The sequence below is a fragment of the Carettochelys insculpta genome, chromosome 4, assembly GCF_033958435.1.
Source record: "Carettochelys insculpta isolate YL-2023 chromosome 4, ASM3395843v1, whole genome shotgun sequence".
NCBI lineage: Eukaryota > Metazoa > Chordata > Testudines > Carettochelyidae > Carettochelys > Carettochelys insculpta.
In genome coordinates this window covers 101,833,749-102,122,106 of record NC_134140.1, presented here as the reverse complement: position 1 = coordinate 102,122,106, position 288,358 = coordinate 101,833,749, and the positions used below count along the sequence as shown (strand labels likewise).

General features: G+C 41.3%; 1 protein-coding gene across 1 annotated transcript; it reads right to left on the bottom strand.

Moving 5' to 3' along the window:
* Window positions 1–142,730: 142,730 nt before the first annotated feature.
* PRDM5 (PR/SET domain 5) lies at window positions 142,731–282,245 on the bottom strand. Its single transcript, XM_074993382.1, has 16 exons — window positions 282,153–282,245; window positions 272,517–272,600; window positions 256,235–256,357; window positions 237,847–238,039; window positions 236,962–237,136; window positions 236,058–236,150; window positions 235,676–235,797; window positions 228,148–228,227; window positions 222,722–222,806; window positions 221,309–221,466; window positions 207,826–207,919; window positions 200,911–201,071; window positions 194,575–194,668; window positions 170,498–170,583; window positions 157,683–157,787; window positions 142,731–147,926 (listed from the first exon to the last, which is right to left on the bottom strand). The coding sequence occupies exons 1-16, from the start codon at window positions 282,243–282,245 to the stop codon at window positions 147,762–147,764; spliced, it is 1,911 nt and encodes a 636-aa protein (XP_074849483.1). The 3' UTR covers window positions 142,731–147,761.
* Between the last annotated feature and the right edge of the window lie 6,113 nt (window positions 282,246–288,358).

The window sequence follows — 288,358 nt, the reverse complement described above, 5'->3', positions numbered from 1 at the left end:
ATTACTATCCTACATATGTTATCTTGCGTTTGGTCTTAAACATAGTCTGTTCTGTACGAGTGCTGTTATTGCCATGAGGCATATAATGGGGGTGTATCTAAAAGGAAGTGGATGCAAACATGCCCTTGGCAATTTGCAGTGAAATGGGGGAGGAGACTTTGCAGGTGCAAAGCGAAAAATCCAAAAGACCCAAAACTGTAGCTCGTTATGGCCACTCCTCTTCTGCACACCAGGTTTGGACTCAGACCTTCCTTTGAGTCAAGTTTGAAAAATGGAAAAATTCATGCTCTTTGCTGTTTTCCAAATATACTGTGGAAATGTCCATTTGATTTGGCATTAGCTAATACATGATATCTAGGAAGATATCTCAACTGATATTTTGGTGTTTCCCTTTGTATATTTTTAAATTTACCAGGTGTGAAAAAAATTCAGAAAACACCCTGATCTTGTTAGTTCTTCTGTTTTTACATTTATTCAAATACCAGTGCTTGATGTTTCATCATAGTTTGCTTCTCTGAGGGTTACATTTTATGGCTTGACTCAAGACCTTCCTCATGCGATTTGCACTAGTGTAGCATAGATGAGTGGTGACTCCTTCTGGTTGCTTTTTTAATATTTTCTAGCCATATATTTAAGTCCTTTGCCTTCTTTTTCTCTCAGATATCTTAAATGCCAGGCTTTCTCTTGTCTAATAGAAATGGATGATTTAAAGCATCCTGTCTTTTGTGTTTTATCAGCTTCGATGTTTTAAAGGCTAGAATTTTACTTAAATATTTGCTGATGCTTGGTCCCAGTTGCAAATCTGCCCTAGCATAACCAGAACCATAAAAAGCTCATAAGAGAGATTTGCATTTTGACGAGAGATTTTATTAAATCTTTCAAGAAAATGTATGTACAGTAGTTAAATTCTCTGAGACTAAGCTTGAGGTGTCTTTAGTTGCATTTGATGATAATCTGACACTATAATAGTAACATAATACTGGAAAGCATAAGACTCTCAGGCTACATCTACACAACAGCAGTCTATCGACAGGATTCACTGTTGGAAGAGATCTAGTGGCAAAACTCCTGTTGACAGATTTTGTGTGTAGAAACAAGCAGATGGAAAGAGCAATCTGCTCTGTCGACAGAGAGCAGCCAGGCTGGTTGGCCCTCTCTTGGCAGAATGGCTGACCAGAAGCTCTGCAAACAGGGTTGCCCAGTGAACCAGGATCCCTGTCTGTCGACAAAAGGGCATCAGAGCATCTACACATCACTTTTGTTGACAGAACTCTGTTGACAGAAGCATTATTCCTCAACAGGGAGAGGGATAACACTGTTAGGGAAAGTGCTGTGTTTTGTCAAGACTGTAGACAAAACACCTTTTTTGTGTAAAATGCTCCCTGAGTTTTATCAAAAAAAGCCCACTTTTGTTGGCCAAACTCTGCAGTGTAGACACACCCTCAGTGTTTAACAGCAGTAGAAGACAGACATGCTGGAGTAGTAGAAATACAATTTGTAATGTTGACTCAGCAGTATGATTTTGGATATTCTTTCCATTTTTATCCTGACAGTGTAGGTATGTAATTGGGAGTCTGTCAATTACACTAATGTACAACCCCAGCTTTGTTGGATAGCCTGGCTTTAAAGGGAGTGGAAACAGAATTGGGCATGAAGAATTTGGAAAGCATGTGGCATCTGTAGAATATTCCATTAATGTATTTCCTGCATTGATTCTACATAATTAAGTCATATGTAACTCTGAGCCAGCATCATTCTATGTAATTTATAGAAAAGAAAATAGTTTTCTTCTCCACTCCGTAGTTTTTCTAACTGCCATATGAATCAAGTTGTCATGTGAACAGGCAGCTTGATGTTTTACGTACCTCCAAAGCACAACAGATGTAAAAAACATGCTATTAGGCAATACCCCTCACAAAGTGTTACTATAAAACTAATTTGGACTGAAAATCTTGCAGAAATGTAAATGAATTCCAGTAACAAATATGGAGATTGGTTGAAAACCAGAAAATACAGATTCTTGAAAAAGTGAAATGTGAAACTGGAAAACATGTTTGTATGTTGGTTATTGCTCTATTTCAGTGCCTTTGCACATTAATGGTGCAATTTACGTAGCCCAGGGCCCTCTGCAGTTCTTCAGCTCTGTGTAAGAAATGTATAAGGGACTGGCTAGATGCATAACTGTATTGTATTCCCCACCTGCAAGCCATAGAGCTGATCTCTGCAAGACCACTGTAGAAAACCATTTGGGAGTATATCAGAGGCAGGATGATGGATCTGCATTACACGTATCAGGTGGCCTGTGCAAATGATGCTGAAGGACTGTGACTGCTGTTTCCAGCTCTTTGTTAGGAGTTGTAGTTGTCAGGGCTCTGCAGTGTTGACAGGAGCCAGCATGTGAACTGCATTTCCTGAAGGGGAAGCTCAATCTCACAGCACTACACTTAAAAGTTGTTTGGGCTTCAAAAATGGTAGTGGTTGGTTCATTCAGACAGATTTTGAAAACAGGGGAACCAAGTGAGACAAAAAATCAAATATAGTTTCTCTTTCTCCAAAGCCTCTGTGCTGATTATTGTTAGAGGCAACACATCTGCTTTTTGTGTAACTGTTTGAATCTTCACTCTAAGAAAATTAGTTTTGAAATAATCTGAAGTTGTCTGACACCTGTATCCCATTAGTAGTGACACATGAAACACCTTTGCCATACTTAATTTAGCACCATGTGGACAATTAAAGTTAACAGGAAAAACTGGTAAAATCATTGCTCCGTTTGCTTTTTCTGCCACAGATCTCTCGTGCCATTGTATACGACCATATTGTAGGCCTGGTGCCTGCATTAGCAGGGAATAAACACATTATTATGGCAAAATTGCTCCTCTCCCACCTATAGTTAGAACGAACTTCAGCATGTAATTTTATTATAACATACCATGGATTTTACTGTATATTTTTGTGGTTTGGCTCATTTGAAGAAAAAAAAATGATATACAGACTGAGGCCAACAAACAAGGCTTTAATCATGTAGACATTAGTTAGTGCTAATGCGTGTGTCCAGTGGTCTTAAATTCATAATCACAAATTGTAAGAACAATAGACAGCTGATTGTTTGATTTAGCTCAAGAAACTGATTTGAAGTCCGGTTTTAGGTCAAAATGCCAGAAAGGCTTAGTAGTTGACGAAAAGTCAGAAAACCAAAAACTATACGAAAGCATTGATTATTATTGATTATAGCAGCAATGCACTAGGTTAAGGTCTCATTTCCAAGCTTCTGTATTTTACTGCCTTTTCCTCCCTATTTGTTCCACAGTTTGATTATCTCCACAGATTCCACAGGCTTCCCAGGCAATTCTTGGCTTTTATGAATATATTGGCTTTATTTCAATAATTTCTGAAGTTCGGAGGAACCTCCATATTCAGTTTATACTTAAGGATTTAAGACCCCAAGATCACTGGACAGGTCTGACTTCGAATAAGCACATAGGACTAGGTTCATAAAAACATAGTTATTGGAGTAGGGGAACTGGGTGCTGGATCGTCCACATGTAGGCTATACAGTCATTCCCATTCCTGCTCTCTCTAGCACACAAATGACCTGGGTAGGGGGAGAGACCCAATGGGAGATACTAATCTAAGTGTTTGCTGTCCACAGTGGAACAACATCTACAGGGGAGAATGAGGGAGTCTCCCACTACTGCCTGCACATCAACACCGCCACCATCAGAATATCCCGTAAACTAGTGGCTAGGGCACTCACCTGTGAAGTAGCAGATCCCAGTTTAAATCTGTTCTCTTGTTTAGGTGGGGGGTGAGGAGGCTGGAATCTGATCTCCCACAGCCTGTGAGAGTGCCTTAGGCTAGGAGCTATGAGGGAAGTTGTCCTCCCTCAGCTCCGACAAGAGAGGGGTTCAAAGTGAAGATCCCGGGCAGAGAGCGAGTGCCTTTCCTACAGCCCAGAAGTAGGCACCTATCCTTGAGAAAAGGACAGCACACACTTAGCTTAGCATCTCCCATTGGCTGCCTTAAGTAGGGCACCTTTCAGCATGCTGGATTTTGTGAACCCTATTCTAAAGTCTCTCTCTTCATTGTATAGTAAGTTTGGGTGAATCCCAATGATTTTTCTAGACACCTAACTTTGTGAAACTAGCCCGAGGTAGCAGCATAAGTGCAATAGAGCTGAACCACAGAAATACTGGTAGGCTATTTTATTGCCAGGTGTTACAGCTGAACTTCCATTTAAATATGGATTTGGGATTCTAATACTTGGATATTGTTGAGCTCCTGAATTCAATGTTTGTCATAGGCAACTACCTCCCACTTTGAAGGACTCTGGATGGAGGTCAGAGAAAGTCGGATTATCTTCTCCCTCTATACAGATACCAAGGAGGGGGACAATGAATGGGCTTTCTGGACATCTCTTCCCAATCCTGGGAGGCACAGGTTTTACAATCGCTTTAGTCCCATCTCCTCTCTTACTATTTGCCCAGTCCCCCTCAATCTCCCATACTGTTAATGGCCGTGTGGGATGATCTCTGTTCCCAAACCTGCAGCAGAGTAGCAGGAGACAGTCCTCCATGTCGCTGCCCTTGGTTTACCATCTCCGTGCCCCAGAACTTGGCGTGTAGTTGCTAGGGAAATGTGATCTTATACAGCCTTTATATTTCTTATGCTGACCATTTGCTAGAAAATCTCTGCAGTCATTTGTAGGAAAATACCTGAAGGTAAGGAAACTCCTATGTATAGATAATTCTTTACCCATAATATATTCATCACCAAGTATACATCTAATTTCCCCATGAGTTGTTATAAAATACACATGTCAATTGTTGGCAGTACACTTGTTTCCAGTGTAGAACAAGCCCACTTTCTTCAACCTTGTGTGTATGTGTGCGTGCACATGCACAAGCTAAGAAAGTAGCTTTGAATCTGTGATTTTTCTACAAGCTAGGTTATAAATAAGAGATTTGAACATATTTGTTTTCCTTCAGTCTTAATGTGGCTCTTACATTTATATGAATTATAGAAATGGGCCTAAGCTGTCAAGTTCCAAATTAGTTTTAAATCTTTCAAAAATTCCACTTTCCTGCTCTGAATTTTTTAAGTTTACTCTCGCATAAGTTTTTGCGAAGATTAATTGAACAACCAAAGTCAGAACATGATTCTTGTGTTGCAAAGTATGCAATAATGAAGACAAGGCTTAATTCTAGCTGGGCTTTATATATTTTCTTTCAAATATGGAACAAAGCAACAGGTAATACATTCAAATAATGACCAGTTATTGAAGAATCGCAGGACTCTTTTAAAGGTGCGCTCTGTAGTCTTATACCAGCACTCAGTTTTCTTTCATAGAAAAAATGAAAAACAAGAGTCTATTTATTTAGCCCTAGAGAAAAGATGTTCTGATGCATAAAAATGTAACTTCCTACATTTGTCTGATCGGTAGCTGATAGAGTAATACAATCTGAACAGAAACAAGTCAGGTATTGTACTCTGAGGAAGAAAAATATACTGGCAGGAAATTTGCATATGGGAAGTACCAGCTTCAGTTACTGCCATATGCCACGCTTACTTTCTTCACGCTTACAAAGAGCATAAAACAAACATAATCCAAATGAGATCAAATATGGAAACAGGTATAGAGAGCAGGGCAAGGAAATCCAGTAACTCAGTGGATTAACCACTGGCGTGTCACTTCTGGGACCTTCTGAAGTGTTCTCAAATCAATTCTCAAGCTCTCCAAAGACTTAATGCCCTCTGTCACTGTTCATACCATTGCTTCAAGAAGTCTGATGCCTGATTGACCTTGAAGATGAAATACATTATTGTCACTTGTGTCCCTGTTCATCAACTGAAGGTGAACCAAAGGGGATATATTCAAAGCCCCATTTCAGGAGCTTGATTTTTCTTCAGATCAATAGTTTTTTTTGACTTCCATAATACTTGGTGCTTATTTTATTTTTTTAAAGAAACACTAAGCCATTTTAACTATGCCCATCTGAGAATCCATGTAAGAACATTGGTCAACATTCTCAGCTGGTGTAAATCTGCATAACTCAGTTTTCTGTATTTGGCCCTAATGAATCCTTTGATTAAGCTATGCTGATTTTGTTATCTGACAATCTAGCCCTGTATGTTCAAATGTGTATTAAATGCTATAGGAATATTACAGACTCTGGTTCTTTTGACACACATTGTTTTACCTAAAATAGGAACTCCTGATCCTGGGTTTGTGCTTTTCTTTGGGTACATGTATATCTAATGCTTTGCCTCCAAAGCACGGGAGCTAATTCAAAATTAAAGCTACACATACTCAGAATATATGTTTAAGAACATATGGTAGGATACATACATGATACAGATGATGAAAGGCTTAAGTGGTACTGGCATGATCAGTTAAGGCATCTGCACCTTCAGTCCAGTTAAAGAGCATCTCAGCCAGGGAAGAAGGTAAAACAGATGTTCAGGAGAGTCAGTTGTTAATTCCAAATGTCAGGGAGATAGCAATCTGCCAGTCACACAGGCTACCCGAAATAATGATGTCCATCTTCTTGTTCAGTTGTTCTGCCTGTTAGAATCCCAATAATTCATAAATGAAGCCTTTTCCTTCGTATATGTATTTGTCTTAGAACACTGTGCAACAACTGTGGGATAAGACACTTATGTGGCTGCTTTGGCCCTGAAAAGGATGCTTTCAGAGTCTTTGAACTCTGAATGCCCTACACATTGGTTGCTTGCTTTGTAGTGCCTGAGATGTATTACCTTACTAATAAGAGTCCTTCATTTGCATTACAAAAAGTTGCTTTCGTGTTTGGAAGGTTATTTAGATATTGTGGGAGGATCACATGCAATGCAAAAGTTAGCTATTACAAAATGGGATATGGGTGAGTGAAAACAATTCATGTAATATCCCATTAGTTTTCATGAAGTTTAAGTACCAAATACATTCTTACATTTACCAATCAAGTGAATTAGATAAGAGCTATGCAATGAGCTGGCACCTCATCTGCCAGCATCTAAAAATGAATAAGGAGTGTTATTTAACTCTTTTACATAATTTAAAACCACAGGGTCACCTAGTAAAACTAGTAAACAGCAATTTTAAAATCAACAAAGGAAGTATTTCTTCATATAACAGCATCGACTTGTGGGACTTGTTGCCAGGGCAAGCTCTGGAGGCCAAAATTGTAACTAGGTTCAAAAAAAGTACTAGATATGTTAAATGAGGGATAGGGTTGTATGTGGCTGTTAGCCAAAATTGTCAGGGATGTACCCATATGTTGTATAGGTCCCGAAACTTCTGACTGCTAGAAGCTGGGATTGGACAACAGGGGAGAGGTCACTTAGGTTACGTCTACATGACAACATGTTTCCAGAAATAATATACACAGTCTGTACTATGCAAATTGTGTATCTTATTCTGAAATACCTTATTCTGAACTTGGTACTGTCCAAATGGCACCAAATTTCAGAATAAGGGGCTATTCTAAATATTCCGTTATTCCTTTGTATCCCAAAATAGCACCGCCATGTAAACGTAGCCTTAATGATTGCCATGTTCTGTTCATTCCCTCTAATATATGGGTTAAATGGACCATTGATCTGACACAGTATGGCCATTCTTGTGGGTCTGTCATCAGTGAGAAAGCCCAGGAGGACAGTTGGTTCTTGGATCCTCTCCTGAGTAGGAAACTCTAGCAAAAGACGGGGAGATGATGCTGCTGCTGTAACCAAGCAAGATTTGGCAATAAGCTCTGACACAAGGATGGGACTTGGGTCTCCAGAGACTGTTCAAGTGAGAAACAGAGCAAAGTGAAATGAAAGTTTCTGCCTAAGGAGAATGGAAGCTGTTTCCATTTGTACTCTTGGTTGGGGATATGTTTGTGGGGCAGAAGGGGATATCAGGGTGAGCCTTGTGAGTCCTGGCCCTGTAAAAAGGTTGAACCCTAGAGAGCAGAAGTAGGAAGTATCCCAGGAAAGTAGGAGTGTGTGCGTGTGAATAAGCGGACCTTGCCTGTTCACTATAAGGTTTGTGGGTTGGAACCCAAAGTAACTGGAGGTTCTGGGTCCCCCCTACTGATCACTGGGAAAGGTGGTGTGAAATCCTCTGACAGGACACTAGATGAAGATGTATGAGGTCAATAGCGCCCAGGGTCAGGGCTGGAGAACTGATGTAAGGATGTTGGACTCATGTTGGATGGGGTAAAACTAAAAGTTACCTGGTTGCAAGGCCAAGTCACATAGAAGAAGCAGATGATGGCAGGATCTAGATGGGGTACTAGAGGAGGAGAGCCTGCTATAGCATGTTGAACTGAGGGGGTTATGCCAGCATCTCATAAAAATGTGCACATCTTGCAATATTGTATACATTCCCCTTGGAAGAAGCACATCCCCAGACATTTATGGATAGTGAATATAAGAGTCCTAATGTGAACCATTGATTCTCAAATCAGAACTAAGAAATTACATGTACTATTTGCTCTCAGGTGTACCCTGTAATTCCACTGACTGAGAGTTTGGTCACAAGGACCCAGGAATTTGAAGGATGGGAAAATCTGACCTCAGGCTAAGCAGGGATTCATGGTCTGAGCCTTGCTGGTTTGCAGGGTAAATATAGCCACACTTGATTCTGATGCAAAAGACAGCAAACAATATCCCAGAATGCCATGGGACAGCTGCCTCAGTCTCCTCTCTCCCAACAGTCTGTGATCTACTCTATTGAAAGAGAAGGCCATCCCACTCCCTTTGCACCCCAGAGCAGCAGGAACCCATTATTTTCTGATCGCTGACCTACAAGTGTGCTATCAAAGAGCCTCTTGGGTTTGCAGTAGAGAGCAAATAGATCAAGTCTTTCACAAAGTGAGCTGCTTTCTCGTAACATGAAGGGCAGGCGGTAAAGTTTTCCCACCATGCACCATGTTCCTAAGACTAGAGCAGCCCTGTTTTGGGTATGCAGGGGTACTGAGTGTGCCTGGGTCTGTGAAATATGGTTATTTAGATTCAGATCTGCAGGGCAGACACCAGAGCCCTAGATCTGAGCACAGATTAGAAAATCCTGGACATAGATTTAAGTATTATGTAGGTGCTCAAGCCCAGAGTTCCTTAACATGGGTCAGCTGATTTGAGTCCCCCTAACTTTGGGCTCGTTTTGCAGCATTCATATAACCTTAATAGGCCAGCTCCTAAGAAATTTACCCAGTCCTCACTTAGACAAACTCTTCATGAAGTCAGTGGAAGGTTTAGTGTCTGAGGATTGTGGAAAAACAGATGTGGTCAGAGTTGGGATGCAATAAAGTGCTAGGAAAGAGCACAACTCAAATCTGAATAACTCTGAGGTGAAAAAATTGGAGTGCAAGTTGATAAACAATCTTTGTTTATTGCTAATTGGAAAGCCCAAATGTCCTTGTGATCCATTGCATCAAGCACTTCTTATGCTTGTGGGAAGAGTCCTGTTTCTGTAAATGATGCATGACTATATTGAAGGAATCATAATATTCCTTTATAGGTACCTTGGAAATAGTTACCCTAATAGCAGTAATGAAGAAATATATCTGAATATAAATCAAGCTCAAATGACTCAAGTGATAACTCAAATGACTATCAGGGAGAACAAAGAATGAATCAAATTTTAAACAAAGAAAAGGGTTTAATTATCCAATTAGGCTTCTTGCCATATTCCCTGTCATTTTTGTCTGTTCTTCTTTCCTATAGCCAGGACTGGAAAGAGGAATTCTGATGCAGTGGATTAATTTAATGAAGCACTTAAGTACCAATGAAGCACAAGTCGATGCTTAAGTACCAAATACATTCTTACATTTACCAATCAAGTGAATTAGATAAGAGCTATGCAATGAGCTGGCACCTCATCTGCCAGCATCTAAAAATGAATAAGGAGTGTTATTTAACTCTTTTACATAATTTAAAACCACAGGGTCACCTAGTAAAACTAGTAAACAGCACACACACACATCTCACATCTGTGACTTCCAACATAAGCAAACTGTAAGCCGACTGGCTGCCCTGCCCCATCCCAAGGTGACTGCATCCTTCAGGATGAAAGGTGCAACAAGTCCCACCTAAGATGCAATCTAAGTTAAAAACTTTTACTGAATTCGTAAACGCCTGGCTTGTCTAAACTTGTGCCCACATGCAATTTGGTTGTTGCTTTGACTACATCTAAACTACAGCCAAACTGATGCTCTGGCAATTGATTCACTGGATGTCAATTTTTAGTAGGTTTAGTGACGACCTGCCAAATTTTAACCACAAATTGCTGTCCAATCAATCCCCGTTCTAGAACTGAATGGGAAAAGGTAAGGTAGGGTTGACAGGAGACATTGTCCTGTCAACTCAGCATGGTGTAGACACTACAGTAAGTTGACGTAAGTTATGTTGACTTGAGCTATTTAATTCATGTCCTTGGAGTTGCAAAACTTCAGTTGACTTGCTGTGATAGTGTAGACTTACCCTTTGTTATGGCATCTAACTACATAGAGTAGGGTGGAAGATCACTACAGGTTACACCTCCTAAAACTGGCACATTCTAGTCTGGCAACATCCCTCTTATGGCAGGACCAGGGATGTCCCTGGACCGGGCAGGAGGGCAGTCAGCTGGCAGGCCCCCAGGGGGAAGTAAGGCCACGGCCAATGTCCCCTGGCTGCCCTGTGGCTGGAGCGCTGGGGTGGGGCAGTTCCAGTATTGAGACAATTCCAATATTTGAGTCTGTTTACACCCATCTTTAATATTTTGTGTTACTAGAGACTTAAAGAAAGCAATTCATTCCACTCGGAATGAATTCTGCAAATGATACCTGCAGGATATTATCTATTTAAACTTTCTTTTTTAATCATTGGTCTTACTACTTTTGGTTTAGATAAACTTCAACTATTGGTGGTTATGGGTAAAACTTTTATTAATATAATGAACATCATAAAGCAATTTATTGTTTTTGGCTTTTGATTTATGAGCCTGTAAGCCTTGTAAGGCAAAACTCTGCTTGCCTCTCTGTTGTACTCAATTTCCTCGATGTTGTAAGCAAAAGATCATATGTGTCTGAGGCATTATGCTAACAAACTTATATAAGAGCAAACCCATTAGGACTTTAACTGCAAAGTTTACACAGACTGCACTCCTAGGTAAACCTTCTTTCTAGTAGTGGCTATTCTTTCAGGTGCTTTAAAGCAAACAAAGATTTTGTCAGAGATTAGGTGGAGGGGTGGTAGGCTTGATTTTCAGATCTGAAAGGAAATTGATACAATTTGTTTTATTTGTTTGTTTTTATTTAAATTATTTAAATGTAAATTATTTAAATGTTATATAACAAAACAAATACAGTAAAAGTGAATGGGCTTTGTCAGAACTGTTTAAATTTAATCAAGGCAATTTTAACCCATAAAATCAGGTGTCAAGGTGCATTTTCAACTTGAGTTGAAGGACTCATAATCACAAAGCTGTCATTGTATTATTACCAGATTGATACATCACATGGTCTAGATCTTCAGATGGTATAAATTTTAATTCTCATGTCAGTTGAACCATTCTGATTTACCCTAACAGAGGCTCAGGACCAGTAAGCTCCAATCTTGTTTCTCTACTTGCTTTTTAGACTTGCATCCTGTAGATGTGATGAATGGATTCATCCCAGTGCTGGTTGTTGAGACAAAAATCAATCCCACAGCTCCCAAATTAGAATAAGAGCACTGCCACATCACTTCCTTATGGTACCTCTCAAAATAAAATCTTCACTCTAAAGGACTATGCATTTTTAAATGGCTTCGAGCTATAACCATGCTCCTGGTACCGCAGGGGCTTGATTGCTAGCCCTGTGGACAATACAGGTGTTGGTTCAAATCCTGGTTTGGATGGCAGGAAAGGAGGGGTAGCTTGGTGGTTTGAGCATTAGCCTTGTAAATCCAGCTTTGTGAGCCCAATCCTTGGGGAGGCCATTTACGTGTATGGGGCAAATATATTAAAAAAAAAAAATCTACAGGGGAGGTACTTGGTCCTACCAAGAGGGCAGGGGACTGGACACAACCACCTCTTGAGGTCCCTTCCAGTTCTGTGAGGTGTGTGTGTGTACTTGGGAACTAGCTTTGTAGAGGAGTCCTTTATCTCAGTGGTTCTCAACCACGGTACACAAACCCACTAGGGTACACAAGTGAGTATATCAAGGTCTAGATAGTTGCCTGGTTTTACAAACAGCTACTAAAACTCATTTGGCTCATGTTTAAAAAACTAGAATTTCATACAATGACTTGTTTATAATTTTCTATATATTATACATAGAAATACAAGTAAATATTGATATATTGGTTGATTTTACTTTATAATTTCATGATGAAACAGGAAGGAATCAGTTTTTCACTAATAATGTGCTATGACACTACTTTTGTATTTTTGTCTGATTTTTGTAAGCAAGCAATTTTTAAGTGAGGTGAAACTTAGTTATGCAGATCAGTCAAATTCCTGTAAAGAGTACAGTACGTGGAAAGCTGAGGGCCTCTGATTTACCAGTATGCCAAATTTATAGACTGCACATCACTTTTACGGCTGTATGTCAAAGTGCTTCTGTTAAATGCAAGAGTGTTTATAATCCATGGGATGAACATTTATACAATTTTATACAATTGTGGCAGGTGACTAGCATTGTGCCTACAGCAGATCATCCACCCATGGAGCCAGAGCTGAGTTGGGTTTGTGCTGCTTTTGTGGAGAAATAGGCTTTATGGCTGATGAAGCAAAGTGGAAATACACCCTCCCTGTCCCTGCCAGTGCACATGCTGGCCTGCCCTCTCCCAGCCTCTTTGGCTCAGGAATGACTCCTTTTTCCCTTGAGACCCAAGGCTGTGGGGAATTCAGAGGACCATTTCCACCTTCTTTCTCCCTGCTAATTAAACAAATTTTCACTACTTCTTCAGGTGCCAGGAGCCTGATATCGTTGCCAAATGCTTAACAGAGTGATTCAGTGTTCTGTACTACTTATTAATGGGTCAGAATGGGGAGTGAGTAGGCAAGTAGCAAAATTTGCAGATGCCACAACATTATTTAGATTAGTCAGGACATGGGGAGAACTGTGAGGAAGTACACAATGTAGTTTACGGGCAGTACATTGATAAATGTTGTGCAATGTCAAGATAGACAAAATACAGTAAAATCTCTATTATCCAGCATCCCTAGCAGAGTAACTCAAATGTGCCAGATATTTTACAGGTCAGCTGGCCCAGTAGTGTGTCAGTTAACTCAATGTGCTGGTTGTCCAGGTGCCAGATACCCAAGCTTTTACTCTAATGTGCATTGGAGGAAAATGTGAAATTACTCTTGGGAAATGGAGCTGGATATCTGTGTAGCCAGCTCAATAAAGATCTCTCAATGTGCAGCTGTTGTCAAAAAAGGTAAAAAGATGTTAGGATGCATAAACAACAGAATGGTGAAAGGTGGAAAAATTATAATACCTTTTCACAGAAATCTTCATCTGGAGTAGTGTGTGCAGTAACACCCGTATCAGAAGCACTACTGTATTGCAAATCAGAGAAGGGTCAGGAGAAAGATTAAGGACCTGGATATGCTCTGTGCAGAAAAACTGAGTCTTTCTTTAAAAAAAAATCTGTAGGGATTGTGTAAATCCGTGGATATCAACCAGGGGTCGGTGGTCCCCTGGGAGCTTCGAGCAGGTTTAAGTGGGTCTGTTAAGCAGGAACAGCATTAGATGTTCTGGGGCCTCAGGTAGAAAATTGAAGCCTGGCCACACGGAGGCTGTAGCTTGGGTCCCTGAGCTCCATCACCCAGTGCTGAAGTTGAAGCCTGAGCAACTTAGCTTCAGAGAGCCCCTGTGGCATGGGGCTCAGGGTAGTTGTTCTGCTTGCAATTGGCTAATGCTGGTCCTGGCCTTTATATGCCGGAAAACAAGTGTTGCTAGTGGACCTTGGAGAATTCATAGCATGTTTAGGGGGAAGGGAGCGGGACTCAGAAAAAGGTTGAGAATCCCTAGTCTAGATGGATGAGTTGTAAGTCTACTGTGGACTCTAGTGCTGTGGGTTTAAAGTTCTATAGTGCATGTGATCTACTGCCATGTCAAAACAGTGTAGATCAAAGTGCACTACAGAACTGTAAATGTCCAGCACCAGGGTTCAAACAGGCAGATTTATGCTTTAGGTTGCAGTCAACTAAGTGTGTGTTTACATAGATAAGCCTTGAGAAAAGGAGCTGAATAGGAAGGGACATGTAATTTAATTTATAGAAAACAGCAGGAACCTCTGTTCTCCCTGTATCATTACATGAGAAAGGGACAGTCAATGAAACTTAAAAGGTGGCAAATTAAAAACTAATGGCAGAAACTCCATTTCACACAATGCATAATTTGGTTTTGGAACTCCATGCCAGAAGAAGCTGTTGAGGCCAAGAACTTAGCAAGATTAATAAAGGGATTGGGTAGTTCTGAGTTTTGTAAATTTCCAGAGCTCTTATTAGGGATAATAGATGTTGAGGGCTATCAAACCTCAGGCTGCAGGACTTAAGTCAATCAAACTATAAGACATCAGGATGAGATATAATGTGAAGGACTCATTCTCCTATGTCTCTGTACTGCAGGATTCTGACACTTTCCTCTGGCTGCTGTCAGACAAGTCATTGGACTAAATGGAACTCAGGTCTGACCTAGTGCCATAATTCCTATGTTCCTGATTCCTCTTTATGCTGTTCTGATTTTGCAAAGGAGCCTTAAATTGGACATAAATATAATTTAATCCTGCTGCAAGGCCTCTTTGCTCCATGAGAGAGGTGTAAATTATCATTGTGTAAATGAGGATGAGGGCAGTGATGTTTATGTTGTAGCACTTATTTCACTTCAAAAACATCTAACGTATACATGCTATCCATGAATAAAATTATGTAAGTGAGAAATAGTTAATTATTTTATAGCATGTTTGAAACAAAGTGCTCCAGTGATGTGAATTTACATGCCAGTTTTCAGCTGAATGTGTTATGGGTTGGTTATAAAGCCCTGAGAATAAGTGTTTATGATAGAAATGCTGACTGATCAGAGCAAACATCACTGCTGTCACATACTCCAAGCACAATAAATATAAAAGGCTATTAAAGCAAATTTCAGGCCTACTTGAATTTTTGCATTGACAAAAATAAAGTATAACTCCTAATATATAGGTTTAACAAGAAAACTGTTAAGGTCAAAGTCATTTTGAAACCATTAAAGACTGTGATTGATCACTGTCTCTTCAGTCATATTAACTATCTCATTAATCAAAACATCCATTTAATATTATCCCCAGATGTTCCCAAAGACACAATAATGCAATTTTTAAGCAAAGTACATTTTAAAATAGAAGAATCCCCTATGAAACTGAAGCAGGCAAAAAAAAATCTAGATCTGAGTGGAGAGGAAAAACTATTCAGTGCACAGCTATTGAAAAAAATGAAATGTTTATTCACTTCACAGTGGGCCCAGAAAATGTTGTGATTTGACACAGCCATTTAAAATTACACAAAACAACTGCAGTTAGATATATTGGCCTGGAGTATCAAAACTCTAAGTCTGCATTTCACTTTGCTGTAGAGTGCATGTTTTCCTGACTAATGCTTAGCATTCACAAAATGCGTTAATACCTATTTCTACCTTCAGCTGAGGCAATACCTTCCAGAAACTTGTCCACAGTACTTCTGAAGACATCAAATTAAAGCTTTTTTTTCCTCCAAATATTACTGGTGCCTGGTTACACTGCTTTTTGGATGGGTTAGAAGATGGGCAGCTTACAAACTGAAAACCCAAGTATTGGAATTTGGGCTGTGGTGGGGCGCTGCCTAATCTGAAGTATATTCCATTAGACAGGCTTACAGTGTGGTTCAATGGCTCTCAGCATCCCTCTCTTTACAAAATGTTCCAGCACCCTGGCTGAAAATATGGTTCAATACCAATACGTATATTATCTGGATGTTGGTCTCACAACATAGTGCACCTAACAACGAAGCTGTAAGTACTTCTTTGGTGTGCATCAGTATTGTTATTCGTGTGATGCGTTCTTCAGCTAAATTGTAGGATGAAATATTTCAATCTGAAAAATAAATCTAATTTGCATTGCCCCAGGGGTTGATATCTGGGCTTTTGAAAATATGGGCTTTTTTTTTCAGGAGAGTCTATCAGAATCCTATTGGCACAGGCTGTAATGGGAGTTCACTGAGGTGCTAATTCCACGATATTGAAGTCAATGGGAATTTTGTATAACCAAGTTTAGAATCACCATATCACCAGTTGGCCCAGACATTCCCCTTCCACAGGTATCGGCAATCATCCTTTGGGCAGGATGTCCCGGGAGGTCAGACTGTAGACAAGGGGGTGGCTGCCACTCTGAGTGACCTTTCTGCCATCAGCTAGCACAGGCTCTGTGGTGACTAAGGCTTATAATTCCCTACTGTATATTATTTTGTATTTCACCCAAAAATACTTAAGAAAAAGACACCATTAGAAGAAACCATAAAGGAATGTACATTTTGAACAACTTCTGAAAAACAAACTTTTTTTCTCATTACCTCATGCCTCTGCTCCTTTCTGGAACAGAACATAATTTAAACTATTTTGTGTGCATTCTGAAATATTAGTTTTTTCTGGTTTGTTTTTTTTTTTCATATTATCAATATGTTCCTATCAGGAACTCCAAATCCTAGAAATGTCAACCTATAGCAACTTTTCTTTCTTGCGGGTTGGTAAAAAGCACTTTGAAATTAACAGCAAAAATTCCCATTGACTTAAATGGGCTTGGGATAAGATTCCTAAATTTTTATGAAATCAGTAAGTTATATCAGTTTTTAGTAAATTCAGATAATTGCAGCTGACGTACTAGTGCTTACCCAAACAGAACTTGATTTCTGGCCCTTTTGCAAATAGCGTGTATTATTGTAGGCTCCAAATGATTTAAAACACTATAGGTAAATTTTCACTAGTATTTTTCAGCAGCATCACCGACATAATTAGGGCTTTATTTTATATAAACTGGTCCTAGTTCAGCAAAGTACTTAAGCATAAACTTAATTTAAGTGCATGAGTTGTCCTACTGAAACTAATCAAACTACTCAGATAAACCTTCTCTTTTGTGACCTAATTTAATGTTTCCATCCTCTTCTTTTCCTTGATTTTCTAGAAGTCCTATCAACCTTAGATCTTACCGCAGAAAAGGGTTAACTCTTAATATGACTGAAAGTCACACAGACTAAAAATGAAACAATTAAGAATGAAACAATAGTTGAATTACCAATATGTGCATTCCGGTGCTTAACTGCATCACTCCCATCCCTTCATTTGTATTTGCTTTTAAAATGATAGTTGTTTGAGGGGCAGGAACTTTCTTCCCAAACCTATGCCTAGTGTGCATTTGGCATACTAAAAATAAATTGTTGTGATCACAGGTAGAGAATCAGGACCAAGTCACCCAATGTGATTGGGTGATGACTGAACTGTTGCTTTCTTTCCATCTTTTCAGGATGTGTAACTGTAACTGTGTTCATAAAGCTGGAAAAGATCATTATCCTTACTAGCTACTTAGTTTCTGAGATGTATTTGGAGATGGAAGATGGGTATGCTCATCCTCACATATCTGCATGACTCAAAACAAACATATTTACTTTTATTGACTGCTGCTGTCAGTCTTAATATCATTTTTTGTTTCTAGTAAATTTTGTTGCATCATAATTCAGATGCACTTCCAACTCAAGAAGTTAAAACCCAATTCCAGAGTCAACCTTGCCTCTCATAGCTTGTCAGGTTTCATGTGGAGATAAAGCATTGACCCCATTAATGATCTTGATTACTCTACCAAGAGTATGTGGGCAAGGTCATTCATAAGTTCTGTTTGTCTGTGTGATGTGCAGTAAAGCACTCTTGCATTAATGGGTTCACTGTTCTTGTAAGGCAGTGACCAATGTTCAGCAGATGGTTGCAAAGCTGTTTGATCTTTCTACTGCTTTGCAATCAATACCACACTGCTGAAGAAAACAGTACTATTGAAAAGATTTATCTGCAAATGTAATAAAACCATGCTTGACTTCCATATCTTCCCTTGTTCCCCAAAGGCAGCACATGTAAGATATTTCCTGTGTTTTATGTTACTGACTGGAATGTGTCATGAAATCAAACTAGCCCAAATTTGCAACTTGCTGTCTGTGTTAGTCATTAAACAAAACTTTCTTTGTCTTTTGATTTGAGCAGCAGCCAACTGTTGGCTGGTGTTATGAACAATTTTCATAGTAATGCTGTAAAAAACCATAGACTGAAAGCTGAAATTCCATCATTAGCTCACATATTACTCTTTGATATCACTCCATCGGTTTCAGACCCTTTAACCCTAGTCAGTTGGATACCTTCAAGGTACAGGACCTAACTGTGTAAACTTTTATTCTCACAAATGGAACTACTTGATATTGGTCCCATCCAAAAGTTATTGAAAGTCAATGAAATGTCTCCTATTAATTTCAGAGTAGTTGGACTGTACCTGCGAGTAAAGATCTCTAGGTTAAAACCCAAAGCTAGAAAATTCTGATTCATTATTCAGTTTTGATTTACTGTCTTTTTCGTCATGGTATTTGATCACCTAATGCTAGGGAGATAGATGCTCTCCACATCTTATCATAAACTAGGGGACTATTATCGTGCTGTTTTCTCTCAGGATATATGTCTCATCAGGCTACTGAGGTACTTTAATCTCTGTTAGTATTCCCACATTTTTCATGGATGGTAAAAGACCTGCAAGTTTTCTTTATATATTTTGAAGCTGGATTCCAAATAACATGTAGCTGCTGGTTCCACGGTAGATCTGCTGTAGTGATGATAATTTGTATATGAATGACTAAAACTACATTGGAGCTAGGGGTTCAACTTCTTTATATTTGGTAGGTTATGGGAATGGAACTGGTGACTCCAATGTACATTTTATGATATAGGTGTTCTGTTAAAGAAAACCTACACCCTTGAAGTGCAATGACTGCCATTAGTAATGCCAGTCTCAGTACAAGGCCAATAATTGAATAGGCCTGGAGACTTGGTATTATCTTACTGGTTGGCTGTGGTTCCTCCAAAGTGTGGTTAAAGCACATTCGAAAATTGGAATGTTGCAAGAAAATTGGCATGCCAGTGTGTATCCTCTGGCTAAACAGAGAAAATTCCTCTTGAAGGCAGTGCATCCGTACCTCTTACTTATTGTACTTATAATCCCTTTGCTCAGCATTGGAATGATTTTCAGTGCTGTGTATATAAAAGAACAATTTGGTTTTTTTCTACCAATATCAAAATGGTGTCAATTGTCACTAGAAACAGGCTGAAAAGATCTATTGGACATCTGAGTCATTCCCCACCAAATGCAGAGATCCTATTTGTTTATCTACTTTCCATTTGTAAGGCAGAGGGAGAGAGTCAATGACAAGGCAGGTAAATAACATGGGACTATCATTGTCATGTTAACATTACAAAAGCTAAAAATATCTAACTGTCCCTTTACTGATTCAGTCCCTTTTTTCTAAACACCTGAATGGATTTGATTTATCTCCATTGGGTACAGGAGTTTCAGTTTTGCATTTGAGAAGGCAGCTGTGTGACCTGAAGGCACTCATGTCCTACAGAGGAAAAACAATATTATCGCAACTACTGCCCTTGCTCAGGGCTTTGCCAAGAGGCAGCAGCCCCCTGGTGGAAAAGTCCTGGCAGTGGAACACATCTCCTGGGCACTTGAGCCCTGCTGTCTGACTCACTTCATGCAGTTTTTGGACTTTGCTCCTAAAGGAATGGGAATGACAGGCAACTTACACTGCTATGCTTCCAACTCCATACATCCTTCCACATCTTGCCTGCAACTGCTGTGATTCTGCAGCTCAGAATCTGCCAGCCGGAATGAAACAGTCCCAAGTGTTGGAAGCAAATGCTTGATGCTCATCCTGCTGCTTTAGCTCTGGGTTCCCTCATTAATTTAACTAGGTAGTAAACAACATTTTGATCATCTTTTTTGGCAAATTCTCCTAAGACTAATTAATTTGGCAAATTCTCATAAGAATCTCCTGCCTTTAATACCAAGGAGATGTTTAAGAAGAAACACTTTCCTTCAGTTTATGTAATTAGAAATTTTACTTGAAGACAGTAAAATCAAAATAACTATAAGCACTTGTGTTGATTGGCAGTAAAACAAAGAGATATTTGACTACCAGAAATCCTTTAACAACATCCTGTTTTACCATTCTTGTTCCCAGCAATCAGTTGAATTATTTATCGTGCTTTGCTCCAGGTGAAATTCCTTGGACTCTGACAAGTCAGCATGATCTTTCCATACAAAACAATGTTACTAACACACTAATCACTTGAGACCAGCAATTGGGTGGACAGGTTAAAGATTGGGTAGTTGGCTCTAATACTGAATCTAGATACACTTGATATCTCTTGGGCCTTTGCAACCCATCACTGATATATCAAGTAAAACCAAATCATATCCTGTTTAATTGTCTTTTCCCTGACTATGAATTATAGCCCCCATATGGTTCCAAATCAATCCTATCAGATCCAAAGAGATTTGTAATTCCAATCAGCAGCTAGCTGTGTTTCAAACTGTCCATAAGGGCATCCAATTGAAATGTTCAAGTATATACACAGCAGAAACTATATTGTGGTCTTCAACTACATTAAACAGAAGCAATTCTAGCTCATGCTGACAAAAGTAGGAAAGATATCTCTTAAGTTTAGGTTGTTTGGCCATATTCCAAAATGTTAATCCACCAAACAGATGCAACAGTTGATTTGGTAGTTTTAGATAAATGCATTGAACATAGTTATGAAAATGACTGATTATGTCAAATTTTAAGGGGACGCCAATGTAAATATATATGTTTGCCGTGGCAGGATAGCTCAGCACTGTGACCAGATTTCACATGTGCATGCCTATTGAGCATGTATTTCAGTTATAAGCTGATTTTCCTGAGCTAGTGCGCAAATTATAATTGGTGCAGGACAGCTATTCAAAAAAAAATAAATACAGACATGCAGCTTTATGTAACTAGTTCAGTGGCTCATAAAAACTGGGTAGAGTTACAAAACTGGGTGTGTAAGTCAATTTGTCAAAATAAACTCAACTTGGGCAAAAATGTGTTTCTCGACATGCAATTCCAGATGAATAAAGCTCAGTGCTAAGACAGATACTAAATGACAGTATCACAAGGTTGAATCAGCACTGATTTCAGTAGGAAGTAAGAATGATACATAAAAAGGAAAGGAAACTAGTTTAGAATACTAAATAAATTACTTATTTTCTTCTTTACAGAATCCATTTTGTAACTGCGTATTTATCTGATTTTAAGTCCCATGCAAGATACAATTAAACATATAAGTAAGATTCCAATGATTTATTGGAGTCAGGATGTTGGTGACAGAATGAGAACAGATTTAAGACAGATTATTTCTAAAATACGTATTTTGTATAAATTAAAGCAAAAGGAAAATGAATGTTTTATATCAAACATGATTTATGCTAATTATTCAATGTTAACTCACGTAAAGTACACTTAAAAAAGGAGGCCTAGTTTTTCTCTGTCCACTGAAAGATATATGACTCCAATGCAAAGGGAGAAACATGACTGACACTTTGAGTGGTTCTTATGAAAAGCAATATCGGTCAAATTGCAACTCACACATAATTCAGCCAGCCTTCTTTCACCATGAGATTTGCATTCCTTAAATTCAAAGCTTTATAGAAGGATGAAGTCTGCTCACTATTAATCTTTGCCACTATCTAAGAATTAAAAGGCTGCTTGGTGACAAAGAGCAAATTAATCATGTTTATTGTGACAACCATGACTGTTATAAACCAGATACTCTAACAACACTTGCCCTCTCTTATTTTTTCTCCCTTCTTCTTCAAAACCTATTGAACCTACAGTTCAGCTCCCTTGAGACTGGATACTACTCCATGATTCTTTCAATAGGGAAGTAAATAACTGGGGCAGATGTGGTAGGATTTCAGAGGTACTCCATATTGGTAACAAGGTAGACAAGTAGCCTTGTTATGAGATACGAAATCCTAATATGATTTTAGATTCCCTTGATTGCTCCCAGTTAACACAGTAGTCATTTTAAGAAGTCATACATATGTCATCTGTCATGTAGTAATTTATTTTCTTAATATCTAAAGCTAAAACGTCCTTCTTTCAGATGGTGCTGAGGGAAGGGGAAGGCTGGAAGTCCCAGACCTAGGCCAGGTCATAGATGGCCCATCTGTTTTGATGTTAAGGAATGGAATACTAAGGGCATGGTTTTTACTGACTGAGGTGAATTGACAAAATCACAAGGGCCACACAGGATTGTGACTCTTACAGCTTTGCCCTCAAGGTAACGTGTTGCTTTGTGATACTGCAAAACAACTGTCCCTACCTTGCACCATGATATCATCTCCTATGATGGGCTTTCAGGGTATGATATATCATTTTAGCCCTTAAATATTCAGTTTTAAAGTCCTGCCAGCACATACACCTCCATTTTAACTGAGATGAATAGCAGCTGTACCATTGGACTGAAATCTAATGTAGGTCAGGCAAACCAAGTCAAAGGCAAATCTTGCAGTCTTTACCCACACCTAGCCCCCATTATTGTTGGCTTTGCTATACTTGTTGAACAGGAAAATGCCTCAGTACCACAGAGATAAATATGTGGTAACAGCTGGAAAATGCTGACTCTTTAGTGGTGGCCACTGTCCTCAACAGTCACTATGAGAGACTGAAAATAAATAATTTGTCGTCCTTGTGTTTCACTGAACTCAACCAACAAAGTATATAGAAAAGGAGAGACGGGATGTGTAAACAAGTCATCACAGAGAGCAAGATGCTGGAAATGGAGCTGAGCATTCAGGAGTAAATGAATCCTAATCCATATCACTACCACAGTGTGTAGTGCTCAGAATGAAGACACTGAGGCTCCTGATGAAGAGTGAGTACATTAACCAAGGCTAATTGCAAAAATAAAGTTACTTGAAGAATCTTTATGTTTCCAGTTGGTGAAGCATTAAACTCCCTTTTCATCTGGGGGTGTGTGTTATTCTGGTACATGCCAGTACTGTCATTTTGCAGTGATGGCAAAAACAGCCAGGGACTCATTTATGGACCTTTTATAAATAAACACAGCCTGTCCTGACTTTAACAGCCACCATGAACAAGATGCTGATCCGAGCTTGCAAGTACCACTAAGGAACAATAGGAACAGCTGCATTATTGCTTAAATACACGCAAGGCTTAACTTTGTTACTTTGTGACTTGTTTCTTTTATCATCATCAGGGCCAACTGACTTTTGCACATCAGATGGCTGTTTCACTGAACTGTTCAAAGGGTGATTAGGAACAGGTTTTTGGGAGCAAAATAGATGCACAAGCTTTACTGAAGACTGAGGGGACAGGGAAAAAGAAGGGGTAAAGTCTGAAAATCTCTTTCTAAAGCCCTCATTAAGCCTCATGCCATGAACTATATTAAATTCAAATTCTGTGTTCAGAGCAGTAAAAATACTGCCTTCAGGCACACATCTTATGGAAAAGAAATTCTCATAAAATCACAAGGACTCCTGCCATTAAATGTGGAGCCCTACCTTGTTGTTGAAGGTATTAGAAGCAGTCCATTTGACATTCAGGCTATGTCTACACTAGCACACTACATCGAAGTAGCCTATTTTGATGTTCTTACGTTGAAATAGGCTACTTCGATGCGTATTGTCTACACATCCTCCAGGGCTGGTGCCATCGATGTTCAACATCGAAGTAGCGACACAGAACATCAAAAGGAGCTGCCCCGGAAGGAAATGCAGAGCGTCCACACACACAAGCGCTCTCCATCGAAATAAGGGGCCAGCAAAGCCCCAAGCTGCTCCCTTAAAGGGCCCCTCCCAGACACACTCGCCCTGCACATCACTAAATCCACAGGGCTGACAACCAGTTGCAGACCCCATGCATGCAGCATGGACCCCCCAGCTGCAGCAGCAGCAGCCAGAAGCCCTGGGCTAAGGGCTGCTGCATGCAGCGACCATAGAGCCCTGCAGGGGCTGGACAGAGTAGCTGTGTCTACACGTGCACGCTACTTCGAAGTAGCGGCACTAACTTCGAAATAGCGCCTGTCACGGCTACACGTGTTGGGCGCTATTTCGATGTTAACATTGACGTTAGGAGGCAAGACGTCGAAGCCGCTAACCCCATGAGGGGATGGGAATAGCGCCCTACTTCAAAGTTGAATGTCAAAGTAGGGCACGTGTAGACGATCCGCGTCCCGCAACATCGAAATAGCGGGGTCCACCATGGTGGCCATCAGCTGAGGGGTTGAGAGACGCTCTCTCTCCAGCCCCTGCGGGACTCTATGGTCACCGTGTGCAGCAGCCCTTAGCCCAGGGCTTCTGGCTGCTGCTGCTGCAGCTGGGGATCCATGCTGCATGCACAGGGTCTGCAACCAGTTGTCGGCTCTGTGGATCTTGTGGTGTTTAGTGCACCTGTGTCTGGGAGGGGCCCTTTAAGGGAGCGGCTTGCTGTTGAGTCCGCCCTGTGACCCTGTCTGCAGCTGTGCCTGGCACCCTCATTTCGATGCGTGCTACTTTGGCGTGTAGACATTCCCTCGCAGCGCCTATTTCGATGTGGTGCTGTGCAACGTCGATGTTGAACGTCGACGTTGCCAGCCCTGGAGGACATGTAGACGTTATTCATCGAAATAGCCTATTTCGATGTCGCTACATCGAAATAAGCTACTTCGATGTAGGCTTCACGTGTAGATGTAGCTAGTGTCTCTCAACCCCTCAGCTGATGGCTGCCATGGAGGACCCCGATATTTCGACATAGCGGGACGCGGATCGTCTACACACGCCCTACTTCGATGTTGAACGTTGAAGTAGGGTGCTATTCCCATCTTCAGATAGGAATAGCGATTTCGATGTCTCGCTGCCTAACGTCGATTTCAACATCAAAATAGCTCACAGAGCGTGTAGACGCGACACGTACTATTTCAACGTGCCAGCTACTTCAAAGTAGCCGGCTAGTGTAGACGCACCTTCAGTGTTTAAAATGCATCTTTAAAAGGGATAGAGACCTTTTAAAGTTCAGTGTCTTTTAATATAAAAGCCTGCTTATTTTTCCCCTGCACAGAGAGGAGCAGTGAAAAGAGATCCTGCTCTTCAGCTAAGGAGATGTTCTTATCCATGAAGTGTAGTCATTACCACTTTACATGATGGCTTGGTATGACTGGCTCTTAGGGAAACATGGTGTGGTGGCACTTGGTAGCAAACCATGTTTAAATTGTTTGGCTCTGGAGAGAGATGGAAGACCTCTGGGCCTTGTTTGCTGTCAGCAGCCACCAACTTCTGACTTTCCTTATCCATGCAGAGTACCACACTCTTTATAGAAACTGTAAATAGCCCTAATAATGTAAAGTTGGCATCATGCCATTCTTACGTGGCTCTTCCTCCACAATTTCCCAGCTAGATTTCAAAACAGCAGCTCATTGGACCTAACCGAAGTCAGAATTTCAAAATTAACTGTGCCAGGAGACAAAGAACTTTTATTTGAAATCAGGATATGCTTAGGAGTGTTGACGCAGACTTGATCCTGCAGTGTCTGCAACCAGTGATGGTAATTTAAGGCTCATTCTGCTAAACAGTGTTGAAAATCATCATCTTGATTATTCCAGTATTTCCAATACGTTCTGTCAGAAATGAATGCAAGCAGTAAGTGAACATGGTTTTGGCTTGAATGTAATATTAAAGGAATTTTGTAGTTCCGAATCCCTCCCTCCCAGGAGGAGTCTCTGAATGAGGGGCACAGCCTCGGCCCCCTCAGGAGGAGCCGCTGGACAGAGAGAACTGTCCTGGCCCCCAGGAGGAGCTGCCACTATAGGACCCTTACTGCTGAGGGTGGCTCTGGGGACTCCCACCCCATTTCTCAGTCTGAGACCCCTGCCCTAACTTCTGCACCTCCCACCTGCCTTGACTTTTGCTCCCAACCCTCTGCCCCAAGTCACTTACCAGGCCCCTCCTCACCCTTAAACTCTCACTCCAGCCTTCATTTTTCTTCAGTTCTGAAAAATACTATAATTTTTAAAAGCATGTACATTTTTCATTTATTTTCAAAATATTACTTCAGTGAAAGAGCCCAGCAATGCTGGGTGCGTCTGCTAGCAATGTAATATTGTTCGGTGAACTACCAAGCTGTCAGTACTACACAATTGTACTCTGCAACCTCTTATTGAGCACTGTTACATTAGCTTGGAAGTGCAAGAGAATGAGACATTTTCCAAGGTCTTTTGATGATCCCCAGCTATTGGTGGAATAGCTCACCAGCCAGTGTTCCCCGTAAGCTGAGCACTTGGGTGGCTACGCATAGCTTCAGATGTCTCCCAGCTGGTTAGCAGAGTGCCCACAGCCACCTACGGTGGGCAGCATGGTAGAGCACATCTGCAAATGCCTTGGTGCACATAACAAAATTTATTCTGCCCATGGGTGGAAAAAAACTTAGAGGGAACACTGCTTATGGCAGGTGAATGTTCTTTTCATGCACATAGTGACTATTTAGCTCAGACGTGTGGATTTACTCTTCTAACATCATTGCTGAAATCAGATGGAGTTTTGTTATTGGCTTCATTACAGTGTTAAGGGTCAAGTCATACACCATTGAGTCAATGTTTCTCACTGGGTACTAACTCCCAGAGCAGCACCCAGCCAATGCAGGACTCTCTAACCTGTCTGCCCAGGAAAGGGAAGTATGGCTTGAGGTCATGAGGATTGGTTCAAGAGAGAAAAGAAACAAGATGTCAGCCATTGACAAAGCGGTTGGTAGCAGTTGTTGCTGGTGGATAACCAGGAGGGGGTGTGTAAATGGGGGATACTTTATAGATGGGCCTGGATGAGACTGAAGGATGAGATTCAGGCTGTGGGATCTACAAGCAATGCTTGGTTGCCCCTGGGAGGGCGTGGCCTAGACTGAGAAGAATTCCTGTATTTGTAGCCTTGTGCTGAGTGGAACTGGACGATGGCCTGTGACCTGTATGTGGGGTTTGTTTTGTTTGTTTTGTTTTGTTTTGTGTAACTCCAAGCAATCCTGCCTAGTATAACTGCACTATTTATTTCTGGCACAGTCCCAGTTCAGCAACCTTCTGTTATTCATCTTGTTTTGAATGCTTAGGTGGATCGACCATGGGCTGCAACCCAAGGTCCTAGCTTTTGGAGAGCCCATAGCACTTGCCTTTTGGGTGAGTAGTATATTCAGTATGCTACTAGACATCTCGGGGACAATATACCTCAAGTACTCACAGTGGCTATGTTTAGACTGCAGTGGTTTTTTTGAAATAAGATATTTTGAAACAAGACAGCTACACACACAGACTGTGGCTACACTGCAGAATGCAAATGAGCGAGATCAAAATACAAAGGGAGCACAGATTTACATATCTTGCACATCATTTGCATATTCTCATGTGACTGGGCTTCCAGAAGAGGCTTTTCCAGAAGCAAAAACAGCTGTGTGGATGGGTTTCCCTCAAAAACAAACCCCGTTTTTGAAAGAACCCTCCTTCCTGAAACAAAATAGAATATGAAGATGAGGTGTGAGATATATAAATCTGTGCTTCATTTGCATTTTCAATCTTGCTTATTTGCATTCTGCTTCTGAAGGCAGAATGCAATGTAGATGTAGCCAAAATGTCTTTCAAAATTGCATCCTTGCAAAATAGCGTTTCTGGACACTTAGTGCCATTCAGTGCCTTTTTTTTTAAACAAGAAAGAGATGCCAGTACTCAGCTGGCTCGCCAGCACCAGCCAATCCCATTGCTGGGGCTGCCGAGGTGCCATAGTCTGTATTGGCAAGTACAGGCACAAAAAAAGCACTGGTGCCATTGGATGCTTATTAAGAAACAGTGCCTATTCTGACATAGTTATTTCAAAATAGGTGTTATTCCACCTGCAATGAGTTTACCAATTTCAAAATAACGCATCCACAATTTGCAATTTATTTCTAAATAGCATGTGAGTAGTGTAGATGCTAGCAAAATTATTGCAAAATAACAGCTGTTATTTCAAAGCAACTATGTGGTAAAGATGTAGGAGAGTTAGTTACAGTGCTTTAGTACTGGGTTGCTTTTTACTGAAATACAAAAGAGACCTCATGCCGGACCTGCTTTCTTTATAATATGCCTCACACCATGACGTGATCCTCCAGATGATTACGCATTGGTGTAAAGGTGGAAAGGCTCTGATCCTGCAGTCTGATCTATGGTCCAATGACAGCAAGGGGGCAGCTGATTGATTGCCATCTTTTAAGACCCTGTGCTATTGACATTGCTTCTGCCATGTACCGTTAATAGCCCAAGTTGGTTAGCTTTCAGAGCATTCTGCATAGTTCCTCTTTTCTCTGTTGATGATACATAGGTCTGGCCAGCAAAGGTGCAGGTATTATGTGACGTGAGTAATTAATTATTATATTTGTTGCTGCAGGTTTATTTGATTTTTATATGCGTAACTGATGGTTTGGTTTGAGTATAGGTGCCCAGATCATTGGATGGCACTCTTATAGGAAAATAACAAAATAAACCCTCACACAAAAAGATCCGAGCAAATAAATAACCACATAGGACTCCCTAGAGATTTCCTGTGCCATAAAAACCGGTGAGGCTTCAGACAGAGTGCAAGACAGATGGCCCCAAAAGGAAAGGAAATAGCTAAAATATACATTTGAGCAGTTCAGAAATTCTGCTAAATCAGAAGAACCAAGGAAATATGAAGATGCAGAATAAGCATCAGAGTAAGATGCTGAGAAACGTAAGAAAATGAGCTAAATAAAGATAGGCAGCAGGGAGACAATGAAACAGTGCTCAAAGAGTGAAGAGCAAAAAAAGAGAGAGAATATCTGGGGTTAACAGAGAAAGTTGAGTTCAAGAAAGAGCAATCAGGAGGAAATGGGGAGGGACACAGCATGGAACAGAGGGAGGAGAGCTGTTGACCATCATCTTTAAAAATGGAAGATATGTGAGTCAGGAGCAGAAGTTGGAAAGTTAAAACTTTTAAATAATTAGCAGGTGAAGTTGTGTGTGTTGTAACTTTCCTATTGTTCATAATGCATTAGAAAAAAATACTGGCCCCTTGTCTATCAACTTTAGATTGGATCTTCATCCTAGAAATACAAGAAGCCTGCTGTAGTCTCACTCTTTAACTGGAGAAAAAATTACTGAAAATGTGACATGCTGAGGTAATATTTTCAAGAATAGGGGTTTGCAATGCAGCGGGTTCCTAGATGGGGTGAAAGCAATAGAGAAGGAAAGTAATCCACGTTTCTCTAAAAGGAAGGCTAATGTGAGCATTCTTTCTGCATGTGGCAGGTACTACAAAAAGCCATGGAGAGCATAAAAGTTAAATAAAGACAAGGAGGATTTATTAATTAAGCACTTAATAATTTTAACTATAAAAGAGGTACCTCTGTCCTCCTTTTCAGAAACACTGGTTGCTTTGAAATGTGAACATTCTTTGAAGCCTTTGAATAGTTAATACAAATTGCAAACAGATGCCAATTAGTCAGTTAGGTTCATTACGGACATAGAGTTTTTTATCCTGGTTTTGTTCTTTGAAAACTTTAACTTCATTTTAAACTCTTTAGATACAAGATAGCAAATAGTTTAGGATTATGTAATAAAGAGATGCCAAAATCATATAACTTCCAGTCTGCTCTGTTCATTCTTTATTAACAACAGGCATAGAGAACAGCTGATTTATTAACCCACTTTATATTGGGGAACTCCTTGAACACATGGGATAATTTTGAGTCTGAATAGCAGCTTCCAAACCAAACTCAAATTCATTCATAATGTATGTTTAGAGCAGTTACAAGTGCCATTTATTCACTCATGTAGGTTGATTCCCTAATCTAATCTGGTAGACGATAACTCCCCATTTATGTCAGTGGAATGTCTTAACATGGATGTGGGCTGTGTAACAGGGTTGCTTGCTTTATAGGCTGGAGGCCTCGGGCTAAGCTACCTCTGATGACATGATGACTTCTACCTGAGAAGCATTAGGTTATTCTCTATAAAAAGGCAGCAGGTGTTTTTAGTGGTCAGCAGGAGAAAGCAGGGCTAATGTTTGGGGAAACAAAAACTTGAGGAGCTGCAGGTGGCTTGGAAAAGCTAATGCAGCAAGAACTTGGTTCCTGCAGAGATGCGACTGTGACCTAGCTCTGAGAAAGAAGGCTGGGAAGCTCTCAACTAAATGTGGAAAAGGTACTGGAGTTGGGCCTGTTATGTTGTTTGGAGTCACTGAGTTTAGACGAAATCGCTTGAACACAGAGAGCAGCTTTTCCATTTATTCCATCCCGCTCTACAGGCTAGAGCCATCCAAAAGTGGCTGAGCTGAGCTAACCCCCTAATGTTCTAACTCAGTTACTACGGCAATGCAGTACAAAACATATTTCTGCCCACTTCATAAGAATGTCCCCTTTAATAGATCAAACAATAAACTACTGAGGGTAGACTGCCTTATTTCCCAACTAACCCTGGCATTATTGGACATTAGCAGATGATAGAGTACTGGACTAGGTGGAACATTGATCCGACTTGGTATAGCCATTCATATGTCAAGAAATCAGCGGTTTTCTGCTCTCTCCAATCAAACTCTCAAAGACGATAATTGTAAAACATAGATGGACAGTCAACACACTTTCCTTCTCTGGGCAGAGTGCCCTCTACCAGTGTCTTCAGTTGAGGTTTACAAACTACCCAATTTTCTTTAGTAATTTAGACAATGTCCATTTGCGCCTCATTGAATAGCTTTTCAGCATTAAAAGCTAGTAACATAGAACAAGGTTTATTTAGCCAAAGTTACTGGCTAACATTAAGTATTCATCTAAGGTAGGCTGAGCAGGTCCATGACTTCATATAACTGACCAATTCTTTCTCTTTATTTTTTTATTTAAAATGCCTCTCAATATCTTTAAGGTGTTCATTTAAATGAAATTGGATCTGTTAAGAATCCCTTGTTATCTGATTTAAAGAAATAGTGGCATCATTTAAGATGGAGAGTGAATTGCCTGATGAAACATAGCAATTTAAGAAATTAATTTGAAAATACACTGGCCAGTGGAAAATAATACATACTGGTAGTGAACCTGCCATTCCCATATGCATTCCTCAGCTGTCAGTCAGGGAGACCTTCTCTCCAGTCTAGAATACTTTAATATCAGGCCCCTGCCAATCCAAGAGCCTCTGCTCTGAAAGGATGTGGTACTAGATGGTGATGGAGCAGGACTGTGGTTACTTCCTCCTACATCTGGATCTGACTGGTGCTCCCTGGATACATAGACTCAGCAGATGAGAACTCCGTTAGCACGCTCAGTTTCAGAGGTAGGATTGGCCCTCAAAAATAAGGTCTTTGTTCTGGAACCCACCAGAAGGAGAGTGCATGCAGATTCAGAAGCAGGTCCCAGACCCCACACTCCAAGCTCACTTCCTGGCAGCAACCTCCTACACTCATTTTTGGCCCCACCCCATAGCCACAATATATACTAGTCCTGGCCCCGCTAGAGTCTGGGGCTGATGTGTGAGGGAATGAAGGCAGCATCCCATTTTTGTTCATTGGTTGGTTGTTTTTTTTTTCAGTTGGGGACCACAATAGTGAGGGTTTATTTTTTCTTTTTGCTTCTCACTTGTGTGACCCCCAACTGATTTGTCCATGGGTCAGTGACCCCCGACCACAAAAGGGTTTTCTACCCCCCTGCATACTGCTTTACGGGTAAGATATAAGAACAGTTTTGAACTTGGGGCCCTTAGATTTAAATTAATCCAATATTCAAAGTAACTTGCTGATATTGGATCTACATCAGAGAACACGAGATATGCTTCACTGTTCTTTTAAAGGTATTAAATAGACCAGAAATGGTCTTTAGCTGTAACGTTAATTAATCATGTTAAATATTTTATCCTTTATCCTTTATATATCCTTATAGCTATATATCCACTTTTTTATACATACATGTATAAATAAATAAAAAAAAATCATGGATATATTGGTGAACCTCAGAGAGCCATATTTACTATGAAAACTGGGCTCAAATTCAGACAATTTTCCTCTGAGATTTTATTCTGCTGCAAATATTGAAAAACCCTTTCCATGTTTCTCATGATATTTTGGCATTCCTCATCTGATTCAAAGTGGAACCAGTAAATTAGGAGCACAAACATCTTTAGGATGCTTGCCCCACTTTTTCAAGCTCAAAAAGGTTGAGTTCAGTTTGACAGAGACAAAATCTAAGGCTGGTTCTGCCTGGAGCCACTTCGCATAATCCAGGTCTTTCCTCTCCCTTTCTCTTTTGCTCGCAGCTGACCTCTTTAGACAGCAAACCTTGAGTAAGACATGAGTGCCTAAAGACATAGGGCCACCTTCTACTGTTACATCCCAGCATCTCTGCTGAAATCTGTGGAGTTGCCTGAGTAGTTTGGTCCACAATATTTTTTTCAATTAAACTTTAATTGAAAATAAGACACTAGAACTGCCTTATTTTTTCATTGCTAGCAAAGTCTATAATCCTGACAGCAGCTGCCAAAAACTGGCTGTTCTATTGTAAATAGAAACCATTCCTTTCACTGATGCAGGCACCTTGCTCTCCACACCTGCTGGAAATCACAACTCCTCCTTCAAGGAGAATACCCAATGAACCGGAGAATCTAAAGAAGACAATTAATTGATGGTTTTAAATCCTTTCCCCACGCTAACCTCACATTGGCCCTGGTCCAACAAAGTACTGAAAACCACTCCTTCGGATGGTGGGCGGGACAAAAGGAGCAGTTGCCCCAGGGTCCAGCAATTCAAAAGGGCCTGGGGATCGTGACCACTACCACCACAACCATGGGAGCCCCAGGGGGTGGGATCCGGGCAGCTCTGAGGGCTGGGTCAGCTGGAGGGGATATTTTTAATAAAACAACTTTTGTGCTTAAAATTTGCATACATTTGTGCACCTTATTGGATCAGGGTCATTGTCAAAACTGGTCCAGCTCAGGAGAAGGTACATACAATCTGCCTTCCGTTTGTGGGTTTTTTTTCCCTTTATTCTACTAAAGAACTGATTTATCTTTTCATTTCCTTATGTAGTCTTGTATCACAGTTAGATTGAATTTTACTCAACTTATAAGTAATTATATATATATATATAATGCTTATAATGCTCCTGGAGGATCTTAACTCAATTTTTCAAATGGCTTTTATGTACTTTAATATAATTTAATCCGTTACAATGAATATTCAGGGATCATTTTTGTAACATTTTTCCAGCCACTTTTTTCTTCCTGGAGTCAAGTTTTGACTCTTAATAAATTTTATTTTCCAAGTAAGGTCTGAAGTCCTTCTGTGCAGTATGTTTGACCAGGAACTAATGATGTGATAGGTTAAGCAGCAGCTGAATTGCAGCACTGAGCTTAGATAACCCCAAACTAGTCATGTCTGAAAATATATCTGTCAAACAAACCCTGTAAAGCATGTGTCTCTTCAGTTAAGTCCCTGGTGCAAGTCCAGTCTGTGAACTTAAATGTTTCATTGGTAAACTTTGTGTGTGGCAATCAGTACAGCACATCCCATTCAGCACAGTCGGCAAGGTCGGCTTAGATAACACTCCATATGGGTAGCAAGGGGACTGAATCACTTTTCAGCCCAGTGAAGTAAAGGGGCGTCTCTTAGTCTGCACTGAGGGAGCTGGTGGAGTTCATAATGTAGCTGCCTGCAAATGAGCAAAATACTGAGGTGGGAGGTGCTGACAGCATGTTAGCCATCACACTCTCAAATCTTTAGTTCCCCCTATACCCTACCAAAAAGCACACAGAATTAAAAGATAATTTACTTTAGGTAAGTGAGCAAATAGATGTGGAATGCAAAATGCTACAGAATATACATCATATATGGATTTGGCTTTGATATTTTTCGTGGAAATTCATTTCAGAAATGAAAACTCTTGGGCTGACACCAGGGCTGTCTGTCTGATACTTTTACCAGTATGAATATCACTTAGAAAGAATGTAAAAAGAAATGACATTTGCTTTCTTGAAATATAACCCTGGTTTGGGAGTTGATCATTAAGACTTTAGTTTTCTGTTCCTGTGAACAGGTAGGCATGTGCTTCATTTTATTCACCTAAGTCAGTGTTTCCCAATTTTATTTGGCCATGGAACCCTTTTGAACTCGAAAGATTTTTGCAGAACCCCTAGTAACAGTCTTATGTATGGCTTAACCCCTCTCGGTCCCAAACCCAGGCCCCATCCGCAGGATTAATCCGCCTCAGCCCCAAAGAGGCCCCCCAGCCCAACCCCACCTGAACAAACTCCACCTGCATTAGCCTCTCCCATTACCTTACCCAACATGGTGGATGAACCTTCCTGCTCCTTTGACTCTAGTCCTGAGGACCTTATTTCATTGTCCATCTTATGGCAATGTGAGAGGCCACTTGCAGCCAATGAAAGGTGACGACAATGCAGGAACTGTAGGACCCATCTGCGTCCCCTTCCAGATAGCCATTGGCTCCCCTTGCCCTGCTCCCATGGCGTGTATGCTGGCTATTTTGCAAGTGAGGGGCTCTCTGTGGCTCCCTGCCCTACCACCACTGAAATAATGAAACTAACTTCAGTTGGTTTAACAGCTGGATCTCTCCCACCACCCTGCTAGCCATTAAACCAATTAAATTAGGTCTACTGTTTCAGCAGTGGTAGGGCAGGGAGCTGCAGAAAAGTCAGTGGTGGCAGTTTCCGGAGCCACAAATGACTCCTCAGAGCCACAGGTTGCTGACCCCTGGTCATTTTCTTGCAGAACTCTAATTTTCACTTTACGGGTTTGGCAGAACACTATTTGGGAAACACTGACCTAAATAATCCCGGTTTGATGAAGTACGGTCACTTCTGGAAGAAATGTGGCTGTGTGTATTATTTTCAAGACTAGAAAGAAATATTTTATAGATACCTTTTTCTTTGGAGACTGGTGGTGGTGTATTTTTTGCTACGCAAGCTATCTTCAAATTACCAAAACCATGATTTTTAAAATCTGGTTTCTTAATGTTAAGTTCCAAAGTCTGTATTCAAGTACCCAAATAAGTGGTTTAATTTTTTTTTAAAAAAATGCTGTGCTTCAAGTAGTTCTTCTGAAAGAGGCACCACTTATTTAGATGCCTAAATATGGATAACCTTAGACACCCAAGTTTTTTAAAACTTGGATTACATTCTCTACCAAGAGAACAGTTCCCCTGATCTTACTCAGCCCGTTTCCAACTATACTAGCACCACTTGAAATTTCTCTTCCTGGATATCTCTTTTGTTGCTGTTTATAGCTGGCATTTGCCAGGTAAATGAACAGAGTTGGAGTATTGAGAATACAAAACTGAAACTCCCAAAGGTAGATTGGATTGGTTATGGGAGTTCCATCCAGATGCAGTTGCTTTAGAGGCTGACACCAATGAGAGGACTGAAATGTCAGCTCTAGAAAAGAGCTTGCAACACAGTGAAAAAGATGAATCCTATGACACTGTGGTTACATCTCCACTACAGCGATCTATCAAAAGAAGTTCTTCCAAAAAAACTTCTTTTGAAAGAAAAAATCGATCCACTCTTTTGCTAGAGAGTGTCCACACAGCCCCTGCTCTTTTGAAAGAATGGGTCAGGGACTGAAAAATGCAGTGCCCTGAGGACTGCCCTTTCAAAAAAAAGGGCCCGAGAAGTGTTTACACAGATTTTTTTTTTTGAAAGGCACTTTCAAAAGAAGGTGCTCTTCCTGATCTGGGGAGCGGAAAGGTGCTCCTGGAAGATGATTTCGGATCTAAAGAGCGTATTTTGTGTGTAGAGGTGCCATGTGTTCATTCAACAAAGGGCCAGATTTTCTGAAAGAACTTGCTAGTGTAGACACAGCCTTTCAGTGATTCTCAAATAAAAAGTACAGGCCATTTTGCTTGTACTTTGCATGTTTGTTATGACTTTAATATGGGAGGTAATGCTATGAATTTTCAGTGAAGTCAACTGGATGTGTGTAACAATCAGGTACATTCTTAGTATCCCTGTCGCACATCATGTTGCTGTGCAGTGATTTTGATGCTTAGAAAAAGTATTATTTTGGAAACTGTAGCCGTTATTGCTACCTAGGCCAGAAAAGTTTGCCAAAGGCAGTTGGGATGATACTGAGTAAATGTTTTAAGGCCCTGATCCTGCAGTGTGACACACATGAGTGGACCTATGAAATCATAGTGTGGCTGTGTCTGGGCATGTGCATCTTGACTTTATTCTCTAGAAGTAGCTTCCACATTTTCTTCTGTAATCTTTTTGTTACTGTTAAGGGGAGACTAGAGGTTAAAAAAACAAAAATTAACCTTTTTAGCTGTTACCCAACAGGTTACTATAAATGAAGCTCTTGAAGGGGCCATTTAAAAGTTGTCTGATATTTCGCTGTCTGCACCCTTTGTTTCTGTTGAGAAGCCAAAACAATGGTGCCAATTATGGTCATTTCTGATTGAGAGGAATTGGCCTGAGAGAACTCTTCTCACTAAGTGCACTGAAAAGATCTCAAATAACAGGAATGGCAGCATATGGTACATTTTAATTTTGCATGATAACTTGCATTCATTCTCACTCCCACACCACCAACTTTTGCTGATAACTTTGAAATCCTCCTATTTCAGCTGGCATCAGTTGTTTCACCAGCCCGTTTCCTTTCACGTTAGTGGCCATAGGCTTTACATCCCCTGCTTTGAAAGGATTTTATTGTAGACAGAGTTCACAGTGTGGTTCAATGGCTCTCAGCACCTCCACCATAAAAATCTTGTTCCAGCACTTTTGTTAGTATCTACCCTACACCAACTCAGGCTGTAAACTGCACAGCAGAACCATAGCAGTTATGGCCTCCACCCTCCAGCCTTTTCATGTGCTACGGTGTGTTCAACGTATTGTAGATTTAACTGACTCAAACCTTGTACCATTTCCCTTGGAAATTTTTGCTGTCCAGTAAACCTCACAGTTATGAAAGTATGTCAATTTATGTCAAAAGGTTTATTTTTGAGTGGTATATGTAGGTGTTTGGAATATTTTTGCTCTTGATCTGCCCACATTGGACAGGTGAATTAGGCCATTGTTCGGAGAGAAATAACAGGTGAGAATAGCACATGGGGTTTTATTCCTGTCCTACAGGTAAGTTGGAGTTAAAGGTATTTAGACTAAGGAAATTTGTTCCCTAATCTGAGAGTCAGAAAAATTCATCCAATGAGCTTTCTCTAAGCCAAAGAATGCCAAACTTGAATTTTCACTAGTGGACATTGTCAGCTATCCAATCTAATAGTGTTACAAATCTGCCAGAACCCCTATGAAACACCATTTATATGTGTTATAAAAATCTGTCAGTGTGCTTTGGAAAAAGTGACTGTCTGCAAAAAAAAAAAAAAAAAAAAGTCTATAATACAAATGCATCAGTGAATCATAGTTGCCAGCTACATTGCTTAAGCCCCTTTCAATGCTATGTTTTTTTTAATCAAAAGAATTTTTTCTAAATGTTGGTCTTGTATCAAAACGTGGAATAAATTTCATTTTTCTCCATCCTTTTAGAAAAATGAGAACATGTGAATTCAAAAGCTGCCTATTTTGTTTGCATCTTATGGTTACACTAAAATGTCTTTCCCACCCCACATTCCACTAGCATGTTAAGTTTTCAAGGGTTCATACATACTGAACTGGGAAAATGAAATGTGTGAAGCAAAAAAATCTTTAAACACCATCAGGACACAGTGCTGTGCTCATTCCTTTGAAAAAAGTCCCACTGGCTTCCAGGGGAGTTTGCCCTGATTAAGGAAGTGAAGACAGCTTAAGGTTCTAGACCACTAAAGAGCCACCACAGGCGTGGGAGAAGAGGTGCAAGGATGTTGCAGCATCCCAAGATTTTATATCTTGTTTCCTTGCATTCAGGGACTGGTCCCGCTGTCAACCCATTGCCATTCCACCAGACCTGGGTGCCCCCATCCCTCGAGGTCCTGCCACCTGGGCAAGGGTATCATTTCACGTGAGCACGGGGACTATAGCTTTGTGAACCAGGATGTTTCTTGCTGTTCTTCCCATTCCCCTGACTATGAAGAGCAAAGGAAATACCCATCATCTTGCCTCCATTCCTCTCGCTTCCAGCTAGTGAGGGGAGGAAACAGAGGAGTAATTTGGGCAAGCTGTGTGCTTTCCTCTTGCTCCCTGTTTGGGAAGAGAACAGGAATAAAATCAAGCAGCATCCCAGCATGCACCCCTGCAGCCTCTCCCCTGCAAAATGGCACCTTTGTCGTTGTGGGTTCTATAGCCTGCCTTCCCTGGCTCCAGGCTACTGCCCCTGGAGACTCTGCCGCGGCTCTTGTTCCTGCCACTGGCCCAGGGCTCTGCAGCTGCCTCTAACTGTAGCTAAGGTCGCCAACTGTCTTGGACCAGACATACTGGATGCCATTGACAGCAATGGCGTTCTGGCCAGGAGAGTTGACAAGCTTACATGTTACTTCAGTTCGGGGCAGTGAGGTGAATGGGTGATGGGGAGGGCACAGCTAAGCAACCACACGCTAAAATTAATTCTAGCACCATTGTACTCACTAGAAGGTTTGTTGACGCACATCAGTGACTCCTCCTCGGAGGAGTGCTTTCTAATCCCATCGTTTGTTTGTATTGTGCTAAAAACTATTTGGTCCTATTTTTGTCTCCTTTGAGCAAGACATTTGCTCTAAAATCTTGAAAGCATTTCCACAGGATAGTTAAAATTCTGCCTCTTTTTAATATACATACTTATGTTCCCTAAGCAGAGAACTATAATTCTTTCTAGCACCCAAGACACAGTGCCTCTCCTTTTGAATTTCAAATCTAGCAGCGAGCTTATTGACAGACAAATATATTTAGGTCACAGTTTCCTCACCCTGCTCTATACAGTCCACATTTTAAACTCTCATTTACCTTGGACTCCATTTTTCATCGGCAAAATTGTGGAGGCGCTTATTTGTACACACTGTTTAGGCCATCTGGGTATATTTTGTCAGCAGACACAAACCAGATATTTAAAATATGAAGTTTCCTCACTTTTGCTGATAATTAGCTGACACAATGATGGAGGCTAATCTCTGAAAATCGTGCACCACAACTGTTCCACTGTTCTTTCAAGGCCAGCTTCAGTGCATCCAAATACTGCTTTTGTTACAAAAATACATTTAATGAGAATGTCCCAAAGTACATTACATACAAACCAAAGCTTTATCCAAGTACATTTTGTTATCCGAGTAGATAAATGGAGGAATCTCTGATGAAGCAGGCAAGCTGTATTATCTGTAGTATTCTGTAAGCTTCTAAAAATCATGTGCTTGAACTATAAAGTCCTAGAGCCCACAGTGTTTGGATTCAAAGCCAAGGTTAGGTCACTCAAAAACTAATCCTGGTGGTCTCAGTCTTATCTTCATTTGTTCTCTTCTCAGAATCACCACAGAATTGAGCATGGCTGGATACTTGTGCTTAGGAGGCTGTGATCAGGCAGAGCATGGGCAGTAAGGTCAGGAATGAGGTACACAATCATCAGCATGGGTTCATACACACTATCCCCTTGGAGCCAGTCCTGTTAGCCCCTTACTGCTTCAAGCACTGAATTTATTCAGTAATGATTAAAGAAAAGTGACTACCGGAGCCACATAAATCACAAAAGCAGCCATTTTTCTTCAGAGGGCCAGGATCTGAGGGTGAAGCCTAAATTAAATTTAAAAATGGACTCGTTAGTCACTTGCTCGATGAATATTTAGTTTTCAAATAAGTACAAGTTCAGTGTTTCGACTGAGAGATAATGGCCCTCGCAGAAGCTGCTCTAAACCGCTGTTATGGAGCACCACGGTTTTTAAAGTGGTTTAACTGTCTCCTGAGGGATGTTGCTAGTGTTGGGAATTAGCTAAGAAGAGCAGAGCTGGTTATCCGGCACTATGCCTGCCCCAGTGTAAGGCATGCACCAGAGCATTGCTATAGTCTGGTGAGCCCTGGCTGTCAAAATGCTGTTTGCCTGAGGCAGTCCTTTTAGACAGGGAACTAGGGGTGGGGATGGTGCAGTGCTCTGGGTGTCCTGGCTGCCACCCGGTGTGACTGAGGCTGTGGTCCCAGGCTCAAGTCTGGGCAGGGAGGTAGGCAGACGGGGCTATGGGCCTGGATTTCAGCACCCCCTCTCTTAAAGTTCTAGCACCACCAGCTGTCCTGTGTTGTCCCATGGGACTAGATGAGCCCCCTTTAGCCCAAGGAACTGAGAAAATAGGTATGTGCTGCATTAAGTACTCCTGGCCAGTCCCAAGGTTCTGGCCAAATTACTTCAACGTGAAATGACAACAACATCAGCTGGGTCTTTTTTTTTTTTTTTTTTCACAAAAAGACCCATTGTACAGACATAATCAGTCCTGCAATTCCTAGGCACATGACCCCTACCCCAAACTTAACTATCGCATTGTTATAATTCAAATAATCCATGAGAACGACACAGACTGACAGCATATTTGATTATTTCAAATCTACCATGGAAAACTTATTCCTCTACCACTGATCTCAAGGCCTTTGCTTTTTAGGTCAAAGGAAGTACTCAAGCTAGTGATTTACAGCCAGGCCCATGGACAGAGAGGGGCAAAGGGGGGCAGTTTCCCTGGGGCCTGGCATTTCAAAGAGGCCTGGAGCTCTGGCCTCCACCCCTGCTACTTTGGCTGTAGCAGTGGCTGGAGCTCCAGTCTCCTTTGAAGTGCCAAGACTGCACAGCTTTGTTGCTCTCTGCAGCTCTTGAGGGGTGGCAGCTGGCGCTCTGGCAGGGGCAGTGCTAAGGACAGATTGCCCTAGGCCCTGCCCATTCTTCCCTCAGTCCTGCTTTTTTTGAGGGGCATGGAGGCAGGACCCATTCCCCACTTGCCCCAGGGTATACAGGAGAGGAGTCTGTTTTACTGCAATAAAACATGGGTCATCCGACTCTCTTACTGGCTCATTGTATGGTCCTTGGGCAAATCGCTTAAAACCTTCCATGACCTATTGTGGCCACCTGTATGATAGGGAGAATGATGCTCAGCCACTTTTGTAAGGTACTTTGAAAATGCCAAGAATATTGTCATTATTTATTGCAGTCCATTGAAGTTCCGGAAAGCAAACCATTTGAGAATATCTTATAATGTACAATGAGCTATGGCTGTTTCGGAATGAAGTTTCAGAAAGGATATAAAACTTGTTGTGCTGCCATATGGTGTGATAAAACTTTTACTCCTCTCTAGGTGTGAGAAGAGTTTATAGCTATAATCTAACCACCCCAAAATTTTTTAGTGAGATGGTCACTTAAGAATAATATTCAGGTGCTTAGGCTATGTCTACAGAGCAGGTGCTATTTTGGGATACGAAGGTACAAATTACGTAGCTTATTTGGCACTTATGGCTCTGTGTAGACATAGCCTTATTGACCAGTTGAAAATGTAGCAGCTGTTATCGCTCAGAAACAAGAGCTCTTAGGGCTAGGGTGGACTTTATCATCCAAACAGTTCTCTCCAACTGTGCTAGCAGGTTATGATGTGGTGTGCTGTAATGTTTCTGACAGCGTACTTGTAAGTTAATTTTCTAGACTCTGCTCCTTGTGACAGCTGAGAGAAATGGAACGGTGGCTGCCTCAAATTATTGCTCAAGCACTCTAATTAACAAGCTAGGAAATGTACAACATCATTTTGTTTAGGCAAGTATGTGCACATCTTTAATGTTGAGGTACCTTTTAAAGACTGAGGACAAATGTCTACCATTTATCGCTCACTGATATGTTTCCAAGTGCCAGTTTCCCAAGCCATTATTAATTATGTGAACAGTGAAGCAGTTTACGATGGAATACAGTATTTAAGAGTCCTTTTTCATTTCTATGGGGTTTTATCATTTTTTCATAAGAGATGGAAAAGTTTTATACTGAGTCACCTAGTTCTGTACTGGCAGAGGAACAGACTATTTCCTATTGTTCACAGGAAGACTTTATACCAGGATCCATTTTTTTTTTTTAAATAACCTTCTGAATTTCCTCTGGAAAATGCGGTCATCTTTGTAATATGCCAGCCTTTAATTTGAATTAGCGGTTCTCAAGTGGACAGCTGTCCAGTCACATTATGCTGGCTTTTCTTCCTTATTTCCTGCTGGTAAAGAGCATTAAAAGCTTGATACAGTACGTGAAGTAATTTCCTTATATGACTTAACTGTGTTTTTGCTGCAGACAAAGTGCTCTGAACTCATGTAAAAAAGGCTGTTTTGTGGATTCTCTTTTTTACTCTGTATTAAATTCTGGTTGTGAGTGTGAACTTTTTGGGAACTCCTAATCTAGACAACAACAGTGAGACAGTCTGAGTGATTTAGGAGATTATATTGATTTTTAAAAAAAGCAAACAAACAAACAAACAAAAAAACCTGGCATTTCTCTCGTGGAAACAAATGTGCCGGTAACATGCTCCCCTAGCAAGCAGACGCGAATAGGTATACATTGGAAAAGTGTCTTTTTATGAATTGTTTTTTAAATAGCATGACTCCCATTCGTGTAAATGTTTTTAAAAGGTTGGATGGGTTTGTTTAGCACAGAAAATAGAGCAGAAAACAGCACAAAGCTAAACAATGCATAAAACGAACAAGACAGTTTATTCTACTAGGTACACTGATCGCTGTGGTCTTGTGACTTAAACTACAAGAAAAATGATGTGCCACTTAAACAGTTTAGTTAGGCCATTAACCTAATACAGTTATCCCCCAGTGTGTACAATTTTTATTTGTGCTTAACTCGCTTTAACGTGAGTTAAGTGCAAATCAAAAGCGCTCGGGCCCCTGGCTCCCCCACCTGGGGGAAGCAGGGAAGAAGCCCCACATCAGTGGCTGTGTGCCTGCTGGGCTCCCCCAGTGGGGGGGATTGGATACTTTAATGTATTGCATTGAAGGTACTGAGACATATTCATCCTCCAAGTCCTTTTGTAACATCTTTCACATAAGTTGCATTTATGTGTAATACATGTTGTGGATGATTCTGAGGTTATTGAAAGATGGCTGCATTAAAGTAATAGACATTTGTTTCTTATTTACCAAGAAGAAACACCCTGCATGCATTACGGGGATACAGCAGAATCCTGAGTATTGTCAGTCTTATAAAAAGAATGTTTTCTTGCTTGGGACAATGACTAGGAAAGAGATGTAGCACAATGCGTTTCACCATCTCACAATAGAGTAGTTCCCTGAGTTATGTGAGGGTTGCATTCCTGTGCACCCCCGCATAACTCGAATTTTGCGTAAGTCGGTGGAGGGAGCCAGGCAGGAGGTGGGGAGAAGCTGTACAACAGCAGCTCTTTGCACAGTGGCATGGCTTCTCCCCAGCTTCCTCCAGCTGGGAGAGCTGGGGAGAAACCATGTCTGGCTCCCACAAGCCCAGGGGAGCCAGGGGCCAGGCTGCTGCCTGGTTCTCAGTTCCCCGCCAACTTACGCAAAATTCAGATTATGCGAGGGTGTGCAGGAATGCAACCCTCGCATAGCTCAGGGGACTACTGTATTGTATTTGCCATTGTCCCAGGCAAGAAAACGTTCTTTTTACAAAACTGACGGTACACAGGATTCTGCTATTTCCGTGTAATACATGCAGGGAATTACTTGTTGGTAACTGAGACAAGAATGTCTGTTATTTTAATGGAGCCATCTTTCAATAACCTCAGAATCATCCACAGCATATATTAACACATGAATGTAACTCAGCTAAAAGATGATACAAAAGGGCTTTGGGGATGAGTATATCTTAGTACCGTCAGTGCAATACGTTAAAGTATCCAATATCTGGGGTATAAGCGAAACAAAGCAATTATTTGTTTAAAAAGGTTGAGCCTCTCTGGTCTGGCGCAATGTTGTTTGGCAACATCTGTAATCTGGCATGATTTTAGTTAGCCAGATGACCATTTACCATGGGTGTGGCCAAATTTCCCATGGTTCCTTAAAGTTTGTTTACAGCCACCAGTCCCGGCTCTCAGATTCAGTGCTGTTACTTAGCTGTAATTTACCCCTAAGTGTCTTCTAAGAGCCCAGTAAGCAATGGAAGTATTGGTAATGCTGCTAGACAATATTGACCTCCCACAGTCTGGCAAATTCTCTCTTTCAGCACCAGCCAGGAGTGCTGGATTGGAGATGTTCAACTTATATTAGCTTTCCAAGAAAGCTGGCTGAGTTGCCTGGGTTGGAAGGTTGTGGAAACTGATCAAAGAGCAGCAGGATACGTAACATCAATAACAGCAAAAGGCAGGTTAATAGCAGCAACAGGAGGGGAACTAAGAACCTTACAACTACCCTGTCAGCTTGTAGTAGTTTGGCTAAAGTGTACCGGAGACGGCGGGGGGAGGTGTTGTTATTTTTAATTTTTAAAATATCAAAAAATAAACATTCTTCATTGACAATGTTTGTGGATTTTTGTTGTTGGAAGGATGCAAGACCAAAAATGATCTTTTCTTACTAAAAAGAAGACGAATGGTGATTTCTTTTCCTGATTCCCTCCTCCAGATACTAAAATCAAAATCTGAATTTTTTTCCAAGAAAACCCCAAATGAGATGTGAACAAAGATGGAAACTTTAACAAGAGAAGTTCCATTTATTGGAAAAGCCAATGTTATTGGAAATTCTACCGAAAACTTTCTGTCCTGTAATATTCATCGTAGGGACGTATTTTCAAGAGGGAAATGAAGTCACGTTCATGTTCTGCATGTAGAAATTCACACTGACCTAATAAGGTGTGATATGTTCCCCTTCCTCTGTAAATGATAAATCACATTAGCTCCCAGGAAGTTGTTTATGCAGCACATATTTCATAAAAGCAAATATCAGGACGTAATGTAAACTTTGCACCCAACAGTGGGTAATACTGATGGAGACCCATGGCAAAACTGGAGGTATGCACACAAAGAAATGAAATCCCACACAGATGGAAATAACAATGGCTTTCATTGGCACAGAAAAGACAATCAGCATTTTATTTTATCTTCTTAATATCCTAAGGTATTTGCTTTTATACTGACTTGTGCTCTTGAGAATAAAATAATCTCTATCTGAGGATTTAATGTATTTCTTTTCAATGCTGTAGGACATTTTTCTAACCATTTAGTGGCTATAACCATGACAGGTGCCTGAGATAGTTGTCAGCAATAATGTAATTCAATTGCAATAAGCGTTTTATTAAAAGACAAATCCATGAAAGCTGAAGGCTAACTGATTTATTTGAAGTTCTCGATGGTAATGCTAATAAGCTGCAGGTTGAATTGTTGAGTGTACGGAAATGCTCTTTCATAATTTTAACAAGTTTTTTTAATTTGTAATGTAGATTGTTCCAACTACAACAGCCATATAGCAGTATTATTGGATTCATCATTCAGACCACATGTCTCTCCATCCACACCTTTGTGATTTAAGACTAAAGACTGGCATTTCAGCTGATATAAAATATTAAGTGCTACACAACTACTGTACACCCAGCTTCCCTCCCATCCTATCAAATAAATTGACATGCATTGTTAAAATCAAAAGCTGATGCTAACTAATCCTCTTCCCTCACTCCTTCTTTGTTAGATCAAGCTAAAGCCACATTAACTATCGTACAGTAGTAAAAATCAACAATACACAACAGAATAACATTTTAGATATTAAGTCTCTTTTCTGTACCAATGGAAGCCCTCAATGATATTTTGTCATTTCCCTCTTTCTGGGGGTTTATCTCTTTGTGTGCATAGCTTCAGCTTTGTCATGGGTCTCCATCACTATGGCCCATTGTTGGGTACAAAAATTACATTATGTCCTGCTGTATGATTTTATAAAATATGTGCTGCATAAACTATTTCCCATAAGGTATATGATTCATCATTAACAGAAGAAGGAGTACATATCTCACCTTATAAGATCAAAGTGAGTTTCCATGTGCAGGACAGGAAGGAGATTTCACTTCCCTCTGCAAAATATGCCCTGTGATGAATACCTGAAAAATGTATTTGATAGAAGATTAACCTATGTTCCCCCCAGTATTCAGCTAAAATAGAGTCAAACTGGTGCAGTGTAAAATAGTGGGGAAAAAAATCATCGTCAGGTTGCCTGAATCAGTTAATAGACTCTCAAAAGATTAGCTGCATGGCTTTTCGCAGTAATTACTTGTGGTGAGAATAATTGATTAATGCCATTTTCTGTTTCAGGAGGACATTTAGTATGTAGCATTTAGCATGTAGCATTTGGGACCGTTATGGACCCAGTTCTTTCACACTTCCTCACCATATTGCATGACTGGGTTCATTTGAACTACTTCCTATGTGAGGTACTTCCTCACATGTCTGAGTCTGGACCAGTGCAAGGCCTGAAGTTTGCACATTTCTAACTAACATTTACATGTGCATTTACCATGCTTTGTGTTTGAAACCAGATGTTACCTCTCACAAATGAAGTTTATGCATTAGCAAGAGTGGACGAGCTAATATCTGTGTAAACATATGTGGACTTCACATTTCAGCGTATGGAAGGTTTTACTTGAATATAAAGTCTACACGAAATGCTACACGTTAAAAGAATATTAAGGTTGCCAAGACAAATGCTAACCAGTCGGAAATATGCTAGAATTAAGGATTGTCTGTGCGATCATTCAGGGGCCTTAAGTGTATGCATTCTTATACAAACCCAGCCTCACTTGGGAAGTCTATGGCAGAGTAAGGAATAGAACCTTGTCTTTCCTGGACCCCAGTCAGGTGACTTACACAAAAGAGAAAGTTCTGTCTTTTCCTGCAAGCCTCTGACTTAATCATCTATCCTATATACTGAATGAAGCAGAGGTCCTGTAGAGCTGACAGCGCTTGATAGCTTAGTAATAGCTCTGCTGTCATGGGTATGTGCAAAAGGTTGGAATTAAGGTTGTGTGGCAATCTTATTTCTGGCATTTCCTTACTAGACTTTGCAACATAAAAGATCTGTTAACGTAGTGGTGTTTTTTTGTTAAGCTTTTTTGCTATGTGTAACTTCCTAGGCTTTCTAAAAAATGTGTGTTGTGGGGTATCGCGGGGATTTGTAATTGTCCCTTTTCTGTTTTAATATTTTTATCAAAGATCCAGAAGAAAACATAAAATTCTCATTGAAGTTTGCAGTTGACACGTACATTTTGGGAGTGGTAAACAATGAAGAGGACAGGTCACTCATATAAAGTGCTTGGGTTTGCTTGCTAAGTTGGGGCAAGCAAACAATGTGTTTCAATACAAGTAAATGTGTACAATGAGGAGCACAGAATGTAAGCCCTACTTACCGAATAGTGGAGTCTAAACTGGGAAGCAGTGACACTGAAGAATACTGGGAGGTTATGATGGATAATCAGCTGAAAATGCACTGCCAGTGCAACATTGTGGTCGAAAGAGTTAATGCAGTTCTTGGATGTGTGAACAGAAAAGTCTTGAATATGAGGCAGGAAGGTTACTTCAGAGGTCGGACCTCTCTCGTGCGGCATTCTCTCATCTGGCAACACCTGTAATCCCCCAGGATTTTAGTTAGCCAGGTGACCACTTACGGGTGTGGCCAAGTTTCCCGTGGTCCCATAAAGCTTGTTTCCAGACACCAGTCCTGGCTGTCAATGTTCTGTGCTGTTGTTTAGCTGTAATTTACCCCACATGTCTTCTAACTGTCCAGTAAGCAGTGAAAGTGTTAATAATGCTGCGAGACAATATTGACCTCCTGTGGTCTGGCAAATTCTCTCATTCAGCACTGGTCAGATCCTGAGGGTGCTGGATTACAGAAGTTCAACCTGTATATATTGGTGTCAAAGTTACCAGTGCTGTGTCCACTTTAGATATTCATGATTCAGGTAAGTTTTTGATAAATTGGAAAAGGCTCAGGGAAGACCACAAGTGTGATTAAAGAATTAGAAAATAAACCTCAGTGGTAAACTAAAAGAGCTCTGTCTACTTGGTATGACAAAAAAGATGATGAAGGGGTGACTTGATTAATTTAGAAGTACTCATGTAGGAAACAAATATTTAATAATGGGGTCTTCAGTCTTGCAGGTAAAGGTACAAATGATGTCATCCAGTGGCTAGAAGATGAAGGTAGCAAAATGCAGGCTTGAAATGTGGTGTAAGTTTTAATTAGTGAGAGTAAGTACAATGGAACATATTACCCAGGGACATAGTAGATTTTCTTCCACTAGCAATTTTTAAATTCACATGTCTTTCCAAAATATATGCTTCGGGGGCAAGGTGGGGGAGGGTCTAGGGGCCTGCATTATACAGGAAGTCAGACTAGATAATCTTAATGGTCTCCTTTGGCCTTGGAATTTATGAAACTGAAAAAAACCAAAAGCCCATCATGTACTGATCCCTTGCCTCGATCATCAGCAGGGTGGAGCCAGGGCCTTTAAACCTACAGCAGACCTGCACTGTGTTTTCTATGGGGACCAACTGTAAGACAGCAATATGACACATACTTTGCTAGTGGCTTGCCCGATAGTTACTAAATCTCAGAGAAAAGTTGGAAATCCAGAATCTTGGGATCTGTTTCTGATTGCAACGGATAGTGGGGCCTTTAGGGTACAGACAGCACAGCCAGTGCAGAGTGGCTCCATGGGTGAGACATGGGTTTGCTATATCGGAGATCTAGGATCAGGTTCTAGCTCCTGCTACAGACCTCTTGTGCTATTCCAGCAGCATTAGGGCATTACTTCTGGAAGAAGCTAGTTGGTTGGTGGATTGCTCTGGCTTGGCCAGATGGACTATGTCTTAGAAGTGAGAGATAAAGGTTAACCTAAGGACTTTGAGATTCTGTATGCCAGATGACTAATGCATTGTTACCTTGTTTGAAAAGTATGCTTACTCTTGCTGTGAATACTCAGTGAGAGCATTGTGCCCTGGAGGGGTACAATACAAACCTTGCCCAGGAGTCTAGATGGTGGGACTCACTGCAGAGAGCCATGGAGAGTGACCAGGTTTGCTGGTGCTCAAAGGCCCAGTCTTAGTTCCACAGGGGCAGGCCTCTGGCCTCCATGTGGTCACTAGGGCCAAAGACACTAAGAGAATGGTTACAGATTAAGGCATAAACTAGACGCTGTGGATCTGTGTCAGCGGGATGTGGAGCAAAGACATCTGTCTCGGTGTTGCACTTATCCGAGAAGAGCTGTGATTCTGGGCAGTCCTCACGTGGTCTGTAGAAAGACGGAGGGAGCTCTTTGTGCCCTCCCCCAAACCATGTAGCCATGCAAAGACTAGCCACAACTTAGCCATTCATAAAACAACGTAGAGGTACCCTCTAGGCCATGGGTCTGCAACCTGTGGCTCCAGAACCACATACTGCTTTCTAAAGACTCTATTTGTGGCTGCTGACACTATAAAGTTTAAAAAAAAAAATCCTCCTGACTATTTTTGATTTAAGGTGAACTTCTAAAAGCCCAAAAGTGAACAATGCATATCTAAATAGCAAATGATAATGTGATCTCAAAACACTGGATAACCCCCGGAGGGTTCTCCAGAGAGAGAGAAGGTTGAGGAGCGAAAGTCCAGAAGATGATTGTAGACACACATGTGAAATGTGAGGAAACAGAATATCTAAAAAGTTTGTGAATGTGCTGCACTAAGCAGGTATCGCATTACAAATCATTGTTTTTGCACTGTTCTTAAAATTAGCATTACAAAAAGTATGGTTTGGCGTTATTTATTAAGGACCTTCTTGTATTCACATGCATTGCAGCTCTTAAATTGAGTTTTTTTACCAAATTTGAAAAAATGGCTCTTCTTGCTCTTTTGGTTGCTAACCCCCTGCTCTAGGCATTCACGTAGAGTCTTCCTGGGTATTTCTTGAAAGGATATATAACCCTAATGTGCAATCCACTAGCCTAGATACAGAAATTAAAAGTATTGAAAGCTTTGTGAATTTTCTCACTGGATCGGTATGAAGCCCATATGTTCCTATAATACTGATGCATTAGGATGTATGTCATATTGTGTCCAAGTGTTAATTTACTGATTAGTAATGTAAAACATGTAAAGATCCTGACTTCCAGAATTACTAGCTTCTTTTTATTGCACGTCTTATGCTTCCTTATCCAGATAGATTTCTTCAGTGCCTGCGTTTATTATTTCAGTGCACTTGAAAACAGGGCTGTCTGTGCTGCAGAAGTGCTTTGTAAGAATGTTACGGGTATGTCTACGTTGTATTTAGGCAGCAATGCCAAGTGACTTGGGATTCAGCTAGTGAGCAATGACAGTTGTAATGACGACATTCAGGCTCCAGCTGGAGCTCAGTTTCTTGGACCTTTCCGGGCAAGAGAATCCCGGTACCTGGGTTCCAGCCAGAATCTGAACATCTACACCACAGTTAAACAGCCCTTAGCCCAAGCACAATGAATCTGAGTCAGCTGACATGGTTTTAATGATAGTCTAGACATACTCTCAGATACTGACAGATCCAAAATTTTTATGAAAGGAGGAACAGGCTAGTTTTGAGCCTCAGTCTAGCACTGTAAGCATAGTGCTAACAAGCTGAAGGTGGAAACTTGATAGTGAGACAGTTGATGACAGCTTGGTGTCCATAGTCTATTTCATTCACTGCAATGTCCACATGTGCATCTGTTGTAGATTTAAGTCTTTTAGGGCTAGATGTAAAGATATTTAAGTAGGTGCAATATCTATATTTAAATGATTTAACAAAAGGAAAAAAATGGTAAGAGGGCCGAGACACAGCACAGAAAAAGATGGAAGAATGTGCTCACAAGACAGAAAAGCAGAAATAGATTGGTACAACTTTAGTAGTGAAACCCAATAAAGCACTATCTATAGAGCTAATTTTTCAAAACCAAATTTTACAATTATATAGCATGTTTAACAGAAAATATGATTTAGCTCACATCCAGTCAGGTGAGAGTGTTTCGTATTTATTCCTCAAAAGTTGTTAAACCTCACAAAAGCCTAAGTGCATGAAGTTATCTCACATACAGCTCAGAACTCTGAACCATACAGTTACTCTGTTGTAGTGTAGGTGTTCACTGGATTATTCTTTTGGGGCCTGATTCAAAGCCCAAACGAAGCTGGCGAGAGAGCTTCCACTGGCTGAATTCATTGGCCTTGGCATAAGGTTGCAATTTGCAACACAGGCTGTACAAAAGACAGCATGCTAAATAAATTTTTATTATTTGTCTTGAAATAAATAATACTGGAATTTCTATTGGTTCCGTATGCATTTGCAGTATTCCTCGTATAGCCTCTCGAAACAGGAGCAGGTGAATCCTGTAGTTTTTCTTGTCTTCCAAAAACAAGCAAGCATTAATAGGTTTAGAATGTGTGTGTAAACAAAAGCTATATTGGTGCCATCTATCATTTTACACTAGTCACCGCCATGATAAAATAGGCCACAGAGGTTTTGTTTCATTTTCAAAATATGGATTTCTTTGGCAACTGATTTCTTTCATGCCAAATGCAGGAGTTAAGTAGACACTTTCTACTTATGAGATTGTATTCTCTAACAACTGTTTCAACTCATGTTTTTGTTTTTCAATTTTAAAACAATATTTTGAGTTTAAATTAGATGAGAAAATTGAACTTCAAAAACGGATTTTCTAAAGTGACAGCAGGTGGCAAGATTTTGCCTGCCATATGCTAGATCCTAATGACCCAACCTCACAATTCCATATTGATAATTCAAACCATTCCATGCAATTTTGAGAAGGATACATTCCTAAGTAACTGTTATACAAAAGTTGATGACATATGTAATGGCCAAATACCCCTTTTCTCTAAAATAACAGAAAGAATTAAAATGTGACACAAGAAAAATCTCCAATTTTTTAACACATAGCAAATTGTTCCATGTATTTTTCCAAAGTGTTCCACTAGAACAGGGTTCAGCAATCAAAACAGCAAGAACCAGTTTTTTCCAATTGGTAAAAACTTCAATAATTTAAGAGTTGCAATGCATGTGAATATGAGACAGTCCTTAATAAATAAAATCAAACCATACTTTTTGTAACCCCTCTTTTAAGAAGAGCGCACACACAATGGTTTTTAATGGGATACATCTTTACCGCAGGACATTCAAAAACTTCTTACGTATTTCTATTTTCCACTTTACATGTGTGGTTTTGTACCACTGTCTTCCTGACTTTCACTCTCGAAACTTCTCTGTCTCTGAAGGATGCTAGTTATCCAAAGTTTCAAGATCACACATTGTTTGCTATTTAGATATCAATTGTTCATTTTCGGGCTTGTATTTTCACCATTTACTGAAAATAATCAGGAAGATTATTTTGGTTTTTTTTTTTCACTTTGCAACTATAACCTCAGGAGCCACAAAGAAGTCCTTAAAGAGACGTATGTGTCTCCAGAGCCTCAGGTTGCAGACCCCTGCTCTAGATTGTAAGTGCTTATGGCCCAAAGGTTAAACATAGTCAATAAATATCATCTTACTGCTACGGTATGGCCGTGGCTACATTAGCCCCTGCCTTTTGGAAGGGGCATGCTAATGAGCCGCTGCCATGAATATGCAGCACGTCATTAGCATAACGGTGGCCGCACATTTAGAAAGTACCGCTTTTGAAATGCACGCTGCCCACGTATATGGGGCCTTTTGAAAGGACAACCCCCACCAGACTCCGAAAGCCCCTTCTTCCTATTTGGTTTTATGAATAAGGGGCTTTTGAAGACTGGGGGATCCTTTGGAAAGGCCCCTGCCTAAATGGGGGGTGCACAATTCAAAAACAGCACTTTCGAATTGCTGTGGCAATCATTATGCTAATGAGGCACTGCATATTCATGGAAATGCCTCATTAGCTTATCCCAAAGTGTCTGTCTCATTAGCATCCCCCTTTCAACAGGTGGGGGCTAATGTAGACATAGCCATTATGTTCGCATTAATTTCCCTTATCTTGTTTATACACTACCCCAGCAAGTGTCAGACTCGGAACCGATCTGGCAAAGGGCCAAACCAAAGAAGGAGACAGCAGCTTGCCACACATGGCCAGAAGGAGGTGCCAAATGGTGAGCTTGAGGCCTGCACACCTCCTGGCCACAGATAGAGAACTTTTGAAAAATGGTAGCGTGCTAGAAATGGCACTAGGAGGTCAGACTTCAGGCATTCTTGCCTGTCAGACCTTTGGCTGCCACAGTGCCCTGGCCAAATCCAAGTGGAACTGAAGTATCTGGGCTACCTTACTACATCACCCTGTACAGGATGAATGGCTTAACCCAGATCTCCAGGCAATGTGTCCCATGAATGAAGGCCACCTCCCAATTCCTTTCATCAGGAGGATGACAGACACAGACAAGAACTTTCAGATTTTTGTGTACGTATCAGAACACAGACAAGGTATTAGAATAGTTTTTCATGTTAACCCCCTGGAAGTTTAAAGTCAATCCTATCTGGAATTTTACAAGACATGCCTGAGAATACACACCAAAAAGGGAAAGAACCAGCAATGTAGATCATTTCCACTCAGAGTACGGAAGCCTTCAGTCTCCATTTTAAGCTACGTCTACACGTGAAGCCTACTTCGAAGTAGCCTATTTCGATGTGGAGACATTGAAATAGGCTATTTCGATAAAAAACGTCTACACGTCCTCCACGGCTGGCAACGTCGATGTTCAACATCGACATTGCGCAGCACCACATCGAAATAGGCGCTGCGAGGGAACGTCTACACGCCAAAGTAGCAAACATCGAAATAGGGATGCCAGGCACAGCTGCAGACAGGGTCACAGGGCGGACTAGCGCTTCCGGGGCAACAGCTAGCCACTCCCTTAAAGGGCCCCTCCCAGACACACTCAGCCTGCACAGCACGTGGTCTGAGGAGCCATAGGCACACAGACCCCGGGCGACGCAGGCATGGACCCCCAGCAGCAGCAGCAGCAGCCAGAGGTCCACCCAGCCCTCCCTGCAGGAGCAGGGCTTGCCCTGATCCATGCCATGCGGGAAGCAGCTGAGCACCTCCTTGCCACACCGGAGAAGGAGCGGCCTGCAGGGGAGCAGGACTCAACCCCCAACCGTGCAGTACCCTGACCCCCCCCCACCTCACACGCCGCTGCCTGTGGAGCTACCCCACCAGCACCGACTGGTGGGAGCGGCTGGTGCTTGAGGAGTGGGACGATGACCGCTGGCTCAGGAACTTTAGGATGAGCCGGCAGACATTTATGGAACTGTGCCAGTGGCTCACCCCTGCACTCAGGCACCAGGACACCGCCATGCGGCGTGCCCTCCCAGTGGAGAAACAGGTCAGCATCGCTGTCTGGAAGCTGGCCACTCCAGGCAGCTACAGATCCATGGGCCAGCAGTCGGGGCTGTCCTCATGGAGGTAAGAGGACCCATGGGGGGGGGTGGGCAGGGGGGCCTTGGCAGGGCAGGGGAGGGCAGGGCCACGCACACCCTGCTCACCCCTCACTGGTGCTCTCCCATGTGCTTTCCCTGCAGGTCGTGCGTGCCATCAACGCCATGCTCCTCCACAGGCTCGTGAGGCTGGGGGACCCAGATGCCACCATCGCGGGCTTTGCCACGCTGGGCTTCCCCAATTGCTTCAGGGCTCTGGATGGGATTCACATCCCCATCCACACAACGCAACACAGTGGAAGACGTTACGTAAACTGCAAGGGCTACCACTCAGTGGTTCTCCAGGCTTTGGTGGACAGCCGGGGCCGTTTCCAGGACGTTTATGTGGGCTGGCCTGGCAGCACCCATGACGCCCGGGTTTTCCGGAACTTGGGCCTGTGCCGCCGGCTGGAGGCGGGGACCTACATCCCCCAGCGGGAGATCCCTGTGGGGGACACCACCATGCCCCTCTGCGTCATCGCAGATGCGGCATACCCCCTCCGGCCCTGGCTCATGCACCTGTACATGGGCCATCTCTCTGCCAGCCAGAAGCACTTCAACCAGCGCCTGAACCATGCACGCCAGGTGGTGGAGCGCTCATTTGGCCGCCTCAAAGGGCGCTGGAGATGTCTCCTGACCCACTTGGATGCGGGCCCCAACAACATCCCCCAGATTGTGGGTGCCTGCTGCGCCCTACACAATCTGGTGGAGAGCAAGGGGGAGGCCTTTTTTCAGGTCTGGGCTGTGGAGGCCAGCAGGGCCGATGTCCAGCCACCCACTGCCCCCAGTCGCCAGGTGGACCCCGAAGGGACCCGGGTCCGGGAGGCCCTGCGGGCCCACTTCAATGAGGCTGCAGGGTGAACTCTGCCAGGCCCCTCACTGCGCGCCCCCCTTCCTCCACAACACTCCCTGCCCCTACGCCCACACCACGGATCACCCAAAGGCACACCCCCCCCGCCCAACTTTTCCTGGACAAATAAAAGCACGCACTTGTTGGTGAAATGAAACTGGTTTTCTTTGAACTGTTTTTTTAACTAATAACAACAAACTATATACAAGACCTTCTAACTAAACTATTATATAAGTGAATAATAAAAATGTTTGCATATATTATATGTACAAAAAACAGAAAACCAGGGATTACAAGGAAGGGGAGAACTATTTACATGGGGGGGGACGGGGCAAACGGGAGGCACCAATAAATAAGTCCCAAAACTATATACAAGGGGGGGGGCATGTCCTGGGCCCCACGTCCCTATAGTCCAGCACTGGGGGTGGGCGGCCGGGAGCCCTGCCTCGGCTGCAGCCCTGTCCGGGGCTGGCTGGGGGCCGGGTGGACCGGAAGGTACGTCCGGTGAGTCTCAGCTGGCCCCAGGTGTCCCTCGGCGGTACGGCCGCGGGTGGCGGGGCGACGGCGGACGGCGCGGCGACGAGCGGAGCAGCGGGTGGCGTGGCAGGTGGAGCACTCAGGGCGGGTGCAGCGGTGGCCAGCACGGCATGGGGGGCCAGGTAGTCCACGAGGCGGTTGAAGGTATCCATGTAGGCCCCCCCATGCCTCTTGGCGCCAGGCCAGCACCCGCTCCTGGAGGTGGAGGCGGCGTTGCTCCACCGGCAGACGCTGCTCCATGACCTCCAGCTGCCGACGATGGATGGCCAGCAGCTGGGGGTCCGTCGCCGGTGTGTGGTGTTGCTGGGTCCGCCGTCTTGCCCGCCGTGGGGCTGGTCGGTCCTCCGCCGAGGGGCTTGCCTGGAGCAATGGCCCCGGAGGGGTTTCCGGGACCACTGAAGCCTCGCCGGCACTCTCCCGTCCTTCCGATGGTGCAGCTGCGGAACACAGGAGGTGGGGAAGAAGAGTGGAGACAGGCGTTAGTGTGGGCCCCGAGCTGTGGCCCTTGTCCCCCCACCCCTGTGCTGCAGGTTCCCCATCCCCGTCCCTGGGAGATGCTGCTGTGATGGGGTTCACAGGTCCCCCTGTACTGCACCCTGTCCCCTGGCGGGAGTGACTCTCACTTCATTCAGCAGGGTCTGACAGGAGAGGTTTCTTAGGCCACAGATGCCCAGTTTCTCCCAGGAGTGACAGTACAGCAGTCAGAGACAGTCCTTCCAACCCGTCCTGGGGAGAAGACCCCAAGGGGTGCCCCTCTGGGGTGTAGCTTTCCCCCTCCTCAGGCTGGCTGCCTTCCAGCTCTCCCTTCCCCTAGCCTCTACCTGCGGCCCCCCCCTCCCCCCCCGATTCAAAGCCAGCTCGGCTCCTCCCTCCTCTTTGTTCAGGACAGAGAGGTCACCTGCCAGCTGTAGCCCCAGGATCATCCTTTGCCCCTGGGAGCTATTCAGCTTGTTGCTCATATCTAGCCTGAGTCTCCCTTTTGCACTCCCGCCACTCCATCACATGCTGCTGCTGCTGCTGCTGCTGCAGGGTGTCCCACCCGCTCCTCCCGGGGGACCCTAGAGGTTCCGCTCCCCCCCAGCCCCGGGGATGGGGCATGTCACTGTCGTGCTGGGGGGGCGGGCAGGGGCTGATGCACTCCTGTGAGGGAGATGGCACTGCTGTCCTTGGGGCCATGGCCATCTGGGCATGTGGAGGGCCCTGGCCACATATCTATTACCCCTGCCCCTCAACCCGGGGGTGTACACCGGGGGTGGTACATACCTGTAGGTCCACTCCCACGGTCCGGGGACACCCGGGGGGTGGATGCCCAGCTGCTGCTCCGGGATGGGAGGAGGATGTGCAGCCCCGTCTCAGTGGAGGAGGAGTCCCCCTCCTCCTGCTGTGATGCCCTGGGGGTGGGCTCCAGGGGGGGCCCCCGGGGTGCGGGGCTTACCTCCGGGGCGGACTCCGGCTCCGGGGCCTGCTGGGGCTCCTCAACCGAGGTGTCAAGAGTGGCTGGAGGGGAGGAGTTGTGCCGGTGGCCCAGGATGTCCCTGAGCTCCCTGTAAAAGGGGCAAGTGACGGGGGTGGCCCCAGATCGGCCGGCCGCATCCCGGTCCCAGGCGTAACCCTGCTGCAGCTCTTTGACTTTACTCCGGACGTGGTCCGGAGTGCAGGAAGGGTGACCCCGGGCGGCCAGGCCCTTGGCCAGCAGAGCGAACGCATCCGCGTTCCGCCTCTTGCTCCCCATTACCTGGAGCACCTCCTCCTCGCTCCAGAGCCCCAGCAGGTCCCGAAGCTCGGCCTCCATCCAGGAGGGGCCCCGCTGCCGCTTGCCGGCCTGGCTGCCAGCGTGGCTGCCCTGGCTCCCCTTGTGGGGGGTCCCCTGGGGGCGCTGGGGGGGCTGCCGGGCAGCCATCGGTGCGCTGGGGGGTTCTTGGGGCTGCTGAAGAGCGTGCAGGCTGGCCACATTTTATTGCTGCTGCCTGCACGCGCTCTCAGCTTCCTGCACAGAAAGGGAGGGGGCGGGGACCTTTAAGGGGCCGCTCCACGCAGCCACCATTGAGCTGAGGGGCTGTAGAGAGCGTCTCTCAACCCCTCAGCTGATGGCCACCATGGAGGACCCTGCAATTTCGATGCTGCGGGACGTGCAACGACTACACGGTCCCTACTTTGACGTTGAACGTCGAAGTAGGGCGCTATTCCTATCCTCTCATGGGGTTAGCGGGTTCGACGTCTTGCCGCTTAACGTCGATGTTAACATCGAAATAGCACCCTACACGTGTAGCCGTGACGGGCGCTATTTCGAAGTTAGTGCCACTACTTCGAAGTAGCGTGCACGTGTAGACACGGCTTTAGTGTTACAAAGGCCTCATACATCATCCGTCTCCTCCGCCTCCCGCCAAAAGAATAATTCTGACTGACAGACATCTCCCCTTCTAAATTTCATATGACAGTGCTAGAATTGTTGGCTAGCTAGTAAATATAAGGGCTGCTTGGGACATCACTGTTCAGGAATCTTTAGAAATTAGGTAAATCTGTGCACCCACAGTGAAGCTTATACGGTGCTTTGGAATAAATGAGTATATCAGTTCCTGCCCTTCTCTTCCATTGGAAACAATGTCACGACACAATTACCAAGAGTTTCAGGTTTAAAACTTCTGTGCATTTTTGCTATTAAATGTGACAACATTGTGACAAGTGTTCTATCCTTCTTTCAAATAAAACCCCAAATATTTAAATGATAGCTTTAATATTATAAATGTTGTTACCGTGATTTTTGCAAACTCTGGCCCCCCTTCAATCGTCTCCACTGTGTAGACATTTTCTTTACTATCTACTGTATGAGTAGACAAAGATATGACCAGAAGAGAACACTTTTATTATCCAGTATCCACACTTGCACTTTTCAAGATTACTCCCTCTCAGTATAATTGCTACTAAGGTTGTTTTTAAACAGCCCTAGAATACCTCCAAAGGGACAACCTTGATCAGCTGTCTTTAGTGTTTTTTCAGGGTCCAGTGGCTCCATGGAGAAACATTTCCTGATGTCTAGTCCAAACTTTTCTTTTTGTAGTTTTATGTACTGTTTATGATGGCCAAAGAAATACTGGATAGCCTATGAAAACCAAAAAGCAGTTCAGTAGCACTTTAAAGATGAACAAAATAATTTATTAGGTGGTGAGCTTTCGTGGGACAGACCCACTTCTTCAGACCATAGCCATGCCAGAACAGACTCAATATTTAAGGCACAAAGAACCAAAAATAGTAATAAAGATTGACAAATCAGAAAAATATATTGAGTCTGTTCTGGTGTGGCTATGATCTGAAGAAGTGGGTCTGTCCAACAAAAGCTCATCACCTAATAAATTATTTTGTTAGTCTTTAAAGTGCTACGGGACTGCTTTTTGGTTTTCATAGCATACAGACTAGCATGGCTTTCTCTCTATTACTGGATATCCTACTTTATCCATCAACAGAGATATTGGGAAAACTCCTGCATAGAAAATAACAGCCCAAGCACTTGTAGTTGGAATTAGTGGTGGCTAGGGAAAAGGTAATTTATTGTGATTTCAAGGATCTTCCATTTGACAATATTGCAAAAAGGAATGAATCACACTAATACTCTCTGCTGTTGTTCCATATACTTACAATGCCAAACCCTCTTTCTCAAAATTCTCCTGCAACTCTTCTCTTACAAGAAAAGTAACATTTTGAAGTGTTGAATGCTACTAAACTACAAAACTAAAGATGTCTATAAGTACAAGAGTTCCTGGGACTTGCTGACATGAATTTGTTTTTCTTCATCTGATTCTCCTCTTCACCATTTGCTGCTTCAGATACACATATTAGGCCTGATCCAGTGCCCACTGAAGTCAATGGTAAGGTCTCATTGACTTTCTTGGGTTTTGGACAAGGTCCTTCTTACTGAATGTGGTGAAATTCCTAGTTCAGTGAGCCCCTTTGTTTTGATCATTAATGGCAAAGAGACAAATAGTAAACTTTGTGGTTTCACTGAGTGGTCTGGACCTTTGGTACAAGAAGACTTCCAAAAATAAATGTGCGCACACCCAAAAAAACCCATGAATTTTACTGTCCTTTAAAAACATATCCTGGCAGTCTTGTTGGTAAAAACTGTAGTTGTTCAGTTGTGTCATGTTGTTAATGACAGCTACTTAACACTGTGAACATTTATTTGTTTTCAATCTAAACTGATTGAAGTGAAAAATCACCTGCTGGGGATAAACAAAGATTACCTCAAGAGATGAAGTTTAGTACAGTACTATAGACTCTGCTGCTGCTTGTCCTCCAACAAGCTATTCGTTTTGTTCTTATCATTCACAAATCTCATGGCAATATTTTCATCTTGAGTATGACATCTTAGTACAGGTTAGAATTTCTAGCAGCAGCAGCAGCAGCAGCAGCAGCCATTTTTGAGAGAGTCCAAGATTAATTTTTGATGGATTACCTATAATATTAGATCAGCTGTAGAATGCATAAAGCAAACAAAATATTATTCCACTGTGAGTCTGTGAGAGTCCATTATAATTTTTTTCCAAATTCCATTAGGGGATTAGGATTATGAAATATTTCTGATTAGAGGTGGGAATAGACGTCAAAGGCCCATCATCAAACGAGTTTTATTTCTCCCAGATGTTCTAAGATACCGATTTGATATTGTACGCCTCCCCAGGCAAATCCATTCTGTACCTCTCTCATGATTTCTGAATTTAAAGTATGGTTTTGGTGCTGGATTTATTATAGGATTTTTTTAAAGCTCTTATTTGTGCATTGCTTCATTTTTCCTTCCTTCCCCAATCCCCCCGGGGATTTCTGTGGCTCCATTAGCAGAGTGCCTTTCTGCAGAGAGAAAATTAAGGTCCTGATGCTGCCAGTGCTGCTTCCTCTACACCTCTGAGAGCTGTCCTTAAACTTCCTATCCCCTAGGTACATCTCTTGTTCAAGTTCTCCATATATCACACCTTGACTAATACTGCAACCTTCTCCAGACAGGACACTTGTTCCTCCCACCCACACTTAACCCATACAAAATACAACTACTCTACTCCTAGTGCTTGTCCATCAATTTGATCATGTCACTTCCCACTTCAAATCCCTTCACTGCCTGCTTGGTTATCATCTAACCCATAGGTCACCATTTTCAATGCTTGACATAATTGTACTCTCTTGTCAAGCTTCACATTGCCCTGTCCCTTCCTTTCAATTGATGCCTCCATCCTTGGCCACCTGTTTGTCAGATTCTGTTAGTCACCCCTTTGCTTTCTCCTCTCTGGCTTCTTATGCGTGGTGCAGCCTTCTGGAGTGCTCATGTAAGGCCTTTGCTTTATCCACTTAAATCCTTTTTAAAGACCCGCTTCTGCTGTGCTACCTGCGATGAATCAAGTTGATTTTTGTATAAACTGCTTATTGTTGTTCCCCTACCGCTGGTCTGTCTGCTTCTTTGTCCTTTATGAGCAGCTCAACTGTGAGCAATTTCAGAGTGTCTGGAAATATATCAGTGACACCATTACGGAATAATAATGATCCAGCAAACACACATGGGTAGCCCTGTTTCGGTCAGTGGAATCAAACGTGTGCACAGTGACCTATGCATGGAAGTGTTCGGAGGATCAGGGCTAAAATAGGGATTTTGGCCCAACTAAAATATTACCTTCTTAAAAAATTGCTCTTTGCTTTTCTTACAGGTTTTGCAAGTGCACCAAATCCCTCTATGCTTACCCACTGTGGCTCTGTATATAAAAATGGTGAATGTATCCAAGGCAAAAGAGCCGAGTTCTGCAAGTTATTTTATGAGGGCAAAATAGAGATTTTTATACAATTTAAATTTGAAAGAGGCAGTATATTAAAATACACACAACATAAAATGGAATAGCAAAATGATGCATGTGAATAAAAATACTCTGCTCACCTAAACTTTACAGCCTGCAGAGCTGATATCAGACAGATGTTTTCATCTGCAGAGTTTATTGTGACACTTAGACACAAATGGGTATATTTAAAGGGAAGAAACTAGGGAATCAGAGACCTTTAATAGATTTCAGTCAGGCTAGTGGTCATCCGCCTAATATGGGATCAGACTTTATCTGTACAATTACTATCCGTTCTATCTAAATGAGTTAAATGTTTAGGGAAGAGGCATATTACAGCACCAAAACTAAGTAAATTTTTCAGTTTTTCCATATATGAAATAGTACACAAATAGTTCTGATTCTACGTGGATGGCACGCATATGCACAAGACCAAGAGGAGATTCCAGAATGAGCATAAATAATCCAGGCTTGCTTGATGTTTAGGTGTCAGGCTATTTCAATTCATTTTCACTCTTGTATTTATTAAAGATGGATTAGCTCTGCCACACTTTCTATGATTCCAAAAATGCACACCATTTCTAATCAAGCGTAAACACACATCTGTTTACATTTTTGTCTTTTGTTCTTCTATTGCTCACATGCAGTAGTGTTTAGTTAACTAGGTGGTACGTGTTTTTCTCCAAACCCAAATTTTATGCTGCTGACAGTACCAGCAGTTTGGCTGAACTCGAGTCAATCTATTGTATGGCACTCACTGGAATTGCAAATAAATGAAACTGGATTGTTAAAAGATTATGATGATTTTATTAGTACTAATATAATAGTAAGTAAGAAAACTAAGATAATAGGATAATCAAATTACTCACTTCCTAGTATAAAGCTTGGACAACATGTATTCTCTCATCCTGACTGCGAAAGTGCAGCAGAATCTGCCTTTTGCTTCAAAATTATGCTCCAAAATCTAAGCTTTCATTTAATCACCCTGAAGACAAGAACCTTGAAAAGGTGAACCATTTGTGAACCAAGAGAGTTTTTAATATCTGGTGTCTGCAAACAGCCTCAAACACTAATGCTTGTAAGTGTTAATTTTCCTATTCAGCATCCTTGTTTAACTCAGGAAACCTGACCCTGACAAGGCCTGTCCCAGCGTTGGGCTTTGAGCAATGAAATAATCAACATTGCCCCCTATCCCTATCTCATTGACAATGTGGAGATTGTAGATCAGAGCATCTGCAAAATAAACACTGATGTGCTAGTCATGAAGAATGTCTTATATGAATAGAAGTCTATTGTACTGTATATAGTATATATATTCACATTTAACTTATGAAAAAGTACTTTAAAAAATTAAGTCGTTACAGATCATCTAGGTTACCACCTGAAAACTGCAAAATCCAGGGAGCTGCCAAAGATTTTCAGAGTAAATGCAACCTTGCAAGGGGGAATGGGAAGATGACGTCAAATAAAAATATAGTCCTTGGCTGTGTCTAGACTAGCCCCAGCTTCGAAGGGGGCATGGTAATTAGGGTGTTGGGAGATTACTAATGAAGTGCTATGGTGCATATGCAGTATTTCATTAGGCTAAATCTCTCCCACAGCAACTTTGAAGTGTGAAACTTCCAAGTATCGGCTTGCATGTAGCCGCAGGTACTTTGAAGCCGTGGGGGAGATTTAGCCTAATTAAGTACTGCATATGCACCACAGCACTTCATTAGTAATCTCACAACACCCTAATTACTATGCCCCCTTCGAAGTTGGGGGCTAGTCTAGACACAGCCCTTGTGGAGAATATTATATAATGAAGGTTGTGTCCACACTAGAGCATAAAGTCAATTTTAAAGCACCTATCTCTATTTTCCAGTATGACTATCTTTACTGCAAATACCATTATGGCGATTTTAAGGGGCACCAGGGTTGATTTTTTTGCTTCACCCTTCTCGGGCAGTGTAATGCTAAGTTTGATTTTAAAAGGCTGAATTAATGCTAGTGTGGAAACACTGTTAATTTAAATTGATTTTCTTGGCCTCTGGAGCTATCCCACAATGCCCTGACAGTGTCTGTTCTGGCCACATTCACCTCTGCTGATCTCCAGATATGCAGGAAGTAAGTAACAGGAAGCCAAGCACTTTAAATTCATTTTCTTTCTGGCCAGTGTGGTGACCGCATCCAGCCATGATTTCTCAAGGTCACAAAAGAGCCCCTGTATGGAGCCATCAGGAGATCCAGGATCTCATTTCTGTGTGTGTGTGTGTGTGACACATGACAATCAAGCTCCCCCATACTCCCATATGGCTGCCAACCTATGTGGCCTGTGCCCACAGACAGTGGTATGCTCTGTCCTGAGCAAAGTTTCTTCCCTGCACAGGATTAACAGGAGAGGCCGAGAAACTTGTTTTCTCTGCTTTACGTTGTACAGAGTTGCCTCTCCCTTCCTGAGCCACAATGCAGTTGTTACATTTGTAAGTGGTCACTGCTGGGACTGTGCTTAATTCTGTCCCTTTTTAAAGAACAGTGACTTTTAAAAATAACCTTGCTACCAATGTGTTTCACCTCTTTCAGGCATTCTGGGAGCACCCTATTGGTGCCATACAGCCCATCATACCGCCTGGCTCAAGAATCATTGGGATGGCAGCAGCATGTGACTAGGAGACATACAGAGTAGGTGTGGCTTGGGAGAGGGTTTCATAGGAAGTAATGGAGCTTGCTTTTTAAAGAACAATAACCTTGTTACCAAATGAGTTCTGGGAGCACCCAGCTCACTGAACCATTTCAACAGGTTGCTCAACTTGTTTTCTGCACTTCACATTTGTACAGGGCAGCGCCCCCCAACCCTCCCTGGCCCAGGCACTGTGTGGTGTCTGGCCTGTGAGGACCATGCTTCCAGACAGTGGCATGTCCTGCCCTCTGTGGAGTGAAGGCTTCTTTCGGGCACAAGGTTTAGCAGGATAGGCTGAGAAACTTGTTTTCTCCACTTCACGTTTTACAGGGCTGCCCCAGCCACCAGGCAGGCGCTATGTGGTTGGTGGGCTTGCCCCTGTCCCACCACACCACATGATGGCTGAGCAGTGCAGACTATGTCTGCAGAGTGTGCCCTGTCCTGTCCTGTGTGGCCTTTGCTGCTTGAGAGGGCTTACCCTCAATGGGATGGAAGCAAAATGTGACTGGGAGACATACAGAGTGCTCTCCCTTACCAAATCGTGTGGCTTGGAGGAGCATTTCCTATGATGAAATGGAGCCTGTGGGCTCTCTTGCTTCCTTCCCTCTCACACACAGGCAGATGCTAGGGCTAGGGCCTCTTTACCAGGAGAGGCAAGGGAATCCCTTCATTCTTACCTCAACTTTTCTGTCTTCTAATGCTTCCTTAACTTTTGCTTCTCTTCTCAAGTCACTACTGATTCTGATGGGGTAATGGCTTCTTCCAGTGGCCACTAGACACCAAAGCCCTCTCCACTTGTATGTGGTGATGACTCTCAAATTTTTGTCTCTCCTCTTCGAAGCTGGCTCTTTCAGCCAGACACACTACCACTTTTTCATTGTATCTTCTTTCCTTGTGAATAATATGAAGTCTTTCCCTGGTTGCCTAGACCCACTTTGAACCATTCCTGTTTGGTGTATTTTCAGCAGGGGAAAGAGACTTCTGAAAAATGGCCATTCTTCACTTCTGTGTGGTGACAGCTCACAAACTTCCTCTCTCTCTCTTTCTAGTTCAAACCTGGCTCCTTCAACCTCTCCCTCTCTTCACTTGTATTTAGTGTCAATTTAAAGTCTTTAGAAAAGCTCTTTTGTAAAAGCTTCCTCTTTCCATAATGCAGATAATTCAAACAATTTCTTCAGGGAAAAAGACTTATAAAAAATGGCTATTTGTTTTCAACGGCATGGGGAGTGAGGGCAATGCAGTCTGGGAAGATATCACACACCCACAATGCAATGCTGCAACAGTTGAACTTGGCGATGTAGTGGGAACACAGTGAGTTGACTTTATGAGGAGCAGGTGTGGACACTCAACTTCAACTTGATAAAATCTAGTGATAAAAAGTTGACTTAAATACATTTGACTTTATTTTGTAGTGTAGACGTGGACTGGGTAGAAGTCTGATGGATAAAGAGACAGGATTCCTTTCTATGAACTATCCCATGCTAGCCACAGTTACAGGAAGACTATCGAACAGCAAACTGGACTAGGTGGGTAACATGGGTTACCAATTATCAATGGCAGATGCAGGTGTTCAGCATCTTTGAACCATAGGCCATTAGTTTTCAAGTACAAAACATTTGCTGAAATACTCAGTAGTCCACAGCACATGGAGGGAGGATGTATGTCATCTGTGTCTTAATTTTGGCGTGAGGAAGCACTAAGCGGGAAGAGTCTTAGGGCAGTGGAACACATCATGATTTTTTGTGAGGGCTCCATATGGGGGAGAGATGATGTATGCGTGAGTTGTGAAACTCTTGGAGATAGCTTTCCTTCATGCTGAAAATACTAGACCCATATCACACACATTGTTCATACTCTTCAAAGTCTTGTAGACTATAACCCTGTCCCACTAAGTCATTATTTAGGCAATACAATTTAATTTCTCTTTATAAATCACTTTTATTACTTCCCTCAAAATGCCATCTCTCGTTTTTTTAGAGCTACAGCTGGGAAGTTATAAAGTACTTTTGAAAATCACAAATATCAATGAATAACCAGCAAAAAGTTCAAGGTAAGTAAAGGGTATCTCTAGAGGTGGCCATGGATTGTACAGTAATAGTTCGTGTGTTGCATTAAGCTATAACACTGCTTGTTGTAATACTGATCTTGAAATCTGAAGAAGTAACTCTACGTGTAAGTCAGGGAACAGTTTCTATTTCAAAGAGTAGGCAAGTGTATACATTAATAAGACACATGGTCACTAAACTGCAAGAGTTACTTTTACCAGCCATTATTGAAAATATAACATAGCAATTCTCATCCTCAAATAGCTTTAGCACAGCCACTACAATGGTTTGCACGTACAAATGTTGTGCACACAAAATCTGTTTTATATAAGAGGAATGACACTGGAGCTCACAAGTCAAGCATGTGGGTGTCCAAAAGCAAGGTTTGAACATACTTAGCATTCAGGTACAATTTTAGAAGCTGATTTCAAATATAGGGTCATTTGTGTCAGCATGTTCTCTGACCAATTTTAAGAAATTCCAACTGATCTAACATAGAAATAACACTCAAAAGTGGCTGGATACATAAGCTAAAAACATCACAGGGTTCTTAAACACACTGAGTTAGGGAAAGAATTCTGATATGTAAAGCTGCAGAACTGTTTCAAATCAGGGAAGGCCTTACCTTGTTTCAGTGTGCAGTGTTTCATGGGGCAAACATTGTGTCTCCAAGAGGTAGTTCCATTTCCAAGATTGTGATAAATGAGAGAAACAAGTTTAAAACCAAGAAATGGAATTTTCGGCATGCTTAGTGAAATAATTTTCTGTTAACAATGCAGCTGGTTCTCAGTGGATGAAGAGTTAGTTGAGTTGTTTTTTATGGGTTTTGTTTTGACTTCAAGCTATACAACATGTTACACTACCCATTAGGCTCACACAGAAGCCTGAAGAGTGCTGTTCTTTTCTTGCCAGCTTATTCAGCCAGAAGACAGACTGCAACAGCTTGTCAGCTCCTAAAGAGAGGCAAAAGGATTTTAATGTAGCTTTGCTTTTTCCAGCCCCCGCCCCCCCACACCATTTTTCTTGAATCAAATTAGGCAGAACCACTTGCTGTACAGGGAGCCTGACTTAGAATCTCCTAGCTACAGAACAGACTGCCTGTCACTTTGTAATCATTGAGTATTGAAATGGATTCAGCAGGGAATGAATATGTAGGGACTATGTTCTGTGGGGAGAGGGGGATAGGTCAGTGGTGTGAGCATTGGCCTGGTAAACCTAGCATTGTGAGTTCTACCTTCCAGGAGGCCATTGAGGGACCTGGGGCAAATAGATTTTAAAAAAACAAAACAAAACATCAAGAGTGGTGTTTGGTCTTGCCAGTAGAGTAGGGAACTGGTCTCAATGACCTCCCCAGGTCCCTTTCAGTTCTATAAGATGCATATCTCCATATAGTCAATACTTATTTTCAGCCCAGTGGAAGGAATACCACTATCTCTGGTAAACAGAGATAGAAAGTTATGTGAAATAAACATATCACAATTGTCGAAAAGAAAAGGCTGCACAGTCCCTTAGGTGGAAAAGAAAAAATGTAAGTGCTATGATGCCATTGACTTTATGATTGATTCTAAGATGCTGGAACAAAATCCTCAAAAAGCATCAATGCAACAAACATAGGCTGCCCCAGTGACATTGTGATCAGATACAAGGTGGGAAGAATCAGCCTCATATAAACAACTTGGATAGTACATGGAACTTGGATAGTACATGGAATGTGGCTGATGGAGAAGGACAAATAGCATCTGAAATTGGTGCTCCTTTGAGCAGCTGTCTTGATAATCATATAAAACTAGCAGCAGGGAGCTGGACACAGCGCAGCACAGCAATAGAAGGAGCCCTGATAGTTGTATTAGAGTGGAGAAATTACATGGCCTAGATGCCCAGTAGCCACTGATATTTCCAATAAGCCTATATAAAGGCCACAGAGAACTTATAAATCTGAGAATCCAAACTCTGACATTGACTGCAGGCATGAAATAGCTATTGTCATGCACTAGATTTCTCAGAGGATATGTGCTGCTCATTCATCATCATTATCATCATCTTCAATATCAACAGCCATGGGCTCAGTGCCCATTGGTGTCCTATGCCTCTGTCACTATTTCCTTCAATCTTTCCCTGTCCAGTGCTGAGTGGCTTACTTTCTGTAGACTAGCTCCACAGCAATCTGCCACTTCATCTACTCATTGTCTGTGGAGTCTGCCTCTCCGATTGAAACCGTCCATTACGCAGAATACCAGGGTCTTGATTGTTTGTTCATTGTTCATTCTGCAGATATGCCCAAATAACTGTAATTTCTGTTGTATAATCTTCTGCAGTAGGTTCTCTTCCAGCTGTATCTCCCTATAAAATTTCTCATTGATGATCTTCTGCGTCCATCTTATTCTCAGGATCTTTCTATAACAACTCCTCTTGAATGCCAATATCCTTCTCTTCAAATCTTTCATTATCACACAAGTCTCACACGCTGCTGAATACGCACATTTTCAAGACGCTCAGCTTCGTTCTTAAGCCAATCACTTTGCTTTTCCAGATCTTATCCATCGCCTTCAAACTCACTCTTGCTTTCACTATTCTAGTCACTATTTCCTTCTTACAGTCTAGATCATATGTCACGTTCCTCCCCAGATATATGAACTTCTCTCTTCTGTAGTTCGATCCCGTCTACACTGATCTTCCTTCCTATTTCCTTATCGCCAAATACCATTGTCTTCATTTTATCAGTTTATCATCACGTTCCTTTTACTCGTTTAGCACCTGTACCATTGTCGCTAGCTTCTCTTCATCTTCCTTGATGATAACTATATCAGCAAACCTCAAGTTAATTCTGTGCCTCTCATTGCTCAGACATTTCTGCTGAGGTGTTGCATTCTATCCTCCTCCCTGCTTTTCAGGAGCGGAAATCACTTCTCTCACCAACAACTTTTCATTTTTAAAGACAAGCAGCAGTATGTTTTTGCTTTCTCATGTGTTTTGGCTTATCCAACTACCTAACACATCATTTTATGCAGAACAGCATCAAACAATCCATAACACGCCATACATTAACTGTATAGCAACTGGTCTGCAAGAGATGCATCTGAACATCCTAATAACAAAGGTAAGAACAGGAAGTTATGAAATGTGACAATAATCATAAAATACTGAAAGTGGAATGCAGTACAAACCTAGCCCATTGTTACTACAAATCTAAAACTAGGGACACAATATTATAAAACATGTTAGAATATTATAACTTAATGTATATACTGTTGGAAGACATCCATTTTTTTTAACCTCATGTTTTTCCTGGCTGGCTGGATCTTCAAAGGTTGGCTGCATCTTCAGTCCTTACTAGCCAGGGCAGCATGTGTGGCTGGGAGGTTCTCTCTTGTAGCCAGATATTTTTGCAAGTCTGTTGTTTCTTTCCATTCTGCAAGGCAGCTTGCTGTTTTTGCTGCTAAGCCTTATGCCTCTCTTTAACCAAACATTCTACTTCTTGATTGCCATTCCTCTTTCACCCTAACATCTTGGCCTTGTCTGTCTCCTCTGATCCTTCCTCTTTTATTTCAAGGATCTTCTTCTGGTTTTGTTTCCTCTCCTCCCAATCCACTCCTCCGCCCCCCACTCTCAAGCTCCTGTACATGTATCGCATCTCTTCTGTTAAGGTTGATTTTTTTAAATGCTCTCATACCCATGTTTACATCATACTATCCATTCTGGTGCACATCTGTAGGCTGCATTCTAAATAGGTCTCAGAGGCTGTGCAACAACTGTGCCTCCATTCTCTTAGATGACCTTACCTAATACCTCCATGAAACAGAAACGTTACGGGATTTAGTTCCTTTCAAAGCAGGGGAGTGCAAATCGATTTTAAACCATTTTTAATGCATTTAACCATCACTCATTAAAACTGCAGTGCTTTTATTAAATATGTTTCAGGGCCACTTCAAGTTGTTGTCTAGTGAAAATTAAGCTGAGGTTAAAACCTTTCTATATTGTAGATATTCTATTACTGAACATGTTTAAATAAAAATAGAGCTCTCTGGTTATACTGTATAGCATTAGGCTCAGTCTCTCTTCTATAACGCTGAGGTTTTTTCATTTGACTATGGACTTTGTAAACAATTTTTCAAAGTCTGACAAGTTCTTTTTATTTACGTCCTCCTATAGGATAAAGAACGGCACAGCCACAACACATTTTCCTGAGAATGAATCCAAGAAATGGTGATGAAGGTTTCTAGCCGCACAGGTTGTCCGAAGGAGTATTCCTCAGTATGTAGCATTATTGATTTAAATTTTCATTAGCTCCTTTTACCTAACTAGTACTAAGGTAAACAGCTGGCATATAGAAACATTCAGCTATGCCAGATCACTTGCCAGTCCTAACTCTTTATGTCTGCAACAACAGACTGGAATACAGATTGTCTGTTACTAAATGATAACAGCTATGACACGACCACACTAAAAAAAGGAAGTTTAAACTATACACTCCCAAATACCACATACTTGCTAAAATCTTCCCCAGTGTTGGGTCTCTGTTCATATATCATAAGTGAGTGTTACTCATAAAGGGTTTGAACTCCCCAAGCATATGCGTCCACTTCCACTAATAAAGTGGATTCAGATGCTTGGCATGACTATCTGCAGACAGGCTTTCTTCAAATAATTGATAGCCGCAGTCTTACTGACCCAACGTTCTCTATCTGGATACACTCACGTTGCATTTACAGTGGTTTCATATAAGTCACTAGCCGGCATAACACGTGCTAAGGTTCTCACACGTTCGTTTATTAATGAGACCTATTTGCACATTCTCTGATGACAAATTTCCCCAAATGAGCTTTATTACACATCTTACAACATGATGAGAAATTCATATGTAACCCACAGCTGAACAGCAAAGATTGTACTGCTTTCACTAATGTGAAGTGGGGGTTGATTTTTGAAACACGAGTATGAAGGAAAGAAGGGCAGATGTGCTAAAAAATAAAGATTTCCAACATATATAGGAAAAAAGAGGATCACTTAACCATGAACTAATGTGTTTCATTTGGACGTGTATATATCAGCATATTTCACTAGACAGACTTCTGTGCATGGTAGTGGTTAGTATAGTATAGTACACTTAAAAATAAGTAAAAATGGTTGGTTTGGCTGCATAACATATGAGTGGCTTGTTTGAGAAATGTCTTGAAGAAATATAATAATGTATTGCTCTGCCATTATTGGTAGCTGTCCATAGGTAACTTTAGGTCCCACTCCAGTTTGCCCCAGCACAAAATTGACTCTCTATTCAAGTGACAGCAAAATGAGACAACTTCATTAGCAATATTTGTAAGCTGTTTCTTCCTCATGGGTAAAATCTGTCCTTTTATGTCTTTGTAAAATTTGTTCTGTCTCACTGTATTACATTCACAGTAGCCAACACAGTCTAAATATTACTTAAATTCCACTATAACCTGTGTGAGATGCTCACTCTCGCTTTGACCCCTTCATACCTAGTAATGGGAAGACTGGCATTAAAAGGGCCCCAAAAGCCTTAGTTCTGGATAAAGACTATTCCTCCTTCAGAGGCACTGCAGAAGACAGCTGTTAAGGCTGACTTCTGGGGACAGCCTCATAAGCCTAACATGAGGAACCACGCCTGGGGCCAGCAGGGGACAGGGCAAGGTCTAAGAACATGGTTGCGTGGCAATTCCAGGCAGTGCTGAGACCCACAGACCTGGGGAGGCTGCCGTGATTTGGTAAGACTCCCTGACCTGTGCAAGGTACATGGGGAGCCAATTGAATATCAAGAGCAATCTAAGATAGGGAGGGGACAAAGATAGCTTAAAGCCATCACATGCTTGCTCCCTACCTCCTAGAGGTAAAGCAGAGAATCTTACTCTCTATTCTGAGAACATAAGTGGTGCCTGGAGTTTTAGCTGGCCATCTGCATGGGACTGAATTTTACCCAATGTGCCCATTACATTGCCTAGTTGCTGGTTTGGTTCTATTGTTCAAATAAATATAGCATAGTCAGCCCCTCCGCCCCCCTCCCCACATACATGCAAATAACTGTCCTAGCTGAAATTGGTTTATAAAATATTTGAATCATATGATAATGTAAAAACAGTAGAATTCCACATGCTGTAATAAAAGAGAGAAATTTAAAATATCAAGAGACAGCTGATACCAAATGTTTTAACCGAAGTTTGTAATATTTCATAGTCCTCAAAAAAAACCACACTAACTGCTCTGACCAAAACTAAATCAAATAAAAACCCGTTTGCTATTATCTGTTAGTGTTAGCTGCTGATTATTTTTTTACATTAGTTTGACAGACTTCATCTTAATTAACTCCAGTTGGCAAAGCCAATTATTGTAGCTGATGAAGATTCCTACTCTGAAATCCCCCAATTAAATGAAATTATATCTCTCCTGCCAATCAGGAGAATGAGCACGTTGTACTAAACAAAGACATGAGCCCTATCAATGAGGTAATTATGGCTCTCTGATAGATGAAATACATATTCAAAAACATTAATGTTTAAAGCTATTAACAGGCTTTGATTTTTCTCAAATGAAACATACAACATAGATGCAAAGTACCACTGTTCACAGCAAAAATAGCCAGTGCTTTGTAAATCTTTGGGTTTTTTTTTTCTTTTTCATACCTCAAAATAAAAAAGGGAAAAATATCCTAAGAAATGATCAGAAGATGGTAAAAATGGTAGTATGAAGGGTGGTATCTATGTTAGACAAGACACCTAGCTCTCATTCAGCATTCCTTCAGGGCTGTACTTTGTCCATGCCTAACTTCTGTTTGCTATGAGTGACTACGAGACTTTTGGAGTGCTGGTACTTCCAATAAGTTTATTTTATGATAAGACAGTGTGGACTTAGAGTTTGATCCTGCACCTGTTTGAAACCAGTGGGAGCTGTGTCATTTGCTTCAAGGGATGCAGGATCATTTCCTCAGAGCTTGATTATTAACAGTGGAGCTTGTTCCTGTGCACACTTAAACCTGTTAGTAACTTTACTCATATGAGCAGTTCCACTGAAGGCCCCTATGGCCATATAACACATGAGTAAGTGTTTGGGGGATCAAGCCATAAGGGGCTAGTCCAAGACTATGAAACAACTAGTATAACAAGGTATGTAAACTGAAATCTCTGCTTATATCTTCTTTCATTTACTTGAATGATCTGAAGGCATAAATTGATCTCAACTTTCTCAGTTGTCACTGAACAGCATAAAGCTTTGTAGATTTGAGTCCATGGACAGGTGAAATTCCAACTAAGACTTCAATTCTGATTTTGCCTAGGATTTGCTGGAATGGTCTCCAAAAGCTTTGACTTGGTCAATGATGTGAGAGAATTACAGTCCAAGTATTCCCTTTGGACACAATGGATGTTGGATAAGAAAATAATGTATATTAAATTCCTGACATACTGTGGCTGGTGAAACAAATAACATTCTGGAAACTAGATGCTTAAATATGGACTTTGCTAGAATAGGGTTGACATGGTAATTTTGTATTTTAGTGAAATAAGAATTGTTTGAGAACAGTATAAATATATCTTTTATGTGTTTTAAGGATACCGGGAGAGCTTTGCAAGTCACATTGTTGACTCTGAAGATTCAGTTTAGAATAAGACAAGTGGAAAAACCTGCAATCCAGTTTGCTTCTCTGAGAATAATGGAAAGATTTAAGGACAACAAGAAACAGAATTAGTTTCCTGCATAGTTATGACATAACTGACCTGAGATATGAAATAGATATAAATTCCTGCAGTAGAGATATTCTAGATTGGGCACTTGAAAAAAAAAATTGAAGCACTGATGTTAGTCCTGAACAATTTTCACTAAAAAATGGTGAAAACAAAATGATCTGAAATAGCCAAATGGTTTGTTTCCATATTTCACTGTAAGTTGATATTTTAAAATGAAATGTAAATTCTAAACATTTTTAAATGGTTAATTTGTACTTACCTTTATGTGTTGAACCTTGCTATAGATCTTCAACTAGAATACTCATATAAGTAAAGAGAGAGCCAATAGAGTTATTGCTGTAAGAAGAGAGCATTCAGGTGGTCAGAAGGACCTGCAAGGGAAGATGATCTTTGTAGATACATTCTGAGTGGATGAGGATGAGGAAGATGAGTGTTGAGGTGGGTGGAGAACAAAGATGGAAGGTTATGAGGGCCTGAACAAGAAAAATGCTGCATTTTTGGTTAGAAAGAAATCAGATTTTAGAAGCATTACTGAGATAATTTTGGCTACATCTACACAGCAAAGTTATTCCAAAATAACAACTGTTATCTACATCTACACTACACACACGTTAGTTTGAAATAAATTCAAAATAACAGATGCATTATTTTGAATTTTGTAAACCTCATTGCAGGGGGAATAATGCCTGTTTTGAAATAGGCTGTGTTAAGACAAAGAATAGCACCATTTCGAAATAAGCCATATTGGTATCTAAGGGCACTATTTTGAAATAGACATTATGTGTCCAGGGCCATGTCTACACTAGTCCCCTTCTTCGAGGAGGGCATGGAAATGATGTGAACCAGGGAATTCATTTTGGGAATAAGGGAATTTTGAAGTTGGGCGTGTATTTCAAAGCACCCATATCTAGACTTCCTGTCAGCACTTTAAAGTTAGCAGCTTCAAAATTTGTGCGGCTGCCATTATGCTAAAGAGGCGCTGCATATGCATGGCAGTGCCTCATTGATATTCCCCAGTTCGTGTCCTTTCCATGGTCTGAAGAAGGGGGCTAGTTTAGACACAGCCTAGATGTGCTATTTTGAAATAGCTGAATGCTATTTTGAAATGCATTCTTGTGTGTAGCTGTGTTATTTTGAAATAAGATATTTTGGAATAGCTATTCTGGAATGGATTATTTTGAAATAATGCTGCTGTGTGGGTATAGCCTTTTTGACCTTAAAATGATAACAGATAGCCAGTGGAAAATTTCCCTGGCACCTACATGGTACACAGTGGACCTAGCAGATTCAAGACTCTGGCTTAGCGTCTATTGCAAAATCACCTTAGAAACCAGAAATCTGTTTAATTCCTATTTTTCAGTTAGAGGTGCTTTGTAAAAAAGTTGGTTGCCATTTTGCAGGAGCAATTTACATCTGCACAATTAGCTCCTACATTTTTGAGTCTGCCACTAAATTTGGGCACAAGCATGAGCAGCTACATGTTTAGTTACTTATTTGTGGGAACAAATCAAATATTTCAACATGCACGAGCTACTATCTACATATACAGTCTGTTGCAGGTGTGACTCATACAATGCACATTTTTGGAAGTAATTTATTTGGTGCAAGTCATGTGCCCATAGATTTTTTTTTTTTTTTTAGATTTTCTAATTCTAGAAGTTAAGGTGGCAAATATAAAGAGAAGATGCAAACATATAGAAGATGTTAGGAATCCATCCTATTTCTTTATCATCTGTATGATAACACAGGACTTCAGCTGCAATTTGTCATGATATTTCATAAAGCTAGGCACTGAAAATCTGAGGTTATAAACATATGGTAACATCAAGTTGGATTCAATTTTAGTAGTGTTTTTACTAGTTTTGCAAAGCTGATCCACTGAGAATGGGACATTAACATCCAGCTGTCAGGAGGCTTATTCATTTTCCCTCTCTCACACAGTGGTGACAGGTGCATCTTGTCACACTGTGGTGTGTATTTCAGGAGTTCACGACTGTGGTGTTCATCATTTGGTGATGAGCATGAAGCATGGTGACCCTGAATACAATCAGGTGCACTTTGAACCTAGGAGATGGAATTTATTGCTGCCGACACAGTTTGCTGTTTAAGAGGTCATCAGACCTAGGGCTTCTAAGGTATTTCATTGCTGTTTTTAAATTTGTAAATACAGCTGATTTATACTGCTGGCTTTGTACAAACATGATACCTAGTGTTACATCACATATAATTTTTTCACCGAATAGATACAACAGCTAACTGATATTAATTCAACAGTTGAAGTGATAAAAGGTATTATATTTGTGCTAAGTGAAGCATATATTTTACAGAACAGTATATTTTTATATCTAGCATTTATTTTTCTCTGCCATGAGGCAGTTGTTCAGTAAATAAAGGGTTTAGCCTCACCAGAATCCTCTGAATTCTTTGTCTTTGGAATAACATGATTTACCTCCACTTCATCATAGAGGAGCTAAATCTAGACACCTGACTTTGGGCCCAAACCTCCATGAAATACAATGAGTTTTCTGTGCTTAGGAATGCAGGATCCTTCACATAAACATTTATTTTAGGGGATCCCATTACCAAGTAAAAGCACGCCGAATAAAATAGGGAGAAGAGAGACAGATGAGATAAAATAAGAACCAACCTGAATCCTTGTTCAGAACTTAGACCAAACCTCCTCTTGAGGTTTGGAACGTTCAGTTAACTTGCATAAACCTGGGTTTAGGTTTTCTTTTTGCATGTCTGTGAACTACACGCCATTTTCTAAGCTGCCTTGTAAAAAGACTATTCTCTTGGTGAAAGGTGCTTGTACTCATTTCCTGCGCCCACCCTCTCTCGTCTCTGGAGATTCTGAGATCTCTCCTACCACTCTCATTGTCAGATGAGAGAATTAAATAAGGTTTTTTAGAAGTATGATGGACAAATTGGGGTTGAGTCATTTTTAAAATGCACAAAACAAATCTTTTAGGTCTCTGTTATGTGTCCATTGCCTACAATCACCACCACTTGTGAACTGTATCACCAATTTTAGCCAATGACTGCTGTGGACATGCGCAAATGAATAGTATGAGCACCCTGTGTATCTTGGAGGCCCAATAGTACCTCAGTATGAATTTCATTGTGCTTGGAGGAAATGAGCCAATTGTCTGGTGGTCCCAGCACTGGGAGACTGATGTCTTCCAATAAATATGGAAGCTTATCTAGAAGTTTCATTTTGAACAGGAAAAGCTTGCAGACTTCAGCTTAGGACTGTCATATTTTTACTTCACCAAGAACAAAACTGTTGAAAAACAAACTGACAATTAAAAACACTATTGGAATAAAATATTCTTTCAACACTTTTCTGTCATCAGCTGTTCATTGGAAAACTTTGTATGTTGTCCCCCAGCTGTTCTTTGGAACTTGCTAGTGAATATCTAAAGGAAAAGAAAATGACTGGTGGATTATAAAAGATCTTGTGAAGAATTTGAGGCTAGACCCTGCAAAGAACTGAATATCTCCCATGCCTTTAAAAGACCCATTCTCATTTCCTTTTCAGCTCCACCAAGGTTTTGATAATATGCGTTGTTGAGCATCCCAATTACCTTTTCTTAGGCAATTTTTGTGGCATTTCTAGCTGCATAAGCTACAAGGAACTAGAGAATCAGACCCAGTGTTGTTTGTACCTTAAGGCATAAGCATCCAAGAAATCGTAATGTATCAGCCAAAACTAAGTGCCAAATTCTGGCATTACAGCCCAAAGCAGTGCAGCTGCAAGTAGTCAGACACATAGCAAGAGATATCTGGAGGTCAGGTTAGTGCTTTATTCCCTAAGCTATATTGCATCACAGTGTAATTTACTTTCATCTGTTTATGTGGTTTTAAATAGAGTCGTGAAAAAAGCGACATCCTGCCCACAGAAGGAAGGATATGGAGCCGTTTTGGTGTGACAGAAAGGTGCTACTTTCTGTTGTTGCCTTCTGGGAGGAAAGTCATAGCACTGCTGAAAATGGCTGTGTGTTTTGGTGAGAGCAGCATGTGCATTAGCCAATTTGGAGGGAAATTGTTCTTCTTTTTGAGTACACCCCCACAAACTCTAGTCAGGGTGAATTTCCTCGGACTGTGCCCGAGTATATTTTTTGCTATATTTCAGTGCTCTGTTGAATCCTACTTGCATCCTCTCCTTCTGTACATTGTTGTTTGCCCATTAACTGTATTTTGATGCACCCCATGCATAAAGAAGTGCCAAGCCTGTCAATGATGGGGGGCAAAAGAGGCAGTTGCCTTGGGGGCCAGTGATTCAAAGAGGCGTGGGGCTCCCATCACTGCCACTGTGGCAACCATGGCAGCCAGAGCCCCACGCCCTTTTAATCACCACCAGCACACTCTGGGCAGTTTGGAGGGCTAGGGAGGGGGCGCCCATACTAAGGATTGTCTGTGTGCCTGAGGCCTGCCCCTTTCAGTAATGGGAAGCCAGCTGTCACGCTACCTTGCCCAGGGGCCCAGCGAAGTTGTTGGCTTCCCTGGCTGGGTTATAAATTGGATTTTCTCCAGTCAGGAGACGAAGTGGAGTACTTGTATGTAGTAGAAGCTTGGTTGTCGGGCATTGCTGGGGAAGAGGGGTTGCCAGATAAATTTTCCAGTATGTTGAGTGGGGTGGCCACTGGCCTCCTTCAGCTGACCTGGTGGGGGTGCTATGCCTGGTCCCAAGGACTGGCAGGGAGCCACCCCACCTCCACCAGCCCCAGCAGTGGAGCCAGCCCCACCCTGTTGCCCAGCTGTGGGGGCTGCCTCGTGTCAGCTGGGTGCCACCAGAAAGCTGGCTCTACTCAGCCAGCCTCTGTCCAACCCTGTTCAGCCCACCCAGTAGCCAGGCTGGCAGGGCAGCTGGCCTCAGGGCCACTGCCTCAAATGCCATTAATTGAATGTGCTGGGTATCCAAGTGCTGGATAACACAGCTTTTATTTTATTGTGATATCTAAGCACATATACATGAAGTAATTGGAGTTAATGTAGCAGAGTAGGAGGGTGAGAAACTGTTCTCAGTGATGTCAGATGGCAGAACAAGGAGTAATGATCTGAAGTTGAAGAGGGAGAAGTGTAGGTTAGATATTAGGAAAAACTACTTCACCAGGCGGATGGTGAAGCATTGGAATGCATTGCTTACAGAGGTGGTGGATTCTCCATCCCTTGAGATTTTTAAGTCCCGGCTGGACAAGGTTCTGTCTGGGATGACTTAGTTGGGGTTGATCCTGCCTGAAGCAGGGGGCTGGACTAGATGTCCTCCTGAGGTCCCTTCCAGCCCTGTGATTCTGTGAGTATAAAACTGTTTCAGTAGTTTCTATGTAATTGCACTCTACTACAGCCGTTCTCAAATGGGAATCTGTGAAGGTACTCCAAAGGGTCTGCAAGTCATGTCCAGGGCTGCCAGACTCCCTTCTCCCTTCCCAGTATCTCCTGCACACCACAGAACAGCTGTTCAGCAGCATGCAGGAGAAGGTGGTGGGAGGAGGCAGAAAGAGGTGGAGAAGAGGAAGAGCAAAGGTGGAGTGGAAAAATGTGATGTGTAGGTGGTCCCTTGGGATGATCGAGGGGTTGAGCACCCACAGGAAAAATTAGAAGCTCACTTTGGGGTCTCTGAAAAATTTTAAATAAAAATGGGTTGCTAAAGTTTGAAAACCACTGCTCTAACATAACAATGAGGAATCCTGTGGCACTGAAAGACTAACAGATTTACTTGGGCATAAGCAAAAACCAAGTTTGTCAGATGCATCAGATAAAGCTTATGCACAGATCTGTTATGCCGAGGCTAAGCTGTGGCTGTATCTCAAAAAAAACTGACACAATTTGCATTGTGCAAATTGCAAAAGTTATTTTGAGGTAACTTATTTCAAACTCAGTTTCATCCAAACAACACCGAAGTTTGAAATAAGTTCCTATTTCAAACTTCCCACCACTCTCTGGTGTTGAAGGATAGCGGGAATGAAATTTTGAGCATGGTGTTTAGCCACAGGGTTTCTAGTTCGGGATACAAATGTATCCCGAACTAGAAGCCACAGTGTAACCATAGCCACAAGGAACAGCACTATTTTGAAATAAGCCCTAATGGCACTATTGAAAAATAGGCAATTGATGTCCAGAATACTGTTTCAAAATAACTGGGTGTTCTTTTGAAATACCTCTGTAGTGTAGTAGTAGCCTGTGAGGGCTAAGAATAAATCCCAGGTCTCATGGATCTCAGTTCAGTACTTTATCCCTTAGGCTGTATTGCATCGTAGTGTAATTATGTTCATCTGTTTCTTGGTTTTAAAAAGTGTCCTGAAAATACGGTTCATTTACTATTCATGCTGTAATTTAATTTTACTTTATTTATAAGAGTTGGCCAGACATCATCTGTTAAATGGGAATGTCCCAGTTAACAGCATTTGAGGATTCAGTCATGCGTTTCCAATATTTGTATCATTGTAACATAGACACATCGGTTCTGGAAATAGCTTTTACTATGCTAGTGGTACCTAATACTTTGAACTCATATATGAGAAGAAAATGAACCAACACACTTTTAATATTGAAGTATGATCAGCTGTCTATCTCTTTTCCTTCTCTTCCACCCCACATGTGCATTTGAGTGTCCCACACACTCACACCTAATCTCTAATTTCCCTTTCCCTGATGGAAGCTGAATAATACAGGCTTATTCTCTCTTATCTTCACAGTAGTATAGAATCATAGAACTGGAAGGAACCTTGAGAGATCATTAATTCCAGACCCCTTCACTCATGGCATGCCCCATCTAGAGCTGGGCCAAATCTGGACCTCAGCCCAACCCTGTGGCATGGAGCACTGCCACTCAAAGTGGCTGTTTTTTCCCAGTGGCTATTTGTGTGGCAGGGGGTGTGGTAGAGCTTCGTACGCTGCCCTTCGCCCTAGCAAAATCTCTCAGCTCCAATTGGCCAGAAACCAGCCAATGGGTGCTGAGAGATTTTGCTGGGGGCAGAGGCAGTGCAATACAATTTCTCAGCTCCCATTGGCTGGTTGCTAGGTGAATGCATGTGCTCCAATGTTCCCTGTAAGCTGAATACTTGGGCAGCTACCCAGGAGAGATTCAGTTTCTGCCCAGCTTATTAGCAGTGTGTCCACAGCCACCCACAGTGAGCAACGTGTGTTTCTACTGGTGGGGCGTATCCTCACGTGCCTTGGTGCACATAAACAAAATTTATGGATGGAAAAAAAATAGAGGGAACACTGATGTGTAAGCATTAGTTTTGAAGGATGCAATCTCTCTTAACATTTTGCAAATAAATACAGATCTGAAATCTCAGCAAGACTTAGCTAGCTGCAAAGTGATCTCTCAAAAAAATCATTTCCAGTTTTGACCCAAGTGTCTCAAAGTCCCAAGTCTTTCATAAATCTGAATTTCAAGGGAGTTCTACATGAATGCCATACACACCACGTGGGTTGTTCATGACCCTAACTGAGAAGCACTTTTCAGATGCTCAAACCTCTGGTGTGATGGGTTTTTTTTTTGGTTTTTTTTTGCGGGGTGTTGAGAGTGGGGCTGTTTCTGTGTTTATATATGTGCACACACTTTTTGCCATAGCTCAGTAGTATGCTTCTTTTTTGAGAACATAAATGTGTGGTAAAATGTTGAGGTTAAGAAAAAAAGCCCCAAGAAACAATGGAGAACTAAATTTATATTGTATGGGATCATAAAAACACTACTTTTGGAGACCATTTAATTTAATTTTTCCCTTCTCCAGCGGTATGCCACATCTGGTGAGAGAGCGAGATAAGCTCGTAGTTACAGGCACAGAAAGGGGAAATTTGTGAATAAACGTATCATATACATACAGTAACTTGCTCCAGTGATAGGTTTTATGTATGTGTTTGGGTTAAAATAACAAGACCAAGTAGATTTGGAATGTGTGTCAGAGGATCTAGTTCTGTAGCTACACATCCTCTTTCTTCTGAAAAATAATTGAGGAAAACACTTACAATAAATTTTACATGGTTATTAAAAGAATTCTACTCATCATGAATAAATAGAAAACCACTTCACTGGAGAACAATTTAAAAAAATGTTAAAATTTGATAGTATCATATGACACATCCAAGAGAAATTTGCTAATGTCTCCTCCATGTAGGGAGGCGTGCAAGAAAATGTACTTCCAAATCAACATTTATTCTTTCTTGAGTAACTGTAATTAGATAATCCTACCCAAAAGTCTTAGATTTCTTTTTATAATCACTATCTGTCAGCTACAGATTTTGGCTTTAGAAAATGAGCTGCCTGTTGTAAAATTATCTGCATATGCACTCGGTCACACTGAAAACAAATTCACTCTTTGAATGCACTAGCTTTGTGAAATTCCTCTTTGGCCACTTACCTATCTTCCTGCCTTTAGGATTTTATAATGGAAGCCATTTCCAAAGTATCAGGGTGTTATCTGTATAACATCAACAACAGCAATGTTCCAAGTTCACTTACTGAAGACTCAAATTTCTCACTTGTTGTGCTAAAAATGATACTCAGTGAAGAGAGTTTTGTTCTTCTTTTTTAGAGGAAAGATTATTAATCTACATTTTGTTGGGCTGATTTATTTCAGGGTAACCTTTTTGGCAGGTGCAGTTGGCTGGTGCTTTTTGGCTAGAGGGGTGCTTCTTTGTTGTGGGTACCATTCTTATGATATATCTCTTTCAGTATCTCTCCAGTGACATGGTATTACATAATTCAGTACTGACATCCTTATGGCTTTCTGACTGATAATTCTATTAAGGCAATTGCTATTTAACTCAATTCTATAAAATTTCAATAGCAGCTTAATGAGGACTGGAAGTTGGCAGGTTATTCTTATCGCAAACTTATGGACATGACCTTCCTATCTAGTAGTAGTTGAACAAACCATACATGTTCATCCAGTTCGATGCTATTCTTATTGTGCAATAGAGAATCATTGTGTATCAAAAGTCTCATAGTTTGTTGTGTAATTTTGCAACCTTCTAAAGCCATTTAAAGCCATTTTAAAGTTATTTATTGTGCCCTCTCGTTATGGGTTCTCCACAAATATTTATACTTCTAGAATGGATTTTTCTAGCTAAACAAAAGCAAGCAAAACAAACTGCACACTCATCCACTACACGTCTAAATAAAACAATATTTTATGCATAGGATCACGTAGAAGAAAAGCAAGCCAACATGAAGGACATGGATTAATGGACTGTTCCTGTTGCAAAAAGGTTGCTGGTTGGGGGACAACATTTATGATGGGAATGAAAGGCAACGAACCCATAGTAAGAGCTATGAGTATGGTTAAAGTATTAATTGGTAGACTCCTCAGAACCACATGTATTTTGTTTTTAGCATTTGTAAAGATACCTGTTACCGCTGTTGGCCTACATTAGAAATGCAGAGGCTTTCATCACAATGATGGAGGATACCACACACTAATTATCATATTTTGTACAGTAATATTTATTCTGGGGACTACAGCTTAGTTTTGAGGGTTTCTGACCAGTATCCTATTCAGGCAAAAAAGAAGTTCCCCTTACATTAGGTCAGAGCCTGTATACTTACTACAGTGTGTTAAATAATGAAAATGAAAACGCACTCTTGCATATAGGGGTTCAGTGACAAGTTGATACGTTTAGTTTGCATTCAGCACACTGGAAGGGAGCAAACTGGATTATCGCCACCATTCTCCTCCCTTGATTTTTGCATTGGCCAAGTCACAGAACCCGACAGCATAACTTAGAGCAGCCGGGGGAGGGGGCTGTTGTAAGTTACATTGCTCCTCAATGCTCAACGACTCCTTTTAAGGCAGATTTCCATTTGCTTTAGGGCAGGGATTAAGGAGTACAGATTAGGTGCACCATTACCGTAATGCTTTATTGTGTTTTGAATGAAGTAATATTAAAGGGATAATGTAGTCTGCTTAACTAGCTCGTTCTAATGAAACAGAAATGTTCAAGGTCTTCAGGAAATAGTCCAGGTGGGCTCAGCTCCCAAAAATGGATCTCAAGTGATGAAGATGGGATATAAATCTTGATGTAAACTAAGCATTAGTTAGTGATATTGACTTACCAGCAGCCATATTCTGTCCTGAGATCTGAATACGTAGGTTCTTAAAATTATAACAGAGGCTGTCTTCTCTCTCTCATGGTTTTTGGGCACTTTGTCATCACTCTTGTCCCATTGTAATCAAATATACCATGTGATATTTGTGGGTAATAAGAATTCAGTCTCTCTGAATTAAAAAGGAACAAATATAGTAATTCAGCTGATAGATGTTATTTTAGTATAGCCCACGTAAATATCGTTTTCTTATACCATTAAGTTGGACTACATAATTGAAAGGATTTATACCTTGTGCTAAAAATGATCATGTGTGTATTCAGGACCTAGCTAAAACCACCTTATTGGTTCAGTAAGAAATAGACAAACATGGTTTACACTATTAAATCCTCTTTTTGGTAGTATTTATAAAAAAGGCTCTTTACTATTCCATTTGTTATATTAACTTCATGAAGTACATATTAATTACCATTACAGCATCATATTTTCATTCTCGCTAAGACTGACCTTATGAAGAGCATGCTTTACTCCACCACTCTACTTTTAAACTACCCTAAAAGATGTACAGCACATGCTAAGTATATGATGTGTGTGTGTTTTAAGGAACACTTGAATTTACAATAAAGACACCAGTTGCTGCTTTGGCTGGTGTTTTAATCCCTTTGCTTTTTATGTTTACAGAAGACCCTTGAATAGAACCAGCTGTGGCATACATCCAGACCCAGGAGAGAGAGAAATTCCCTCATTTTCAGTTTAATTTGTAATTCATAACTCTTTATGCCCTGGCTTCTCTACGTCCTCACAAATCCTTGTGTCTGGGATTCGGCCTGCTTTGGCCAATGGTCTCTTTGCCCACACTGTTAGCCCCTGTGGTGAGACTGATGCTGACATGGAGCATTAAACTCTGCTCTATGTTTCTTTGGTGCTGTTCCAGATTTACACATGTGTAACTGAGAGCAGACAGTAGCATGCACTGGCCAATAAAATGAATTCATAAACCTGTTGGAGTTTATGCAGGCTCTCGGAGCCTGATTGTGCAATCCTTGTGTCATGCAGTACTTACACATGCAAGTAACATGAATAAGAACAGAATCTTAGATTTGTTACCCAGAAGTCTGCAAGTTGACACACTATGTTGGTTTGTGGTTTCTTTATTGTTTGCTTTACTGTTCATAATAAAAAATTTTCAGTATAAGTTCTTCAGCTTCTTTCACATAAGACTAAGTGCTCGCCCCTTTTCATTTCAGTTTTTAGCTGAAATCTATTGTAGTCAGCTATTCCTACTCCTATGATTTTCACTTCTTAAAAAGAAACTGTAAAATGCTTCTTTTCAAAATTTATTAACATGTAATACAGACCAGCACTAAGACTCAAAACAGAGGCATTGCTTTTTGGTGTGGCCAGTGGGATACAAAACACAGGTTGGGGTTGCGAACCATGATCCACCGCCTAGACCAAAAGATAATATTACTTCAGATCATAGAGCAAATAAAGGTCTTTGAAGGAGGTCCATTCTGTGGTCTGTTCCCTGGCTGTGTCATTCGAGCAGTATCCCTAGTCTTTGTGATGGCTATTAAAGTCACCTACGTATACGACCAGATAAGGAAAGGAAGCTGAGATCAGGCCACATAATGTCAGGTAGCCTGTATATGTTTAACATAATGAGATCCCTGATCCCAACAACGTTGAACTTTCTTCCACTGGTCAATGATTCTGCCAAAACTTTCTCATGTTCTAATCCATAGATTTTATAGCTGGTTTCTTTAGCTGTCACTTGTATTTCCTGGAGGGCTACTATGTCATGAGTTTTAGGGTCCTTGAGAGGTAATCCACTTTTGCCCATTGCATCCCTTCAGCGTTAAGTGACCATTACATGGAACTTCTGTTGAGCACTGTTGTTTTTTGGGCTTTGTGTTCTGAGCTACTGTCATCAACTGGCCACTGAGAATTGTAATTGGAACATTAAAATCAAGACTTGTTCAGTGCTTATCCTCTATAACACATGCCCTCACCTAAATCCAGTGAGACATGCACACAGAGAGCTGGTGAGTACAATTAAATGATGACCACCTTGAACTCACCCATTCATGAGGTCCTCCAGAACCTTCTGAAGATGTGTCTCAAATCTCACAAACCTTTTTAGGATCAGGCTAAGGCTCTTAAATGATTTTGGAGTGAACTTCCCAACCCAGGCCAACAGACTTCGCCTAATGGGACTTACAATGTATTGGAAGTGCTTTGAACTTGAGGTTCAGGCTCCTAAGCCCCCTCTAAAACTCCAAACTTCAGAGCTTAAAATGCAGTTCCAAAGCACTGCCCATACAGCTATTTTTATAAAACTAGGCCCCACTAACCTGAGTCTGTCCACCAGGACTGGGAGGCTTGCTTCAAAATGCTGCATAGACATACCCAAGGAGTGTTTCCCTTCTGAGAAACACTAGAAAGAATTCTGGCATACTGCTAGTGTCCCAAACCCATACCTCATTGCTAAATCCACAAAAGAATGGCCAGGTTTTAACCTGTTTTAGAGACAATGGGCCACATTGAACCATTACAGGCTATTGCATGGCAAACGCTGCCATCTCCTGCATCTTTGCAAGATGAGAGAATGCACAATGGACACACAGCAGCAAACCAGTGGCTATGTCAATTTTTGTCAGCGGCATCACAGACTTACACTGAGCTACTTCCAAAGCTACACAGTGGCTCCCTAATCTGGATGGATTATTTGAATCTTGTGGAAGTTAATCACCTCTCTTGCTATATGAAAGAATAAACACCAATGGGTCCCATATAAGGGGAGGTTAAAAATGCTGGGACTTTCCAGTTTAGAAAAGAGGAGACGGAGTGGGGTATATGGTAGAGGTATATAAAATCATGAGTGGTGAGGGTGAATAAAAAAGTTATTTACTTGTTCACATACTATAAGAACTGGAAAACACCAAATGCAATTAATGGGTAGCAGGTTTAAAACTAATAAAAGAAAGTCCTTTTTTTCCACACAGTGCACAGTCCTTGCCTTGGAACTCCTTGCCAGAGGAGGCTGTGAAGGCTAGGCCTATAAGAGAGTTCAAGGAAGAGTTAGATAAATTCATGGAGGTTATGTCCATAAAAGGCTATTATCCAGGAAGTAGGAATAGTGTCCCTGGCATCTGTTTATCAGAGGCTGGAGATGGGTGGCAGAAGACAAGCTGCTTGATCATTGTCTTTGGTCCATCCCCTCTGGGGATCCTGGCACTGGCCACTGTTGGCACACAGGATGATGCACTAGGTGGACCTTTGGTCTGACCCAGTAATAGCCATTCTTATGTTCTTAACATCTGCCTTATAAAATCGCCCTTAAAAGAATATTTCAAAAATACAAAATCTTCAGCACAGGAAAATGCTCCTTATCACTTTTTGTATTAATGGGCACCAGACTGAGAAATTGAAACCATATATCATGTTCTGACACTTTTGTGGTGTTTTCCATCCTAGTTTCTGCTGTTTAAGATACCTTGGTAGAAGCTGGAAGGTGAACGTTGTCTTTAGAAAATTTGTCTCACACACTGAAACAATCATGTGAAGATGGCAGAGAGAGAATCCCAACATGCAAGTGATACTCTCACCTCTCTGAGCAGAACAGAGTTTAGTACTAAATATTACTGTTTTATTCCTTTGATCAAAATCCTTACAGATGGGACATTAAACAGAGGTCGCTTGTCTTTAAAGAGCCCATATTATTTCTTGCAAGAAGAGGATTGTTCACTTATTCGTCTCTTGGTGAAATTCCAATATGGGCAGTTATAGTCTGCCTATATAAAATTCCACCTGCAGTTTCAGCCAAATGAGTGAGCCCCTCTTTCATTTGAAGTGTTTTATAGATTGACACTTACAAAATATGACTGAAGTCCAGTTAAAAATTCAGGCCTCAGAATGAACCAGAAAAAAAGAAAAAGAAACATACGTTCGAAGGTTTTCCCTTTGGTATGATTGTTACACAGTGCTGTTAGTGTGATGGTGCTTTGGATACAAAAGACATGGCTCTTACTCCAAAAAGATGGGTCTCTGGCCAGAGAAGGGATGACAAGAAACAAAGAGAAATAGGCCGTGTCTACCCTTGGCCAAAATTTCGAAAGGGCCATGCTAATGCCCAAATCGGAGGATACTAATGAGGTGCTGAAATGAATATTCAGCCCCTCATTAGCATGCTGACAGCCGCAGCTCTTCGAAAGGCTGGGAAGTCAGATGAGCTGATAGGAATAAGGGGATTTTGACGTTTGTGGGGTCCTTTCGAAAAGGGCCCAGTGTAGACGAGCTGTGCTCGTTTGAAATGCGGCACTTTCAAAGTGCTGTGGCTGGCAACATGCTAATGAGGCACTGAATATTCATTTCAGCGCCTCATTAGTATTCTCCGATTTGGCCATAAGAATGGCCCCTTCGAAATTTTGGCCAAGTGTAGACATGGCCATAGTATCAGACAATTGGGATTGGATTGAGCTAACCTAAGGTTATAGCAGTTATGAAATCCTGAGTTTTTGTAAATGTTTTTGCATTCTTCACATCATGCTGGCTCCATAATTTTAGTTCAATAAAAAGAATCTTTAAAATACCATAACCGACTTCAAGAAATAATTTTCAGATGCACTTTTGGATCTCTCTGGGGAGACTAATATCACTTTTTGAAGTGTATGTGGCATTTTTGCATCAGACAGGACTTCTATAGGGAAGCAGGAAGCAAAAGCAGATTTTTATCTCTCAGTAGTTCTCAGGCAGGGAATTTAATTTTCCACCTTCTGGAAAGATTGCAGTTTTAACGGCTTTTGAATGAATACAGTCGTATGGCACTCACAATGATGACTCTAAAGGAAGCATTACATTTGTGGCAGGGTGTATGGTATCTTGTCCTTTGCTATAAGGAGAATGTGTCTAGTGCTGGGGGGTGGGGAGGTTGTATGATCTTGTGAGGAATCATATTCAGATTTAGGTTAATGACTTTTCATTGACATATATTCTGTTGTGAAAAGAATACAAAAGGGAACAGGGCCTCAGGATGGGACTTTTTACTGTTTTATGTGAATCAAGAGGGTAGAGCTGAGACAGTGGGGCCTTTTAAGGTCCTCTCCACTTCTTTGTGCCTCAAGTTGAGGACACCTGACATCACCAAGTATAATTTTTGATGCATTGTAAATAGGTGAAGATAAAAGGGTTCAGGTTACATCAGATAATCAAAAGTGTGGATGCTTATCTGAATGTCTTAATTCTACAGCATTAGGTTGGATACCTTGTTAAGTGCTTGTTTTCTCCTGATACATGGGTGCCTCTGATTCCTGTGCTGCTGGAGTTTGCAAAGTGCAGAGCAACATAAAGAGGAAAAATAATGGGAAGAAAAAGAGAATCATATTTTTTTCAAATCCTTCAAAAAGTGTTTTTCAGGTTCAGGTGATAGGTCTTGTTTTACATGAACAAGAGCACCTATTTCTAAAAATAAAATAACTAATAAACCAAATACAGGTTTATTAGTTCTAAAACCTAATTTTCATACCATTCCTGGGGGCTTCAATAACATACATGTTACAAGGACAATGAATAAGATTCAGGTAAAACTGAAGAAGTCACAGATTCCAGGATATTCCAATTAATTTTCCAGAATGGATTACAGATGGCTGCTGCCATTGGATCTTCCCCCAACAACAGGAAATGCTATCAGATTTCTTTACTGTAACTATGCAGCTGGTGTGGTTTGGTTTCTTATTTTGTTTTTTCCCCTTTAATCTAAAATAGACATCATGCTGAAAGCCTGTGGGATCTCATGTGTCTAGAAGAACATAACTTTAATATCCAATTGGGATGAGTGAGATGCAGGATATGTTTTCTGATCTGATTTCCCAGCCTTAAGAATCAGGCTATACATTTTGATCAGTTAATATGGTCAGTGGCCTGCTACTTTCAAGTCAGAGAAATGGCATGCTCAGGCACCTGGCCTCACTGACCATTGCCTCTCAAGCTATGTAAAATATTTGCAGTATATGCTGAATCTGTGTGGACTTATCCTGTGTGGACTTATCCTGGGTACCTTTTTTGAAACATTATGCACATGTGGACAGAAGATATTTGCACAGCTGCAAATTTGCAACAACCTCCCTCTCCACCCCCAAAACTAAAGACCTGTGAGGAAGACATCTGCCCTCCATGATTTAAAAGAAAAAAAGGTTAGGGCAAGCACATACGACAAAGCTAACCCTGGATATCATCTAAGAACGGTCCCAGGATTCATTGGAAGGGAAAGGCTGAATCCAGGGTACAAAAGCAACCCCACTTTTTTCACAGTGAATTGAGTTTGCCAACCATAAATGTTGCCTTTTGTTTCTGTAAAACATTCAAGCCAAAGTTTAAAAAAAAAAAAAAAACATGCTGGTGAATTATTTTCTGTGAATCAAGTAAACAGATTTATCCTATTCCTAATTTGCCTTTTGGCCAAAGTAACATCCACGGCCAGAGCCCAGCAGGTATTCGTGGACCATGTTTGTGGATTGTGTGTGGACATGGATCTAAATTTTGTGGTAGGGCCTTGTAAATCTGCTGATATCCACTTTGTATCTGCTGCTATCTGTGCGTGCATAATTGCAGATATCCATGAATCATGTTTGAGAATCACATATGGACATGAATTTTTTATCTGCACTGAGCTCTATTAACTGCACAATAAAAACTTGTTTATTCAGCACCCGTAACACTAATGTGGCTGCCGTGGGGCTGGGTGCCTGGCCAAGGCTGGTTTCACAAACCACCTGCCTGCTGCCTGACCAGGTGCACACAACGTTTTTAGCTGATGGCCCCAGCTCAGATAACTAGCACATTTTATTATCCCGCATCCCCGGTTCCCTGGGGAAGCTAGCTAATAAAGCTTTTACCGTATTACAAGTTTTAAAGCATACGTGTTATATACCACATTTTCAAAGATGCCTCCCATTTTGTGTCATTTTTTCATGTGCAAATCAAGCAGGTTTATCCCTTGTGTGCGTATGTAAAAACTTGTGTGTGTGAAATTGGTCACTACTTTGGTAGACCATTGATAATGTGACCCAATAAATTTGAAGGTTCTCATGGCTGTAAGTTTCTTGGTCATCACTTGTTTTCCCGTATAGCAAACTGTTTTACTTTTTTTTCCTTCCCCTGTTTCAGTCTTTATGTGTTTTAATTTTGCTTTTTTTATTTGGCTAACAAGGTGTGGATGTTCTTGATGATGGAGAAAGGCTCAATTTGTCTGAGTAGTGCAATGGGTAGGTTGACCAGACATTCAGTTTTTAAAGGACAGTCCCATATATTGAAGCCCTCCTACATGTGTTCTGACTTCCCATTCCCAGCCCTGTACAGAGACTCAGCCACTGGTGAGTGTGCTCAGCTAACCAGAAGCCTGGCTGGCCAGCCTCCTTACATCCCTCACCGCCTCTGGTGGGGCTGGTGCTGTGAGGAAAACCCAAGATCTTCTGGCCCAGGGCATGAGCCAGGAGGAGCCAAATCCTGCATGTGCCAGAAGCCTGTGTATCATTGGCATGGGGAAGCTTCTCTGTCCCTCAGCTAAGCTCTGGGGTAGCTGGTGTGGGGCTTCTGGCTTGCTCTCTGAAGCCCTTGAGGTCAGGTTTCCCAGGCCCAGGTGTGCAGTGCCTTTCAACACCGTATAGACAGGAAGGGGCAAGCTGCTTCCAGCCACAGGAAAAGAAAAAGACTGAAGATGAGGTGAAGATGACCTCTGCAAAGATATAGGCCAAGTCATCCCTTCCCTCCACTCCGCTGTGGCTGGAAGCATCTCCCATCCCATCCTTCCCACCCAGAGCTGAAAGTCTGTTGCTGGCTGCATTCTGGTGTGAGCCCTGTCAAAAATTGATGGGAGCACATAACCTTGCATGCCCCCCTCCCGGTGTTGCTTAGGGAGGAATGGTGCCAGGTACCAGGAGAGGCGGTGCCATCCTGGGGACCCAGTCAGGTTTGGAAAGAGGACAGTGCCAGGTAGGGAGGGTTGAGGTAGTTGGTCAGCCCCCGTGTGTGTGTGTGTGTGTGTAACTGCTTCTGGTGGGGGTGGGAGGCAGGAGTGTTGTGTATGTCATCTCTGCCACTGAGAGCCTTCAAGCCTGAAAGATGAGATGGTAAAAAGAAAGATTCCAACCACACAGGATTTCTTTTTCATGGGGGCTCAGTCAGCTTGATGTTAATTTGAATGTTTGTACTATATAAGTTCTGATTGATTTGCCATTGAACTTGCCTGAATAAGAGTAATTTTATTGCATGTCCTGTGTTCAGCAATGTGGGGAGTCTCAGGACCACTGCCCTGGGACCTAGCAATTCAAAACAGCCTGGGGTGCCCCAGTATCTTGTGATCCCCACTGGAGTACCCAGCCCCGCCTCTTCTGGGAGCATGAAGCCATTTCCCACGCACACACACCTTGCCCAATGGCACAGCAGTTTTGTCAGCCACTCTGTGGTCAGCCTTATGCTGGGGATGATGTTTTTGGCTAGGAAATTTTGTTATGGAAAGAAAGTCTGTTGTGGAACTTTTAGTGTATTTAAACCCATTTCCCTGTTTTAAGCTCTGCAGCAGCTTGCAGTCACTTTTGATTGAAATGAGCCCAACCCTCAGTTTTGATCAGAATTTGCATACATGATAAATTCAATTTCAACCTTTATAAACGTAAAGAAGCTTCTGTGAAAAGTTCCTTGTGTAAGCAAACTCCCAAAAGTTTGTTCAACAATGTAACTAGTCATCAGAAATTACTACAATGATGAGAGAATTTTTCTGGTAGCAAATAAATTAATAAATAATCTTGCTGGTGTACCCCTCTGCCTTATTATGTTTTTACATTTAATTTGCCAGTTTGCTTTCTTTCTGATTTTCTTCATCAGTATTTGACTTCCAAATTTTGTTGTCTTTTTGCATCTAGTGGCCTTTGTTTTTTCTGTTGCTTAGCCATCGGGGCACGCTTTTATGGTTGTACTGTTTTTTTGTTTTTGTTTTTAAGTATACATTTAGTCTGAATCTTCATTAGAGTGTATTTCAGTGGTCTTCATGCTGCTTACAGGCATTGTACCCTTGTGATAGCTTTTTATAATTTCTTTCTAAGTAATGTGCTCATTCTTGTATAGTTCCCCATTGTCAAGCGTGTTGGGTTTTTGCCCCCACCCCACCCCAAGAATGATAAATTCAATTTCTTTGTGGCTGTTGTTTCTGGACGGTTCAGCTATAGTGATGTTTTGAACCAGATCCTGCATTCCAAGTAAGACTAAATCAAAAATTGCAGTTGCTCTCATGGGTTCCATGACTAGCTGTTCAGAGCAACAGTTGTGTTGTCATCTAGAAACTTTATTTCTGCATCACGTCCTGAGGTGAGGAACCATTAAACATGAGGAAGCTTTAAATGGCCAATTTATTATTGTTTCCTCATTTTGTAGATTTTCTGACTTTCCTTAATATTTCACAATCACTGTCACCCACCTAGTCAGGCGGTCTGGAGTCTATTCCTACTACTATACTCTTATTGTTTAAGCATGAAGTTTATAACCACAGGGGTTCTATAATACAGATTGCTTCATTTAAGATTTTCACCTTATTTGACACTCTTCTTGTTTAAGCATATAGCACAGGGGAGGGGAATAATATTGGATGGGGGGCACACCAAGATTTTGGTAAATGGTCAAGAGCTGCATTTTTCTGTGAAGAGGGTGTGGGGTCTTGGACTGAGGTTGAATGCAGAAGGGAACTCGGGGTAGGGGACTGGGGTGTAGGACAGGGTGTAAGGTTTGAGAGTAATTTTGGGTTCAGGAGGGGGGGTTGTGACCTGGGCAAGAGATTGGGGTGCAAGGACAGGGAGGGGGTATGGGCGCAGAAGAGATTTCTGGCCTGAGGGAAGGGTGTAGGAGGTGATGCAGCATCTGGGAGGGGGCTGTGGCCTGGAGAAGGAGTGCTGAGGGTTTGGATGGGAGTGGCAGGGAGTTGGGAGGGAGGGAGAGGAGTATCAGAGTCAGGCTGTGGCCAGGAGGCGCTTGCCTAGGTAGCCCGGGACCAGTAGCCCAGCAGATCCCCAAGGCAGGCTGTCTGCCTGCAGCAGCCCCAGGCTGCTCAAAATAGCTAGTGGGAGCTGCGATGATTGAGTGGGGCAGGGGCGGTGTATGAACTCTCTTCCCCACCCCAAAAGAGGCATGCAGGACCAAGAGGGAACTGTCAGCCATTTTGAGCTGCCTGAGGCTGCAGCAGGCAGGGAGCTTGCCTTGGGTTCCAGCAGGCTGGGCCGTGTGCTAGATCAAAAGGCCTGTTGGTCTGACTCTGGCCTGCAAACAATATCTTGCTCATCCCTCATATAGTGCACCCCTCCCTGCTATTTTGACCCACTCGGTCATTCCTATACATTTTGTATTCTGGTATTACCTTGTCCCGTTTGTCCAACATATTATACAAACTGTCTGGAAAACCTGGAATTAATCACTTTAAACCTTTAAAATAATGCAATGGTCAGTCCGCCACAGAATTTTGTTGCCATTTCAATCATGGTTCTTCAGTTAAATTAGCAATATTTTCCTGACAAAGCTGAGTTCCCTAACTTTTGCATATACTCACAGAATTTTTTTTGTGAAATTTTACTAAATGGTGCAGATGTTGTGAAAATGTGTGCATGGTCACCATCTGCAAATTGCAATTAATTGTTTTTCCTGATTTCTTTTTGCAGTCTATAGTAGACCTTATACATGTAATTGGAGACACACCTCTCCTAGAGCTGGAAGGGACCTTAGGAGATCATCTAGTCCAGTGCCCTGCCCTCCTGGGAGGATAAAGCACCATCCCTGACATCAATTTGCCTCAATCCCTAAATGGCCTCCTCAGGGAATGAGCTCACAACCCTAGGTTTAGCAGGCCAAAGCTCAAACCCCTGAGCTATTTCTCCTCCTGTGGTTTACAGCAAACTAAACACCTTTACAATTATTTATTTTTTTAATTCTCACCACTGTTACTCTGTTCAGACACATCTATTGTCACCACTATAAATCCTCTGTCCCTCACAAGCCTAGATCCATTTAACTGCCTAAATTCCAGACTTAGAGTTCACTGTGATGCACAAAATCTGATTTTTGTCTGCTGTCTAATCCTGTAGATGTCAAATTCACTTGAAACCTAAATTTTTACTGCAGAGTCTCCAGAGCAACCTGCATTTCTGCCTTCATATGTGCCCTGCAGCCTCAAGCAGTTGCCCAGAAACTTAGCTAAGGTCTAAGCCCCTGTACCATTCTCAAACCAAAAGGATATAGGAGTTGACCAGGGTGGGACATAATTTTTGATAGGGGATCACTCCAAGGGTTACGCAAGTAGTCAAGGGCCGCTCTCCTGTATGATATTAAGGAAGGAGGTCCAGGGTCTCGGATGGAGGCTGGGTGCAGAGGGGAGCTTGAGGTAAGGGATCGGGGAACAGGAGGGGCCGTGGGGGGTCTAGGAGGGGTTGGAGTGAAGGAGAGGCTGGTGACCTGGGGTAGGGGATTGGATGCAGGACAGGGTCCAGGTGCAGGAGGGACGGTGGGTGCAGGAGAGGATTCTGACCTGTGGGAGGGGTGCAGAAGAGGGTTGTGACTTGGGGCGAGGATGTAGGAGGAGATACAGGGGTTTAGGTTGTGACCTGGGGTTGGGGGTTGGGGTGCAGGGTCTGGGAGGATGGTATGCAGAGGATTTGGGTTGTGACCTGGGGCTGCAGTGCAGGGGGGCAGAGGGTCAGGGAGAAGAAGGTGGGATGCGAGGGGCAGGCTCTGGCTGTTGCGGGGGGGCACTTACCTTAGGCAATCCCTGGCCAGCAGCCCAGGGGGATCCTCGGATGAGCTTCCTGCACCCCTGCATGCCCCTCAAAGCAGCTGGCTGCGGGAGCCATGTGCTTCCTTGGGGAGAGGGGGGCTCAGTGTGATTCCTGTGCCACAAGCGTGGCCCAGGCAGCATCCATCCATTGCCTGGTTGCTGGCCAGCGGGAGCTGTGAGATTGTGCTAGGGATTTGGGCAGTTTGTGAATATTAATTAGGCCCAAGGTTTTATAAACCCGTAATTAGGGCACTCACCTGAGAGGCAGGAGACCCATGTCCAAATGATACCTTTTCAAGGATGGAGGGGAGTGAGCCAGGGGCTCTCACAGACTGGGTGCACACATAACCACTAGCTTGTAAGTTGTAAAGAAGATCTCCATATTTCTCCCTCCACTCTTAGCTATTTCACCTGGAGTTAACAAGCACCTACATCTCTCTCTCACATCTGGGTAGGAATTTCACAGCTCAAAGGTACTTCAATAGTGAGTCTGAACTAGAATACCAAATCTGAGTTCTTTAGGAGTAGTTCAGTAGGTGTTCACAGTTCAGAACTAAACTCTGCAAATCTAGCATGTGTCTAGCTTTTACTTTTTTTTCTCCACCCCATCCCCAAGACCGCACACCATATATGCCAATGTCATTGCTGTTCAGAGCTTTAAATGACTGGTTTTGCGTAACTGAGAAGCAAAAATTCTTACTACTCTATTTTCCCAGGTATGGCTGTCTGGTTGGTTGTCTAATCACCTGGCTAGGGGCTGATACATTATATGATAGTAATGCTAAAAATGAAAGTCAGTAATTAGTTTCTTCAATATTTCAATGAAAAAGAACAAAACTTTGAAATTTCACTTTTTTTTACCAAAACCATTAGAGAATCAATGCTAAGGCCATAAAAACTGCTCCCCTTCTCATATTTATATGAATTATCTGTTGGTATAAGTAGTATTTTCAGATTTATCTTTATTTTAGCCCTATATGTTGAACTGACTTTTGGATATTGAAAGACAGTACCAGTTTCAATACTCTATCATCTCAATAAAAATAATTGATGGTAATGCCCATATAGTTAGCATAAACAAGAATTGAAGGCAATTTTAAAAATAAACTACTATCACTGATAGGGCTAGATAGTTTTGTATAATGCTAGTAAAACCTTTTAATGCCACATAACTATTATACAAATACAAATGTAGTTGGACTTCTTCAACACTGGCCATATCCCAGAGGCTATGAAAACAGCTCTGATTACACTAATCCCAGAATAGGCTAAAACAGGAAACCAACACAGAGGTTTCCAGCCAATTGCTTTCCTAAATGTAAATTGGAAAAGGTTAGTAACAAATCTCAGCTGCCAGATTTCCACAATTATATAGAAAAGGTTGAGTGGGTTTTATAAATGGAAGGTTAGGAACTGACTATGCTCAAGGAATAATACAGTTAATACTTGAAACCTAATCATCAGAACATTCTGCAATTGCTGTATCATAGGCTTCCAGAAAGGCATTTGATAGAGTTGAATGGCCATACAGTACCTTCTAGCTACAATCAAGAAATTTGGGTTTAGGCCCAACATAAAAAAAGCATACATTTGTATAGCAGCTAGGTGCCTAGCCTATCCCTTTGAGCTGAAATTGTGAGAAAGAATGTCCACTATTTCTCCTTTACTCACAGTATGCCCAAACTAGGTGTTGGTGTTGCAGATATAACACTGTCTATAAACTTAACGTGTATCTGGGCTTGTCTACACTTGCCCACAACTTCGAAGAGGGGCATGTTAATCAGGGTGACAGGAGATTACTCATGAAGTGTTGCAGTGAATATGCAGCACTTCATTAGGCTAATTCTCCCCGCAACTACTTCAAAGCTTCAAACTTTGAACTGCCGGCATTCATGTAGCCACAGGCTCTTCGAAGTCCCTTTACTCCTCACTTTGCAGTTTCAAGCTTCGAAGTTGCCATGGGGGAGAATTAGTGTAATGAAGTGCGGTGTATTCACTGCAGCACTTCATTAGTAATCTCCCATTGCCCTGATTAATATGCCCCCTTCGAAGTTGGGGGCAAGTGTAGACCTAGCCTCTGAGTAATTCTCTTTGAGCAATAAAAAGGACTGGGATTAATGCTACATCCACGAGACCAATAATCAAATTGAGAAAATTACAGGTATCATGAATAACAATGGATTTTAACATGCCTCCTCCTAGTGAGGAGAGCTTTAAACTAGGTTCGACGGGGGCAGGGGAGCAAAGCCTGCATGTAAGTGGAGAGCATGGATACCTGGGAGATGAACTTGAAATGGGAGGGAGTATGGGCTACACTGGCAGAGTAAAAAGAGGGCCAGGGCAAAACTAGGAGGCAAGACCACATCAATGTCTGAGATGCCGATATACAAATGCAAGAAGTATGGGAAATAAACAAGAAGAATTGGGAGTACTAATAAATGAATACAACTATGATATCATTGGCATCACAGAAACTTGGTGGGATAATACTCATGATTGGAATGTTGGTATTGAAGGGTACAGCCTGCTTAGGAAGGACAGACAGGGAAAGAAGGGAGGAGGTGTTGCCTTGTATATTAAAAATGTACACACTTGGACAGAGGTGGAGATGGACATAGGAGATGGACGGGTTAAAAGTCTCTGGGTTAGACTCAGAGGAGTGAAAAACAAGAATGAGGTCCTACTAGGCGTCTACTACAGGCCCCCTAGCCAGGTGGAAGAGGTGGATGAGGCTTTCTTTAAACAGCTAACAAAATCATCCAGGGCCCAGAATTTGGTGGTGATGGGGGACTTCAACTATCCAGGTATATGTTGGGAAACTAATACAGCAGGGGACAGACTGTCCAATAAATTCTTGGATTGCATTGCAGACAACTTTTTATTCCAAAAGGTTGAAAAAGCAACCGGGGGGAAGTTGTTCTAGATTTAACTTTAACAAATAGGGAGGAAATTATTGAGAATTCGAAAGTGGAAGGATGCTTGGGTGAAAGTGATCATTAAATCATAGAGTTCACAATTCTAAGGAAGGGTAGAAGGGAAAACAGTACAACAGAGATAATGGATTTCGGGAAGGCAGATTTTGGTAAACTCAGACAGCTGGTAGGTAAGGTCCCATGGGAAGCTAAACTGAGGGGAAAAACGGCTGAGGAGAGTTGGCAGTTTTTCAAAGGGACATTATTAAGGGCCCAAAAGCAAGCTATCCCACCACGAAGGAAAGATAGAAAACATGGCAAAAGACTGCATTGGCTTAACCAGGAGATCTTGCATGATCTCAAACTAAAAAAGGAATCGTATAAGAAATGGAAACTAGGACAAATTACAAAGGATGAATATAGGCAAACAACATGAGCATGCAGGAGCAAGATTAGAAAAGCTAAGGCACAAAATGAGCTCAAGCTAGCTACAAGCATAAAGGGAAACAAGAAGGCTTTTTACAAATACATTGGTAACAAGAGGAAGACCAAGGAGAGGGTAGGGCCATTGGTCAGTGACGAGGGAGAAACAGTAACAGGGAATTTGGAAATGGCAGAGATATTTAATGATTTCTTTGTTTCGGTCTTCACTGAGAAATCTGAAGGAATGCCTGACATAGAGAATGCTAGTGAAAAAGGGGTAGGTTTAGAAGTTGAAATACGAAAAGAACAAATTAAAATTTACTTAGAAAAATTAGATGTCTGCAAATCACCAGGGCCTGATGAAATGCATCCTAGAATCCTCAAGGAGCTGATAGAAGAGGTATCTGAGCCTTTAGCAATCATTTTTGGAAAATCATGGGAGACGGGAGAGATTCCAGAAGACTGGAAAAGGGCAAATATAGTACCCATTTATAAAAAGGGGAACAAGAATAACCCGGGAAACTACAGGCCAGTCAGCTTAACTTCTGTGCCAGGAAAGATAATGGAGCAGGTCATTAAAAAAATCATCTGCAAGCAATTGGAAGGTGATAAGGTGATAGGGAACAGCCAGTATGGTTTTGTTAAAAACAGATCATGTCAAACCAATCTAATAGCTTTCTTTGATAGAATAACGAGCCTTGTGGATAAGGGAGAAGCGGTGGATGTGGTATACCTAGACTTCAGTAAAGCATTTGACACGGTCTCACATAATATACTTATCAATAAACTATGCAAATACAACTTAGATGGGGCTACTATAAGGTGGGTGAACAACTGGCTGGATAACCGTACCCAGAGAGTAGTTATTAATGGTTTTCAATCCGGCTGGAAAAGTATAATTAGTGGGGTTCCGCAGGGGTCTGTTTTAGGACCGGTTCTGTTCAATATCTTCATTAACGATTTAGATATTGACATAGAAAGTACACTTATTAAGTTTGCAGATGATACCAAGCTGGGAAGGGTTGCAACTTCTTTGGAGGATAGGGTCATAATTCAAAAGGATCTGGATAAACTGGAGAAATGGGCTGAGGTAAACAGGATGAAGTTTAATAAGGACAAATGCAAAGTGCTCCACTGAGGAAGGAATAATCAATGTCACACATACAGAATGGGAAAGCACTGCCTAGGAATGAGTGCAGCAGAAAGGGATCGAGGGTTATAGTGGACCACAAGCTAAATATGAGTCAACAGTGTGATGCTGTTACAAAAAAAGCAAACATGATTCTAGGATGCATTAACAGGTGTGTTGTGAACAAAACACGAGAAGTCATTCTCCCGCTCTACTCTGCACTGGTTAGGCCTCAGCTGGAGTATCGTGTCCAGTTCTGGGCACCGCAGTTCAGGAAGGATGTGGAGAAATTGGAGAGGGTCCAGAGGAGAGCAACGAGAATGATCAAAGGTCTAGAGAACATGACCTATGAAGAAAGGCTGAAAGAATTGGGCTTGTTCAGTTTGGAAAAGAGAAGATTGAGGGGGGACATGATAGCAGTTTTCAGGTATCTAAAAGGGTGTCATAAGGCAGAGGGAGGGAATTTGTTCTTCCTTGCCTCTGAGGATAGAACAAGAGGCAATGGACTTAAATTGCTGCAGGGGAGGTTCAGTTTGGACATTAGGAAAAAGTTCCTGACTGTCAGGGTGATCAAACACTGGAACGACTTGCCAAGGGAGGTGGTAGAATCTCCATCACTGGAGATATTTAAGAAGGGGTTAGATAGATGGCTTTCAGGGATGGTTTAGAAAGTGCTTGGTCCTGCCATGAGGGCAGGGGGCTGGACTTGATGGCCTCTCAAGGTCCCTTCCAGTCCTAATCTTCTATGATTCTATAGCTATACATCAGCAATAGTTTCCATTTATGGTACGTAAATTCCATTTATGTCTGTAGGTGAAGTACTTATAGAATTTGGATTTTCAACATGATACATATTTCAAGTGAAAAAAGTGGCAATGGCTCCTGTATTTTCTAGGTAACAGATCTAGGAAAATGAATGTTGGTCCAAATATTGTAGGACTTATGTCACTAGGAAGAAGCTGCAAAAATCTGTGCAGTGATATCATTAGTTTTATTTCTGATAACAGGAATGAATTCCAAATAAAATTGTAATAATCCCAGTTATGGACTGCACATTGGAACAAGTGCGTGCCTAAGGGAATTATATGATGACATGTACATGTTAAGCCAAAATATTCTATTCTATTCTATACTGTTCTATTCTATTCTATGCTAGTCTGACTCTTACAATCAATATTTTTACATCTCTCATTCTATAATTAACTTTCATTCTGAACGATTACAAAACCTCTTCAACATACAATCAGGACTGTCTGATAACTGTTCTTGTCACATGAGGAATTACTGCATAAATTGTATTCACTGCTAAAATTGGCAGGGAATATAGAAAATTTAGCCATCATATTTTATTTGCTGTCTATAAAACAGCTCTCATTAAATCATGGGGAATTTTACCAGTGGCTTCTATGGGAGCACAGTTAGCCCAGCGCTGGGACCTCTTGAAAATCCTATCCTAAACGAGGGAAAGAACTACAGACCACCATAACCACATGAAATATTATCAGAACCATATAATCAGTCTGGTGTGTAGATTTGTTTTTCAGATAGTACCCTGTTCCAGCAATGAATGCTTCAAGCAGACCTTTGCAGTTACATAAAGATCCATAGGGCTGGTGCCTAGATTTTTAAACAAATGTGTATGGATTCCAAAGAAAACCTACATGAGCAATGTAATTAGAAAATAAATAAGCATGTAGGCCAAAAGAACTTGTTATTACAGCGATATGTCCAACATTTTGTTTGTATGAAACAGATCATTCTATGTTTTTCCTAAATGATTTCATGATTCCTTCTTAACTTTCTACATTCACTACAAAAGGACTTGAAGAAAAAAGAGAAATATTATCATCCTTCAGATAAACCATTTGCACATGCAGAACTCTGTCAGTTATGCATATATGACAAAGAAAGACACCGTTACTGTTTAATGTCTAGTTATAAGACTGAAGGCCGTGGGGAGCGGGGAGGGGAAAATGTAAAAATTGCTCCAAGGTTACAAATAAAAGTCTGTTCAGTAGAGCTGGTTGTGAAATAGTTCATATTGTAAAAGTGCTGAAAATGAAAAAGCACAGCTGAAAAATCAAAAACTTTCACAGAAAGCTAATATTTTTCCCCCCAAAATTTGTTCATTAAAAACCCAACTTGCCTTCAAAAGATTTTAAACAGAAAATTTTCCACCATCTCTATTACAAGCAGCTACTGGAGTTTTGCATCTGATGAAGCGGGTCTTTGCCCACGAAAGCTTATGCTCCAAAATATCTGTTAGTCTATAAGGGGCCACAAGACTTCTTGTTCTCCAACCTACAGACTAACACGGCTACCTCTCTGATACTGGAGTTTATCATGTGCATGTCTTGCTGTTACCATGATGTGCATATATATGCCCATGCGTTTCTGTCATTTAGGCTCTGTCTACACTAGAGCTATCTGTCAACAGAAGTTACTGTCAAAAAATATCTTCCAACAAAATTTCTGTTGACAGATTGTGGCCATACGCGAAAGCCAGACTACCCAGCTGCTCTCTCCACAGAACAGTCCCCAGAACTGCATCACACAGCTGGCTGGCAAGCCATCCCCGCGCCATGGGCAGCAGCTGTTCCAGGCGCACAGGCATGTGCGCCCTTCATAGCAGGCCCTGCCACCTGGTGACTCCACGGTGATTCCAGGACCAGGCTGACTGTTGCGGGCTCCCACGCAAAGGGTTGGTGGCCAGGTGGGGTGCCCAGCCACAGAGGGTTCCCTGCATAGGTGTCAGGTTAGCTGGGCACAGCCTGGGCCTCCCTGGGGCCCCCGCACACACAAGCAGCTCGCAGCAGTATCTGCAGGAGAGGTGCCGACTGTCACCTGTGGGCATGCCCGCATGCTGGGAGCCACACTCCTCAGTATGTCTGGGCTCAGGCTGGTGCCCTGTGGCTAGCCCACTTCCAGCCATGGCAGGGGCTGGCTGGCAGGTTCCCCATCACCTGGGGCTCATCCAGCCTCCCATGAGCCTGGCAAGAGGCTGGCACCCATGCCCAGGGGGTGCCTGCTGAGTGCAGGTGGGACACACTGCTGTGCACAGGTTCTGCCTGGCGAGGCTCACAGCTCGCCCCATCTGCATTCACCTCCCACCATGTGTGACAGATGGGATACTTAGTGGAGGGCCCCTTGAGCAGGTCTGGGGACGCTCTGGAAGTGGTCTGGCTGGAGGGGCCCAAGTCTCGGGAGATGATGGGTGTGCTCTCGCTGGCCTCAGACCCTGTGTCTGCTTCGGGCTTTGGTTGGGTCCCAGTGTTGCTGCTCCTTCTCCACTGGCTCCATTTGCGGGGTGGGGACCTCCTTTGCAGTGTCCACAGGGGCAGTTGAAGGGAAGGTGTCATAAGAACGGCCATACTGGGTCAGACCAAAGGTCCACCCAGCCCAGTATCCTGTCTGCCGACAGTGGCCAGTGCCAGGTGCCCCAGAGGAGGCGAACCGAAGACGATGATCAAGCGATTTGTCTGCAGCCTTTGACTAAAGGCTTTGGGCACCATACTTTACACTTGGCTAATAGCCATTTATGGACCTAACCTCCAAAAATTTATCAAGCTCTTTTTTAAACTCTGTTAGAGTGCTGGCCTTCACAGCCTCCTCTGGCAAGGAGTTCCACAGGTTGACTGTGTGCTGTGTGAAGAAAAATTTTCTTTTATTAGTTTTGAACCTACTACCCATTAATTTCATTTGGTGTCCTCTAGTTCTTATATTATGTGAACAAGTAAATAACTTTTCGATATTCACTTTCTCTACACCATTCATGATTTTATATACCTCTATCATATCGCCCCCAGTCTCCTCTTTTCTAGACTGAAAAGTCCCAGTCTCTCTAGCCTCTCCTCATATGGGACCCTTTCTAAACCCTTAATCGTTTTAGTTGCCCTTTTCTGAACTTTTTCTAATGCCAGTATATCTTTTTTGAGGTGAGGAGACCACATCTGCATGCAGTACTCCAGATGTGGGCGTACCATAGTTTTATATAGGGGAAGTATGATATTCTTCGTCTTATTCTCTACCCATTTTTTAATAATTCTTAACATCCTATTTCCTTTACTGACTGCCACTGCACACTGCGTGGATGTTTTCAGAGAACTATCTGCTATAATTCCACGATCCCTTTCCTGATCTGTTGTAGCTAAATTTGCCCCCATCACATTGTATGTATAATTGGGGTTATTTTTCCCAATGTGCATTACCTTACACTTCCCCACATTAAATTTCATTTGCCAGTTTGCTGCCCAATCACTCAGTTTGCTGAGATCTTTTTGAAGTTCTTCACAATCTACTTTGGTTTTGACTATCCTGGACAGCTTGGTATCATCTGCAAACTTTGCCACCTCACTGCTTACCCCTTTCTCTAGATCATTGATGAACAAGTTGAACAGGATTGGTCCCAGGACTGACCCTGGGGGAACACCACTAGTTACCCCCCTCCATTGTGAAAATTTACCATTTATTCCAACCCTTTGTTTCCTGTCTTTTAACCAGTTTCCAATCCATGAAAGGATCTTTCCTCCTATCCCATGACCACCTAATTTACATAAGAGCCTTTGGTGAGGGACCTTGTCAAAGGCTTTCTGGAAATCTAAGTATATTATGTCCACTGGATTCCCCCGTCTGCATGTTTGTTAACCCCTTCAAAGAACTCTAATAGATTAGTAAGACACGACTTCCCTCTACAGAAACCATGCTGACTTTTGCCCAACAAATCATATTCTTCTACATGTCTGACAATTTTATTCTTTACTTTTGCTTCTTCTAATTTGCCCGGTACTGACGATAGACTTACTGGTCTATAATTGCCAGGGTATCCTCTATAGCCCTTTTTAAATATTGGCGTTATATTAGCTGTCTTCCAGTCATTGGGTACCAAAGCTGATTTAAAGGATAGGTTATAAACCACCATTAATAGCTCTGCAATTTCACATTTGAGTTCTTTCAGAAATGCCATCTGGTCCTGGAGACCTGTTACTGTTTAGCTTATCAATTAGTTCCAAAACCTCTTCTACTGACACTTAAATCTGGGACAGTTCCTCAGATTTGTCACCTACAAAGGACGGCTCAGATTTGGGAACTTCTGTAATATTCTCAGCCTTGAAGATTGAAGCAAAGAAATCATTTAGTTTCTCTGCAATGACATTATCTTTCTTGATTGCTCCTTTTATATCTCTATCATCCAGGGGCCCCACGGCTTTTTAGCAGGCTTCCTGCTTCTAATGTACTTAAAAAACATTTTACTATTGTTTTTTGAATTTGCGGCTTTTTTTTTGAATTTTGAATTTATGGCTAAATGTTTTTTTGAATTTATGTCATCACCCCTCAGGAGGTGGTGGAGGTCTGTGTAACAGGGGCAGGTGTAGGGTCCTCCCCCGACCTCTGGTTGGCATCCCGGGCCCAGACATACCCCTGTTCGAGCTCTCTTACTTTAGCCTGCACCTGCTCCATCACGTGGGTGGAGTGGTCCCGTGCTGCCAGGGTGATGGCCAGCTGGACACAGGCAGGGGTGTTGCACCTCTTTGTAGAGGGGGTCCAAGAGGGTCTGCTCATCAGCCCATAGGCCGTGGAGGTCCTTGACCTTGAGCCCAGTCCATGAGTCGGCCCTGTGTTTTGTGTCCTGGTGGGGGGCTCCTGGGACCTCTCTGGCTCCTCCCTAGAGGGCCCCAGGGGATCACATGCGGGCTGGCTCACTGCCATGTAGTAGGAGTGGCTCTGAAGTGTGGAGCAGATAACGTACTGCTGGGCTGTGTGCAGACTCTCAGCTTCCTGACACGATGTCCGGGACTCCCTGTGGGTTTAAAAGTGGCCAGAGTTGGGGATCATAGAGCCGTGAGTGCTGTGGACAGGACATCCCCTCAGGCCAGCTGGCCGGCACCCTGGAGGACATTTCTGTCAACAGAAGGGCCCCCAGAGCATCCACTCTGGCTTTCTGTTGATAGGTTCTGTCGAGAGAGGAGTTTTGCCTTCTGGAGGAATGGTAGAACACTGTCGACAGAAGTGCTGTTCTATTCGCTGCCAACAGAGCGCACGTGGGATTTGGATGCTCCGTGAGTTTTGTCAACAAAACTGCATTTTGTGGACAAAACTCTCTAGTGTAGCCACAGCCTTTAATTTGGGGATTAGAATTGTTTTGTTGGTGGATAGACAATGATTAGAGCTGACAGAAGGGAGGGAAGCTATGTGAGAAGAACAGAGCAATAAATAAATTCAGGGGAACCAGGGGGATGGTGGTCCGGGAGAGCTGAGGTAAGGAAAGACATGGGGACAGGAAGACATGGAATGGGGAGAGAATGTAAGGATCAGGTGGAGGAGGCTGATGTATGACCTGTAGGTGGACTCAACTCATTGTCTTGGTATTTGGATTGAGGGACATCTGGTTTTCTATTGAATTTATAGAATATGGGCTTTGACTAGGCAGGAAAACCAGTGCCTATGAAGCTGCTGTTGCTGTCCTGTAGCCAGCCATTGAGCTCCTGCTTTTTTATCACTGCAATTAACACAGCTAGGCTATCTCACCTAGCAAAGCAGGGCAGAATTGACTGTCTGTTACATAGCAGTAACAGGTGATGATAATCTGTTTACCAGCCTGATGGATTTCCCTGAAAATATGGGAAATGAAGTTTTCCCTGAAGGGTCCATGCTGCCAATGCAAAAAGCGAATAAACCAAGTATGTGGCTCAGCTGGAAGGGGAAGCCTGCTTCTGATTACAGGAGGGATACTGTGTGCTCTGCACGGACGTTCCAGTAGCAGACTTCGTTTTACATCAGTTCCTGTAGTTTCTTTTTAATTTTGCCCTTGTTCACGCTTTAACAGTTTACTCTGCTATGTTTCCTGAGCACTGGATATATTTAGTGTCAGTAGGCAGGTGAAAAGCTCTGATATCCTACAACATAGGTGTAACTGCGAGCAAGCTATCTGTTAAGGAGGTTCTGTGGATTTCCAGCATCTGGTAGAAGAATGTGGCAGGGGGGGTCCATATGGAATTTACTTCTGTTCACCCTTCAGGAGGTAGGGCTACTTTTTTGCATTGAGGTTTCAGGACTATTGCCTGTGACATACCCTTTGCTCAGAGATATGCTCTCAGAGACAAGCACAAATAAAGCCTTAAGTTTCTTTTCACTATAATGGACCTTGATTATATTGCAGTTCCTGTTTTGAGACGTTCCTGACCATAGGCAACAATGGCAGAAATTCCTAGAACTGATGAGTTTAGATGATGGGGAATATTTCAGTCTCGATTCACTGTTCCCATTCCATTGTGCATGCTGTGAATGAGTACGCAAACAAGAATCAACATTACTGCTCTGAGTTGGCAGGGGATCATATTCATTTCACACTAGTGTGTATGATTATATAAGAGGCAGGGAAGTGGTGAATCAGGTCACATAATATACATATATAATATATAGATGTATTTGACAGCTCAGCCAAAGGCTTGAACTACTAGTAAGTGCAGTAACATGAATTCATTCTCTATCAATGGATTATCTCTTTCCCATGCGATGGGATGGACTCATCCAGGTCAGCCGAGTGGCTGAGGAGGTACAAAAGAGAGAACTGACCCAGGACCCAGTGATTCAAAAAGCCAGGGGCTCCTGACCCATGAAATCATGACTGGAGCCCCATGTGGTATGCTCCAGACAGCATTGCAGGCTGCCTGGGGTAGGTGCTGGATGGCTGGGGGAGGGCTAGCCCCAGCTTTGCCCATTCTGCCTGAAGCCCCACCCCTACTGGGGGGCACTGAGCCAGGCTCCACCCTCAACCAATCCCCCCCGCCGCTGCCTTGCTCAGGCCCCAGTGAGCCTGTTGGCCCAGTGGGTTCATCTGCTGCAATGGGGTTTTTTTTCCAATTCTATCTGCCATATTCCTAATTGTGAATCCAGCTCTTTGTGATACTGGACACCACTTGAGGACCCTGTGTTTTTTCCTGGTGTACTCAATAGGAAATATGCCCTGCACGTAACATCTGGTTGTTAACTGGCATGCAGTGGGTTCTTGCTTGCTAGCACTCTATTAAAATGTGTCAAAGATCTTTTATCCACCTTTTTAGTAGGCAGTGCAGGGAAAGAAATGGTTTTGGTTGCTGGGAGTAGGTAAAAGAGGCTCATCTCCCACAAAATAAGCTATTCTTTATGTGTGTCTATAGACATTTCCCCCACAATGGTACACTTTTGTAACATTGCATTCAATACGTTTTTATACTGTTGAGTGTTATCTTCTGGTACCAAAAGGTCAGAAAATTTAACTTTCTGTGTTGTTGCTAGCTGGTACTTTTCTGTGCAGCACAGAAGAAATGAAAAAAAAGTGAAAGAACAGTTTCCTTTTATTCAAGTTAAAAGGACGGTCTTAAAGAATTTCCCATCATTTTCACTTGCAGAGAGCTGGGGATTTATCGGTTTGGGGTGAAAGAGGAGGCTTAAGATCCGGGTGCATTGGTGGATCACAGTATAACTCTGGGCCACTGATGTGATGTGACTGTGAGAAAGGCAAATGGGATGCTGAGATGCATTAGGTGAGGTATCTCCAGTAAAGACAGGGAAGTGTTAGTACTGTTATATAAGGCACTGGCTGAGATGGTTTTCATAAGCATTTAAGAAAAGAGAATTTATTCCTGCCCTGGGAGAAACATAAAAGGGAAAAATAAAGGGGGAAAAAAATCCTGATGATCATTTGAGTTTGGTAACCTTGATGACATTCTGTTAAAGCATGTGCTTGACTCAAGAGCAATGAAAACCCCCTCAGTGACTGAAGTAATATTGAAGGAACAAGCTAACAATGTCTAACACATGGTTAGTATGATTATGTGTGGTGGTGTCAGAAAAGGGTCTGAAGGAGAAACAAGGAATGGAGGCTATTGAATAGTGCTGACTCAGAACCCAGTCTTGGTGTGTAAGTACTTGAATAACTTCATTCACAGGGACTAGTACTTATTCTAACCAAAACTAATATACAGGTGACCCAGTCTGGTCTCCAGCTATAAGGCAGTAATTTTTAGCTAATGCCTGCCACCTGGGAAGGAGCTTGCATCTGGCCTGCCAACATCACAGCAGAGCTTGTTCTATTAATATTCATTTCTCTCCTCAAATCAGTACCCATTTTAACCAGAAAAGTTCATTCTATTCTTATTATTGTTCCTATACAAGTGTCATACATGTCACTGAGATCAGAAAGTAGAGATCATTACTAATTCTAGGTCCTTGTATCAAAGGTCTTCTATCCAATCCTTTGATGTGGATAAAGAGTACATATTTCAGTCACTATCCTTTATTTAACTTTGCAGCTTACTTTACACATACCACATGTGCTGTTATTAGAGGTTTTCTTCACATTACATCACTTTTAAAAGTGATTCCATGAACTTGCACCTCGCACTCAGAAGATCAACAGGATTAGTGACCATTTGCTTTACATTTTTTTTGAATTTTCGTCTACCAAAGTAGGGGCTGCTGAACAGACATTAGTCCTTCTGTTTATCTATTATCGGTATCTATTTAAAAACATGGGTACCAGTGAGATGGGAGTCCCTGGGGAGCCAGCTGAGGTCACTCAATTAATGTAACCAGCAAAGAATGAGACAGCCATTCCTCAAAGCTGGTAGTGATTCTAATACAGTACACAGATTTACCAGGCCAGCACAGAAACCTCTTGGTGATTGAAGTAATGTTGGAGGAACAAGTTAACAGTGTTCTAACACATGGTTAGTCTGAATGACAGCTTCTGTAATACTTACTAGTTACTCAGAAGCCAAAAATACAGTTCCGTTAAACCAACCCAGCCTTCGGCTTCCATGTAAACACCCAAGTCAAATAAAGGATCCTTCCCCGTCAATGAATATTTCAGATCATATCCCAAGTACTGGCTTATAGCCAATTCTTATTGACAAAACTAAATTTTATTTAATAGTATGGATTAAAAGAGCAATACACATAGACATGAGTACAGTTCTAAGATCATATTCGTAGTAAAGATGGTGAGCTTTGTAGTTGCAGAATTCTTTTAAAACTTAGTCCATAGCAACAAACAGGCTATTCAAGGTGTACCAATTTAGGATTGGTACCTCAGTCCCTTATGGTCCAGGTTTCCCTTTCACGACAACTCGTGACCATGCAGTCGTGGACAAATGATAGACTTTTGATGTAACCTTTTGTTTTCCAAACATCAAGGTAATTAACAAAAAATGTTTAGTGGATAAATTACCTTATCACAAACTTTGAAAAGATTATTTCACACAAGATTTGTTTGAATGTTAGTACTGCCTTTGATCTCCTAATAAACAGGTACTGAAATTGGAACCAATCTATATATAAGGCTAACAGCTAACAAGTTGCCAAATATGTCCATATATTTATTCTGGGGATACCATCACTGGACCAAACCACATTAATTGTAAGATCAGGGGCTCATTCTCTTGTACTTCGACCAATATTATATATGCCATCATGTGCCAGCAATGCCCCTCAACAATGCACATTGGACAAACCTGGCAAACACTTCACCAAGGAATGAATGGACACAGGGCAGACATTAGGAATCTCAATACACATAAACCTGTCAACGAGCATTTCAATGGAGTGGGCTATTCTGCTAAAGACCTGAGAATATACATCCTACAACAAAGGGACTTTAAAAGCAGATTACCCAGGAAGATTGGTGAACTGGTGTTCATACTCAAATTTGACGCATTAACACTTGGTATGAACAAAGACAACAACTATCTCACAGATTACAAGGACTGCCTCCCTTCCTTTGATGTTCGTAATTGTCTCAAGCAAGACACTTAACTTCCCCCACCCTGCACCTCCTCCTTCAGTTCCATGTATTTGATTTGTCAGTTTTTATTGTAATTTTTTTGGACTTCTGTGCTGTATAACTGAGTCTGGACTGGAAACACTATTGATCTGAAGAATTTTGTCCCACCAAAGCTCATCACCTAATAAATCATTTTGTTAGTCTTCAAAGTGCTACATGACTGCTGTTTTGTTTAGCTAACAAGATGTACAAGTAAACATATCCAGTTCGGTTTGCATTTCAAAGTTCTGTCTAGCACTGAATGGCCCTAATTACTATTTACATACTTTTCTCTACTAGCTGACACTGAGTCGGTTAGCTTTCAGGATGCTTAACCCTTTCTGGCCAGGTATCATACTTGGCATAGGAGTTGTTACAATTGTGTAACAGAGATATCAGCAATTTTATGGTTATAACAGTTAACGTCATAACCAGCATGCAACATTCTATTGCAATAGGGAATTACTTTGATCAGATCCTTAGAATTAACCCAGATACATTCATCCTGATTGTCTTACTCATTGCCAGTGGATAAGCTACTTCTGCTTCAATTACTGTCACCTCATTCTGATAGATCACAGGGTAAAGTAGGACAGTGAGTTACCAGTACTTCTAGAGAGTCTATTCTTCCAAAGTATTCCCAGTGAACTTGTTGCAAATTGCAGGTGCTCCCGGCCCATCATGGGAGACTCAACATTTTCTTTCAAAAATGGCCTTTCTCCAAACCTACAGATATTTTTTTCTTTTTAGCAGAAATAAAACAGTGGAAAATAAAATGCCATTTTCTGTTTTCTGATTTTATCATTTTTCCTTGCTCTCCCCACTTTCAGATTTTGTGGTGGTGAAAAGGGGAAGGGAAGAAAGTGGGAAAAACAGAGGAGGAAGGGAAAAATTAAAAGTTTTCAGTTTAAGACTGTTCGCCCTCGCAGCTGAGTGCCTCAGTCAATTTTCATCAAACTTTTCAAGTACACAAATTGTTCCTTTTGCTAAATGTGTGGAATGATGTCTTTGACATTTCTAAATAATTCCAACATTTTTTAATTTCTACTTTTCACCATATGGTGGGGTGTCTGCCCCACACAGGTCTGAAAGGGCCTAAGGTAGCCAGGTAGGGCAATCAACTCCACTGGGTGCACCTAGAGGAGGAATCCAGGAGCATGACACTTGTTAGTAGTAGGCTTAGCTTGGCAAGAACAGGTGGGGCTGGTATAAAGCATAGAAACCACGAGCAGAAAGGTAGGGAGAAGTAGGCTCCCTGCGTGGAGGAAGTGGGAAGGCTGGAAAGCCCTGGGGAAATTAGATGAGTTGGAAGGAGCCCATGGCAGCAACAGCAAAGGGTTCAGACCATGTAGAACTTTTGTCTGCTTGTTATAAGGGCCCTGATCTGGAAATGAGTATAGAGGGCACGCCTGGGTTTCCCTACCAGCTTCTGGGAAATGGCAGAGCCAAGGCTGCCAGCCATATAGTGGGCCTGGAAGGGCTTTGAATTCCCTGCAAGGGGAGGACCTTAGTGATGGGGCAGGAAGACCAAGAGGAGACTACACAGCTGGGGTGTGAGGGGGCACAGAGTGGGACAGTACGGGAAAGGCATTGCTGGAGAGGGAGCATAACTCCTAAGAGCCAAGGCTCAGGGCAGCCAGCAGGAGGTGCCACTAGCACTGAGTGAACTCCAAGACAGATCAGCTGGAGTTATTACAATTTGTGTCAGATGCTGCTTTCACTGTCTTTGGGGTGCCTGATATTCTTTGTATTCATGGGTGTCACACAGGGGCCTACGTTCTTGTTTATTCCATTGAAGATTTTCATTTTCCAAGCCATTTTTGTCTTAATAGGATTAACTCACAGACATTTATTTATGGCTGGTTTGGAACTTTGCATTCTAGCTTTGGTAAGAATCAGTACTTAGTGTGGAAGGCCCAGAAGCTGGGCAGAAAATAGACTCTGGGATCACTGACATGACCAAGACTTTGTTTGCCTTATGTTTAAAACAAACAAAAACAGAAAACTACTTACATATTTTCTCATCATTAGCCAAATTTTGCTTCCCTTTTCCATCCAAGTTGGAGTTGGTGAAAGTATGAATCAACCCACTGACATATGGCTTTGTCAAATAATGTCTTGCTACAAAACATGGGTGGCTACACCATATCAGGAAATAGGCATGAAAGGAGTGAAATAAAGCGAACGTCTTTTAAAAATCCATTGACAGATTCCCCAAAACTTTGAAAAGTATTCTAATTAGAGCGATTTCTGCCCATGTCATTTGAAAGGATGGGCCTAAATCCTGGCCCAAATGAAGTCAATGACAAAACTCCTGTGGACTTCAGCGGGGCCAGGACTCCACCCAAGGTCTTTACTTAGATCATTTGCCCTTTCTGCCTATTCCCCAGCTGAGGTTATAGAATCCTCTATTTGTGATATCACAGTTACTTGCTACAGAAATGACTTGCTGGCGTCACAGAGATAACGGTTACGACTTCAAGTGAGAAATGAACTCCCAGAAGAGGTGAAAGCAAAGAAAGTCTCAGCGGGCTTCCACCATCCCTTTCATTGTTATCTACCTCTATTTTTCCTTTATTTAGACTTTAAATCCTTTTGGGCAAGGGCTGTCTTCTCATTGCATGTTCACACAGTGCTGGAGTCGCTGGGTGGTATTCCAATACAGATAATATGAAAAAGAAGAAATCAGTTTAGTGTGGCACTAAAATTGTGTTTTAAATAGAATGTTTTCTATAATATCAGCTGCTCTGTAAGGAAAAAATGATTCTTTTTTGATAGCATTTATTATTATGTAGGCATATACCTTAACTTGCAAACATTAGCAAAAATTTCAGATGTTTTGGCATAAGACTATAGACTATAATGGCATTGCATAAATGTAAAACAGTCTGTAAAATGGCCAGTATTATCTGAAATGCAGTTTGTATATTTTCACATGTTAAATATATGGGCAATGCCATTTATCAGTATATATTTTTCTGTATGAGGAAAACAAAGCTAAACTTTTAAAGTTAGATATTAGTCCATAAAATAATCCCGAGGCAACCATAAATTATATGGTCTCTTCACCCAGCTATAAAACCACTGCTGCATCTGAGGTCAGGAAAAGAAGGCGTTTCAAATAAACTGCAGTACTTAACGTTTTGTTTATAACATCACTGTGAGCATAGCTCATGTGAACTGGAAACATTAATTCTTCTAAACAGCATAGAATAATAATATCCATTGTAAAGTGTTTTCTAATCACTCGCACATATGACTGATTGGATGGGCCACATCTGATGCTTGGCAACATCTGGTAGATTCAGATCCAACTGAATATATTGCTGTCTATGTGTAGAGCCCTGCAAATCCAGCGATATCTGCTTTATATTAGCAGGTATCCACATGTGGCTATCGAGGGCTCATTTTTACAGATGAGAATGCAGATATAAATGTTGTATCTAGAATCCTACAAATTTGCAGAAATCGGTCTTGTAACAACAGGTAACGGCATGTATGGCTGTGGACGTTGATATACGTGGATCATGATTGCAAATGCGGATACCAATTTTGTATACATGCGGAGCTCTGTGTATGAGCATTTCTCACACCTAAAGACTGCTGATTGCACCAGACGAGCCCTTTCCACCAGTACATACTCTGACTTGTACTGCAGCTGAGGCTTGTAAAATAAGAATCAATGGCAACAGTAACAAAACAGAAGTTAAAAAGTTGTAGTGAAAGTGTGCCTGGCAGTTCTTTCCAGCTTTAAAACTATGAGAATTTCAGCTTCAGCATGCTAACGTTTATTGCAAAGCGTCATAAAACAAAATCTCTACCATCTATAATTAATTCACCCTTAGAGACAATAAAAAATATCCTGGATAACTGCCAGGTCTGGAGGAAAACATTTCAAAATGGGATAACTTAAATATAACACAAATAGTTATTTTATATAAAGTTGAAAATTCAGGTGCCTGTCTTTCCTATAACACAGCTTTTAAGGACATTTTCTTATATCCTCTGTGAAATGCTTAGCTTTTACATAGTACATTTCTCTTTCATGTTGCTGCACAAACATTATTAATGTGAGGGTTATCACCAAGTTAAAGCTAATATATCTATTTATTTATCTCTGAATAACAGTGACCTGAGCGTAAATTTTTTGAAAACCATCATGCTCCATTGCTAACTTAGATCACTCAGCAGCTGAATTTCCAGTGATCTGCCGAACACCATTCATCTCAATACTCCTCATCCCCTATTAAAATGACCCTCCACTATTCCTTCTTAAACAATATTTCTCTGTGACATGTATGTAAGTACAAAGTATGTAAGTGTCTGTTGAATTCTGACATCAGAGTCTGTAGAATCTCCAACAATATTTTTCATATAGGCCTTTGCCTTTTTTCCCTACCCAGTAGATATGCAAGTGTCTTGGTCAGCACCATCTTCCAAAAGCTTCAATTATCTTCTTGGCAGCAGCAGAATCCACTTCCCAGCATGCATGTCCAAAAAGTCACTATGGTCTGCATTAGGCTTTTCACCATTCACTGTAAGTTGGGTTTTGTACCTTTTGGAATGTCACAGCTTTTCCATATTTTATTAAGGGAGGTCTTAGCTGACTGAGTCATCACTAGTCATCTTCCAATTTCTTTGGAGCACCCTCTGTGCTTGGGTATATATGAAACCACATAATTAAATTAATTTACTGCAATCACGGCTTGTCCATTAATTGTGGTGTCCGCTTACATCTCCTTTTGTTAGTAATGCCAGTTGGTGGAAGAAAACACTTGACATGAGATCAGTGAAATATTTTGGAATCCCCATACCTGACATCCTCCAAGGATGTCAAACACTTGAGTACTAACAAAGACCTTATCAATGGGTACAATACCTTTTGCTTTTTTCAGTGTTATGATGGATATTCATGGTTTGGTCATGTGTGCCTGCTCTCACTCTGAACCAAGGGTGTGATGATAATAGTTCTATTTCTAACCTTCATTTCATGAAATCCTGGATTATATTGAATGGGACTGTGCTCATGTGCAATATCAGGGAGATGAGATGGTAGTTAAACACCAATATGTCTCCATTTAATAAGAGTATAGAAATTCCTTTTATGCAGTTCTCTAACCAATTTCAAGTCATGCTTACTTCATTAAAATTTTTCCACATAAAATCAGCACTGCATTCACATGTTGCTTTTAACACTTCTGTAGGCATGTTATTTTGCCCTGCTGCTTTCCCACACTTCATTTTCATAATAGCACATACCACTTCCTCTCTTAGGATTGATGGCTCCAGCTCTGTACTCTCTTCTCTGTCATCCTGCGTTATGAGTGGCTGTGGTGATTCATACAGATTGGCAGCATAATCTCTCCACCTGCGTTTAATATCGCCCTCAGTGAGGACTCTTCTGTCATGATCTTTTATTGTGGTTAATCATGGGGGAAATGCTTTGTGGTAGGAAACCTGACCACTGTGAACATTCCTATTGTATTATTACTTTCTCTGTGATTCTGAAGTCCATACATCTTGTGCTTATATATTTGCCGTTGTCTTCTCCACTCTGCCTTTGAATCTGTCTGCTTATTCAGTATATTCTCTCCTCTGTTCCTTCATCTCCAAGCAGTTCTCTTTTACTCTGTAATTTTTCCGCCTGCTCAACCACCTTCTTGGTTAACCATGGTGTGGTCTGACATTGACTTTTTGGAATGTGTTCTCTGGCAGTTTCAAGCATAATAGTTTCCATTTTATTACAAAGTTCATCACCATTTGCACATGGGGAAATTGAGCCAGGAAGTTTGGTGACTTGCCAGGGGTCTCACAGGAATACAATGTTATATCATGAATTAGAAGAAATGGATTCTTGGCTGTAGGCTGGATCTCATGTTTTTCATACTGTGATATCTTCAGTGATGAGCAGCACTTCATGGAGATATTACTCAGACCATTATTTCTATGCTAAGTATTACAGTGAATGTTGTATGGCTACAAAGAGTTAGCAATTACAAGGACTGTTTCTTATTCCACAAGATACACACCCTTTATTATGGACGAATAATCTCTCCTTTGGTGACAAAAATTGTCCCATTCTCATTAGTGGTGTCACAAAGTCAGGTCCTCAGTTCATGTGAATCAACATAAGGTCATTGAACTCAAAGCATGTTTGTCAATTTTACATCATCTGAGGATCTGGCCTTCAAGCTTTGTCCATATTGTCCATTATTAATAATACTTACTAATTGAACAGGATTGGCCACTCCATAGTTAAAAATTAAGCTAGTCTGAACTGTGAACCAATTTCCCCAACTCAAAGCCCCCCAAAAGAGACTCAGTAAAAAGATAAAATTTCATATTCCATATCTCATCCCAAAGAAGTCTTCCCTCCTACTCCCCTCACCCAGGAGCTTTGGAACACATCAGAGGAGTTTGAAATTTATTGACAAAATTTTTCAAACTTCAGCCCCTTAAACTAGGCTTCATACGTGATACTTACTTCACTGAGAGCTGGTAGGTATTCAGCAGTTTTGTAAATGGTGATCGTTGTAAGAAGAGAATTGAAAGGTTTTTTGTTTCACTATAAATGAAATGTCCTCCCCAATGTTGCGTTTGTCTATGGATTTTTTCCTGTAATGAAATACAACTACAGAATGAAGAAGCTGGGAGTAAATTTTGAGGAAAATTGGTTTTGTTCTATTTGTATATTTATTTGCATTGAAAATGTGCAATTAGACTGGGACAAATCATGGAAATAGTTATAAGAACGTCATAATGAATTCATTGAACCATGTGTTTGTGTATTACAAACAATTGAATGAACACTTTTCAACCTATTGAAAAAGTTAACAATAAATTAACAACAAATTTCAAAGTTGCAGCATGACTGTGTGTGTAAGCAAACAAAATTTTGATACTCAGTCATATATATTTACTCCAGAAGTACTTTCTTTACCTCATCCAATCAAACAACAGAAGTAATACCATGTGATTTATATGACCACTCAGAAATAAGAAGCACAACTTGGGTTTCAAATATTTGAGATTCATCTTGTAATATAAGATTTTTAAAAGATATTTGTCAAATAAATTAGAATTACAAATACATGTGAGGGTCCCCAGACAGACAAACTTGGAGAAGAAAAATAAGCTAAATTAATCAAATACATTATTCATTTTGGATTATTCATTCAGCTTGAGTTAGAAAATAAATAGTCCTTGAAAACTCAAACATTTTTCCCCCCAGTTCATAAGTTATTCAACATACTCACATTACACAAGGCTGCTTTTCCAGCTGGCTCACAATGTGGTAGCATTTGCAGATCAGTTCTGATGTTTCATTAATGATCTCCATAACAAGAAGATTATTGTTTCTTCTGCGTAAACACTGGCTGAGTTACAGTCACATCCAAACTTCACTTCGTGCCTTTTTGATGGCCCAGCATCACAGAGAATGTCATGCTCCTTGGCAGTAAGTGCACTCAAGCCGTGTGCATGTGCAGACTACTTGGCAGGGGTTTGATGATGTTTAAAAAAAAAGTGTGGGGGGGGGGAGTTTAAAAAAAACCTTTCAGGACAGAGAGAAACTTAATTACCCTTCTGTAGATTAGGACAGAATTTGGCCTGGTAAGTGAGCTGTACCATATAAAAATGAAACTGCGACATCCCCATGTTCAATTCCCCATGATCAATTTTTCAAATAGTTATAATACTCTTGTGAGGGAGGTTGGCCTTGAAGTTAAGGCATTGGATTTTCATGTAGGGATGTTAGGTCAGTTCCTAGCTCTGTCTCAAATTTCCTGTGAGATCTTGGCCCAGTCATTTAATCTCTCTGTGCCTCAATTTTTTAATCTGTAAAATGGAGATGATAATCCTTCCTTTGTCAGTTTGATCAATTTAGATTGTAAATTCTCTGGGGATGGGGAGGGTATCTTACTTCATAGAATCATAGAACACTAGAACTGGAAGGGACCACAAGAAGTCCTCAAGTCCAATCCCCTGCCCTCATGGCAGGACCAAGCACCATCTCTATCAATCCTGTTAGATATTTATCCAATCTGTTCTTAAATATTTCCAATGATGGAGATTCTACAACTGCCCTAGGCAATTTATTCCAGTACCTAATCACCCTGACAGTTAGGACTTTTTTTCTAATGTCCAACCTAAACCCCGCTTGCTGCAATGTAAGCCCATTGCTTCTTCTCCTATCATCATAGGCCCAAGAAAATAATTTTTCAGCCTCCTCCTTGCAACAACCTTGTAAATACTTGAAAGCTGCTATCATGTCTCATCTCAGCCTTCTCTTTTCCAAACTAAACAAACCCAATTCTTTCAATTTTCTCTCATAGGTCATATTTTCTAGACCTTTAATCATTTTATAGCTCTTCTCTGGACCCTCTCCAGTTTCTCCACATCTTTCCTAATATGTGGTGCCCAGAAATGGACACAGTACTCCAATTAAGGATTAATCCATGCAGAACAGAGTGGAAGAATTACTACTTGTGTCTTGCTCACAACACTCCTGTTAATGTTTCCCAGAGTCGTGTTTGCTGTTGTTTGCAGTCATGTCACACTGGTGACTCATACTCAGTATGTGTGAATAGTGGTTAGCACAATGGGTTCAAGGTTTTGGCTGGGGCCTAGCATAATACAACTCTCAATAGTCTGCAATGCATACTATGCAATATACACTATAGGGTAAACTTTTTAACAGTAACTAAAATGACTTTAGATCTGAAGTCCCGTTGAAAGTTAATGGTCTTAGGTTCTTTACCCACCTCTTTAGATTTCTTAATTCAGTTTCATACATATATCTGATTCCTGAATCTGATAAATGCCTAATGATTCACATAATCTGGGAGCACTATTCAGAAGAGGATTTTAAATAATATTACAGAATAATGAATAAAATAGCCCCAATACACTAAAATCCCCCTGGATAACATTAAAACGGCTACATTTGCCCATAGATGATATGGTTCAGAATTACCACCATTATTTCCTAACAAAATATCTGTAATTAATAAATAGGATTTTTTTCTACAACTTTGTAAATATTTTTCATATAATCATTAACAGTTTTTTTTCAGTATGTACTCTGGTTAGTCCTTTTCCTGTTCACACAAAAAATGGTAACTGAATCCCACAGCCAATGCTTTTATCCTACTGCTTCTTCTCTTTTATAATGCGAGGGAAGAGGACCAAGCACAAGTGCTTCTTCTGATCTCAAATGTGATAATATAGCATGGAGACCTCTCCAAAACGCCAAGTCATGGACCACTGAGGATTTGTTACCAGCACCTTGTACTCCACCCAGAGACCTAAAGGCACCTAGCACAGGTCCAGATCATTGGTGTAATACACTCCCACACAGAGGCTGGGTCTACACAGAGCCACTCTCCCGGCAGCTCCATGCTGATGAGCAGCCTCACAATTGCAAATGGCTGCTCATTAGCATAGCCGTGCGAGATCTCGCTCTCAGCAGAGTGAGGTGCTGGGAATAAAGAGGCCGTGTGGATGTTCCTCTGCTGGCAAAAAAGCCCCTCTGGCGCCAGCCCCTTATGCCTGAATTTTTTTTGCCAGCGGGGGCTCTCCCACACGGCCTCTTTACTGCCGGCACTCCCTCTGCCGAGAGCAAGATCTCACCCAGCTGTGCTAGTGAACCATGGGACCATGCTAATGAGCAGCTATTCATAATTGTGAGGCTACTCATTAGCATGGAGCTGCCGGGAGAGTGGCTCTGTGTAGACCCAGTCAGAGAGACTGTTTAAAATGGGTTACTGTATTATGAGGGTATGTCCACACAGCGATAAAACAAGGTGGCTTGCCCATGCCAGTTGACTCAGCTCTTGGGGGCTCAGGCTGCAGGTCTATAAAATTGTAAGGTACCTGTTCAGGTCTGAGCTCCTTTTCCCACCCAGGATTCCAGAGCAATTTCACGTCCTAACAGCCTCAGCCCTGTAAGCTTGGCACAGAGCAGCACTGTGTCTTTTATTACCTTGTGGGATTCCTGCAAAATTCCCAATCCAACCAAGCACTCACTCAAGCATGTGCTTAAGTCCCATTGGCCTAGCACCTGTTGAAGCACTTTCTTGAATTGTGGTGGTTTCTTGAATGGATTGAAGATTTCAACCAGTGTACAGCCTGCTGTGTTGGAATGAAAGAATGAATGTGAAAAGAGGCTGCTCACTGCATGTATTTATGCAACGGGTCTAAAAGCCTCAGTTTAGTAAAATAGATTATCACATAACAAGTAAATGATCAATTATTTAATCTGTAAGATAACTATCAAGACTTTGAAATGTAACCAGTCAAAGTCATTGGGGAATGCCACTTTTCTGACAGTTCAAACACCAGTTGATGGTGAAACAGATGTGTGTGACGTGAATGTAATTTTTCCCCCCATAAAGCAAAAAAAGTTTGGTTCTTCCAGTATCTGTAACATTTTATGAGGTCAGGAATCAGCAGCAGTGCTTGATCACAACAGTAAGAGCTCTGGCAGGTGTCTCAGGAGAAAAGCTTCCATAAACACTGCAAAACATGTTGGTTCAAGTTGGGAAGGCAGCAGGGAAGGCAGCATTCATTTAGTGCTTTTGTTCTTGGACTTGGAAGGAAAACAGATGAGTGCATCGTTCCAGATTTCTTGGAGGAAGATCTAAACACAAAAGATGGGAGCCAGAGAACAAAGGGTTGAGACCTGAATATTACAGCAGGAACAACATGGAGGGAGAAGACAAAAAAGGGCCATGGGGAGAGGCAGAAGTTCTACTGAGCACAGTAAAGGGCTTGTGCTGTGTGTGTGTGGGAGAGAGCGAGAGAGAGAGAAAACAACTAGGGACAAACCTTGAAAGACAAACTATGCTGGGGCCTGCGTTCTTTTAATTTCCAAAGCTCTTCCTGCTCCCCCCTTTTCACTTATGAAACACTTTTGATTCATCTGTAGTGACAAGTTCACTCAACCTCATTTTCCAGCTGCTCGCTTTTCCTCTGTTTCCTTAAAGGCCACTGTCCTTGATCTGCCCAGCTGCAAAGTCCCTGTTTCTTCCAGTCATGTTATGTGGGTCATGGAAGTCTGCCTGAGGCTGCATGCATCTTGCTTTGCAGGGGCCCTGCTGTCCTAAACCTAGGGTTTTGGAATCCTTTACCGAGATAACTCTTGCATGAGTAACATAAGAACCTTCATGCTGTATTTAACCCAAGCAAGATGTACTGGAAAGAAGGAAACTAAGCCCACTGAAACTGTGAAGAGGATACTGCTCCTCTTCCTCCTCAAAACCACTGCCACACAGCATACCTATGTGGGATTTACAGTCTCCGGGTAGATGGCAAGTGATGGTAGGTAATCTTTGCACCATTCATATATAATAGTGAAATAACAGCTGCAGAACGGCAGACTGATTTCATTTGTATGAAGAGGAGATGTCAGTCTGCCGTTGTACATCTGTAATTGTACCAAGAGAAGGGTTGCATGTGAAATCAAAAGGGGGCAGGGTAATTTTTACAACATCACAGTATTGATACTGTTCTTCTTCATCCTTATTTATTTTACTTGTATCTATTTATACCTGTACAAAGGGGGGCATAAATCCTACCATTCTAATTTGGTGCAGGGCAGTGGTGAATTTGCCCCTTGGACTTATTCTCAGCTTTGCTGCTGACTCACAGATGGCTTTGGGGAGGCCAATTATAATTGCAGTTCACAGAGGTCCTGAGACCCCCACAGATCCTATTCAAACCAGTGAAGAATGTGAGGGCCCAGCATATCTATACACCGGGACTATCACTACACTATAGCCATAACTCAAAATAACTTATTCTGAACTCGGTGCCATCCAACTTGCACTGAAGTTTGAAATAAGCAGCTACTTCAATGTTTCCACTGCCCCTCTCATGAATACCACACTCAGAATAATGCATTCCAACTTAGCAAGTACAATGTAGCCATAGCCCAGGGCATGAGTCATCCTGTGATTCAGTTTTCTCCATTGCAAGGTCGGAGTAGTGAGCGAGTTCTTTATGAAGTGGTTGGAGCGTCACTGAGATAAAGAGCTGTTTGAGTGCTAAATATGATTGTGTACTCTAACCTACGGCCTGTTGAATGTTTTCTTCTGACTGTAAATGTGTGTATTTCAATTACTTTGTCCCACTAACATCACATGCCAGGACAGTTGTGCTACTGTGTAATAGAATAACACAAGGGAAGAGTTGTAGGACTCTGTGTCTTTCTTTTTAGTCACAGTTTGTCAGCACTATTACTCCCTCGTTTAATTTGCTCTCCCCCTGTTTTGCAGCTGTGCACACCTGTTTGTTGTAGCAGAAAGAGGCTAAGAAAGCAAATGGGAAGTTCAGTAAAAGGTTATTGTTCATTAGTTTTCTGTACTTGATCATTAAAAGCCTGATGGTCACAGATCGACATCAGGGCTGGGGAAAGGAGTGGTTGCAACTGTAGTAGTAACAGTCCGTTGTACCCATGATGACTCCTGGCAGGAAACTTCCAGCAGCCTGATGGACCAGCCACTGCCTACAGGAGAGAGAATTCAGTGTAAGATTGTAAGGCTCAGAAGGAACCCTTGTGATCATCTAGTCTGACCTATGCAATGCAGGCCATAGAATGGCTCCTAGAGTACATCTTTCAGAAAAACATCCAATGTTGAGTTAAAATTTTCCATAATGGGCAGTAGGGTGGATAGACTTGCTGGACCCATGGGCAAAGGGATGGTGGGGAGGGGCCTCAGGTGGAAGAGGCAGATGGAGGCTAGACTCCCTCGGGCAGCCCTCAGCATGACCTACAATATACCATGTGGGACCCTGGAAGTGATTTAAAGGGCCAGAAGTCCAGCCGCCATAACTGCTGCACAAGTGTCCAGGAGTCCTGAGCCCTTTCAAATCATTAGGCACCAGGGCAGTTGCTGCCTTTTGTGTCTTCCTCATCTGCTGAACAGCAGGCCTGATGATGGACAGTCCTCTTCAACTTTTGTCAAATTGTTCCAAAGGTTAATTACTCTCTCTTTTAAAAATTATATATCTTATCTCCAGTCGCAGTTTGTCTAGGTTCAACTCCCAGGCATTGGATCGTGTTATACCCTTCTCTGATTTATTAAATATGTGTTCCCCACATAGGTACCTACAAGCTGTAATCAAGTCACTCCTTAATTTTTTCTTTGTTAACCTTTAAGCAAAATAGACTGCACTTCTTTGAGCTGTCTCTATAGGGCGTGCTTTCTAATCCTTTGATCATTCTCGTAGCTCTTCTCTGAACCTTCTCAAATTTGCTCACATCCTTTTTGATTCTGAGGCAACAGAACCGTATTCTAGCAATGGGCGTCATCTACTTGAGGTTGCCCAGTTTATTCATTCTGAGATCACATTTGCTCTTTTGACCACAGTGAGAGCTCATGTTCGACCATGGCTCCCAGTCGTAAGCCAGTGCTTCCAAGAATAGCGGCTGTTTGGGGCACGTTCTTTTTTTCCAAAGATATGCATTTATATTTAGCCATATTAAAAATTATAGTTACCACTCCACCATTTTTGTGTCATGTGCAACTTTATCAGTGATGATAAACTTAGTGTTGGGCTTGTTGTTGACATGGTTATTTCATAAAGCAAGGATGGGCAGCAATTAAACAAGGCAGTTATTTGATACTAATGTGGCACACAAATGAAAGAAAGTTTTCCCAGAGTGCAGTAGTTACAGACTGCTTCTCAAAGGTCTCTATCAATTACTGTCACTTATTTGTCAGCAGCATCTCGTGATTAATTGGAAAGATCCACATTTCTTCATTTTTTGAGTCACACGTGGCTCTGCTTTCCCATCTGTTTTCATTGGTGCTATAGCCCAAAATGTTCCACTCCATGCACCTTGTTAAAGCTGTATTAATGTCTCACAACGAGCCCAGGATAGAACAGCGCAAAAACCCTGTAGCGTACGTAAATGTGATGAAAATAAAGATGTAAAGAGAAGTGGCTGAAAGCATGATTTATTGGAGCTGCAAGATGAAAGGCAGTGGGAGGCTGGTGGATTAGGAGCTATCTTTCTTCACTTAAAGGAGAGATGTTATTATTGCAGAGGAAGTGTGTTTTTTTCTTGTTCGTACTGTAGTAATGAGGAGTGGGGTGTCTTCTAAAAACCCCAGTTCACATCATGTAGTCCTTTACAGCATCTGCCCCTGCTCTGCAAAGTGAGGATGTTGAACGCTGATCCTCAAGCTCCAGTTCATGATGGCACTCTTGCATAGAGCCCTGCAAGTCCACGGGTGTCTGCTTTGTAGTGTGGGTAGCTGCACCTGGGGATGTTAATGCAGATGTGTGTGGCGCATTTTTGCAGATGTGGACATACATTTTCTATTTAGAGCCCTGCAAATGTGCATATATCTGCATTACAGCCCTGGTTATCTGTATATGCAGATGTCAATGAGGATAGCTACAACTCATGCAGATATGGATACACATTTTTTACCTGCACAGGGCTCTATACATGCACATGCTTCACAGCCCCAGTGTACCGAAGTCACACTGACTTCAGTGAACCTGAAGACATGCTATAGTGCATTTCCTCAACCGGCGCCTTAGTGATAACACCTGTTTCTTCAGAGAATTGAGTAGTACCCTCATAGCCAGTGGGGCCATGTTTAGAAAGCAGCATAACAATGAGATGTACGATATTCTACTATGAGGTAATACGTTGTAATCACAAATCATCATAACACTTAGTCTTTATAGGCAATTTCTAGGGTGATCATATGTGCTGTTTTGTTTGGGACATCCCTATTTTTAAGGTCAATCCCAACTGTCCTGATTTTTTTTTTTTTTTTTTTGGCAAAACTGTGCATTTGTCCAATTTTGCTTTGGCCAACTGCTGACAAATGCTCAGTTTTGCAAAAGAAAAAAAAGGGTGTAATACAACTCATAGCAGTATATGGAACGATATGCAGGGGACAAAGGGGCAAGCAGCAATGCCAGCTCTGTGCAGGAGGGAGGGCTTGGGAGAGTGACTCAGGATGGGCCAGACTTACATAATTGGGCATGTAAGGAGTACCGGGTTGGGGCTCGAGCTGGTCTGAAGAAGGCAGATGATAGAGGGGCATCTCAAGTCAGTTTCAAGCAGGCAGGGATCTCAGAATGGACCCATGCAGTAGGGAGGAAAGGGGATTTGGGGTCAGCCCCACCTGAGGAGGACGCAGACAGGGCTGGAAGTGGCGCTTTGCTTGGACTGGCCCTTTGCAGGGTCCTGTTTTTCCTTTGGGAAAATACGGTCACCCTATTTTCAGATGTTGAACCAAAATTATTATGTGGAGGTGGATAAATATATGTCAATCCCATTTTATAGAGGAAGTCTTCCCCACTGTTGTGATTTTACCACAAGTCTCTCACTTTTTTGGTGTCTCACTTTTTCTTAGAGGCCCATGTAATTCCGTGAGAATCTTGGCTTTCTTTAAGTCAACTTTTAGCCTTCATGTTTGAGAAAAGATCAAAAACACACCACCTAAAGGCTCATTGGTCCTCTGGGCACTGTTTAGTGCTGTATGCTTTTTGTTTTGTTATCCAGTTTCATCATTTTAGCATGTGCTGTTGACCAAGTGAGGAAAGTAAGGCAGAGCTAAAGCGATTTGTCCAATATTACCCAGTGCATCAGTAGCAGAGCCCAGATTAGAACTCAGGTAAAACACATCTCCCAATTCAGTGCTTGCTCCTTGAGGCCACCCAGCCTCATGTTATAAAAATTAGCAAATTTAGTAAAAATACGTTTAGTACATAAAACATAATTAAAGTCTGAAGTCTTTGATTCTGCTGCCAAACCTTCTGGCTTTCCCATTTGTCAGTCAGCTAACTACAAACAAATGTGCTCTCCACTTCTAAGGCAGGTGCTGTTTTGCAAACTGGGACAATGAGACATTAGTGACACTTCCTGATGTGGTTCCATTTATGAATACTTGATTAAGTGCAACTGATTATATGGAAGTTTATGGTTTACTTTATACTAACCTTAAATTCAAGTATTAACCTAGCTTGCGATGTTCTTTGCATGAATCTTACGTGTTCTGATAGTCTGTATTGCAGTTTGTTACAGCTTCATCTGTTAAGAAGTTACCCCCCATACCTTCAAAAACATTCTAAAGAAAAAGTTAGTGAAACATGATGTAGACTGTAGAAATCATTTAATAAAACATTTATTAATGAGGTGACATTTCAAGACTTAACCCAAAAACCATTAAAGGTGGAACAGAAGCAGAACTGTGGTTTATGAATTGATATTACTGCCAAAAACAAGCTATGGATAGCTGCTTTGTACATCATCATGTCCAATGGACAGTATTTGGTATCTAGAGATCCATAAAAAAGGGAAACAACAACATCTGCACAGCAGCACTTAAGATTTTTATTTATAGACCCAAATGATCCTAAACAGCCATTACTGACAATAAATGGAGCTTAAAGAGGGTGAACAAATTACCAGTTTTGATCCTAATGTCAGATTGTAGCAGTTTGCCATGAATTTAACAAATAAGACCTCACTGAATGTTGAAAAGAAAGGAATGAGGCAGAGAAAAGAGATTTTAGGACATCTGTATCTCTCAGTGGGTGGAATCCAAATGAGACAAAGCTTCTGTGAAACCTAGATATACATAACATTTTTCAATGTGCATCTAGTAGAAATAGGAATGAAAATAAACACATTGACTGCAATGGGATTTGCATGTAGAAGACTAAGAAACTTCATTTTTTAAGCGTAGTGAGCTAACATACTTGGAAGACTTCACTATGAATTAATTGGTGACTGTCGTTTTAAAACTCTGGGCTTAATTCTGCTTATATTTTCAGTACATGTCTATAACTAACTCTTTGGTGTCAGTTTGCTTTACACTGGTGCAAACAAAAGTAGAATAGGCCACTGAAGTTAGTAACCTCACACGGAACTTTTCTATATTTCTTTTAAAAAGCTCTAAGAATTGGACTTACTCAGACCCATTGCAAAACAGAGAAACAGCCATTGGACAGTTGTTCTTCATGTATTAGTGGATTCAAAGACCATTTAAAAAAAAAGGCCTAATTGACAAATGCACCTAAGTCCCATTGAAAATCAATAAGACGTAAATGCTTCAAGTGTTTCTTAACTTTAGAAATAGCTAGTGAAATAACGGTAGTGCATCAAAACCCTCTGTTAGTAAGGATGCGTAACAAAAGTCTATACTCGGCCCTTTGGAAGACTGCTGTCCACTTCTGCAACAGATCCTGTGCACCTCCTTTTTCCAGAAAAAAAGGACAGAGTTTATATAATACTGATATTACATCTCTCAAAAGGTGTTATCAGCACCTTGGACAGTGTGGGATTTTGATAAAATACACTTGGTACACATAAAAATATACACAATACAATGTGAGGAACCTGTATGTTCTGCTCACTCACCCTGATATTCCTGATGGAAGGGGTTACTTGCACTCAGCATTTTAAAGTGATGGGACCATCTGTTATGTTTAACAGAAATAAAATAAAGATGGCCAAGATAGTGTTAACGACTCTGAACAGCTACACCTTGTACTGATATTGTTGTTAATAATCAAGCCCAGGTTTCAGATTGTCTGGCATTGTTTTCAGAATTCCAGCTTGTGTCTTGACATAGGCCTGATCCTCCTGGCTCTTACTAGTATAGGGACCAATCTCTTTGTATCCATCTTTGCCGTTTTCTTCTTCTTCTGCACATGCAACTAGCTTCAAGACACAGACTATATATTAAATGCCAGATTAGGTTGTGGAAGACTCTGAGCCCTTAGGCTATGCCTACACTAGAGAGTTTTGTTGACAAAAACCCATGGAGCATCCACATTCCCCAGGTGTTCTGTCAACAGTAAATCAACATAACGTGGCACTTCTGTCAATAGGATTCTGCCACTCCTCCACGAGGCAGACCACCTCTGTCAACAGATTCTGTCAACAGAAAGCTGGTCTGGACATTCCAGGGGGCCCTCTGCCACCAGACATGGCTCCCAGGACACCGGGTAGCCCTGCCTGCTGTGCTTCCAGTTGGCTAGGCTGTCGAGAGAGTGGCCAGGCAGTCCATCCACTCTCTGTAAACAGAGTGGATCACTCTTTCAAAGCCCCTTGGCAGACTGTCTGCAATCTGTCAAAAGAAGTTTTGTCGGAAGATATCTTCCGACAGAAACTTGTCAACAGGTTGCTGTATCGTAGGCATAGCTTTAATGACCTTAGAAAAGTTTCCCAGGGCTTTAAGAGCCTCAGGAATAAATAAATGATATTGCATATGTGTCATCTTTGTTTTTATTTCTGGCTTCCTGAAGCAGTCAGAATTGGAAGAGCGACTGCCTGAGAATTGACTTGGCTCAAAAATGAAGACCGTATTTTCATTTTTTGCTGAATTATGCCAATTTGACTAATCTGTGTCTTTAAAAAAACTCGAGAGTTCACAATATTTTAGGCAAATAAATACAGCAAAGCCATGGTGCACATTAATTTCATTTTGTTTTCCTTAATTACAATTAAACACCATGAAATATTTATTGATACTTAAACACAGTTGATTTATATTTACTGCATTTCTTACATTTCAAATCCACAAGAGGGCAGAAGCACAGGTCTACTGGTAAAAGTAGTATATAAAAAATATACCAAAAAGAAAAAAAAAAAGAAACAGTAGTACCGCATATGCTCAAAGTAGTTAATGATTTTACATTATTTAAAGCAGAACTGGCCATGTACTGCTGTGGAAAACTCTCAAACTTACCAGGTACTGAAAGTACAAAGTCCTTTATCAAGTATTGTCCCTGTTTTTCATTTGTTCTGAAATCTGTGACACTGATTCCACTGGCAATTATCACAATTTTAGTCTCACATTTGTGCATTGTTTCAACTGCAAAGTCATTATTTACCACCAGCCCTCGCTGTAGCTTGAAAAATGTAGAGACGTGTAGTCATGGTCTTGGGAACGACCTAATTGGTTTGTAGAACAGCTTCCCCAATTCAGAACAGGAACTGGAAAAGTTTGTTTCTCACCTGTGATATCCTACATTGTTTGCTGGTAAGACTTAAATAGGATTGGTAAAATTTTCAGGCATATTTACCACTTCGGCTACATACATACTACTGCAGAAAGTCAACTTAAGATATGCAGTGCCAGCTACATGAATAACGTAGCTGGAGTAGGCATACCTTACATTGAGTTACCATGGGGTCTACACTATGAAGGGGTTGACAGGATAAACTCTCCTATTGACTTTTCTTACCCTTCCCGTCCTGCACAGAGTAACAGGTTCAACAGAAGAGCAGTCTTCTCATTAGACCCACTAAATTGACCACTGGTGAATTGATCTCAGATCATCAGTCTGGGCTGTAGTGCAAATGTAGCCTTAGATTGTTAACAATATTGAAGCACTGCTGAGTTTGGTATTGTGAGACTTAATGTCTCATTTTCAAAAGTGATTCAGGAGTTTAAGAGCCTCTCTCTCACTGGGTATCAGTAAGAGCTTGGTGTCTGAGTGCTTTAAGAAAAACCCTTCTAAGGACCTATTTGCATCTTTACTCACTTTTAAAATCTGGTTGTTAATCCCATTGCTTTCGATGGGAATTAGGGTGCCATATTTTTAAAGTGACTCAAGTACTTAAAGGGCCAGATATGAGCCTAAGGCTATTGTGTATTTGCCACTGATGTTTTCAGAGCTCCATCTTAGATGCCCACTAACCTCTTATAGGTTCCCAAGTCTCTGGTGCGCCTAAGTTTTTGCTGGTCAGTATTTGCTTTCCTACAGCTGAGGAGCTGCTTGGAGCCTACCTGAAGCCAAATTCTGGAGGCTCCCTTGGCAGGAACACACATCTCTTTCATGGGGTCCATCCTTTAGGTCTAGGCATGCTGTGAGTACACCTAAGACCTGACCTGTCAGAGGCTGCAGCCACAAGCAGTGTTTGGGGGTATGGGGGAGGCGGGAGAAAAAAGCACAGTACCTGCACAAAAGACTGCAAGTGTGCCTCAGAAAGCTGTCTGGCTTTTGAATATCCCTTTCTTACTTGCTTAACTAGCTTTGTTCCCAGTATAGGGAGTGGCACACAGCCCATTGGGGCTGCAAATTCTAAAATCTGGCCTTAGATGCCTAAGTTCACTCTGGTACAATCAAATGTTACTCATATACGAGGACGTTCCCGTCATTTCCACCTGTCTCACACACTTGCAGCTGTGTTGTTTCTTCCTGTAGGCTATTCAGTGCATCTTCACTGGGAAGGGATGTTCTATCATTAGTCAGTTGTGCCCCATTTGATTACAGTAAATATAAAATGACAATCAGACAAACATAAACTGCCTCATGTATAGGCACGATTGTCATCTTCCAAAAAGATATAGGCATGTGAAATAGATGATATTGTTTAACACTCAACTTTTAAATATAATTCTGATTTGAGAAAAAGCTCTTTGCTACAGTGTGTGACAATATTCAATAGTTCTGATTTTTTTAAGTCAATAGAATTAAACCACTGTGAGGTGAGAATGTGATTTTTGTGATTCTCAGCCAATGTGCTCAGTGTATCTACAAACATACTGCCAAACTCTAGAACAGCTGCAGATTCACCTATTACAAGTCTGAAATTTAATAAAGACCTAAGGGCTCATTTGTGAGTCATTTTATCTGGATTTTAGAAAACATATTCTTGTTGTTCTTTTGTCTGGCTCTTCTCAAAATCATGTCATGAGAGAAACTGGGTGGAGAAATAGCAGTTAAAACCAGCTGCATCATCTAGTCAGGATCTGCTTTTAGAAAAAAGCTAATGCCACAGCCATTTGGAGCTCACAGTAACTATGTGGGCTCTAAATTCCTGTGGAGTAAATTCTGGTAAAGGTTGTTTTCATCTCTCTAAAGAGATCTTTTGAAGCAAAACATCTAAATATTTATCCTCCATTGACAGAGAGATGAACCATGGCTAGATGACCCACATCCTCATGGATGACGACAGTAGCCCATATCCTGACCAGACCCAGCTGGGACTCTAATTTAGGAAACTGCAGCCTCAACTAGAAGAAACTTGTAATTAAGAAGAAAATTTAGTGTTGGCCTGGGATTTTACGCTCATGAAAGAAATGAGCAGGAACTATAAAAGTCAGTCTATTAGGAAACATATATTTTCTGTTGTCTACTAGATCTTTTGTGCTTAGGGCTAGATTGCAGTGAGCACTTACTCATGAGTATCAATTGAATGATTTTACAAAACAGTGAGAAATCCCGTGGCACCTTATAGACTAACAGATTTATTGGAGTATAAGCTTTCATGGCCAAAGACCTATTTTTGTCAGATGTATCAATGATTTCAGTAGGAGTTCACACAAATGCATAAAGATTTCACAATTTGGCCCTTCATGGTTAAAGAACATGAGAAAAATCTGCCTGCTGGGGCAAATTGGTCATCTTTATCATTGGTTCTCTTACCATCTGCTGTATTTTAATTTGGATAAATTAGCAAATGTTTGAACATGAGAAATGCTGTGTTAAGCTAAGTGTTTTATTCAAATGAGAATCACAGGCAAATCCTAAATGTTGCAGGCCAGTAACTTATTTAGGATTGCGGTGGTAGATATTCTCCCCTTCTTAGATAAATATCCCTGTAAGCACTCAACGTGGCTACTTGCTAGCACGTGGTGTAAGTAGGTCCTTTTACTTTGCTATGACTGTTACCTCTACTTCAAGGAGCAATATAGGGAGAGAAAAGAGTTGCTGCCAAGCCATGGCTTCTCAGTCCATGCAAATGGATAGGGAGTGGATAAGTGCTTTGAGCTGGCCTTACCTGCTGCATGCCAGGCACTACAGATGGGGAAGAAAGCTACACCAGGAACTGAGCTTGTGTAGTTTACTTTCTCCCTGGAGCAGGAGGAGAGCAAGAGAAAACTGCACCTTTTACGTCAAAGGTCTTGTCTACACTGTCATGAGCTGTCAACCTGTTATGTAACTTCAGCTATGTGAATAACATGGCTGAAGTTGATGTACTTAGGTCTGCTTAATGCAGTGTTTTCACTATAAGTCAAAAGCTGACGCTGTCCTATAGACGGCGCTTACTCTTCTAATTCTGGTGGAGTAGCAGAATCTATGGGAGAGTGTTCAGTAGACATGATAAGTTGACCACTGCTGGATTGATTGCTGCTCATTGATCCAGTCTGTAGTGATGGCACACCCAACAAGTGATAAAGTTTATCCCTGCTGTGCTCCAGGAGAGATTGCTGGTCGGATTTACTTCTCTTTACTTTTCCTTACTCAGAGCAGATTGCAAGATTCCTTTCAGTGAAAGCACCAGGTATTTGGTTTTATTGAAATTAATATTTCATTCTAGAAGCTATTGTGCAGCAGTACGTATGTGACTGATTGTAGCTGAGAATGTATAGTTGATTGCTACAGTACGATGGGTGTATTTTTCACAGCTGTTCTTTGAGTTCCTTGGGTAAGATCAAATATAGCCAAATTTATTCAATCCACCTCCATCATATACCTACTGGGATTTGAGCTCAACAAACTCAGATTCTATTATTCTATGATATTTACAACTCAACTCTAAGGGCTTGTCTAAACTTGCACTTTTTTTCTGGGGGAAAAAAAAACCAAACAAATCCAAAGCCATGGATGAAAATGCAAAGACTGCTGTGGATGAAGAACCAAGGTAAGAGGTGTTTTCCCTCAAAATAATACCTCCAGCTCTGTGAATGACTTTAATCAACCCTCCCCCAGCTTTCAAGATTGAATATTAATGCATGTGAACAAAGCAGAGTTGTTATCAGTTCCCATCATGCCCAGGTAGTGCGAATGATCCATTTGACAATGCTGTGACTGTGTGAATGTGATTTTTCAACTTTACTTATTTCAACCTTGGAATGTCGAAAAAAGTATCATCAAAAAACAAACATGCAGCGTACACGGTTTAAGTGTGGGGAAGAAAAAAACCCGTGCTATTTATAACTGCAAAACTCTTCTTTAGTATGTGCTCATCTTCTTTGAACTCTCATTTAGTTCTAGCCTCCTGCGAAGGAGTTCTTAATAACATCTAGTTTCTCTGGGGTGAACATTCAGCGTGTCTGCCATGAAAATGAACATCATCCACAGATGCAAACAAAGAAGTTTCCATGTTTCATCATGGTGGCTGTGTCTACACTAGCCAAAAACTTCGAAATGGCTATGCAAATGGCCATTTCGAAGTTTACTAATGAAGTGCTGACATACATATTCAGCGCCTCATTAGCATGCGGGAGGCCGTGGCACTTTGAAATTGATGCGGCTCGCTGCCGCATGGCTCGTCCAGACGGGGCTCCTTTTCAAAAGGACCCCTGCAACTTCGAAATCCCCTTATTCCTATGAGCAGATGGGAATAAGGGGACTTCGAAGTAAGCGGGGTCCTTTCGAAAAGGAGCCCCATCTGGACGAGCCGCACGGTGGCGAGCCATGTCAATTTTGAAGTGCCGCGGCCACCCACATGCTAATGAGGTGCTGAATATGTATTTCAGTGCTTCATTAGTAAACTTCGAAATGGCCATTTGCATGGCCATTTCGAAGTTTTTGGCTAGTGTAGACATAGCCGGTATGAACAATGTGGTAAAGAAAAATGGACCTTCAGCCTGAAAAATCTACTAAAATAAGTTTATTTGATTAAAGAATTTTGGATTTAATTGACTTGCAAGCTGATATGACAGACTCTTTATCTGGCAGGTATGATGTGTTCATGAGTATGTTTAGATGTGTAGACATGACACTAATAGAAGTGAGCATGGTGTGACTAAAGTGTTATCCTTGACAAAACACCAGTGAAGGCATGTAATCCAGCAGCTGACTACCTGTTGTAGAAGTCGCTTGCTGTTTGTTTAAACAGCTGCTAACGTGGAAATGAGTTTGTGGATTTAAGGGCTTATAGTCTTTGCCTTCATAAAAGAATAATAAGGCTCCTTTTTATTAATGGTCCCCTCTTTGTGAAATGCCTTATCTAAAGAGGAATGCAAATTAAAACAAAGTCCCTCCAATAAAATACAGTTTGCCAATGGGCCTTCCTCTACCATTCAACATATCAAAAGAAGGGAATGTTATTAGTTATAGTACAGCAGTTCCTGGGGCCTCTTGGTGCTATACATAGTGCAGCAACATTAGCAGGATATGTTCCCTGTGCTAAAGTACTTGTAAACTGAGGACAGTGCAACAAAACAATTATGAATTAAATCATGTTTTTCAGAGAAAATACATTTGATGAGGTTTTTTTTTGGAGGGGGGGGCAGCATTTATGGGGTATTACTTCTAAGCTAATAGAAACTACATAATCTATGAAATAAACTTCCTTATATAAAGTTATTTTCCTTTCCAGTGAAAAACAGCAACAATTCCAATATAGGGAATTTCCTGGGATTAGTGGCTAATTTAAATAAATAGTGCTCAACTAATTTTTAACAATCTAGTCAATAATTTTGAGGCTATGCTCATTTTGTTATTACTTTTAACAATTATTTGTATTTGACCTGGAGATACTAACCTAAGATCAGTACCCCGATATGCTATTCGTTGCAAAAACAGATTGAGAAAGGGTATCTGTACTGAACTGCTTATAGTTTAAATAGAGAAGCTAAAAGGTGAGATTGGAAAGAGGGAACATAGAGATGAAGTGACTTACCCAGGGGTACACACAGGCCACTGGCAGAGGCAAGAATAAATCCAAGACTCCTTTCTCCGATATGAGTCCATGCTCTGAACCTCAGTTGTGTTTAAGTACTACTATCTAACAATGTTTTTGTGAGTTTTTCATTTTAATGCAGTTATCTTGACTCTCCATTGGCAGCTAAAGCTGTGCAGAGTAAAAAATCTTCTTCCATGTATTGGTGTGAATGTTGACTTAAAGGAAATCCATTTCAAATTATGCAGGCTTAAATTCAGATCACATTTAAGGCCTGGACTAAGCATAACACAATTAAAATACAGGCTACATCTTAATCAGAGAGTTTTGTAGACAAAAACTCATGGAGTGTCTATACCAGGGATTCCCAACCTATGGGTCGGGACCCAACTGTGGGTCCCCATACTATTATGACTACAGTGAGAATCTATGCCACACACTCTCTAAGAAACTAGGAACCACTTGATCAAAATCCTTTACAATAAACAAAAAATGATTAAAAATGAACTCTCTGAACTTGAAACGCTCATCAATAATCAGGCATCCACGTAAGATTCCCATCGAATGAGACTTTACATGTACTAGACAAGAAATCTATAAAACACACTTCCACTTCCTACGAAAAAGAAAGGACAATAAATTATCTAAATCACTTCATACCTGAGGATACTACAACAACCACAACTCAATAAGCAATATTTTTAACCTTTCCCACTACAAACTCAGCCCCGCAGAAGAGTCTCTCTTATCCTGGGGTCTGTCTTTCTGCCTCACTTCCTCCATGAACTTCACACAATTCTGTGGTGACCTTGAAGCCTTCGTTCACCATCTCCAACTGAAGAAATTCTTCCACCAGAGCTGTGAACCTCAGTCTGATTCTCTCGCCCCTTCCCCCTACCAACACCAAAAGAAGGAGAATGCTACATGGACCCCCCCGCCCCCCCGACGGTTGTAGTGAAAGTCTGGCTTTCAAAATACAATTCTTCCGCAACTGTGCTCAGACTGATATTATACGCAAACAATACCAACTGACACACAAGCTCAACTATGCTAAACACTATGCTGTCCAGAAGCTCAAAAATAATCCAAACATTATAATCAAACCAGATGACAAAAAGGGTGCTGTTGTTATCATGAATAAGTCAGACTATGAACCGGAGGCAGCCAGACAACTCTCCAACAGCGTTTTTTGATTTGATACCTTTGGTAACTATTTTTGGTTCTCTGTGCCTTAAATAAAAAAGAAGTCAAGTAGCACGTCAAAGACTAACAAAATAATTTATTAGGTGAGCTTTCATGGGACGAACCACTTCTTCAGACCACAGCCATACCAGAACAGACTCAATATTTAAGACACAGAGAACCAAAAACAGTAATCGAGGCCAAATCAGAAAAAAATGATTAAGGGGAGCAAATCAGCGCATAAAGGGGTAGGGGGTGGGGCGGTCAAGAATTAGATTAAGCCAAGTATGCAAATTAGCCCCTAGAGTGACTCCCATCCTGGTTCAAACCCCGTGTTAATGTGCCAAATTTGAATATAAACGACAGCTTGGCTGTCTCTCTTGCAAGAGTGGTGCAAAATTTTTTTCTTCAGTAACACGCAAACTCTTAAGTCACCAACAGAATGCCCTACTCCATTAAAATGTTGACTAACTGCTTTGTGGATCTGGAGTGTTTTTATGTCAGTAGTGTGCCCATTAACTCTTTGGCTAAGGGTGTTAGAAGTCTGTCCAATGTACAAAGCATCTGGGCATTGTTGGCACATGATGACGTATATGATGTCAGTTGAGGAACATGAGAATGTGCCCATGATTCTGTGAATAACCTGGTTAGGGCCAGTGATGGTATTTCCAGAAAAGATATGTGGACAAAGCTGGCAGTGGGCTTTGTTACAAGGAAAGGTTCCAGGACTGGTGTTCCTGGTGTATAGACTGTGGCTGTTGGTGAGGATCCTCATGAGGTTGGGCTGTTGTCTATAGGAGAGAACAGGCCTGTCACCTAGGGCCTTCTGGAGTGTGGCAGCCTGATTAAGTTTAGCTTGTAGGTCTTTAATAATGCGTTGCAGTGGTTTGAGTTGGCGGGGGGGTGGGGGGGGAACTGTAGGTGATGACAAGTGGTGTTCTGTTCTTGGCTTTTTTGTTTTTGGTTTTCTGTACCTTAAATATTGAGCCTGTTCTGGTGTGGCTATGGTCTGAAGAAGTGGGTCTGTCCCACGAAAGCTCACCTAATAAACTATTTTGCTAGTCTTTAAAGTGCTACTTGACTGCTTTGTGTTTCAATACATATAGTATACTTAGATTTCCAGAAAGCCTCTGACAAAGTCCCTCACCAAAGGCTCTTGTGTAAATTTGGTTGTCATGGGATAAGAAGGAAGATACTTTCATGGACTGAGAACTGGTTAAAAGACAGGAAACAAAGGCTAGGCATAAATGATAAATTTTCTGAATGGAGAAGGGTAATGAGTGGTGTTCCCCAGCGTTAGTTCTAGGACCATTCCTGTTCAACTTGCTCATAAGTGATCTAGAGAAAGGGGTAAGTGGTGAAGTTTTCAGACAAAAACTAAACTGTTCAGAATAGTCAAGACACAAGCAGACTGTGAAGAACTTTAAAAAGATCTCACCAAACTGAGTGACTGGGCAACAAAATGGCAAATGAAATTTAATGTGGATAAGTGTGAAGTAATGCAAGTTGGAAAAAATAACCCCAAGTATACATTCAATATGATGGGTGTTAATTTAGCTACAGCTAATCAGGAAAGATCTTGGGGTTCTTGTGGATAGTTCTCTGAAAACATCCATGCAGTGTACAGCAGCAGTCAAAAAAGAAATGGGATGTTAGGAATTCTTAAAAAAGTGATAGCAAATAAGACACAGAATATTTTACTGTCCCTTTATAAAACTATGGTACACCCACATCTTGAATACTGTGTACAGATGGGCTCTCATCACCTCTAAAAAGATATTTTGGCTTTAGAAAAGGTTCAGAAAAGGGCAATGAAAATGATTAGGGGGTTGGAATGGGTCCCATATGAGGAGAGGGTGAAGAGACTGGGACTTTCCAGTTTAGAAAAGAGGAGACTGAGGAGGATTATGATAGAGGTATGTAAAACTGAGTGATGTGGAGAGGGTGAATAAAGAAAAATTATTTACTTGTTCCCATATACAAACTAGAGGACACCAAATGCAATTAATAGGTAGTAGGTTTGAAACGCAGCACACAGTCAACCTGTGGAACTCCTTGCCAGAGGAGGCTGTGAAGGCTATGGCTGTAAGAGAGTTCAAAGAAGAGCTAGATAAATTCATGGAGGTTAGGTGCTTAGAAGGCTATTAGCCATGGGGTAGGAATGGTGTCCCTGGCCTTTGTTTGTCAGAGGCTCGAGATGGATGGCAGGAGACAAGTTGCTTGATCACTGTCTTCAGTCCACCCCCTCTGGGCTAGACAGACCTTTGGCCTGACACAGTAATGGCCATTTTTATGTAGTGATCCCAGGCAAGCCACTTAATAGTCTCTGGCAGTATTTTTCGCCCTGCCCTTCCTTCCCCCTCTTTTGCCCCATGTCTCTTCTATGTAGCTGATTTCTCAGTTTTCATTTTTGTGACTGGCCCACAGCCCCACCAGCCTCAGTGTGGGGATTAAGCTGGGGGAGGGGTGGGGGGTGTGGCTTGAGGATGCGTCCTTCCCCACCACAACTCAGATTAAGTATAATAAAACAATATACAATAATAAATAGTGTTTTTGTTTTATTAATGTATTTCCCTTTTTATGGAATCACTACGAATATCTAAATGTGAGGGGGCAGTTTTATATTCTTGCCTCAGGCACAAAATTAGCTACTTATGACACTGCTTCCCCCCTTTGAAATGCCTTGCGTCACCAAATCTTCCTGAATTGTCAGAATGGGTCCCCAGCTGGAAAAGGTTGGGAACTACTGGTCTACACCCAAAATGCATTTTGTCAACAGAAACTGTGGACAAAAAGGCTGTTTAGACCTCTGGGGTGGGGTGCCTTTTGTCAACAGAGTGGATCAAAAGATCAATCCCCTTTATGTGTAGACACAGTGTCAACAGAAACATCTCTTCTGACAGTAACTTCTGTAGACAGATGTTTCTAGTGCAAACATAGCCAATGCATGGCTTCCTTTGACCTAGCTACCATCACTTAGATAGATTTACTTCAGCAACGGAAAAACCTTTCTGTTGCTGTAGTGTCTTTATACTATGACCAGTGTGCATATCAGTGCCCCAGTAGCATCTGTAGTGTAGACATGGCCCATCACCCTACCACCACATAGCATCCCTGCTCACCAAACTTAATCTTCAGCATGTCTTCCACAAAGAGACAAATGCAAGCCATCTTGCTTACCTGGGCTTTATATCTCTTCAGGAAAAGTTTTCGTGCTTATGAAGTTACTGAAATAGCAACCATCTTTGTTGGAATACTCTTCCCTGGCACGCTGACCAGATTAGAACCATCCCAGCTATATGTGTAAAGTGATGGGGTCTATTACCTGTTACCACTCAAGAGAGAGAGAAATCTCAAATCACTGGGGCTAGTTCCCTGAAAACGTCCCCCCAGTGTGAAGCAGCAATCAAAACAAAAACAAAACAATGTTGGAAATCATTAAGGAACATTCTTTTCAAAAATCCAGATGAGAGTTCTTGTATCTCTCTTCAATTAAACGATAATGACTAAACTGAGGGTATTGCCTGGGATTAACTTGTTGGAAGGAGTTGGTGGCTTGAGGCATAACTTGGAGCTGTTAACTCCAGTGAGAAGTTTCTCCTTCAGAAATGGCCTGGGCAATTTTCTTGGTTTTATTATCAAGGAGTTGTGGGTAGGTGGTTGGAGGGAGGGAAGCAGAAAAGAATCACAGACACCTAGTTTCCTTGGCTAATGCTGTTTCAAATGCACTGTACAGAGCATTTGTTGTACCAGACAAAGTCACATTGCCACCCTGACTTATTTTGCTTACATTGAGACACTTAAATCTCCAACAATTACAATCTTTTCAGAACTTAGCTGATCCCTTTAGTTGCTATTGATCAGTGTGCAGCCTCTGTAGACTCATCAAAAGAGCCAGATTCTCAGAAATGGGCTGGAGGTTTCACTTTTTCTTGAAATGCTCCACCTCTGTAAAACCACTGCTCCATGCTCTCTGGCAGTTAGTTCAGATCAAGTATGTCAGTCAGACAACAGTTTATGCCATACTTTGGAAATCCACTTTTAAAAAAAAAAAAAAGAGCATGAAAGCCAGCCAACCCTTAAAAACAAAACCACTCACATTTCTTTTCCCCTCCCCTCAAAAAAAAAAAAAAAAAAGAGGGATAAATATGACATAGATTGTGTTTGCTTTTATTCCCCCTCTGGCTGTCTATCACCCTGGGGTAGCTGACCTTATGCCACATACAGTGAAGGGGAAGGCCAGACATGCCTTCCATCCTAGCTCAGGCAGAACCCATGGGACAAAATGAGGCATCTGGTCTCATCTGTACCTTTGTGGGTTGTTGTTTCCTCCTGGTTTCTTTCATCATTGGAGGGCGATAACCGAATGCATGTCTCACACAGCCTCTGCTCTCGCTTCTAGTGTAACTGGAGACATAGCTAAGGTTATGCAGTGATTTAGTAGCCTGAAAAATAAACATCACTTGAGCAGCACAGAACAGAGCGCAAGTGCCATGTCAGTGCTGCCAACTCCTCCCTGCATCGCTGTCTATCAAAGGAGGCCGGCGAAAGGGGATTGTGAATGCCGTAATCCCCACGTGCTTTGGAGAGGTCTAAGAGGCATTGTGTCTCCAGAAGCAATGTTTCCTGTAGTTCCCTGTGGGCCTGCACTGCTCTTATCGTAGGGCAGCACCAGACTTCTATATGGCACAATTGGAGACGCTGCTATTCCTCTGCCCACCCACATATTTTTCTATTGTTTCTTGTCTTGGATATGCTGTTGTTTATGGTCCATTTAACTAGGAACATTCTGAAAACCAGTCAGGAGAATGCCTACCTCTTTGTAAGGAGGGTTTCTTTGGAATAGCACTTTATGTATCTTGCCAAATACAGCATTTGCATGCCTGAGTCTAAAATATTGGGCCACCACCACGTCACCTGATTACATGGCATAGCAATGACTATATAACTTAGCACCCTGGACTTGCATCTTTGTGAGCAAGAGAGAATGACCAAATACCAGTGGTATGGTGCAATTAAGCAAGTCAGTCTCTGAAGTATTTTAAACTAGACCTCCCAGGTATGGCTATCAACACAAGTGAAAGCTGAAGGTTCATTTATGAATGTGATATCAATTTAGACTAGGCACAGAAGACCACCACATATCACGTTATACTTACACAGAAGACAGAGCTTGTAAAACAATATTTGAACCCACACTAGATTAGTGAACTTCAGAAATGAAGAGCTGTAGCCAGCCCACGGCTGTGTGCAAACACAATAGCTGTCTTTGTGTTAGCTGCCATAATGCATGCCATGGTCACAGACAGCACAATAAATGGTGAACTTTTCCCTCTTTAATATAGCACATTAACATAAAAAACAAAGAAACCCTCAGATAAAGCATTCCTCTTCCTCTTTTTATTGTCTCAGAAAAGAATGATTTGTGTTTTCAGTTGATCAGAATGTTTCTCCTTGTTTAGCATAATGCGTTACTTTTCTAAAATAAACTGTGAGACACCTATTCCAATGGTCTGATTATAACATTGCTAACCAAAGTATAATGTAATATTTCATTCAGGCCTCACAATAATTTACATAATTGCCAATTAGGACATCAATTCTACAAGTTGTACATGCTGCATTTGATGTATTGTGAATAGCCTTAGTAAATCAAGCAGAAAAGTGGCCTACATACATATAAACAAAAATTACATTAAAATTGCAATTTTAAAACGAGTCAGAATATTATGGTCCCAGACTGTAATTAATTCACTCATAATATACACCTTTTCCATATTGAATTATTACTGTGTATCTAAATGCACCTATACAATATGCACATGTGATGTTACTTATTCTGCTGTTTTTCTTTCCTTGTGTTTAGATTTTATGACAAATTAAACATATCTAGTGTGTTTTTCATTACAGAATAAAAATATTTTGCTTGGGCATATATTGTTGGTATTTTATGCTCATGACACCTTTGGCCCATTTAACTCATTGGAAGGATAAGGGAGAGATGAGTTCACACCTTTGCTTTTGCTAATATTAGACGGGAAGAGTTTTCTTCCAGATAGATTTCTTAGGGCTTGTGTACTCTGGCAGGTTACTGGGGATGCACAGATCCAGACTTCAAGGCCAGGTGAGGCCCTTGAGATCATCTAGGCCAGTCTCCTGTGTAACACTTGCCACAGAACTCCCCCCAAAACAGTTCCTTTAGAACCCATCTATAAATTATTTTCAGATGTATCAGTTAAACCATTTTTAATCAATTTAATGCGTGCCATGTTAACTTTGTGTCATTTTAGTTTGCTTAATCAAAATATTATGTAGGATCTAGTCAAATGCCTTCCATAAGTCTCCTATGTTAATATTATTACTTTTAATCAAACAAACTTGTACTCTCATTTTTAAAAAACTAACAGTTCAGTGTGACAGGCTCTATTTTCAATAAACCCATGTTGATTGACATTAATTCTATTACAGGTCTTCAATTCAAATCTGAGTTTAACCACCCCATTAATTTGGCTGGGATTGATGCCAAACTGACAGGCCTAAACAAACCTGAATCACTGTAGTTACCCTTTTTAAAAATTAGCACAACATGGACTTTTTCAAGTCTTTTGGAACCTCTTTGAAAACTCTTGGATGAATATTACCCAAACCAGCTGATTTAAAAAAAAAATCTAATTTTAAGAGCTACTATTTAGTTATAGCTGGAATTGAAAGTGTGTTATCAATATATAATATACGTATCATCTGTCTTCCCCAGAATAGAAATATTTATTGTATATTTCAAACTTTTCCTGCATTATTGATAATTTTTTCCACTTTCCAGCTAGTAATGGACCAATATCATTATGATTCTTTTTCTTCTGAAGATCTCTGAATTCCTGAAGTTCCAGAGGAGCATGACAAGATTCAGCTCTGAGGAGGATTTCAGTCTCCTGAAACTTCAGCACCACTTTCTGCAGGGCCTGCTTATGTTTTCCCTGCACAATTCTCCTCTAAACATTGACCATGAGCATCTCTGCTAATAAGAGACCTTCTCAAATGCAAAGCTGAAACAATCAATTACAGTACATATAAGCGTAACTGAAATCTTGCTGTAATTTATCCAGTACAGGTTGAACGTCTCTAATCCAGAACTTCCTCATCCAGCAAACCCTGTATTCCAGCGTGAGTTTAGTTAGTCAATCACAAATAATGGGTGTGGCCAAGTTTCCCATGGACCCATAAAATGTGTTTACAGCCACCAGTCCTGGCTCTCAGTGTTCTTTGCTGGTGCTGCTATTTAGCTTTAATTCACCCCTAAATGTCTTCTAAGAGCCCGCTAAGCAGTGGAAATGTTAGTAATGTGCTAGAGAATATTGACTTAATGGACAAATTCTCTTGTCCAGCACAAGTCAGGTCCTGAGGGCGCCGGATGAGAGGTGTTCAACCTGTAGTGCTTTGACACTAGGCAAATGAAATTAATATACATTAATAATTGTTTCCATTCATGCGACAACTGTAAGAAAATAGTCACATTTGAGAAAATCACTACTATTCAAATTTATTCATCATGGTTGTTTTAGGAAAAAAATGACAAAACTGATTACTAAATTCAAAGAAGTGTTCCATGGATTTTGAAAAGGAACACATTTTCATTTGAAAATTCAAAAAAATATTTTCCCCCTTTTTTGTTTTTAGTTTCTTCTCTCCCTTCTCCTTTTTCCCCTCTTCTATTTTGTCACTAAAAATGCAGGAACAAAATAGGAGGAAAAAGGTGTGTTGGGGGAAGATCAACCTAATCTCTCACACATTAATTTTTTCATTTTATTTTTTTTTGTCAATTCAAGGAATTAAAAAATATCTGGTATGTTTTTGTTCACTTATTGGCTGAATGTAAGTCTTGGTATCAGGATTCTGTTATAATAATAGCAGCAAGATTTTTTTTAAATGATTAGTTTCTATAAATATCCTGGCCAGTAAACTCTTTCACAAGATCTTTTCCCAAAGGAGGAGTCAACTTAGTCTTTTGTGGTATTTCTCACACACGTGTGTGTGTGTGTGTGTGTGTGTGTGCGCACATTAAAATTAAAGCAGACAAATTTTCTAAGTCTTCAGACTTTCATAAAACTCTCTGACAGCAAACTATGCATAGAGAAATCGACATATAAAGCAGTTTCACAAAGTTAAGAGATTCTAAACTAACAAAACATGCCCAATTCTCCTCTTTCCAAATTTGCAGATATCCCACTCAAATAAGAAGATTCAATTAAATATCTGGTATTTCAAAAATCAAACTGAATGCAATAAAATCAACCACCCATTGTTGAATAATTAATTATAAAATGAAATGCTTACTTTGTACCTATAGTGAAACTGTTATAAAACACAGGTAAGTAAGTTCTATTTTAATTAAAATTAAATCATAGGCTGTATCGCCAATATAAAATGAGACATATGCATGTGATAAATTTTTTCTCAGTAATGAATCTTGTTCAGTGGCCTGACACATTAGCATAACTTGAGACTGGCCCATGCATTATAATTACATGTAATATCTGTGGCATCATGTCTGTTGCTTTGTTATTGTGTTTATTCTATTTTTATAAGCAAGCTCATGGGTGATAACACTGTAGCTTCTTATTGACAGTTATCCATATAGAGCAGAGAGTTCCTTGTGACATGGCTATTCACATGGCGCCTGAACAAAAGGCCATTGATTTCAGTGGGCTTTGGGTCTGGCCCAAAATGACAGTGCTTCCTCCTTAATTTCAAGTTAGTTAATTGCATTAAAAGAGGAGTTAAATGCCATCATGTAAATAGTTGCCACACAGTATTACATAATTTTAGTGGGTAAAGAGGTGGTGCAAAAAAAATCTTATAGTACATGTGATGCAAACTATGGAAATTTGGACAAACCCAGAAATAGTCCTTTCCTGAGAACACACTTACCAGCGTGTGCTTTCTTTTGAATTCTAATAGGGAATCACGAGGGCTACGTCTACAGTAGAAGACGTATTGCATCTGTCTACAGAAGTTACTGTTGGAAGAGATTGTGTCTACACATAAAAGCAGAGTGATCTTTTGAATCAGTATTTCAACAAAAGAGCCCCCCAAATGTCTACACAGCTTTTTTTGACAGTTTGTCGAGAAAACGCATTTTGTGTGTAGATGCTCCACAAATTTTGTCTACAAATCGCTCTAGTGTAGACATAGCCACTGTTATCAGTAACATTAATTTCCCAAAATGCAAACAAAACACCTTGGCTACATCTACACTAAAGAGTTTTGTAGACAAAACTGGGGTTTTGTAGACAAAACTCATGGAGCATCTACATACAAAATGCATTTTGACAACAGAAACTGTTGACAAAAAAGCTGTGTAGATGCTCTGGGGGGCCCTTTTGTCAGAGTGGATCAAAAGAGTGGATCCGCTTTTATGTGTAGATGCAACTTGTCAATAGAAGTTTTGTTGGAACATCTCTTCCAACAGTAACTTGTGTAGACATAGCCAATGTGCTTTCTCTTCACTTTTAAGAGCTGACTGAGGCAATCTAATGGAATAGGATCCAAGCCACTGGTAAAACCATTAATAGGGAAAAATGAAAATGATGCTTGTGGTGACCTCATTTCCTTCGAGAATGGAAACACAATGTTTGAAGTTCTGTTCCCAGTGAAGTCTTTCAGTGGGGTCAGAATTTTGCCTTCTATTACGTTTTGTTTATCTTACCCAGTGTCTGTCTGGTCTTTGTGGCAGAGGAGGAAGTTTACAACATTTTCCATCAGCAACTAAAATAAGCTGCTAGGATGAACAAAGTAATTCCTAACAATACTGAGATACATAAACTAAAATGAATGTGTGCACAGAGGCAGAACCCGAATGTTTTAACTGTGAAGACTACCCAAGGAGTATTGGACCTCAAATGTGCTCTGCTTCTAGAGTTATGCTTTTCACTGGCTTACTCGGTAAAAATGAGCTCTTCGTTATACAGTAGCAAATGGGGAGTGCACATGATAATTCTTTTCTTTTTGAGACCTGTGGCATACGAATCTTAATCTAACATCTTGGAGAATTTCAGTATTAGTCAATTGTACACAGTATTTTTTTCTTGATGCTTATTAACAGTCATATGAAAACTAAAGCTATTTAATCAAGACAACTGATTTCCACAGGGTAAAACCTCAGGGAATAGCATTTTCTCGAGCAAACTGAATATACATATTTTGCCATAAACAGACAATTGTATCTACTCATGCCGTATTTTCCCCCCTCCTGGCCCAACCAACTGTGGTCATTTACTATGGGTTTTAAACCTAAATTGTGCACAGCTTTTTCTCTTGGCTGGTCTCACATGATGAGAACTTGCATCAAGCACTAAACTACCTAGAAGAAATTCTTTCTTTCTTGCTCATTATGATGAAGTGCCTGAGAATGCAATTCCCATGCCATGCATTTGTGGCATCTCAAAATCATTTTAATGAATTTTATCTAATAATTAAAGGTACTAAAAAGAAACTATGTTGCAATAAAGCATGGTGTTGTTATCTGAATGAAAATTTGTTTGGATGAGATCACTAGTCAATCAAGATAAAAATTAATTTAACGAGGTATGCAACTGCTTCTATTGTGCTGCAGAAACCTTGGATACATTGAGCTTTGTCCAAAGTTTCAGGATAACACCACCAAGACTGAAAGTACCAAGGATGCACATAAAATTGTTCAAATTTATAAGAGAAAAAAGTTTTTATCTTCAATCTTTTATCACCAAACTTTTCTTACTTGAGTTTTTTTTAAAGAAAAAAAACCTGTGAGTAACATGGGAAAAACAATTGCGAACACAGTTATTTTGCCTGACTCTGCTCAATAATCAGGTGAGAAGTCTGGAGTTTGTACATTTACAAATGGAACTCGCTCAAACACTAGACACACTCTTCTTGAATAAGGCATGATTAGCTGTCCGTTTCTCCATGGACATTTTCCATGTGCACTTTGAGGTAGTCATTTCTTGTAAACTTCTTGTGGCAAAGCTGGCATTCAGCCATTGGACGATTGGGATTGTGAGTCAGTTTGTGTCGGATCAACATTTTCTTCAGGCTGAAGGATAAATCACAAACCTGAAGTAGGGTAAATAAAGACAAAACATATATATATGTAAAAAGACCACATCTAAGACATTTTACTTATTTTAAATATATGCAGCGATGCATGAGCTCCTAGCTCATATTTTCAGTTTTTGCAACTAAGGCTAAGATTTTGGAAAACAAACTCCTAATTCTCTTTACATTACACTTCTCTGTTTCTTGTATCTTTGTCGTCTTAGGGTAGCAGTTGGCAACATGGGCATTTAAAAAAAAACACAAACCGCCCACATGCCTGGAAGCACTGAGGCACTTGTTTTGTTCAGACATGTAGCTTCACTGAAGTCAGTGGCTTCCTCTTTCTTCAAGAGAATTGCAATGAAGCTGACAGGACTGCTTATAAGAGGGAAGTACTCACATGTGAACATATTTGTAAAACTAGGCCCTAAATTTATATATGTCTTGCATATTGCAGTATCATATGAAATAAGAACCGGGTTGTTCACATACTTCCTCTCCCGTCTCTCACCTTATAGCTCATACAGCGTGACTCTGCACCCATTCCATGGTTTGGAAGATGTGCAGAGGTTTTCTTCTTCCTGCTTCCCTGTATATCTGACAATCATCCAGTCCATATACATGGGTTGGGCACTAAGTGCTGGATTTCAACCCAAAATTATGCAAGGCAAGACTAATCCACTGAGTAGCACCATATTCCTCATTCAAAGTTCCCTGAAGTTAGGGTTACAGAATTAGAAGCTTTCTCATACTAAGTAGAAGTATACAAGTAAATACATTAATGTCCCTGCAACAAGTTAAGGAAGAAATACTGCTATATATCTACCCCATAGCCAGCAAATGACAGAAACTCACTGCATGTCCTGACTCTGTGTGCACTTGCGTAGAATTAAAATAATGAATGAAATGCTTTCACAGTACTTTGGAACCAAATTAGAATTATGATAAGCATATCAAGAAGCAAGGGTGGATGATGGTTTCTTAACTTTTAACTACTTGCTATGTGTTCTAAAGGACTTTCACTGTTGCGGAAACCTGAAACAAAAGGACAATTTGAAATTGTTTTGTCAGCAAGTGCTGTATTCTTTGTGCTGCTGCTGTGCATGTCTGTCACAGGAAGACGGTTCTCCCCCATGAAATAAACTTCTTGTGCATGAACATGCAGTAGAAACACAATGCTGCACTTATATTAGTCCAGGGGCAGTAATACACTGAACAAGAGGAAGGTGGTCACCAGTAGAAGGCTCCTTATATATTTGTATTAAATGGACAGTCAACTTAAAACATACACACTAGGAATTTGGACCTTACTGCTGCATTTGGGCATGATTATCCTAGAAATATGTTAATGTTATAACAGGAATAATAAATTCGCCGATTAAACAGTATAATGTCTAAAGTCTTATTTCTATAGAATCCTATCTACACTTATGTTAAAGTCCTCTGAAGTTTAATAATAGGAATAAACAGATGAAGGAAGAGGACAAATAGTAATACAGGTTCAACTTCTCTAGTCTGGCACTATTGGGATCTGACTGGTACTGAATGAGATAATTTGCTGAACCATGGAAGGTCAATATCGTCTAGAAGCATTACCAACACTTCCACTGCTTACTGGACTCTTAGAAGACAGTTAGGGGTAAATTAGAGATAAACAACAGCACAGAACACTCAGCCAGGACTGATGGCTGTGAACAAACTTTATGGGACCTCAAGAAGCTTGGCTACACCCGTGATAAGTGGCCATCTAACTAACTAAAATCATTCTGGACCATGGATATTTCCAGACAAGAGTGTGCCGGACTATAGAGGTTCAACCTGTAAATAGGGGAAATGAAAGAACAAAAGGAATGAAGGCAGCTATTCAAGGAATGAAAATAGAGGAAAGGAAAGGTAAACTGGCAATAAAATGGACAAATATCAATTTAATTTAATAGAAAGCTGTTGAAAGAACAGTGTGCTGAAATACATGCAGAGATTATCCGGACCTTAATCTCAGAATGATACTGGCCTAAGTCCAGTGTACATGAGCACGCTTGTTGTGCAATGGTACAAAAATGTCTCAGATAAAGTCTTACAGTAAGCTCCCAATATTATTATTAATGTGCATTGTAGTAGCAGGAGGATGACTAGGCCTCACACCACCAGTTTGCATCTAAGCCGTAGCAGGAAGTTCTGTCATCATCATTTTAAGAGAGATCAGTTCAGATACCCATTTTCAGACATTAATGCTTCTGTATATAGGAAGGCTTAATACCTGTCCTGAAATACTGCAAGTGTATTTTCATGTACTGATTTTTGTGTTCGTATACTGTATGTGTGTATGCATTTCTTATGTGGTAACTTTTTGTTTGTTTGTTTAAAGCAAGCACGGTGATTAGTGAAATTTGTCACAATCTCAAAATAACAGCTGGAGTTCTGGAATCTGAGGCATCCGCCCCTCCTGAAGTGTCTTGCATTAGCAATGGAATTCACAACTGAGAGGTGAATTTTAAAGCTGTAGTTGCAGTAACTGGTGATGGCGCTGCTTTTCAAATGGTGTGGCTCCCCTCTGACTCAATAAACCAGTCTGAGTAGTTCTATGTTTATCTAATAGGTCATTCTGACCTGGACTATAGTTGCTCTGCGTCAGTTAAGAAGATGTCATAGGAGGGCCAGAGAGAAAAGGGCAATAGTCAAAGGCAATATTTTGTATCCAAAATAACTTATTTTTTTCCAAACCACAAGATACTACATATGCAATGGAACAGTGTCAAATAAAAGTAAAGTAAATAAGAGTAAAGTTTGTCCATGTGTGACATGTTCCGCTCAAACACATGCACATACACAAATCTTAAGATGTAAGCTATATTTTTGTATTAGTCATGATAGTCATGGATCCCATATTATATTTGCCCACAACAATATTACATGCATTTATACACACAACTTATATGAATATTTTCATGAATAGAACACAATATGTCAAGTTCACCTTTGAGTAAGTAATTTCTAATGAATTCCCACTGTACAGTGATGACAGCTTAACAAGGGCGGATTGTCTGCCGTAAGAGAAAGATAAACTGCTTACAGACACAGGTTATCCAATGTTAAATCCTCTTGAAATTCAGCGATAGCAACATCGCACAGTTTCATATAAAATGAAAAAAGAGTGCATTACCAAGATTAAACCTTAGAATGAGGCCACAAAATGGAAGTGTTAAGACTAGGATTAACCAGTCCAATATTACTTTAAACTGCAAATGTAATTCACCTAAAATGAAATGTACCACTTCCCGATCATTTCTACGTTTACATATTGTAACAAACACATTATGACAGAGCTCACTGACTGGTAGAAAAGCAGTTCTAGAGCGGACAAGCACCGTGGAATGCTGAAAGGAAAAGCTTTTGAACTCAGTCGATAAAGCTGACAATTTAATTGCATGTGCTTAAGTACTAACTTTTAGCTCTTTTCGTCGGTAGATCTCAAAGGGCTTTACACAGGACAGCCATTTACATTATTACACATGGAGAAAGTGAGGTACAGAAGGACAGGATCACTTAGCAGCTTAACAGCAGAGAGAGAGGAATTGAATCAATGTCTCAAGTCCCAACCACTGTTCTTTCCACTAGTTAATACCGTCTCCTATATAATGCTGAATTAAGCCCTAAAACTCCAAGGTAATTATCCTATTTTTTATATTAAAAGCTTCTTAAGGTTATATTAAATGTATTATTTCAGTTTCAGTGGCCATACAATGATAGGATCTAGTAATTAACTGTTATAAACTTTGCTTAACTATATCCCCTAAACTATTCTAGTGCTACTTTTTCTGAAAGTAACTGACACCAGACAGTATAACAATCATTACTTAATTAAATGATCCTTCCTGTCATACTTTGTGTAACTGTAAAATTATTTTAGTTTGCTTTTTGTTGGTATTTAGTAATTAGTCTGTTACAATTAAAATGAACCATTTTATTGATTTACAAACATTCCTGAATGTGCTCACGTCATCCTTTAGTCAATCTTGTCACAGTGATCAACAGTTTGATTTAGCGTGGAGGTTGCTGACATCTGACACATGAGGGTATGTTTAGGATCAACTGAAAGCACATTGGGACAAAACTGTACCACACTGGAAATAAACCAGGAGAAGTAATGCATGCCCTTCTAGCTCTTGGAGAAACATCTGTTGCCTATAAAAGCAACTGCAGGTCATCGGTCTTTTTGATAAAAACATGCAGATCTTCAGAGGACAGATATCATTTAAAACAATCTCCGTTCCAGTCTAGTCCACTTATTTTTTCTGCAGACATGCTAAGTTTAAACAGCAGTATATGGGGAACTGACTTCCACTAATATTAGTGAAATCAGTATGGAATTCAACTTTGAGCCATTACCCTTATGAAGGTGAAGTAATTAAAATCCCTGGCAATATTGGAGATTAAAAACTAAGCAGATTTCAAAATAAACATACAAAGCAGAAGTAGTGAATGGATTATTTTGACTCACTAAAGCCCAATATCATAATGTTCATCAAATTTGCTCCTAGAGGAGAAAAAAGGAGAAGCTGGTGTATTTATTTTATTTTTACAATGTTGTTTTAACAAAACTGTTCTGGAAGGCAAACTCAGGAACATTTTCAAAGGTAAAAGGTGCATCAATTATTTCTGTTAGGAGCAACTGAAGCCTTTTCACAAGGCACATAAAAATGCTTGACTTCACCAGATGAAACCTGATCTTGTTTAACCCTTTGGCACTAGAGGTATTTCCTGGTGCTAAACGCTAAAGTCATTAGTATTAACAATGGCAAAGCTGGACACCTAGAATAAAGGAGTTATTTAAAAGGCACAGACTAGTCATTACGCCTGCTCTTGATATCAGGTAAGAAAAATCAGTCATTCATTATGAGACTTCCATGCCCTCCCCATAAATATGAACACATATGCTCTTGAATTTGCAAAGATATCACAGTCACTGAAAGAAACAAAAGTTGCCCCACCCATAGGGTGGATTGATTTAAATCAAGGTGATTTATATCACCCCAAAAATAATTGATTTAAATCAAGCTACCAAAAGAAAAAAAAAAGCTAATTCTGACTGTGCTTAGTGTGGAGTATAGAATGGGATTCCCTTGAGAAAGCTGAGTTATGTTGAAGTAAAATACGGAATAGATTCAAGACATTGCCATTATGATCTGGGACTCATGATCTGTGATATTCCAAAATAAGGGGCACAAATTATGTAATATATAATAAGAAAATGGCAACTGGCAACTCTAGATTTCTCTTGCTGCAGCTTTCTGTACTCTGTACTTAGGTGACAGATTCTAAACCCACTGACTAATTAAACAAGCCATAAGAATTAGCCAAGCTAAAAAATTTTTTCTAGCAACGTCCAACCCAGGAAACAGCCTGGGAGGTTACTGGAAAAAACAGCCACACTTCTACTAAAAGGCATAAAGAGAGGCTTGAAAAATGATGTATTGCAAAGTGAATTATATAAATTATTTACCAGCTGATCCATTCAACCATATCCACATCTTCAACTACATCGGTTTCTCCTAATACGCAGTTTTCCATATATTTCATTCATGCAACCAGCTGCTATGTTGTCATCTTGCACTTCTTATACTGGACATATTTTCATTTTTTTACCCAGGGAAGAAATTTCTTCAAAATATTCTGTTAGGGTCTCTCTCTTATGCCCAGGAGCCATAACAAAAGTGTGGAGAAATACAGGAAGCAGTGTGTGTGCTGAACAATGTCACCCCTTTTTCTTTCTAGTCCACTCCACTGGTCCTTCCTGCCTCCATTCTTTCTTATATACTATCAAAACAAAAAAGCAGTCCAGTAGCACTTTACAGACTAAAAAAATAATTTCTTAGGTGATGAGCTTTCATGGGACAGACCCACTTCTTCAGATCATTGCCATATTGTTTCTCTGACTTTAAGACAATGTCTTAACAAACTCCTCTGCTCAGCTTGCCTGAGGTCCACCACCACAGAAGCACAGAACAAAAACAATCCTATTCAGCTTGTGCCAGTCGTTCTATTTGTTACTTTTTAGCCTGCTGAAAAAGAGAAACCTGAAAGCCCAAAATTTTCAAAAAGCAACAGACAATATTAGGCTAGACAGACAAGAGCTAGTAATTTATTTTCCTGCAACTTTAAGGGTAAGTGTAGCATGTCTGTGGTGAAACTTAATTGCAACTTATTTTGAAGTGAGCAATTTAGTACTGATTAAAAAGACAATTTAAATAAAAATCGGATTTTTTTTTTTAAATCTTATATCCACCCTGCACCTTGGTAGGATGTTTTACAGGCCTTATCACTGGAACTACTGTACTATTAGACTACTCTCCTAAGTAAGGATTTGTCAGAACTGGCCCTATATGACACCTGAAATTACAGTGTGAAAAAACTCAATGAGTGTGTGTTACTCTATCCTGCATATTTTAATGCCACTAAAACATACAATGAAACTAGGAGTCCAGAGAACAGCAAAGAAGAATTATTAGTGACATGGAAGACAAACTTTACAAAAAAAAAAATTATTTCACAGATAAACCAGAGCAGGAGGGGACATGATAGATATATACAAAATAATGAATGATATAGAGTAAAATCACACACTCCTACCAGCCTGCTGTAATGAAAGTACAAGGGGACATTAATTAAAACTGAATGGCAAGACATTTAAAACATTTTTAAATTATTAAAAAAAGAGGATTTCTAAAATCTGCATAATTAACCTGTGGAACTCATTGACTCATGATATATGAGGTGAAAGGCTTACTAGGATTTTTTTAACAGCTAATCAGAATATCTACAATTACCTTAGATAGAACTAAAAAAGTACAAATATCAATTTGTATGTTTCAATGCATAAGACACTCAGGAAGAAACATCTATGGGCAGGTTATGCACTCTGGGCTTTTTATGCCTTCCAGACTTTGGTACAAAACCAAGTTGGAGACAAGACCCTGGGCTAGATTAAACAATGCCACTGTTTGGGTTCTATATTCATAATCTCCTCAGATGGGACTCCAGTTGAAAGAAAAACTCTGTTTCCTCACTAATTCTGCACTCAGAGGTAGACAATGATATATAAACTGAGTAATGTCTGAAACATTATTACATGGAAGCTTCTGCATGGGTAATATCACTTGAGAAGGCTTACCATCTACTAGCAGGGGAGGAGCTGATACACAAATGGCAATGAAGAGTAATTTGGGTATGTTTAGGATCAACTGAAAGCACCTTGTGGAGAGATTGTACCACACTGGAAATAAACAGGCTAGGCAGTAATTTATTTTTTAGAATTGTGTGAAAAAATCTTTTAGGAAAAGAAAGATGGAGGAGTACAGAGTACCAAGAAACAAGTCCCTTTAGAGAAAACTTGGTTTGAATGGATTACACTCTAGTCTGTTTTTAACTAGAGAAGACACCATTCCCTCTACAAAACAGTAGATGTGAACGGTAACTGAGATGTTGCCATTAATGCAGTCAGCTTGTCTTTCCATTACTTCTGTGTTTCTAGCACTCCAGGCTTAAATTTTTATCTGAGAGGGGCAAAGGTGTTTTTTTTTCCCCCAATTTTAAAGTGATTTCAGAATAAATTGTCGTAGCTTAGAATACATTTTTGCACTCATAACAAACTGGGATTAATTTGTCATTTTGAAAACTATTAACCTTGCACTTGCTTGACTCTTATGTTTCTGTATATTTGATCACAGCATACTAAGGTTTCAGAACGGTCAGAGGACATCCTGGTAATTGTAATTTTCCCCCACAATTCTATAAGGATTTAGGTTTACAGAATAACAGTCTCATCCCAAACAACACAGCTTATAAACCCCAGCAAGTCCCACATGCCAATTCTGCACTGAGACAGCACATTCAAGGGGCAAGACCTGACCAAAGCAAGGCTAAAAATGTGGGAAACTTCATGTCAGGGACTTGAGGAGTATCTATGAGTTAAAGCTCATATATGAGTTCCTTGTTTCATGGGTGCCACATATCCTCTCTCCACACAGGATCTGTCCACCCCCCTGAGATACCCTCTCTCTAATCTTGAAGTAACCCCTATCATTGACTAGTCAAGAAGTTTAGGGTGAGAAGCTCTCAACTCCCATAGCACAACTTCTATTTCAAGCCCCGAGTTCACTAGTGGCGTGCTCTCTTAGCATCACCAGCTCTAAAGAAGGGGACTAAGAGTCGGAGTGCTCCTGTTCCTGACTGATAGCCAGAGATGGTGAAACCCTTGACCACTCACAACCACTGCTGCAGGACTGCTCCTTCCTCTTCTCCAACTCACTCACTGATGGATCATGAAATGGCTCATCAGTTTGATGGGGCCTAACTCCATCTCCCTGATGGAACTGAATTTTAGAGTTGTCAGCCACAGAGCGATTATCTGTTGCAAGCACCCACTGGTGCAGAAATCTATGAAAAGGCCATTTCAGTCATGGTAGTCAAAATCCCTTTAATCAAGAAAGAAAGTGTATTTATTAACTGATGAAAGAAAATCAGAAATACTTCGTGAAAGTCAGATCCTTCTAATCAGAACTGAGCTTTGCAGCTGAGGGCTTGGGAGCTTTAATTTCCCTAGCGTGTGATACACTAGCAGTGTCTGAAATGGGACAATGTTAACATGAGCAAAAGAACTTTGAGTGTGCACCAGTAAGCTCCACAGGAGCCAGATGGTGCAAAACACACCAGTGCTTACTAGAGTGGTGTGAAGTAACATACACCATGTAGACAAGCTCTGATGTAAGCTATCACACAGCTCACATATTTAGTTCAGAGTCGTTGGAAACTTTCTCACAAACTATTTGTTGAACACTACAGAGTAAGAAATACATTTGTAAAAGTCATGATCTGTTTGTGACTAATTCACAAAGGGATACAAAAGTCACAGAACCAATACTGGTGTACTTCTTTTTTTTAAAAAAAAAAACAAAAACCAACAACAAGAAACAACACTGAGTTACTGATTTTATTCCGGTATTTGGCACTTCAGCATAAAACCCTTCCAAACAATATTCTAACCATTTAGATAACTATCAATTTCAAAAGTTGGGCAATGCAGCACTGTCACATGCAAATGCCATGCACAGGGACCCTACACCATTTATGTATGATAAGGGATGTTACAGATCACAAAGAGCATGCTGGTCATATAATATACAAATATAAACTCCATTTGGGCCATTAACCATGGCATACACCTTTTAGAGACCATTTATCATTTCTACCTTTACCAAAGTGACCATGTGCCAAAGTACAATCAGTTTCCATTCAAATTTAGAGCAGCAGAAATGGGAAATTCTGAATTTGCACTTGGATTATTCAGCAACATTACAACCATAATATGGAATATATACATTATAAAATTTCAGATTCTACTGTAAAGGATATTCCCATCCAGGCTAATCTCCAGCTATTAACATGTCAAAGATTTATAAATAAACAAAAGGCATGCCTCAAATGGTAATGAATTTGTACTGCCCAGAATCCAAATTGCATTAAGAATGGTGCGAACAACTCATATGGGATATAAGCCATAAAATAAATACGTGCAGTAATGCTCTTGGCAACACACGAGGCTACATAAAATTACTTGAACGATATCTCATTAGTTAAGCAATCAAAGACCATAAAACATTATACATTTATGCTGTTCCACATAACTGTAAAGTGAAAATACATATTTTCCATGAGAGTATTAGGCTATAAAGTCTGACTCCTGGGTTGAATACAAGAAAAAGAGAATGTTCAACTCACATCACACTGAAATGGTTTCTCTCCGGTGTGGGTCCTCATGTGTTCATCTAGGCCTCGCTTTTGACTGAAGGCCTTGTTGCACTCAGAGCACTGGTATGGCTTTTCCTGTAGGGAATGACAACGGTGAGTGAAAGTGAGTCAACACAGAGCACAAGTCATAAGTGAGTGGAATTCCATGCTGGATGGTGCAAGTTTTATATTCTCTCTGAGGGATTGCAGTCAGTGAAAAACAACAGAAAATGAGTTTCAAATGATTAAGTGAAAGCTGGGAAAGTTGTGGTCTGACAGTTTCCACTTCAACACTCATTATCAATTAATTATCTGTTTCAGTCTTTCAAGTGCAGCAGTTTTGGGGGTCTGTTTTTCATAACGTGAAAGGTACAAAAAACACAAAATCCCGATGTACTTTCCTTCCCGCTATATAAAAAGTTAAGACAAACACAAGTGAGATATCAATAGACTCTCAGGATTTCCATCCAGTTTTCCTGGGTAGTAGGAACTCAGGGGAGAGCTCTTAAAAAGTTGGTGACAGAAAGCTAATTCATCACAAGATCCCATAGGATCACCAAGCCCACTGTGTTTTCACTGGAACTAGTGGTTAGTAGCTATAATAGCTCATGATAACTTATAACAGTTGCAAGATAATCCAATTGGCACAGATAATTTAAAGGACATACATGAAGAACTGCTTATATAGTGACATCCTTTCCAATGCCCCTTACAACCTTTGTATATTTAAACTGAATCAAAGACCTTTTTTGGGAAAATATAAGTCCACCTTCATTTATAGTAGTCCAAAAGCACAACAGAAAAAACAAAACCAAAACCAAATGACAATAAATAAAAGCGGAACTGCAATGGCAGTCAATGATCATGTTAATGCTTTAAATACACTAAGGCTGTGTCTACACTACCACCTTCCTTCGAAGAAAGGATGGTAATTAGGGTGTTGGGAGTTTACTAATGAAGTGCTACCGTGCATAGGCAGCGCTTCATTAAGCTAATTCCCCCCCACAGCAGCTCTGAAGTTTTAAACTTCAAAGTACCAGCACGTGTCTTTTGAGGAGTAAGGGGAGTTTGAAGTTGCCCCGTCGCTTCAAAGTACCGGTGGGTGCGCCATGGCTAGACGTGTGCCGGTACTTCGAAGTTTTAAACTTTGGAGTTGCCGCGGGGGAAATTTGCTTAATGAAGTGCTGCCTGTGCACCACAGCACTTCATTAGTAAACTCCCAACACTCTAATTACCATCCTTCCTTTGAAGGAAGGTGGTAGTGTAGACAAGCCCTATGTGTCTTTCAGAGTCTAATTATTGCTAGTCTTTCACTTTCACGCAAAGTTTTTATTTAGCCTAAATGGTTCTTAGTGTGCCATTTCAAAATTTATGGATTTATTTTAGAGAACAATAAAGAAAGTAAATGATACACATTAGTAAGTGAATACAAATTCTTTGTAACTTAGCCATACAAAGTTAATGTGACGTCATAGCTGAAGTTACGCGATATGCAAAGTGTCATTTAAAGAGTGGAAAAAGTCACTTAAGAACTGCACGTGATCAGGCTCTGAAAAACTCAAAGTTTGCCTGTGGACACTTTCTAGGCCTCATTCATCATGCTGTTATTCCAGTAGCATATAGTTCCACAGAAATCATTGTCAGGCTAGGCCTCTCCTGGACAGAGGAGTCGACCGCTGATACACAATTTTAGCTACACCAACTGCATAACTAAAAATCGACTTATCAGCCGTTGACTTCAATGTCTGTCTGTATGGAAGGTGGTCAAGGGAAGTGTTTCTCCTGTCAACCTTCCTTAATCCTTGCCACTTGTGAGGCATTCTGGGATTGACTTTGACCCTGAAAAGTGCTGTTTTTGCGCATGTGCAAAACAAAACCCTGGAAGATCGACCCTGAGTGGGTTGATCTTCTGCAGTAGTACAGACCTAGCCTTTGAAAGCTATTGTAATGGAGTGAGAGATGAGCTCTTCTATAGTAAGGGATAAGTGGCAATGGCTTGGTCCCACAGAATCAGTGGGATTTTTCCTATTGACTTCTCCATAGCTAAGATTTTTAACCTGTTTTAGTGAATTATTTCTGAAAAGTTACCAAGGTATTTTGTATGATTCATTGGTTTAGCTTTGGTTTGTAGTAAAACAGCTGTGTTATGATGACACATCTACACAACTGTAAGAGTCAGGAGATCTCATTACAACATGGTTACACAAGTATCCAGGTTGACTGCTCTGCCTGAAGTTCCTTTGTGCAACTGCAGTTTTGGGTTCAAGTGATCTGGAGGGCCTTGTGCTTGCCCACAACATTGAGCACAGAATTTGTCCTTAAAAAGCACCAAAGAAACATCTTAAAGGCCTATCACTCGAAATGTTTAAGTGGCCCAATGAGAAGTTATGACATAAGCTTGTACTGCAGTGTTTTCTTTGACTCCTGAGAACACCTGTGGTTAAAATACAATATGTTGGAAGAACAAGAATTCAGCGACAATTTGAAAGCTATGTAACAAATCTTGACACCTTTTTTAAAAACAATTCCAAAAACCATAGTGTATTGTTAAAAAACAAATTCTCAAAATAATTTAAATGGATAACCTTTTTTCCTGAAATAAAATGGCAAATTCCCCACATATTTTTCAATCCTTTATCGTGCAGTTTTGCAGTGTCTCTGGTGCATCTGTTCTCCCTTCAAAAACACAAAAAAAAAACAAAAAAAAACCCCACAATACACAGACTTAAATAGACATTTTCCCTCACATAAGAGCACGGAAATAAATGTATATTTATATTGCACATGGCATTTAGTTAGGAATTTACGCTGAATTATAAAATTAAGTACAACTATTTAAAAATAAATGGAGTCCAGGAGAATAAATCAGCCTGCTTAGCAGTCTGTTTGTGTGCCCACAGGGAGTTTGAAAACTACTAATGCTATAAGTAACATAAGTGCCTGTGCAGTTCAGAGAGATGTAAATAATGTTTCTGTCCAAATATTTTCCAGAGTGGAGCATGCAATTCCTTACTGGCAGCTAAGGAGGAGAAAGTTTTGTAATCTGGTTTAACAAATCATACAGCATTAGTTCATTCTGGGAGATACCTCCCTGCATCTGAGTGTGAGGGGAAGAATCAATCCTCTAAGCTTAGGTGATGAAGTCACTGAGGTTCTGAAGCCCCTCCAGCTATTGAATCCTTACTTCTAAGTATGCAGCAAGTAGTAGCCTATTTGTATAGTGTACAGCAAGGCCCCCACATTCATGAACTTTACGGTCATGAATTCAATTATTCATGAGGGGCTGCATCCCCGGAGTGGGGAGCACCAATGGCTGCCACTTCCCTGGGGCTCCAGGCAGGAGCGCTGGCAGCCACTGCCTTGCCGGTGCTCCGGGCAGGGAGTGCCGGCAGTTGCCGCCTTGCCGGAGCTCCAGGCAGAAGCACCAGCAGCCAGGACTCCAGGCAGGGAGTGCCAGTGACTGTCGCTTCGCCATATTCACAAATTTCAACATTCGCAAGGGTTTTCAACACCGCGCTCTTGCGAAAGTTGTGGCTCTACTGTAGTGTATTGCTGCCAGGTGCTGAGCACTCTGGCCCCAACCAGCAAAGCAGCAGAGCACAGGCTTAACTTCAAGCATGTAACAAGTTTTGCACTAACTGAGAACTATTTCTCTAGAATTTTACCTTTCAGTGCAAGTAAATGGAAAGAGAAACCAAAGCACAATGTCCAATACAGAACAAAACCTGCTAGTGCCTCAGTCTGCGCACACAGTGACTAGCTTCTCACTGCTAAGTGCACTGGGCAGGATACTGTTCTCACACACATGTTTTTATGCTTTGTGGGTTTTTTAATCAGTCTCTTTTGTGGCTTGCATGATTATTCTGCACACAAGAAAACAATGCATTTCCTCACAAACAATAACCCTTTTTTAAAAAAATGTGTGTCCAGTCCTAAAGCTCTTACGTCAATGGGAATTTTGCCGGACTGAGTAGAGAGTTCACAGACTAGCCCTGTAATTTAGGGAGAAAGCTTACGGATAAACCATATGAAAAGCAGGTTTCCATAACACGCCCTTAATTGGTTTCGCATTGTGGTTAATGGAAACCACATTTTCTGTCAACTCTCTGAAAATGAGTTCTATGCTCCACGTAAAATATTCCATAGAAAGCTTAAAATAAAATACAGACTCTATATATCTGCACAGCCTATAAATACTCCATGGCAATCACTGATATGCCACATTTCTTAGTGCAAACTCTCTCTCTTACTTGTTGCCTCTCTGTTGCTGCAGGGAATTCTGCCTAGCTCCCTGCCAGTGCCATCACAGCTTCTCCTGCCCATTTTACAGGTGCTCAAGGGAGGTAGAAGTGGCTGTGCTGTTTGGCGGGGAAAAAAGGAAAACACCAACTCTAAGACGATTGGGCTCCGCATGCAGGGGACACAACAATGGGCTGCACCTGCAATCACAGGAGCGTTCCGTTTACTCCTTTTCTATTATTTCAACATACACTGTTATGCATGTTACCCACTGAGAGGAAGACCTGGCTGACTGTGGAGAAGCCACCTTGCACTCTTTTAGGCATATAAATTTCAATTCATGTATGTAGTACAGGAAATGAGTGCTATCACAGTTCTAATCTTCCTTTAGTTTTAAATATGTATAAATCCACCAACTTCAGGCAACTTACTCCTAATTTACACCAGCCCCATACCTCTCTCTCCCCTCAGTTTGCTATCTGCCACATACTCCTTTTATAGTGACATCAGTGGGGCTCCATGTGTAAATTACAATGGAACTGTAGCCATTAATCTTTCTGTAAAGGAGTAATGTCTCTGCCTTGAAGGAAGACCTCACAATACAGAGAACTGCTTTTTCAAAACAAAACCAAATCACCTTGGAGGGGAAAAAATTCCAAGTTTGTATTACGAGAAATTGACACTTGAAGAACATTTGTAATGTGCAAAAAGAAGATGGCGCATGATGTAACTGCCCCTCTAGATAGTCTGCAGGAAAAAAGAGAGAAAACTAGCAACAAATTAGAAAGCAGTTAGTGTTGTCGGAAAGAGCAACAGGAGACACTGAAGAAATTAAAAGATGGAAAGATGTAGAGCACAAAGCAAAGAAAAACACTGCTGTTAATAAACAGAAGGTCTTATGGAGATAAAAACCAGACTTTACTTGCATCTCGATGCTAACGTTATAAATCCAGATTATTGAAATACAGAATGAGCCCAGACCACAGCAATGATGGCAGCAAAGCAAAAGGATTACATGTATTTTTTGTACTGATCAGATAAATATCAGATGAGATGGTCACAAAGTAATTAATAAAGTGTTTTAGCATTACAGGTTTAAAGTATATATGGCATAAAAAGAGGTAAAAAAACAGGATTCAAAACCTACTTTTTTCGAAAACATATAGAGGCCAGTGGGAGCTGAGCTGGGAGCTTGGCCTTTTTTGAAAAACCAGACAGATGCCTCACCAGTCTAACTGTAAGCTCCTATTTTTGAAAATCCTGGCCATATGAAAGTAGATACTTAGAGACATTTACTATTAAAACTTATTGATCTGACAGATACCTCAAGATTTGCAATTCTGAGACCAAAATTCTTCTTGGTCTTTGAATTAAGGAATCATGGGTCATGAACCTGACGTCTAAGCAACGGTCTTCTATTAGACAACAGCACAGATCTGTGCTTGAACACCTAAAACTACTTCCTTTATGTCATATTTATCATAGATATATATATACTCTCCCATCTCTCACAACTATGATGGAGAAAAATGCTTCAAATTAGAAATACTTGCTGGGATGGCTGCTTATGTCTTTCTTACAGAAAAAAGATATACCATATACAAATTAACATATAGGCTTGCTTATTCTTGCAATTTGATGGCTAATTCCTATTTTTTTGTTTAAGAAAGCTTGTGGACAAAATTCTCAAACCATGTGCCCCTTGATAAACAAGTAAAGCATGGCTGAGGTTTTGTGTGAATGTCTCCAAATTCTCTACATCCTCACTTGTTTAGCAAAACTGAACACATAATTAGCTGTTTGGTAAAGACAAGAAAAAGATGCTTGCATTTCCAGAAGCCTCTCAAAACTCAAATAAATAAGACTGAGATAAGAATACACTCCATATAGAAGGTTGCAAGTACAATTCACATATGCAGCATATAAATCATACGAGAGATATCTAGGATCTGATCTTACTAGTTGTATTAATTTTATATCAATGTGCTAGCATCTATTTTCACTGCCAAGTCTGACCATCACCCGCCACCAGACATCTCCCTATACTCAGTTTCCCATCTCCACATGCAACCCTTTCATACATAGGCCACACGCCCACACATTAAAATCTCCAAAAGTCTTACATGAGATTCTACTACTCTCTTTGCAGTCCATACAGTTGAGTTAGGCCAGCTGAGTACTTTTGAAAATGCTTCTTAAACTGCCTGTCCATGCAAGTAGAGAGGGAGTTAGAAGAAAACATTTTCCAATTAGGCACACACAAAGCCTGATTTTCTACTGCTTTTGGCTGTGTAAACATTCACAGTTCTGCCAAGTGAGCGTAAAATGGCTCTTAAAAGTTGCAAACCACAATTTAAGGCCAAGATACACAAACGAAACAAATCTCTACTTTGCTAAAACCGCACACGTTCATGTAATTTAGACCTGTGCAAGGGTATAAAGTTGTCAAGTTGAGAAGCAAAAAGGTATGTCGTTAGGTAACTATCAGAGCTTGTTTCTCGGTCCCAATACATGTAAGACTGGCAGATATGGCTGGTTAGAGAGACAAAGTGGATGAGGTGATCTCTTTCAATGGATTGACTTGGTTGGTGAGAGACAAGCTTACACAGAAACAGAGAGAGGCAACCGTGTTAGTCTGTTATCTACTAAAACAAACCAGCCATCATGTAGCACTTTAAAGACTAAAAAAATTATTTTGTTAGTCTTTAAAGTGCTACATGACTGTTAGTTTGTTTTATAAGCTTACATAGAGCTCTTCTTCGTGTCTGGGAAACTAACTCATAGTGTCACCTGTTAGATGCAAGATCTGAATAGAATGCTTAGGTTGAGCAGTTAACACGTTTTTCAAGCAGTCCTGGTGAAGTGGCCCATGACCATCCCATCCAGTCTTAGGTTGAAGAGGCAAGAGAAAGAGAGTATAGCAGTTGGGAGGGTAGTTAGTGGGTAACAGATTGTAACAATAAGCCATAAATCCAGTGTCTCTATTCTGTCCATGAGCTTTAGTGTCTAGCAAAGTTATGAATTTGAGTTCCCAGGCTTGTCTTTTCAAAGTGCTGTGCAGTTTTCTTTTGGTAAGGGCTCACGGATCCAGTGTAGAGCGATCACTTTGTCAAAAGAGTTCACCCACTCGGGATAGGGTGTTTTTGTCTTTTATCCATTTCCTCTGTATGTTCAACAGTGCAGCAATTGGTTTCCCTCACCTAGTGGCTTTTGGGGAATCAAGTATCCTGGATGAGAAACACCACATGATGTGACAGGCATTTGTAAAATCCATCAATCCTGAAAGGTGTGTTGTGCGCGACTTACTAATCATTGTAGCCTCTGCTGGTCTGGCCAAGTCTGGTTCCGCTTTGAGTTGGTGTGTCCTGATCTGTGGGGAGCTTGTTTCTGATAATGAACTTGCAGAAGTTAGGGCCAGAAAAGGGGGTGCAGGAAAGAATTTTTTAAGGACGGGGTCCCTATCAAATATGGGGTGTGGTACTATGATGACATGTGATGGTTGTAAGACTGAGCCTCAGTCATCTCTAACATTGTTTGCCAATGCAAGGCACAGTGCTGCTTTTGCAAAAAAGCAGACTCACTCACAATGGAGGGAAAATATGTAGAGAAAATAATAACCATGGACTTTACAGAAGTAACTATACTTATAAAAAAAAACACTTTTGTGATAGAGTAGCTATTAACTAGTATGGTCTGTTTTTTAAAATACTTTATTATTAAACTATGGAGTTCTCCTTTGTTGGGAAAACACTATCTGCTTTCAAACGTGTGCTTAATAATGTATAATCTGTCACAACTGCACAGCTAACACCACACTCCTTCACGTAGTTAAGCAGACCACCAATGAATAAGCCACGAAGCCCTACAGAGTCTGAGAACTCCTCTGCATGGTCCAGGAACCCCATGTAGGCAACACCAGATAATGCAGCACTGCATGATGGCTAGTAGATAGTTCTTTACAAGAAAAACTTGTTAGGTTAGCAGCTGTGGTAACAGATCCTTAAGCAGCTGTGGAGTGCAGTGGTGCGCTACGTAGAGGAGGAGAGGCCCCGAGGATAATTTTACTGTCACATAGGAACTTGTTTAAAGGACCAACTTTCCTTTTAATAAAAAAGTCCAGAAGTTTTGGGGAGAGGAGTAAATGCAGAATTGTCTGCAGCAAAGGCTGCTTATTTAGATGATTTTATACAGTTAACTTCAGTCTTAAACAAGGTATCGCATTTATTAATGCCCACAAAATGCTGCCAATACTTCGTTAGATCTCTTCCACCAGTGTAATATCCCCTATTGAGAAAAGAGGATAAGACACCTAGGTAACAGCTGGTATGAGTTAATGAGGTCAAGTTTTCTAGTAATATGAAACGTTTGAAATAAAAAATAAAATATCTTTTCAACAATTGGAGGTTCCCAAGAAAGTAAGTGTCTCCTTCACAGACAGAGGTCTATTTCAAGTGGCTAATACATGCATAATTATCACTGTTATGCTTAGTTGGGAAGTAGGCACTTAGATTGAACACCGATAGGAATCTTACTCCTTGGAAAGGCCAGACATAATATTTGTAATGCAGGCTGGAGAAGTCTCTGAAGATTTCTCTCTGACCTTAGGGTCATAGATGTTCCAGGAGTCATATGGTGTAGTGTGAAATGCTTGTCATGTGTATATGAATTCTGTGAATTCTGGTTATATGGGAGAATACTAAGTAAGCAACTTTTTGGTATTTGCCTCTTATTTAAGTGGTTTAATTCAAACAACGCTCTAGAAACTGATTTTCTTAATGAAAATGCTTTTCATCCCGAACACTTCTGAAAACTGTAAACAAATTTTGGACTATTCAAAACTCTATCCGCTGTCAAATCATGCATCTCTGAGATTACACACAGCAAACACCATTCTGAATGGAATATAGATTATGTACATTTAAATACATTCAGGTGTAAACTGTGGCTATTGATAAGTATTCACAAACTGCAACATAAATGTGGATACCATAAAACCTGTAGTTTTTATGGAACTAGAGCCATAAAGGGATCTAGGCACTTTAAGTCAACATTTAGGTGCCACTGAGAGCTGCAGAACCCTTTGCAGCTGACAATTAACTTTTGAAGCACCTAAAATCCCTAGGTAAAGTCTGGTAGGTGCCCATGGATATATCTACATTACATTGTAAACTAAACCCATGTGAGACATGGGTTTGTGGATTTGGTTTTTTCACACACACGCTTGAGCATTCACACTGAACTGAAAACTTGAGTTAATAGTTCCTAGACCTGGGTCACACAACCGTGCTAATGTGTCCATATAAAACTAGATGGATCATTTGACTCAGGTCTGTGACTTGAGCCACATCCACACTGACAGGGCTCCTATGACCCATGGCTGCCAGTGGCAGGGAGCATAGCCTCCCAAAGTGCCCTGACCTCCCTTCGTCCAGTAAACACTCAACTTTGGCACGGCTTAGGTCCCAAAGATCCCAGACCAGGGAGGTCCAACCTGTAGAAGCACTCATGGAATTGTGAAGAAAATGCATAGATGGTCTTGTGGCAGTGAGCATACAAATGATATTAGCTTTGAGGAGATATTTTATCATGCTCTCCTGCCTATCTAATGAAGAAGGTTTTGGGTTTGTTTCAGTCATGTATAGTCTATGTACCTTAATGTCACTTGCTGAAGGGCCCAAAGCTTAATCCTTGAGAAGAAATAACTTACTGCATTTTACTCAAATACATTCTATAATATTAAATGTAACCATATATGCATGCTCAAAAGCTATCATTATGTTGAATCAGCATTTTCATTTCTTTTTAAAACTCTTAGTCTATTAAGTTGCAGATTGTATATGGCAATAATGGAAAACAAAGTCGAGAAGGGCACTCTCGAATGCTGTTTCATTACTTTTATTAAATATTATATGTCCTCTGAAAACAAACAGTGAGACATATTATTTTGCAGCTCATTTTAAATCTAATTACTACTGGTTTGAATACCACTGACAATGTTAAGAACATAGAGAAAAATTGTTAGGAACTAAATTCTTATAAGGAATTCTTCTTATGCTTGTTCATGTCAATTCCATGATGTGTGCTTGTACCCCCGAATGGCTGCTGGAGAGTTGGCCCTTAGTGGCATCCTGAGAGCCAGTCTTAGCATCCAGTAATGACTGGAGCTCTCTTTGTACTCCATGCTAATCATAGGGATATTAATCTCAGATGCATCAGACCTGGGATGGGGGAGTTGATGTCAGTAATACCCAAGATCTCTGGTCACAGGAGATATTTTCCCTTCACAGAAGCGTCAGAGAACTCAACGCAATTTGCTTAGTAGGGTGATTTGCTTGGTCTGCCAGGTGTTTTTTCCTTACCTGTCAGACAAGGTGGCATGGGTCCTCACACACAATATGGCTTCAATATTCTATATCAACAAATGAGGAGCTCACTCCTTGGCCCTGTGTTAGGCGATGCAACAGTTCTGGGAATTCTGATCCAACGTGCAGTCCATCTCGAGGTATCACATTTTCCAGAGGACCAAAATACCATGTTGATCACCTCAGCAGACCCTTTTCCTCTTGCCTGAGTGATCTCTCCACCCAGAGGTGGTGAACAACATTGTCCACATTGTGGGTAACTCCTCAAGTAGATCTGTGAGCCCCCAGACAGGACAGGAAGGGTGTTTTTCCCTGCTGGTCATTGTTAAAATACATTGTGGATTATCTACTTCATCTACCACATCAAGACCTAGCTTCTTCATTGATTAAAGTCCATTTTATAGCTACCTCAGCCTTCCATACTTTGGTCCATGGTAGATAAGACCTCTCCCAGGAGATGATGATCAGGTTCCTGAAAGCGTTAGAGAGGTTCTACCGGAAGTTTGAAACCTGGTCCCCCATAGGAAGTTGAACCTGGTGCTCCTAAGACTCACAAGTCCACCCTTCAAACAGCTGGCTTCCTGTCATTTACTGCTTCTCTTGTGGAAGGTCTTTCTGATGGACCTTCGGTTCTTATCTCCGTGTTCCGCTATGTCATTGCGCAGCAGTCTTGGGACAATGCCAGCCTTGGCAGACCAGTGTTGCAGACTGCCTGTCTGTTAACTCCAAGCCCACCTGTGGGGATACTGCTTAGGAACCCCCTAGCATGGAACCAACATTAGCAAGCACTCAAAGAAGAAGAACAATGATTACCTGTCTTTTGTAACTTTGATGTGTTGCTCATGATCATTCCATGAGCTCCTCTCTTACCCCACTATTGTAATTGCTGGCAAGAAGGGAGTCAGAGGGCAAGGGGCTGTCAGCATCCCTTATACTGGCACATAACTCCAGGGGGTGCTAGGACTGCCCCCAACAGAGAGCTGCTGGAGAATCTTCCCTTAAGGTTGCGTGTGGGCACAAAGACAATTAGCTTGGAATGGCCGCGAGCAACACATCTGAAAGAAAAACAGCTATGACTGGTAGGTAACTGTTTTTCCTGGGGGTTGTCCCCACTGGTGAGACATGAGTGAGTTCCCAAACATCTGCGTTCTTGAAGATGTTACTTTTGGCAGTGCTCTCGTTGCTGTACATGAAATCTCTTTGTTTTGCACACAGAAGACAGAAGGTATGAATTCCAGAGAACCTACATTTTCACACCCTTTAGTTTCTGGAACTGATTGATTTTTTCCCCCTCCCAAGTAGAGGGAAAATACATTTTCATGTATGTATTGCCTTCCTTTTAAGGATAGGCCAACATCTGTTCACATCGGTTAAATAAACCTCTTTCTGTGAATGCCAGGGACAGAAATGATTTCAGAGTTATACAGACTGGCTTTGAAGTGGCTTGACATAAACAGGCAGAGATACTGTGAAACAGAAGAAGTGAATGGGATGATAATACCAAGCTATGGTACATGCTAGAGCTGGTCAGGACTTTTTACTTTTCGGGACAGAAGTTTAAACTTTTTTTTATTTTTATAAACTATTCTTTGAAAATGTTCAAGTTTTTGCTGAAAACTGAAACATTTCACATTTCAATTACTGAAAACCTAAATATGCTTTTGGTTTTCAATTGTGGCAAACTGAATAAAAACCTGTCTGTTTTTCTAGAGAAGCCATATTCCATATACTACTTGTTCAATGGAAATTTTTCCATCAACTGTGTTACCTACACAGTACAGTAAAAGTAAATGTAAAGAGACTGCTGTTCTAAATTCTGCCAGAAAACTTGCTACTCACAATCTCATGTTCTCATCTGTGACGCTTACAATGATTTAAATCACAAAACCTTAATATGTCTGGCCTTTCCAAGGGTTAGGATTCCTATCGGTGTCCAATCTAAGCACCTACTTCCCAAGTAAACATAACATTGATAATTATACATGTATTAGCCACTTGTCCAAGGTCACCCACAGGTCAGTGTAGGAGACAAATACAGAATTCTAAGATTGTTCATTTGTATGCCCTCTTCCCCTGTTAAGAAGCACAAATATCTTTGAAACTTCCTCCCCCCCTTATACAAACAGCAACAACTTTATTTCCTTGCATTGTTGGTGGACAGTCATGGTTCTCAAGTATCAATTAAAGCAAGTGGGCTGCACTTACCCTGGTATGGGTACGAATATGCATCTTTAGTCCATCATTCTTGCTGAATGCCTTGTCACAGTAAGGACACTGATAAGGGCGCTCACCTGAAAATCAAAGATGCATCAGAGTCAACAAATGTAGCTAGAAGGAAGAAAGCACTGCCTCAGTTCAGCAAAGCAGCACAGCATGGTTGTGTCCAACATTTTTCTGTGTTACTGTTCATGTTCACTTCAAAACACAGAGACAGCGATCTGAGACTTGGGGGAAGAACCCATACAGAACAAAAGATCTGTTTGGATAGCATGTGAGGCTGGATCAAAGTATCACTTTCAGCTGCTTGATTTTGTCATGAAATATGAATACATGCAGAGAGGGACATTTTTAGAACTGCAGTCCTGGTGACAACTGTGCTAACATGAATTCTATTGTGGCAAGTACATGGTCACTTTTATGGTTAGTCATTAACTGTTCTCAAAAATACAGTCCTTGTCCCTCCGTTCACATCTGTTCATCATTAGAACCATCTGGGTAGCACAAGCCAATTTAATTACAAAACCCACTTCTGTTCATTTGTTGCATTTAACTAAAAGAATGCCAGCAAGACCTTCTCTCTAGGAGGCACACCATCTTGTGTGAGGTGCCCAACGACCTCAGTGGAAGTAAAGAGGACTCAGCGCCTCACAAGGTGCCTTCTGTACTCACAGGGTTGGACACTTAACTCTGATGTAAACCAGGATTGTTTCTCCTAACTTCAGTAGAGTCACTATGAATTTATACTTTGTAACTCAGAAAGGCTGGGGTATTCATACCCACGCACTAGAGGTTTTCTGTAATAACTCCATAATTTAAAAATAGTTATTAAGATTTACAATTTCTTAATTAATTTGTTCTCCAAGTATTGTAGACGATCTCCTGGAATAAGACTCTAGCATCGAGGCTAACTGCACACAAAAGGCGTCTCAACACAATGAGATTGCTTTGCTCACAAAACACAGTTTTTCAACAAGCTAATAATGCATGCTAACTCATTTTCTAACAAAACAGAATCTGTTCTGGCAAATCATATTGCTAACTGGACAATAATGCCCTTCAGCAGGTCTAGAAAAAAAATCAGTTCATAAAGTATTTGTGGGCACGCAGAGCTTTGCCACATTGCAAGCATTTTACAAACGTTAACTGACTCTCACAGCAAGCCAGTAAGGTAGGTAAGCAAAAGATTAATGTAAATATGAGAAAATTCAGAACCAATTGCAATGATACGCTCAAAGCCAGAGAGCAAATGAAGGACAGGGGAAGTTTTATACTTTACTTAAGACGCGCTGGCTACGTCTACACTATGAGTGAAGTTTGACTTTATTAAAATTGATTTTTTAACACTGGGTTTTATAAATATGAATTTGAGCATCCTCACCTTCCCACAGGCTCCCCACAGATTTGATTTATTGCTGCCACATGCAAGTTGCCAAACATCAACTGTTGCAGCAGTGTATTATGGGAACCTATCCCACGGTCCCCTGTGTCCTGTAGCATTCTGGGTATTTTCACTGGTGCAGCATGGGAAAAAAAATGACCCAACGTGGCTGTGTGTATCTAACAACATCTTCCTACATTTTATTTCCCTCATTCCCCTGCCGTGTTATGCAAACATCCCTTTTCCAGGCAGAATCTTGCTTGTATAAGTGATTTGTTTTTATAAGTGGGGGAGGGGAGTGGTAGCAAAGCAGTTAGAGCAGTCGCCTGCTGAACCCAGGGCTCAATGTTTTCATAAGAAGGTATTCCCACTCCAGATCAGTGATCTGGAATGGATTAACCCATAACTCTGAAAAGAAATTCTGAGCCAAAGCCCATTGAAATCAATGGGATTCTTTTCACTGACTTCTATGACCTTTGGATCATACCGAGGTATTGTGCTGTCACATTTTTTTCTTGATGCTCCAGAATCTAACAATGTATGTCTAAATACACATGCGCATTGCACTGCAAATGCAAATGGCCCATTAAATCAGTTGTGGTCCCTTTAGTCACTCCAGGCCTTACGCTGCTTCTACACATGCCACCTCTGATGGTAACAAGGCAATCTGAAGCATGCTAATGAGGTGCCAATGTGCATATTCAGCACCTCATTAGCCTAATGGCAGCCATGTGAATTTTGAAGTGCAGACTTTGAATTGCAGATTAACAGTGTAAATGGGGGGGGTCTTCGAAATAAGCACCCCACTTCAACATTCCCTTACTCTGATCTAGTTCTGTGGGAGTAAGGGAATGTCGAAGGTTTATGCCAATCATCTTAGCCGCCAGGGGAGACTTCCCCCACAATGGCAGCAAGCCCCCCCAAAATCTTTCCTGCCCTTGGAGCCCTAACCATGCACAATCCAGGACATGGTGCTGCCTGGCAGCATGGTCAGCACCAAATGGCAGGCACAGCCTTTTATTGGGTCAGGGGCTACCCATGTGATGTGGCTGAGCGTGGGAAAGGCCCCAACTGTGTGGCACCTGTGGGGGACGGAGCGGGGGTTAACATCCAAATGTAAACTGCTGAGAAGAAGTTTCTCAGCCTCTTATGCAAGCATGACCCCCACAACAGCCTTGCTGCCACATGGTGCAGCGGAGCAGCAGCTGGCGCCAGGCACCACAGAAAAAAATACCGAGTATAGAGTCAGAACCACGAACTCTGGGCTGGGGCTATTTGTAATGGGTAGATGCGCTCACAGTGCTAATAGCAAGGAGAGAAAGACATTTCTCAGGCTCTCGTACAAACATGACCTCACAGCCACAGCCTTCCTGGTCCCAATGTGAAATTCACGGTCTTCCTGTTACCTAATTCCCGCCCACCCGAGAACAGCGGCCAGAGCAGAGCAGTGAGGGGCACTGTGGGTTACATATGGGCAGCTCTGGAGGCTAATAAATTCAATTTTAAGACATGGCGCTTCCACACTGGCCTTTAATCCAACTTCCGAATTCAAGCTTGACACTACACCCATCAGGTACTGACAATATTGTAATATTGTTCTTAGTGCTCCCTAAATTGAGCTAATGGTATTTACCGTGAAGACAGCCACATGGTTATATCGAACTGCCTTAAATCAAATTGATCCCCTAGTGCAGATGCAGCCTCTGTCCATGGACCATTCCTTCTGACTTGGAGCAAGACAGACCTCCTCCCACCTCTTTTCAGGCCTTCAATTCACTCTCTGAGGTGTTCACCCTTGGCAAACGGACGTTGGAAGTCTGAGTTAAAGAACCGGAAAAGCATGTGCTGGAGCCAGTGTAGAGACGTAGTTCTTTAAAGTGACACACTTGGATTACATCACAGCTGACCCACTGGGTATCACTACTGCATGTACAGCTTTCTCATACAGAGCCAGAGAGGCCTACTCTCGAGTAAGGGTTGTATAACTGTGCCTTTGATAGGCAGCCCATTCTTTAGTGCCCATGGGGACAGCAGATCACACCTCAGTGGAAACAACAGAAATAAAGGCAATGGAGTGGTTGAGAAATGCAAACACTCCTCTCTCCTCCACCCTGCCTTATCTTATTACGTACAAATGTATAGATCTGGCAAAGTATTTTTTAACAAGGCTGCTGTGTGACTTTGTGTGTTCTGAATTAGACGTTTCATATCTGTTTGAAACACGACACTATCTCTCATGACCCCCATGTCCCTAATTCATGCCGTGAGCCTTCAAACTCTGTAGGAGCTGCTGGTGCTCAAACATTTAATTAATCCAGCTGACATTTTTATGTTTTAAAGCTTTTGTATTTTGAAGGTAAAGTCTGCAGAGGTCTGTAAGAAGATGAGTGCTGACAGCTAAGCACTACCCCCCACCACTCTCACAGAGGAAGGTTTTTACTTACAGGGATAGCTTTGAGCTGGTCTGAAATCTATTAATACTGTCCTTCCAAAATTAATCATGCTGTTTATGGTTCTTGATGAATAGATGTTTAACAGCTTTCAGCAGACGCCAGTAGAGGGCAACACAGTGACTTTATATCAGCATGTTGTATCTGATAGATCCAGACTCTGGCCACTGTAAATTTGCACCTTACGATAGGCGGCACAGGCTTCCAATCTACTATTTACCATTCAACAGACATGGAAACTGTGGGCTGATGTGGGGGAGGGACAAAGTCATTATAGGCTAGCGCTTTACTGAATTATACAATTGTCTTCACATCTATAACTATAGTATCAGTAACATAAAACATCTTTAAATCCCAACTAATCTTATGCTTATTCTTTCTTTTATTGTTTCTGTCCCCTTTAAATTTTCTAGAACATTTCATCTGTATGCTCAGAATATGAACACACCTCTATTTATTTGCTCTTATGTGAGCAATTGGCCATTTTAGGAGGTCATTAACTCAAACCAGGACAAATTCCAATTAAATCATCCCAGTCAGAGCATTGTCAAACTGGGACTTAAAAACCTCTAGGGATGGAGATTTTACCACCTCTCTAGGTAATTTATTCCAGTGCTTCACCAACCTTCTGGTGAAATAGTTTTTCCTAATAGTCAAGCTAAATCTCTTCCACTGCAGCTTAAGACCCTAGCTCCTCGTTCTGTTAAGGTTATTCAGGTTTAATGATGGGTCCTACTCAACCCAAATTTGAATCTAAAACTAGAATCTTTAAAATCCTAATCTCTTTGTCCTGAGTCGCAAATATTCGTGTATGTACACGTGTGTTCATCTGAGAGTGTGTGTGTGGTGAATGAAAAATTTTGTCACATTATAAAATTATTACATGCTTCCTCTCTCAATGGCTCCGGTCTTGAATAAATGAAACTTGATTTGAATTTCAAGGTTTGGCATGTATGCAGTCCTCAAGCCTCAGTATACTTGGCCAAAATTTTCTCATCTTGCTTTGGATTAGACTGTGCCAGACTTTCACAAAAGAATTCCAATAGTGGAACCCTTAATGAGACTATCTGAGTGAATAGGTTCATTTTAACCTGTGTAAAGATTGAACAATCACCCCCATTTTTGCATCTACTGGCTAAATTTCAAGTTGTTCTAAAAGAGGAAAAACAACTTGGTTCCAAGGCATATTAAAAAACAAACAAAAAACACCCTATATATTTCTGGTGCAGGTGCCTCTTAAGCCTTTCTCCTGATGCTGTATTTCATACTGGAATGTATCTTATGTCTTTAAATTAAAGGTGACTTCACTCTGAGAAAGTTAAGGAGTGTTAGTCATTAAAATAGGAGACGAAAAGGCTAGATAATAAATGTTACTGGGAAGGTGACATTATCCATCTTTGTTTTGGGATTTGTCTCTAATAAATCAAAAACCACCAAGAATCAAATGTAAAAACTGAAATTCCAAACCTAGCTTCAAATCAATTCAGCCACAATAAATACTTGGAGATTTACAGGTGTGAATCATCTCTGATCAGGAAGGGAATTGATCTGTTTTGTTTGTGGAAGAGGAGATTAAAAAATAACATGAATAATGTTAGAAAACAGAAATCTTCAATAATTCATGTTTGTCCAGGTCTTGCACCTCCACTTCTTTTCTCCTCTCTTTACCAAAAAATTACAATCTTAACAAGAAATAAAGATTTGTAAGGGATACTGTACACTCATGTTTCTTTTCTTTGTTAGATACACTGCTAGGAAGACTGGTATTGAGATACTGGGTAAATACGCTAGTTGTGCCACCACATTGAGGAGAATCTCCTGGGTAGAATGTTTGAGACCGGCTAATGGTAAAAATAAAACTTTTCAGGGTCAGCATGTTGGAGGCAGATTAATGTATTGTTTTGTTTGTGATACTCTCATTGTTCTTTGCAGTAAACAACTAATTTAAAGTTTTTAAAACACTGGTCTCTTTCATTTAACTTTTTATGTATAAAAGAGAAAAATGGTTGTTGGCAAACATCCTTCCCATCCCCCAATATTTACCTACTAAAGTATCTGTTTGGATACATCTAATTTGTAAAACATTTGTGACAAAAGCCAATTTTTAACAAACAAAAAACCTTTCCACACTCTCATGCCTCTGTTTTCGTAACAGGAATTTTGATTTTTTTTTTTTTACACTGACAGCTGATACTCTGCTAGTAAACCCCATATGAGCCAAGGTGATTTGTGTATCATAGGATGAACATTGTGGGAGGTTTCCCCACATTCAATTCACCAGACAGTTTCTATATCCAACCATATTACATTTGATAGCCTCCCTCGGGGGTTGGACTCGATGACCTCCTGAAGTCTCTTCCAGGCCTATGATTCTATGATCCATAGAAAACATGCTCAAAATAATTTTATATATATGAAATTATATCTGACACCCAAAATAACTAAATAAGAAAATAGCAGCTGTCTCGCTAAAAAGAGAACAAGACACTTGAGTGACATAAATATAGTAAATGGTGATGATTTCCCTCCACTTACTTTCATTGACTGTCACATCCCAATGTTCAAAGTCAAAATTGATGTTTTAAAATTTCTCTGACAAAACCCTCAGACAAGCAACAAGAGCATTTGGAATCAATTCAAAGTCTAGACCAGGCATGTTCCATTCAGCTCTGCTCCCAGCCCGGCTACAGCCCTTGTGCACAGGGCTCTGGCTCTGGGCTGCAGCCGCTGGCACCATACTCAGGGCCCTGGCTACCAGCCATAGCTGCTCCTGCGCTCTTTCACAGCTGTGGACTCAGTCTCCACCCACCACACCCCCTTGGAGCCACAGCTGATAGGGGTAAATAAGATTGTGAGGGCATGAGGTAGACAGCTGGGGACCACTGGGCTAGATGTTTCAGGCTGTGGGTACACTAAGAGATAAAATAGAATTTATTAATATCGATTTTGTAACTCTGGAGTTTAGAGATTTGATTTTGACTATTCTCATCTCCCCACACGCTCTTCATAAAGTCAACTCATTGCTGCCACACTCAAACTGGCAAACTGACTGTTGCAGTAGTGCATTGTGGGAACCTATCCCACAGTTCCCTCATCCCCGCGACATTCTAGGAATGCTTGCTGATCTTTGACATCATCTTCCCACATTGCCTTTTCCTCATTCCCCTCCCATGCTAACCGTTCTTCCCATCAGAAGGAAGGCAAAGTAGGGCATCCACAGAGATGGCAAAAAAAGTTAACAGAAATCTCTTTCTTCCGTAACTTAATTCTCAACTGGCAATCCACTGACTGTCCTCCCTCCCATGATTGTATCCGATCCCTGAAAATAACACAGGGACCCTGACTGCATTCTCAATGTTAGAAGAAAGAGGACAGAGAAGTCTAGGAAAAAAGATCTTTGTCTTCCATCTTCATGACACAGACATTGCCAACACGAATGATGGCAGTGAAATCTCAAACACTGAACTTATAACGGAAACAAGAATCTCAGCTTGCCCTCCCCCCTGTGTTTGGGGTGTGTGTGTGTGTGTGAAAACATGAAGACAGATAGGAACTGTAAGGAAAAGAATATTCTAACAGAAATATCAAAGCAGCAGATGTCTGAAAAGGACAGCAAGCTCCCAAAACTATTTTTGGCGGCGGCGGCGGGGGGGGGGGGGGGGGGGGCTGTGGTCTGCGGGTGCAGAGCTGGTTGAAATGTTGAAGTAATTGACGTAGTCCTCTGACTATCTTAGCCACCAGGAGAGACTTTCCTCTGGTGGCAGCAAGTCCCCGAGTACATTAGCCACTGGGGAGAACTTCCCCCCCGTGGCAGCAAGCCCCAAGGGTCCCTTGCTATGGACATGGGGGGGTTTCAGTGAGGGGCCAGTTGAATTAGTCTCCTGAATATCTTAGCTGCCAGGGAAAACTCCCCTCCGATGGCAGCAAGCCCTCGAGTATCTCAGCCACTTGGGGGGTGGGGAGACTTCCCCCTGCCGGCAGCGAGCCCCACCATTCCCTTGCTAGGGACGTGGGGAGGTTTAGTGGGGGGCCAGTTGAATTAGTCCCCCGAATATCTTAGCTGCTGGGGAAGACTTACCCCCAGGTGGCTGCAAGCCCCTGAAATTCTTTCCCACCTTCATATCCCTAACAATGTGCAAGCCAGTATATGGTACTTCCTGGAAGCATGGTCAGCACCGAACTGCAGGCACATCCTTCTGTTGGACTGGGGGCTATCCACGTGCCATGGCTGAGTGTGGGAAAAACCCCAACTGCGTGGCGCCTGTAAGGGAGGGAAGGGAGTTTGCGTACAAATGTAAACTGCTGAGAAGAAGTTTCTCAGCCTCTTACGAAGCACGACCCCCACAACGGCCTTGCTGCCACATGATGCGGCAGATCAGTGGCTGGCGCCAAGCAGCACAGAAAAAAAATACCAGGTGCAGAGACAGAACCACAAATTCCCTGCCAGGGTTGTCTGTAATGGGTAGATAAGCTCATAGCGCTAATAGCAAAGAAAGAAAGACATTTCTCAGGCTCTCATACAAACACGACCCCACAGGCTTCTTGGTCCTGATGCGAAATTCATGGTCTTCCTGTTACCTAATTCCAGTGTACTTGGAGAGCAGCAGCCAGAGCACAGCACTGACAGGCATTGTGGGTTACATACAGTACACCTATGGGGGCTAATAAATTTCATATTAAACACATGGTGCTTCCACACTGGCCTTTAATTGAACTTTTGAATTCAAGCTTTACACTATACCCATCGGGTACTGACGATATTGTGATACCGATATCAGTGCTCCCTACATCGAGCTAATGGTATTTAAAGGGAAGACAGTCATGTGGTAATATCGAGCTAACTGCCTTAAATTCTAATTTATCCTGTAGTGTAGATGCAGCCTCAGCTGAGATTGTGACAACTTAAAAACACATAATAGGGGGGAATTCCACCCTGAAAAATTTACAATCTAATTAGACAAGAGAAAAAGCAGGAAGGGAAACCGGGAAACAGAGACAACATCCAGAATTATGACATCTGATTAAAGAGTTCCTATAGACACGATGCCTCAATCTTATGAGAATCTCCATTCACTTAGGTTAGCAAAAAAAAAAGGATAATATCAATACTTTAAAGCAGTTTTCAGTGCTTACTTTGTTTTTAGACATTCACAGTTATGCAACACTCTGGCAGATATTGAGATTCAAAAAGTTATAAACTGTTAATGCACAAATTGACCACATAATGGGTTAAATATACACAATAAATATCCTAATATCAAACTCTAGCTCTCAAGCAGAATGTTCTTATTTTGCCTATCTGTAAATTTCAGTCGTCGTCAATAGAAGTATTGTTTTCAGATTGTATACGTGGACGTGCAGTGAAATTATTTTTTACTGACAGTTACTAATAAAAAAATCAAATATATCCTAGCCTAATTACATTTCCCTGGCACTCATTTGATTTAATTTCACTTTAAAAAAATTAATATCAATCCATGAAATGCTTCTAATGTATGTTCTCTCACTGATAGTTGATTCCTCATTATGTTACATGAGGATCCAGCCTTACGTTATCCTTCCAGAGTTTTACTGAAGCGCGTGTCTTTTTACTGATTAATTTAGAAAATGATAGAGCTGTAGCACAAATGTAGCAGACAATACGTTTGAAAATATGAGCCCTGAATACTGGTTCAGTTGAGGATTTTGCGCTCTGGGCCCACCGAACTCAGAGGCAGCCTTTCCACTGATTCCAGTGAGCACTGGATCAGGCTCAATGTGCTCCCATCTAAAATTAATTTTCTACTTTTAAAATAATTTAGCAAAAAATTACTTTTAAGGATCCAATCCTGCCCAGTGTTGAAGTTGTTTAGACCCTTCCACAGAGCACTTTGAACTTGAAGGATCAACTCATAGGCTGTCTACACTAGATGGTTTCGTCACCAAAACATTAGGGAGAGTCCAGATTCCCAAGGCATTCTGTTGGCTATAAATTGACAGAACACAGCACTTTTGTTGATAGTCTTATCCTGCTCTCCATGAGATGAAATTCCTCTCTTGGCCAAAAGCTGGTCTGGATGTTCTGTGGGGGCCCTCTGTCGACAGACAAAGGTTCTGGGACACTAGGCTGCTCTGTCTGCTGTGCTTCTGGCTGGCCTTTTTGTCAAGAGAGCAGCCGGGCAGTCTGGCTGTTCTCTGTCTACAGTGGACGGCTCTCGCAACCCGCTTGGCAATTTGGCCAAGATTTGTCGACAGAAGTTTCGTCAGAGGATATCTTCTGACAAATACTTCTGTTGACAATTCACTGTAATCTTTACAGTCTTACCAATGCCCTGAACTTATCTTCTTAAGATTACTACAGAGGGGGATTTCAAGAATACTTATAAGAGGAGATTTTGAAAGGGACTTTGTTAAACTGCAGCTCTGAAGTTCCCTAGGTTTAAATACCTGACTTGAGAGCAGCCTAAAGTTGATTAGAGTTTAAAAAGAAATCCATCACCACACAATTCTAGTAGAATGGAGAAACGGTGAAGCACCAGGGACATCTGGATCACATATGCAACACCCCCTACCAGGTGATCAATAGGGCAGTCAAGAAAGGGAGTTGTAAGAGCCCTTTTTAGTCAGAGATCATGTGGGGTGATGACAGAATTCAACAGCAAGTTGAGATGGGCAAGAGGTTAAAAGACAGAACAAAACTGTAATCTGTGGCATATGCTTAGAATTGTATCCGCCATGGTGAGCCTCTCTACTTTACATGTGTACCCTATATTGCTGCTGTTCCACACACTGAACTGATGGTGACTCCTTGGGGCTATGGAGGCTCCTAGGTCCGGTAAAATCCAGAGCCCTGCCCTCAACCAGCCACTCAGTTCCTGGTGCGGCTGCCCCACAGTGGGCATTCCCCAGTATAACATTCCCTGCTAGCGGGCCTCTCTCTTTCTATTCCAGGCATATCCAATTGTCCTAGAACAGCCAAACCCTTACCCTGCTGTAAGTTATGGTAAGAGGAAGCTATACACAAAATTTGGTGGTCCTAACTCTTACTCCTTTAGGAGGAGTTCTTGAATAGATACAGAGAGATGGATGGACAGACAAGCTCTCTCAAAAACAGGAGGAGATATACACAGGGTGAGAGAAAGAGAAAAAAAATGGTAATTAAGAAATGATCTGCTGTCTACTGATATCAATGCACAGCACCCATTAACTTCAACAAAAAATAGAACAAAAATCACCAAACAGGTGGATTTATTTTGTGAAGATTAAATGCTTAATATTGTTTTTTCTAGCACTTTTCCAACTTCCAAATACTTATCACTTATGGGCTACGTCTACACGTGCACCCAACTTCGAAATAGCTTATTTCGATGTTGCGACATCGAAATAGGCTATTTCGATGAATAACGTCTACACGTCCTCCAGGGCTGGCAACGTCGATGTTCAACTTCGACGTTGCTAAGCCCAACATCGAAATAGGCACAGCGAGGGAACGTCTACACGCCAAAGTAGCACACATCGAAATAAGGGAGCCATGCACAGCTGCAGACAGGGTCACGGGGCGGACTCAACAGCAAGTCGCTCCCTTAAAGGGCCCCTCCCAGACACACTTTCATTAAACAGTGCAAGATACACAGAGCCAACAACTAGTTGCAGACCCTGTATATGCAGCACGGACCCCCAGCTGCAGCAGCAGCAGCCAGAAGCCCTGGGCTAAGGGCTGCTGCCCACGGTGACCACAGAGTCCCGCAAGGGCTGGAGAGAGAGTATCTCTCAACCCCCCAGCTGATGGCCGCCATGGAGGACCCAGCAATTTCGACGTTGCGGGACGCGGATCGTCTACACGTCCCTACTTCGATGTTGAACGTCGAAGTAGGGCGCTATTCCCATCCCCTCATGGGGTTAGCGACTTCGACGTCTCGCCGCCTAACGTCGATTTCAACTTCGAAATAGCGCCCAACACGTGTAGACGTGACGGGCGCTATTTCGAAGTTACTGCTGCTACTTCGAAGTAGCGTGCACGTGTAGACGCAGCTATGCTGTGCAGAGTAAAATGATATACTGACTCACAGAAGACAAAAAAGTCATTGCAAGTAAGGTGCAATTTTCCATTTACCCAATTTTACAGTTATGGTGTCAAATCTTCATATGTGCCTAAGATCAATAAGCATTTTGAGATGGTTACCACCGGATACTAGCAAGGCCAAATTGCACAATACCAAATAGGTCAGTATTCACGCAGTGAGTTTGGCCAGCCCCGGTAACTAACTGTTTTGTTCACAAACCCTGTAATTGGGCTCAGTGGATAAAACAGACAATAAATGAAGGATTTTTTTATCCTTTCACTATCCAAATATTTTGCTTATTTGGGGCATTATCAATCATTTAAAATGGATCATTGAATGTTCAGGGCTTGATGTTTTGAATGATACAACACAGTCTTCCCAATATTTCTGGCTTCCATTGGGTACCAGAACCAATAAAGCCAATTTTTTGTGTAGTTATATACCCTGAGCTCAGCTGGATGTAAGGGTTGGGGTTATATTCCCTCACTGGAGTGAGAAAAGATAACTTGCATTGAGACATATTGGTTACATTACCAGCTAAAGATGGAGAAAAGGTCTTTAACTGTGGTCCATTAAGAGGTATTTCTTGGACTGGAAGTTTCTTTTGAAAGGACCTGTACTTCCTACTCTCTAATCAGGACTCTTGGACACAATCTGAAACACAAGTACCCAAGTATTTCTGTAGTTTGCTTTTGCTCTCCCGATTAGAAGAACAGAGAACCTCTGTGTTTCTGGATGTTCCCTAGCCAGGAGGCAATATGTGTATATTCTTGACTACAAGGGAGGATCATAATTGCTTTTTGAGTCAACCTACTGTGTTGCTTACTCTCAGGCAAAATTAGAACTACCAAAAGCAAAATCCTGAAAAACTGTTCCTTCTCAAAAACAGAAAAGGAATCAGGTTGTTTTAGTTTAGACCTTTTAGTATTTTTCCTTTTTCATGTTCTCGGCCATCCGTTATTCTCAAGCATCTGATGGACATTCTTACAAGTGACAAAGTCGGTTCTTGGTGATTTGTAGTTTAATTTTGCAAACTGAAAAGGTTTGATGAGTCTAGACTGAATGTCAGTTAAGAATCCACCCTGGATGAGCCATCAAAAACCTTCATGATACGGTAGGAGTTTCAACGGTCAATCAGGCATTACATTTCTACAGAAATCAATAAGATATTGATAACCAAATTATTAACCACACGTAGAATCTGAATAGTTCATAATTTTCACCACTATCATACCACCATTTCTTAAAAAGAACAAGAACAAACCAATTTTGACTTTTTGCACCTATCAGAGGAATGAAGTGATTTACTTCCCAAAAAAGGCAAATTAAAATGTATGACCTACATCCTGCTGGTATTATTTTATTATACACATTAATTAATTTATTAGATCAAATGAGTTACACACCTAAAGAAGTTCCTTGCATTTAAAAAAAACTATTCTAAGAATATATCTTTCTCCTCCACCACTAGTTGACAACAAGAAGCTGACAGCATCATGAGATTTTACAGACAGAAGTCTCGCAAGGAGATAAACAGAATAATGATGTACAAGCTGCAAAGTTTAAGAGTGCAGAGTCCTCAACCTTGGGTCTCCCCCCCCTTTTTTTTTTTTTAAATCAACAGATCAAAAAAAAAAAAAGATCATCTGCAGGTTAATGAACAGAAAGAACCTATTTATAGATATATGGAAACTTCATGAACTAGATAGTGATACATGAGGGGTTATGTAGAGCAAATTCTGCTCTTAATTATAGCAATGAGATTCAGATTAACAAGTTGCATAGTGTATCTGAGAACAGAATTCAGCCCTCAATTTTTAAACACAGTTGGGTTTTTTTGAAGGAGAAATTTTATCTCCACATAGGGTATCTAAAAGTATGAAAACAGCTTCAAAAGACTGCTGAAAAATAATTAAGTATGGAAAAGAAAAACAATGGCAAGAAAAAATCTGATACTTTGACAATTAAGATGTAGAATCAATGTTCTACTTGATTTGGTCAATTAGATGCAACAACTTAGTATTATCTGTAATGTATCTAATCTGAATTAGAGCTAAAATGAATTCTCTCAACATTTTTTCAAGAATCATAAGCTATTTTATTGCACAAAGAATGAAAATATATTGGAAAGTTACATTATATGCTATGGATTAATTTAAAAGGGTAAAACATTAAAGCAAAAATATGCTGGGACAACATTTAGGTCCTGATCCAAAGAACTGGGAATCCTATTCACTTTCTTGAGTTTGGCATCAGGCTCCTTGGCTAACACTGGGGAAAACCAAAGAAAGGAAAAATCAGTCTATCCCTTTAGGCTTAACTCATCATCACATGCATGAGTATCTTCAAACATCTGATGTGCAAAATCACCAATGTCCATTGCTACACAATTTTTTTTAAAAAAACATGAGTGATTTATCATCACCTTTAAATGACTGTGTGTAAAGCTAAAATCCAAAAAGCACAAACAACAGACGGTATCTCTCAGTACTGAAAGTTGGTTGAAACTGTAGGCAAATAATTAACCTCATGGCCCAAAGCTTCAAACCTCCAAAAAGCAGTTCACAGAATTTCTTTCACAATTTATGAACAACCAATGGAATTTATGTCACAGACAGAAGAGTCTTTTGCTGAATTAACCCCAGCTCCCTCTGACCCTGAGAAGCCATAAACCAACAGGATACAACAGAGAGAGAGAATGTGCTCTAGTGTTTCAGCTGACCTACAGACTGCTGTCTCTGTCATTCCAGAGCTGGAAACCCTGATGATGAATTACAGAGCAATATGCCAAGCTCAGATCCAAACATCCACCTCTTATACACATGCACACACAGTCAGACTCACTCACCCCAAACAGGGAGTCTCAGCTGAAAGGGCAAGTACTAGTAGGCCTTATTTACAGAATCTTAAGATAAAAGAGAATAGAAAATTGCTTATTGAAGGAGCATGCACATATCTGTGGGTAACATTCGAGTATATGTGCCATCTGCTTAACAGCGGAGATATTCACGTGATTTTTTTTGATGGATTACTGTGCTTGTGAAAGATACTTTGTAAAGCAGGGTCTTTTAAACTACGGATCATGGTGGGTCACAATAGGTCATATAAAATATATTACATATATCTTATGACAAAAATAGATTCATAGCCTAAAACTGGTAAAGGAATTCCCCTCTCAAGCCATCATATTCAACTTGGCATCTCAGGAAGGAGTTCAGGGGAACCAAAGCAGGATGCTATATGCTCTACAAACAAAAGAAAATGAATCTGAGCCCGAATTTACCTCGTACAAAACAAGACAAGCCCAAATAAACTTTGGTATATACAACATGAATCACCAGTATCCATGCAGAGAGAGTATGACAACACACGTCACTGAACTGGGATACCAGCCACGTCAGCTGCAATCACTAAGGCCTGAGGGCATTTCTGAGACTTGCACAATGGTCGTGTTCACTCTTCATCAAAACTCAGCACTGGTTGAGGGGAAACAACAGTTGACCCAAAACTCAGCACTGGCTGACCCGGAAAGAACAAAAGGGGAAATGTAGAAATGTAATGACAAACATAGGAAGGTATAATTTTGCATTGATTTAACTGGGGGGAAACCACAGTGTATAGTGGAGCCAAAAACATGAAGTCCTCAAAACTACGGCAACATTTTAAAACCATGGCTTCACTGTTTAAGGTGCAGCCAAGCCCTCTTGCTGCTCAGAAAATCTCCTTAAAAACCTGTGCCAGGTCTTTCCCAAAGCAGTTAAAAGTACATTTTTTTATTAAAGGCCACAAAAACAATGCTTGACTTTTTGCACTGTGTTCTGATGATACAGGGATTCCCTTCAGTGGTAACTCATACATCCCTTTGCAGTGATATAGCTCTTCAGAAGGTGAAGGAGTATTTTGATCCTTTCAATTAACAAGAGATGTACTGACTGTCCATAGTGAACAGCAATTTGCCATCAATAATTCATCTTTGTGGTATGCATGGTCTAGCTTTTCTGATATCTTTGGTTCCCAAGGCTAGCTGAACTCTTCTCTCAGCGTAAAAGCATCCTCCAGAAATCTGGGCAATTGGTTTAATCAAGTGCTGAAGTTATTCCCTTCTATTTCAAATTTCATTAGGTACCAGAAGAACTGGGTCAGGAACTAAAATAAACTCATAAATCAGTGTCTGATGAAACTTCATATCTAACTAGCTATTTTTGTTGTGTTGGAAACATGTATCTGAGGAACATGAGGCTGCTGTTACACTACCATTCTCCCATGGAAGGTGCCATGGTAATGAGACAATTCGAAACAGGCTAATGAGGCGCTAACGTGCATATTCAGCATCTTGTTAGCATAATGGCAGCCATGTGAATGGACCTTGAATTGCAGATTGATAGTGAAGATGGGGGCAGCTTTGAAATAAGCACCCCACTTCGACATTCCGTTACTCCCACAGAGCTAGATCAGAGTTAGGGAATGTCGAAGTGAGGCACTTGTTTTGAAGCTGCCCCGTCTTCACTGTCAATCTGCAATTCAAAGTCTGTTCGCATGGCTGCCATTATGCTAACGAGGTGCTGAATATGCACGTTAGCACCTCATTAGCCTGCTTCGAATTGCCTCATTACCATGGTACCTCCAATGGGAGAATGGTAGTGTAGCAGCAGCCTTAGAGAGGATCACAAACACCATCCAAAATATTAACAATTTGGTAGCAACAGTAACCAAACAGTCTGTTCTTAATCATGACAATTCATTGCAAATGACTGTCTTGTTATGTTCTGTGAAGAAGTTTCCAGCTTTAGATATAAAAATCCTGAAAGTTCATATCCACTTTATTTAATGGGGGGCAATAATACTGAAGCATTTCAGTTATTGATCAGAGAATGACTTAAATCTGCATATTTCTCCAGTTCATTCTTGTATGGAGTGTAATCTTTCAGTCAGGCTCATCCATCACATTGAACCATGAGTGTATGTTCCACTGTGGACTCCTTTATTATTCAAATAAGCCTCCTAAAACATCATAATTATTGTTTCTAGAAAAGTCGTGGCTACAAATCGTTGCTTCATCAAACTCCTGTTAGAGGTCTTGTTGAAGGTGGGTTTATGAAACATTTCCTAAAATTTGAGAAATCCTGCTGGAAGGAGCTAGGTGAAGTACTAAGTGTGATGGATAATGCTGTACATGAAATTAGAATTTTCAGCCTTCCAGCTATAAAACCCCATCTATTCAAACGAGAACTACTCTCTGTCTCAAAAATAACTAGCACCACTTAACACATCAAAACTGAAACCTAGCCCCTGTAGTTCGTAGACAACAGGAAAGGTGTGGTGTTCAAGAAACAGCAATTACAGAAATTTTTAAGAAGTGTAATAAGATTGTGAGGAGAGAAAACTAAAACACTTAATTTAAAGGACAGGAACATAACACACACGTAGTCTGCGCTCCACGAAGATTAATTTTGATACCCATCAGTAGACTGAGCAAAGCTATGACTTATGCAGTCAGGAATATGAAAAGGTTTTATATTCAACAAACTGAGAAGTGAGAATCCAAAAATTTTAACAAAGAACTGGAGTAATATATTGAAATTTACTGAATGTGACATTGTGGACAAGAGTATTTCAGAAAAGCTGGAAATTACTCATCATTCTCATGCCCAATATTTTTAAGATATAGGGAAAGTGAAAAGTGAAAGAGTTCCCTGGGGGATGGCCATGTGATGAAGCAAAAATATTTTTGATTAAAAAAAGTTTTAAAAACATAGTTAACATAGTCCAGAGAAAGGACAACAGTATTGCTAAAAAGGACAACAGAGATAATAATTAGCCATCATTTGCCTAAGGAACATCTGGAGGAAGCAAAGGAAAACAGTTTTGTCTTTATGTAGAGCATACTGAAGAAAAGCTGACACTGTATTACTACAGCAATAAATCCAGACATATATGGTGATCAAGAAACATAAAAGCACAAACTGTACATTGACTTGCAAATTGCTATGCAGAATGTTTACAAAAGGAGGGTAGTTCTGCTCTGAACTGTGCATTGAGACCCACAGTGCTTTATAATGCTATTATTCAAACATACTTAGGCATAAAACTATTTTCTGTGATGCTTACTTCCTTACTAGAGGTGAGTTTATATTTAATTATCTGTGTTATGAAAGCAACCAGAGATTCCATTAAGCTAGGATTCCATTATGCTAGATGCTGTTCAAATGTACAATAACACAATCCCCTCCTGCAAATTTTTTCATTTCCCTCAAGGATGAGGAGTTTAGTGCTTTCTGGACAGGGCAGAGCTTCCAGACTTCTGCCACACACAGACCATTTGCACCAAGGTTTCTTTTTTGAGGGTGGGGGAGGTACAGGAGAGGGTGCTGTCCTTCATACCTCAGAGAATACCTAAAGGTCCCACTGAGGACAGTATTGTAGAAGAAAGATACAAAAGACAGAAGAGACTACGACTATGTCTACATTAGGCAAAGTAAGTCGACTACAGATATGCAATTCTAGCTACAGCAACTGCATAGCTAGAATCAACCTATCTGTACTCATCTTACTTGACCATCTCTACTGAGCAAGGTCAATGGAAAGTCAATGGGAGAGTTTCTCCCATTGACCTCCCTTACTCCTCATGTCTCACAGGGAGTATAGGGGTTGACTGCAACCCCTGAGAGGTCTATTTTGCTCATCCCTACTAGATGGTTGGTATGTTTCCATTTTCCCTCTGAGTCATTCAGGCCTGAGATAAAGCTTTAGAGTAACACTATAATCTGCTGGTGAGCATCTTTACCTAGGCAGTGGGAGAGCCTGGATCCCCCTTCTCCTCCAATGACTACTTATTCAGAATTGAACAGGAGAACTTGAGGGAGCTGCACACCAGAATATGCCACAGCCCAGTGATGACAGCACTCACCTGAACAGGCCTCAGCTTTCAAATCCCTTTTCTTCTGCAAGTAAAGAGCGGAAGTCAGTAGGAGGTCCCCTTATTACAGCTATTCACTGGGACCTGCCTATCTGCCCTGCACCCGTTGTTTTGTGAGAACTCACCAAAGGGGCCTGATCCAGTAGGTGCCCTCTGAGCATGCACATTGGATCCAACCCCGCACACAAACTTAGGCAGAAGAATGCCCGTCTTCCCCTGGTTTGTGAATTGCTCTGTGTCGTAGGTCCAACATAGATGCCCAGAAGCCTACATGGAGGTAGCAGTGTACACGATCAGATGCAGACACAGTCCTTGAGGGAACATTCACTTTGAAAACTTAATCACCTACAGGGCTCAAGTGGGAGTTTTGTGCATAACAGTGATCCCAAAACTGGGACTTAGATGCCTAAAACATAGATTTAGGCAACTAACTCCTTTTGCATATTCATGCCAAAGAGGGCAAAAGAGTGACCCACACTCATTCTCCTAATGCTACAGGTAGGAACACAAACCAATCCTTCAGCTCATTCATTACAGATACATTCTAAAGTGTGTCTGCAAAACACAGAATCATAGAACACTAGGACCGGAAGGGGCCTCGAGAGGCCATCGAGTCCAGTCCCCTGCCCCGACGGCAGGACTGACCACTATCTACACCATCCCTGATAGACATCTATCTAATCTGTTCTTAAATATCTCCAGCGAGGGAGATTCCACAACCTCCCTTGGCAACTTATTCCAGTACTTGACCACCCTGACAGTTAGGAACTTTTTCCTAATGTCCAACCTAAACTTCCCTTGCAGCAGCTTAAGTCAATTGCCTCTTGTTCTCTCCTCAGAGGCCAAGAACAAGAAGTTTTCTCCCTCCTCCTTATGATACCCTTTAAGATATCTGAAAACCACTATCATGTCCCCCCTCAATCTTCTCTTTTCCAAGCTAAACAAGCCCAATTCTTTCAGCCTTTCTTCATAAGTCATGTTCTCCAGGCCTTTTATCATTCTAGTTGCTCTTCTCTGGACCTTCTCTAATTTCTCCACATCTTTCTTGAATTGGGGCGCCCAGAACTGAACACAATATTCCAGCTGAGGCCTAACCAGCGCAGAGTAGAGCGGAAGAATGATTTCTCGTGTCTTGTTCACAACACACCTGCTAATGCATCCCAGAATCATGTTTGCTTTTTTTGCAACAGCATCACACTGTTGACTCATATTTAACTTGTGATCTACTAGAACCCCTAGATCCCTTTCTGCTGTACTCCTTCCTAGATAGTCTTTTCCCATTCTGTATGTGTGAAACAGATTATTCCTTCCTAAGTGCAACACCTTACATTTATCTTTATTAAACTTCATCCTGTTTACTTCAGACCATTTCTCCAATTTATCTAGATCATTCTGAATTATGACCCTATCCTCCAAGGTAGTTGCAACCCCTCCCAGCTTGGTATCATCTGCAAACTTAATAAGCGTACTTTCTATGCCAATATCCAAATCATTAATGAAGATATTGAACAGAACTGGTCCCAAAACAGACCCCTGCGGAACCCCACTTGTTACGCTTTTTCCAGCAGGATTGAGCACCATTAACAACTACTCTCTGGGTACGATTAGCCAGCCAGTTATGCACCCACCTTATTGCAGCCCCATTTAAGTTGGACTTGCCTAGTTTGTCGATAAGAATATTATGCGAGAGCGTATCAAATGCTTTACTAAAGTCTAGGTATACCACATCCACTGCTTCTCCCTTATCTACGAGTCTCGTTATCGTGTCAAAAAAAGCTATCAGGTCGGTTTGACATGATTTGTTTTTTCCCAAAACCATGCTGGCTGTTCCCTATCACTTTACTACCTTCCAAGTGCTTGCAGATGACTTCCTTAACTACCTGCTCCATTACCTTTCCTGGCACAGAAGTTAAGATGACTGGCCTGTAATTTCCTGGGTTGTTCTTGTTCCCCTTTTTGTAGATGGGCACTATATTTGCCCTCTTCCAGTCTTCTGGAATCTCTCCTGTCTCCCATGACTTTCCAAAAATGAGAGCTAATGGCTCAGCTACCTCTTCTATCAGCTCCTTGAGGATTCTAGGATGCATTTCATCAGGCCCTGGTGACTTGCAGACATCTAATTTTTCCAAATGGTTTTTAACTTGTTCTTTTTTTATTTCAAAAACTAACTCTTCCCCTTTTCCACCAGCATTCAATATGTCAGGCATTCCTTCAGACTTCTCTGTGAAGACCGAAACAAAGAAGTCATTAAGCATCTCTGCCATTTCCAAGTTCCCCATTACTGTTTCTCCCTCCTCACTGAGCAATGGCCCTACCCTGTCCTTGGTCTTCCTCTTGTTTCTAATATATTTGTAAAAGGCCTTCTTGTTACCCTTTATGCCTTAGCTACTTGGAGCTCATTTTGTGCCTTAGCCTTTCTAATTTTACTCCTGCATTCCTGTGTTATTTGCCTATGTTCATTCTTTGTAATTTGTCCTAGTTTCCATTTTTTATAGGATTCCTTTTTTAGTTTGAGATCATGCAGGATCTCCTTGTTAAGCCAAGGCGGTCTTTGCCCATATTTACTATCTTTCCTACATAGGGGAATAGCTTGTTTTTGGGCCCTTAATAATGTCTCTTTGAAAAACTGCCAACTCTCCTCAGTTGTTTTTCCCCTCAGTTTTTCTCCCATGGGATCTTACCTACCAGCTCTCTGAGTTTACCAAAATCTGCCTTCCTGAAATCCATCATCTCTATTTTGCTGTTTTCCCTCCTACCAGTCCTTAGAATTGTGAATTCTATGATTTCATGATCACTTTCACCCAAGCAGCCTCCCACATTCAAATTCTCGACCAAGTCCTCCTTATTTGTTAAAATCAAATCCAGAACAGTTTCTCCCCTGGTGGCTTTTTCAACTTTTTGGAATAAAAAATTGTCTCCAATGCAGTCTAAGAACTTATTGGATAGTCTGTGCCCCGCTGTATTAGTGTCCCAGCATATATCCGGATAGTTAAAGTCCCCCATCACCACCAAATCCTGGGCTCTGGATGATTTTGTTAGTTGTTTAAAAAAAGCATCATCCACCTCTTCCACCTGGTTAGGTGGCCTGTAGTAGACTCCTAACAGGACATCACCCTTGGTTTTTACCCCTCTTAAACTAACCCACAGACTCTCAACACGTCCATCTCCCATGTCCATCTCCACCTCAGTCCAAGTGTGTACATTTTTTATATATAAGGCAACACCTCCCCCCTTTTTTCCCTGTCTATCTTTCCTAACCAGGCTGTAGCCTTCAATACCAACATTCCAATCATGTGTATTATCCCACCAAGTTTCTGTGATGCCAATGATATCATAGTTGTACTTATTTATTAGCACTTCCAGTTCTTCCTGCTTATTACCCATACTTCTTGCATTGGTATATAGGCATCTTAGATATTGATTTGAACTTTCCCCCCAGTTTTTTCCTGGCTCTCTTTTTACTCTGACATTGTTGCCCATGCTCCCTCTTACTTCCGACCCATCTCCCAGGTTTCCATGTTCTCCACTTACCTGCAGGCTCTGCTCCCCTGTCCCCAGCAAACCTAGTTTAAAGCCCTCCTCACCAGGTTAGCAAGTCTGTGTCCGAATATGGTCTTTCCCCTCCTCAAAAGGTGAACGCCATCTCTGCCTAGCAGTCCTTCCTGAAATAGCATCTCGTGGTCGAAGAAACCAAAGCCTTCCCGGCGACACCATCCACGCAGCCAGGCATTCACCTCTAGGATGCACCTGTCTTTGCCCAGGCCCCTCCCCGCAACAGGAAGGATTGAAGAGAATACCACCTGCGCCCCAAACCCCTTCACCCGTGCCCCCAGAGCCCTGTAGTCACTCTTGACACTCAATGCAATGCGAGGCACAATACCTTCACAAGACAAGCTTAAGAACTTAATTACAGATCTCCGCTAGACACCGCAAACCCTGGACTGAAGCCAGAGTCATTTGTTTTATGGCTCATGACAGCAATTTGTACCACTCCCTTCTGTCTAATAACCCTTCATTGTCCACTTCACTAAAGTGGTCTGCTATGGCTTGTGTGAACTTCTTATGCTCAGCAATCTGTCCGACCTTTTATTTAGCTGAGACACACTGGTTACCTTTCCAAGACACGAAGAAGGGTAAAAACTTCTTTCAGGCACAAGCACCTGCAGCTGCTCCTACCAGTTGTCAGGCAGCCAACAAGCATGACAAGGCAACGGCAGAAATACCTGGTTTATGAAGACAATGGCATGGTTTGCTCTTAAGCCCAACAGCTACATATACCTGCTGATTGCCGGCATCCCTGTGCACACCTCACTTGAAGTCAGGCTCCTACTTCCTCCTATATGGGTCCAGCCTAGACCCTGCCCTGCCTTCAGACTTTTTCCTACCTTAGAACCAACTCAGCTCCTGCCTCCCTTGACACAATGTAATCTGGTTATGATATTAGGCCTGGATCTGACTCTGTCTTAACCCTTGGTGATGGCATTTGGATTTTGACCTCTGTCTCCAGCCCCATCTCTGACTCTAATTTGGCCTTGTGCTCAGGCATTTGGACACCAATCCCAAAGCCTAAATCCTGCTCTGACCACTAGGAATGAATGTCCTGCCACCTTCCCCTCCCACCAGCTGAAACTGATCCAATAAAAATACATTCCTTCCCCAAACTTGGCTCTCACACTAATATCCTGTTGTGTGTGAAGTGTCTCTAACATTGCCTCATCTTGTACTTTGCACAACAACCAAGTTAGGAACACAGTGATGCATTTATGGAATCAATTTTTGCTATTTTATATTAAATCAGTGTTTAGTCAACCAAGTCATGCATCAATCCCATCTTTGACAGTACCATGGAAACTATGATGTCTCAAAACAGTACGGGCTGTTCCTGCTTGGTTTCCTTAAATGAGTTGTTCCATTCAAGTCTCTGGGACAGATTCTCATATAATACAAATTGTCATAGATCCATTGCTGTCATGCAGTATTACACAAACAAGACAGCAGGAATTAAGCAAGCTAAAACAGCAGGCTGATTAGCAAGAAAAATTAATTAATGGACAGATAGATGGGTAATCAGATAGTTTAATAGGATTTTTGTAATTGGTGTGCTTGAAGTATGGTAACTGTGGATCTTCAAGTCACTCAGGCTGAAGAAAACTAAAAATCTCAAAGCGCTATATTAAGTGATCCTGTACTTAAAACTGTAGTTAGACAACAATAAATAAATAAATATAGTTATGTCTAGAGACCTAAGCTCTCCATATCACATAAAGCTACTGTACCTGTATGACTCCGAATATGAACTCTCAACGTTCCATTACTTGCAAACTTCTGTCCACAGTACGGACAAATTTTCTCCTTTTCCCCTGTGTGTGTCTGGATGTGGGAAATGGAGGAAGAAGAAAAAAAAAAGTTAAGATTTTGTGTAGCTTCAAAGAATTAGGTTCCATAGAAGATTCAATATACCTGACATTGTCCATTTTTCTTTTTAGTTTTTCTCTATTGTATTCTTCTTCCAAGCTTTTATTTCCTTCCACAGTCATTAATGTTTGATTCCACACCGTCAAACAGAGATTCTAAAGAATTAATCTTGGATGTGCTTTTTGTCCACACAATAGCAAAAGTTTCTAAACTCATCTCCTTATTGATTGTTAAATAAGTCTGTTTATCAAATCTAACTACAGTACGGTTTCAGTGAGTCTATAGTTCTTCAAATAGTTTGGTTTATAAACATTTGATTTATCTTTATTTGCTTTTGCTGACATCCCTGAGGGGGGTGGAAGGAGAGTACCTATTTTTCAATGCCAAATACTGTTTCCAGTTCAAAACTGGAACCACTGACTTGATTTTGTCAAGGCACCAATAACCTCAATAAAATGAACCCATTTCTTAAAATCTTGTATTTTTGTCCTGTCTTATTAAAAACAGACTAGAGTTTGATTTGGCTTGCAGATAATTTTTCTCTCTAGGAAAAAGAATTGGAAAGTGTGTTCAGTGGGAACTACAAGCATTCAGAATTTTGCAGGTCATATTCAATACTTTTGCATTAGTGGCCCTTTTATGGACAGAATGTCATACTGGTAAATTGCACTGCTGTTTTGAAGGGAAGATGCTATCACGCGGAACAAAGAAGTAACAGGAGGACCACTTCTCAGTCAAACTTGTGCACATGGCTTCTTGCATATTTTCACATATTTCTCTGGGTCCCAAATTCAGGAAAGCAACCAAGTACATGCTAAATGTTAGTATGCACGTTGTCCTTTACTGTGGTCAAACTAACCGGCAGAAGATGCTCTCCTGTTTGGTCCTAACCAGTCTATGTTGAAACCAGAAGTACAGACTGATTTGTGCTGTACAACAACTCATTCCGTAACCAAACACATTTACAAATGTCACTACTTAAGGTGCGACGTACTATTCAAAGACAGTAAGAATGTCAAAATGTGACCCTTATTTACTTTTTTTTAACTGTCCCATTACTGAGGGTAACAATTACAGCCACCTAAGTTATTTTTGACTGTATGTGGGTCTAAACTGTGTATTTACTTGCTTATGATATCAACATTCAGGATTATCTAGACAAAAAAGTCAATACAAAAACAAAAGATATCAAAATATTAGTTGTTAAAAAACAGAAGACATTTAATAAACTTAATGATTTCTCGTCCCACAATGAAAGGCCAAACTCTTACAACATATATGGTGAAACTCTGGTAGACTCCCTTTTAATTCTAACAGCAGCTGTGATGTGAGCATCACCATTTTGCCTCAAAAATAACCTCAGTGTTGGGACTCCCATCTCAGGGCTACCTCCAGCCTTCTTGTCTGAAAAAAGATTGATCAGTCTACTGAACTATATATACATAGGATGGTGTCTACCCTTCTCTGAGAATTTGGTTGAAAACATTAACATTCTCCATTTAGGATTACTGACTGCTTTTCAGATGGGATAGCAGAGGTAAGATTACTAAACCATTTGTCCCATTGACAAATTCAGTTTTTAAAACTTTGTGTTTCTCTCTCTGTAGGTCAGGAAATTAATTTACATTTTGATTGAAAAATCCTCAGCCATTATAAAGTTACACATTCTTTATTCATCTTTAAATATTTAACTCACATGGTATGCATTATACTGAAATCGAAGTTAAAATAAATGGTATTCAGTTTCAAAACCAAACACACATACACACACGCTTCATTTTGTGACGCCAGAGATATCAATGTTCAATCTATCTTGATTAAGATAAGGTTGTTTAGAAGTTTTTTGTATCTTTTATGGCAACACTGTGGGATTCCAGATAGACATTCATTCTGAACAACCATAATAATAGGATTTCCTGAAGCAATACATAATGTCCACCGGAGTTCTTGGCTGCTCAAGTACATGGCTAGTCTTATTTATAATAGCAGCACAAAATGGTCAGTTCACTCTCTAATGCAATCAATAAAGGACCGATGGGATAAAGAGCATTTACTTTTTTTTTTAAATAAAAACTAGTTATCTGTTAATTAGCTTGATTCTTATAATAAATGTAAGATAAACATATTATTTGTAATATTTCACATTTCAGAAATTAGTTCGACACCTTTAGGATACGGTTACACTACAGCAATCTGTCAACAGAAGTCACTATCAGAAGAGATTTCCCAGCAAAACTTCTGTTGACAGAGAGCAGCCACACACAAAAGCAAATCAGGAGAGCACTCAACTCTGTTGACAGAGGAGCCAGACTGCCCAGCTGCTCTCTCCACGAAACAGGCACCCAGAATCACAGCACACAATGCCACCCATTGTTGTAGATGCCCTGTCTGACAGGAGAAGCCCCATTGGGGCATTTACACAGCTTTTTTGTCGACAGAATTTGTCAACAGCAAAAGGGCTATGTTTTGTCCAGATACTGTCGACAAATCCCATTTTGTGTGTGCATGCCCCATGAGTTTTGTTGGCAAAACCAGGGTTTTGCTGGCAGAGCTTGTTAGTGTAACCTTACATAAAATGGCATATGAGAGAATATTTAGGGCGACAGAGTAGCTCAACTTTGATCTACCCTCAAACTGCCTATGCAATTAAACAGTGCCTATAAAAGGGATCAAGGTTTCCAGTCTGCTGAACAACTATCTGCATAATTGATTGGACAGTGGCAGCATAAACTACTCCTATAACCCTCTCAGGCCCATCATGTTATAGGTGGATTCTGCTCTTTTTTGTAGCCTTCCATGACAATGTCCTTTTAAAAATATATTTCTGTGCTCTCAAAATAAAATAAAATAAAATAAAATAAAAAAACACACACACACAATCTTGATACGTGGTAGATAAGGGAGTGACAAATTCTATTCTCACATATTTTCTGTCTTTTTAATGAAAAGGGAAGGAAAAAATTTAAAAAAAAACACAAATTATTTTTAGATTTTATATACTTTTTTACAATGTGTATATTTATTCTTAACCAGAATACTACCAATTTAATTTTCTTGAATAGGAGGAAAACACATTTTAAAATTTCCTTTGATTACTCAACATATCATTAACTAAAAATCAATCTGCGGTATTGAAACCAATATATTTTGCTGTGGTATCTCAAAGTACTGCAGTTTCAATAAAAGTCTAATTAAGTAGCCATCTGGAGATCATGATGATCTTTGTTCAGATGAAGGAAGCAAAGAACATAATTGTACCAGAGAATTAATATCCTATACTACTATTTTAATCTGCTCTGAAAATTACCAGTGAATATTTCAGCAGATGTGCTTCATTTAGTAAACACATAACCAACATACTATAAACCAGAACCAAACCAAAAACATAAACCCCATCACAATATTACCCAGTGCTGTGTGAAATCAGTTTATGTTTTGCCAAAAAACCATAGCCGCCATTTTCTTGAGGGGGGCAGGGCAGGTCAAAATTTTTAATATTTGATAAGTATATCCTAAAGACTCACATCCTGGTACCAGCCAAGGGACTAAATCTCAGGTTTGCAGAACCTAGAGCAGTTGGCATTCCCATATTGCCGCCAGAGAGGGCGCTGTGAAGACCGGATGGCACTTCCTTCAGAGCCTAAAGGAACCCTTGTGTGATAATGTCCTGTGTCTTTCTAACTGCCCATGCCGATTATTTAATCCTAGAGGTTTCCCAGGAAGATGTCAACACAGCCACAGAGACTTCTGGCTGCTGTGCCTCCAGAGCTCACCTTGCTTTCTGATCTCCAGTCTCTGTCCTCAAGCCTGACCCTAACCCTGATTCCTTTCTTACCCATAACTGGCTCTTGCGAGTACTCAGGTCCTTGCTGATTTCACGGCCATCTTCAGCTTCTGAACACCAGGCCAGCCGCAATCATTAGGCCAACTGCCTAGTCCGTTACACATTCCAAAGAGAGGGATGGGTGAATCAGGAAGAAGAAGGACCCAGAAACAAGAGGAAGAGTGAATAGAAAATGTGGACTAGAAACAGGGACTCTTCAGACTCCATCACCAGCTTCACTGAAAAGCTTAAAGCCATGAGATATTCATCATATACCAGTTTTCCATGTGTTCCTCCCTATGGATGTGTTGTCCTGTTGCAGTTCTCTCTCAGTAATGCTCTCTGGCTTTGTGTTCAACAAGTCACTTTTCATAACCCTCTTTCTTTCCATTGGAAATAGTGGACGCTAGAGGGTAGGAAAAGTTCAGGTGATTTTGCCACTATGGCAAAATGATTACTATAAAAAGTCCTGTTTTCTCACCAATGCAATACTGTAACAAAAATATTAAAGAATAGGTATTTAAATGTGAGATAACAGATTTCAAAACAAATACCAGTAAAATACAGAGAGATCACAATTGTACTGTAATATATTTACGTGAAGGTAAAGACTGTAAAAAACAATAAACAAAACAAAAAACATCCAAACAAAAGCAAAAGAAAAACCACCAAAGAAATCCACTCTGCCCTTAACTGGCCCCATTATTATTTGCAGTCTGTGACTGCATGTTTGGTGACATACAAAGATGACAATGCAGTTTACTATACTCAAGAATTCAGAGTTCTAAGATCAATCTCAGGCTCCCAGGTATGCTAATCCATACACATGCATTCATCATAAAACAAAATAAGGACAGAGTGGCAACAAACTTTAAAATTCCCTTTTGTACTTTGTATAAGCACCTTCAAAAGTAAACTCACTAGCATGATAATAGAGCCCTACCAAATTCATGGCCATGAAAAACATATCACGGACCATGAAACCCAGTCTTCTGTGTGCTTTTGCCTTGTATTATGCAGGTTTCACAGCATAGATCAGTGTTTCTCAAACTGGGGGGTCTGACCTGAAAGGGTGTTGCAAGGGATCCAAGGATGTTTTAGGAGTCATGGAATTACCACCCTTACCTCTCTGCTACATTCAGTGCTGGGTAGCTAGATACTGGTGGCTGCTGGCTGAAGCACCAGCTCTGGCTTCAGTGCTGGTGTCCCGGTCCACCACTCCCTAGCAGCTCCTACTCTGAAGGCAGCTCTGTTACCTACCCAGCAGCAACACAGAAGTATGGTAGCAACACCAAAACCCTCTTCACGTGCACACATTCCTACCTCCTTTTTGTGTCAGGGCACCTAGAGTTACAACACCATGAAACTGCAAACTTAAGTACCTGAAATCATGACATTATTTTTGAGATCTTATGACTGCGAAACTGACCAAAATGAACTGTGCATTTGGCAGGGCCCTCATGATAATGCATAGAATCAGAGCTTCATATAATCTCATGCCTAACCTGTTGTAAAAACCACCATAATTGGCTTTGTTGGTTGTGTGTATCATCACCATCATCATCAACAACTAGGGGCTAAGCCCCCGTTGGTATCTGATGGCTCTCTCACTATTTCCTTCCATTCTTCCCTGTCTAGTCTGGAGTGGCTTAGTTTCAGTAGACTAGCTCTGCACCAATCTATTATACCATCTACCCATTCTCTGTGGGGTCTGCCTCTCCTGTTCAAACCATCCATTATGCCGAATACGAGGGTCTTGATTCTTCATTCATTGTCAATTCTGCAGATCTGCCCAAATAGCTGTAACTTCCATTGTATAGCCTTCTGCAGTAGGTTCTCTTTCAGCTGTATCCTCCTATATAATTCCCTTTGGTGACCTTCAACACCAATTCAGACTTTAATGATTTTAGCATTTCTCTCATTCTGCATTTGGTGACAACACTGGAGACTTGTGGTTCATTGGTTTTTCCTCCATATTCACCCCTATTAACATCTACTGGAATTGACACCTTACCTCTGGCCAGGAAGGTGAGTAAGTGGCTTCTTCTAAAGCAGGCACCAAGGCCGCTCTATGGACTGGTAGATAGGAGTGGTGTAAGAGCAGTGCAACAAGTCACCTCTGCCACACACCCAACACTAGAGTGCTTAGAAAGGACTTTTACCTATGAACCTTCTAGCCTCTGGATGCCACTTGCAACCCCAACACTGAAACAAGTGAACATAAAAATATGCTTGTTCTTGTTACCAGTAACAGATAAATTTTTACTGAAAACACACCATACAGAAACACGTGTGGATATTACGTTTAGTCACAGTCTTGAGGGTAAACAAACTAGTCAATGCATGAAAATGCCATGGAGTGGATTTTACTCACTTTTTTATGACTCTTAAGCACTGACGGTGTAACAAAGGCTTTGTCGCACAGGTCACATTTGTACTTCTTATGTCCATCATGTACAACTTGGATGTGAACATTTAATGTGTCCTTCCTTTTGAAGGTAGCATCACAGTGATCACACTTGAAGGTCCTCTCACCTTATAACATAAAAAAGCAAAGTGTAAATCTAACATCAGGAATCATGTTAACTATCTGACCCCTTGAGAAATGCACCATGATCCATATATCTCCCCCATGGAGGAAGTTGTACTGACATGTCTGTGGAAGAAGTGAAGGAACACCATATCCAGTATAAATTTTAGTTTGAGAAAGCAGAACGTAATCACCCAAATAATTTAGTCAGGAAGATGGGATTAATTTCTCTACCCTTGCTGAAAGCAAACGAATTTAAATGACCACAGGTACTCAGGACCTTTGGTTTTATATCTACTTGGAAAAGTGGCACATCCAACATTGTAAACCTTTACAGTGCAAAGAAAGATTTTAAAATGTTAAGTGTATATAACTGATGCAGAGATGCCTGCTTGAGTTTGCAAAGAATTCTTAACAACAGCTTTGAGAGTGCAACTGTCTCATTAATTTCAGTGAATGCTAACTCAGATGCCAATGAGGCTATTTGATTGTTGTCATTCATAGTTATTTCACTAATTATCAAAACAAACAAAAAAGGAGAAGTACCAGATTATGAAAATCTCTATAGAATTGTTGATAAAAAATATCCTAGAAGATAATCTGGAGATAATCAGTTATAAAATATTACTGTTACCAGCTTCAATTTAGAAGTGAATTTCAAGTTCCTGAGAAGTATATTACTATGTATTGATCTATAATATGCAGGTCACTCAGAAATCCGTCATATTTAATGTATCTATAAAAATCTTCCTAAAAAAACAGAAATCAAGGAGCATCTGTCCTGAAGTGATTTCCACACGTTTTCATTAAAAAAAATCCAATTGAAAAGAAGAGTACAAGTCAAACCACACTTGTGCACTTAAATCTCTTATGTATCTGTGAAAATATCCTAGTAAAAGACTACTTTGCACAATCTACAATGCTCAGTATATTTTATACAGTACACAAAGTATATTTTAATAAGATCTCATTGCTAAATGTTTGATAAATCGAACCATTTTTCACAAGACTATTGTAATCGCTCTCCACCAAATGCCCAATTTGTTCCATCTACTACTTATGCTATAGGGCTCTTTATTTAAAAAAAAAAAAAAGTCACTTCACATACAGAAAATAGGGAAAGTATTTCCATTCCCCATTTTCAATTCAAAAGACTTTGACTCTGTTGGATTGAGAGGAAGTCAATTTGTTGTACTCAAAATTTTCTACCTTTAACTTACTCAGAACTAGAGAATAAAAGTGAAAATGCATGTTGGGTTTCTTGGGACAATGCACAGGGAAGAGAGTGTTCCTCACATAACTAGAACCCAAACTACAAAAAGTTTTACCATCTATACCTCTAATTGCACCCCAAACAAAACAGTGAACCAATGCAGCCTCTACAGCACTGGTATAATATATCCAAAAATATCTCTCCCACAGATGTACCAATCACGTCGAATGGCTTACATAGGAATCGCTCCTCTTCCCATTCTTATGTTCTCGTTCTGGTACAGACTATAAAGGAAGCATTGTGTTTTTCCTCATCTTTTACTCCTACAAAGTATGTTGGCCAACATAGCAGCAAGATCTTCTTAAGATATTATAAAAACAAAAAGCAGTCAAGTATCACTTTAAAGACTAGCAAAATAGTTTATTAGGTAAGCTTTCGTGGGACAGACCCACTTCTTCAGACCAGAACAGACTCAATATTTAAGACACAGAGAACCAAAAACAGTAAGCAAGGAGGACAAATCAGAAAAAGATAAAAAAAACCTACTGATCGCTATACTTATCTACACCCTTCTAGTTTCCATCCTGCACACGTGACTAGATCCATTGTTTACAGTCAAGCTCTTAGGTACAATCGCATTTGCTCTGATCCAACTGACAGAGACCAAAAACTACAAGAACTTTACCAAATATTCATAAACCTGAATTACCCACCAGGAGGAGTAAAAAAACAAATCGACAGGGCCAGATGCATACCCAGAGACCAGCTGCTCCGAGATCGGCCCAAAAAAGCCAAGAACAGAACACCACTGGTCATCACCTACAGCCCCCAACTCAGACCACTGCAACGAATTATTAAAGACCTACAACCTATTCTTAATCAGGATGCTACACTCCAGAAGGCTCTGGGTGACATGCCTGTTCTCTCCTACAGACAACCTCTCAACCTCATGAGGATCCTTACTAACAGCCACAGCCTATACCCCAGGAACACCAGTCCTGGAACCTTTCCCTGCAACAAAGCCCGCTGCCAGCTTTGTCCACATATCTTCTCTGGAAATACCATCACTGCACCTAACCAGGTTACTCACAGAATCACAGGCACTTTCTTATGCTCCTCTACTAACATCATATATGCCATCATGTGCCAACAATGCCCAGATGCTTTGTATATTGGACAGACTTCTAACTCCCTTAGACAAAGGGTCAACAGGCACAAAACAGACATCAAAACACTCCAGATCCACAAACCAGTTAGTCAACATTTTAATGGAATGGGGCATTCTGTCAATGACCTCAAGGTATGTGTGTTACTGAAGAGAAATTATCGCACCGTTTTAGAGAGAGAAGTGAACGAGCTGACTTTTATATTCAAATTCGGCACATTAACACATGGCTTAAATCGCGATGGGTACTTTCTGAGTCACTATAGGGGCTCGTCTGCATACTTGGCTCAATCTAATTCTTGATCTTCCCCCCACCCCTCCACTCTCTGATTTGCTCACCTTGATTATCTTTTTCTGATTTGTCCTCCTTGCTTACTGTTTTTGGTTCTCTGTGTCTTAAATATTGAGTCTGTTCTGGTCTGGCTATGGTCTGAAGAAGTGGGTCTGTCCCACGAAAGCTCACCTAATAAACTATTTTGCTAGTCTTTAAAGTGCTACTTGACTGCTTTTTGTTTTGATAGTGTATAGACTAGCACGGCTTACTCTCTGTTAATATATTATAGTTCTTATTGTTGTTGTTGTTGAAGGTTGTGTAATTCTACTCCAGAAAGTGAGTACACTAAGGTCTCAGTACATGAACCCAGAGTATGCAACCCCGCCCTTACGTGGCTGACCCGATTCCTACAGTAAACCCTGGAAATGCACGATTTCCAGTTGCACTTAACTCGCTCCCCTGCGAGCCTTGGCTCAACCCCCGCCAGCTCCACACGGCCCCGGCTCAGCCCACCGCCCTCCACTCCGCTCACCACCCGTGCATAGCTCCTGCTCACCCTCCACCCCTGCCTCTGCTCTAGCTCACCACCCCCGCTCAACCTCCCCAGCCCCGGTTCAACCCTCCCTGCTGGCTCACCCCCCATGCCTGCCTCTGGCTCATCACTCCTCACACACGGCTCCAGCTCAACCCTCCTGGTTTAAACCCCCCCATGCACAGCTCCAGTTCAACCCCCACCCCACCTTGATTCAAACCCCTCACACATGGCCCCAGTTCCATCCTCTGGCCCCAGTTCAACCCCCACCCCACCCTAGCTCAAACCCCTCGCACGCAGCCCTGGTTCCATCCTTCCACTCCAGTTTAAACCCCTGCACATGGCTCCAGTTCAAAATCCCCCCTTCGTGCATGGCTCTGATTCAACACCCCCACCCTGGTTCAACCCCCGCCCCCACGCACGGCTCCAGTTCCATGCTCCTGCCCCAGTTCAAACCCCCGCCCCCATGCACGGCTCCAATTCAAACCGCCGTCCCCCCACACACTCTGCTTTAAACTCCCCATATGCAGACCCGGTTCAAACCCCCTGCGGCCCAGCTCAGTACCTGAGCAGGGCTCCGACTCACCACCCCCATGCACAACTCCGGCTCAACCCCACCCCTCGCCCCCCGCAGCCCTAACCCACCCCAGGTTTAGCCCCCACCACCACCACCCACCTCCCATGGCCCCAACCCACTGCCAGACTTAATCTTCCCCAACTGCCCCCCACCCCAGGACTTACCTTTCTGCTGCTTCCCTGGGAGCAGAACCTGTTTTCCACCAGGGAAAAAGCCGGACCCCCACTTACACAAAACTCTAACTCGAGGGTCTACTGTACGTAAAAACTGTCTTCTTGCTCAGTAGACCTCCTTATATACCTACATATGAATTCCTCCTGTTCACTTTAATGACCAAAGTAAGTGCTGGCTGCCTTTAATTCTTATGAGCCCTGAGGAGCCAACACAGCTAAGAAAGTACAACATGGATTGTAGTCCTTCTACTGTATTATCAACAGAATTGTTACTAAACTCTATAAAATATATTGGCATAAATCTGCTGAAGTTGGGGAGGTTGCACAAAGGTTATGGAAAGAATAATTTAGCATGCGGGGCCTAGTATAACTGGCAGTGATATGCAAGAATAGGAATGAATTCTGGGTTATTTTAAAATTCCAGATTGAATTCGCAGAATCGGCAGTTGGTTGCAGGGGGAATCTTTTACCACTAAACACATTTAATATGGAATTTTGAAAGATAATGTTATATACACATCTCAAACACCATGATGCCATTTTTCATAGAGCTATTTTTCAGAGTGGAATCGCACTTTCAGGTATTCCTTTATTAAATGTGTGTGTGCTATTTTTTTTTTTTAATTACGAATGCCAGACACCGTTGCCTGCAGAGTACCCCACTTTAACATTGACTATCACTCGCATATTGATTTTAGATAGAAGTTATGAAAGAATTCTTAAATGTGAGTTTTGCTACACAGTTCCTTCTTTGTGACACTGCACTGTGAACCTGGACAAAAATTAGGTGGATATATTTAGGTTTGTTTGTTTGTTTGTTTTGCTCTTTCCTCGGAAACAGGACATATAGTTCAATACTGGAAGAGGCACCACGGGTATGCTCTAACAGGACTCTCAGTTATTTTGAAATTACAGGTTTATGATCATGACCACAGAGCCTGTCAATCTCAGGATGAGGTCAGAAGGGTTGGAGTTTTAATATTCCTTACATGAAACACAAGCTTTGCTTTCACAACAGCAAGGTCCCGTCTTTTAACCAGTAGCTTGTATTTAAACTATTTCTTACAAAGTACATGATCGTGGTGACCTCTGTCAGCACTTCTGTTCTAAATAACCATACAGGAAGAGAAGGTGTCCCAACAAGTTTGCTTTATGTACATTTTATACAGATATGGTGCTGGAACTGAGTGAAGGAGCCGGAACATCTTAAAAAATGAAACCGGAATAAAAGTGTACTTTTAAGGCACAAAACAAAAAAGATTTTTTTTAATATTTTCATGCTCCTCCAAGAATCTGAAGAAAACAAAAAACATTTTAAATAGATATTTGTAAGATCTTGCAACTCTGAATGTACACTACTATTTTTGGATGTGGGTGAGAGACAAAGCCCACTGAAGTTAGTGGAAAACAATTATTTCTGTGGGTTTTAGATCAGTCCCTAAAATAAGTGTTTAAGCAGAGGTTTCTATGCACTGGAGAAAGAGAAAGACAGCAAGAATGTAAGGATTTTTAGCACTCTGGCTAAGTTTGCCTGGAGAACAGCATTCTACAATCTTAAATACTTAACAGAAGAACAGCCTCACAAAAACCAACATTGCTCCAAAATTTCTTTAATATATATCTTCTTAGCACAAAACATGGATATATTAAATTATAATAAATTAAAAAAAAAAACACAGAGCTGTCTTCAAAGCTTCAACGATCTCAGGAGTAAAATAATAAAACATTTCTTTCTACTTTTAAAAGGGTTTTTTAATTCGTTAATTAATTAAGCAAAGTATAAAAGAAATGAAGACTCTCACACATGACTACATCTGGTGTTCTGCTGAAGAGAAAGAGAAAGGCCACTGTAACTAGCTGAATCACAGAGGTCCCTTGGCACAAAGTTGGGGTAACCACCCCACAGCAGAACAATACAGACACTGAACCAGCTCAGCTATAAGGCTTTTGATGACACCCAGGAACACAGCACCCACAGATGATCAAAACCCAAGATAAATCCATCTTACTCTGCATAAAAGTTTTACACAGAGAAAGCTCAAAAGGTCAGCCCCCTGTACCAAGAAAAGACAAGCAAGCACAGTGGTTGCAATGGTTCCCACCCCACTTTCAGGTAACAACTATTTACACTGGGCTTGCTAATAAAAAAAGTGATTTTACTAAGTGATTACAAGTGAAAACAGACAGATCGAGATTACCAAATTGAAATAAACAAAAGATGCCAGCTAATTCTCACCCTAAACAGCCAGTCCTATCTCAGGCCTGAGTTGATCTTTTTCTGACTTGGGCAGTGTTCCCTATAAGCTGTGCACTTGGGCAGCCACCCAGGAGAGATTCAAATGCCACTCAGCTGTTTAGCAGAGCACCCACAGCAATCCATAGCCAGCAGCATGTGTTTCTCAAAGAGGCAGACATCTGCACCTGACTTGGTACACATCAAATTTATTTCACACATGGGTGGAAAAAAAGGGCCTTCAGAAGGGCCAGATGAGGATCAGACAGCTAGCAGAGGAGAAGTGAGCGCACAGAAAGCACACTAAGGACTTGCCAGACACCCACCACATCTGCAAGAGATGCAGCAAGGACTGTCACTCTCGTGTGGGTCTTCATAGTCACAGTAGACGCTGTAAATGAAGTCCTCAATTGAAACTATAAAGGGCGCGATCCATAGTCTATGCAGACTGAAGGATGCCTACTATTTGAGCACAAGAAAGAATGACAGTGTAGTTCAGTTTTGTGCTGCGTAACAGTGCATTTCCTCCCACATGTTACAAGTCAGTGATGTGAGCTGATGAAGCCCTTTGCCCCTCTGAATTAGCACTTACTGTTATGTATTAGTAGGTGTCTCTGCAGAGAAAATGGGGTGCGGAACAAAGCCTTGCATTCCTCACACTGGAATGGTCTCTCTTCAGAGTGGGTCTGCAGACGAAAGACAATGAGTCAGGGGGAAGGATCCGGGAAATCAAGTAAAAGTTTTTACAGTACTTGTAGCTAACCTGGCAGGCTGAGTTCAGAGGATACATCATGGCAGTTCCACATATTACTTAAGCTTAAAATGCTTCAATTGTGTGGAACATTGCAAGACAACTCGGCAACTATTAAAATGGAGTATCTCGTAAGTCTTTGGAATCCTGTTATGTAAAAGGTATGAGTGTGTAGACGTGCACTCCGGTGTGTTTGCCTGCATCAGCATGCACACACACAGAATACCTGTATTTTGAAGAAGAGCTACAAGGTAGGATTTGCAGTTTCACCAAATAAGATATGTAAAATCATCAAAATTAAATACACCCTCAAAAGCACAAAATTTTCTCAAGTAATTCCAGTCTACTCTTAGCCAGCTGCTGATCTGCCTACTTTTCAGAAACCAACTGAAAATTTAGCAAAATAAAAGGTCTCAAATCTAGACGCTACCCCCATCTTTGTCTCAGCTTCATTTTCTAATTTGAAACAGAAGACAGAATTATTTGTACTGAGAGCCTTGCTTACCTCAATAAAAATTCACCAAAGCTGAAACAACCACATCAAAGTCATAAATAAGATGGAAACCTAAGCTTGGCTAAAACTTCATAGCTGCTGATGCTGCTCTCAGGAGCTTGTGAAAGAATCAGCTTGTATCCTACTTCTGTAAATTCAAATCACTTCCTCTACTTTTTTTACTGTAATGCAGTACAATCCCATTATAGCCAGTAAATGATACTGCACAATGTGGTATCTAAGCAACTGTCTATAATTTTCCAACAAAGGGAAGTTTTAAAGAATCAGTGTCTAAATACTGCATTTATCTCACAAGGACCTTGATTGAAAGCTATTGTGCCTCAAGGGAAAAAGGAGTGATTGGAAGCGTTTTATAACATGCAGGGATTATGGTTAATAACAAAATTAGGTATATTAAACAGTGACTCTTGTAGCCTAAGGGTAAACATTAATATGGTACATAAGTGCCCAATCTATTTTCTCCTCATGGCAGAGAAATCCCGAATGGCATAAGGCATTCATAGCTACTCCACAAGCTGTGGGGGGAGGGGGAAGGAAAGAAGAAGAGAGGCAGTGAATTGATTTATATGCAGCCTTTAGCTCTTTTGGGTCACACACATTCATTTTTAACCTCAATGTCTTTTCTTATGGCTAGCAATACCAAGATGTCATGGTATACTAATAGCCATCTGTAGTGGACTGCAAAAATCACAGGTAGAACAAGGATTAGATAAATAAAACAGCCCAGGACTCTTTTACTCATGGATACTTATTCTTTCAAACCCTGCACTCTTTCTTATTAAAGAACAAAGCCTTACACTGATACAGCTACGTATCAGTGTACGTCCACAGGAGAGAGGGGATACCTTTAAGAAAGTGCTTTGAAACTGGATGGCTGAGATTATGATGACTGAAAATGGGCTACAGAGGCTTTCACCTCGAAGTCTTTAACTCAAATCTAGCCTAAGTCCCATATTGCAGAAAGGCCACTGAAAGACCATCAAATAGCTATGCAAAATAAATTGACTGTTTCAGTCTACTTCTTAGAGGTTCACAACATTATTAGCATCAGTTGATACCCTTGCTGGCAGTCTCAGCAGAGAGGCCAAGGATTGACTGGGCATGAAGAGACTGAACTGCCTTCTCACCTCAACAGGTGGTTCCTCCAGAACAGGCTTGAGACATATTGATGAGACACTGTGGGGAAGCTGGCAGTGCTGCTGTCTGTGCTGTACCTGTTCTGTGGATAAATAGAAGGGTTCAGTCTCCAGGGCTGTCAATCTGGCACTTTTCACGAGCGCAAAAGTCACTTCCTATTAATTCAACACACCCTACTCTAGAATGCTTTTCTATTTGATTAGGTCTACGGCTGCGGGGCTTTTCCATTGTCACTGAAAAGCCCTTTGCAACTTCTCCCATATATGGCCTTTAAGCTGCAGTATAGGAGTCCAACGGAATTTCTAAACTTCATAACTGAGATGAATGTGAAGTAGATGCAAAAATGCACCTAGAGATGAATGCATCATCGTCACCAGACCACTTCGTGCAATCACACGTTCACTTTCCTCACACCATGGCTATGTCTACACTAGCCCCAGAACTTCAAAAGGGGCATTATAATGAACTTAATTGAAAGATGCTAATGAGGCGCTGCCATGAATATGCACTGCCTCATTATCATAACGGCAGCTACGGCACTTCGAAAGTGCCGCTTTCCATCATGCACAACTTGTCTCCATGGGGTCCTTTTCAAAAGCACTCACACCCTTTGAAATCCCCTTATTCCTATTTAGTTATAACCTTTTCAAAAAGGACCCCATGTAGATGAGCCACACGCAATCGAAAGCGGCGCTTTCAAAGTGCCGCGGCCGCCATCATGCTAATGAGGCGCTGCATATTCATGGCAGCACCTCATTAGCATATTTCAATTAGGTTCATTATCATGCCCCTTTCGAAGTTCTGGGGCTAGTGTAGACATAGCCCATGAGTTCTTTTGGTTTGCTAGAAATACACATGTTCTCGAGTAGGAGTATCTAAGTTGGAAAACTGGTCTAGTATTTTTGTTGTGCTCACATGAAATTTGAAGCTTCAAACGAGGCTTTAATTGTTGTTACAAATTATAGCTAACAGCCTATAATAAATATACAAAGCACTGCATAAAAGAGCACACACATCTGTATACATTGTGTACAATACACAAAGGATGGCGTTTTAAAAGATTTGATTAACATACACACAGTAGCAAAAACACCAAACAACAGATAATCAGGCAAGTATGGACTATTGTATGTCCAATTTCTTCCATACCCCCACTTCCCAGGTGCTGACCACACGGGCAGCTGCCCTTAAATCTGAATGTAACAGAACAGGATTGCAGCTTCTTTCTGATGAAGCATCATCTAAAGCTGATCTGCACTCACAGCAAGCTGAAACAGCAAGCATCAAGACCTGTAGTTTCTGCAGTCAAAAGAATGGTGCCCATGATCCTTACGCAACTCCTTGGGTGGCATTTACCAACTTACCATTTAAGCAACTTCCTAACACTAACAATGCGAGTAGCTTCATTAGCTTCAGTGGGACTATTCACATGCCTAAACAAAAGCTAAATATATAGCATTTTTCATCCATACACCTCACAGCCCTTTACAACTGTTAACATATTCATCCTCACAATGCTCTTATGAGGTAGGAAAGCATTAATCATCCTCACTTTTGAAAATGGGGAAGTGAGGCACCTTCAGACAGAGTGAGATGCACAAAAAGTTGGTGGCAGTCCACTACATTGGAGTGAAAAATGTTGGTTTTTCAAGCCACATGCTTGAGTACAAGGCTGAAAGGTGACATGGGAAACGTATCAAATCCACTCAACTGTTATCAAAAAACTCTTGGTGGTGGTGGTGAAGTGAAACCTTGAAATATGCTGAAAATATAGATACAGTTTCAAGAAACTTGGGTTCAGTACAGTATCAGCACAGAAGAGGTCTGGCTGCACAGAAACTGTGTGTAAGCATTTGACTGTATCACTGCAGCTCACTTAATAAACAGAGAAAAGTGCAACACAGGCAGACATGTTGGCAAATAATTTCCCTCATTTGAATCTTTTCCTTATTAGGAAACCATTGCTCATAACTCCAGAGTTTTGAATGGCACAGAAATGCATATTGTATAGACTTGATTCATTCAAAATCTGGACTGGCACACGGCACCTCAAGGTGGAAAGTCTGCACAGAGTGACAACTAAACCACTTATTGCACCAGTTGGGTGGCAGCTAGCCACTGGAATTCTAAAAGAACTTGGTGTGTTTTTTGGAGGGTGGAGAGACCAAGGCATTTGAGGAATGGACTACCCTGGAACATTCCCTAGGAAGCTTCAGCTAGCATGGGTCTTGCGGAATTCTATTCTCAACCCCAGCATAAAGCTTCTTATCCTGGTGGAACCCTCAAGACATGGCCATCCATGCAACCGGTGGTGGGTAACCTGCAGACCCATCAGGGTAATCTGACTGTAGGCTGCAAGATACTTTACTGACTTTGACTGTCCATAGGCATTGCCTCCCACAACTGCCAGTGGCCATGGTTCACTGTTCCCAGCCAACTGGAGCTGTGGGAGGCAGCAGCCAGAACAACACTGAAGCTGCTGCACCTGCAGGCGCTGATTCCCATAGCTCCCTTTGGATGCAAACAGAGAACTTCAGCCCCAGGAAACTGTGGGAGGTGGGAACAACAAGAAGCCTTGTGGCACCTTATAGACTAACAGGTATTTTGGTGCATAAGCTTTTGTGGGCAAAGACTCATGCATCTGATGAAGCAGGTCTTTGCCCACAAAAGCTTATGCTCCAAAATGTCTGTAAGGTGCCACAGGACTTCTTGTTGTTCTTGAAGATACAGACTAACACGGCTACTCTCTGATACTTGTGGGAAGTGGGGCTCACTGATGATCACTGTCAGCAAAATGCCTAGCGGCCTGCAGTCAGATTATCCTGATGGGTCACATGTTACCCACCGAGTGCAACTGACTGTCTTTCCTTGAGTGAATATCCCTTGATTAGCTCTTGATCCCTTTGCATCGAGTGTCTGAGGAGAGTTACTATTAATTTACTCGTCACACAGCTTCACATTTCTTCCCTGACAACATCTGCAACATGTTGTCAGAGAGGAACAAAAAAAGGGATGGGAAAACCAAAGCCGGATACTCCTACACACAAAAATAATTTGTACTATATACCCACCATCCTCAAGTTTGACCTTCGTTTATGAAATGCAACAGGATTTCTCTGAAGCACATGGTTTCAACACTGCTCACCACCTCTTCCACAAAAAGGAATTGTGCATGTCAAATGCCTGTTTAATTCTATGGGCTGGGCTTTTCAGAGGAGCCTAAGTGTACATCCACACTGGGGAGAGGAAGCAAAAAACATGGCAGCAAGCCTCACAGCCTTGGGCAAAAGATTCTGACTCACAGGGCTCACACCACAGAGCTAGAAATACCAGTGTAGACATTTAAACTCAGAATGGAGTATAGCATCTAAGACCCTCCCCTATAGTTGGGCTTCAGAGTCTGGGATCCAGCCCAAACCCCAATGTTAAAAATAAGAACATAAGAACATAAGAACATAAGAATGGCCATACTGGGTCAGACCAAAGGTCCATCAAGCCCAGCATCCCATCTGCCGACGGTGGCCAATGCCAGGTGCCCCAGAGAAGGAGAACAGAAGACAAGTGATTTATCTCCTGCCATCCATCTCCTGCCCTTGTTATGAAGGCTAGGGCACCATACTTTATCCCTGGCTAATAGCCATTTATGGACCTGACCTGCAAAAATTTATCAAGCTCTTTTTTAAACCCTAATAGAGTCCTGGCCTTCACAGCCTCCTCGGGCAAGGAGTTCCACAGGTTGACTGTGCGCTGTGTGAAGAAAAATTTCCTTTTATTAGTTTTGAACCTACTACCCATCAATTTCATTTGGTGTCCCCTAGTTCTTGTATTATGGGAAAAGGTAAATAATTTTTCTATATTCACTTTCTCCACACCATTCATGATTTTATATACCTCTATCATATCGCCCCTCAATCGCCTCTTTTCCAAACTGAAAAGTCCCAGTCTCTCTAGCCTCTCCCCATATGGGACCCTTTCCAAGCCCCTAATCATCTTAGTCGCCCTTTTCTGAACCTTTTCTAATGCCAATATATCTTTTTTGAGGTGAGGAGACCACATCTGCACGCAGTACTCGAGATGTGGGCGTACCATAGTTTTATATAGGGGAAGTATGATATCTTTTGTCTTATTATCGATCCCTTTTTTAATAATTCCTAACATCCTATTTGCCTTACTAACTGCCGCTGCACACTGCGTGGATGTCTTCAGAGAACTATCCACTATAACTCCAAGATCCCTTTCCTGATCTGTCGTAGCTAAATTTGACCCCATCATGTAGTACGTGTAATTTGGGTTATTTTTTCCAACATGCATTACCTTACACTTACCCACATTAAATTTCATTTGCCATTTTGCTGCCCAATCACTCAGTTTGCTGAGATCTCCTTGTAGTTCTTCACAATCCCTTTTGCTTTTGACTGTCCTGAACAACTTGGTGTCATCTGCAAACTTTGCCACCTCACTGCTTACCTCATTTTCTAGATCATTGATGAACAAGTTGAACAGGATCGGTCCCAGGACTGAGCCCTGGGGAACACCACTAGTTACCCCCCTCCATTGTGAAAATTTACCATTTATTCCAACCCTTTGTTTTCTGTCTTTTAACCAATTTCCGATCCATGAAAGGACCTTTCCTCCTATCCCATGACCACCTAATTTACATAAAAGCCTTTGGTGTGGGACCGTGTCAAAGGCTTTCTGGAAATCTAGGTATATTATGTCCACTGGGTGCCCCTTGTCCGCATGTTTATTAACCCCTTCAAAGAATTCTAATAGATTAGACAGACACGACTTCCCTCTGCAGAAACCATGCTGACTTTTGCCCAACAATTCGTGCTCTTCTATGTGCCTTGCAATTTTACTCTTTACTAGTGTTTCTACTAATTTACCTGGTACTGATGTTAAACTTATCGGTCTATAATTGCCAGGATCTCCTCTAGAGCCTTTTTTAAATATTGGTGTTATATTGGCCGTCTTCCAGTCATTTGGTACCAAAGTGGATTTAAAGGATAGGTTACAAACCACTGTTAATAACTCCGCAATTTCACATTTGAGTTCTTTCAGAACCCTTGGGTGAATGCCATCTGGTCCTGGAGACTTGTTACTATTCAGCTTATCAATTAATTCCAAAACCTCCTCTAATGTCACTTCAATCTGAGTGAGTTCCTCAGATTTGTCGCCTAAAAAGGCTGGCTCAGATTTAGGAACCTCTGTAACATCTTCAGCCGTGAAGACTGAAGCAAAGAAATCATTTAATCGCTCCGCAATGGCACTGTCTTCCTTGATCGCTCCTTTTATATCTTTATCATCCAAGGGCCCCACTGCTCTTTTAGCAGGCTTCCTGCTTCTAATGTATTTAAAAAACATTTTACTATTGTTTTTTGAATTTTTGGCTAGCTGTTCCTCAAACTCTTTTTTGGCTTTTCTTACTACATTATGACAGTTAATTTGGGAGTGTTTATGTTCCTTTCTATTTTCCTCACTAGGATTTGACTTCCACTTTTTAAAAGCTGCCCTTTTCTCTCTCACTGCCTTTTTAACATGGCTGTTTAGCCATGGTGGTTCTTTGTTAGGTCTCTTACTGTGTTTTTTTATTTGGGGTATACATTTAAGTTGGGCCTCTAGTATGGTGTCTTTAAACAGTTTCCATGCAGCTTCCAGGGATTTTAGTTTAATTACTCTACCTTTTAGTTTCTGTTTAACTAGCTTCCTCATTTTAGTGTAATTCCCCTTTTTGAAATTAAATGCCAGAGTGTTTGACCGCTGCGGTGTTCTTCCCAACACAGGAATATTAAAAGTTATTATATTGTGGTCACTATTTCCAAGCGGTCCAGTAACAGTTACCTCTTGGACCAGATCCTGCGTTCCAGTTAAGACTAGATCGAGAACCGACTCTCCCCTTGTGGGTTCCTGTACTAGCTGCTCCAAGAAGCAGTCATTTAAGGCATCAAGAAATTTAATCTCTGAATCCCGTCCTGAGGTGACATGCACCCAATCAATATGGGGATAATTGAAATCTCCTATTATTACTGTGTTTTTTATTTTGATAGCCTCTCTAATCTCCCTTAACATTTCAGCATCACTATCACTGTCCTGGTTAGGTGGTCGGTAATATATTCCTAATGCCATATTCATATTAGAGAAATGAATTGTTATCCATAATGATTCTATGGAACATTTTGATTCCTTTAGGATTTTTACTTCATTTGATTCTATATTATCCTTCACATATAGTACCACTCCGCCACCCGCACGACCTGTTCTGTCTTTCCGATATAATTTATATCCCGGTATGATAGTGTCCCACTGATTGTCCTCATTCCACCATGTTTCTGAGATGCCTATTATGTCAACTTCCTCCTTTGATATGAGGTACTCCAGTTCACCCATCTTATTAGACAGACTCCTAGCATTAGTGTAAAAGCATGTTAGAAAACTACCACTATTTATATGTCCGCCTTTCACAGACACGGTGGATTTTTTTATGCATGATTGTTTTACATCTGATCTTGCCCATATATTATTTCCCACGTTCCCTATCTGACTAACTTCTAGGGAATCCCTGTCTATGGAGCCTCGTGTAAGAGAAGTCTCCGTCCGATCCAGGTGCTCCCCCGCACCAATCGGCTTTCCCCCACCTCTTAGTTTAAAAACTGCTCTATGTCCTTTTTAATGTTTAATGCCAGCAGTCTGGATCCACCTTGATTTAGGTGGAGCCCATCCTTCCTGTATAGGCTCCCCCTACCCCAAAAGTGTCCCCAGTTCCTAATAAATCTAAACCCCTCTTCCCTACACCATCGTCTCATCCACGCATTGAGACTCTGAAGTTCTGCCTGTCTATCTGGCCCTGCGCGTGGAACTGGAAGCATTTCAGAGAATGCCACCAAAGATGTTCTGGATTTCAGTCTCTTTCCTAGTAACCTAAATTTGGCCTCCAGAACATCTCTTCTACCCTTCCCTATGTCATTGGTACCAACATGTACCACGACGACCGGCTCCTCCCCAGCACTGCCCATAAGTCTGTCTAGATGCCTCGAGAGATCCGCAACCTTCGCACCAGGCAGGCAAGTCACCATACGGTTCTCCCGGTCATCACAAACCCAACTATCTATATTTCTAATGATCGAATCCCCCACTACTAAAACCTGCTTCTTCCTAACAGCTGGCGCTCCCTCCCCCGGAGAAGTATCCTCGGCACGAGAGGATACAACATCACCCTCTGGAAGGAGGGTCCCAACTACGGGATGGTTTCCCTCTGCTCCCCTTGACTGCTCTCCTTCCCTGAGCCTTTCATCCTCCGTAACAGCCTCAGGACTGTCAGATTGGAGGTGGGACAGCCCTACTATGTCCCGGAAAGTCTCATCCACAAACACCTCTGCCTTCCTTAGCTCCTCCAGTTCAGCCACCCTGGCCTCCAAAGCACGCACTCGGTCTCTGAGGGCCAGGAGCTCCTTGCATCGAGCGCACACATACGCCACCCGCCCACAGGGTAGGTAGTCATACATACTGCACTCGACACAATAAACAGGATAGCCCCCACTCTGCTGCTGGGCTTCTGCCTCCATTTCCTACTCTAGTTATATATGAGGGTTAATTAAATGTTTCAGATAGAGGTTGTTATAAAGGATTTAGTTTAAGGGCAACAGAAGTCACTGGCTCCCTCCAAGCTCCCCCTCTCAACTCCCCTCTCCAAACTCCCTCCTGTTAGCACACACCCTGTTTGCCAGCACCCGGTCGCAAAAAAAAATGTTATTTTTAGCCCCATTGCAGAAGCCTGAGGCAGCTGACCAAGCTCTAAGGTTCATTACCATGGTGTATTTATTTTTTCCAGTGTAGACATATCCCAAGTGAGTTAACTTCTACCTCCTACCAAAGTTCCATGACAGTTGGACAACTAATTACCTTTGGCTTGTTTGAAAGCCAAGTCTTCAACTTGTCAGGGATTTTTATCCCTAGGGCATTATCGCCCCCGTGTGTCAGGGGAAACAAGCCTCTGGCAGTGTAAAAATCAATGCAGGTACATGGAAAAATCTAAAGTTACACAGGCTGCCATTTAGCAGCCCCCTGCAAGGGTCACTCTGAGTCAGTTGGTTTCCCCGGTAACCTGAACTCATGAATTATTCATGGTTGCAGGTTTGAAATGAAGTCCTCTGATTGGCCGAAGGTAAGCTTTTCTAGCACCTTTGGCCGGGCAGAGGACCTGTTTGAAAACACCTGTCTGGAATTTTCAATATGGTAATCAGGTAATGAATAATCATGAGCTTGGTCTATAAATTCAGGGCTGTCAGGCCAGTCGGTGGCCCTTGGGGACACAGGTGAGAACCCTGCTACTCAGTACAGGGGAGCGTGGCGGCACAAGCCGCATCCGCTGGACCCTCAGGAGCGAAAGAGCTGAAAATCACCTCAGCGTTTGCAGCACCTGCTGCGGCACAGATCGCAGCAGACGGAGGCCTAAGGGGACCAGCAAGCCAGAAGCGGCGCCAGCGCCTCAGCGCACCTCACCACTCCTGAGCAGAGCGCTTGCATTGAGGAGCAACAAGTGGGGTCCTTGGCGTACCTGACGGGTGGCAAACTGGCCCACAGCTTTGGCTGCGGGTACTGTGTACCCGACAGGGAAACCAGGAGCCCACCAACACTGCATCATCACCGTTGCTCCTCCCGTCATTGCACCGCCTGCGTTGCTCTCTAATTGGCTCACTTCACCGAACAAGACAACCCACCTGGACTGGACAAACACACCGGACTGGACATCACACTGGACAAGACACGTAACTGTATCTAACAGGCCCGTGGCAAAGCCCTGGCCTTTTTCCCTGCTTTTGACATTCTATATACATTCAAGAAACACTTATAGCTGTGGGCACCAGGACCCCTGACAGGGGGGTTGGGGATCGCAACCACCGCTGTGCCGCTCTTCTGGCAGGGGGAGGGCAGAGCCCGGGGGTCCGACCCCTTGCAGCCGGGCCTAAAAGCCCATTCGGCCCATATTAGGGCACACTTGATTAAAAATATTACTTATAGTTTAGAGACAGTAATTATATAGGGTTACTAAAGTCACTAGTTAAACAGAATTAATAGAGTAAGAATCTTAACTCATAGCTGTAAGGCATAAACCAAACCACCTTGTTCACTTCTTCCTCCCCTCCCATATTTTATCCTGGTGCGGGTCACGAGATCCCCGGGAAAAGGCTGAGGTTTAAGGGGGTTGGCTACGGGTAGGATCCCCTGCAGCCTCTACCGTCAGCCACTTGGGCTGGGAGTAGCGCCCCGGCCCAGACTCCCTTTATCTTCCCTTTCTTCAATTCACTAATGAAACTCTTTTGCTTTGCGATTAAATAAAGATAAACAAACAGGTGTTCCTTATGGAGTTTACTATAATAACTATAATAGTAAGTTAAGCATAGTTAAGATAGTAATTAATATGAGTAGGCTTATGTGTATGTTTTACTGTTGTTGTTGCATTTTTGCTTGTTGCCTTTTTTGTTAATAAATTAGTTGTTAGTTATACCTTGTTGGTCTGTGCCTGAGCCTCGCTTCCTGTCCCAGTCACTACCTGGTAGGGGAATAGCGGGGACCTTAGGTGCACTTACATTGTCCCCTATCAACGACTGCACTCTTCCCCTGTTCGGGTGGGTGGTTGGGCTCCCCATGGGAACCGTGGGTCCTAGCGCCCGGCTCGCCCGCACTATTTCGGCCACCAAGCGGGGAGAAACCACCGGTTGCGCAGCACAACTGTCCTTAAGTACAGTGGGCAGTACTTCCAAAATCCTGAGCCATGTTTAAAAGTACAGATATGTTGTGAATCACATTCTACTTTATTCTGACACTCTCACACAAGGACAGATTAAGTATCCGCTATAAAGTAATCAAATAAAAACCCTTTGTCCAAACGATACAAATATAACTCAAAGATGGCAAACGCTTCCATCCTGTTTCTTCCTTAAAAAAAAAGTCTGAATGTTAGCTTCAGTGTAAAAGCCAAAAAGATGTTCAAATCTGAAACTACATCCTTCATTACTGGTTTTTTTACCTGGTTTTTAACCATAGTGCACAGCATTCCTACTGCATGCTTACAACCAAGCTGATTTGGTAATAGTAAAGGTATTCTGAAACTGAAAAAGCACTGTCATCAGCCAATTCAGATGCAAACATTTATTTCCCCCAAAGAAAGGAAACCTGATAGAATACCCCACAGGATTACACTCAAACACAAAATCAGGAGGATGTGGATTTAAATAAACAAAACCACAAACATAATAGAAAAGCATAAATGAAAATGTAAGAGTGGGATGATATGAAGTTTTAAATCACCATCTTATTGGGATAACTACATGGTCAAGAAGCCACTAGTGAGCCGTCTGCTTCTGGTAAAGAGTGTAGTTCTCTCAAAATCTTGGCCGTACAAATAGACTAGCATCCTTACTATCACACAGTTTGTGCCATGCTGTTTATTCAATGCACAAAAGGATTTACTATGTTTATAAAAAATATGTTGCTTGGACTAAAGGGGGTTGAAAATAGAATTAAATGTACACATTTTTATTGCTTTGTTGAGGCAAAACTCTGTATTATGATAACCTTCCTATGATGTCCAATATAATGTGTAGATTTTGCTTTTAGATAGAGAAGTGAAGTGACTGCCCAGATTATGTATTTCAGGAATTTTCATATCCATTTTCAGATTAATAACTGCTTGGTAAGGTCTTTTTTTTAAAAAAAGAATTTACACGTGGGATTATGATTACAGTATCTATGCGGCAGCTAGCCGTGTCTTTCAGCATGTTTGTGTATGTGCTCTATTTCTTGGGGGGAAGGCATCACTGACTGATCCTGAAAGAGGCATTATCATTAATTCTGTATGATTTATGGCAGAAAGTACAAGAGATGGTGCAAAGATCATGTGCCAAATTCCCAGATGGCATATAACATGAGCCACACTCTGAAAACCTTGTAAGTAGGGGTATATCAGTTTCATCAAAGTGCAAGGGGGACAGCAAGAGATTCCAAAGACTGGGCAGGAAAACAGCCAGATTATTTATTTATTTGTGGTCCTGTATTTCTGAGAGAGCAGCCATTGGTGCAGCCTTGCCATTCAATATGCAACATAGTGTTAAAAGTAATGACAAGCATTACAGAAATTAGGACAGGAAGATTTCAGTTTAAGTCAACTGAAGTAGAACATCCCTTTGTGTGTACATTCACAGGGTAGTGTTTCTTATGATATTTCAATAGCGTAATAAAATTTAACACTACCAGATGCAAACATCATATTGTTTGAAACTATCTCCTAGTAAATCCAATGACTGGGGATGATTGCAACAGAGTTATTGCTCAATTTGTTCAAATATCATTATTTTATAAGCCAAAAACTGAAGACCTTTTAGATCAGATAAAAATTTTACTTGATAACATAGAAAAACAAACCAGAAAAAAATCAAAATAGGGATTTATTCAGTGCGTAAGGCAAAATAATCATTTCTGTGTTTTTGTCTGCATTTTACTGCCTCATTATCTTCAGATCTTGGTTATAACAAAGAACACTAGAAAATACATTTTTCAATACTTTAATCTCATGTTTATAAGCATGCCAGAGCTTAATAATCAACCATTTAAAAGCAAAATAGCTGCATATCTGAGGCTGGCAGACCTGTAAACAACAACAGCAGAGTGCTTTACCTTCTTGTGATTCTTGTAAACATTTCTGTGGGCAAATCCCTTTCCACAAAGCTTGCATTTATAAGGTTTATCTTCACTGTGTATTATTTTGTGTGCAGTCACTTGATCAAGTCGTTTGAAGGACTTATTGCAAACCTCGCAGGTGTAGGGGCGTTTTTCTGCAGAAAATGAGTGGGGGACATTTAATCTCCTGTTTATACAGGGGGAGAAGATGAAAGGCAGAGACAGTCATCTCCTCGGAGAGATTTTTGCAATTAAGTCAACCCAATTAAGATTAAACCAATTAGAAAGCCATCTAATGCCCTTTATGTTAGACAGTTAAGTCACTTCATAAAAGATGAGCTATGGTGTATCTCAAGAAATTGGCACATTCTTTGCAAAAATCATTGCTAACACTAAATTCTGATTAATTAGCTTAAATCAAAAGAGAATGACTTCAAAGAAGAAAAGCCTGTTTCCAGATTACAAACGTAAAAGAGGGCATGACAGTTTAAATGTTTTAAAAGTTAATTAACTATATAGATGGATATATATATTAGTTTCCAAAACTGTTAGCTGCTATGCAAAAAGTCTTTATGCTTCAAGTGGTGACTCGAACCCAAGCCCTATAGTCTCACCAAAAGCATCAAATGTAAGCTGAAAGACTTGGGATAAAGCTTATTTTTTAATACATGTGATTGCAGTACTCTGAAACCAAGAAAGCAGATACATTATAAGGCCATGCTATTACAAAATCCTGCATTTTTATACTTTAATGTATTTGACAGAACCAAATACATGCCTGCCTTGTGTTGGCTAATCATTCTAATTACTGGGTGAATGACCTAGAAATGCCAGGTTCCAATGATCAGAAATGCTAGCAGTGCCAAACCTGCAGACACAAGATGCTGCCAATCATGGTGACTTGCTCCATGAGAGGCTAGGCATGCTGATACGTAAATGTGGGGTTTACTGCACGATGTCGTATGAAATGATTTATTCTAATTGGGAGCCCTGTATTCCTAATGCAAGCCCATTAGAAAATCTGAACATCCCTCCTTCTATCACAGCTCTGCGTACTTATCCCAGTTCTGCACCCCTCCATTCAACCAGTTGTCACTTAGTCCCCTACACAAACCAAGGGACAATGCTATTTCATTTCCAATCCCCATAACATTGAAATCTCTCATTCCCAGCTAGCCTGAAGGAGAAGCCTGAAGAAGTTGCCAAGGGCAAAAGGTTGCACCATTAAATGTGGACCTTCCAGTGGTGCTGAAGAGTGTTAGCTGGCACCATATTTACTTGCACCAGCCCCAGAACACTGTAGAATCCATCAAAACATCTATAAAATAATAGCATAAGGTAATACACCTTAGGAACCAATTCTAGTATACATGGAAAAGTAAAGGGTTATTTTGTTTGTTTTTTTTTTACCTGAGTGAGTTATCATATGACGTTTTAGCTGGTTAGCTGAAATAAATTTCTTGTCACATTCCTGACACTCAAAGATCTCATGAACCTGTAAAATGAGTGTTTAATGATAATTAAATACGTGTCTCAAACAAGATCACACATCTCAGATATACAGAACATCTCTAACAGACTGTAATTATTTCGTAGCTAGTAGCTATGTTAATACTTGTGGATATATTGTGATTTCTTCCTTAATTATCCCAGGCTGAACAGTGTGTCTCAAAAATCAAATGATCTTACTTCTAAACAAACATTTATAAATAAGACGACCCACAGGCATGAAGATTATGTCAATATGTAATATCACATTCATTTTAAATCTTTTCAATATGGAAACAAAGCAAAAATAAATCATTATGAAATATCTTTCAAAAATATTTTTCTGTTCATTTATTGTTAGTAAACATGTTTATCAATAACAAAAAGCTTTCAGGTTTGTCACTCACACCAACAGAAATTGGTCGAATAAGAAGTATTACCTCACCTGCTTTGTCTTTCTAACAACAAACACCAAGCATGAGAGTTTTCAAAAATGCATAATGAATACGAAATACTGTCAGAGTCCACTGTAAATACAACAGTGTATTTCAACACGATGAAGGCATCAGATTACAAACAAACAGTCTTTATTTTTTATTTATCGATGCCAATCTAGATGACAAAATGATGGCTTCATCCACAAATAAAAAAGCTTGTCTAGAATAGCCTTTAAGCAGGGGCGTCATAAGATCCAAATATCAAACACTGATCTCCTTCTCCCTAAATTAATAAATACCTTCTACATAGCCCCTGTGGCCCACTCTTTCTAGATAGTTGTAGCAAAGATATCAAGCGTGCATGTGAACTGAAGAGGATGGATCTGTCCAAGCAATCATTTTGGGCCTAGACCTGCTGCTGAACTAGTGACTTGATTTTGAAACAAATTAAATATTTTAAATTATATGAAGACCAGTTATAAGACTCTACAAGACTCCCATGCCCTTCTATTTGCATATTATTCAATTTAAGCGCAGCAATAGTCTTAATTGTCCAAAAAAAACCCTTACCCAAAATTAGGTTATGCCCTCAGTAGACATTTATAGTGAAAATTTTCCTGTTTATGCAGGTAAATTCCAAATTCCCTATTGATTACATGGGGTTTTACTGTATTCTTTTGCAGCTTCATTGGCTTTCTTCTTCCCAGGCTGAAGTTCAGATTTGTACAAATTCTACAGAGCTGCCACCTAACAATAAAAATTCCTCTCCCAATATTCAAGACACCTTATTTCAGGAGATGAATGTTTGTTTTTCTTGAAAGTAGACTACTCTTTAATGTACCAGAGTCCAAACTGTTCTCTAATTCCATGTCACTGACTGATTTCAGTTAATGAACACATTATACATATTAACAGTTTGCTCTTCTCCAAAAAAGAAAGTGGCAGTCATTGTGGTAGTTAAATTGGAAATATTTCTATACCCAGAAAAAAGCTTATTTCACCTTTCCCCATATCAAGAATGACTTCACACAGAAATAGTTTCATTCACCTTATTGCACACATCAAGAGGGTAGATTATGAATGATTACAAAGTGAGAGATAGTTTTAGAGCTGCGATTATCTCACCAAGGTCTCTGTTCTTTCAACAAATCATATGTCCTCACTTAAAAAAAAAAGGCACTTGGAAATCTTAATTTGGCCTATTAAAAAAGGACAAAAATTCTTTGCATAACTTTGCAAAGGTGAAGCGGAGGTGGATTAACTTTGCAGGACATAGTTTAAAAAAGGCTAGCTTCTTTTAAACTTACTTACATTGAGCTACCTTCCCAGCAGTTCTACTGGAGTCAGTGAAATCAGATGTGAAATATTCACTGTGAGCTAGGGGGTAAATAGCCAACATGGATGTTCTTTTTAAAGGATAAGCATTGTATCTGCCTTTCTCCAGTTCTCTGGAACCTCACCCATCCTTCATGAATTCTTCAGTGGTTCCGAGATTTTTTCCCCTAGTTCAGCAAGTACCATAGGATAAATTTCATCATGCCATACCAACTTTTATACAGCTAACTCATCTAACCATTCTTTAACTTGTTCTGTCCTTTTTCTGATTTGTGCTCTGTCCTCCTTGTTGTTAATATTAATTATGTTAAGTATTTGGCTACCATTAATTTTTTAGAAGATTGAAACAAAGTAGTCATTAAACATCTCTGCCTTCATATCATTGCATGATAGCATCTATTATTAACGCTCCTTCCCTACTAATGGGCCTACTCATTCATTCATCCTTCTCTTGCTCCTAATGTATTTATAAAATCTCATCTTATTGCCTTTTGTGTCCCTTGTACCTTATATCAGAGGGGTAGCCGTGTTAGTCTGGATCTGTAGCAGCAACGAAGGGTCCTGTGGCACCTTATAGACTAACAGAAAAGTTTAGAGCATGAGCTTTCGTGAGTTAACTCACTTCTTCAGATGCTGGTCTCACGAAACTCACGAAAGCTCATGCTCTAAACTTTTCTGTTAGTCTATAAGGTGCCACAGGACCCTTCATTCCTTGTACCTTAGTCTCTTTCATTTTATCCCTATATATTTGTGCTATTCATTTGCATTGGGATAGTTTGCTATTGTGCCTTTTTTTTTCCCGCCTCTTTGAGAAACTGCCAGCTCTCCTGAATTGCTTTTCTCCTTAGATTTTCTTCCCACTGGACCTTATCTAGCAACTCTGGGCTTGTTAAATTCTGTTTTGAAGTCCATTGTCCTTATTCTGCTCCTCTCACTTCTTTCCCTTAGAATGATATTAAAAAAAAAAAAAAAAAATCGAGAATGTCATGGCCACTTTCACCCAAGTTGCCTTCTGCATTCACCAGCAATTCCTCCCTCTTAGTCAGAATCAAATCTAAAGCAGGTGCCTTCCCAATCATTTCCTCCACCTTCTGAAAAAAATGAATAGTTCCCAGTTCTTTTCAAAAACTTAATAGACATTGTGTGTTGTGGCTGATTACTTGTCCCCACTTACTACTGAGTCTTGTGTTCTGGATATTTCTGTACTTAGTTCTTGCAAATCACTGACTTATCTCCTCCTGTTGATGTGGTAGTTTATAGGGGGCCCATGACATGGCCCTGCCTTTTCCCCCTTTTATTCTCACCAAGGCTATGTCTACACTAGCCCCCCACTTTCAAAAGGAGTATGCTAATGATACATTTCAGGATATGCTAATGAGGCACTGCAATGAATATTCCTATAGAATAAGGGGATTTTGAAGTGTGCAGGGTCCTTTTGAAAAGGACCCCGTGTAGACGAGCCACGCGAGATCGAAAGCAGCACTTTCAAAGTGCCATGGCTGCCGTTATGCTAATGAGGCACTGCATATTCATTGCAGTACCTTATTAGTATATCCCAAAGCATCTCATTAGTCAAAACAGGGGGGGCTAGGGTAGACATAGCCCAAGAGGCTTTCAATGTGTCTGCTTCTGGTCTTCTTCTGGTGTATATATTCTTGATGCACAATGTAACACTGCCTCCCTTTTTGTTGACTGGTTCTCCTTTCTGAACAAGCTATACACCTATGTCTTGTGTAGACATAGCCCTTATGAATACTTCAAGATCTTTCTATTTCTTCCCTATAAACTCCTTGCAGTTGTGCCCATACACCTAAGATGTTGGGAAGAATCCTCCCCTAGGCTGTGTCTACACTTGCATTCCTCTTTCAAAAGAGGGAAATTGAAAATGCAAATGAGGTGCAGATTTACATATCTAGTGCCTCATTTGCATATTCTTCTTTTGAAAGAAGAAAAGCAGTGTAGATGCAGTCTTTTCAAAGTAAATCCCATCTTTGAAAGAAACTTTCTCCCCTCTTTCAAAACAATATGCAAATGAGGCACCCAATATGTATATCTATACCTCATTTGCATTTTTATTTCCTACATTTGCATGCCTCTTTCAAAAGAGGAATGCAAGTGTAGACACAGCCCTATTGTTTTCTGTCTTATTGTCCCTATTCCCTACTGTAATTTTCCATAGCTGACAAGCTTGATGGTGGATCTCGTGATAATAGGCATTCAGTCAATCTGCCTTTAGTTTCACAGGCAAAGCTTGTCAAAGGGTTCTTCGGCTAGCAGGATCTGTAGAGATTTATAGCAATTTGAATGAAGCACAGGCCTTATTTGTAAGCCTAACAATGACATGCTTACAAAAGTGATTTGCAGGGCCACATGGCCTCTTTAAGCATGCAAGAATACGTCCGTACCCCGCTAAACAAAACAGGTTGCACTATGATTTGGTTTCAGAATGCATGGTTGAATTTGTAAGGTTTTCTCAAGTACAGAACATTATCATGAACAAGGAGAAGTAATGATTTACAAAAGGCTGGCATAAGGCATCATCACTCCTTGGCTGCATCTACATTAGCAAGTTCTTTTGAAAGAAGGAGGGCTCTTTCGAAAGATCCCACAGAGCGTCTACACATAAAAAGTGTTCTTTCTAACGTAAATTGAAAGAATGTGGTGCTCCTTTAGAAATTACCTGTTTCAGGAAGAGTGCCCCCTTTTGAAAGCTTCTTTTGAAAGCAAGCATGTGTAGACACTCCATAGGCTCTTCCCCCAGCCCCAAAACAGCAATCCTCATGGGGTCTGATTTTTCAATCCCTGGCCTGTTCTTTCAAAAGAGTGGGGGCTGCGTGGACTCTCTCTTTTGAAAGAAGCTCTTCTGTAAGAGATCTTTCAGAAGACCTTCTTTTGAAACATCTCTGTAGTGTAGACGTAGCCCCTTTGTGACATCCTTGCTGGGTGTTCCTTTGGGTATAATGGGGTCAGAATGTCATATTCATTGTGCTGTTTCCATACAAACTCATTTATTTTCAGGGTATTAACTCTTTCTGTGCTATTATTAAATGTTACAGAATTTCAATTTATACACAAAAATTAACTTATTTTTGGTAAGTGGCACTTGATAATACTAACCAAATAACTCACAAGATTGTACACAATACCCTTAAGGACTGTGATTTTTTTTTCCCCACAGTGGGTGACAAGAAAAGCTTGTTTGCATTTTGTGCATAGTAAGAGAGACTGAACAGATTTACTTCAATGTCTAAAAATATATTTGAATTCATTTCCCTTCCTGTGAGCCTCAGACAAGAAAGAAAAAGAGCAGGCAGTTTTGTAATGTAAAAGTGACGCACACATGAAATTTTATATCTGATAAAAAGACACATTGGAATGAAACCAAGATTTTCTGGATGGAGCTACTGTGGTTACCAAAATAAATACACACAATCAAAGAAAAGGCACTACTTTTGTAACCATGAAAAAGGCTACCCAATAGTTTGTATTACAGCAGCTCTCGAGTGACTTATGCTCTCTGGCCTGACATCTTGCTGAAGTCAAAGCCTGCTGTGGGTCAGCTTTCATCCCACTGACCTTTCGATGCTCTTGAAGATTTGTAGCTGAGGAACACTTCTTATTGCACAAGGAGCACATCAACGTCTTCCTAGAATTTCCTAGGACAGAAACAAAATACATCTTAACAAGAAACATCTTTAAAAGGAAGCAAGGAAAGGAACCAAATGTTTCTGCTGGGTGTGTGATTTTTACAGGTCATTTGACTCACAAAAAATTTTACATTTGTAACTTATCTTCCTGGTATTGGATTACAGGAGTGCTCTGTAGGTGTCCTAGAAGCTATTTACTCAATGGAATGTAAAACTGGAAAAATTTCACTTTATTTTAAAGACTATATAACAACATTTAAGTATTGTCTAATATCAATTTTCATGTAACTACTACAATATTCAGAAACAAAAACAATTATCATACACAAAAACCTTCATGAACATTTGGAATCAGTGAAACAACAACAAGAAACGAGATCCATATTCAAGTCAACATGAAAACTTCCCTTTTTGTAATGACAACAAGGTCTAAAAACCATAAGTGTTCTTCCTTGGTACATGTGCAGTAAGAAACAGAATCCCGTTAACATTTTCTTAACTTAGGCCATTTGTAATAGAACTGCATCAAAAATACAAATCTAATCTAATCATGGTAATCTATAAACTCAGTTAAAGGTCAGCTACCAGATGCATTTCCCTTCCTTTTTCACAGTTTGTTTAAAAAAGGACTGAGCATTTAATTAGGTATGTCTATTAATTATTATGCTTTCAAATTCGTGCTAGTATTGCACAGGGAACAATTACTACACACACAGTTCTTTGTTTACAACCAAAGACCCATGTGACACATCTCCTGATACATATCCAACAACTATATTACACAGAAAAGAAAAGGCACAACACTAAACAGGAAGCAAAATGGTATTCCTCGGAAGAGCAACAAAGCATAGGTCAGAAATTAACACCTCAGATGGTTGCCACTGCAAGATTTTTCCAACCTTCAAACTGTAATTGTCCTCCAAAGAATGTACATTTCTTTTGATTACTAATTTTTAAATATATGGAGATACACATCTCTCTCAGAACTGGAAGGGAGCTTGAGAAGTCATCAAGTCCAGTCCCCTATCCTCCCAGCAGGGTCAAGACCCATCCCTGACAGATTTTTTTTAATCTATTTGCCCTAGACTCCTAAATGGCCTCCTCAAATATTGAACTCACAACCCATGGGTTTACAAAGCCAATGCTCGGACCACTGAGCTATGCCTCCAATTTCATTCTTTAGAATAGTTTGTTAATTAAAAAAAAAAAAAAGAGAGAAAAATCAGCTTTTGAATTGGATTTGGCCTTTGTCTTCCTGGAAAACTGTTAAACCAATCAGTTTAACAAGAATAATAAAGACCTTCCACCCCCACCCACATATGCATTCAAATGTTTAAAATACGAGTGGTTTGGACACCTATCCCATATATTAAAAACTACCTCATAAACACAGACAAAGGACTTCCCCTAAATATAATGTACCTCAATCTGCAGCATCCTCAGCAGCATTAACAATCAGGGAATAAAGAGGGGCTTTACAGTATGCTCAGATGGCAAAAAAGTTTGGACTCACATCCCAAAAACACTGAGGATGCTTTGCAGAAAAATGCCCTGCCTGCAGCTCCCTCTTGCTTACATTGATCAACCACCAGTTTCAGCATGGCTGCTCTTTTCCATGGTAGCAGTGTATCACATGGAGGGCCAATCTCCCAGGAAATCTGGTCTCGCATATTTCAGGCTTTATAAGTTAAAACTGACATCTCAAATTCCTCCATCTTGCACAAAGCTAGCACAGATCTTGGGGCACTGGTCTAAGACAACCTCATCTTGACATAACAAACACCAAGATAATTGTTTGAAAATCTCCCTTTTGTCTTGCCAGTGGTTGGGGATGGCATCTAACTTCTACCTTATACAGGTCTTTATCAGTCACTGAACACAAGGAACTAGTGAATGAAACAAAAATGGCCTGTTTAACAACACTGATTTTAGAGACCCAGTAAAAGCCATGTTATCTGGCTCTCGGATACTTGGCACACTCAGTTAACCAGCATGCCCAGATGAGGCGGATGGCCTGCCCAGGGCTGGCAGAGTTGGACTTGCTGCCCAGCCAGAGCCAGGCCAGTGGCTGCAGCTCGAATAACTGGAGCATTTCATTACCCAGCAAGCCCAGTTTCACAGGGAATCTGGATAATAAAGCTTGTACTATAAATGGCATTTTGTGAGCCAAATTCTCACATGCCAGGGGAGTGCACTAAAAGCTAACCTTCACTTTAGACTACGCTCTTCTAAGAGCTGTGTCATATTGTCCTGTAAGTTAGCACAATAAACTTTTTGGTGACTTCCATTGTGTCTGCAGCAAGACTGCAGGCAGAAGCCTCTGTCTAAATGCTGGTGAGATGATAGGTTTGGTTATAGCCAAGTGGGATCAAACTCCTGGAGTCTGACTATTCAGTGAGGGCCACCAAACTGCTGAAGGAAACTAGGGATTCTGAGGACTGACAGCCCAGTAGCAAAATGAGCCCTTTTCTCAGTGCCCACCAGGGCTGAAGGGCTCAAAGCCATACGCACAGCATATACATGTTTACAAACAAATTTGAATTATTGTTCCATTCTGGTCTCTTCAACCTCCACTGTATGTAGTTTCCTCCCATACCCCATTCACTGTATACTGTTATTCATCTTCCCTCATTTCCTTGTCCTTTTTACTCCCTTTCTCCTGGCTCCAAGTCCTCCTCCCTTACTTATTCTTCTAGTGAGGTGCATGTATTTGTCATTCTTCTGTTGTTTCATTTTCTCTTTTCTCATCTCAGCTCTCTTATGCTTCTCCCACCCCCATCTCCAAGTATCTGCTCATATTTTTTCTTCACACACAAGTACTGTCCTTCTTTTCACAGTCTTGCTAAGGCTGGGACAAAAGTTAAGATCTACCTGACAGGAGCTGCTTTGACTCCTGCTACTAGTTTCTAAGCACCAAGCAACAGAGAGGACTTTCATGTTTCACATTTTCTTTCTTACGAGGCCTATAAACACCTGACTTTGACAAAATTCTGCCATCCATTCCAAAAACAGACAAGATAATCCTGTCAGAGGACTTTTAACACAAGAGTTGGCAGAGACTCTAATGTATGGAACACCATCATTGGTAAGGAGAAAGGAATGAGCAAAACAAATTCCAATGTCATCCTTCTACTCAGCAAATGTGTAGATTAGTGCCTTGTGATCACAAATGCAGTCTTCAAACAAAGCTACAAGTCAAAAACCACAACTTGGCAACAGACCTATTCAGAAAAATGAGACCTCAGACTACGTCCTTTTAAGAACACAGGATCTATGAGACATCCAAATTACCCAGATTGTGAGAGGAACCAATGCATGCTGGACTGACCACCACCTGATGAGGTCAGTCATACCCATCAGGAGAGCACCAAAACACAGAAAGCAATTCAGAATATGTGGATAGCAATACAACATCCAAAGGCTTCAATCCTTAGTTTACCAAAAGAACTTCATGGTACACCTCAGTGAAAAACTGACCACGTACACACATGGAAATGATAATGCGTGTGTCAGACAACTGGGGTATCCTATAATAGACTATCCGTGAGGCTTGTGAGGAACACAAGGCAACACCAACATGACTTCTGGAGCAGACAGATCCAAGAAAAGCATCAGAAACACTCTGTACTGCATTTGTCAATTTGACAAAAGCGTCAACTGTCAGGGTCTGTGGAAACTCATGTCCAAGTTTGGCTTCCCAAGCATACTGCCCACCATTGGAAGATTCATCAATGACCAAAGAACCACCTCCATCCTCTGTAGAGACCAGAGACTGTCATGCTAACCAAGAGTCTCACTGTTTCTGTATCCATCTACAGTCTCTTGTTCAGAAGTTTACATTGCAAGCTCCTTCAAGAGCCTGTTCTGTTTTTGGACAGCAGCTAGTAAAATGGTGTCCTAGTCCACAACTAAAGTACCTCATTTTCCTGGTAATCAGCTAGAGACTGGCAAGCGAAAACAGCTGTCTGCTCACTACTGGAGATGCTGCTTTGTGAGACACACAAAGTAAAATTAATAAGAAGGAAGTGAGTGCCTTGTGAGCTAAGCAAACAACACTAAAAAGGACAAAAGAAAGAACATTATCCTAAACACCTACAATAATCCCCACCAAGATTAGTATCTAGTGTCTCAAGCCAACTTATTCTGAGAAGACAGCTATATCACAAGCTACTCTTATACCCCTTTGCTTTTTGATCCCATTGGGGATCAAGAATGTAGACCCTTTGCTTTTTGATGGAAGAAAGGCAGACTTTCACTTGGCCTACTTTCCATCAACCACCATCAATACTATATTTCCATTATAAATGATCATATAAAATGCTGATTGACAAATAGGAAAAAGACTGCGTACACCATATGAACATTGTAATATTATTTAAACACATTATCTTACAACAATACAGATATTGTTTAAGCACTGTATGAAAATAGACAGCTGTATGTTCTTAAAATGCTGAAAAGGCTTCTAATCTCAAATGAACCACAGCAGCAGGTAGCAAGAAATTGGAACGTTTCAGATAGTCTGGGGGTACTATATTTAACAACACATCTCTTAATCCTCAGTGTTTCTATCTGCAGAAAACTGATTAGGATAAAACTAAACAAGTTAAGCATAAAATAAAGCATGCGTCTATCACAGGCATATAACAAAGGGAAGGCCACAGTGTTCTATTATTTCCCAGATCATCTTCCTTAAACCACAGTTTTATTTCAGATTTAACACTAATATTGTCAGTAACATGGTATACAATGCACTATATGCAGGAATGAAGTTAACAGTACATAAATAATTGGAGATGCAAATCACTTAGAACTGGAAGGGACCTCAGGAGGTCATCTAGTCCAGTCCCCTGCCCTCTTGGCAGGACCAAACACCACCCCTGACATCTATTTGCCCCAATCTCTAAATGGCCTCCTCAAGGATTGAACTCATAACCCTGGGTTTAGCAGGGCAATGCTCAAACCACTGAGCTTTGTAAACATTAATGAACAAAATTTCAAGTGCTTTGAATATTCAGTTTATCCAATTTTTTAAGTCATTCTAACTTAGATCCTCAAAGGCAGTTAGATACAGGTTGAACCTTTCTAGTCAGGCAACATCCATAATTTGGTATGATTTTAGTTAGCCAGACAACCACTTCTCGTGGGTGTGACCAAGTTTCTCATGGTTCCATGAAGTTTGCTTACAGTCACCAGTCCTGGCTCCTAGTGTTGTATGCTGTTATTTAGCTGTAATGTACCTCCAAATGTCTTCTAACAGCCCTGTAAGCAGTGGAAGTGTTGGTAATGCTGCTAGACAACATTGAACTCCCATGGTCTGGCAAATTCTCTGGTTTGGCACCAGTCAGGTCCCGACGGTGCTGGGCTAGAGAGTTTCAACCTGCACCTAAATATCTCTGAGGATTAGGCTTGCCAGGTTTTTGACCAGAAAATCCCTGGCCCCTTTCAAGAGCCCACCCCTCCAGACAGAGCCCTCATCCCCTGCCCCAGCCCTGACCTCTCCCCCACAAAAACTCTCTCAGAGAGCCTGCACCCCCTCCTGCACCTGAAACCCTCATACCTGTCCACATCCCAGAGCCAGCACCCTAGTCAGAGCCCTCAACCCACTTCATAGTCCAACCCTTCATCCCCAACCGGAAGCCCCCTCCTGCACTCCAAACCCCTCATCCCCAGCCTCACTCCAGAGCCTGAATCCCCAGCCAGAGCCCTCAGCCTCCCCAGGACCCACACTGCCACCCAGAGCGTACTCCCACAGCCCATTTCTGGCCCCATACCAATGCTTGCACCACCCCCACCCCCATCCCAAAAACCTTCCCTCCTTTCACACTCCAAACCCCTGCATCAATCTGCCTCCTACACCCCAAACTGTGCATCTCCATCCCCATCCCAGAGCCCACACCCTAGAGCCGGAGTCCTCCTGTAGCCCAACCCCCTAACCCCAGCCTCGCGAAAATGAGTGGGTGAGGAAGAGTGAGTGGAAATGCAGCCTGAGATCAGAGGCAGAGCAGGAGGTGGGCAAAGCTGTTTGGTTTTGTGCGATTAGAAAGCTGGCAACTGAGGGTCTGGGCTCTTCCACAAGGACTAGAGAAACTGAAAGTGATCAAATCTTTAGAAAACCTGTCCTTGGACATAGAGCAGGTGGCACTAGAATTACACACCATAGACCTCTTACTGAAATATTTCAGTCATCAGTATCTCAGTCCTCACTTTGAATTTGTAACTCAAACTTCATTTGACTTTTGTGTTAGGAATGACCTCTTCAAAACATTTTCATGTAACCGTTATTTAAGAAATTAGTACCTAAAGTTCCTTATATCAGATCATTAGTGAGAATTTTGGAGAATAAGTGGAAAAAGGGCTGCAAACTACTCCCTAAGCGCTAAACTGCGCCTCAAAGTAGTCCTGCACAGCAGTGGTTCCCAACCTTTTCTGTAACATGGCACACCAGTCAGACAAAAAGATGCTATGGCACAGCCATTTTTTCAGCTGAATCAACTGCGCATAAATGTTGCCCCTCCCCGCCAGCCCATTGGAACTGGGATGGGGCATTTAAACCACATCCTGGATCTAACAGTTTCCCAGCCACCCTCCCTCTCTCCTGCCCACAGCAGAGAGCAGGCAGCCTTGCTGCTTGAGCCCCAGTTGGCATGGGGCCGCCAATATGCCCCTGCAGTGGCTCTGCACACTTGGACAGTTTTCACGGCACACCAGTGTGCCAAGACACGCTGACTGACAACCACTGCTGGAGAGGGAACACATGTACACAGAGCAAATTATGCCTGGAGGAGAAGCCCAGGGAACTCTTTTCCTGGTCTTACATTCCTCCTTGGGAGGTGTGGGGCGCTTACATTATCTACTACCGCTCCACAGTAGCAGCAAATTATTTTATCTCCAGCATTGCTCTCACTGGTATTTTCCGGCATGATAGAAAGGGAGAATCAAGGCTCTGCCCTCTCCTCATGCAGCTAAACACGCAGAAAAAATAGCAGCTACATGGGGACTTCCTTCTGCCATTCATGAAGTGGTACTGTACAGAGGCCAGGGGAAAGAGTCAAGTGGAAAGGCTATATTAATTTTACTCAACTCCAAACACTATTGAAATAGATCAGAGAGGTAGCAGAGTTAGTCTGTATCTTCGAAAGCAACAAGAAGTTCTGTGGCACCTTATAGACTAACACATATTTTGCAGCATAAGCTTTTCATGGGCAAAGACTTCAAAGCGGGTCTTTGCCCACGAAAGCTTAAGCTGCAAAATATCTGTTAGTCTATAAGATGCCACAGGACGTCTTGTTAAAGAAATAGGATATGCCACTAAATTAAAATGTAGCAAGAATGCCATTCAGCCCATTGAAAATGCAATGAGAGATGGGTCTTGTTTTAGTTTGAGAACAAAAAGTTGTCTGCTAGGCAGCAGACCAGCAATCCTGCTAAAAATGCCATATTCAGTCATTTCTTACCATTGTGAACATTTTCCTTGTGCTTTTTCAGAGCATCTTTACTCTTGAACCTCTTCCCACAGCTATCGGCCTTGCATATGAATCTAGCATCCCCTCTGCATGCCTCTTTGTGCTGCTCATAACTATATTGGATAAGTGACAAAAGAAAAATAATACATGAAAACACGGCTAGAGAACTTGGACTCAGAGCAAGCATTCTGAGCTTAACATGCCACACAGCAGAATTCCATGGCCACCTCATGCATTACTTACAGTTGATAAGTGAAATACTTTCATTCCTCTTTCACTGTTAGGATTCACATAAACTAATAAACTTGAAAGCAAACATGCAAAGGGGGGCCAGCAATGATATGACAGCAGTCCAGTAACTCAGACACAACACCTCGACTCTGAGCTGAAGGATGTATTGCAAACGGAACACTGAAAGCTTCTCAAAGTGTCTCCTGGATTGACATTCTCTGTGCACTGAAGAACACTAGGGGAAAGATGAAACAAAATATAAGGCAAATATTTGCTGAACAACATTTTGACTGTAAAGCCATGTCTAAACATGCCCTCCCTTTTGGAAGGGGCATGTAAATGATATGGATCCGAAGTGCTTAATGAGGTGCTGATATGAATATTCAGTGTTTCCTTAACATAATGGCAGCCAGTCATACTTCAAAAGTGCTGCTTTTGAAACGTGAACTGGCTGCGTAGACACAGGCGCTTCAAAATAAACCCCAGACTTCAAAATTCCCCTATTCCCAATTCACGTTTCAGTGTATTTTTGTTCTGCCCACAGAGGTTCAATCAAATCAATATGAAATGGTTTTATTCCTTCATATATCTTCACCTCTCTACTCAAAACTTTATTCTAATTCCATAGTAGCACTCATTGAAGATAGCTGAGATACCATCCATTTCTAGGAGTCTCTCTGCTAAAACAGTCCACTGAGGTTCACCAAGGTTCCAGCACTTTGCTGGTATGCTATACAATGCATAAATTACCCAGCCTTTTCCCCCACATGCCAGCCTTCTTAAAGGCACAAATTATTTAAACGTTAATGGCACAACTGTAATTCAAACTAAGATCCTTAAGAAGTAAAGCAAGTCAACATTCAAAAATGAAAGTAGGAAAGATTAATTCAATTAGTAAAAGCAATGAAATATAGGACAACTCCTGCCTCTTAAATCACAATGCTAGTAGAAAAGAGTCACGAAGCTGTAAGCACCAACTGTAGTTAACGATATGACTAAGCTTACTGATCGATTTAAAGGGTTAAAGAAAGCATTCTTGTACGCACTGTCTTTGTAAGGCTTGTTTCACTGGGAATTTCTTTCCACAGTTCCTGCACTTAAATTCCTTTTCCTCACTTGGTTTTTGGTGCAGGGTCTGAAGGTGTTCAGCTAGGATCTCCTGGCTGGCAAAACTGGATTCACAATTTGGACACGTGTGGTCCTCTTTGCAATTGAGAGAATCTACACAATTTGGGGGAGAAAAATAATCACACATGAATGAGGCATAGTTTCAAGACAATTACAGTTCTCATTGCTTTAAAAGTGAGATCTTACTCTGCAAAGGGACGAAATAAAATGGTATCATGCGAGTCACCATGCTGGGAGAGTCCATGCTTTCTTAAAGGATTATCCATATGAATCCCAGGAGAAGTGAAAAGTTAATTTTTCTAAATGCCAACACATCAAACACCTCAAGGAGGAAGGAATCTGATTTATCATCCTATTAATCAACTTTCTACAGGCCAAATTCTACCTATGCAATCTCATTCCTTTCAATGAGGTTGTACAGATTACTGAAATTTGCAGATACTCCACAATAAAGAACAGACTCCAACTCACTCTCCCTCTCTTGTGCTGCCTCTACTAACAGGAGTAAAAAGTAATACAAAGGTCGAGTCTGTTGGACAAATCTTTGGAATCTGCAGCATCGTATTGTTCTGACCTTGTGGCCTTGCAAGCATTTTGCTCTCTCTTTCTACGGAGGTAAATGATTCCATGAGCGCAAGGAAGCAGAGGATAAGGCCTTCAGTTTTGTCACACAAAAATTAGTAAAAATATTTACAGACACATCTTCAGTTTCGCACTAATCAGAAGTTTCCATTACCCTTGTTTTGATATTAGTTTTAAAAACTCAAAAGCTGTTTCCGTTCTCACATATTTCTCATCTGTACCTTTCTCACCAGCTTGTTGTAGTTCTTTATTGTTGTTGTTACTATGATTGTTATTGTCTTCATCTTCTTGGTTAAGAATCACTTCCTCCTCCTCTTCTTCTGCTTCTTCCATGTCACTGTCGAGGTAGCCAATCAGCAGCTCTGTATCGGTTTCAATATCCTCAACAGCCAGATAGAAAATGTTTTCCCCTTCCTATTGCAATGAGTAAGCACAAGCAATGAATCATCAACACAGAAAAGTAAACCCCTAGAGTGAGATCCTTGAACCTGGTGTCACAAAGCCAGCTTAGATAGCCACTGAAGGATTAAGCTGACAGAGTCAATGTTCCTGGTAGCACTGAGCTATTATAGCTCTTCTCAGCTTTCTACCCTGGCGTAGGATGTACACCCTTGAGTAAGGCCTGGATGTTGATGATCTAACCTCTGCTAAGGGATAGGCTTAGGATAAGTGTGTGTAAAGGTGAGGTACTTTGTCCTCCTCTACCATCATCCTCAGCACACCAAGCACTTTAGAGGTTGGAAACTGAAACACTCAAAAACTAGGAAGTGCTAAAATGAAAGTAGCCTGTACAACCCTAGATATGTCCCTTGTGTGTGTCTGTACACACTAGAACAGCAGCCTTCATGGTTTCACAGTGCTTTTTCCCCAGAGGACCCCATCCTTCTTACTGAATAAACTTTCTCTTCTGAGCCTAAGCTTGAACTACAGAACGACAAGACAGGTTCATAATACATGGCTTCACACACTAAGAAAGATCAGATCCTCAGCTGGTGTAAATTATTGTAGCTATGCAGATTCATACCAACTGACGTTTTAGCCCAGACACTGTGCACCATGTTTAAACTTCCCCTCTCCACAACACACACACACTCCTGAAATCATCTCCACAAGTGTCAAGAATGAACAAGAAAGCTACCAAATAGATACAGGAGCTAACTACTGTCTCTCTCAATGTGTACTTAACCAAAGCTAACAAAAAATATATACTATAATCCATTTAACAAAAGCAGCTGTCTGCTTATAAACTGATCTACTAGGCTGCCTTTTTCTGCTGTATGTACGCCAAGTGCTTTGAGTGCTATCCAAGGCAGCTACAGGAGAATTGTGTTTACCTAATAAAGACGTCCAAGTGCAGTCATAAATCTTAATGCTTATCTGAGTAACATTCAGTAAAGTTAATTGAACCTTCTTTACAGTGCATCTCAATTGTAGCAGGCTTCATAACACAAAAATAAGATAATGATTTTTAATTTTGTAATATGTTAAGATTAATTTAAACTGTCAACAGCAATATAGTATTTCTAATACTTCAGAAGGCCTGCAATATATTTAAAAAGTACAACAGTGAAAACTATCTAATTCAATAAACTAGATAGAAACAGCAGTCTTCAAGGACCAACTTCATTTTTTTGTCCTTATATCAGTGATGGTATTTGGAAAGAAATCTAATTACACTTCTCCCCTCCCTGAAGATCTGCATTTCAAAGTGTAATCCTGACAGCAAACCATTTGCCACCCTAATCCTTGCCTAAGTGTAGGAGGTGCAGGTTTTTCTATGACACTGTCTTATGCTTCAGAGAACCTTCATTTTCTACAAAAATTATGTTTTGTAATTTTGATTTGAAGTAAGGTAAAAAAAGGGCTCTTTCCATTTTTTGTCAGCACAGACAGGATGCAAACACTGGAAAAGATCTTCATCTCATTGCCCAGTACAGCTCAAATCATTCTAAAAGCAAGGCAATTTTATGCATTAAGGTAGAATGTAATCACTGTTTCTGGTAGGGGAAGTATACCACTGTAAACGCAAAAAGTAAAACATACTATTTCCAGTTAGCTCATGCACCAGCCATCTAACTCACATATGACGGATCTGGTGTTATGCCTTCAAGGGCTGTATTCCCACTGGAGTTCACTAAACATACCAATATTGTTGACTACAAGACATATGTTGAATTTCACCACTCAGCTGCAGTAACTTCCTCCATCGTTCGCTTGCTGTCTGTTCAGCTTAAAAATTCTTCAAAGCAGGGAATCCAGGACAGATTTTTAAAAGATATTTAGGCACCTAGTGATGCAAGAAATTGGCTAGAGAAAAACCAAAAAGAACCCAGATACCTAGCTTCCATTGAAATCCAACTTCCATCTGTATCTTTAGTCTCGGAAATACCTTTGAAATTTTGGTCTTTTGTCATCTTATCTACCTCTAAAGCAACAAGCACTCTGGGTGTGAGAAAAATTATTAGTACAAGTAGGAAGAGACATTATTGAGACTTACCGTGCAGTTGCTCCACATACAGAATTTCCAAGGAAGTCAAAAGGAATTCCCGGCTCAAGACAGCAGCAAGATCAAGCCCATTAATATGGGGATTCGGGGGGGCGGGGGGGGCACGGGGGGCAGGAATCTAACAGTGTACATTTGCTCATAGGAACAAAGGGATTGCTACACTGGACCAGATGAATGACCCTTCAAATATTAGCAACGGTTTCAAAGATGATGAATGAAAACCTGGAGGAACAATGTTCCCCAAAAAAGTTTGTTCCTAAACTTCTTTAGTTAAAGGCTGTCTTACAACCTGAGGGTTTACATCTCTTCCCCAAAATACAGGGTTATGAAATTTTACCCACTGGAAAGTCTCAAAGGTATAAGCCTTTATCTACAAAAACAATGAGGACTCCTATGACTCCTTAAAAGACTCACAGATGTATTTGAATACAAGCTTTCGTAGGTTAAAAACCACTTTGTCAGATGCATTGGACCACTTCACCAGCTACATTTCCCCAACAGAAAGTTACTCCACATAGTGGGCCTTTACAGATGAACATTCTTGCATCTTGCTCTTCTTCTTCTGGTACTAATTACTCTCTGGCTACATCTATACTAAGAGAAATCCACTAATAGGAATAGAAGTTAGTAATAAGGGAATTAGTATTCCTTGAAATGGCCATTAGCATGGTTATTTCGAAGATTTCTCTTAGTGTAGATGTAGCCAGCGAGTAACAGGAACAGCAGATAGGAATAAGGGGATTTTGAAGTTGGCAGGGTCCTTTTGAAAAGGAGCCCCATCTGGATGAGCCATGCAGGAGCAAAAAGCAGCAATTTTGAAGTGCCACAGCCAGTGGCATGCTGATGAGGCGCTGAATATGCATTCCAGCGCCTCATTAGTATTCTTTGAAATGGCCATTTGCATGGCGATTTTGAAGATTTCTCTTAGTGTGGACACGGCCTCTGTGGCATGATACTGGATTAAAGGGAATATTGGTCTGAGCCATTAAAGTAACTGCAATGTTGCACCTACACCTTCTTTGCTGTAGTTCCTGAGTTTTTAGGGCTGGCCAGTGCAATTACCTAGGGTGAGAATGATTCTGCTGCTGCATGTTCTGCATTGTAGGAGGAGATCTCCCATTTCTTCTTTCTTCTTTGGTTTTACCTTTTTCGATGACATTTTGGCATCTGATTAGATTCAGTTATTTTCGGACTCTCATACATAGTTCAATGCACATAATCACAGGAAGCCCAGCAATTAATTCAATGGGAGTTTGAAGTCCATAAGGAATGCTAAAGCACATTCAACAGACTAGACTAGCTGGTCAGCGTTTTGTAACAGAAAAATGGCTTTTCCCTGTATGTGAAAATTTTAAAAGGTTTGATTTTTTCCAACAGAAGAAAAAGTTGTGGTTTCTCCATCTTGCCTCTATTTCTTTCACTAGGACACAAAGGGAGAGTATAAGGATGAAATGGAGGTTTTAGCTAAAAAAATGAAATCCTGTGAATTCTTTAAATAATTTTTTCTTTCTAACCTTATTTTTCCATGAATAAGACTGACCTTTTAAAAATAATATACCAACTAGTACACATGCCAAACTTTTCCTTTTGTTTGTTTTTATACTACTTCTGTTTTTTTCATAGTACAGATAAATGGGGAGGAAAATGGAGGGAAGGGAAGCAGCTTCCAGAAGTAAAAATAAGCAAGAGGTTAAACAGGAATTCCAGATAAAAGAGCAGATATGCCTTTTGAAAATGGCAACTCAGATAGTTTGGTTTTGATAAAATATCTTTATTTGCTATCTTCCCTTTGAGCCAGATTTTTTGTTTTTAAATAAATTCAGGCATTTCAGTTCTGCTTGATGAAGCAGATTTGTTACCTACTTCCTAACAGCAGCTTTCCATTTGTCAAATTACTTTCCTACACAATCACCTACAGCAAAAATGGACAGCACTTTTGGAGCTATCACTTTAAATTAGGGTAGGCAACACTTTTTCCTATTGGGGGCCACTGACCCAAAGAACATAAATCCTGCAGGATGTATAGCCTCACTGTGGATGTGGGACAGGGTACAGAGGCTCGAGGCTTTGCTAGGCACCAGGATGTGGCTAGAAACCAGAAGTTGAGAGTGTGGAACTGGGCTCCTGATTGGGGCAAGGAGTTGGAATGTGGGAGCAGACTCAGCGCTGGGGCAGGGGTCTGGGTGCAGGTGGCTGTTGCCACTCCCTGAAGCCACCATGATGTGATGAAGTGGCTCTGCACAGTGCGCTCTGCCTGTGCCCACAGGCACTACCCCACAGACCCTAGTTCCCAGCAGGGGTTACAGGGACAGCTGACCAGCGTGGCACCCCAGCTTTTCCCCACAACAGGGTGGGGGCCAGCTTTCATGGTTCCATCCCCAAAGGGAAGTGTCAAGGCTCAGGGTTTCTGGCCTATGGTGCAGACTTGCCATGGGTCAGATGAAATTAGGCTGGGGGTTGGATCAGGCCCACAGGCCAGTAATTCCCCACTGCTGATTTAAGACATCACTATGTGAAGGTCATGATAAATGGCCTCCTCTACTCAACAGGAGAGGCAGTGGCACATTTGAGAAGTATAGTCCAACCAGGGAGCCCGGCCCACAGAGAACAAGGAATGCCAATTCCCAGTAGGCACCACCTATGCCATGTCTGAGCCAACCAGTTCACCTTTTTGTCCACTTATTTTTATTTCTGTCTAACTTTTCTGTGGAAATTAAAACCCACTTTCCAACCTGCTCCATAGACACTCTCCTCTCAGGCAGGTCTCTTCTACACCATTCTAACAGGCTGGCTAACCAACACCCACTTAGTTTGGTACTGTGTCTCCTTCTGTTGACAGCTGGGACATCTGTAGAGGTTGATGAACTTGTAATAGCCTTGGCTAACTGAGGCTTTTCACTCAGGTGGTAGAGCTGCATGCTTTAAGACCTAGAAGTCCCAGACTCCGTCTGCACTGATGATGATCATACAAGGTTCCATGCTTCATCTTCTCAGATATACTATTTCACAGAATCATAGAACACTAGGACTGGAAGGGACCTCGAGAGGCCATCAAGTATAGCCCCCTGCCCCAATGGCAGGACCAAGTACTATCTATCTAACCTGTTCTTAAATATCTCCAGCGATGGAGATTCCACAACCTCCCTTGGCAATTTATTCCACTGTTTGACCACCCTGACAGTTGGGAACTTTTTCCTAATGTCCAACCTAAACCTCCCTTGCTGCAGTTTAAGCCCGTTGCCTCTTGCTCTATCCTCAGAGGCCAAGAAGAACAAGTTCTCTCCTTCCTCCTTATGACTCCCTTTTAGATATCTGAAAGCCGCTATCATGTCTCCCCTCAATCTTCTCTTTTCCAAATTAAACAAACCCAATTCTTTCAATCTTTTTTCAGAGGTCACATTCTCTAGACCTTTAATCATTCTTGTCGCTCTTTTCTGGACCCTCTCTAGTTTCTCCACATCTTTTTTGAACTGTGGTGCCCAGAACTGGACACAATACTCCAGCTGAGGCCTAACCAGCGCAGAGTAGAGTGGAAGAATGACTTCTCGTGTCTTGTTCACAACACACCTGTTAATGCATCCCAGAATCATGTCTGCTTTTTTTGCAACAGTGTCACACTATTTGCCTGTAGATTTCGGGGTGACTGGTTTGAATTTTCTCTTCTCTACTCAACTTTGGAATTCTCCTTTATAGATCGCACTCACTCTTTAAAATCAAGTCCATTTTCACAACAGATATACCGGGCCTCCCTAACATAGATTTTATAAGATTATGCTGCTTTTTGCAGTCGTAAATTTCAAAAGTATGTTGACCAACATTCTCATAAAAAAGCAGGGCTGTCAAATGATTTAAAAAAATTGTGATTAATCACACAATAAAAAAAATTAAGTGTGATTAATTGTGCTGTTAAACAATAATAAGCCAGTCCTGGGACTGGTCGTTCCCCTCTGGGACTACGGCCAGGGCCACCTACAAGCCAGTAGCAGGACCAGGGCATGAGGAAATGGCCCCGTTGTCACAGACGTTGGGCAACTCCCCCTTCCTCAGGCTTCTCTGGGATATTCACAAAAGGGACTGGAGTATCTTACAGGAAGTGAGGAGACATAGGAAGGTGGAGGGAAAGGGACTCTCTCAAAGAGCTCAGGCAGCTAGGGAGGCCAGGGATCCACAGGCCCTGGGAGTGGTTATAGCAGGGGAAGAATATCACTGGGGAATGGGCATTAGGCAGGTATGAAGGGTTAGGCTTTCCTGGGGGGGTCAGGTTGTTAGGGGTCAGAGTCTTAAAGGGGCGGTCAGGATGCTGGGACAGGTACAGGGGAGACCCCAGACCTCTGTTGGGGGGAGGGCAGAGTTTCTCTCTGAGGGGGGAGGTGGGACACCCACAAGCTGTTGCGGGGGGCGGGGTGCTTCCTTCCGCAGGCTCCTGAGGGTCATCTGAATGGGGGAGGGGCCAGGCAGAGGGCTTGTTGGTAGCGGGAGAATGGGGGTGAGCCGGCTGCAAGGATGTATGTGCCCGCTTTGCACCAGCGCTGTGAGCTCAGGTACAACAGCTCCTCCCTAAACCCTTCCGCTCCCACACACACATTATGAGCACCAGCTGCAGGTAGGGCAGGGGTGGCACAGCAAGCTCTGCTGCAGTAGGCAGCCCCCCCAGGGCTGGGGAGAGGGAGGTGGTTGCATGAGCAGCTCCTTGGAGGGCACATGGCAGGGTGGCTTGGAGGCTGGTTGCACTGGTTGCACTTTTGCAGGGCAGCACGTATAGGGCTGTCAACGCCTGTGATTAACAAGTTAATTTTTTTTTAAGCATTAATTCTACCCTGCATTAATCACAGGCATTAATGCATGTTAATTGACAGCCCATAATAAAGCAAATAACAACCCTCATGATAGTCTCTGTTCCCCGGACTTCCACAGATGATCTGACCTGCTTTTTGCTCCTTGAAAGAAAAGAACATGTAATTTTAATGTTTTGAAACAAAAAACACAGACGAGCCAAAGTAATGAAGATTGGCTCTGACTTTGGATCTAAACTCCCCTCAAAGATCAGGAACATTTGTTTTTGCTGTTCCAGTTTGGATTCATCTCTGACTAAAATACTTTTATTTCAGAAATGCTTGCTGAAGATGTAAGAAGTACATGGACTCTATAACACAGAGATGGAGATCACCCTTTTAACAGCCACTGGCACAGGATATCGTCCAAGTCAACAATTTAACAATCCTTAAACAGCATCAGGTCTTCGGGAGCTCAATTCTACAAGGTGCTGCAAGCAATGGAAATTATAGGGAACTGGGGGTTCTAGCACCTTCAGGTAATACTCAGGAGCTTTCAGGATTGAGACTTTTACGTTTAATTGAAAGGTCCACTCAAAACAATGGAAAGACTCCCAACAACATGAATGACAGATCAACCCTTGTATGAACTGAAACCACATGTGAATCTACCAGAGAGAGCATCAAGTCACTTTGATGCTTTAGCTGACAAACAGTATCACAGTCTATCAAGGACTTGGCTCCCAAAGAAGAAAATCAACACGAGATGCTTGAGCTCTGCTCTAGCCAAGAACTTCAACATTTAAGTACAAGAATAGTTCCATATATTCCATTGAGATTGCCCAAGTTCTTAGTTAGACATATGCTTATGCATTCTTGTGCAACAGGACTTTAATTCCGAAGAGTAAAAGTTACATTCTTCCCCCACTCCCATTTCAAAATTACTCCAATAACTCACCATGAGTGTCACCATAAACAGAAAAAAATCCAGTATTTATCACAAATTGCACCCAGTGGGTAGAGATGGGAGAGATTTTCCAAATATTTAAGAGGAAATTACTGTGACAACTGCGGCAATGATAGGCTTTTTAATTTCCTAGTAACACTATCTCAACAAACAAAGCTATTAATCAACAGCTAGATCATGGTTTCCCAAACTGTGAAGAAATTCCAGCACCCAGCACCCCCCATCATTGCCCCCTACCCCAAAAAGAGCCGGCCTTTGCTTCCAGCTCTCGGCCCCTGCCATTTCACGTGGGCGACCTGGCACAGCCACTATAAAAAGCAGGCAGCCGGCAAAGGGACACGTGAAGCTAGCTGCCTCCTGCAAAGGTGAGTGAATGTTGGTTGGTGGCGGGGGAGGGGAAATGAGGAGGAGGAAGGGGTTAGATGTGGGGCTGGCAGTGCCTGGCTTTCAGTGAGGGGAAGGGCTCAGGCAGGCGGCTCATGGGCAGCTGGGGCAACTGGCCTACAGCTCAGGCAGGCAGCTCACAGGTGGTTTGGGTGACTGGCCCCGGAAGCAGAGGAGCTCAAGCGGGCAGCTTGGGCAGCTGGCTCCAGTAGTGCAGGTACTTGGGTGGCTGACCCCAGCAACGTAGGGCTCAGGCGGGTGGCTCGGGCAGCTGGCCCCAGCAGCCTGGGGGCTCGGGAAGCAGCCTAGCTAGGGCTGTACCAAGCACTCACAAGGGGGATCTGTGCTGATAGCCTGGATGATCCATAGTTGGCCTCCTAGGATTTCCCAACTCATGAAGAAAATGCAGCACCATCTTTCACATCAAATTCATTTGTTTCTGATGTTTCTGATGTTAAATTACATTTTTATTAAATTTTTGGACCAAGAAAGCTATTTATGTTAATTTTTAATTTTAAACAACACGTTATATCACGATTTTGTGTTTATTTTAAATTACAAATTAAACTTTTTGTTAAAGGGGGGTTGGATGATGGTGAAGAAGAGGTGGGGGGGGCATGAGGGTTTCTCAAAAATCAGAAGGAGGGGTATGATGCTGAAAATTTGGGAACCACTGAGCTAGCTGGACCAACAGATGACCACCTACAGGCTTCTGAAAGCCATCAAGTAATAAAAATTTGGCATTTGAGTCTCATTTACATTAAGGGTCCATTTGCAACACTGGCAGTGAAATGGGGGCTTAAAAGTCAGCAATAAGTTACAGTGACTCTCACCTTAAGTCTTCTCTAATAGCCACAGTGCTACTTTATGTACTTTTCAGGCTCACACAAACTCCTATTGACATCAGACTACAGTGATGATGCAGCTGTAGTTTGAAAAACCTACCAGAGAAAATAACTGCTTCACTCTTCTAATCCAAAGCAACCCATTTTGTTTGCTTGTTTGCATAAGTAAGAGAATATTTGAAAAAGCACTTAACATGCTGTGTATTCAACAACTGATAAATGTGTATGACCTTGAAATTAAATAATTCAGTGTTTTTCATGAAAAAATAAAGAAAACATCAAGCAGCCATTCTAACTCTGTCCTCTGAGCACCCAGGGTATTAATGGTGTGTTCATTTTATTAACTTATATTGCATAAAATAATTAATCATCTTGTCTTTGAAGTTATTACAACACTAGTAGATTTCAGACTTTCACAAAACTGTCCCTAATATGTAAATTTACTAAGCAGCTTAACAGTTTGTCCTTGCTTTGCCTGCGTTCTCCTCTCCTTCGCTCTTGCCTGTTACACTGAGATAGTCCAGTTGAACTATATTTATTAGCCCTTTGGAATGGAGATCCATCAACTATATATTTATTAGTGTTGACTGATTCCCAAATACTTAATAAATGTAATACTGGAAGATTAGTATGACTTCAAACCACTCTACAACTTCACAATAAATACCTCCTTTCACATTAACCTTTGCCATTTAATTATTCTAACATAGTTTGTTGAGTTAGTCCAGACCACCACAATGAATTATGAATTATCTGAATTTAAAACTCTGGTTGGCTATGATTCTATTTCTAAAAAACAGTTTGGATCTTAACTGCCAAATGGCTTTCCCCATACAGCAAACTACAGCAGGAATCACTTCACAAAATGGCAACTGGCCAACAGATGAACGCGCAAGCGCAGTACTAAGAATATTAAAAATATAATGCTGTTACAGACTTAAATATCTGATAGGAGCTCATTTAAAAAATAATAGCAGCCTTTTGCATTTGATCATGACAAACACAATGAGCTATCTGGATTTCACAGGTCACGTTTGTCTTGGTTGCAAGGCACACACTAGAACAAAAAGATTCCAGTTCATACCATCATAGGTCACAGTTGAGGACACTGATGAAGATTTGCCCAAATAAATGCAATCCACAAGTAATGACTCTATGGCTCTACACTAACTGATGTAAAAGTTGTAACTCAATTGTCAGTTTAGATTCTTCTATGTTGTGTTTTTCCTCTTTGGGTTCAGGGTAACAAGACAGATCACACTTCCACTCTCTCAAGCTCCTCTAGTGCAAGAAAGGATAAAAGCTGCCCACAGTTCAATTCAGAGGTATAGAGCGTATAATCAACGAAAACTGGCATATCTGGACGTATACACCCATCTTTTTGGCTGGCTCTGGTTCACACATGGCAGTGTTACTGAAAGAACTATTTTAAAATATTTTCTGAATGTTGGCCTCAAAGGAGTACCTTAGCATTCTATTTTATTACAGAATCCCGATTTCCACACTAACAGAAACAGCTCTTACCTGAGCTATCAAATCAGGTACACTGCATAACTCGTTTACTTCAAAAAATGAATCATCTTCAGCCCAACAAGTTCCCTTTATATGCCCAAAAGGAAGGACATTGCACCAAGTCTTAGAACCTATTACTACTACTACTTAACCCTTGTGCTCCCTGTGGAGCACAGGTCTACAAGTCTCCTCCACTTCACTCTGTCTTGCGACAAAACTTCTAGCTGGCTCCAAGAGCACCCCAGTTGTTGTCCTACAGTGTCAGTAGAGCTTCTCCACGTAGTCCGAGGTCTTCCTCTTTTGCTTTTTCCTTGCAGGTTCCATGTGATAGCTTGACAGCCTATACTGGATGATGGTTTTCTGAAAGTGTGGCCTAGCCATCCCTACTTTCTTCTCCTGATTTGCATGTCAATTGGTTCTTGTCCTGCTCTGTTCGAAAGCGCCTCATCTGTGATGAAGTCTTGCCATTTGATGTGAAGGATGTACCTCAGGCATCTGTTTATGAATGTCTGGAGCTTGTGATCTGAAGGCTTTTCAGTACGCCAGGTCTCGCATCAATACTAGAGCACACTCTTCACTTTTGTGTTTAAGATCTGCAGTTTCATCTTCGCAGATACTATTTGTGAACTCTATATGGGATGGAGAGTCTGGAATGCAGCTGTTGCTTTCCCTATCCTGGCATTGATATCCTTGTCTGTTCCTCCATCTCTGCCCATAATACTCCCCATGTAGCTGAACTGCTTCATATCTTCCAAGTCATCCCCTTCCAGTGTGATACTGGTGTTGTTGGACTGGTTGATCCTCATTGTCTTGGTCTTTTCCTTGTTAATGCTCAGTCCAGTCATTGAGGCAGTTTTGTCTAGTGTTATGACCTTTTCCTTCATGCTTTCATGTTGGTGCGAAAGGAGGGCAACATCATCAGCAAAATCAGTGTCCTCCAGCTGTTTGAGAAGCATTCACTAAATGCCTCGTTGATAGCCATCTGTTGTCCTGTTCGTAATCAAGTCCACTGAGATCAAGAACAGGAAAGGTGACAATAGACACCTTTGTCACATTCCCGACCGTGTGCTGAAGGATTCTGTCAAGACACCATTGTGAGAACTTGGCATGTCGAGAGTTCGTACATTGAAAGAATCAAGATAATAATTTTGGATGGGATGCCATTGCATTGCAGCAGTTTCCACAAAGTGTCTCTATCAATGCTGTCAAAGGCTTTTTCAAAGTCTATGAAGGTTATGTGCAGGGGCAAGTTGCAGTTGAGTGACTGTTCTGTGATCAATCTGAGAGTTGCTATTTGGTCAGTACAGGATCTCTCACTTCAGAAGCTGTCCTGTACTTCCCTGAGCTGTCTATAGATTTCTGTCTTCATTCTCTCCAAGAGAATCCTATTGAACACTTTTCCTGAAATAGACAGTTGTGTGATGCCCCTCTAGTTCTTGCATCTCTTCAGGCTGCGTTTCTTTGGAAGCTTGATACGGTAGCCATGTTTCCAGTCTTGTGGGATCACTTCAGTATCCCCAATTTTCCCAAACAGATTATACATCATGCTGACTGTTGTATCACTACCTGCCTTGATTGCTTCTGTGAGGCTGTTGTCTGGACTAAGTCCTTTTCTGCTTTCCAGTTGGGCTTTTCCGATTTCTTCTTTTGTAGGTCTGCTGCTGTTAATTTGCAGCAGTATATTTGCAGGCAGTAACTCTGGAGATTCCATGTGAGCAGGGCGGATCAGTAGCTCCTCAAAGCGTTCCTTCCATCTACTGAGATGCTCACTTGGGTTTGTTAGCTCACACCCCTCCTTATCCTGTACTGGCTGATGCACTGTACACTGTGACCCAGCTAGGTTCCGTGTGATGTTATAGAGCTCTTTCAAGTTTCTCTGTCCTGCAGCTTGTTCGGCTTGTTGTGCAAGCTCTTCCACAAAGTTCTTCCTGTCCTGTTTTACAGCCTTTTTAAACTTCTTCGTTGGCTTCTGAATACAGTCTCTGAGCTTCCAACTTGGCTGCTCTTGTTTTGCTGTTGTTGACTGCTGCTTTCTATCCTTTCATTCCAATACTTTTCTCAGAGTTTCTGATGCGATCCATTCTTTGTGAAGGCTTGTCCTCTCTCCCAATGTTGTATCACAAATTTCCTTCCAGGCTGTTTTGGTGCATACCCAAATTTGCCAAAAGTGCATATCTGTTGGACAGCTCCACTTAGAAACTGGCTCTCATCTCTAGAGCCTTCAGTTGCTCCGTGTTGAATCTCAGTCCTGGCTTGGCCACTGTTGTGGTGTACCTCTTGAGCCTGAAATTGAATTTTACTGTGATGAAACGATCTGAGCCTACATCTGCTCCTTTTAGCTCAGACATCCTGCATCGATCTTCTAAAAGAACTGCTGCTACATATGTAATCAATCTGGTTTTCCGACTGGTAGGCTAGTGAAACCCAAGTGACCTTATGGATCCTTTCATGTGAAAAAACACTACCACCTATCACCAATGCATTAAAGTAACAAAAAGTCACTGAAGCTCTTTCCATTTTCATTCATGTTGCCTAGGCCTTCTTTTCCCATGGTCTGTTCTCTGCCTGTATTTATGCTTCCAATATCCGCACTGAAGTCACCCATCAAAATCAACATATCCTTCTTTACTTTCTGATTCACCACACTTTGTAGTTTCTCAGAGAAGTCTGTTTTATATTCCTCAGGGGCTTCATTGGTTAGTGCATAATATTGCACAATTAGTATCTTTCACACTTTGGTGTAGAATCTGGCTGTGATGATGCGTAATGATGCTGTTGTCCACTCCATTAAAGCACCAGATGCTTCTCTTGATTAACATAAAGCCCACACCTTTTGTGTGTGGTGCACCCTCTTCTTCATGTCCTGAATAGAAGAGGGTTTCACCTGTTGCCAAGCGTAGCTACCCAGATTGTGTCCATCTTGTCTCATACAAGCCCAAAATTGCAAGCTTGTACTGTTTCATCTCCATTGCAGTCTGTGCTGTCTTCCCGCTTGATACATGGTCCGAACGTTCCATGTACCAAACTGGGTGGTTGTCCTGGGTGAGAGAAGAGTCATCTGCAGGGCAACTTCCTTTTTGCTTTCCTTGCCAGGCTTCATACTAAATGCGAGCACATTGTCAACTGCTCCCAAGACTTGTGTAGTTGTAGGTTTCTTTGTACATGTTTCTGTAACTTCTGTATTTTACGGATAGGGTTGTTAACCTTAAGACAACCCCTTTTACCTTTCAGGAGACGTGATCCAAATTTGTCTGGTCTCTACATTTTGACCGGCCCAGCTGGATGACTCTTCCAGCAGTTGTAGCTCCTGCTGGTGTAGATCTCCGGGTCCTTGAGACACACAAGCCACCTCACCACAACAAAGAATGGACGATGAAGTAGCTAGAATGTATACAGTTTTCTTAAGTGTGATCCTTCAACAGAGTCATCTCAGGATTTGTTATTCTTCTTATGTACTCCTGGTCATGTGGTTCATCTTTTTTTGCATTTGTGGCATGCATACACACTTCACCTCATTTAAATCCAAGACCACAAAGGGCTCAAAATGCTGAATTCATCATCAGCCTCATTCTGACATCCTTACGTGAGGAAGGGCCTTACATGACGCCACTCCGCAGTATTTATGAGGGCAGAATGTGGTTCTGTGATTTTTCCACAGGCTAGATCAAGAAGTTCCACCTAGATTCTCTGAAAACTGAAAAGAGAAGCTTTGCCTGTGAAAGGAGATGGAATTTAGCATCTGTTTGGGTTTCCCTTAAGTCTTGTGGGGACTTCGTAATGCATTTAAATACAAAAAACTACCATAAAGTACCCTTTGCAATCAGTGCGAGGATCAGCTCGTAGCAGTCATGATTGTACCTTATTTTTACGCTCTTATTACTAATATTCTTATATTGTATAGCTCACCATAAGTACTCGTCACAAATCTTTATTGCTAACTCTATGATTTTACACAATGAAAATCATCATTACAACATTTACCCATAGCACAGTCTGAAAATTGAACAACGGGTTAGAAAGACAAAATTAAAATCCAGTAGTAGCTTTACAATCCCAGCAAATGCCATAAAAACTCTGCCTTTTCATACGATAAAAATGTCTTGAGGTTAATGTTCTGAGAATTCCTACATTTCATGAGAGTAATTACAATGTGCCAGTTAGAACAAGAGGTCTGGAACCCCATCTGAATTTAAATATCCCATTTTCTCTTGTTAATTAGAAAATTAGCCCTCTACTCTATGTAATTAGGCTGACATATTCCACTTTACTCAATTGAACGATTAAGATTAGGATTCTCTTGTATTTGATAGAGATAATCTGTATTATGAATTATTTTAACGTTTTAATTGTTTTAGTTCATTTTCAGCAATGTAGCTGAATTGGTAATAGGCGTAGAAGCAACTAAATAATGAGAGTTTGTGATAACCAAGTTGAAATCACTTTGCTGATGTAAATGAATAAATGTCTTATTTGCAAAGATTGCAAAATATGGCTTAACAGAATATCATTATGTTATCTTTATGAAGGCTGTCACAGTTCAGAGCAATGCGTTTCCCCTCAGTCTTTCAGTAAAGGCCCCCCAGTTCCCTGGACATTGCCCTTTGGCCTGAAAGCCCACATCCCCCTCCTCTTCTGATTGGAGTACTTCCAGGATGCACAGTTTCCCTACCCTCACTGTGTATTTCCCAGCACAACAGTAGACCTGCTTACTTTCTCGTTAAGAGACGGAGGACAATTATAGCAGTTACAAGTACTGTACAGACTCCTTAGGCAAGCATATTTAGTCTTAAGGCTAAAAGTAGAAACAACATATAAAAAAATAAATAAATTAAAGAACCTACACATGGATGAATAAGCTTACGGGAATTAACCTTAACCCTAACATGAATTCTGGCAGGCTCAGGCCTTCCAACTATAAGCTGAGTGCACGAGGATCCTGTCCAGTTACTGGACCAGGAAGAAAACCCTGAGTTTAAAAACCAAAGTTACTTAAACAAAGCTGCCTTTGTTCATGGATCCCTGGAGAAAGCAGTTTGAACTAGCAGATGCATACCTTTTGAGGGGGTGGCTTCTCTGGAGATGTAACAATGTGAGTGAATTTGCCTAATGACCCCATGGTGTTCTCCTATTTACCCTTACCATGGAAATGCACACAACTGCTCAAAAACACATACACAACTGCATATTTAGTACAGTGAACTCCACAAAGACTACTGCAATTAGGTTTAACTTTATTGAATTAAGTCCATTTAAGGTACTATAGAAAAATGTCAGCCTGTCACAAAGGCTGTACAGGGAGATACTGCATTTAGCTTTAATAATAAATAAGTGTTCCATTACTAGAGCCATTCCACAAACAAAACTCTCACTGAGCCTGTAACTAGAGAAACTGAGTAAAAATTTGCATATCAGTAAAAATATTAGGCCAACAAAATATTTTCATATTAAAGGAAGTATGGGTCAGTATTTGTGAATTACACAATATCAGAGCTATGGCATACACTCCCCTCTATATTAAATAAAACTCCAATAATGCAAAGACGAATGTATTTAACTTTATGCACTGTGAGCAGTCCCTTTAACTACTCACATGGTGTAAAGTTAAGCGCATATGTGAATTGCAATAGTGGGACCTTATGTTATAACAAATTGGTAAAACCTCTGGGACTTTTAGTATACCATTACTGATAATGCCCAATGACCTATACAGCAAATTGGGCACGCCTGTTTCCAAATGACCTTTCATATCCACTTTGCCTCCTCACCATCCCAAAGCTTTTCAATACCTCCTAATTTGGAATCCTTTCCATACCTCTAATCATTCTTGCCACCCATGTTTCCTTTTTGCCTTGTTTTGGTAAGAGTGCCCAAAAAAACCCCAAAACTCAAGGTGAGGGTATGCCATATGTAAATGGTATCATATTTTCCACATTATTTTCTGTTTGGTTATTTGTACATTCTAACATGTTCTTGGGGGGTTGTTTGTTGGTTGGATTATTTGAACATTGTTGCAAATGGCAGCCAGCTCAATTAAAATCTCTGCACAGGAATGCCAGTGGGTTATTTTCCTGAATGGCCTGAGAATCCAGCCAAAAGGTATGAGTCATTCCAACTACTGAATTCATTTTCAATTGTGCAGCTTACGGCTCCAGTTATCGAGGAGGTGCCAGGCAAGGTGTGAAGACACAGCTTGGCTGATTGTCTGAGTCAGGGCAGGGCAAAAGCCATGAGAGTGGGCAGGGAATTTTAATAGTTAGGGGAAGGGAATGGGCAAGCAGGGGCACCTGCCCCACCCGGTCTTGCCTTATTCTGGTGGCTGTCTGCTGCTCTCTCCATCCCCCACTTCCCTGAGTGCTGGGGATTACCAGATTGTGTCCGTGCTGCTGACCATCCCTGGCCCAGAAACTCAATTGGTTGCAGCCCCCCACCCCCCACCCCACACATATTTTAAATCTTCTGGAGCTTCACACCCAGAGACACTGTACAGTGGGGAAGAAGGGCAAGGAGTCACAGTTCATTCTATGCCATGGCCTCTCTGCGGATGGAACCATCTGGGTCCTGCTGCTGCCCCAGGAGCGAGCCACCCACTCCTACTCTCAATTGCCATTAAGCTGCCCAGTCACCTACCTGATTTTAGTAACAGCTGATTTTAATGAGATCACACCATTTTGTAAGGTGCGCAGTCATTTTATTCCTAAATTCTTCTTGTGTTCTGGTATTAAGCCATCTGTACCTTGTGGCTTTTTATTCACTATTGCAACATACAGCACGCAAGTGGAATAAGAGGTGCAAACAAAACTCCACTTAAGACAATGGATTCCTTGTGGGCACAGAACACAACTTCATCACTACATAACATATTTAAGCAGTACTTCCCCTTCATTTTCAAGTAATCCCTCATCTTTACTGCCAAACAAGAGTAGGTTGAGATCCAATATCTGTGACGAAGAGTGATAAAATAATTTAGATCTTCTGCAAAGATCAAACAATTACTAACATCTAATAATCTAGCAAACCCACTAGGCCTCTTAAAGTATCCACTGGAATTTTTAAAGCATCTTTTACTTGTTTTTATATGTTTGGCTAATCGCTTCAAATTTTTTATGTGCTGCTTTCTCTGCATATGCCCAAAAATTTTAGTGGAAGTATTACAGGATTAACCCAGAAACAATTAGCTCTGATTCAACTACATACATAATCACGTTTACCTTCAAGTACAGGAGCAGCACTACTGACATTAGAAAGAGCTTTAACCATCTACCTGAAATATGGCTGTAAAGAGAAAATCTAAATGTAGCAGCACCGAGTGCTAGAAATGGAAAGAGAAATGGATTTCACGTGACTACAAAGTCTGCACACAAATTTCAGAGTGATTTTAATTAAAGTCTTTGAAAGACTATATTACATGTTTTAAAATGCCCTCAATCCCTGGCTTGTCAGTATTTGAGATACTTATTTATGGTATATCTTTGAGGACACTCACTTCTAAAAAGTGAAAGAGGAAAAGAAAAATATTGACATTTCTGTGTTTTCTTATATAATCTGCAATTTTATTGCAAGATATGAAGATTAAACAAGCAGATTAATAACCTGAAGTGAATGGTAAGAATTCAACATGTTTACCTGGATGGCAGCCAAGTTCTTTTGCTCCTGCGATGGTGCCTCATGGACAAAACGCAGCCAGTTAGAATACCGTGGATTGCTGGCATCCAGAATGTAAAGGACCTCGCCTTTACTCCCACGAACCTGAAATATTAAAAACCATTAATCAAAATGAAAACCGGAAATGGTATCTCACAGAAAGTAGAAAAGATTAAATCTTATATGTCAAGAATTAATTTTTGTTGGTTGGATTAATTTTTGTGGGATATTTTAGATACAAGCACAAAGACATTGAAGGTGTCCAGTCCACTTGGCATTTGGCAGATGAATTCTGTTTTTAGCACATATGCTCAGATATAGTGAATGTTTTTTTGTTTTGTTTTTGTTCACACGTGATGTTTTTCTGATTATGTTATCTCAGGGGTGGACCACTCAGAGCTTCAATCCCTGTATCTCAGCCCCTTCCATTATGTTAATTCTCTCTTTGCTCAATCTCTTCCTTACTGACTCCCCTCCCTCCATCACCTTCTCACTCTTCTCTCTGCAAAACACCCTTCCTTCTACTTCTGCTCCTGCACCATCTTGGCAAATTTTTCAAAAAACAAACCACAGATACAGGTTGAATCTCCCTGGTCCAGCATGCTCCAGACCTGACTGATCTTGAACCAGAAGCAGGTCAATGCTGGGGGCTGGGGGCACTCTAATGCTACTCCAATGGAAGCAGAGGGACTGGCCTTGGTGGGGGAGGGGGACGCGCAGGGAGAAACTAGTGGAGGGGAGGTGTTCAGGAAAAAAGACAGGTGGGATGGAACCCCATGGCTGGAGGCCAGGAGCAAAGCCCCACAGCCAGCACTGGAGCTCCCTGGCCACTGGGCTGTGCTCCTGGCTGCCCAGGCTGGTCGTGGAACTCCATCGCCAGCCATAGGGCTGGACTCTTGGCCCCTGAGTTCCACAGAGACCCTGCCTCCTTCCCAAGTACCCCTTGTCCCAACTCTTACTCACTGAGCTTATGTGCAATACTCTGGAAGCTCCGTGAGGGTAGGGGTGGATTTACTGAGCACAGGCCCCCAGCTTTTCTGCATCAATACTCCAGCCCTAGAGTACCCATAGATACTGGACCAGAAATGTTGCTGTTCAAGAGAAGTCCGGTTTATAGAGTCCTTCAGACTCTAAAGAACTCACAGCTATTCCCCTGAATACTACGTATATCCATTTTTGGTTTTTGAAAAATTTGCTAAGATCCTTAGTGGTGCAGGGATACTTCAGAAGGCAGCCCTGTATCATGAAAGGCACACTTTACCTCTATCAAAGTTTATTGGTCTATAACCATGCCCTCTAGTCTCTGACATGGTCAGATCTTCCTCAGGTCAGGCCTAGTCAGTATATGGGATGTGAGAACCACAGAGAAAGTATACTGCATGATGTGTTCTTGTTTTACAAGGCCAAGTGCTGCTGGAGAGCATTAAAAAGACTCCCTAGCATTTTTTTCGACAAGCAGACATGGTGTTATGCCAACGTTCCAAAGCAGGCTGGCTGAGTGCAAACACCTATTCCTTTAGTTTCAACTGGCTAAATTATTCTTCACCCCTACCATTTTTTTTTTTTTTTTTTTTTTTAAAAAAAAAAAAAACACCAATACCACAGGCAAAATATGTCTACAGCTTTCCATGTCTGAAAAGGCTGCATTCCAGTAATGGTATGAATATGTATATTGAGCAAATGTTTACAACCAGTGAAGAGCCAAAGAGCATAGGGTAAGATATTTATAATAATTTCATCCATCACTGAGGCAACCCCTTCTGGTGTGGAGGATTCAGACCACTGAAGGAAGGTCATGCTTTAACAGTATTTTTCCTGTAAGATTTATATACGAAACACATTTTCTCTTCTGTCAACAAAGAGGTCCAAAGTAAGAACAAAATTTAAATTGTCGCCATTCCTTTGTATTTAAATTGCTAACATTCCCTCAGTATTGTCTCCTAACAGACCTAATATCATGTGTCTACAGCATGACTGTTTGAATTATCTAGGTTCTAAGGTATTTTAGAAAGAAAAACTGCATTGCATTAGAACAATCAATGTTGCTGGCTCATTACTCTTAGATTAAAAACCCAACACACCAAAATCTTAAAACTACATTTGTAATTAGAATAAAAAAAATCTCCAGAATATATTACCATTCCTTCAAACAGCGATTGGTTTTTTAACAGGTACCCTTTATGGAAGTCTGCCCATGCTTCACATTAAAAGGTCAAATTCTGCCTTTAAAATCTAGATACACCTCACTGCTGACACAAAAAGGAGTCATGTATTTAAAAAAAAAATCAGATTGTGACCTAGAAATAATAATAATATACTACATTACTTCATATTTCCATATGAAAAATAGTCACCCCAATATATTCATTTTTGTTTGAATTAGGAATATAGACAGTATTCACATAGTCACATGTTACAGAAAAGCTCTGTGTTTCCACAATAACACAAATTCACTTTGTACTCACAGCCCAAAAAGGCAGAAAAGCCATAACTGAGCACCATAATAGTTACATTGCTATGCCCACGCTGTTTTAAATATGTAAGCTACAGAATACAATCTTTGTATGAAAATGGCTAACAGCTCAGATTTACATCTTTGAGCAATTAAAGACAAGTTAATGGCTTGGGGACTTGGCAATAGCTACCAAGAGTGGGAGTGAGGGAGGGAGGCCCACCAAGCTGGTCCTAGAAAGGTTTTCATTAGATCTTGACTGAAGTTGCAGAAGAAAAACAATCAAGTCCCTACTATAAAAGCCATATGTTCATCTACCTTCCTTTTAATCTACTTTTTCCATTTGCTTAATCCTCAAATTATATTGGAAGAGTTTATACTCATCTCAGTTTTACAGTTGTCTCAGTTGGGCGCTCACAGTGCCTGCCAATGCAAGAAGACACGTCGAACGTACATCAAGGATTTACCACATAAGGAAACTATTGACCAAACCAATCCCATAAAACTCTTGAAGACACGTGTTAGATTTTCTATTGCTTTTTTCACCTCATAAAGACATAACATTGCATTAAATATACAGATGTGGAACAGAGGAGAAGTCAGAAAAAATATATTCAAAACATCGTATGTTACGCTGGGCTGGATTAGTGACATTTAGGGATGTCCTGTTCCCACTGATGGGCCAACCGGGACTTATACAAGTCTCTTCTTGACAGAGCTAGCCTCTGGGCCCCATGAAAGAAATCTCAGCTTTTATTCATAAAAGAATACGAGGGTAGGAGCTGGAGGCAAAGACAGTCTTAAAACTATAAACGAATGAAAATCGGTCACAAGGAGCAATCAGATGGACTCCAGTTCTACAGCACGGGGAACCTAAACGAAGAGTCTATAAATGCCAATAATTATGTTTGGAGTATATCCCCAAGAATTAACTCACTATTAGCCTTCAGCTGATGTGATCATGGAGCAAAAGAATAAGTTACGTTTGGGGATGTATGGGACAGTTAAAAACAAAATGTTTTAGAGATGAATGCTAAAATCCTATACACAGATGTGCTGGGAAAATCATTCAGCCATTCAAGGGGACAGAACTAGCATGGCTGCCACTCAGATCAAGGCTGTATTGCAGGTGGGTTCATAACTACCATAACTGCAGCCACTGAAGCACAGGAATTTCCCTTCCTCCAATACCCCAACCAGTGTGATTAGGAAAGCATAAGATGGTACTCTGCAGTTTCAGTGCCTCACCCCCACCACACCAGCTGCTCCAGACAGGCTAGTGGGAGAGGAAGACAGGAGATGGTGCCAACCAACAAATGGGCAACAGTCCCTGAAGACACAGCAGCTTGCCTATCTCCTCATCAGGCTGGGGCTGGGCAGGCAGGCACTGGGGTCCGAAGAGCCAATACTGGAAGAGAATGCCTGTTCCCCCCGCTACCTACCACCACCCAGGGGGAAATTGTGACCACTTATAATCCCTCTAGCCAAGGGACACTCATTACTCCACCCCCATCCTTTCTACACAAACTCCAGTCTCCAAAAGCTCCTCACCCTACCCACACATGGCTTTAAGGATCAAAGGGTAGCTTGATTGCAATCTATAAAAGTACCTACACAGGGAACATATATTTAATGGAAGTCTCTTCATTCTGGCAGAAGTAGGTATATCACAATCCAACGGCTGAAAACTGAAGCTAGACAAATTCAGACCAGAAATAAAACATTTTTAACAGTAAGATTAATTAATTATTATAAAAATTTACCAAATGTCATGGACTGAATTTTGCCCCCCAAAAAATCTGCTCTAAGAATTACTATGGAGAACTTCTGTGCATAAAGGTATCTACAGTGTCCAGTGGAGGACAGAATACTTTGCACATATTGAGTAAAATGCCTGGAAAATATCTTAAGCTTAAACACAGTGGTGCCATAGTGAGTTAATTCAGCTCAATTTCCTTTACCATAAATGAAAGAACTGAGACTTATGAGGATCCTATATGGGAGGAATTTTTGTCTATCCTGCTACAGTGTTTCAATCTCAGTACCACTATGGTCATGTCTACACTAGGAAATAAAGTCAAATTTATTAAAGTCGACTTTATACCACTAGATTTTATCAAGTCAATGGAGTGTGTCACACATTTAGAAAGTCAACATAGTGTATCCCCAGTATCTTTACTACATTCGACCGTATCAGCTGTACATTGTGGGTACCTATTCCACAGTTCCTGCACATTCAATGCACTCCGGGTTTCTGTGCCAGTGTGTTATGGGGAAAAAAAATGCACTGCAAGTGGTTGCTGGGGTCTGAGGTTATCATCCCAGTGTGCACTGCCCTCACTTCCTGCTTCCATTGAAAAACTGCCAAAATGCATTTTCATGCCACTTTTCTACAGCCTGACTCAATACACGCTGTTACAAGGGTAGTGGGCCAGTCCTGAGGAATGGAAAATGCAGAAAAGAAAATCTGAAAAGTTTCAATTTGGAGCCATTGAAAAGCTGTTCTTTGGTATTGCTGAAATGCTTCATTTTCCTAGTGTTATCTTATTCATTTCATTTTGACCTGGCAGCCGTGTGGTAGAAACGCAGCCATGTGGTGTGGGAGGAGCAGCCAGTGAGCCTGGCAGCCATGTGGTGGGGAGGGCAGACGAAGAACCCAGGCTGATTCTGTTTCCTACTTCCTGCTCACCTGGAGAGCAGAAGAGGTGAAAGCAATGGTCAGAACAGACACATCACGGGCATTGTGGGATACTTCTGGAGGCCAGTAAAATTGAATTAAATAATACTGTGTCTACGCTAGTATTAAGTCGATCTTGTAAATTCAAATTTGGTGTTAGTCCTAGTGAAAAAGCTGGAGTAGAAAAGTCGACCTTAGGACCACTTAAAATCAACCTTACTCCCTTAAAATTAACTTTATGCTTTAGTGTAGACATAGCCTATAAAAAGAACTAGAAAATGCATCTCCAGCCACTGTACAAGCTATAAGACTCAATTCTTCAAAGAGCTAACAATAATATCGAAGCTGCTTTCAGTTCCTTTCCACAGGACCACCCAGGCCATTTGCTGGATGGCATTTTTAAGCTTTCAATGAATCTACCCAAAGTTTTTCAAAATCTATTTGACTTTGTCAGGAATGCTGCTGCATTATTTAAATATGCATGAGCTCAAATGCAAATATGGCGCTGTGTGCACTGGCAGGTAAAGAGAAAAAATAACCTACCTCTTTTGAGAGTAAGCAGATGGTTCTCTGCACTGCATGCAGTCAACACGTTATTTGGGATACAGAGATTATTTTCTCAGATTTTATTAAGACCAGTATTTCCATATAAACAATAAGATCAAGTAAAAGATTGGTTTACTGCACTTTGTTTAAAAAAAAAGACAACTCTTGTTAATAGTAAGAAGCCGCTACAAGATACCTTCATACCCAGAACTCAGGCAGGATCAGTGTAATGTCTCCTATAACAACATTAAAAACCTATTAAGTGAAAGTAAACTTGGGGGCAGCTGATCCAGAAAGTCTTGTTTTCCTTGACAATTGAGAAGCAATGGCATCTCAAGCAGATTTCTCATCATTCTTCCCTTGCACTCCCATACACATTTTATGTCTCACTGCTTACCATATCAATGAGTTCTTATGATGTACCACTACATAGATACTGGGCCCTTTCAGAAGGGAGAATTCTCTCACTTATGAAAGTTACAGTTTCAAATGTGATCATTTCTCTTTTCATTTCTCTTCAACTAAGTCTCAGATTTCTAAAAACAGCTTGTTGATTGTTCTCCAGAGAAAGATTAGGATGTCTGAGGATCCACATACTGTCTGATCTATTACAACTAGTGTCCTACACAGATACAAATTTCTACCTGTAGATGCAGATATTCACAGATAAAAGTCGGTGTCTGCTGATCCACAGAGCTCAACTCCCAGGAGATGCTGCAGACAAAAGATTAAAAACGGTGCTGCTGCTCCCACTAGCCAGACAGGGCTGGAGTTGATACAGTCACATACAGGTGGATGGGGCTACTGCGGGAGAGGGGGTATGGTACTGGTTGCTAGGAACAGCTGCATCACGCTCCTCTCCTTTGGCCACAGCATTTCCTGGGAGTAGAGACCCGTGGATTATGGGAAGGCAATTTCTATCGGCAGTAGAAATTTGTATTGACCCAAGGGTCTAACTATAATGAAGTTTAAACCATTCTTATACAAAAGAATTTTACCAGAAGATTGCAGAGGGAGACATCTGAATTGGACTTCATTTACAAATTCAACACCTTCAACCTGGGCCTGAATAGAGCCCTTAACTGACTCATGAATTACCAGGGCAATTTCCCCACCTTTGACATTTGCTGGAATGTCACACAGCCAGCTTAGTTTGCTTCATTAACTGGTCCTCCTAGCAACAGGTAACTTCCTTTTCTCTCCCTCCCTGCAACTCCCTGCTGTATTAACCCTGGATTCTGTTTTTCTACTCCAAATGTACCTGATGAAGAGGATTCTACACACAAAAGCTCATGACCTAAAAAATTTGTTAGTCTCTAAGGTGTCACAGGACTGCTTGTTATTTGTCAAATTACAGACAAACATGGCTACATCTCTGAAAGTTTTAACTGGAGTACTAATACTTAATTCAATCAACTCCTGATTTTAAAATTATTTTAGAATATTTTAAAGAAGTGTAATAATTAATGGCTTGATTCTACCATCTTTATTCACCTCAAGCCATACGTCCTCTAAGAGTTAGCCCATAGAAATCACTAGACTAAATGTAAAGCAAGGTTCTTCTCAGGGGGCAAGTTTCAAAGACTAATAAAGTCAATATCATTTATTCGGGCTGATTGGAGTAAGAGCGATAAAAAAAACAAGCCTAAACCAAACAGTTAATAAAATACAAGAACCTAGACTAAGTGATGAAAAAACAATAAGAAAAATTATCAACAATGGTCAAATTAGAAAGGCCACAAAACTTCACTTGAGAAATATTTCTAGAAGAATCAAAATGTATGCCAGAAATTGAAAAATTAAATTAAAGGTAGGCAAAAAACCAGTGGAAATTCTATTTCCAGTGTCTGAACTTCAGTGTGAGGGAGTAGTTTTAAATATAGGCACCCGCATTTAGTGAGGGAGGTGTTAGACATGAACAAACACTGAGCCCATGGTGGTTGTTGAAGACGACGACATTTAGATGCATGACTGTGAGAATAGCAGGGAAAAGAGAGAAATAATATTTTTGCAAAGAGTAAACAAAGCTGCCTAAAGAGCCATTAAATCAAACCACTTTACAAGATGGCTTAAATGTAAAAATTCTTTAGAGAATAAAAGTATCAGAAGAGCATTCCATTGTCACACACAGAATAACCTGACACTATATTTCTGAATCCCGTTTCATTGCCATGTCAAGCATTAATTTTCTGAGAAAGAAACAATAAAAATATTCAGTTCAAGAGTCTTTTTGCTGTGAAAACTCGGAAATATTAAGTTGTTACATTGTGTATAAAAGGCACTTCTCCAATTCTAGATCACATTTCTGACCAGCAGGAAAGATGATATAATTCTACTAAATAGCAAATAAAAAAAAAAAAATCCTACAATCCTTTCAACTTCTCATATTTTGAGCAGAAATATTATGGGCCTGAACTAATGCCCACAGAAGCCAGTGGAAGTCAAGTCTTATAACTATAACCAATTTGTTATTGCAACAGTGCTGAGAGTAAGTAACAGAAACAAATACTCATTTCATTCTCTGATACAAACAAGCATAAGCAGTAACTCCCATAAAAAGACTGATTTCCAGCATGTCTGCTCTTCTCATACATAATTCATATCATTATCTTGGCAGACGGAAGCCAAACCTAAAATATATAATGTTCATTGCTAAGTGTATTACGTGCCTGCTTACCCCGACCAACATTTCTTCATGGTTTGGCAGGGAACTTGGAAAGGATTTAAGTCTTTCCAGTTCTTTCTGCATTAATGTTTACCCCCGCTCCAAAAAAAAAAAAAAAAATCAATGCTAAAACTGTGTTTTCCATATTCCAACATTACTCCCAATGAAAAGCCACTTGTCAAGTTTTTTTCTCATTTTCCAGAAACCAAGCAACTACTTCCCCTTATTCCCCATTGCCTGCAGAAAACAATAAGTATGTGGGAGTCACATTAACGTAACCCCCTAAGGTAAAAAGTTATACAAAATAATATGATGCCCAATGAGTATTATGTTCCGCCTCTATTTTTCAAGTTGGGCAATAAAAATAAGTTTAAAACTGTCATTGTTTGGATTATACTATAAATAAAATAGATGACCTTAAACATATGAATATATAAATTCCATAAAGGCATTTTGCAAATGGTGAGAACAAAACTTTGTTTCACAGATCATCCAAAATTGTATGACATGAGGTTAGTCCAAGAGGCTGAGGTTGTCAAAAAAATACAACTGAAATATTTTTCTCTAAATAGAGCAGACCCCCCCTCCCAAGTTACTCACGGGTTCCATTCCACGTACTCTCGCGTAACCTAGATTTCACGTAAGTGGGGGTCCGGCTTTTTCCCCAGCAGAACACATGTTCTGCAGCCAGGGAAGTAGCAGAAAGGTAAGTCCTGGGGTGGGGGAGCAGTTGGGGAGGGTTAAGCCTGGCAGTGGGTTGGGTCCGTGGGAGGCAGGTGAGGGGGCTAAGCCTGGGGTGGGTTAGGGCTGCAGGGGGGGCGAGGAGTGGAGTTGAGCCGGAGCTGTGCACAGGGATGGTGAGCTGGAGCCCTGCTTGGGTGGTGAGCTGGGCTGTGGGGTGTTTGAAACAGGGCCACACATGGGAGGGTGGGTTTGAACTGGGGCGGCAGGGGGGAGTTGAGCCAGAGCCAGAGCCAGAGCCAGACATGGAGATGGGATGGTGGGCCGGAGCCACACGCAGGTGGTGAGCCAGCAGGGAAGTTGAACTGAGGCCAGGGAGATTGAGCCAGAGTTGCACCTGAGGGGTGGTGAACTAGAGCCAGAGGCAGTGGTGAGGAGTGAGCAGGAGCTATGCGCAGGTGGTGAGCAGAGCTGAGGGCAGTGGGCTGACCAAGGCCGTGCAGAGTTAGGAGGGTTGAGCCAGGGCCGAGGGGGAGTGAGTTAAGTGCAATTGGAAATCGCGCATTTCCAAGGTTTACTGTAGGAATCGGGGTCAGCCACGTAACAGTGGTGTCACATATTCTGCGTTCACGTACTCTGAGACCTTACTGTAATTTCTAACTACTTGGTTATCTATCCTACATTTTTTTCATGCCTGTAACTCTTCAATAATAAATTGCAAGTTGTCACTCCCACTGAGCTGAATCCAAGATACTCTTGTATCAACCCACCACATTTTCTTGTATGAGTAGGTATAAATGTTTGACTTCTTCAGAAAAGTAGCCCAGGAACTACAGGAAGAATTAGGACATTCTGATAGCTATTTGTGATTGTTATATTGGTATTCTCGGAACCTGATTTAACAAAATTACTGCAAAAATCACTGGAACCCAAAGGAATTCTTCTAAGTACGATAGTAACAGAGAGGTAGCTGAGTTAGTCTGTATTCTAACAAAACAAAACAGCAGTCATGTAGCACTTTAAAGTTTTTTTAAATTAAATAATTAAATACAATTAAGTACATGTTTTACAAAGACCGAGGACTGTCCCATGTGATCTCTTAAAAAGCTCTTTCAAAATGTTGCTCCCATTACAAATCAAGCACTGACCACATGACAGTCCACTAGATGTACCACACATCCAGAAACCTACATGGTAATGATTTTTAGGTGAACTTAAAATTTTCCACTGACTCCACTAGAAAATTATCCCATTAACTGAGGCTATGATGACGTGGCTTAATTAGAAAACATTCTGTCAATGTCTATATTCCTCTGATACAATGAAAAAGTAGAGCATTTTCCTTTTTAGTCTCACGTGCAAAGATATCCTTTCCCCACAACCCCCTCCAAAAGCAGCACTTTGATTCCCAGAGTTATACCTTAAAGCACGTCTACCTTAATAGTCATTAGAATGTATATTAGCATTACATTTGGTTCAAGGAAATTGCTATTAACTTAGCAAGCTATTAGAACTGCCCCGAGGAATTTCTGGAATAACCATTGTTTTTTTCTTTACACATGCCTGGCCCCAATTTTCAACTCAAAGCTAGTCAACAAGATTAAAATTATGTTATAGGGTTCTATTGAGATCAACTTCAGTAAACTTGAAATGCCTGGGTTCAAATGTTCAGGAAGTCATAAAATTTGGCATGCAGGATTCTTCAAGATACTCCAACTTAGTTTTCAGTAAATGTCATGTAATGGTTTTAGAATAACTGAGGAAAATAAAAACCTCTTGATTTATTGTCAAGTGAGTCATCTTTAGTCATCAGTGAATTCATATGTTTGACTTTTATTGTTTTGCCTTCCAGAGACAGGATACATTCAACATAAACATCAGCAACAAGGAATCTGAAAGGTTCTTGTACTCTATGAGCAACCTAAGTTAACCTAAGTTAACCTTGGACTTTACCTACCCACCATCTTCTATAGTTTACCCTAGTGAACATACTGTACTGATTGCAAGTAATCTGTAGAAATGTGAAAAAGTGATACCCCTACGAATTTCTTGCTGAACAGTACTCAATATGCAACTGATACGAAATCTGTACTTTTTTTAATTGATAAAGGCCAATGGAATCAAGGCAGTTGCCATGACACTACAATTACCAGGTGCCCTCCTGGAAAATGGAACCAACTCATTCAAAAAGGAGCACAGTTGTATTTGCCCAGGGGAGTGCTTGCACTGCATACGCTCTCTCATGACCAGTCAAAACAAGACCCAAATGAGTGCCAAGCGCCTACGCAGACTTCAATAAACCATCCCACTGTGAACCTTTTGCTGTTCCCACATCACCGGATTTATATTTATATTTTGATTTGGGGTAAAATGAGATAGTCACTTAGCATTCTTTTACATGTTGTTTAGCTATACAAAACCTGATTTCCAGAGTGCCTTCGAAGATGTCTGGTTTCACCACAAACTTACATTGTGTATAAAGATGGGCTATGAACTTCAAAAAAAAAAAAAAAAAAAAAAAAAAAAAAAACTATAGAATTATCTCCTTTGTAGTAAGTCCACAAACATTTTATTTGCAGCCGCACAATAAATAAGTGATAGAAACTGTAACAGGGTTAACAGAGCCTTAAGGGGTTATGCACAAGGCAACCAATAAGACATAGGTTGAGAGGAGCCCTGAATCAGGGCTAAGCAGGCCCTATAACAAAAGCTGTTTGACAGAGCATCTTTAGTAGCTACCAGGAGATTTTTTTTTTTGGGAGGGGGTGAAAGCAGGCTTCTAGCAGGATGCAGTGCCAGCACCCTGGACAGAGTAGTGCTGCCAGAAGGGACCAGGAAAGCTAGAGAGAACTCATGGCTGGCTGCTAATATCGGTAAGCCTGTAGCCCAGAGGGAAGGGTAAAAAAGGTGCTTGGAGGGAGCTGGCCTGAGAAAATGAACTGAGGATTCAGAGAGGGCAAAGCAAGTGGTGACCATCTACAGGTCCCTGAGCTACTGAAGAATTGGACAAATACTGGCTGTAGTTCCAACAGAAGGAAATGTCTGGACAGTGGACAGTAGTTCTCCCAGCATGGGGGAAAATGGAGTGGAACTCTGGAAGACGATGCTGCAGTCCTGGGGGTGGCACAGGTCCACGAACAGAAGTGACAGTGGATGAGACACAATCATAGAAAGGCCCAGAGTTAACCCCCAAGACAGCAAGTAGTAGGCACCACAGTGCACATAAAAATGGCCATGCTGGGTCAGACCAAAAGGTCCACCTATCCCAGTGTCCTGTCTAGTGACAACCCTGTTGGAATTGTTAACTTTAGTAAGGCTGCATATGCGTAAAAAATTCTGCCTCAATGGACCCGTTCATAAGGCCAGGACCTGACTGTGGAATAGTACCAGAGGAGCACAGAGTGAACGTGAAAACTGCCGTGCTTCTGAGTCTGCCAACAGCTCAGATTTCTGTCCTGATGGACTATCATAAAGCTATAGATCAGTGACATCCAAAAGAAATTTAAAGAAGCCAGAGCCCCTCCACCCACCGCCAGGCACTGCTGCCCAGACAGCCAGGTGCTGCCCTCCCACTCAGGCACCTCCCCTCCAGAAGGAGACACCTATGCCCCTCCTACCCCCAACAAGCTGCCAGTGACTCACCAGAGCCCACCCACCATGTGAACCATGAAAGCCACCCTGCCACCAGGGGCCCCTTACCGTGTGAGCTGCTCTACTGCCACTGCTGGAGTCCCACACCCCTGCAGCGCAAGCTGCCCCTCCACTGCTGGAGCCAGGGGGCTGAAGCCACCATCGTGCTAGGGTTCGCACCACAGGAGGAGCTGCCTCCACTGCTGCTACCACTCGCTTGTCCCACCAAGTGGTGAGACACATGCACGGAGCAGGCAGAGGAATCTCCATGTGTGCAGCTCTGAAAAGCCATTTGTCTACACCAAGGTATCCAGTTTGCCGCATGTGGTGATCGGAAGGCGTATGGGACACCATGGCTATAGATTGTGTTGCAATTATCATTAAAAGAATATGGTAGCCACCCATATGACATAGTACCCAATTCTTACAGATGAAGATTTAGAAACATTTACAGATTTCCTAATAATACTGCTTTCAAACATCTTAGCTTAAAACACTTAGAATGTGCAAAGTGCAATACAAAAAGGTACTTTTTCTGTAGCAGTCTGTGAGATCTTGAGGGAAGCGTGCCTCAGAGTAGCTGCTCCATGGCTCTTCCTTAGCATCAATCCCAGACAGTTCCATGTGCTCAGAGAAACTTCTCCAAGATGGAGGAGATTGTACCACGGAGCCACTGCTCCTTCTTTCTGCAGTTTTTAGGCCTTTTTACAAGTTCCTTTCCTTATGCTTACAACCCTGTTAGATTGTTAGTGTCTGAAGGTTTTCAGAACACTAGTCAATAAAGGATCTAATTGTAGGTATCTCAAACTCAATGATCAGGCCATAAAGTTGCTCCCTATGATACTTTTGTTAATCTCTTTCATTGCAATATGTTCAGGTTTTCAAAGGAGCACAGTCATGCTAAAATTCGTAACAAAACACCACCATTTTTAACTCTCTTACACCTACCCTTCAATTTACAAATTTTCAACTTATGCATTTTTGCTACAACAGTGTAAACTTATACCTATTTTTCAATTTACAAACATATTTTCACTAAAAATAAGAACCAACCTTCACCCAAGCATCTGCTTTCTAAGTAATGAATGCAGAGGAATACAGCAGAACACAGTGCAAGGTTGACTTATTCCCTTCAGATGCCCAACTCTTCCCAGTTGGTTTGTGCACTTTGTTGTGTTTGTGTCACCTGGAGTGTGAGTGATATTAATCTTCAAATATCTTTGTTACTTATGATCATCATGGGTCCTAGATGTGAAAAAGTTTCTTCAGGAGCTGTCAATATGGCCAAGAAACCAAGGAAAGCAATATTCGTGGCTACCAAACTTGAAGTTATTAAAAGAATTGAAGAGGGCCAGCAAGAGAAAGACATATGCCTGGCAATGAAATTGGCAGCATCGACAGTGCAAGAAATGGCAGAAACATATGTTGATGGAGCTAAAAGTTGCATTGAATAATGAAGTCCAGTGATGCAATAATTTGCAAACTTGAAAGACTTTTAATACATTGGATCAACATCCATAATGATTACAACATGCCTTTGAGCTTCTTCATCATAAGGGAGAGAGCCCTGTCTTTGTTTGGGGACCTGAAGAAGAAAGCCAAGGAAGAGAGGCAAGTTGGAGACACCGAAGTAATATTCAAGGCAAGTCACAGTTGTTTTGAGTGCTTTAAAGTGTGTTCACATTATCACAGTCTTTGTGTTACAGGCGAAGCAGCATCTGCTGATATTCAGGCAGCTAACCTCTTCCCAGCCTGCATTGCAACAAATGATTGATGAAGGTGGATATTCGCCAAAACAAATTTTTAGCGTTGATGAAATGGGGAGTTTTTGGAAAAGAATACCTTCTCAAACCCTTATTTCAAGGGATAAAACAAAAGCAATAGGTTTCAAAGCCTCAAAGGATCAACTGACATTACTTTTTCATGGAAATTGGGAAGGAGACATGAAATTGAAGCCTCTCCTTGTTTGGCATTCAGAAAATCCAAAGGCACTTAAAGGTTTAAGCAAGGCATCATTACCTGTGGTCTGGAATTCTAATCGAAAGGCATGGGTGACAAGGTAGGTTTTTGCTGATTACATAACAAACTACCTTTCATCATTCATCTCTAAATATTGTGCTGAAAATTATCTGGATAATAAATGTCAGCTGATCCTTAATAATGCTCCCCCTCATCCTATGACTCTGGTGATAACATTAGAGTGTTTTTTTGCCCCCATATACCACTTCCATCCTTCAGACAATGGATCAAAGCATCACTGCTACATTTAAAGCTTACTACCTGCAACTGGTGATGAGGTATCTAGGTATCTGCATCAGACAGAGAAGACAAACCAACAATTTAGCAATTGTGGAAGAACTACAACATCAAGATGGCTACAGAAAATATCACAATTGCATAGAATAAAATTACTCAAAATATCTGTTGCCAAAGTATGTTCATGATTTTCATGGTTTTCAAGTTGAAGTGAAAGACATTCAAATGCTATCATGCATCTGGCAACTCAAGCAGGAATCAATGAGATAGCCACAGATGATGGTCAAGACCTGTTATTGTCACATGGAAGAATTGGCTAAGGAAGAGTTAATTCAGCTGGATGCAGAAAGGTTATCAGAAAAAGAGGAGGAAGAATTGGATGAACCACAAAAAACAACACTAGACACTAAAACACTCTCAAAATTATTCCTGCATTGGCAGCAGCTACACAAGTTCTCAATGACAACGACCCAAACTCAGAACAGAGTTCAGCATGCAAGTGACAAATTCATGAAGCCATTGGATACCATCAGGAGTTGTACAACAGGAAAGAGAGGCCTTCAGTACAAATTACAATTCTGTTTTTTTCAATCCTCAGCCTCATCACCTCCTCCTAAACCCTCATCAACATCAGCCAATCCCCAACCCGCAACCTCAAAAGCCAAAGAAAAAAACCCAGTTAAGGAGATTGAAGTCACTATGGACCCATTTTCGATGATGATGCAAGTTCCATGGGATCAGCTGTGTCAACACTACCTTCTTCACCAGTATCTAAGGACTGACTAGTGCTAATAAATGTAATTACAAAAGCAATAAAGTAGCACTATTCTTTTTTTTAAATGATTGTACAATATTATAAAATATTGGGTGGGAAAAAGTGGGAAAAATATTGGGTGATTTTTTGTGAGTCAGGAATCACTCATAATTTTTTACATGACATTAATGGGAATTACATTTTTGATTTATGAATTTTCACCTTACAAACAGTTTTCATGGAACAAATTACGTTTGTAAATCAAGCATAGGTGTATTAACTTACCTTTTTAAAAGAAGCTTCGGTGTTAACCAGCTTTTCCTCTCTTTACTCTTCTCCCTCCCAAATTACTCAGCATGCACAGTAATAATTTTCATTCTTAGATCCTCACAAATTTAGCAGGATTTATGTTGATGTTACAAATTTTTACAGAGCCTATCGGGGTACCAATAATCCCTTTAAGGTTACAACAAATGATTTATTATAGTAATTAAGAGCCTAATTCTGCAACTGTTTTCTACTAGCTATAATGCCATTCAGAATACTTATAGCAGCAAACACTATACAGGGCAGTATTTGCAGCATCAGCCCCATATGTCTCACCTCCCACATCAATCTGCAGTCTGTGTTTTCATCCAGTTCTTGAGGCATTCGCTTCTCTCCTGCAAACGGGCCAAATTTTTCACCCTAAAAGAAAGAATTCATGAGTTAGCAAACTACAATCTTTGGTATCACAGTTAGCTTTAAATTTGCAAAGTGAACTTGGCGTTGTAGCCATGCAGTTTGAAACTGGAACCCTGTTTACTGTGTGCTTGTGAAGAGCATGGAAGGCTGAGCAAATAAAATTATCTTTTTCCTCTGAAGCTAAGTGTCGACCATGTAGAACTACAGATATCATTATACAGTGAGCTCATATGTTTGGGCTTTTTCTTTTCATATTTTGTGGCATTGCTCTAAAACAAAGTTTTCCTCTACCACATGTCCACCTTTGACATATATTTTTGTGTATTTTGAAAGAGGCTGAAATTCACAGGACAGATGTTTTACTTGCGTGATTACAACTGTGTATTTCGTGTGTCACAAATCAAAATACCTAACATGGAGGATTTTGACCATACAGAAAAATCCATTTAAGGCTATGTAAAACAGAATATTAAGTGTAAATTACCTGTTATTCACAATACATGCCAGGAAAATATGAACTGATATGTTCCCTCAATAGTTTTGTCCTAAACACACCATTGTAGCAGCATGGTCAACCATTTAACTAGGACTTTATTCCCCTAATAGTGTGATCTTCAGTTTGCAGCAACAGAGCTTGCATATTGTTGCACTGCAGAATACATTTTTGTTCTAGGCATTGTCCTAACTGAAACGCTCTATAGTTCTTGCTCTGCATCATGAGTCTCTGTTTAACAAAACATTTTATATAGTGTATGCTCACATTTTTAAGTCCCCCATCTCGTCCAACATGTCCCTTTCTAGCCTCTCTACAAGCAGATCAGGTGGCTTTTTCTGCTTCCATGCTCTGTAACTTCCTCAGTCAAACTCACAGAAGGCCACTTGGGTTCAGGGATGGAGGGAAGAGACGAGGAAATTTTAGAGACAAGGTTTTTTGGAAATACCAGGAAAATACAAGTGATGTAAGGTCACCTGTATGAAGAGAAAAATCACTAGGCATGAAACTGAGAAGATAGTGAAAGTCCTTAAGAAGTTTCTACCATGAATTACAAATCTTATTTTACCTGACACAAGTCACATTTCTAGATTACATAATACCAATTCCCTCAAAATTCATTTAGATAGTCATAGTTCTGGTGGGATGGAAGCGAGGTAGCCCCGTCTTTTACAGGCTAACTGAAATGGCTATTCACTACCGAAGCACGATAAAGTCATACACGTTCATCATGACTCAGTAATGTCCAAAGACAGGATTTATAAACTGAGAAGATTTTAAGATAAAGGTAAGAAGATTCAGGTTGAACCCCTCTAGTCCAGCACATTCAGTACGTGACCAGTGCTGAACCATAGAATTTGCTGAACCATGGAAGGTCAATGGTGTCTAGGAGCAATATCAACCCTTTCACTGCTTACTGGGCTCTTAGAAGACTTTAGGGAGAAATTAGAACTAAATAACAGCAGAGACCACTGAGAGCCAGGACTGGGGGCTGTAAACAAACTTTGTGTGCCTGCAGGAAACTTGGCATACCCAGGATAAGTGGACATCCAGCTAACTAAAATCATGCCAGACCACGGCTGTTGCCAGGTGTCACGGCTGCTTCCCCACTCTGACTCCGTGAGTGCAGAAAGTATGTTTCCACAGAAACTTTATTAAATACCTTGCCTATAAAAGGCTTTGCTTAAAAAGCTCCCCAAGATCACAGATTCCATGACCTTGGGGGCTAATATCTGCCACCACCCGACTGAGACAAAAAGCCCTTTAACCCCGGAGGACACACTCTGGACATCTCCCTGTGGGGTACACAGGCTCTTAACCTCTCAGGAAAGATCTTAGACACAAAGAATGGTAATTTGAAAGCTGACCTCTCAGTCTAGGGCATAAATATACACAGACTCTCCTCTAGGACACAGGGATTAAACCATTTGCTTAAAAAATGTAATCTATTCACAAAACAAGAGAAAATAAATCATGCTGGTTGCAGCACAGAGAATTATTTCCCTGGAATTTTTCTTAAAAGTTATAGGGGAAAGAATCAAGTTAGTAATCAGAGCAACTAAAACAGATAGTTAGTCCACACCAAATTCAAAATAACAATAATCTGATCATGTCTAACTATACATCTCCCATCTACTTACATATTTGTGTCTGATTTTGAGACAGGATATTTAGTGGATTCATTCCAACCTTTCAGGAGCAATCATCTCTCTCTCTGTCTCCTCTGCATCAGCCACGCAGACAGACACCTCAGACTGCAATTGTTCTCGGTTCAAAAAAGTTTCTCTTCCCCTCACCTGGCTGCCTCCTGCAAGAAGTGTCTCTGTAGGGGTTAACCCTTTGCCTGAATTCACTCATGACACCAGGATAGAGAAATTCAACTCATACACGTGAAGGGATACATACCAAAAAAATTGTGCTGTAACAGAAGGCATCAAGGCTCCAATCCAGCAAAGTTTTATGTAAATGCTTAACTTTATTCATGTAATTCTAGCTAAACTATTATAAACTAGGACCACTGGTTCAACTAAAAGGTAGGAAGTTAAACCAGAGTAAACTACAATGATTTTCTTTATAAAAACACACAAGATTAAGGCCCAAGTTTGTAAGGTAAAACTGTTTGTGGCTCTTTTTCCCTCCCATCCTTCCAAGAGAACAATAAAATACACTCCAGCATTCAAGAGTTCCTGCTAGAGACGCGGAGGCTGCATCTACACAACAAGATACATTCGAATTTATTTATATCGATTTTCTAATTTTGGAATTGATAAATTCAGTTTTGATAATCCTCACTTCCACCGTTCTCCCCACAAAGTCGAGTCATTGCTGCCACACACATATTGGCTAACACTGACTGTTGCAGTAGTGCGTTGTGGGACGCTATCCCACAATTCCCTCATCCCCGTAGCATTCTGGGTATGCTTGCTGGTCTTGACGTCATCTTCCCACACTGCATTTTACTCATTCCTCTCCTGACTCCTGAAAATATGTCAATCCCAGAGACCCTCAAAATTAGAAAAAAGAATTTTTGGTTTCCCCACACATTACATTACCAACAGGGATGCAGCAACTGTTTTCTCAACTGGCCGTCCATCCCACCTCCCATCACTGCCAAAATGTGATCCCTGAAAATCATGCAGGGGCCCTAAACATTAGATTGAGAAGAATGTAGAAGGAAAGAAAGAATTTTTGGTTTCTCACTATGTTATACTGCCAACACAGGTGCATGACTGTGTTCTCAACTGACCATCCATCCCACCTCCCATCATTGCTGAAATGTGATGCCTGAAAATCATGCAGGGGCCCGAAATGTTTCTTTAGTTTGGGAAGAATGTAGGAAGAAGGAAAGAATTTTTGGTTTCGCACTACGTTATATTGCCAACACAGGTGCAGCTATATTCATTTTGTACTCTGCCATAGAAGGGAGAATAAACAGTTGCCACCTAAGATGGAAAGGATATTCATTCCTCCTTCCCACCAAGCCATGAGCCCCAACGCCATTACTTCATTCTACAGAACTAGGAGAGGAGAGTGAACTCAAATGTCAAGGAGGAGAGAGTCAGCATTTATGGCAGGAGCTTTGGAGAAACATAATCAGCAGCCCAGACTGACGTCTAGAGGTTATGTTAGGTGCATATAGGTAAAATGAGATAGAGAGGACATGCAGACTCTAGTAATAGGGTGGTTACTGTTGTAGAGTAGATGCAGATTGCATGAAAAAGGCTCTGTATTGCTATGCTCCAGTTCTAGAAAACATATTGCTAAATTTTAGTATCAGTGATCACAATATTACTTACACTTAGGCCTTGCCATCACTTGGAAAAATAATGTGTTATTTTTAACATGTGCCCGCAAACATTAAATTTCTAGTGTAGACAAGGTAGCTGTAGTTTTAATGTGTGTTCCCTGGATGAGAAAATGATTTACTTAAAACTGTCACTGCATTGTTTACCCTAGTTAATTTGTTTGCTAACATGTTAAAAATGCACTTCCTCCCCGATGTAAACACATGGATTATTTTGGTTACTGTTGATATACATGTGTTTAGCTCCATAAAACTGTGGAACACAAGATCTCTCACAGGTCACTAGTCTAAAAAATGTGTAACAATGATGGGTTTGTAACTTTGCAATCTGCCCCCAAGTAAAGGGAAGCGTTTAATAATACCATCTAGCTCTTACGTTGCATATGCCCAGGTGTGGCCTAGGGTATAAATCGTTACCGTCATAACTAGCTCCCAGGCTTCTCTCTTGATCCACAAGCAAAGTAGCCAGTGATAGTCCATCCCCAGCAGAAAAGTTCTTCTTGTTTTATGTTGGCTTAGTTCTGTGGAGTAAGGGGAATAATGCTTACTTCTCTACTTCCTTGCTGCTCCACCCGCCAACATATGCGGCAGCAGTCCAGCAGTGCTGGATCCTCCCATCACCACCAACCTCACCACTCAGTAACTGGCAACCCGGGTAGCTTATGCAGGGCAAAAGAGAAAACACAGAACACTAAGGCTACACTAGCCCAGAAGATCGATCCACTCAGGGTTGATCTTCTGGGGTTCAAAACAGTGCGTCTGGGGGGAGCGGGGACACACAAAATTGACCTCTCAGGGTTGCAGTCAACCCCTGCGCTCCTCAAAAAGTAAGGGGGTCGATGGGAGAATCTCTCCTGTCAATCTTGCTCAGTACTGAGAGCCAAGTAAGCCGAGCGCAGACAGGTCGATTCATGTTACGGAACTGCCGTAGCTCGAATTGCATATCTGTGGTCAACTTACTTTGCCTAGTGTAGACATAGCCTAAGATAACAGACGAACGAAAGGTCCTGGGAAAGGATGGTTGAGAGTTAAATGTATGGGAAAATAGAAGATAACACAGTAGGCAAGTCTAGTAAATGCTCATATTTTCCAGTAAAAACTGATAGCAAGAGAAATGGACAGCAGTGGAGAAGTCAGCAGCAGGGAGTGCTGAAAAGAGTAAAGTGGAGAGTGAGGACACTTGGGGCACTGAAAGGAGGGTGTCAGGGCAGACAGCTGTGTGAAAACAACGCACCAAGGGAGCAGGAAGAGTGAAAGCAGCAAACCAAGAGGGCCAGAGCCCGAGATAGTGATGAGATGGAGATTAGATGCACACATAGGAGGTCCTAAAAGGGACTGTGGAAAGCTGGCATTGTGAGGCTGCATATTCTTTGTACTTCACTTATCTCCACAACGAATGACCTCAGCATGTCATCCTGGGTTTTGAACCCCAAACTGGAGTCTCTCTCTCCTCACTTCACCAGTAATGGAAGTTCTGCCGGTCACATTAGGCCCACAGCGACACCCACACAGACATGTTTATTTTCAGATTTTATCCTTAGCCTCAGTCACGTGCTCGCAAACCCACAGAAGCCTAACAATGCTGAGAATCTAAGGTCAATAAGCATAATCTGTCATACTGTGTGCTTAGATGGGAGCAGAGGGTGGACACCTGGGAACTGGTCAGGGCTTCCTGACACAGAACAAGCTAACTTCAGTGCAAGAATTGACCACCAGTGGTGGTTCAGCTGTAACAGATCTCATCCTTTCTCTTAGGGGACTGGCTGGCACAGAAGACAGCGAAGATAGTTTAGGCAACTTTACATTTGTGAAATTCCCCTTTGTAGGGAATTCTCTAGGGGGCCCTTTCCAGCCACTTTTGTAGCAGAAGATAAACTTCACAGAACACAAACGCAGCCCAGGGCAGCTGCAGGCTAAAGGCGGAGACATATTTTTTTCTGCAGAACCTCAATTACTGATGCTAATATACAATGTGGAAAGTTTGACTATTATAACTAGCATTGTGTTGTAAAATTGAGAGTGAGAAAACAATCTACATGCAAACTGCAGATGTGAGATGGAAATAAGTTTTGAATGAACATGGAACTGACAAGGTCAGTTTTACAAACCTACAAAGCCACCTTTAAGATACAAATGCATTTTCAAAGGGAGGATAAGAAGCTGACTGTACATCTCTCAGGCACTTTATACAGCTCCCATTATGAAGTATCTGATGACTTCACAAGCTTTTATCCTCTTGTGTCAGAGGGAGGGAAGATTGGAAAACTGAGGATTTGTTTATGCTAAAAATATTTTATCTTCCCAGCTCTACCAGCAGCTCCCCGGGGGAAGGGAGGACATTATTAGACAACAGAAGTTCCACTGGGACCAGATCCCTAAACAACATTAACTAAGCTGACAAAAAGAATTCCTTCTGCATCTTTACCAAATATTCATAAACCTGAATTACCCACCAGGAGAAATAAAAAAAACAAATCGATGGGGCCAGATGAATACCAGAGACCAGCTACTCCAAGAAAGGCCCAAAAAAGTCAAGAACAGAACACCACTGGTCATTACCTACAGCCCCCAACTCAAAACACTGCAACGCATTATTAAAGACCTATAACCTATCCTTAATCAGGATGCCATGCTTCAGAAGGCCCCAGGTGACAGGCCTGTTTTCTCCTACAGACAACCTTCCAACCTTATGAGGTTTCCCACCCACAACCACAGTCTGTACGGCAGGAACACCAGTCCTGGAACTTTTCCTTGCAGCAAAGCCCACTGCCAGCTTTGTCCACATACCTATTCTGGAGATACCATCACTGGACCTAACCAGGTTATTCACAGAATCACAGGCACACTCTCATGTTCCTCAATTAACATCATATATGCCATCATGTACTAACAATACCCAGATGCTTTGTATATTGGACAGACTTCAAACTCTCTTAGACAAAGAGTTAATGGGCACAAAACAGACATAAAAACACTCCTGATCCACAAACCGGTCAGCCAGTATTTTTATAGAGTGGGCCATTCTGTTAATGACTTAAAAGTTTGCATCTTACTGAAAGGGAATTTTCACAACACTCTTGAAAGGGAGGCTGCTGAACTCTCTTTCATATTCAAATTCGTCACATTAACATGTGGTTTGAACCGGGATGGGAATTTTCTGGATCATTACAGGGGCTCATTTGCACACTTGGCTTAATCTAATTCTTGACTCCCCCCACCCCCCTTCTTCCCCTCTACTCTCTGATTTGCTCACCTTGATAATTTTTTTTCTGATTTGTCCACCTTGATGACTGTTTTTGGTTCTCTGTGCCTTAAATATTGAGTCTGTTCAGGTACGGCTATGGTCTGAAGTAGTGGGCCTGTCCCACAAAAACTCACCTAATAAATTATTTTGTTAGTCTTTAAAGTGCTACTTGACTGCTTTTTTGTTCTGTCAGCACAGTATTGGATACTCTGAAGGTTTTTCCAGCACAGCTGTGTCAGCCGTGAGCCCTTTCATCATTCTAGACATCCTCACTGGAAATTTACAGAAAGAGGCACCTTGATACACATTGGATGCAGATGATAATCTATTCAGTAAGATTCCTGAGAAATTAAGAGACCTAAAAATAAGCACATAAAACCAAACTGTATTGAAATTACATACCATAACATGAACACTGAACAATTATCCTTGAAACCAGATAGGCGGACAATTCTGAAAATGCCAAGAGTCAAGCATCTGAGGTTTAGAATCTGGGGAAATGGAAGCAAAAATCAGAGCTAGGATAATAAATGTCTGGCCCAAATGGAGAGAGAGCCAAGTGGTGTAGTGTCAGAGGCAGAAAGATGCCAGTAAAATTAAAATACAAATTTTACAAAAGGATGAGCCATTCGCTTTTTCCAATGTGTGGCCCCAAGTGTAGAGCAACAAGGAAGACACATGACAAAATCATCAGTTCTACTAAGATGCAAATGTTGAGCTGGCTGGATGAAAGACCATGTGAAGAATGTGCATGTAGAGACATGTTCAAATTAATACTAATAAATGGGAAAAAATGAAGGCTCAGCTGGGTTGGTTGTTTTAAGCACCACCCTTACAACTATGTGGTAGGAGTCCAACTGATCAAGATGGAGGGTGGGAGTGAAAAACAGAAAGGCCAATCCAAAAATAAGTGGTTGGATGTCATAAAGGAAGATGTGGTATGACTGAGGATATGACACTGAACAGATCATTTTGAGGGGGAGAGAGACACAGCACCCATACAGCAGACCCCATTTGATGGGATTAATGCAAAGGGGAAGAGCTATGTCAGCTAGGGGGTATGATTCCTTCCACATTCTTAGGTGACACTTGTTAACACCACTTCATAATGCAGACTAAGGACAAGTCTACTCAACAGCCTAAAATAGATATAACTTGCATCACTCTAGGATGGGATGTGAAAATTCCCCATTCCTGCCCCCTACCTCCCAAGTGATGGAAGTTTTGTCCTGTCCACACTGGCCCTATGTTGGCAGGAGATGCTTCACACCAATGAGGAGCATTACGCCAGCGGGAAAGCACTCTCCTTTCAGTACAGTGCGTCCTCACCAGACTGGCACAGCCAAACTGCTGTAGCCTATGTAGGGTAGACTTGTCCTGGGACAGACCATCAGTCCCCGGGCCAGCTGGCTCCACAATCATACATTTACACAAATCCTTTCATCCCTTAGGATCCCCAGACACCTTACAAAGTATCTACAGGATTCACTTGACCAACCATCATACGTAATACATGGAGGTACACATCTTGTAGAGCTGGAAGGTACCTCTGCAGGTCACCAAGTCCAGTCCCCTGCCCTCTCGGCAAGACCAAGCACCATTCCTGACAGATTTTTTTTTCCAACTATTTGCCCCAGACCCATAAATGTCCTCCTCAACGATTGCAGTCACAACCCTGGGTTTAGCAGGCCAATGCTCAAACCACTGAGGGAAGAAGGGTTCTTCCAAAGATGGGGTTTACTTTCGAAAAGCACTGTACACACGGTCCTTTGTTCTTTCAAAAGCAGCTCTTTTGAAATATGCAAATAAAGTTCTAAATATGGAAACCTGGACCTCATTTGCACTTTCAATTTCCCTCATTTGCATGGCTCTTTAGAAAGAGAAATGCAAGTGTAGACACAGCCACGGTATTCTCTCAGTGCTTCTGCTCCCACTCAAGAGAGTGAAATGCAGCCCAGCTGATTAGCAGAGCACCCACCCCTACTAGTGCCTGTTTGTTTCCACTGGCAGTGCACATGCACACAGGCCTTGGTGCACATAAACCCTTTTGCCACACATGAACAAATCCCCGCCTGGCTTGCAAAAATAAGAGGGAGCACTTCCTCTCAACCCCAGCCTACACTCCCTGCTTGGGCATGCGCAGACTGGGGGGGGAGGTGCCTCACCGCTTTAAGCCCTCCCCCAAACGACGCCCCCTAGGGGAGGGTTCCGGGGTTGCCGTGGCCGATCACGGCTGCTGACCGCAGCCAGAGCGTGCTTCACTGGGGCACGGGGGCGTTTCACCGTCTCCAGCCCCGGCCGCCGCGAGGCCGCCGGCAGCACGGGGAGCTGGGGGAGGTCCGCGCGCACGCTGCAGGCAGCGCACTCCTGTCCTACGTGGCAGCTCTCGCCGGAGCCGCCGGCGCTTTGGAAAGGGAGGAGCCGGGAGGGGCGCGGCGCGGCAAGGCGCTGCTGTGTGCGCTAGGCGCCCCCCAGCCCCGAGGGCGCCTTGCTGTGCCCGCCGTGATCACCCACCTTTTTCACGCGCCGGGCCGTATAGAGCCCCATGCCGGCCTGCACTGTGGAGGACTTCAGGGCGAACCTGTCCGGCACGTACATGCCCAGCATTTTGCTGGCCCAGAGGGAGAAGAGTTGTCGGGCCTTTGATTGCACAGGGTGGGGGCAGCTACGGGCCAGCTGCAGGAGTATCCCGAGAAACAGGGAGGAGTCGGGCGGCTGCCGCGGGGCCGGGGCTGCAGCAGCTGGATGGGGAAAGCCCGGCTCCCATTGGCTGGAAGTTTGACTGCACAGAGACGGGGCTGGGCCGTGGGGCAGCGCCCTGGGGGAGGGTATGTTCAACCTCTCCGCCGCACACACCGCGAGATCAGGCTCCTGAGGAAGGTGGGATCCCGTCACGCTTGTTTCAGCCCAGTAAAGCCAGCAGCGGCAAACACGGCTGCACCTCTGGCGGCCTTCAGAGCAACGGGGAGGAAAGTGAAACTAGGGCCGGAGCAGCCGAGATCCAGAGTTTTGAGATCGGCCCGTACAGTATCAGGCGGGTCTGCGCTCCCTTCCATGCGCGGTCTGGGGCAACACCCTGCAGCCTCCAGGCCAGGGCCGCGCCCCTTCCATGAGTTTATGCAAGTTAAGGATCTGAATAAGACACTTGGATTTGCAGTGTGGCTTTGTGCAAAATCCAGCAACGAGGACAAAAAGTGGCCCAGTTTCAGGCCTCGGTTTTCCCTTTGTACCATCAGTGAAAGTTAACCAACAATTCATGTTTTTGTGCTGCCCCCCTGGTTAGCAGAGCTCCCATGACCGGTTTTTGTTATGTGGGTGGAAAACACTGGGCATACCCTGTTTACCTGCTACTTCCCTGTGTTTGCCTTGTTCCACTTACACACCATTTACTTTCTTCTGCCTGCAAAAGAAACGTCCAGCTCTTTATTATGGGCAAGGCTAAAATCTCTAGTCTGCCATTACTGAAGCTATATTTATTTCTCTTTAATTTGTGTTGCATTTAATGCTCAGCACGCATTTCCCACCTGCAGCTAAGACATACTTCAAACTAATGGGAGACACCTGACCTCACTGGGATTCTGCACAGCTGTTAATGTTGCACAGCGGAAATAAATTTAATCATCACTCGGACACGGATTCCAGCTCAGATAGCCTTTATTACTTACGCATGCGTAGGGCAACTCACGAGAATACTTTCCAAAGCGTGAGCACGCCGAGGGGAAGTTGCGCAGAGTTTATATAGATTCTTTTATGTTGCATACATTCATACTTACTTCACATGATTGGATGTATAGTTTCATTGGATCCCTGTGATTGGCTTATTTTCTTTAGCATTTTGTTGCATACCGCTATCTGCTTGTGTAGGTGGCCGTCTGGCTATCAAGGGGAAGTAGCTAGCTTGCGATTTGCATATCTGTCACGTACTCTTCAACTGTCAAAGCTTATGAGTCAAGCACAAACTGAGCATGCCTCATTTAGAGTCTATCTAATGAGATCTGGGAGTATTGGATCCACAGTTTGCCCCCATTGTGCTCATGACAAATGCATGGCAGAGTCAGCAATAGAAACTATATCCTTTGGATCCCCAGGCCAAAGCCTTAAAGAGGAAGGAACTTCCTTCTCTAGTTGCCTCTCTCCTCCTCTTTCCCACTCCATCCTGCCCTGACTGACACAGGGGTCTCAGAACACCTGATAACACCTTATCATGCAATTAAGGACTATCATAAAGCATATGCACAAAGGAGCCACATTAGGCACCCTAATTTTTGCATGTCTTTACCTCTGAGTGCTTTAAAAATGTTACTAGTTTTCATTTAGGGGCTCTGTTTGGTTTGTAGATATCTGAGGTTTCCTTTTTTTGTAAGTCAGAAATTACTTTGCATGGAACTATAATGACACTTGTGGATCCTCAGCACACTGGAATCCCCACTTAAAACACAGCACAGACTTGTACAACCTGAGCAGACGATTCTATTGGTACAGATACTAAGCTAAGTTCATGTGGACCTGCCACTGGAAGGAAAGCAAGGCCCTTGCCCTTGGCTTACACAATTATTGGTTAGATAATGAATACTGGGATCCAGAAAACTAGATTTACTATATAAAAAAGAGGGCACCCCTGAGAGGGAGTGTATCAGTATCTACCAACTCATCTCGTATTAATGTACTATATATACTATAGTTGGTAGATACCAATAACAATATACGCCCTCTCATGGGCATCGTCCTTTTCGAAAGGTCAAATATGGTAACCCTATGGAAATCCCAGGTGCTAGACCTACCTTGTGGGAGGAAGTGAAGGGGTCTAATCATTTGGCATTTTCATTCTGAAAGCCGGGCTGGCTGAGTGGAAGAGATTTGGCATCTGCTCTGGTAGGCATACACACTTAATTCTAGTGTTCGCTATAGTGTTCCTGCTGTATGACATGAGGGATGAAAGACAGGAGCTCTGGAAGGAGAATCCCAGCATAAGTGTAACTTAAGGTGGCACTATGCAGCTCTCACAGTCTGCCATGTTAGGGAGAGGAAGAAGCAATCAGTGTATTTGTTCTGAAAGAGAAGAGGGGCAACAGCTAGAGCATTCTGATTTTTGATAATTCTACCCACAGTCTGCTGTAAGTCAAAGCAGACCCAAGAGCTGCTCCAAGTTATGCTGAGGGCTTTCTGTTGCCCCATACCCCCTTTCCAGGTCAGTACCCTCTGTTAAACTTCCCGAGAGGCACAGCCCAGAGTCTAGTTCCTTTTCTCTTCCTAGCCCGACCAAAAGTGACCCAGTGTAATCTAGGGCGACCATAGCTCCCTGCCCCAAATATGGGACAGGGAGATGTGGGGGGGAGGGGTGGCTCCTCCCAGCTCCACCAAGCCCTGGGGAGCCGGGAAAGAGGTGGCAGCTGCCGGTGTTCCCAGGGAAAACTGCAGTTGCTGGCCCTCCCCTGGAGCCCAGAGGAAGCTGCAGCCGCCAGCTCTGCCCCAGAGCCCTGGGGAAGCCGCAGCTGCCAGCATTCACTGGAAGCCCCAGGGAAGCTGCAGCCCCCAGTGTGCCACGAGCCCTGGGGAAGCGGCAGCCGCCAGCCCTCCCTCGTAACCCTGGGAAGGTGGCAGCTGCCCACACTCCCCCTGCTTCCCTGAGGCTCAGGGAAGTGACTCCCACCAGGAGCTGCTGGTAGAAAAGTGGAGGGGTGGAGATGCCCCGAATATGGGACAAAGAGCCCCTGGAACGCCTTTTTGGTGCCCCAAATGCATGACCATCCCACCCAGTACAAGACGGATGGTCACCCTTGTGTAATATTACCACCTCTCACAATGTCTGGTCTTGCAGTACAGGTTGAACCTCTCTAGTCCGACACTCTCATCCGGCAACATCCATAATCTGGCATGATTTTAGTTAGCCGGAGGACCACTTATCATGGCTGTGGCCAAGTTTCCCATGGTACCATAAAGTGTGTTTACAGCCACCAGTATGGGCTGTCAGTGTTGTATGCTGTTATTTAGCTGTAATTTACCCCCAAATGTCTTCTAAGAGCCCCATAAGCAGTGGAAGTGTTGGTAATGTTGCTAGACATCATTGACTTCCTGTGGTCTGGCATATTCTCTTGTTCAACACTATTCAGATCCCAGACATGCTGAATGAGAGAGGTTCAACCTTCATTTGATGGTTTATTAAAAATCCATATGTTGGAGTCAAAACATTGCATGAAAATCCTAGTTTTTTCTTTTAAAAAGAAAGCAAAGTTAATTCTATGCCTCGAGTTTTTTTTCTTTGCAACCATTAAGTTATTAGCTTAGGCTACCTAAAGGCTCAGAAGCCAGAATGTGTATGTAAAGGACCAAACAGTATATATATTTTAACAACCCTGTAAAAATCCCCAGATTTTTACACCAACCTTATGATTTTGCAGGGCCCTAATAATTTTTTGATGTTTATGATTGACAATACTGGTTATGAGGCCTTGCTCAATTTTAATTCTGTGCACGTCACAGAGTTATTAGTTCCAGCCCCTGCAAGAGATGTGACAAGAACTCATGGTCATTACCTCAGGCAAACTCCACCTTCCATAGGCCCAAAGGGTAAGGTTGGCAACTGCTGCCCCTGTGATGTTTCTCCCATCCAGAGGTCTAGACCTGTGCCAGAAAGCATGCTTAGTACATTTGACCTGTTGAACAGCTCTGCTGAACTACAGAATTCCCAGCACAGATGCAACATTCAGAAGTTTGGTACAAATTATCTGCAGTCTGTTTATCCTAGTAGAGGTTGTTTAATATCTTTCCTTAGTTACTAATTATTTAGAAAGTAGTTCAGCCATCTACTTTCCAAATAGAGAACATCAATATTATTGAATGTTTGTGTATTTTCTGCATAATGGGACTGTGCTATTGCTGGAGTTTAGTTTGTTTCTGATGCACTTAAAATCATTCTTGTTGTTTTTGGCCTTGCCACCCATTGAATTTGCCTTAACGTGTTCTTACTCTTCTATTCCTTTTTCGAGTAACACTGGCAAAACTACCTGGTTCCCATCTTCAGAAACAGCTGAACTATTTTTGTTGATTCTTTAAAAAAAAATTGGTCTGAAGCAGAAATTCACCCTGGATGTTTTCATCCTGATCTGCTAAAGTTTGACAATTGTTTAATACTTTCTATTATAATACTCTATTTTTACCTTAACAATAAGGCACAGAGTTAGTGGGGGGAAGGTGAGTCAGAAAAAGCTGGTTTTACAGAAAAATCCCCAAATTCAGTTTGCTTTCCTTCTACCCCCACTAGAAAACCATAATCAAAATTTTTCAAGGAAAGTACCTTTCCACAAAAAGTTTTGCTAAATTGAAAACCCTATTTGCTGTGGGAAAAAGCTGATGATTTTTTCAACCAGCCATTAAATTAAGTTTTTCACTCTGCCTAAAATATATACATTCCAAGCAGTGTTTATTTTTTCTTGTTTCTAAGTTTTCATATAGAAATGAAAGCCAAAATCTGCAAATTAGCAACATAAAAATACACACATGCTGGCGCTTAGAAGTTTGAGGCTTTGAAGTTGCTGCAGGGGAGAATTAGCCTAAGTGCTGCATATTTACCACAGCACTTTATTAGTAATCTTCCGTCACCCTGATTAACATGCCCCCTTCAAAGTTGGGGCAAGCGTAGGCAAGCCCTAGGAGTGTGTATTACAAAGGATGGCAGGGCCCAACAGTGAACTTTCATTAATAAACAGGTTAATTTTTGCTGTGAATTCAATGCAGAATGCATACTTAGTTGACTTCATATATGAACAATTAACCAAATGTAGCAAAGTTTATAACTGGTTATAGATGATTCTTTCCCAAGGGAGACTTATTTTGTGTTTAAATCTATTTATAGAGTCAAAAGGAAGCATCAAGGCATTTGAAGCAAGCAGAAAGGAAGGAAAAACCTTAGAAAAGTTATAGATAAACACTTGGTATTTTAGACTCCATATTTAAAATTCTCTGTTCACATTTTATAATCTTGTGAAATAGGCCACTTTTTCTTTTGGATTATGCTGTCTTGTGAAGGAATTTACTAACACAACTGTCCTTGTAAAGTATTGCACAGAGTGTAAATTCTTTTTATTTCCCTTGTAGTATTTAGAGACTTCCACAAATTAATTTGTAGATGGGAGAAAGTTACAAGTCGTTGAAACTTGGGGATAAGAGTTCGATCCAGCTCCCATTGAAGTCTGTGGAAAGACTTGCACTGACATTAGGGGAAGCAGGACTTGGCCTTTAGGAATGGAAATGCCTTCTGAAACTTAACTGAAGCATCATAATACAGAGAGTACATTTATATTCTATCACATTCTTCCAAATCACTTTAGTAATCGATACTCAAAACAGTGCATATCACAAAAGCCGCAAGCATTTGGAATGTGGTCAATCCCCTCTTCAAAGTGCTCATGCTATAGTTTGCATATCGTTTTAACAGCTATTTAAGTAAGAATGTCTTTATACTTCAAAAGTACCTGTGTGAAAGCTTCTTCTGATACATAGACCACAGCTGCCTTAAATCAGAGGTGACTCCTGACTAGATATACATCTCTAGTCAGGAGTCACATCTGATTTAAAGTAGCTGGATTATTGAGCGAGGCTGAGCTAATGTTGGGGTTTCGAGGGCCCATAAATGGGACCATGTGAGACTGAAAGAATAGTGTGAATTCCCTGTCAGCTGTGGTGCACGTCTATGTTGCCCCATTTTTCTACCCACACCCCAA

Excerpts from the sequence above, each read along its gene's own strand:
- PRDM5 (XM_074993382.1), bottom strand. The coding sequence starts at position 282,245 with ATGCTGGGCATGTACGTGCCGGACAGGTTCGCCCTGAAGTCCTCCACA. Across the intron at positions 272,601-282,152 it reads CGGCCCGGCGCGTGAAAAAG|GGTGAAAAATTTGGCCCGTT; the intron begins GTGGGTGATCAC and ends TCTTTCTTTTAG. Across the intron at positions 221,467-222,721 it reads TCATATGATAACTCACTCAG|AAAAACGCCCCTACACCTGC; the intron begins GTAAAAAAAAAA and ends CATTTTCTGCAG.